Source organism: Hoplias malabaricus, chromosome 18 (assembly GCF_029633855.1).
Source record: "Hoplias malabaricus isolate fHopMal1 chromosome 18, fHopMal1.hap1, whole genome shotgun sequence".
In the NCBI taxonomy this organism is placed as follows: Eukaryota; Metazoa; Chordata; class Actinopteri; order Characiformes; family Erythrinidae; genus Hoplias; species Hoplias malabaricus.
This window is the reverse complement of record NC_089817.1, coordinates 9,645,369-9,890,266: the sequence shown is the minus strand read 5'-3', so window position 1 is coordinate 9,890,266 and position 244,898 is coordinate 9,645,369. Positions and strand designations below refer to the sequence as shown.

Here is a 244,898-nt window from a genome sequence, read left to right as displayed (position 1 = left end):
GTGATATGAAGCTGAATTTAGCAGCTTGGGCGGCTTTTTGTTCGAACTTCCACATTAAATGTTTCACGTCTTAAAACAACAGCGCCAAGTCCGGTGAAGAAATGCATAGACAATTTGTAGAGTCTGTTTTTTAAATGTAATATATGTGTAAATGTACAGTTGTGGTTAGTGACAGGATTAACTCTTATTAATCGTTCCAATTTGACTGTTTATAAACGGTACATAAAATGTAAACCTATCAAAACCTTATAATAAATGCATCAAATGTATGTATGTATTGTAAAATAACTTAAGGTTTTGTTTGAACGAGTTTTCATTTACGTTTTGGGGCAGAATGGAACATTAACCATTGTTTCCTGATTTTGTGAGTAAATATTGTGAAATATTTATACTATTACACTATTGTTCTATGCATAATAAGAAGTGAGAATGGATTAAGTACTAGACAGTAGCAGCTAGTGTCGCAGTCACACAGCTCCAGGGACCTGGAAGTTGTGGGTTCGAGGTTGTGACTGTCTGTGAGGAGTTGGTGTGTTCTCCCTGTGTCTGCGTGGGTTTCCTCCGGGTGCTCCGGTTTCCTCCCACAGTCCAAAAACACACGTTGGTAGGTGGATTGGCGACTCAAAAGTGTCTGTAGGTGTTCGTGTGTGAGTGAATGTGTGTGTCTGTATTGCCCTGTGAAGGACTGGTGCCCCCTCCAGGGTGTATTCCCGCCTCGCACCCAATAATTCCAGGTAGGCTCTGGACCCACCGCGACCCTTAACTGGATAAACGCTTACAGATAATGAATGAATTAATGAATAATAAAAATATAACTCTTTTTATGAAAAAAATAAATATGGAATATAGAAGGTAAAAATAAATAGGAAAATGGGAAGAAAGGATATTGAATAATTGAATAAGTAGCAGCGATATGATCACAGACAAGTTAATAAATTGGAATCTTTACTGTTTATGGATTTTGCTAACAGTACTAATCAATATCTCATTTAATTGTATCTACAGATAGCTCTCCTTTTCTGACAACTTCTCCATTGTAACCATATTGCTGATTTTGGTAAGTCCCAAAACAAACAACTGCCAACATTTGCATGTATGTTTAAATAAGAATGACAAATCCAAAATGAAATGCAGCACTTCAAAAAATACGTTTGACACTTCAACATAACATTTCCTTACAAATTATTACAAGTGTCTGAGTATTTAATAAGCACCTCTTCTGACTCTCTACATATAATATATAATTACATTTGCCTTATGTGTTTTTTATTTATTTTTTTTAAATCGATAATGTATTTCTGAGATTTACAGCTGTTCTACTTCAACCGCACTTCTCATCTTCCTTAGACAAGCATCACAGCACACTGACTGAGATCATCAGAAGCAAGGGACGACTCATGAGACAGAAGACACAATATATTGGAAGTTCTTGATCAGGTACTTGCTCAGTACAAAGTAAATCACATTAATAGTAAAATTGCACATAGAAGGATTAGTGTTTATTTTGACATGTTGGTGTGCTATATTCATCTTGTATGAGAGGCATTTTAACTGGTTTCTCAAATCATTTGTAAATTACAATTGTGTTATGTTTGCATCTGCAAGCCTTCTGAAGAGAAGCCAGGTAATGAACCTAAATTTAAACAACGATTTACAATGAGAACTGGAAAAATGTGTTACGAGATGTTCGATTATGTTATGTGAATAACTAGTTTCAACGAGAGCAGCAAGTCAATGTTTTGCTTCCATTTTCAGTGGCAGGTTACAGTCAGCAACAAGACTAACAACTTTATTGTGGGCACAAAAAAATGTAACTGGAGGCTATCAAGGATCATGAATTATCACAATGTTACAAAGAGGTGATATGATTTGTTGAAGTAAAGTCTGCTCTGTCAGCACTGTCAAATTCCATGTGATTTTATTGTTATTTTTTTATTTTATTTTATTTTATTTTATTGATTTATTTATTTATTTTAGCAAAGTCAAATATTATAAAAAGTGTGATTGCAAAGTGGTGGTTAGTATAAAATGTAAGTGGACTGTAGAATTTAAAAATTAATTTCAACATTAATGGGCAGTTATTTTTGGTTCTTTCCTAGAGCCTGGAAGTCAGTTTGAAACGAGAGTGTCTGCTGTGCCTTACTGAGTACACTGAAGACGTTATCAAGGAGTATCTGGTAAGTAGTTTTGCTTTAATCACATATGCTTTAGAAAAGGAAAAATATTTCAAAATATATATTCGTGTACATTTGCAGATACTCACTGTGGAGTTCCCTGCCCCTGCTGGCAATGACTCTCTATAAGTTATCTCTATATATTCTCTCTGTAAGGTTTCTCTATAAGCGGTGAAACACTTTGATGACTGCAAAAATGGCAAAAAAAGCTCTTTGGGACATCCCTAATATAAAATGTACAGATGACACAAAAAAACTCAAATAAACTAAGAAAACCTATACAGATTCTAAGAACAGTATTGTAATATATGTTATACACACTATATTAAGCAAAATAAAAGAATTTAGTAAATCACAGAAGTGAATGTGCAACTGCGCAAGAGATAATATAATAAATAACGTGATTAATGTTGATGTTCAGTGAAAGGGGGCCATTATACCTTCCCAGAGAGAGACACATTTTCAAATGAAGAGAGTCTTGAACTCTTGGTCTTGATTGGCTGAACCTTCTCCAGAGATTGAACTGACCTTCTCCTAATGATGTACCCAAAGCTTAGACTGCGGCTCCCATCAAAATTACTTTCTAATAAAGGTCTTCTCTTTTATCAGATTTCTCAGAAGAATGGTAATGAAAACAAGCTTGTGAAATGTACAATTGCTGTGTTTGTCTTCAGGGAGGATGAAAATGGACAGTGAGTGTAGGGGGGTGGCCAGTCAATGTATGTTTACATTACAGAAAGTTTGCATGAAGTAATTTGTTTTGTTTTAAATTTAATATTTTATTTATTCATAAAATCAGTCACATTTAATATCAAGAGAAATCAGCTATGGAGTTTAAAAAATGAATTAAGATCAAGTCGGCTGAAAGAGAATGATGTGGTCCTCCCATTAAGGGCCAGCGTTCTGCACCAAGGGGAACTCCTAGTGGCCGCCACAGGTTGCCTCGGCTCTCTCGGGGGGCCCTTGGCTTTGACATCTGCAATTCTTTCATTTTGTGGTGGAAATTTTAGAATATTTTATTTTGGTTTGTTTTTACAAAAATACCATAGAGAAAGTTATAACTGTATTGAAGTATCACAATGACAATTTATAATATGTAAGGCTCTACTAAGCTTCATATATTGCTTTCATAATGTGGACGATTCGTTGTAGCCTTGCTAGGATATATTAGATCAGAAAGTGGCAGGCAAAGAAAGTCTGATGAAATGAACCATGTGTGTTTTAATCTGTCGGAGATTTGTGTGGATTTACTTGGTGTTATTGAAAATGCTTGTTAGGTGAATTCAGTCATTTTTACCCCAGATCTTTATTCCTATTTCAACGCAATATAAAATAACACAAATCCCTTTTAACAGAGGCAGTGCAGAGAAACATCAGAAGTGTTTATTAGTGAGTGATTACAAAGCTGATACCAACAATACCATAGAAAAAGAGTAATACAAAGAAATACACAGGAGATGTGTTGATTAAATGACTGGAAGCTGAAAAAAGGCTGTGCCTTTAATCGTCAGAGCCAGGAAACTGGGGCCATTGCAATCACTCCTCATCATTGTAAAGATATGTCTTCATATCTTTTTTGAATTTGAAGATAATGTGGTCCTGAGGGTCAGGAATGCAGCATCCGATTCCTTAATAATAGGAAGAAACAAACAAAGGTAAATAAACACAGGCAGAAGAGCATATTCTTGCCTAGAATTATACACCTAGCCTTGAAAATGAAGAAATGTAGACATCAAATAATACAATTTTAAGGCTTTCACTGTTACGGTGTGGACATATTTTAACCGTCCTGAAATATTCAGTCATGATGTTGTGTGAAACTTGCACTAAATGTCTGACACTAGCAGAAATTATATTTAAAAATATCAGCGATGGTAACTTGTATACACAAGTATACTCACCCACATCAGGGATGATAATGGTGCCATTCTTTTTCTGAATTAGAAGCTCCCAGTATGTGTGTTTATCAGGGTTCGCTTTTAAGCCATTCACACTCTCCAGATAAGGTCCATAGTCCAGATTATCCGTAGTGGTGAACCTGTGCATTTATAAATAGCTTTTTAATAAAATGTTTTCATTCTGACATCTGTTTTCAGTCTGCTATTATGTGTTCATTTGTCTCACACATTTGACCTCTCTGGGCCCTCAGCTCTGTGGGAATTTGGTAAGTGAACCTCTATATTCAAGTGCCTGTGTCTTAGTGTGTGTCCACATTGATTGTACATTAAATTAGGTGACTCTGTAAATAACATATATATTTTCTCCAGCCCTTCAGTGGGGTTTCAGTGTTTACAGGATTAGTCAGTGTATTAGCTGTAAGAAACGTGTGAATTTAGAAGAAAGTGGAAGGACGTTCACCTGAAGTGGTTTTTGGGGTCCTGCTCAGCTCTTTTCATGGCCCCAATTAAGACTCCTCTGTAGGCAACTCCAGTGGAGTAGGTCTTGTTCGGTTTGTTGGTGATGGTATCATAGACCGTCATGGTAATGGGATACAGTTTAGTGGCTTCTCCTGAACAAAAGAACAAAATCTTCTGTCATTTCTCTGTTTTGGATATACTTTGAAAAACAGCTGCATTGTGTTAAAGTCTTGTTGAGCTGATCATCAAACAGCCCAAAACTGCTAGGAATAAAATCTTGCTACTGAATCTTCAGGAGACAAGTAATGTCCAGGGTGAGTGTGGTCCTCCACACCATACAGTAGTAGGTCAGGAGGCAGCCTATTTCTGAATGAGGAATGTGCCTTAACTTCCTGAAAAAGATAATACTCTATTTGGCCTTCTGTACTTGATAGCAGTGGTGTGCACACCAAGGAACTTAAAGCTGTCTACACTCTCCTATCTCCTATATTAATGCCAGTCCAGTTTCACCTTAAATAATGTGTAAAGTTTAATGGCTGGTTGGTTAAACAGAAAACCAACTCTCTTCTTAAACTGCTGAGCATGGTATGGTAAGGGAGGCAGCACATATTAAAAGTTTCATCCTGATCAGAGGTTGCATTCCGGACTTGGAATGACTGCATTCAAGGAATGATTCAGTTATTTAGTAAATAATGATTTTCCATTTTTTTATTACCAAATTATTACGGGTTACACACTGTCAGGAAAAAAGTCCTGTTTTTGTTCACTAAGTGTACGTAAATATACCTTCAGAGGTACAACAGTAGTCGTAAAGTTCGATCATATACATTCAAGGCACACTATAGTCTGTATTACAGTTACAAAATAAAATACAACAATAATCTTCCCTAAATAAAGGTCATTAAAACCAAACATTGAGGAAACCAAAGAGACAGTAAATTACCACCACAGTGACAGTTTTCCAGAAAGTGTTTGATCAGTTTATATTATTGATTATATTACAGTATGTTTCCCCCAATTTCCCTGTAAATAAGAGTACTACCGAAAAATTATATATAAATCAAGTTGCTTTTTCTCAAAGCAAATGAGAAAAGATAAATCCACACCAAGAATCTTCTGACCTTTAGGGAAGAAGCCAGGAGCCAGTATGAGGAAAGCTGCAGAGAGCAGAAGAGCCATTGTCAAAGCCATCTTGTCAATAAGATGCACAACTCGGTGAATATAGTCTTCTTGAAAGTCTGGATATATATATATACTAGAAACCTGGCATCAATTCCTCATTCTACACAGTGTGGGATTCCACCAAACTGTTTTCTTCCTGGTTTGACATTCTTTCTGTCGTAGAATAAAAACACTGTGTGACAGTTGTGAATGATTAGCTGTTGTGTACTTAGTAACACTGCTATCTTTCATGTGGCAGATTATGGCTGAAATCCTTGATGGGGCAGAGCAAGAAGTGCTAAATGTTGTTCTGTGATAAGTTCTGTGTTTTACTGAGTCATCTGAAACCAGTTATGCTAGCTGCAGGAAACAGCCCTAAACCCTCTAATCTGTTTCTCTATCATTTTTAATTTTTTCAAAGCCAATTTCCTGTTTGGGCGGCACGGTGGTGCAGCAGGTAGTGTCACAGTCACACAGCTCCAGGGGCCTGGAGGTTGTGGGTTCGATTCCTGCTCCGGGGAAAAGTTTGGTGTGTTCTCCCTGTGTCTGCGTGGGTTTCCTCCGGGTGACTGTCTGTGAGAAGGGTGGTGTGTTCTCCCCATGTCCATGTGGGTTTCCTCCGGGTGCTCCGGTTTCCTCCCACAGTCCAAAAACACATGTTGGTAGGTGGATTGGCGACTCAAAAGTGTCCGTAGGTGTGAGTGTGTGAGTGAATGTGTGTGTGTGTGTGTGTGTGTTGCCCTGTGAAGGACTGGCGCCCCCTCCAGGGTGTGTTCCCACCTTGCGCCCAATGATTCCAGGTAGGCTCTGGACCCACCGCGACCCTGAACTGGATAAGGACTTACAGATAATGAATGAATGAATTAATTAATTAATTTCCTGTTCTTTGTGCTTAGAAATATATCCTGAAAAAAAACTTAGAATAAACTTCTAGCCCTGTTTTGTTTATTCACAAAGGGTAAGGGGGGATAAATCAGCTGTCCTCTGCAGGTACAAGTTATTGTAACCTGCTAAGTTTCAGAAGATTTTTTTTATTGTAGTTATAGTTATATAATTATAAATTAATTTTTAGTTATTCCAGTTCTGCAAGGAATACCTTTTACTTGTTAGTCATACAGGGTTTGGCTAATACAGCTGTTCAAACAGAGCAAAAAAAGTAGCAAGAATATAATAAGCCTTATGTTCTGGGCAATTAGAAAAGAAAATAACAGCTCAGGTTGTTCAAAGATGCAGATACAGTGCCTTGTGGATGAGGAAAGAAAACAAATATATTTTCCTCAGATCTTTACTGTATAAAGTATACTGAGAAGGGTTTGATTGTGAAATGTTTTCTAATTCACTTTTCAACTAGTGGCCTTTCGCCTCCTATTAATGTCTCTGTTGAGGTGTAAAGAGAAGATAAAAAAAATAAGTTAACTCTTCAGTAGTTTGAGGGGCTGACTCCTATATTCCCTCCAAGTGAAGTGCAGTGTTGGTGCAGACCCTTATTTGAGTTTTTGTGCTGATGCTCATTTTAACCCGGGAGAAACCGTGTGATGATTCCTACATTCACTTTATTGACAGTAAGAGTGTCCTGTGTCTGGTTTAAAGCCTCATAAGAGCACTGTCCCACTGATACTGGGACGAGGACCAAAACGGACATAAATTGATTCATAAGGTTACACTCCTGGTCTCTCAGCACAGTGAAACTCTAACGCATGAATCCGCTCTCACCAGTCTGACTGAAGACATGAAGACATTACACATTCATAATACAGCAGCATGTATTACGATGTCTTTACATGCTCCTGAAAGCAGGGTATGAGCTGTGACAGTGATCCTGGTTCATTACTAACAAACCGTTTCATGTTTATGATGCAACAAAATGAAACAAAGCTTTCTGTGTCTCTTTTAAAGTGTCTACAGAATGCACATGCATAAAACAACTTTTTTTTCTGACATGGGCTTGATTATTTTGAGGCTTGATTTTTTTTTTCTTGTGTCCATACAAGAATAAAATTACTGCAAGATAAAGGAGTTTCTGGGGCTTGCTGTTCTCCCTGTGTCTGCGTGGGTTTCCTCCGGGTGACTGTCTGTGAGGAGTGTGGTGTGTTCTCCCTGTGTCCGCGTGGGTTTCCTCCGGGTGACTGTCTGTGAGGAGTGTGGTGTGTTCTCCCTGTGTCCGCGTGGGTTTCCTCCGGGTGACTGTCTGTGAGGAGTGTGGTGTGTTCTCCCTGTGTCCGCGTGGGTTTCCTCCGAGTGACTGTCTGTGAGGAGTGTGGTGTGTTCTCCCTGTGTCTGCGTGGGTTTCCTCCGGGTGACTGTCTGTGAGGAGTGTGGTGTGTTCTCCCTGTGTCCGCGTGGGTTTCCTCCGGGTGACTGTCTGTGAGGAGTGTGGTGTGTTCTCCCTGTGTCCGCGTGGGTTTCCTCCGGGTGACTGTCTGTGAGGAGTGTGGTGTGTTCTCTCTGTGTCCGCGTGGGTTTCCTCCGGGTGACTGTCTGTGAGGAGTGTGGTGTGTTCTCCCTGTGTCTGCGTGGGTTTCCTCCGGGTGACTGTCTGTGAGGAGTGTGGTGTGTTCTCTCTGTGTCCGCGTGGGTTTCCTCCGGGTGACTGTCTGTGAGGAGTGTGGTGTGTTCTCCCTGTGTCTGCGTGGGTTTCCTCCGGGTGACTGTCTGTGGGGAGTTGGTGTGTTCTCCCTGTGTCCGTGTGGGTTTCCTCCGGGTGACTGTCTGTGAGGAGTTGGTGTGTTCTCCCTGTGTCCGTGTGGGTTTCCTCCGGGTGCTCCGGTTTCCTCCCACAGTCCAAAAACACGTTGGTAGGTGGATTGGCGACTCAAAAGTGTCTGTAGGTGTGTGTGTGTGTGTGAGTGAATGTGTGAGCGTGTGTGTTGCCCTGTGAAGGACTGGCGCCCCCTCCAGGGTGTATTCCCACCTTGCGCCCAATGATTCCAGGTAGGCTCTGGACACTCAGCGACCCTGAATTGGATAAGCGCTTACAGATAATGAATGAATGAATGAACCCATATATCAGCCATAACCATTACAAATATTATATCCATTCCCATTTGTTATAGAAATATAATGATTTCCCCCCCCTCTGATATCAAATCTAGCATTTTCTGCCTGGTCTTTGTCTAAAACTAAAATTGATACCATCTCTATTCAAAACATGGAATTTACAGGTCACACAAGAAAATAGGTCCTTCTTCAATGAGCAGCTGCTTTGATATCCTCCAAAAGGTTTCTCTGGAGAACCTTGAGCAGTAAACTGGTGAAAGTTGCGAAATGACCTAGTTTTACTGGAAACCGTGCCTTTGCACAGAAGGGATTTTGAAGTAGGTTTTTATGTGTCCATTTTGGGCAGGTTTCCATTTTCAGTTTCTCCATTATTCATCACAGCATGAAGCCATGACCTTTTTTTTCTTTCTTTTTTTTTTAAACTATGGCCATTTACTACATAGTCTTACATTTGACAGCACCTATGTCCATCAAAATAACAATAATGTTTAATAAAGTCTCTTTTCTTTGAGTTTGCTGCAGGGGAAAGAACAAGAAGAAGAAGAAGGTTATACTGTGGCAAATCAAACAGGAGGTTTAAGGTTAGTGATGATTAGATGCTGTGTCTGTGGTAGTAAAGCATGAATACTACAGTACAGAGATACTCCCTTAATACAGAGATACTACATTTAATTGAAAACTGTACATATAATGTTCTCCAGATGATTAAATCTCCAAGCTCTTACCAGTTCTAGTTACTGAGTTGAGAAATATTATTCTTAAATTGTGCCATTATTCATCCATTCAGTCTTTCACGTAGTGAACACTTCTACATGTTTTATCACGTGTTGCTGGTATCAAATACAAAATAGGCATATATTTTAAAAATGAATAAATAAATACATTTTCTCACGATCAACATTAGAAACATTGTCTTTGCCTAGGGTTTAGTTAAATTTAGTTTTTAATTAACTCACATATCATTTAATTCCTTTCTTAATTACATTTAGCACAGCATCCCAACATTTCTGGAAATGGGGGTTTTCACAGAACCAGTTTTATGACACCAATAAACCCTTGAAGAATCCTTATTATAACAGTGGATCTCATCTTTGTGGGGGAGGGGGGGGGTTATTTGTGTTTGCAACTTCAAAAATGCTTTTCCTAAATAGATTACGTAAACAACGAGAGAGTTCTGAGGATTTTAAGGGGGACAACAGCAATACAAACCTCATAAAACTGTGAAGATACACAAAAATAAATTAAAACTGTACCTGAACTGAGGTACTTTTGCCTCAGCAATTTTGCTTTATATAATAATATTATAACATTGACTTTACTTTTAGAGACTAAATGTGGTGTTTGGACATAGAAACTATTAGAGGATGAGCTTTACTCATTATTAAAAGATCAGAGTCTCCATCTAGTGGCGAAGAAGGTAACACACATGCGCGCGCACACACACACACACACACACTGTCTGAATGAGTACGGAAAACTGAAAAAAAAAATTGGGAAATAAAATTAAAGTAAATACACGTGCAGGTAAACAGACATTTTAATTTATGGTAAAGGTTTTATTTATTATTTTCTGTTTTTTTATGATCAGTATTATGGAGGAAATATTCATTATTAATTATTTATTAATTAATACATTTATTTTGGTTTGATCCTCCATACTAAACAGCACAGGACAGACCTGGCAAACAAAATTATGTACAATACAATGTAAAAATAAGTTTGACAAGGCACAGTGCAACACTCTGTGTGTTGTGTTGTGTTTCCACAAGTTAACATCGTTCTCTGGGGTCTTAATTAAATGTTTGTTACATGCTTTGGTCAACACAAATAACTGTAGTGAGTCTTGACAAAGGAAGGAAAGCCAAATCTTAAAGACGGGTTGACCCTGACCTTTCTGACCTACGCAGTCCACAAAAACTGACTAGGTTGTGTACTTCACAGATTCTGGATCAGTAGGAGCTGCAAATGTGTGTGCACATGCTCCAATGTAAACTTCATGTCCCTTTTAATGAAACATTGCTTATTTTTCCACTGATTTATCAGTTCACTCCTGCTTAATGTTTCTGCATTCCCCTTTAAGCGCTGATGTTGTTTAATATATTCCCTGCACTGATTACTAAATAGTTAAATACTGAGTGTTGCTCATTAAGACTGTCTGCTCTTATTTGTAATTTCTGTAAAGTACTTTTAAAAATGTAAATGGTTAACTTTATTCTCAAAACTACCCTTTAAAAGTGGAGCATGATCCAAATACAGATACTTAATTCTGAAATATCTTTTGTATATTTCTGCTTCATCCATTACATTCCTTGTGAAAGTTGTCAAACGTTAGTACCAGGTTTATCTTTAACACAAAGATATGGCACGACTCAAGCTGACTTTAAAGTTTCATTTTTAAATGTTGCTTAGCATCACATTCAGTACAATTAGTTATTAGATACATTCGAGGTGAATCTGTCAGAAATGATAATAAATATAATACTGAATTCTTGTATGTTATAAATTTTAAGTCAAATTCATATTTTAATCAAAAAACTAATTGTAATAACATTCTGAGGATATTTTACCCACCTGTGGAGCAGTAATAGAGCAATATCCTCATCGGAGTTCATGCTTTTTAACATTTGGAGTTCTCTCTGTTGTCTAAAAAACTCCAGATGCCTTTTCTTTGCTGTAAGCAGAAAGAGAGCGAGGCTTGCATACCGGACAGCAACCATTTTTATATTATTTACAGACACTGGGGCTTCTTAAACACATAAGTCCAGTTTCCAGCGCACAAACAAACTGGAGAACCATGGCAAATGGTGAGGAAACATCTTCTGAACCTTTTAAAAGCTGTTTTTTGATTACAATCGTGAATGTTGCCTTTAAGGCAGTTACTGTGTCTCAAAGGCACTACATTTTTGCGTAATTTCATTGAAACCTGAGCTAAACTTATTGTCACTGTCCAATTAATAACATATATCTCCATTTTTTAGTTTACTAAATCATTTGTACCACGTGGACCATTATAACTGAACGATGTCTTTAAATAATTTTAATGCATGATTTGCTTTTCCCATTTCTCTATAGGCACCATGTGCATGATGCGTTTCTCTAAACGCACATTCATTTAATACTTCTGCACTCACTCATCCACTGTTTTTAAAAAGTGATACACAAGGACACTGTCATGTTGAAAAAGACAAATCTACTTGCCACAGTTTTAGGCCTTTATCCCTTTTTCACACACCTCAGGCAGTCTATTTTTCAGTCACTAAAAACCTCCTTCCAGAACTGTGCTATAGTGAAGTTTTGGTTCCTCAGCGCTAGTCGTCTCAGAGCCCTGGCCTCTTTCACCGACTGATCGTAACTGGCTCTCCAGATGTGGCGCAGTGAGGAACTGCTGGGAGGATGAACAGTGAAGTCAAACAGCTTTGGAGGTGGGCATCTCAGATGATCTCTGTGAGCGTTCCAGAGCCGTGGAGGCAGCCCCTGACAAAGAGAGAGAGAGAGAGAGAGATTGAGAGAGAAAATGTTGACATGGTAACAGTAAAGATGCTGGCAGGTAAGCAATGCAATCAGTGTAAAGCCTTAATGTAGGAATTTTAGAGATGTTTAAAGCGTATATTTTTCAGGAACATTCACTTCACATGGTTTAAGTGCTCCAAGCAGCAGAAGTATTTGATGGCATTTTTTGATTATGTTATTTGTGTTTCACAACTCCATGTTATCATAGGGTTGCCATGACTACTGGATCGCATATTAATCTATTTAGATGAATGAAGCAGGATGGTATATACACATGCAGCTTTTTGCTTTATTTTCTAAGACAAATTAGTTATCTTCATGAACTGGGAAGTCTCTGATACTGAACTGTATCGTTCACACCCGGAGGAAACCCATGCGGACACGGAGAACACACCAACTCCTCACAGACAGTCACCCGGAGCGGGAATCGAACCCACAACCTCCAGGTCCCTGTGTGGCTGCACCACCGTGCCGCCCCCTTTCTGTGATTATTTAATTCAATTCCAATGTAGCTGACTCCTTATGTTCCATTCAAGTGTTAAACCACTGTCCTAACAACAAACTGCCCATCAGCCTCCCAAACTGGAAAATGGACAAGAGTACAGACAAAGTTCATGCTTCAAAATTGGCTGATACTGTTTTTTTGCTAGGAAATAAACCCGTTACATCCAGTCTAGTCTCCTCTCTTCATTCTGATGCCGGAAGAAAAATTTACAACAGTGGTCATAACCAACACAAACATGTCCATTTGAGGTTACTTTATCATTGAAGATTGAGGGAAGTGTGAGATCATTTAAATATGATGTTTGCATATTTAACATTATCCTTGTGGTAACAGAGTAGAACTAAAGCAGCTAATTTCAGAGGCTCTTTATCTTGACTGATGCATTGGGAACGCAAGACACAGCTAAAATATGATTTTCCTGCAGTATTCCTTAAACACTTCTGGACACCACGTTACCTCATTTTTCCTCTTAACATTCTCCCAGACTCTGTTACACACCATACACTCAAAGACATCAATGAAGTTATCCTGAGTGACATCCTGAACGCCCCACTGCCTGTCTTTTAGTTCTTTAACCAGTCTCTGGTTTGTGACTTCTTGTTTCAGCTTCCAGTCCAGGTATGTTAAATACTCCCAGTCATTCTTATCCAGCCTCTTTAAATACTGGGCCAGTTTTTCTGGTGGTTCATTTGGGTCGACCAATATGGCGCTCCTGTTGCTCGGGAGCCACATGTGAACATTGGGGGCTCCGTAGTACACAGGGACCACTCCTAGCTTGAGGGGCCTCCACAGTTTCTCAGTGATGTAGTCATCACACACTGCATTTTCAAATGCTAGGATGAACTTATACTGGGCTAGAATCTGGTAGAAGCTCTCTTCCTCCATAGCTGTAGAGTCCCTCAAGTGGGAGGGGAGGTCTTTGTTGCGTAGGCACTGGCCATAAGAGTCCACTGGGATGTGCTTCATCAACTCCTGCACGTAGACATCTCGGTCTGATGGCGGGTCGCAGTCCGATTGGACGTAGACCACCGGAGCCAGGGTGTGTCTCAGGTGGTTCTTATAAGCCAGGGGCAACAGGAAAGTCTGAGCAGTCAGCAATCTGAGGCTCTCCAGGTGCTGCGTGGTGAGTGGGAGGTGGGAGAGGCGGCTGAAGGTTGCAGTGTGGTTGAAGAGGCTGATGCTGGGCTCGTGGAAGAGCTTGTAGTTATTCTTGGGTGACTCCTCATGGAAGAGAGCCCACTGGTGGTGTTTTTTCCTGGGTAGTGGAAGACTCTCAATGTTGAAGTCTGTACCTAAAAAAAGAAGAAAGAAAATTAGAGTAGAGAATGAAAGTTATTTTGGCTGGTTTATTAGCAATAGAACACATGCTGCCGAATATTTTCTTTAAATTTAATGCTAAAAACAGATTAAGTGGAACGTAATGCTATTTTGAACAGAAGCAAAGAAGCTCACTGATGTTGTGTGGGTGTGTGTTGCACTGGTACGATTAAACCAGACACATCAGTGATGAAGAAGTTAGTAAACACTGTGTCCACTCACTGTCCAAACTATTAGAAACACCTGCCTTGTTGGTTCACTTTGTAGCTGTAAAGTGAAAGACAGTAGCTCATCTGTTGCTGCATAATTTGTGTTGGTCATCATCTGCTCCTTCATCTATGGTCATGGGACGCTGCCCATAGCACACTGTTGGCTGCATATGTTAGGATGGTGGACTATTCCCAGCACACTGCTGGCACTACTGTGTCTGATCCACCCGTACCGGCAAAACAGACACATTGCTCACACACACTTCATTCCAACCTCTATTTTCTCTGAAACTCTGAGGGCTGATATGAGACTGGACTGGCGTAGGGAAGAGGTTAGGGCCCCACAGCTTTAACATTAGCTTTCAATAACAATGACTCTTTGACACAGAGACCCAGGTACCAGATCTACCTTTGTTACTATTGCCAAGAAATTTATGGTTTCTATGGAAACAGGCAGAAATAAAGCTGTCTTCAATCATTTTAAAGTCTCCTGGTAAGTTTCTCTATGCGGGGTCTTATGCCGGCTGAAAGTCGTTTGTATTAGAGCTGCAACATTGTCACTTGTCTATTTTCGGACATGAACAAAGGACACAGATCTAGGTTCTTTGGCTTGCAGCAGTTATCCACAGTCGATTGACAAGTGCCTCTTATCTCTGTAATCTGCATAACACCCCCCCCCCCCCCCCTCCAGATATCATAATCACTTCAATGACGCAAAACACTACTCAATTTCTTAATCACTACTCTTTACTCAATCTGTTATTAGGAGAACGGACAACACTTGCTATAAACAAAAGGTGCTTGTTATAAAATATGTTTTTTACAAAAAAAGCTACTGAGATGACACATCTTTTAATGATAAATAGCACATGAACACTGGGTGGTGCTTTAATTAAATGCTTGGATGATGCTTTTCTAAAACCCACAAAAAACAAACTGAAGAAGAGAGCTGATGTTATTGGTGCAGGTGTAATTGGTCTCAATGTTTCTCCCCTGAATCCTTGCACACAAAATAATAATAATAATAATAATAATTATTAATTAACTAATTATATACTGTAGGTTCGTATTTCCTTTATGACACCGTTTCGGATTCCATGTCCGTATTCTTCATTCTGCTTCAAAGAAATGTAAATAACTCGTTCCGGACTAGGACAAGTTACTGGAAAAAAATGCAGTTAAAGATTTTGAAAACACTTCTTTTGCAAAAGTTTGGACACCTCTTTGGATAACTGTCACAACAAAGCTGGAGCACACAGGAATTCTCTGATTTAAAACTGGTGGCCAACGGTAGCAAAGCACCACAGACTTTGGTCAAAGACATTTGATGCATTTGTGACCATTTACAGTAGAGAATTTACAGTAAAGCTCTAGCAGTGTTAGTTATTGTTGTCAAAAATCTCCTTGAGACACAGCTTGGAATGATCCAACCAATGTCACCATTTCCTCACATTGTAGATTTATTCCAAACATGTCTATTGTAGAGACTGACATCAGCACACACGAAACTGTACTGTCAGCCATAGGATTTGTCAGAGATTTTAGCAGGTAAAGGTACGGTAGAGGTACGTTATTGGTCAAGTAAAGGTACTAACAGTATCTACAGAAGGAAAGGTGAATATTTGTAAGTTTTCATTCTAGAACTGTGTCAAATAAAATAACGTGAAACAAGTCCTGGAGATGAAACCAACACGACTTTAAAATCTACAATTATATTACAATAAGGTACAATTATGTTCCCTAATTAAAAGGTACTAATATGTACCCTTGAGAGTACCACCACAGAGACATATTTTTTGACAGTGTAGTGTGACATGTAGTTAATGATCATTCACACAGTGCATTGCAAACTTTAATTCTCAAATATCCATAACTAAAAAAACACGCAAGGGCCTTGCAACAAATATTCTGTTTTGTTTTTCTGAGCACAGGTGAAATTCAGTGTTATGTGATAAGCCTCAGTGCATTGCAGATGTAGCTGAGGTTAGCCTAAAAAATGCTGGAGATTTCCTCATTTAATGCAATGAGCATATGGCCACACATATTTTAGCCATTCGTATCCTGCTTAAAAAGGTAAAATAATCTGAATCACTGCAGTCCTGTAAATGGTTTAAACCCCCACCCACACACACACACTTCAGCTCCCTCTTCGGTCTGTGAGGGGAGATAATTAGTTGATTCAAGAGTTTCAGTGCTCAGTTCAAGGCAGAACTCGCAAAGGCTGCAGCCCTGAAAGCTGCAGGGTCAGCCAAAGCCAGGATTAACTTTCCTGCCGGACGCCAAAGACTTTCCACTAAAACCGCCACAGAGACACTGGGATGCAAATGAACAGCAGGACTGTGATGAATTTTGCAGAATAATAAAAGTCATTTAGCAGTCAAGCATGCTCAGGGGAGGATGTTCAAAGGCGTTTGTGAATGAACAGGAAATGGCAATGCTCAGATGAATTTGCATTTTTGTATTAGCGAACACGTCTGCAAAAGCATAATGTGGAAAGCTCTGTAAATATTCCACAGTCTAAAGTTTCTATTCAAAATATAAAACTAATGTTAGTGTACAACAACTAATGTTAGCTAAGGTTATACTCAGCACTCCTCAAGTCCTCAGTACAACAACACAGGCTGTTGTTTACAATCAGTCTAAAACATACCTTTGTGCTGTGTACCAATCATTGGTGATGCTTCCATGAAATCATGCATTTAAAGCTATTTCTGTAATACTCAGTATTTCTGTGTATATTTTGTCCAGGTTCATTGCTATTCTGTGGCTTCATCTGTGCACTGTGTGAATCTGTCAGTCACATCACTCTGCCAACAGCATCAGGTGGCAAAGCAGAGAAAAACAATGTGATCAGAAGCCCCTGTGGGCTAAATGTTTCTGAAACATGGGGATTAATTTTTTTCACACCTGATTGGTTGGTGTGTGTGTTTCTGAACCCCTGACTCTTGACTTGCACAGTCATGTGAATATGTTTACATACTTGGGATGAATGTTGAAAAATACTGCACATTGTCTTGAAGCGCAGGCCTCGAGACACTCACCATAAAACAGAAAGGCATGTGTAGAAGGGTGAAAATGGAAAGATTTGTTGATGGTGAAAAAGCATCTGTTGCTGCCACACTCCCCGAGCCGGCCCAGCTCTCCGGTCAGTGGTGACCACCACACTACAAAGGGGTACCAGTCTTCAGAAACAGCTGATTTCTTGTGATCAGTGAACACCCCGCTGTCCGGGAAGGGCTGGATCTGTTTTATCTCTTTTTTGTGCTTGAAGTGAAGTCTGTGTTCTGTGTGCTCAAACTGGCCCAGCTCTTCTAAGACCTAAACACAAACATTAAACCTGTCAGTATTTTCATTTTAACTACAGCACTGCTTGGTCAAAGAAAAAGCACATATATATAACGAGCAAAATCTTTTCAATTTACAGTTGGTGTGGAAGCATGCAATATGGGCTTGACATGCAAGTATCATTCATTCATTCATTCATTATCTGTAAGCGCTTATCCAGTTCAGGGTCGTGGGCACAAGGCGGGAATACACCCTGGAAGTGGCACCAGTCCACTTTTGAGTCACCAATCCACCTACTAACGTGTGTTTTTGGACTGTGGAAGGAAACCGGAGCACTCGGAGGAAACCCACGTGGATACAGGGAGAACACACCAACTCCTCACAGACAGTCACCCGGAGCGGGAATCGAACCCACAACCTCCAGGTCCCTGGAGCCGTGTGACTGCGACACCTACCTGCTGCACCACAAAATACTCTTCAAACATTCCAAGCCCATGAAAAGATGAATGACAAAAACACAGACATCTTCATGATGTTAAAGTGAGGGTTCTGTTCAAAATTAAATGTGGACAATATTGTCCTTTGTCAATGAGTCGGTGTGTTTCATCTCGGTTCCCTTAACTGCTTTGCATCTAAAATCTAGCTGTTTTGTATTATAGGAACGTATGTAATATCTGTCATTTTGTCATTACTTCCTTCAGTTATAGAAGGAACGTTAGAAAAATCACAATTTGCAATCTCTAAAACATGGAACGTTACAAGAGGAAGGGAAAGTGATGAAGCTTGTTAGAGGGAAATATACCAGTAGGAAAATGACAAGCTTTTATTCAGGACTTTTAACCCTGGAGGATTACTCCAAAAACCGATAAATGAGTCTGAAAACCAAAATATATACATATTACACACAAGGGTGGCAGCTGAGCTTTCCTTTTTGGACGAGGAAATCCTAAAACTAAAAAATCAAAAGCAAATGTACATATACATTTTAGTCTTTTTTCTGACACCATATAAAAATAAATAAATAAATAAACCTAAAATTTGCTGTTTTAAGATTTTGAAACCATGTATCAGTGGTATGAAACTGAAAGTGGTGAAATGATCAGTGTTTACATTTTTAGTCTAGCTCTTATTGACCTATTTTAATGCGCAAAAAGTTACTAAGTACTTTACTCTGCTCTGTACAAATAAAAGTAGTCATACTGTCCATCCCCAAGATATATATTATGTTAATTATACAGTGATCTGACCCTTAAAAACTAAAATAACTAAGGCATAAACCAGGAGTGTGTTGTTACATCACTCCCTTTTTGGGAAATAAAAGGCGCGGATAACGGGTCTTTCCTTACACTTTTAAATTCAACCAAAACTGTGAGAAACGTACCTAAGTGTAATGACATACACACATTAACATTTACCTGAAAAGCAATGATTAAAAAAACAAAGGCGGAGATGCAGAGACACAAAGCAAAGAGTTTTTTTAAATGAACGTCTCGACATGTCAACACCAGTCCGGCGGGTAGAGACACCACGACAAACACCATGATTCATTTCAGCTGCCGAAATATCACAGAAGACGGCTTTTTATCTTTGAAATGTTCTTTAAACCGTTCGGTTCGGACTGTTTAGATTTAGTCCGCTCATTTTCCGCCTTTTCCCCTATAAACTTCCTGCAAAGTCCAACCGGAGGGAGGAGCTCTCACTCTCCACTTCTCTCTGCCCTTATTGCCTACCCCCATACTCCCTGCTCCCTTACTTCCTACCCTGTTCCCTTATTGCCTACCCCCATACTCCCTGTTCCCTTACTTCCTACCCTGTTCCCTTATTGCCTACCCCCATACTCCCTGTTCCCTTACTGCCTACCCCCATACTCCCTGTTCCCTTACTTCCTACCCTGTTCCCTTATTGCCTACCCCCATACTCCCTGTTCCCTTACTGCCTACCCCCATACTCCCTATTCCCTTACTTCCTACCCCGTTCCCTTATTGCCTACCCCCATACTCCCTATTCCCTTACTTCCTACCCTGTTCCCTTATTGCCTACCCCCATACTCCCTGTTCCCTTACTTCCTACCCCCATACTCCCTGCTCCCTTACTTCCTACCCTGTTCCCTTATTGCCTACCCCCATACTCCCTATTCCCTTACTTCCTACCCCGTTCCCTTATTGCCTACCCCCATACTCCCTATTCCCTTACTTCCTACTCCCATACTCCCTATTCCCTTACTTCCTACCCTGTTCCCTTATTGCCTACCCCCATACTCCCTGTTCCCTTACTGCCTACCCCCATACTCCCTATTCCCTTACTTCCTACCCCCATACTCCCTATTCCCTTACTTCCTACCCTGTTCCCTTATTGCCTACCCCCATACTCCCTGTTCCCTTACTGCCTACCCCCATACTCCCTATTCCCTTACTTCCTACCCTGTTCCCTTATTGCCTACCCCCATACTCCCTATTCCCTTACTTCCTACCCTGTTCCCTTATTGCCTACCCCCATACTCCCTATTCCCTTACATCCTACCCTGTTCCCTTATTGCCTACTCTCATATTCCCTATTCCACTACTGCATACTCCCATATTCCCTATTCCCTTATCGCCTACTCCAACATTCCTTATTCCCTTACTTCCTACCCTGTTCCCTTATTGCCTACTCTCATATTCCCTATTCCACTACTGCATACTCCCATATTCCCTATTCCCTTATCGCCTACTCCAATATTCCCTATTCCCTTACTTCCTACCCTGTTCCCTTATTGCCTACTCTCATATTCCCTATTCCACTACTGCATACTCCCATATTCCCTAATCCCTTATCGCCTACTCCAACATTCCTTATTCCCTTATCGCCTACTCCAACATTCCTTATTCCCTTATCGCCTACTCCAACATTCCTTATTCCCTGATCGCCTACTCCAATATTCCCTATGCCCTTACTTCCTACCCTGTTCACTTATTACCTACTCCAGTATTCCCTATTCCACTACTGCACACTCCCATATTCCCTAATCCCTTATCGCCTACTCCAACATTCCTTATTCCCTTATCGCCTACTCCAATATTCCCTATGCCCTTACTTCCTACCCTGTTCACTTATTACCTACTCCCATATTCCCTTAATGCCTTTACACTTACTTGTTCCCTTACTTGTTCCCTTACTGCCTACTCCCACATTTCCTTAACGCCTATTCTTTTCTTCCCTATCCCCTTATTGCCTACTCCCACATTCCTTTAACGCCTACTCCTATTTTCCCTATTCCTGTTTACAAAGCAAAAGGTCTCAACACTTGAATTATTTCTACAACTTGAGAAACCTACCCAGGCGTCCCATCTAGTACGTTAAATTAATGAGAAGGTTCCTTACATGTATGACTGTGTTATAATAATAAAAATATTAGACACTTGTCCTTAAAGATGATACTTTTCAAAATAATTAGCCATATTTATGCCTCCCAATGTGGACAAATATTAGCTAAATATTAACAGTGCAGGTCAAACCCCTCCAAATGCGTTGAGCTCTCAAGTGTAGTTCATAGTTCATATCTCTGAGGATGTAGGGATTGTGTGGATTTGGGATTATAGCCTATGTCTAGTTGAAAAAGGTTGTGAAAGGATATTCTCACCAGCATGGAAATTGCGCCTCTGAACTACTATTTAAACTGAAATTGATCTGATATTTACTGAATTTGCCTCTAAAATATAAAAAGAAAAATGGCTGAGATTCTGAATCACTGCCAGATAAGACGGTGTCCATCCTGCGAACAGCTAAACAGGATGTGGCCATAAGAATGAAGTTCATTTTAGTGCATTTTTAAGATGTTATAAAAGCTGTGGCTCTGATCTCCTAAATGACTACAACAGGGAGTGATCAAAGCAGCATATTTAACCATTCGTCCTTCAGATCCATGCACATTATACAGAAAAGTAAATGTATACACAAAATATTTCTGGTGCAAATGGAATCGTGACAATATTTCAGAATCAAAAAGCTTTAGTGTGTGTGTCTACATCAATGAGCACTTCACCAGGGAACACACTGAGTCATATCTGCTCACCTCCATGGCCACGACAAAAACCTAGATTGGCCTCTGTTTCTTTTCATGTTTTCAAGGAGAAATTTTTAAATTCCGAAAAGTGACCACAGCACAACAGTGGACAAGACGTCTCAATGCTGTAAGCATTTAGATTCCTACAATTATAAATAATTACTTGGCCTATTTCCTCTCAATCATGTTCAGTTTGACCTGTTTATACTCCATGCACTAATACATTTCTGTATCAGCCTTCTGAATTATGCCTTATTTTACACTGACCTGGAGAAACTGAATTCAGCTCTTAGTCCTCAGTTGTTGGTACTGTTTTTAGATTTACGTGTATAAAATCTTATGGTATGCAATGCAGTAAAACCTGCTGTGAGAACAGTGAGGTGAAGAACTATTAGCTCTTATATTAAGCTGTAAAATGTGTCATACATGTGTGCATTGCCTGTGAACATTCCTACGTAAACCTCAAGTAAAGCAGCTCAGTGTGACTATATCTGAGTCTGACACAGTACTGAATGTCCTGAGATCACAAAATATTCCCCTCAGGGCCTTGCATTAAGCCTGAACAGAAGTATATGTTTGTACAATAAATGGCATTCCGACATATAAATGTCAGAGTGCTTGGAGAAGGAAACCCACGCAGACACACTTTCTGACATTACACTCCTGTCCTTTAGCTCCTTGTTCCCTCCTTAGCTCCATCTCCATCATCTGAAGTGCAGCAGCCATTGGTTTCCAAGCAACTGTTTCTAATTACTGAAGTCCACACTTATATTTATGCACCTTTTATGATAACTACAGTACAGACTACAGTAAGTTATTCATTCGTATCAGGAAAAGAATACATATCTGATTATTTCCCTTTGACAAAAAGGTGGGGACTAATACACACACACACATACACACACACACACACACACCTTATAGGGATTGTGATAGTTTACACTGATCAGCAACAATATTAAAACAAATGACTGGATCTGAGCAATGCACACTGTGTAACTAGGTCTACTGGGGTGTTCTCAATATGCAGTGGAAATGCAAATGTGATCCAAGGAAGGATAACTGTTGAACCAGTAATGGGCACATACACAGTGAAGGCTAGCTCATTTTGGGCTGATTCATCAGAAGAGCGTCTGTAGTATACATTATTGAAAATGTTAATGCGGACTCTGCTACTAAGTTGTCAGAATAATGAAGTGTACCTACATTGGCCACACAAGCTACAGAACTGGATCAAGGAACATGAACATGGAGCAATAAAAGGAGGTGATCTGATTTGATTAACTTTCTTTCACATCATATAGACTGTGTGTGTGTGTTTGTGTCACTTACCAGGGGAAGAGATGGCACCAGGATACATTATTGACAGAAGGCAAGTTAGCTGACGCAGTGTGATGCTTTGGGCAATGGTCTGCTGGGAATTCTTGGGGCCGTTCATTTATGTGGATTTTACTTTGGCACAAACCACCTAACTACACCTTGTTGCAGGCCAAGTAACCCTTCCATGGCCAATGCAATTCCCTAATGGCAGTTCCCTTTTTTCAGGAGAATAATTCACCCTGACACACTGCAGAAGTTTTCTGGAGTAGTTTGAGGAACATGATTAAAAGGTTTAGCCCGCCTTCACCAGGCTTTTTAACTAGGCACATGTAGCATTCATTCTGCTGAAGAGGCAGTGCACATTGTTTTTGTGCTATGGAGCTATGGAAGATGATGCCCAAGAAAGCTAAATCCGGTTTTCAGACAAGAAGAAACTGAAGAGGCATGAGAAAAAAATAAATAAAAAAATGAGGGAAAGCAACTGTTAACATACTTCCTTCCCAGGAAAGGTGAACCCAAATGTGAAAGCAAATTGCCGACATTAAATGAACTCCTGTGGTTATAAAAGGCTTCAGTCTGAGGTAAACTCTAAATATTTTTTTATTTGCATAGCCTACTACACCACTACAATAGTATGCTAATTTGAAAATTAAATTAATACTTACTTATTATTTGGCCATAACATAATTAGGCTAATAGCCCACCTCAATGTCATAAGCTAATAAGGATAGGCTGTCAAATTAGTAGCAAAGCTAACTTGTGAAACGCATGGCACTCAGTTTCAAAAACTGTCACCGAGGGTGATGCAGCAATAGACACCTCATCCTCTGATACTGTGGACCTGAGGCAAGCTGAGTGCACAGTTTAAAATGAAAGCACATCATTGTAGCTATTTATACTGTAATGTGTTTAGCAACACTAAAGTCATGCTCTGTGTTTTACTGTGGCCTATATTTGGCTATAGCCTAATTAGAATAAGAGGTTAGATAACTGGCAGCGCGGTGGCGCAGCAGGTAGTGTCACAGTCACACAGCTCCAGGGACCTGGAGGTTGTGGGTTTGATTCCCGCTCCAGGTGACTGTCTGTGAGGAGTTGGTGTGTTCTCCCTGTGTCCGCGTGGGTTTCCTCCGGGTGCTCTGTTTCCCCCCACAGTCCAAAAACACACATTGGTAGGTGGATTGGCGACTCAAAAGTGTCCGTAGGTGTGAGTGTGTGTGTGTTGCCCTGTGAAGGACTGGTGCCCCCTCCAGGGTGTATTCCCGCCTTGTGCCCAATAATTCCAGGTAGGCTCTGGACCCACTGCGACCCTGATGTGGATAAGTGCTTACAGATAATGGATGGATGGTTAGATATCTGGACTAGTAGTAAGCCCTTGCTGTTGGAAAGTTTCAGTATTGTTAACTGTCTGTGTGTGTTGGGGAGTGGTTAAAGGGGACCCTTTGTCATTAGCATTTGGTTTGTTTTGTGCTAGACTCCACAGGTTCATGCTTCAGTTGTTCAGAGATGTATTTTTGGCATGTGGGGAACCTCCACAATGTTAAGAAGGATGGTAATGTTCAGGCTAAATGGTATATGCACATTTTTCCTCACAACCTTTTAAATTTTTACTTAATTGAAAATAATACTGTTTGAAATTATCCTATACTTTTCAGCTGATATCTGCTGATATAAGGAGCACTTAGTTCAGCTCTTGCTTGTATAGCTCTTGAGTGTATAGCTCAGCTTGCTGTGTCTGACCTTGTCCCTCGAGTTGTGTATGAGGCTTTTTCTTTCTATTATTATGTTCATTATAAGCTGATCATATGGGTCTCAGATTCAGTCTGGCTGAGATTTACCATTCAAACAGATGAGTGGCTTTAATATCGCTTTTAAATCCAGTACATCGCCTATACCTGCTGTGAATCCACTTTAAAATCATCTACCACTCCTTCTTCGCTCTCTTCTACTCTGTTTATGCTGTTGTGCATCAGTAAGTGCTGTCTGGCAAAACTTTATTTATATAGACCATCCACAATACTAATTCAAAGTGCTCTACACAGAAGCCATAAAGTCAAGAGGTAATAAGTGAGCACAAAGATGTAAGAAATTAAAAGCCCATAAAAGGACCATAAAAATAAATTGCTATGCCTTTTAGACTTTCATGAGTTAAAGAATATATATATAAATATATATCACAGTCAAATGAGAAAGAATGAAGTGCAGTGTGAGTTCAATTAATAGCACGAGAAAACAATGTTTTCAATCTGGATTTACACGTGGCAACACCAAGAGCTTCCAACGGATGTAACAGTGCTAAACCTATTATCAGGGAAATTACTGAGCTCACATTCTCCATCTGGGAAGGCCCTCCCTGTACCACTCTCAATTTGCAGATGAGAAGATGTTATCCAGTAGTTGTCTATAAACCTACACAGCTGAATTAACTGTTTGTGTTCTCCTCTAAGAAAGATGGGCTTCCCAGGTTTGTATTTGTCTTGGAAGAAGCAGGTTTGCCCTCCTTCTCACAGCTTTGTGTAATGGCAGAGATCTATCTATCGTGAGAATAGGGGGAATAGGGCTTTAAAAGGGGAGCTGGTCCTAGCTGTGAGTAGAATCAGAATTAAAAGCGACATCATATTCACTTACAGGTGGGAATCACATGTGTTTTACTTATTTTTGGTGTGAAAACATTGCCAAATATCCATCAACAAAATAAATCCGCTTAACCTATTTTACCTTATTTGTTCATGTCCCTGTTTATACTGAGCTTAATTCATCATGCTGTTGTTTAAATCGGTTATTTTTCCTTTTTTATCTTCATACGTTAAAAAAAATACATTTCTTTAAGCTGCCTCTAAAATGTCAGTTTTGATTCATCAAGAAAACTCTTAAATCACTGTCATATTTTCATGAATAAATAACATTTTTCATACTTTGCAAACAGCATTAACACAGTTCTGCTGATAGTAACTGCAAAGTAGATAAGAAAAGCATCCATTTTCAGAAGCATTACAGATGCCATGATAAGCAAAAGCATTTTAAAATCCTAAATTACTGCTGAGGCCAATGTACATTATCACTATCTTCCAGAGACATTACCAACCAGTGCAGGCCAAATGTATACAGGATGAGCTCAAAATTGATAGTGTTGCATGAAATGAGCGCCCTTGCTTCTTGGTGTTGCTATGGGTTACTGGAGGATGGTTTCCTATGCTCGCCTCCATGGAATATTCAGTCGTTACCTGGGTAGGAGAATTTGAAAAGAGCACAAATCTCATGATTAGCTCGTTCACAGACACCCACATGAGTCTGAATATGTACAAGAAGCACTTACCAGGATTATGTTATAACGTATATATATACAGGTTTGTGTGTGTGTGTACAATTTGTTGAACAGGACAGTTCATTAAAAGGCACTCTAAAGAGGCCATAAAGAAAACAGCACAACTGATTTAAATACTGTGTTTTATTCACTGAAACCATCTACAGTTTGTATGACACCAGCACTGCGTCCCTGATCTTGGCTGGAGGGCGTAAGACACGCTCTTGTGCCAAGAGATCACTTGAACAAGCAAGAAAATGGACTCCTCTGCACACAGGGCAACAGTTATATTTAACAACATTTACAGAGTTTAAAGGATTGTTCAAGATCACAGCTTTGAGAGATATTTCTATGCATTGTTTGGAGACCAAACAGCCTAGCTGAAGGCTAAGGTGCATTACTGTCTACTGAGGCATGAGTATCTACAAATTCAGCTGCTCTCCTTTCACTTTACTGACAATAAGAGGTGCATGACTGCGTCTATGCTGACAAAGATAAGGAGAAAACGTGGGACTGTAATGCTGAAGAATTCTGATGGCTTTGTCTCAGGCTGGGTGTTGCTGTAGTTGTCCTTGACTTGATCTCCAATGTTTAATACTTTACGAGATCAATCAGGACCAAACAAAACAAATCCCAGTCTTTTTTTTTGTTTGTTTTTTAAATGTGTTATTAACAGTCCGGTTCGAGGGAAGGGACCACCTTTGCCAAATGCTGTTCTGAATTACTCATGCGCATGTATATTACAATGGAAATATTTTGTCATTTCATCCATGGTCTGGAACTGACCACACTCTGCTTTGGTCTTGATTCTCGATCGCTGCCCTGACAAAGTTTTGACCACAACACCGATATGAGTTACATAACCTGACACAGCAAACTGATGAGGCCGTGTCCTTCATCCTCTTTGTTATTCAAGGCAACAAAACCTACACAAGCTCAGACAGCCTATATTTCACCAGTATTCCAGCTTAAATAAACTTCATATCACACAAATCTATACTTTAAACGGTTGGAGGTGGTTTTTCATACAACTGAGATACAAAGCTTTCATATTTCACTCTCGGATTTTGTGGAAAAACAACACAATGCCTATATTCCAGTCAAAAACGTTTACATTAAATAAATCCACTGAAAGTAAAGAAAAGTACAAATCTTTTAAAATTGTATACGTTTTCCATTTCAATTTGTGCCATCCTGCAATCTTTCATATTCTATCAAAAATAATTACAAAAACAATTCCAAAAATTCTGATTAAGGGACGCTGCTAGAATTAAAGCAAGAAATATCTTTGAGGAAAACCGTTTGGTCAGGATAAATATTTAGAAATAAGCAACACTTAGCTCAAGACACTTCATATCTTCATCCGTACAGAAGAAAAATCACTATGAATGTGAACTGTTGGACATTAACCTACATCCACTTACCAGAAAAAAAAAGTAATTATTATTAAGTGCTTCACTAATATACGTACTGTGGTTCAGAATAGTGGTACAAGTGGTGGGAGTGCTAATAACAATGCTAAATGTGCAGTAATTATGAAGTTAAGCCAATAGAATAGGACAAAGATATGCAGAACGGTAGTGAGTGATCTCCTTTCAACAAATACAATGCAGATATGGGTTTTTCCTGTCCATACTCACATCCTTTAAAAACCATAGAAATGTGGTAAATAAACAATGATAAAAAAATTATAATAAAAATAAAGTGTCCTCAATACATACATTTCAAGTAAACAACATTTTAGACTGGAGGGATTGCGTAAACTAGCCATTTTTCTTTTAAATACCTTCATATAGCTTGGCTATACTTCACCTCTTCAACACACATTCTAATTTTGCAAGTTAACAACCTTCAAAAGCTGAAATCAAGGGCTGTTCTGTTGGTGTGCAGTTAGCAATGGAAGATTAAAAATGTTCATAGTGTTCACATCAGTTCTATCACTAATGAAAAAGAGGCAAAGTGACATCGTAAGTCAATATTAACATCACAAAAGGCAATAATTCCATGTTATACAGCACTGCAAATAGCTTCCTAACAAGGAAGCTTTGTCTTTGAACAACCTAACTATGACAGCAAAACTACAGAACCACTGACAAACTAACATGTTACACTTCGAGCTGATGAAAAAGGAGAGGATAACAAAACAAAACAAACAAAAAAAATACATGTACACTCAGCTCAGTACCTTCAGTAAGATAAACACGAGTTAGTACTGCCTGAAAAAACCTGTGATGTAGGTAAGAAACATATCACTACCTTTTATAAAGCTCTAAATACTCAAAAGAACTAAGTCATAAAGTGCACTATAAATACTAATTTAATCTTTACAACAATAATGTTCTGAACTGAGAATTAGAAATCCAAATATATAAGATTATAAAATACACAAAAGGAGCATTGGCATTTACACTACTCAAAAAAGCAGAAGTATACTTTGTACTTTAACAGTTAAAAAAATAAATGGCTTGCCTGCACAAACAACGATGTTAACATGAACATCATTCTGCAGTCAAAAAAGCCATGTTTTGTAAATAGAACTCAACGCAGCTTTGAACGATCCTTGTGAAGTACCCCTAGTTTTATCATTACAAAATAATGCATCTGGCATATTCTTAAACTGCTGTAACATGCTGGTACAATATAATAAATGTTTGAGTAAGTGTGTGTATATATATATATATATATATATATATATATATATATATATATATATATATATATATATATATATATATATATATTAGTTTGGGATATATATATATATAGTCTGGGTATGTTTTGCTATAGAAATTAAGAATTGAGTAAACGGCTAACTGCACTTACACTTCTCTATGATGTAGTGATGCATCGCTTTCCTGTATTTACATCCTGACGCATCGCTGCAATGAAAAAATAAACATCTTGGAGAATCAGAGGGTCTGTTAAGAACCATGCTCTCCACTACAGAAGTTAAAAAAAAAAAAAAAAAAAGATTCCTGTCAGTACTCTCTGGAAGCCTAATCCAATTTGTGGTGTGTTTTAAACATTCACTTAAGTTACAAACTAAATTTACCTCCAGAGCAAGACCATGTCTACTGCCTACTATATGTACAAAGAAACTGGTGTGGAAACCTCCACTGAACTGCAGAGAAGAGAGTCCTATTCTTGAATGAAAGGCAAATCAAGTTTCGGGACGGAAGGAACACAGCGGGAAAGAATTGAGTGACAGTCAAACGCCTCACAATTAAAATCTCACACTCATCACAATGATGACGACAGCAACATCAACAACAATGAAATAAAAAAAAAGAAAGAAAGAAAAATAAACAAATATAGGACAACATGTATGTAAGTAATGTCCCGTACAAATAGCTACGCAAGCACCAGTCAGTCTAAGGAGGACAATTATCAAGTCAATTACATTTTACACAACAGTTTTCTGTTACAACAGTGGCAGATAAATAAATTACATTAAAATATATTCACATGTTGTGTAGAATGGCTCTTTGACAGGTTAAGAAAGACCGCCTTATGTGACCTTGGGGGTCTCAGGCCGGTAGTCCTTCCTCTCGGATGTGTTGCGCTTGACCTTTGCTGCAGCTGGCTGGGACTCTTGGTTGAGGGAAGGGCTGGACTGGGACTTCTTCAGCGCTGCATCATTTTCTTTACCGGTCAGCAGCTCCTTCACCCCTTCCTTTAACAGCTTCACATACATTTCATAACGATTCTCCTGCAAAGATCAACAACAGATCAGCAAATCCAGCTCTCTTAAACATGTCTATCACACACAGCACTGTGAGAGAACACTTTTCATTTATTTCATCTCCACGCAAAACAGATATCAAAAAGCTATGAAGAAAAATGGGACTGCGCAAGACCTGGTAAACCAACAAAACTGTCACCACAAAATAACCAAAATTAATGCTTTCATCTTTGACACACAGGATAATCTCTAGCTCCAGAAGAGTTTCTGTTCATCCTTCCAGTGTGAAAAGACCACTCAATGCTATGGATTTTAAACAAAAGCAGCCGTTATAAAGTTATTAGAAATGGAACTAGACAAGTATATATAATTGAAACAAACTAACAAATTAATTGATAAATTAAAAAAAAAAAACGTCTCAGAACAATGGACCAGCACTAGAACAATGTGTGGGAATACTTGCACCATGAGGATCAAACTAAACTTTGAAATGAAAAGCAAATCTCAAGATAAAATACAATCAAAGAGTTGGTGAAACCAGTGCTTTTTTATTCACCCTGGGATCTACTTTCATATTTCAGGAAAATGCAAAATGCCCAGACCTGTCACATCAGATGGTAGATGCCCATGCTGGCTGGCATCGTCCTGTGTAACGATGGGAGGAGAGGAGGCCATCCCACTCACCCAGAGAATAAAGCCAAATGTGCTTTCTTAGCACTCCCAACAAGAAAGGCTGAGGCATTTCCGGTGATCTAGCTAAGATGGGGCCAATGCTTATAAATAATACAATGGCAGTTTTGACTCTTAAATAAATTAAGAGGATGCCCTTTGCAAAGCACTGCACTTTTGTCTTTAAATTGTTACTGCTATAATAATCAAATATCGGATAAAAAAAGTGGTAAGGAATAATTACATCAGATTCCTCTGTACCTTTACTACAAAATACAAACCATTCTACGATGGAAGAAAGAAGAAGGTGCAAGTGGAACTGATTTGAAAGTATAATTACCCAAGGTTCTGATTTTCCAATAATGAAAAATGTCAGACTCTGTTTAGAAACATTCATTCAGAATATCACAATGTATGGCCTCTAATGAAGGACCTGGACAGTGACAGTTAGTAGAATACTACACAGTGGTGTGGAATATAAGGAAAAGATCTTAAGCTGTTCTACAGTGTAGTGTAGTAACACAAAAAATCTGCTACAAATGCACAGAACATACAGACTTCACACAGCAGCTTACTTCACAAAGTTACTGTACTGGAAAACCTCCAATCATTGGAGGAAAATTATGTCCTCTCATTTATTAAATGGCATATTATTTAGTATGGTTTTATAAAAACACAATGAAAAACCAATGCTGGTAGGATATAACATTTAAATGTATTCATTATTCACAATAATACTGACAAATATGATAGAAAAACTAGTGTCTCACTCTTTCACTTTCAAACGAGACACTGGTTCTAGAAGAAACAACGTGAAATAAATACATTTTCATTACAAGGCTCAAAACATCACACAACACAAAGCTTAACCAGGCGTTTGGGCGCTCTGGCAGAAGGTGTGTGAAAGCAATAAAGGTGCAGCTATGCTGGCTAATGTGGCTTTGGAGCATTGACTAAAGCTCACTGGACAGGGCAGCCTTTAATCACTCAAATGTAAGACATACAGACAGGCCTATTGATCTCACTTCTGTGGGCCAAAAGGAGGTCCAGGAGAATCGATCATTTCACCAAACTGCAGGAAAGGGTTTATTTCAGCCACTGCATTACTGAGTTCATAAACATGTGTATGTTGTGTACACAGGTTCAAGCTGAAGGCAGTAGATGGCTGTCTGAGACATTCAGGGCCTTAGAGGCTTTGATGTGGGCTGAAGGAGGGAAAGAAGAGGAAAGACCACAAAGAGAGAGAGACCAAGAGAAAGAGCATTGATTAGTGAGAGCTGTTTGTAATTGTGTTTGTGGGGCTTTGTTCAAAACACAGATCTAAGGGACTTGTGTTTGAAGCACTGCACCAGCAAGACCACACCATCCCTCCAGTGGAGAGCTGAGGAAAGCTTGTAAAGTGTGAGAAAGCAAACACAAAAAGAGCTGAGGCAGCACATATTGGTTTATTGACAATGGAAAAAAAAGCATGTTAATGTAATTTGTAATGTCTGAGTATATGTACACACTCCAGGGCAGCAATGATGAATTAAAATGATAATTAATTAAATTTACAGACAATGACACAAAGTCTCATTAAGGTGAAGCACAACAGCACTCAGTGGAGCAGTCCCTAAATGTGAAGGAGTGTTTGAGGAAAAAAGTGCCTCTTGTGGTGCTACTTAACAGTGTGAGAATAAGTGACTGTGTATGTGAATGAGTGAGTAACATGCCAGCTTCATGAGATGCTTGGAATCCAAAAAAGCATTGATGTCTCACTGATGAATATCATAACTTTAAGAAGATGAAAATGCACATGTTCCAATTACTCTCATAATAAGAAAAGCTCCTAGCTACATTTTATGCAAATATAAGCCATTTTTCTAAAATAAAGCCAAAAGCATTTATAAATAATTAAAAGTTATTTAAATAAATTATGATTCCAGTCTAGAAACGAATTCTGTAAAATTTGGTTTGTTGACAATTATGGTATAAAATCACAAAATTTAAAATAATAATAATAAAAAAAATAAATGTATGTATATATATTTTTTTAATCCGGGGTCTGGAGGAAACCCATGTGGACATGGGGAGAACACACCAAACTCCTAACAGACACTACCTGTTGAGCCACCATGCTGCCTTTTTATATATATACAAAAAATACAATACATGTATGATTAATGTGTAGAAATATATTGGCACAGAATAAAGGTTTAGTCAGAGATTTGGTCCTCTTTATAAATATAAGGCATTCTGAATATTTTGTCTAGGGTTAGTGGCTTATATAGAGCACATTTTTATGAGTGGCACAATATAACATTCAGGGGAGAGAAAAACAAACAAACAAACAAAAAAAAAAACTAATGCCATGGTCTGATTTGACCAAGTACCTCATTCACCTGGAACAAGACATTGTCTGCCTCAAAGAAAGACTTTATATTTGCATAATATACCATTCTAAAAACCAATTCACTTCACTTTAAAGTGTAGAATTCAGATTCAGATTTTCATGCTGTTGAGCTGTGTTCCTGTGCTAAGCACGCAGCTTTCTGGAAGTGCCGTGGCACTACTGCAAATCATCTTATTACTTCAGCCAGCACACCTGCCATCTAGCATTTCAAACAGCTCATCATTCTGCCAGCCACTGCTCAATATAAGAGTCAAAATTAGCAAATGATTGTTTCACATTGCAGCATCAAATTTTCCATTTGATTACTCAAAAATGGAAAAACCTTTAGCATGTTGAAGAATACCCAGGAACTTTTAACATAATAACAACTCTTTAACTTCTCCTTTAATGGTCAGTCATCATTGTAGCTAATACTAAAGCTAAATATACAAATAAGATGGTTGATGATTTAAATTGTACAGCACTGTCCAAAACCCAAAGAAAACCTGTGGACATTTGGTGGACTTCTCTCTAACCCACACTTCATATAAAATCACTTTAAAAACTGTATAAGCTTCAAATTAAATTATGTATAAATTTCTAGAAAGGTGTTTATGTAAAAGACATTTATACTAGTTATTTAGAATAACAGTGTTTTGGAAATAATTATAGGAAAAATATCCTCCCATCCAAAGGAAAACATTAGAATCTGGACAAAAAAGATCAAGATAAGATAAATCAGCCCACAAGAAGATCAAGCTCTTTTTTTTTCAAGAATACTATCAAAAACTTTGGACCCCTTATCTCATATAATCGGCCTGTGCTTATTTTCGGCTGGTGTTTTGCACTAGTTTCACTGAGGCGTTAATAACAACCATTCCATTACACTTGTTATCACAAAGTACATGGTGTTACTTGGTCTCTGCTTGCAGATCTAATCTGTGCACAAGAACTCCCCCTGTCAGAGTTTCGGGGATTATTATATCCACAAACACTGGGAAATTAAATGCTGAAATGAGTTGCAGCTAGCCTAGGGCACAAGACAAAATGAGACGGCTGTTGTCAGGGAAGCTCCCAGGTACCTGGTATTTATAAAATCAATCTTGTTTATATTTTAAATATATCATGAGTGACTTTAACAAAATCAAAATAACTAATTTTAGAAAAAGTAAAAATAAAGGCAAACATAATAAACCAACATAATTCATGATACAATATTTCCCCTTTTACCTAAAAACGAACATAAAATATCACCAGCAACAACTGTAATTCAGGGAGAAGTTCTTCCATTTAAACATATCTTGATAACTTTCAGGAAAGACGGTGGGCTGTAAATTGTGTCTGTAGGCACAGATCAGTTAGCAGTTTCTCCTGGCAGAACTCCACGGCTTGAAATTTTGCAGCTTGTTTGTGCAGTGCCCAGCTGCTCACAAGCAGCAGCCTGTGCACAAGATCTGCTTCATATCTATGGATTGACATGATTTTCATACAGAACATCCTTCTGCTGCAGGTGGAGGTAAACTTACACACTACAAAATAGTGTGTGAAAAATATTATAATGTATCAAAAATATTTTGCTTAATGAAATGCATTATTTTGGAAGATTCAGCGAGGCAAGAGAGTCTGTGAACAAGACAGTGGAAGCTCAACAAATATTGGCCGAAATTTAATTACATAGTATTAAATCTTGAAACAACTTTACATGTCCCAAGGAAAACAGTGGTAAGTGTTATGCAAATACTGCCTCAATGGTAGATGTCAACACGGTTTCCATGGCGTCTCGACTGACATCTAATACGCTTGAACAGTTATGACAGACATGATGTATTATGGACACTAAACAATTAATTTCATTAACTGTGGCCTTTGCAAACAGCCAATTGAGCCAAAATATTTTATTAATTACATTACAAATAACTGATGTTGAATCATGCAAAGACTTGCCACTTATCTCAAATAAAGTGTGAATGACGATATGTTATCAGTATAGTCATGATAATAAATCATGACACAACCAAATGTGTATAACGTGCACTGTTTTTATTATTTTTTAGAACAACATAATTCAGACTGAGAAAGATTTTTTAATTCCTCTGTATACTCTTAGAAAATAAAGACACAAATATCTGTGAATGAGAAGCCCACCTTTTTTTGAGTAGTTTCTAAGTGTATGTATTATATGTGAGTTACAAACGTGTTCCATGAGTTTCATATCAAAGCTCTGTGTTCTGTGTACAGTGTGCTGACATAATGAGCCAATTGTTTTGACTAAACATTAAAAATATCTTTAGTTCTGGTTATGCTCTTATATCTTGTATTTTAGCCATGTTGCTTAGATTTAATGGAACAAATCTGAATACAAATTGCTTCAAAGTATGCATTCCCAGCTTTCTAAACACTCAGATAAAGTGCACTGTTTTTCGTGTTCCTTGACCTAGGCTCTCAGTGAAGTCCAGTAAATACAGGTACAGTTCAGCAGAGTGTCAATAAGCAAATCTTTTTTTCTATAAAACTCAGGCAAGCTTTTGTGGCACTCTCATATAAGACATGAATATAAGATACTGTATATTAAAGTGAGTATATAAACAGGAAAACAACTGATTCAGCGATGGTGTCAATAGCAAGGATAAGGTTAAACTGTAGTTGCAATGCTCATACCTCAAATTCCAGGTAGTGCTCTTTTAGGCGGTATTCATCAACCTCCTTGGCCTTGACCTTTTTATCTGGAGGGTAGGACCTGTGCTCAGCTAACTCTGTGGAGATGTGCTTCAGCTTGGCCTCATGTGACTTCAACTGTTCCTCCTGTAATAATACAACAATCTCAACAAAGCTTCAAGTACAAAAGTTTTAAAAAGTTTTTAAAAGCTGTATTTAAACAAGAAGATTACACATGTGAATTTTGTCATGTTAGTATACATTATGCAAGCAGCTTGGCTTCAGACGACTAGAGAAGGTTCATAGGGTCAAAGGAGGAAAATATGTTAATATAGCAATTGCTTATGAATACATGCACCGAAGAGTGGAGTACATCCACAAGTCACTGTTTAGAACAAATACAGCAAAGATAACTGGTCAGAAAGTGCTCAGTGTAATCACTTATTAGGATAAGAGTAATTTCAAGGTATTTGAAAAAGCATTACCTATTTCATAAAAGTCATAAAAACTCAATCTGAATCACTCCATGACTTACCTTCAATTCTCTGGTTGTAGTTTACATACATTCAACACTTTGAAACAAAAGCGATAGCATTATGGCTGTTGTATAGTGTGTTAATAATTACACATATGCTTTGCTTTTACCTGAGACATCCTAGTGGTGGTGGCTGGGAGCAGCGGGCGGCTGAATTTCTTCTGGGAGCCGATGGCAGCAGGGAAGGAGGGTGCTGAGAACATGGCGGCCACAGAGTTGATTATTCTGATCCATGACTCCATCTCCTCAGGACTCCTGAAGGGAAAACAGATGTGGTTTGATGAGAGTCAGCACTTGTTATGCAAAATGCACAAGTGAAAAGCTTCCCCTGTACATTAAGTATTAAGATTTGGATTCCTGAAATAGCTTTCTGGTTAACAGAGGACAAAACCAAAGTTCACTGAATATTTGTTTACAACAAAACGTATGTACATTACATTATAGTGCATCACAAATAGTGATTGCACATCCACTTCTCATTTGCTTGTGTCAGCAGTGCAATATACAAGTAAACATTAACAAAGGAAAACTGCAGGAAGTTTATGACAGCGCTCTTCAATGACCCAATTAAGGTGGCGCAATATTTTACTGGGATGTCATGGACTGTGCTCCTCTAATTAACGCAGTTGGAAAATGGTCTCTGAGGAGCATCCCAAGCTTTCTTTTTTTGTAACAGCCTTTACTTGGTTTTTCATGAATACTGGCTCTCAAGTAGAAGGGGAAAAAAACAAAACAATGGCCTGGATAGACTAAGACCAGCGATAAATGTGTTTTCACAATGCCTGAACCCAAGCATGAAATTAGATTTTGGCTCAAGGGGAGGTCCCTTATTCTCCCCTTAGTCTCTTGGGTGGTGCAGGACGGCAGGTCCCTGTCTGCAATAAATTTTGCATTTTCTGGACAGTGCGACACTGGGAGGCTGGGAATGTGGAACTCTTACTGGGCTTGGAAGAGGAAGACCCTCCAGTCGGCCGTCTTGAGCTTCAGCACATTGGGCTTCTTCTCATAATCGACAGCTTTGATGGCCAGGGCGTGGTGCACACTGATGGCATTCTTCAGATCTTCCTCAGAAAGGGCCTTTTCAGGTTTATACTCATCCTATGAGAAACAGGACAGTGATTAATATCGGCATGAACAACTACTCATGTCTGTTTTCGACATGCATTTTTGCTCAGACCCAAATTATGTGGATTGTGTTGGGTCAGGGCAGAAAATCTCATCTGTATCGACGTTGGCAGATAAGTACATGTATAATATCATATATCAGCAATGGCCCAGAATTTTCATATTGGGGCATCCCTAAGTAAAATGTAACCTTGATAAGTTTTTCTTAGAATTTCCCTCTCTATATATTTTATATATAGGAAGAAGTACTAAGCATGTTGGGATGCAGTCTAAAGCCAAGATGATATCAGTGTATGATATAACTTTCCAGCTATTCTAACACATTGCGCAGGCCAGGGTAAATAATTGAGTGGGAGGTGTTGTGAGCGCGTGTGGCTACACTGAGAGCTGTAAACTAGGCCAGCGTGGAGCAGCAGAGGCTGAGTTCATATGAATTCAGCACTGCGCTGCTGACAGATGTGAGCAGAACCGCAAGCGGTATTGACTCGGCAACGAGAGTCAGTCTGTCAGGTGTGATGTCAAGGTTTATCATTTATCACTTCACATTCCAGACTTGCAGCTCCTCATGAAAAGTTCAGCTGTTCTCCAAAGCCTACAGCTTTGATGGACTTCATTCACAGATCTATTGCTAGAGCTCATGCCGCCAGCCTTTTTGAAAAAAAAAAAAAAAAGATTTAACTCAAACTGTGCTTCCTCACTTTCATCAAACCAGCTTTTAACCTCAGCAATAAATATCAGTCACTTATGGTTTCTAATTTACACAAAATGAATAATTCCTCCAAAAGCGCAATTTTTTTTTATTGTTTATTCCAAAACAAACAGCTATCAGAGAAAGCATTACTGCGACAGATGATAAAATTACTGTCATTTACACCCAGTCAACAGCAAACTCTTCTGGTGTCCATGTTACAAATGAGGTACTGTGCCTAAAATAGGTAGCCGTCATAATTATTAATAATGTTTTTTTAATCCTGAAAACTTGCAAGCATCTTTAAGTTCTTGTAAATAAATGTAATTAATATGTATTATTATTATTCCTATTATTAATATTATTACATTTCAAATTTAACTGTGAATAAATTTAATATGTAAAGACTTCAGAGCCTAAAATGTACTAAAACTTTGCCTATATCTTGCTTCTGAGATGTCAATACTTAGAAGCTGCCAAATGTAAAACACAAATGAACCCCACTCCATATAAGGAAAAAAAAATCAAATCATATATCGTTTGTGTGTAGAAATGTATAAAGGTATATAAAAAAAAACAAGTAATTCGTTCAAATGTTGTACACATCAAATTCACAGTGTGCTGTAAGTCAGGAGATCTGGAATCTGAAATTTGATATCTGACAGTATTTCAGAAAACATTTTTATTATTCACAGTAAATAATCATTTGAATCAATCAACTGGAAAATGAAACTCTCAGGAAGTAACTCACTTGATTAAAGCATAAATAGCAAAGTGTGCATGTGTGCTTGTGAGAGAGAGAGAGAGGGAGGAGAGGGGGAGTGGAGAGAGACTGACGGTAAAATTAAGAGAATAAGACAGTGAGACAGAGATAAAAACAGAGAGAGAGCAAGAGAGTCAGAACCTGAAAGATCAGATATAAGCTTCATGTCTTGAAACCCTTCCACATTTATAGTCTATGAAACATAATCCTCAGTGAGGCTGTGCTATGAACAGAGGCAGGAGATTGACAGCAGAAATTAATGTGTGTGAGTGTGCATGTGGTGTTCTGATAAAGTGCGAGTCAAGATTGCGACCCCACCGCCTCCACGCATAGTCGCAAGGTCCATTTCAAATTCAAATTCAGAAACATCCTTCAGTTCTCCTGCTCCGCTGATGAGCCACTGAGATTAATTTGGTGTGATTGCTGCTCCTCTGTTAATGTTAATGTAGCAGGCATGACGTTGGATAACTGACACAAGCATGGACAGCTAGGTCTGGCAATGAAACCAGCAACAAATTACAAACACCATCTCTAACACTTCCCATCTCCTAGCAGTCCACTCACCACTGAGCCTGCATTACCACACTACACCACAGCTCTACAACCGATGAGAACTGAGACCAAGATGTGACAGAACAACTATCACACTGTACGTGGACACACCTTTTTAAAGAGAGAGAGAGTCTGACAAATAATTATAAATACTCTTATTCAAACTCTTTCCAAATATTTTATTCCTTTTAAATGCCATAATCTAGTATAAGCCTTGTACCAAAGAAAGAAAAAAACCTTGCTGCTCCAGGCAAAATAATAACTAGCATTAGCATTTCTGCATGAAACCACTCATCTGCATTTTACATGAAACAAGGCACAAAACTAATTGATAGGAAACAGGCTGTGAATGTGTTTTTATTCCTATCTGGTGCTGATTTTAAAATCAGCCATACACTTCCATGGCACTCACAGCTAATGAGAAGGAAAATATATATATACAGTGCACTAAATCAATAATCAAAGCAAAAATATTTAACAGCAGTACACATTTAACAGTAACAACACACATACTTGCAGTCTTGATATGATTTCCGATTCTGAGGCCAAGATTCAGTTAAATATTGTCTACATTTTAGGTCTCTACACATCTCTAAGTACATGCTACACAGAGTGCAGCTCAGATAAAGAATTTATTTTCAGCTAAGATAAATACAGATCTTAGTTCAAAACAAAAGCCTGCACTGAAGCATGTCCTTGTGCAAAGCTGAGTGTCTACTCTATAAAACAATATAAAAAATAGACAGAGCATACCCTTTTGACTGGTTATGACATGTTCCACCAAAGAAGGTAAACGCAAAATTAATGCAACTGTGTCAGTGATACAGTGAAATAAAGCTAGGCAGCACCAGATGCATTGTAAGATGGAAGACAGGTTAAAAATAAATAGAAATCTCACTAAACACAAAACAAGCTGTCAGTTTGCAGGTCCAGTTCCGCTTTTAAAGATCTGAGCCAAAAAATGCAAACAACTGCCAACTTTAGTACAGATGCCAATAAAAAAAAACCTTGGATAATGAATTTAGATTGAAATTCAGAAAGTCATGGGTTTCTAAAAGGGAGCTCTGAAACACTGTTATATGCACATATAACAATTTCTAAATATTTAACAGACAAAATAAGTTTTATTTGCATGCAAAATTAAGTGTGGCGTAAGTCAAAAATTTAGTGTGAGTTATTAAAAATGGGTATATTTGCTTGCATAGAGAGTTAATAACTATTAAAAGAGTATCCACCTCAGTCCTGATCTTTGAACTAGAAACTGCAATCAGCACTCAAAAAAAATTTTTCTGCATTTTTAAGCCTCTTTTCAAAGAATAGTCCAGCAACAATCTTATCTGCAGCATGGTAAATTATTAAGTCCATTTTTGCATTACAATAAAAAGGTCTCAGATACAGGTATCCTACCCAGCCATCAAAGCTAAAAAAAACAAAACAAAAAACAAAAAAAACCCACACAACCTCAATCAGCTCCCAGAGTTCAATTTTCAACTAATAGTTCTTTTTCTTTTGTTCATCTTTTTTTTTTCCCCGCAGGAACGTGTGAATGACTGCTCTCAATTTATTGTAAATGTTTTAACGGGGGAAAACAGAGCTTTGTTCTTTTGTTGGTAATGAGTATATTAAATTTATAATGGAAAACAAGCATCAACGTCTATTATTGAGAGAACATTAATAATTCATAATGAAACATGTTGAACGTTCTACATGTTGATGTGTATGCAAATGAATGGAGTAGTAAGCGATGCAGAGGCCAATATTTAACAGCAGTTATACAGTAACTGTGCAAGAAGTGACAACACACAATAGCTGGCAAAGAATGACTGATTATTATCTGTCTGCAATAGAAACACAATCAAATTTTTTAATGTCAGCCACATTAATCATTTATAAAGAAGGTCAAAGCAAGTGGGGGGAAAAAAAGAAAAGAAAAAAAAAGAGAGAAGGTCAGTTGCATTAAAGCAACAAATTACCCAATCAGCTTAGTTTACATAGCTTTCCTTGTATGCATTTATATATATTAACTATATGTAAGCAAAGAGAATGAGAACTGTACCTTTTGTAAATAGAGAATCATGCCTTTAAGGACAGCATAGAATGTCTTCCAGCCTCTCCGCCCTCTTGGTGCTAAATAATGGAAGCATATATTTTTTTGTAACACTGTGCCATAAACAGTAAAAACGACCTTAAGGCTAACACAAATACACATACTTTTTCATAATTTCAGAGTTAATTTAAAATACAAAACAAAAAACAAGACAAACAGTAACCTAAATAATAAATGCAGAATGGATAGTCCATAAGGCTACATCTTACTAAGCCGGAAAGCAGGAGGAAAATACATTTTTACAAGTTAAATCAACCCTACTATACAGAAACCATATACAATACTGTTCACCTTTTCATTCTGTGCACGTTATACTTGTATATATAAATCTGTTTTATAGTAAGTGCTTTAATAGATCAACTTTACAAGCATCCCATAGATACTTTGGGAGTCGTCCAAGTCCTTCTGCCACCATTTGTCCCCCTGATTCAGAAAGCCTTTACCTTCCCTGTTATTTAAATCACAGAAGTGTGTCTTTGGTTGGTTGTGTGTTCTTGTGATTACAGTGGTCTGCATGCTTGAATCACATGGCTGGTCAGATCAGAGCACAGCAATGGCACACATAAGCCCTGCTGTTTTTAACTCTACTATAATAAAGGTCCATGAGCCCCTTGGGTGGTGTTAACCTCTTTGGCTCTGGCAGTATTACAAGCCTAGTCTGAGACTGCTAGGCATGACTGTACCTGAGCTGGCGCCACAGACTCATCTCACTAATCATCACTTCTTCTCTTCTGTATTTGTGAAGCAACTACGTTTCATTTATTAATTGTTGAAAATATCTCCTCGGGAAAATAAAAGGCTGCTTCAGGATTAGCACCCCAGGCCTAAATTGAGTAGTATATTTCTGTTAAACTTTCTGTTTAAACCATAAACATTAGGCACGGCTTAATTAAGGAGATCTTTTGTCAAAAACTGTACACACTTTTTGTATTCAAGAATAATTGGGCCACTGTTTTGCACTCAAACTTGTGGTTGCTTATTTATTTTCACTTAAAAAAAGAACATTTCATGTCTCAAACATTTCTGCTACATTTTGGGTTTCCATTTCTGTTTAATGTGAACAGTACCACCCTTCTGTAAGAACCCTGAGACTATTCATATGATACAATATTTAATTTGACACCATCAGCCAATAATCTGCCATAGCATCATTAAGGGACAAGGAAATTACTTCCTTGGAGTATACAAATGCCATGGCAGTAAACCTCAGAGATGAGCATTAATCCTCTTACTTTCAAGCAGAAATAAGCATGCTACTAAAAAGTCAGCAACTTTTTCCTCCTCTGGCAAGCACCAAAACTCATTAGACGAGGGAGATAAGTGGACGTGAAATATGAGGCACTAATGCCAAATCCCATCCATTCATGTCTGGTCGCTAGCAGCGCTGCATTCAACCTGTTCTTTGTGCCAGCACACATTACGCAGCAATTATTTTAATGACCATTCCGTTCTTTTCTTCACTTCTGTATCTACTAAAGTGCAGCTTCTGTTGGCAGATGTTTTTTTGAATGTTTTATTTATAAAAGAGGATGGTTCCTGCAGCAACAATGTTTATTGATAAGTACTAATGGCACTAACAGTTTTGGACAGAAACAATTTCATAGAAGGAAAGATGGTATTAAGGATATATGACACCCTAATGCACATTCACATACAAACTGCAAATCAATACATTTGAAAGCAAGCGCTGGTACCTAACAAATAAAATGGATAAAAATATTCTGTTCACAAACTCGATTAAGAGCCAATAAACCTTACTTTTCTTGCCATCCATGTCAGCATGGATTTTCCGGGCCAGAAAGCCTGTTTTATAAACAGCAGCATTGGGGTCATGGGCGATGTCCAGGAATGGGTTGCTGCCACTGCTGATCCTGCTAATGCTCTTTGCATTGGCGTTGTCCATCTTGTTGTCTGCAAGTTCAGAGAGGGACTTCTTCAATTCATCCCCATCACTGAAAAATAAAGGCAACATTTTCCTCCGTTAGCGTTTTCTCACTTCCTGGTAAAGCTCTGTATCTTCTCTATTTGATCCTACATTAGTCAGCCATGTTTTTTAAGCAAAGACATGCCCCATTTAGTTTTGCTACTTTTGGAACTCAGCATGAGATGTGGCATAATGGTGTCTAAAGCATATTTGAGACTTTAAAACTCTCAGAGGAGCCGTTTTTATTTAGTTATTTATTCCTTGGGACGTAATAATTGATGATCTGCACTTCGGTAGTTAAGCAGAGCCTAAGATATTCTACTCTGCCTCCTTGTGACAGAGCGTCAAGGTTCACTATATATTTTAATTACAAACCACTGCGTTATAAGGGGTCAGATGCTCTGCATATTTAGAATATGAATGACTGTATAAATGCAGTTTCCCACACAAATACACCAAGCTGTACAGGTACCTAAGCAACAATTCCATGGACATTAAAGTCCCATGCTTTCAAAAGCAGGCCAGGCAAAAACACTCTTCATAATTTTAGCATGAACAGGTGGGGCTATCCAGCTATAGGCAGAAAGGACTGATATATGTAAATGGCTTACATGACATGAAAATAACAGTGTCAGAACTGTTTTTTGCAGCTTAATATTCATAGAACCAAACAATACTATGGCTTTAAAAACTGAGCTCTTGCAACAGAGACATAAATCAGCAGTTTCCATTTTTTTGCTTGGTCTTAGCAGTGAAGATAAACATTTGCTTAGTGTGATAATACAGCACAATAAACAGGAAATGCTTTGGTGACTGCTTTATAAATAAAGGGCATCAAATGATTCCATTTTAGACTTAGAAGTGTTTACAAACAAATTGCACTGTTTTTGTTGCAAGAACTAATTTCCTCAATATAAATGAGAACATGACAGGTATTCAGATAGCCTGGGGACTACTTTTCTAATATTTGCGATTAAAAGTATTGTAATTTAAATATGGGTCTATACAGTGATAATGGGTTAAAGCAATAAAGTTTTAAAGGCATTTATTAACATTTTTTCATAATTTGTCACTATGTGACTTTGTGGGCAGCCACCAGTCACTACAACTACTTTGCTCTTTGTCTGCTTGTTTAATGTTATTTCACAGTCTTTGATGATACCAAGATGATTAACCCTACATGGAACTCACTTCAGAATCAGTGATTACATACAGTCTACGTAGTGTAACTGTATGTGGGAGTTAAAGGCTGACGCTTGTGCATTTCCCTCTAAAGAACCATTGTGTAAACTGTTTAAGTTAATGGCTAAGGACTTCCCTCCGTAACTGCTACTGAAACTAATAAATCTATTCTGATAAAGCTTATTTTGTCCACTAATGGCTGTAATTAAATGCACTTATGTTAAATAGGAAAATCTATATTTCAGTGGCAAATAATAAGCAAACGAAAAGAGAGTTTTATCACAATTCTGCCATTAATCTGACAGCTCTAAATTTAAACAGTATCACATTACATTAAAATATCACCATCAAAATATCATCCTTATGATGCAGCCCTTTAGCACTCAGTTTAATTTGTGGCTGAATTTTGGCCAGCTGGTTCTCCTCTTGATGACCATACTGGGAGGTGTTTTGCTCATGCCCTCCTGTTAAGATGCAGTGCTGGGCATGGCAACAAAAGATGAAGCATGGGCACAAAACTGAGCCTAAAATCTGAGCACCAAATGTTCTGAAACACTGCTGATTATCTCTTATACTGCCAAATTCAGCCCTCAAAGACCCGTGTGTTTTCCCTTCAGAGATTCCAAATTCTACACGAATACAATTTGTTGTATCTGGATTATGCACAAATGCAATGAAGCTGAATAATATGAGGTAAGCTCTGACAGAAAAATGAAGGAATCTGTGGCAGCTGTACAGTGAGCTGCTATTTTACACAGCAACGGTGGTGTATACAAACTCTACTACAATTTCACAGGCAAAATCTGACAAGGGAATTCTCAAAATATTTGTGGTTGGTAGGAGAAATTAGACCTTTTTTCTTTTTCAAGTTTTCTCTAAATGTTCCTGGAAAGGTTCTTAAAATAAAACTAAATTTAATATCTAAATTTATTTAAACCATTAAAAAATATTTTTAAAATTATTGTCTCATGACTCACCTTCTGAGTCAAGAACTTTTCTGCAAAATATCAACTCATGAGGTTAAAACATCAAACTAGCAATCAGGCACTACAAGGGTCTAAAAATAAATCGCTGCTCAACTAAAGAATCCAACAACATTATCATGAGGCTTTAATTGTGAATTTGCGAGTGAGGTGTTAATAAATGGCAACTGTTAGTCTGTGTTGCCAAGTCATTTACTTCATAATAGTTTCTGTTGTTTTAGGTATAATACGATGTAACCCCACTGTTGATCCACAAAGGCAGATTCATCCATCAGTCCAAAATGGAAAATAACAGCAAAGTTATTTAAAGCTACGGTAGCCTATCATCATCCTTGCTCACTGTGCAGTGTTCATGCTTCGTCAGTTTTTCATTTGAACAGTTTTTCTCACATGCTGAACTCAATATTTGCTTTTAGCATGGGCAGCATCAGCCTAAGCTGATTTAACGTAGCTTATATTGAGAGACTAGACACATTATCTTGTGGGTAAGGCAAATCTGTCAGATGTATATATAGCTGCTGGCACAATAAAAAAATATTTGCAGGACAGATTTAAGGAATAACCTTGTTGTATGAAGCTGTGTACTTTGAAAAATGTAGGCCCAGGGGCTGGTATTTCAAACCCCTGCATTAACTCGTATTAGAGCAACAGCCATGGAAGCTACAGGTTTGAAAGAAACCTCAACAAGTATTTGAAGGCTGCTGAAGATGATAAGCTGGTGTCCATGTGGGCTGCTGTGTAGGAGGCTGTCTGCGTCATGAAAAACTGCCCAGTCATTCAGCTCTCACCATCTCACTCTGGCCAGCATTATCACAATCAATACAGGTACCTCCAGAGTGTGGCCACAAACACATACTTAATATGGCTGACTCTTTCCCCATATCAACACTGCACTGTCTGAAGAGATAAAGAAAGCCTTTGCTGCTCTTGGAAAATATTTTTTGGCTGATAGAATCAAACAATACAATGGCTATAAGAATGCATCAAGATCCAACAAAATCAAGACAGATAAAACATCTTATTTAAATACATATCGGCTTGCTTTATATATTAATAAAGAAATGCAAATGCAATGGCTACCAATATATTGATCACCCTCAAATCTTTTTTAAAGATATAGAGGTCACAACTCATTGAGTCCTGAGCTCAATGACTTGTACATATTGGCCATAAAGATTGGAAAAAAAAATAAATGGTGGTCTCTGGTTTTGTACAGTATTTTTATTCTGCTTCACAGTGAACCCTTAAGGATGAATGCATGTGTCTCAAATGACTGACTGGAAACAGATGGCTGTGTGTATATCTAAACTGAAGGTTTAAAGTGTCTGCCATTCATAGTCTTGCATAAATCTGTCAATCCCCAGAGACAGCTCCTGCTGAAGAATGTAAACATCAGCTGGAAACACAAGTTTTCAGTGTTGTTTTTGTGTCTGTACCTCAAGTTACATAAGATAAATCATAAAATAAAAATCCACATATCTATCAAACATGCTAAACCAAAATAGGCAAGTATGCAATGGCCTGAAATACTCTGTGAAGATGTGAAGAGCCTGTGACTTTTGCCAGTGCTTCATGACCATACGGGCCAGTTCAGTCATAACTCATCTCACTGAGCGCTCCAGAAGAATTTCTACAGCAGCAGTTAGTGAGCAACGTTTACGGAGATGAGTTATTTGATCAAAGTACAGAGGGAACAGAGTAATAAATTGCTGTAATTGGATGGGACTAGCACCTGTTCTCTGTCCTCAAGAGGCAGCCACTGCTATGCCAGAGGATGGCTCTGCCTAGAGAGTGAAGAATGGGGCCGAAAAGCAAGAGAACATTGAGTTACAGCACAGTCTGAGCTCCTCTTACTCCTACAGCCTACTGAGGAATAAGCTGCCTCTTTCATAGGCTACATATTAAAATGGGGGAAAATGTTACACAGACTTATTGTACAGACTGATAAACCAAGGTCAACATGGGAGCAGGACTGCAGTGAACATCTCCAGTTTTGCTTCACAGTAAGTCTTAATGTGCCCAAAACTAAACTGAGAAGTATTTGTGACTTTAAAGAAGAGCTGGATATTGCTTGACTTGATTGTGGAAAGTTCTGGGAATGAATTTACTGAAAAGATGTGCTGATACTTGCGATTAGAGATTAAATATAAATGATAATATTTGCAAATAAAATAATTTGCAAACACCAGCTTTACTCATGAATTAGTTTTAGGAAAGGATGACAAAGATGACGAAGAGGAGATGAGGTGTATTTTACTGTGTTGTAATGCTTGCAGTTGAGATGTTCCCCATCTCAGTACACACAATGAGAGGGACTCTGGTATGTGGCAGTCCAAAAGCCAGCACACACAGGTTCTTATTAAAAAACAATAGCAGCTGTCTGTGAGAACAGTTTGACCAGATGCCTCAGTCTGAATAGGGTCAGCAGGAGGTCAAAAAAGCTGCAGTGAAGTCATTCACTTCATATCACTGCTTTGAAACTTTGAGCAAACAGCCTCCAACCAAGTACTGAATAAGACAAAACGCTTTACTTGATTAAAAGTCCACTGTGTGTACAAGACATCGTCACTGCCCTAAAAAACTGATGCCAACAAATAACAATCAAGCTTTAATCTTCTTATAATCCAAGTCAAATGTTTAAATGAATTCAAATGTCAGAGGCTATTCTTTAGTTAGTTGATGTAAAAGATTTGTCAGTGAGTCTCCTCCTCCAAGTGTGATGAGTTACCCACTGACATTGACTTTCATATTGCTAAATATTAAAAGTGTTTATTGGAGAAAAAAAATTATATTATATTATATTATATTATATATATATATATATATATATATATATATATATATATATATATATATACACATATATATACACTTATCTTAATTTATTTTTTTTGAAACTGGGTTAAACAGAAGATGATAAAAATTTGGGTGCTGTTCAGAATCTTTAGTGACATCTAAGTAATATGCAGCAAAAAGAGAAAGCTGTCAAATAACCTATATTTCCTTCACGGTGAGGCACAAAGAAGGATGTAAGATTCCTTTCAGGAATAGTCATAAATGGGCCCAAGAGACTACAAATGAGGCATATAACCTCAGGGAAATGTAAATCTCAATCATGGACCAAACATACTGGTGATGACATGCAATGAGAGAGCCTCTTTTAATCACGACAGGCTTGCCGTGTACAAGCAGCAGAGTTGGCGTTTGCAAGCTGTAATTTGGTAGATTACCTAAGGCACAATGGATCAGCCTCACACTTTATCATTGTTATCAGGAAGACAGATTGTCATTCTAATGTGATGTTTTTCTGATGCTAATTACGGCTCTTGTCTCAACTGTCACCAATCCAATCATTTGCCTCAGAACATACATGCTTCTGCAATTTTACACAAATACACACAAACACATCCACATACATAGATGCACAAGTATTTGTTTGTGCTTGTGAGTTGTCACCCTCCTTTATATGCTGTCACAGTTAGACTGGAATACCCTACATATACATACATACATACATACATATACATAGAGATGTAACTTGAACCAATTTTAACCACTATTCTAATACAAGGGCCCTGCTATTGCTAGAATTATAAACAATGAGACAATTGTCATAAATAAACACAATTTCATATTTTATCACACTATGTACAGCTGAAAAATATTTTATCCAAGACAGACATGACTTAATCAGCACATGATTGCCCTCCTATGTCTCAGATTCATTACACTGCATCAAGTTTGCTAGTTCATCTGCCACTGATGACAACATTAACTCAACTGTCACAAATATAAGTGCCTGAAATAACAAATGCACACTATATGTTACAGCAACAAAAGAGTGGAAATGTTGCATACACATGTACCGTCTTAATCAAACGTTTGGGCACACACAACATTTTATGTTGTTTAAATGTTCTATTGAAAAATAGAGGACTTGTTCTTACATTTACTCTCTCTTGGTAATGTATAACTTATTTGGAATTACATTTGCCCATCACTAAATATATGTAATAGACATATTAATATTATAATAAAACTGTAATGAATAAACGTATAGCTGAAACGTTTCATTCCAAAATGCTGTCCGACCATGTCTAACCATTTTGGCCAGAAATAGGTTTGAAAAAATGATTGTCCATGTAAATATCAAACTTCTTTTTATTTCTATATTCACGATTTAATCATTGGCATTCCTAGTATATGTTAAGCTTACTCTGAAAAATTCTAAAGTTTTCTTTGAAAATGCATAAGGTTTAAAGCATTTTGGAAAAAAACCCTTCAGTCTTGAATGAAAAAAAAATACATACACTGCCCATTCCAGCTTCTCGTTCTTGATTGAGTTGTACAACACCTGCAGAGAAAAAAAATGAACAAAAAGGCATCAGTCGGACAGTACAAAAATCCATTTAACAAGAATTCCTCTTGTTATTGACCATACAGTTGTACAGACTGATCTTTCATATTTTCTCACTTGGTGACATTCGAGTTTTATGATTCACCAGAGGGCAAATAGTACACAACACTTTAAAGTAACCATTTGAACAATTGCTTAAGAAACACAAGATGATTCAATAGCTCTGGTGTGGTATGATGCTGCATATGTTTGGTCCCCCTGCCATCAACAGTTACTGGTCAAACACTGCAGCCGTGAAGTGTGATGTAAAGTGTGTTCGTCTCTCAGCTTCCCCCACCTTCCTTCTTTTGAATCATTGATTTTACAGTGGCTCTAGCACCTCTGAATTCTTCATTCATTCTGAACTAACAGAATAAAGAACTAAATACAGGAGCTTCAACCTCATTACTGTGCATCTCTGGTAAATTAAAAAAATAAATAAATAAATACTGGATCTAAAAGAACTGAGAACAAAGGGTAGTGATTCTAAATCAAACTGCAGTGTTGCAGCTAAACAACACATGCATCTACGATGACCTCTAAGAAGTGAGTCAAGCAAGTACACTAAGATCTAGATAAAACTATGTCCTGAAGAATTTAAATCAAATAAACTACAAGCAAATTTATACAGCATTGTACAAAAGACCATCCTTCAATACTTTTAATTTCCAATTAGAATGTGCATTAATTACATGCATTGTACTTCAGAAAAATTATACATGGAAAGGGGAACGTAAAAAAAAAAAAAAAAACCCTAACCCTGGGGTAAGGTGGGGATGTAGTTAAAAAAATAAAAAACAATACAGAAAACAGGACCCGTATCAAAAACGCAGGACGCCAAAGACCACCAAATTGTCTCCATCAAACAAAGAGTACATAAAGCTTCCATCCTTGGGAGATATGAAAGAATAATTTGTACTCTTGCTTTAATTTTGAGAAAATCCAAATGGTGTCAACCTTTACAGTGTGACCCCGAACCTCACAGCCCATTTTGCCAAAATTTTTCAATACCAACTCACAGCTGAAACTCTACAAAGCTGACACTGTGTGGCAGTATCTGACGAACTGCTTCAGCTCAAAGCAATATAAGCACAGAAGAATTCACAAGCACTAATGTGAAAGACTGCATGTGTTTTAATAATATTCAACCTTCTTTTATTGTTTTTATGTATTATTTATGACATATTAAAGATGATCCCACTCCGGGTGACTGTCTGTGAGGAGTTGGTGTGTTCTCCCTGTGTCCGCGTGGTCTCCTCTGGGTGATCCGGTTTCCTCCCATGGTCCAAAGACAATCGTTGGTAGGTGGATTGGTGACTCAAAAGTGTCCATAGGTGTGAGTGAATGTGTGAGTGTGTGTCGCCCTGTGGAGGACTGGTGCCCACTCCAGGGTGTATTCTTGCCTTGCACCCAATGATTCCGAGTAGGCTCCGGACCCACCACAGCCCTGAGCTGGAAGCGGTTACAGACAATAAATTAATATTAAAGATTAACTCATAAGTAAGGCTTGTGTCACCTACTTTTATTATATATATTATAACCAGCATTAGGCTCCTTATTATATTGTTCCTGTTTAAAGACTTGGTGTATTTGGACTAAATCTTTATCAAAAATGTAACTGTTCAGTGTTCTAGGATAGGTCAGTAATTCAGCACAATATTCAAAATACTGACATACCATGGCCTACTATAAAATACAGTGTAAACTCTTTAAGACTTGTGAAGTTTCATGTGTAATCATCTTGCAAGCACACCCAAAAGAACACTTCTCTCAGTGTGTTTTGTCTTTTTTATAGATACCAGGGAAGAGCCTAGCAATTTATTATTGTTATTTGAGGTCACACATGACTAGTCATTAAAAAGATCACTGCCTTATTCAACGACAGATATTGCTAACAACAAAAACATGACAAAAAGCTTACATTAAACATAACACAAAAAAATACAGTGTTCGAATAATTTTGCATGGCTGCTAATAATTCAGCCACTATCAAAAAAAGTAACTGACATGAACAGCTGTTAAAATAAGACATGACAGTGTACTTACAGAGGAAAAAGTCTATAAGCAAAATGTAAACAAAAACAATCATAGTGGTTTGATGTGAAACGCTCCATTCTAGAGAAATATACAAAGTGAGAATTGTTTACAGCAGTAGTGCTAGGAATCAGATATATAGTCTTTACAATTTCTAAAAGCTACATCACAGGAAGCCGTTAGAAGAAATGGTTGAGAGTATGATGGCTGACGCTGTAGATACTATTTTACTTGTTTTGGTTTATATTTAATCATTTTGGTTTAAGATATTGATTTAACATGCGCTATTTACACATCCATAAAATTCAGACGCACTATTTACTTTCAGAAAAACTTTCAATTTACTATTTACTTTCAATAAAAAAAGTTTCCTAAAACAGTCCACAAGAAAACATTTTACACCCGCCTTACATTTTCCAATAATTTGCCACTAAATATAAAATTCAGAGGACACACACAGACATTTCAAAATATTAAGACAAAATGGCTACATTTGCACTAAAGACATTGGAAGCTCTAGCTCCTAGAATCTCCTTTGTAAAGAAACCAGCCTCAAATTTTCTTTAAATTAGATGCACCTATAAGGCTTCATTTTACACTAAAACAACTGAATCTGTGGAATTCCCCATAAAAAAAATTGTTGTCCACTACTGTATGTTTAGCCCCCTCCTCTGGACACTACAAGCACTGAAATATGAGGAAGATGTAGACTAGCCTGAGGAAGAGAATCCTGTGTGACGTACAAAGAGAGGGGGAGGAGAAAATATATATATATAAAACATAGGCATGGCTTTGGATATATATAAGACAACATCTTATAACAGAACCGCTATTAGAATTCTTATAACTCTGAAGCATTTACAGATCACAATAATACACATGACACAACTAATCCTATTACAAATCTTATTATTCAATATTCTAGTACAAACCTATTACTGAGAAAACAACAACTGCTTCGTATCAGGTGTATTTCAAGCAGAAATATCTGGACTACAGGAGCAAGACACCAGACACATTAAGTTTAATTGCCCACTTATGGCATGTGGAGGGTGTCTCAGAGAGGTTGAGAGGACGCATGGGAACTGGTGAGTATACAAAGTTACAGAAAATATGTACTTCTGGCATCAATGCCAATCACTCAAGACAAACAGGTACAAAAAGAGCAATGCAGTGGAGAGAGAGAGAGAGAGAGAGAGAACTAAAGGCAAGGTGACTTATCTGTTAGAAAAGCATAGAGATTGAGACTATCACTATCAGACTATAACAACTGTTCTGTTCTTCTTTAGACTGACGGGTAAAGGGAATTTCTGAGCCATTCATCACACTGAAAAGCCCCGCTACTCTCTGTTATCTTCAACTGAGGAGGCAGGATTCACTCTGAAAAGCCAAGAAAGCTTCCCACCCGAGGAAAATGCAGCATTTAGTTCAAAGTGAAATTAGCAGGCTGAGTGCTGCAGGCATTACACCAGTGCAAGAGTGGCATTCCCACTAACAAGTGGCAATTTACAGCCTGTGTGTAGAGCACAGACTCCACAGTTTTACTATGTTATGCAAAACGTGACTGAGAAAGTCAGTAAATCATAAAATTAAAACAATAACAGATTTTGCAGATGCAGCTTATCTGAACTAGCCAAGCAGAGTGTTTTTACCTCCTCCGTCCTGGACTGTCCGGAGGAACTAGCCATTTTCAAGGACTTGAATCAGTGCTTATGTTTGTGTGCAGTGTAAAGACGGTAAATACTACAGCAATAATCAAAGTAGCATGTTTAAATATGGCAACACATGTGTTACAGCAAGTCTCAACTAATCCAAAAACAGTTATGAAATCTAACAGCATGCATCAGTATCAAAAGGCAAAATCAAGGAAAAAAAGGATTATAAAAATAACCTTTTTACCTTGTCCTTTTTGGAGTGTCCAGTGGAAAATTCAGATGAATTGGACATTTTCAGGGACTTGGAGCGGTGCTGGGGCTGTCGCCTAACCGACTCCTCCCTGCCGTACTTGACCGAGCCACTGGCACGCATACTGCGGACCTTCCCAGTACCCTGAACACTGTTTACCCCAATCATCTTCTCAGCTAAAGCGCAAAAACGTAGAGGAACTCAAAAAGAAAAAAGCCACCTGTCCCGAATACCAGTTATCAGAGAGTGTGAGAGAGAGGGAGAGAGTGCAAGGGAGAGCGGAGAGTGTGTGGAGGAACAGCAGACAAAACGTGTGAGCAATCACAAACGCTCAGGCACACACACATACACACGCACACATACACACACACGCACACACACACCCTCTCTCTCTCTGAGGCGTCTCCTCCTTTCAAATAGCCAGCATCGCGTCCACCAGTGTTTTGATTCAGAGCTTACAGTTCCCCTGAAAGCCACACATCACTGACTGAGAGTTTGAGAGAGGAGGAGAGAGAGAAGAGAGGCTGGAGGAGAGAGAGAGGGAGGGAGGGAAAGAGAGGGAGAGAAAAAGGAACGAGAGGGGAGGAGAAGGTCCCTCCCCTTGTGGAGTGAGCCAATGTTCAGAACGTTTTTATTCCTAACAGCAACTGCTCTTGTGATGCTGAGCGGCAGCCTCATTATTGTCTGCAGTGGGAGTCTGAAGACGGCAGAACAGAGGAACGTGGGACAGCGTGCAGGGTGAACACTGCTTGAATATGGGGTCATGTACTGTATCCAAAAGAATGTCATTAGGCCCCAACATAACTTTAACTTCAGTAACTTCAGTTTCAAATGCGAGTCTTCTATGTAATATGTTCTTAATGAAGATGAAATAGATGAAGTAGTAGATGAGGAAGAGGTAGACGATCTGGATCTGCACTTTTACCCTGGGAGTGCCAACAAAGGGTAAAATAAGTTTGAGAGGAAGCACTAGCTAAAGAGAGCCTGATGGGAAAAAACAAGGACACCAGTGGGGAACAGTGAAGTCAGGGTGAGCTCACTGCCACAGTTTTTGTTGATAAAGCAATGATAATTTGATGCATATCTGAATCTGCATCTACCTGTATCTTACCTGTAACTACATTGGCTGCAGTTTCCATTTAGATCAACAGTTAAATCTATATTTATGGATTCATGTGGTAGGTGTGTTAATACAAAATGTTAAAAATGAATGGGATTAATATTAATAAGTGGCTGTAGAAGTAACAGTTGTAACAGATTCTATGCTTTAGACTCACAATGCATTTCATATTAAAGAATATTTAAAATAAACACTGTACATGATTATTGCTTTGTGTCACATCTAGATTATAATTTTAGATCGGTGGAATCTCTGAATTGGGTCCTGACATCATATATCCATGGATTTTTTTTACCCACTGGATTTCCTACATAGCCAAGACTTGAAAATGTATGAGAACACCCACACAGACAGAGACAAACACACACACACACACAGTTATCAGAGGGTAAGGGTTAGAAGTCTCTGTGGTGTGTGAGCCCATGAAGACGTGAACTAAGTGTAGCTCTATAATCATCATGTTCAGAGTCAGTGCAGCTCACTAAAGAGATTTAAAAGGAAGGTGATACTGAACATTGCAGTTCTCCTATAATACACTGCTCTGAGAGAGAGAAACAGTAAGTGATGATGTGGTTTGGGCTTGGTGTTGATCAGTCAACTGTTTTGAGAACAGCAGTAGCTTTTTTTTTTATTTGGAATTTTTAAGTTCACACATTTCTTATTTTATTTACAGCAATTAATATTTGCTTGCACTTTCATTTTGTACACTGTTATCTGTATCCTTAGATTTTCCCCTTCCTTATCAAATTATATATATTCTCCAAAGAAATATCATCTAGGAAAACAAAATTGCACATATTTCAAATGCAAATTAAATACGTTTAGTGTAGTTCCTGACAGTGCTGCATATGATATCATACAAACATAATTGTCATCACAGCTCATAACACTATTGCAACACACTACTTGGTGTGCATTTGGTTCTTGTCAAAGTTAATAATTCATTGGTGTTATCCCATTAATTTACTATACGTATGTAATTTAAGCCACTCTAAAATGCTAATGATGGTGATTGGGCCACAGCAGCTAGGTCTAATTATTCCAGTACAGTGAGCACAGAATTACCACTGGCAAAGGTGTAAACTGGACTTTTCCCCTTTGATACAATGGCAAACAGTAGTTGGTCAGCCCGATCCTAACTGGTTATGTTAGGTTCAAGCCTTACTTAAAGGTCTGAGACTAACCTGAAAACATGCAAGCCACCAATAGAGAGATGAGTTGTCATATTTTAGTGGATGTGCCAGTGGGCTGGAGCACATGCTGGGCTTTCAAGGGAATTGAAGAGGAAGGAAAAAAAAAACACTCAGTAAATGTGTCTTTGAACTCTAAAAAAAAGAGGCAAATCTGTGAAATATTGGAGGCACTCCAGTCTGCAGTTTTATTACTGTAGGCCAATGCCTGCCATATTGGGAGTGATCGGGACAGACGCTCTTAGGCATTATGGGACAGGCTCAGGCTCATTGTTTTACTGGATAGAGGATATTAATGTTTGGAGTGAGGACATAGCAAGGGGGTGAGGATGGAGGGGGAAAATCCGATTTAGCTCATCAGGGGACCATTCAATACCCATTTGGATGCAGAATTAAGGATGCAAATTTGCCTTGATCTATGAAAATTTACTGCAGAATCACAGCTAGGAGAGATACAATGTAGAAATTTCCATGAATAATCAAGTCTAATTTAATTGAAGTAACATGCAAATCACAGTACTTGAGGATATGGAGTCTCAGGACAAAAAAGCCATGACATTTAAATAGTACGTCTATAATTTCGATATCTGCATGACCTTGGTACATACAGCCAGGAGAGTCTATTCTGCACAGCAGGCAATGATGAAATAAGATTTTCTGTGAGTAGGTGCCATATAATTAAGTGAATCATCACAAAAAGAAGGAGCTTATTTGACCCAGTTTGTGTCCACCTATGTAATGAAGACTTACATGACAACCAGTTTGAACTGCCATATTCACAACTGGAGAAAAATAACCCTTAGGAAGCAGTAAGCATAAGTACAGTAGTACACAGTCTTACAGTGGCACCTAATCACTAAAAGGTACAATCAAAACAGCACAGAAACCACAATTTCATGCACGTGTAATGCTTACCACTAGTTAGGTGCAAGCAGGTTAAGGAAGCATTTGCACATGCCAAACAATATGCCTTAATGTGATCAGTGAGCCAGTGGCTCCATGCATCATCTTGTCCATCTGTTCCTCTACTGCAGAAACAGAGCGACTCTGAGTGCCATCTTGCGTGGCATCTCCTCAGGCAACAAGCATGAACTACTTTACAGCAAACACACTCCAGCAAAACTGAATTACTGCCACCAACACTGCACAAGGAAAAACTCAGACAATATCAACAAATATTTGTGTGGGTCTATATCGCCAAGGAGTTCATTTGCTTTAACAGACATTTTTAGAGCTCTCCCAATTATTCCTTAGAATTAGAAAGACTTTTGCTATTGTGCTTTATTTTGGACCGATATAGGTAAATGATCAATAATTCTTAAAAATGAAAACATTTTAATTTATATTTATACTTAACATGATATGGGCCCTGTGAATGATTTATTTTATAAAGAAATAACTTTTGTTCCAAGGTTAACAGAACCACTATTTCTGAACTAATCACAATTTATAAATAACAAGCATATTGAAAATTGAATATTTTTATATTGCAGTAATAAAATAATAAATCATTTACATGCATAGATTGATCTTTTATAAGTAGACTACTATTGCTGAACACCAAAACTTTCTAATGGACAATCTGCAAAATGCAGCCCGCATCAAAACATTACCAAAACATCACAACATATTATTTAAAAGTGTTTAGAAAAAGAAATATGAGCAAAGACAGTAGATGTGACAGTTTTATTTTATTGCTATTAACAAGCCCAGATGAACAAAGGCATATAAAATAAAGGTTTATTAAATAACCCTTTGAGCAAAAATAGGGCAGCTGCTACTGACTTGCTGTTATGAGCTCCATATGCGCCACTTAATAAGCATAATACAGCCCCACTTAGAATTAATAAAACTAATATAAACTAATAAGCACAAGCGTCAACAGCATTTACACTGTCATCATCTCCAAAAAAAAGCTGCACAATATATTCTGTTAATCATATTACAGCGGTAATCAAATGTAGCATCAGGAGTCTTGCCCAAGGACTCAAAGGTGTATTGTAGTACACTTGCATGGTCTGTTGCTTAGAAACCACCACTAGAAGACAACCCTAGATTCCTTTTTAGCACTGTAATCTAATTGGCAAATCTAATTGGCAACAAAAAGGAAATCAACTCCATTGTCCCCTCTAATCTCTGTAGTAATGACTTTATGAGGTTTTTTAGTAAAATCGATTGCATTAGACTTAAAATCCAAAATCAGTCCAAAGTTTCATCGGCTCTTGTAGATGAACCCCCTGCAGCTCTGAGGTGCACTTAGACTACTTCAATTCTGTCAATGAAAATGAATTGCTTAGTTTAATTAGTTCATCTAAATAATCTTTATGTTTACTGGATACTACACCAACACAATTATTTAAACAAATCTTACCTAAAGTCATTAAACCATTGCTCACAATAATAAACTAATCGCTTAACTTAGGATATGTACCAAAACCTCTGAAACTAGCGGTAATCAAACTAATTATATATATAAAAAAAAAAACGAATCTTGACCCTCTTGAGCTCACAAACTACAGGCCAATATCAAACCTCCCTTTTATTGCTAAGATTCTAGAAAAAGTCGTGTCACAGCAGTTGTGCTCTTACCTACAAAACAATGACATTCATGACATTTTTTAGGCTGGATATAGACCAAATCAAAGCAGAAAAACAGCGCCAACAAGAGTAACTAATGATTTACTTCTTTCACTTGATCTTTTGATGCCATAGATCATGTGATATTTCTTGATAGGCTGGAAAATCTGGTAGGAATACAAGGATCTGCCCTCTCTTGGTTCAGATCCTATTTATCTGACCGTTATCAATTTGTTTATCTGAATAATAAATCCTCTAATCATACTTTAGTTAAATATAGTGTTCCACAAGGGTCAGTGCTTGGCCCTGTATTATTCACACTCTACATGCTGCCACTGGGTAGACTAATCCATAAGCATGGTATTCAATTCCACTGTTACGCTGATGAAACAACTGTATATACCAGCCAAACCTAATGATGTTGCTTGTCTATGTAAAATAACAGAATGTCTAATTGAAATTAAAGACTGGATGATGCAAAATTTTCTCATGATATATTCTGATAAAACTGAGGTCTTGTTACTAGGTACAGATACTCAGAAACCTTCACTCAGAAATGCTGCTATTAATCTTCATAATTCAACAGTAAAACACAGTACTATCATTAAAAACTTTGGGGTAGCTTTTGATTCGACTCTCACATTTGATACCCACATATCCGATACAGTCAAAACCACCTTCTTCCCCCTACGCAATATTGCCAAAATTCTGCATATTTTATCCTTAAAAGATGCAGAGAAACTAGTGCATGCTTTTATAACTTCACGTCTAGACTACGGCAATGCGCTCTTGGCTCTTGGGAACTCATGCAAAGTGTTACACAAGCTTCAGTTAGTTCAAAATGCAGCAGCCAGGGTGCTCACTAGAGCTAGAAAATTCGACCCCAGTAACCCCAGTTCTCTAGTCCCTACACTGGCTACCCGTAAAAGTTCGCATTTACTATAAAATAATCCTCTTAGCTTATAAATCTCTACATGGTTTAGGCCGCCAATGTCTTACTGAACTCCTCATACCTTATCGCCCGTCACGTACACTTCGTTCACAGGATGCCCGTCTACTATTAGTTCCTCGCACTAAGAAAAACACTGCAGGAGGAAGAGCCTTTTCACACAAAGCTCCTCAACTCTGGAATAACCTTCCGGTTACTGTCCGGGGGCTTAGACACACTCTTCCTCATGTGCTGAGGGAGTTTTTCCTTGCCACTGTTGCCCCTGGCTTGCTCATAGGAGACTTGGACCAGGATCTCTCTAAAGCTTCTTTGTGACGACTTTTTGTTGTGAAAAGCGCTATATAAATAAAATTTGATTGATTGATTGAAGCCAACTTTAGTGTCTTTTATGCTATAACACAGCAATGGCATAAGCTTCTATAGCTTTTAGTTTTCTTTGGACACTTTACGCTAGATGCTGAAATACTTCATTAAGCCACATAAGCATTTGTGAGGGCAATTCCTGATGTTCAGTAGAATGATTAGTTCTGAATGACAAACTCATAGACAAGCCAATGCAGAGAGTCTTCTCGAAATCTATATTTAAAAGATCTCACTCTAATCAAATTTGATTTGAACTAGAAATGTGTTTTAGTGTAAAGCACTGTACCACTCATTTCTCACTCATTTTCATTTACAATATTAAAACCCTTTTATACATCTCAACATTAAAAAAAAGAGCTCAACACATGTGGATGATGAACAGAAGTGACTGTGTATATCAACAAGAGAACACTGACCGAAAAAAATTACCGGTGGTCCAGAAATCCTGATGGGGATAACATTAAATGATGTCACTGAAATAAGGCTGGTCTCATTCACTGTCTTTTTGACTGACAAAGGTTTTGAAGAACACCCCGACCACATTAATGTGCTGGAGGAGAACGTTCAAAAACCTGACTGGCTGGGAGCCCAGTGTTTGGGCAGAGACACAGCCAGCTTCAGTGCTGTATTCAAGCCTACCACAGAACATGTGGGTGGACTGTTTGCTGTGCTGAGGTGCTATTGTCGTGTCGAGCAGATCGCCTGCTTGCTTTCTCACATGCTCAGGGCAATTAGCTGCTGAAGAAAAACACAAGGAACACTTCTGATAATAACAACAGCATCGTTTTTTGTAGGCATAATGTGAAATGGGTGCACAACCTTACAAACCACTAACATTAATGAGGGGATATCAATAGAACTCTAATCTAATTAATAAACAACCAAACAAACAAACTCTGATTGTGAATGCAGGCAGATGTCATCATGACGTGTTCCAGTGGGCGTTTGGGTAGATGTTTAAGAGTCTGGCTATAGTCCGTGACTTGGAAAGCTGTTCAGAATGCAGCTAACTGATTGTAGCATGATGCAAAACACTGCAGCTTTGACATTAAGCAATTAAGAGCAAGACTGTAATTGAATGAAACACTCCAAAGCTGTTGTCCACTCAGCCTATCATCACAGAAGTCACCAGAAATAATTTACTGAGATGACAGTGGGCAATATGTAGAAAATATAACACCAGGATACAAATCTACAGGTCTACAATTTCGATACAAATAAACAAATACAATCAAAAGTAACATATATTAGAGCTAGGTTTTTAAGACAACTATGTAGTGTGGCCATTTACAATCATGACTGGCTGCACCATTAGTCTTCAAATTACTGCTTAGCGTGCCAGTGTTTTAAACATGATGCTTGAAAGAAAAAGCCAAAAAGATGTACTTTTAGACTCTTGTGAACTGAGCGCTAATAACCTGGCAGTGTGTTTTTATAATAATAAATAAGCCTACTTCGCTGATTCTGATTTAACATAAATATGATCTGTCTTAACATTTATGTCTCTACAAACTCCCTCAGAGTGAACTTTCTGCTATGCAGATTATGTGACTACTTTACTCTGCTTCTTGCTGCTTACAGACTCTGTAACTGGTCTAAATCTATCTTTTTTAAGGGTCTAGATTTCACTGAGTAATCAAGTTCTAAATTTGGTGCAGGTTGTCCTGCTCACTGAGAAGCCAGTTATAAACCACACTCTCCCTGGTTTAATCTCAGCTGATAATATCCTGTTACAGGCATCACGTTTACAACAAGGCATTTAGCTAAGAAATGCTCCAGGGGTCTGTCCTTGCATTTGGCATGTGGCCTTGGGGCTGGACAAAATAAAATCATAACAATGATAAAAATAAATACATTAGTCTTTCTTAGAGCCTCAAAGTGATTTACAATACAATAATAATAATGATAAATAAATTAATAAATTAATTAAAACAAATCTGAACATTTGGTTCTTGCACTTTAGTGCACAAACCCTAATAATAATAATAATAATAATAATAATGACACATTACAACACATGATGCTTGCACCCTTTGATTTCAGGTAGGATACAGACCCACCACTACATTGAACAGGATGAATGCTACAATTTGAAATGTGTTCTCATTGGCCAACAGGTTCAGGAATGATAAAGGCTTCATTCAAAACATTTCGGCAGTGTGGGTATTTCAGGTGAGAGAAATGTGGGAAAGGATGAGACAGTGTGAGTAATGTGTTTTTTGTTTGTTTTTTTCCTCCATTTTTTGAATTCATCTCTTCTCTGAGTGATATTTTTCACTATCCCTGGGACAGGATGTATAAAATTTATTAACAATATACAACACAGAAATAATTTAGTTATGTATTTTTAATCAAGAGAGTCCTGCTTAAGTACATCATAAGCAATTTTGCCTCATTTTACTATTAATTTTAATTAAAATTTCATTTTAGTAGCATAACTGTAGCCAACTATGTAAAACCTAAATTCAATGGTTACCTGGTTTCCCAATACTTTTATCCATTTACTGCATGTCCATTACAAGTGCTACAGTGACCTATAAAAATCCTGCATTACCATGTGCAGTATTTATCTGGGAATGTGTAAATGAATGTGTAGGATGGCTACCAAACCAATCCAACAGCAGCGTACAATAAGGTGAACAAATAAACAGAGGTCAGTCCACTGCTGCTGCCGGCTTGCACACACTGCTGCCTACGTAAAACACCTCAGCAGAGAATTACAGCACAGGAGCATCAGCTATCAAGACCAAACCAGTCATTTACAGGGACGCATGCATTAAATGCACAGCTATTTCTATATGTTATGCTAATATTGCAGTGTCTTTACCAGTATACACTGTCAGTCCACTTTTCCTGTAAGACTAATGACAGACAACAGCGTACCGAGACATTATTTACATTGTCCATAAAAGACAAAAGACGAGGAACCAAGCAGGTGCATTTCAAGCATACATGGATCATGCTAGACAGGCTTCTATGTGCTTAATATATTGGTAAATCCATCATCCATGCGATGGCTGTCGTTCCTACAAGGTATATCACACAAAAGAACACTCTCTGAGCAATATGCTGTCTACACTGGAATATCCCTACTGATGCCCCACAGTAATATTCATCTCTAGTCTTTAGCAGTATTGATGAATAACAAACCTATAGTCCAATATATAAATAACTGTAATTACATTAGTAAAAACTTGGAAAAGTTGACTGCATATATTTAAACATAATTTCATATAACAGGATAATTATAAAAGAATATAAAAAAACGTTTACCACAATTACACACTGTCAGCTTCTCACAATACCAAAGATATTTATTTATTTATTTACATGTTGAGGCCTGAATGAGTGAATCTTTAACCCAATCAAAAGTGATTTAATTAGAAATTTAAAGTTATTTAATTACAACTGATGCTGTCACAAAGCAGCTTTACAAAATTGGTATCAGAACAAATAATGTGATAACGTTTATTCCCTCCTATGTTATCTTATAACATGAAAGCACTTCGATAGCAGAGGGTTTGGTGATCTGAAGGTCTTGCATATTTGCTATGGTTAATTTACACTGTTGTCATGACAACACAATGCAAAGGCTCCTGTACATTTTCAGTGGAAAGAGTTGGATCTGCCTGACGCAGCAATGTAATGCATGCGCCGAGCTGAACTTTACACACGGTGGGCCTCATTCATGAAACGTAAAAAATATGTGCAAACTGCACATAATGTACGAAGAAATGGACATTCCATATTTTTTAGTAGAATGTGTATATGCTCACAAATTGGGTGGCTGTGCAGGTTTCTTTGCAATTACTATAATCCCTGCCCATGAATTTCAAATGACCACCTTATAAGGAAGCACTCAGACTGAGGAGCAAAAAGCCTTAAAATCTCTCCAATAAAGCAAAAGAAAACAAATATTCTGAGTGGAAATCAATTTTATTGACGTACATTCAAATCTGCACTTTTTAGATTTGTTCTACGCATTTATTTTCCTCACTTACAGGAAAATATAGCGAGGCATTAGAAGGATTATGCCGTCTAAAAGCTGTGTTACATAGTACTGTGCAAAGGTTTTAAGAAAAAATGAGATTTAAGAAGCTATTATGTGAGCAGTAAGAAATTATGCGCTCAAATAAAAATAAAAACAATCATTACTACGGTTAGTGTGATATTCTCTGTGTTAACATCTCTCCTCGTGGCAGTGCAGTTTTATTTGAGGTTATTATGCTAAATAACATGTGCTGGTTATTTCACAAATTCATACGATCAAGAAAATCATCTGGAAACAAACTTCTTTCTTCACACTGGCTCACAACACACACACTTTTAGAAAAAAATACCCTATTTTGTATTTCTAATTATATATAATTTTATACAAACACCACTCTTATTTTGAAGATACATTATTTTAAATAATGATCATTTAAGGATCTAAGATGTTCACTGAAGTTAGCCCTGCACCTTCTGCTTGAGGTGGGGGAATCTGCATGGAAGCTAAAGGCATTTCTTCTTAACACAAGCCATTTGACTCTGTCTGTAGTCTCTCATAGAGGGATAAAACATTGGAGGTGCATGACCACGCGCAGAGTAAACACACAAGACTTCAACACTGCGATTGTATAATTTTGGAGAGCACACCCTCGTGCCCATTACAGTGCGTCAAGTATAACATAGCTTAAAAATCCTGGGGTTATGCTTGGATGAGGGCTTAATAATTACTGTTTTAAACCTGTTTTTTGATTATTGATTTACTGTTTATTTATATAGTTCATGAATTTAATTATTTATTTATTAATATTTATTTAAAGTTCAGTCATGTCAGATTATACTTTCAGCGTCTTTTGACATACGCACACTTGGCGTGTTTTCAGGAGCAGGTGTATATTTTGTTCGTACCTACAAACATTTTAAAGAATCCAGATATTTACAAAAAAAAAACGGTTTACGAATGAGTTACGCACAAATTCTACTCACGTTTCATGAATGAGGCCCAGTGTGTCTATCCAATGAGGGGAGTTTGCACAATTAGTTTAGAAAATACAATGTATGACACTTTAATTGTGGTGGTTCAAGTTAGGAAGCTTATTACTGTAGTTTCAGGGTTCCCTGTACATTTAGTCCCTTTCCTTTAAATTCAATTCAACAATGCTTAGAGAAAATCTATAGGGTATGTTGGTGTCTCTAGTGTGCTTTGAGCCATATTGTGAGATCATTTAATTTTGATTTCTATTAGCCTGTATGCTGGTTTAGTTAATGTTAGAAAGCTCAGTCAAATGACCATAGACTTGGCAAGAATTTTAATATGACATATTTAACCCCAGTGAATGAAGATTAGGACTCCCATTTTCTTCATGTTATTTGATGATTTTAATGATCCCTAGAATTATACATATATCCTAATGGCTCTCTGTGGTGGGTGTTAATTGTGTTTACTTTTGAATTAAAATTTTTTTTTTTTTGCTTTTTAAACAGTTTGAAGAATGTATATAAAGAGGTGACTCTTTATATACCCCAAAAGGGCTGAGGCAAGATGATGTTCTGCTTTGAATATAACCAGCTGTGATGCTGATTAAACCCTGATCAAAGAAGTGTTGCCTGAAGGCTCTCAATGAGCTGAATGAACAAAGGATTTAACCTACAGTTAAACGACTCCACCAATTTGTCACATTAACAAGAATATCAATATTTTAGTGCTTCACTAGCTGGCTCACTCACAACACTGGTCTTAAAGCCTATTTAATGAAACACTGACATTTTTTCACTGTCTCCACTTCTTTCAGTGCCTCCATGAGAAAATATCCTGCAGCATCTCAAACAGTTCTTGAAGGATGACCTCTACGCACAGTCAATAATGATACTGCCTAAAGAAATGCGTGGTTAAAAGTAGGCGATCTAAGAGAATATATATATTTTAAGACACAGGCCTGAGGTTTAAGCATGGAAACAGAGTAAAAGCATTTCATATGACGTGGACAGGAAGTGATTCCTAAGATTCAAGTTGTGGGATGCATAATTCCATTCCATTCCAGACCATTCTGCAGAGAAACCACAGACTAGTAACATTGTGCTATAACTGATGGAAATCATCTAATGCCAGAAATGTCTGTGAGGTAGAATATAATTCTATTTGATTTTGCTGGCACACTGGCCTTGGTTGAAGATGTAAGATTTCTCTAGTGCCCATTCTTCCATCTTCACCTATAAAGAAGTGGGCATCTAAAGATAGCGACTCTGACTGCTGCAATGTTCAGTGGTATATATTTTGACCTCAGCATGACCAAATCATTTTCAGACAGGAGCCTCAACACCTGCTGCTTCACTTACACACACTTTATCAGAGCACTGTCATCAAGACACAGGATGTGTGTGTGTGTGAGTGTGTGTGTCTGTGTGTGTGTTCATGCCCCTGTCTAACAGTTCTGGGGAGGAACTCTGTCCAGAGACGAGTAAAAAATAGACAAGTCTCCAAGTCTCAGTCCATTTCACAGCTGCAGTCTGGGATTTATGTAACTATACATTACCAAGCAATGCACTAAAAAGCTACTTACAGCTTAAGGCTGTCATTACCGATTATATCTTGTATAAACCCCATTTCCTGAAAAGTTGGGATGCAGTGCAAAATGTAAATAAGAACAAAATGCAATGATGTGCAAATCACTTAAACCCTAACTGAATATAGTACAAAGACCACCATTTAAGTATTGCTAAGAAGCATTTGGTAAATGGACAAGACCAATTGCTGGAGTTCTGAGTGTGATAAATTTCCCATTTTTGTTTGATACAGTATTACAGCTCGTCACTATTCAGGATTTCCATTTTGTTTAATTTCATATTGCACCAAATATTTTCAATGTGTCTGAAAGTGTTTAGCACTCTCTTATTCTATGGGATAATGCTGATGTATACATGTGGATTGGCCCTGTATTCCTAAATTAAGCAAGGCCTTCCCTGAAAAACACAAGGTCTGAATGGCAGCATGTTGCTCCAATACCTGTGTATATTGTCTAGTATTAACAGTGCCTTAACAGTTGTACAAGTGACCCATGTGCACACATGCATCCCCATATCGTCATGGTTACTGGCTTTTAAACTGTGCACAACAGGTGGTCCCTCACCTGTTTACCCTGAGTATGCAGCATCCATATTTTCCAAAACACATTTTGAATTTTAATTTCTCAAACCATAGAATACTATTCCACTTTACCTCAGTCCATCTTAAATGAGCTCAGGCCCAGGGAAGATAGCTGCATTTCTGAATCCTGCTTCTTTGTGGTTTCTTCTTTGAGCTTTAACTTGCATTTGTCATTGCAGTGATGAACTGTGTTTACAGTCTATGATTTTGTGATGTGTTACTGAGCCCATGCACTAACATCCTCCAAAAAATTGTGTCAGTTTTTAATACAGTGCCAACTAAGAGCCCTAAGATCACAATAAACCCTTTGCTTTTGCTTACAGACACTTCTCTGAATCTTTTAATGACATTTAGTAATGAAGATGAAGAAAATTCACTGGTTCTTTGCTCTTTTACATTAAGAAACATTATTATATCCTCCCAATTTGGACTAATGAATAATATCCAAAATATCATACTTGGTTTCAGTAACAGCTGTCAAATGGGTCTGGTCAAAATAGAAACTTCATTACTTTGATGGCAGCGATTGGTTTCTGATTACAAAGAAGCATGGGAGTCAGTAGTGTCCTTGTCATCTCAAAAGGTCAGCTTTAGTTCTTCATGCTGTTCATGGAAACAGATTCAAAGAATTGTTGGCCACGATTAGGAGCTGACAGAAGACCTTGTGTGAAAATCTTCTCCCAGAAAAAAAACCAGTGATTGGCAAGCGCTGTTGCTTTAAGCTGTTATTACTGCACTGCTGTTAATGCCTTTAGGACATGCTTACATTCTTATGTTCTGAATATCCTCAGATGGCAGATGGGTGATCAGAAATTATAGCCACCACAATTCAACTGCGCACATTAAAACCGAAAGGCCCCTAGAGGACTGACCCGGCAAGTGTTTGTCTTAGCGCTGTGTGGTTGTGTTCTCTGTGGGGATGTCTGATGCACTTTATCACTTCAGTGGATGAGAACTGCAGGAGGGTTAAATCCATAATGGAGGCCAGAGCTCAGACTGCCACCAATCAAACACACGAATGACCAAATACACTTGGGCCCACAAGCTACATTCAAATAAATATATACCACTGAAGTTGTAAAATGAACTGCTTTACAAAAAAATCTCTAGTCACTGATGGCAGTGGCAATTTATTTAGGTCTTTGATGCCTTCACTAACTAAAGCATGACCAATATATCAGAGCTCCAAAAATAAGGAGCAATACATTGCTTATTCAGTTCAGCTACATTAAAGATCACCCAATTAAAACTTATGAGCTTGCTGTCTGCTTCATAATTGAATAATGTATAAAAAAAAAAATAAAAAAAAAATGGCCGAATGAATGATTTAAATTTGTGGGGTTGTCAACATAATTTGAGTTTTTCATTTGGATATTTGTCAATTTTAATGTGTATTTATAAATAATATTTTTATTACAATATATTAAAAAAAAGTTATTGAATCACAATAATCTTCTTCATAATAAATCTGTGGATTTTCCAGTTCTACTTCCTGACAATTTATACTCTTTTGCTTTAAAACAACTTGCTGAGATATTGTGGAAGCTAATTTAAGTAGCTGCTATCAAAAACTACTAGCAAAACACAAGAAACACATGTTTTTTTATCCCATTAGCGGCATTCAGTTATCATATTCAGTTCACACCTACAGATGGTTGCAAAGACAAAATGAACAACATTTTGCACCGTATACCCCTGCCTGCTATCTGGCTCATTTAAAAATGCAAGCAGTCCCAAGCACTAGCGAGAGTTAATCCTATCCGAAATGACACTGTGTAAAGCTGCATATCAAGACTGTAACAGATATAGTGGCCTTTATAGAATTAATTAAAAGCTGTATATTGCTGCAGGTGAAGCCTAGGCTACTAAAAGAATATACCACCAGCTTCCAAAATTGTACTGACCTTGTGGGTTTCACACACACACACACACACACACAAGCAAGCAACTTTAATATTTTATAAAATGACAGAAACAGCGGGATAAGAGGGGGATAATGTGCCCTCTCTAGAACTGGGTGATATTCAGGCTGTCTGAAAGTGTGCCCTATTCACCATTTCCTACTTTCAATACCATGAACGACCAAGCACTTGTGAATGTATTACATGATTTTAGACACTACCTTGTACAGGTGAACTCATTACAGTGTCCAGAAAAAAAAGAAAAAATTAATATCATGGCTTGAAAATGCTTTAAAATCCTTAAAATGTTTAATTATTATTGTGCTACTTGTATTAATAACCAACCAAGAATGAGCTCTCTGGAGATAATGCTATGGTTGCCCTGTACAGAAAAGTTGCATAAAAATTGTCAAACAAAACATTGTAGTGCATTTTGTGTATCATAGGGTTCATATTATGTACGCTATTTACTTCAGTGCATCGTGAAATACTGCACACTAAACATTTTACACTATGTTTTCAGACACCAGTACAAAATTGTGCCATTCTTCAATCTATACAAGCAACAGAAAATCAGAAGTGCTCTGTTTTGAATTCAAATGATTTTGTGACTGAGTTATAATGAGGGTTTCAGTTTGGCCTACATTAAAATTATTTTATTTTTAAATTAATTCATACGTTCATATGTCAGAAATGGTGATAAAAAACAATAATTTGATTTAAAGATGGAAACAGAGTTAAAAGATTTTGTGTAGCAAATTTCACAAATGGATTCATATATTCAGAAATGTCATATATAAAAACCTTAAGGTTTTTAATATAAATAAAAAGTGTGTGGGGGGTCCGTTAGGTAGTTGATAACATTATTTGTCACATCACAATTTGAAGGTAAATAATTTATTATAAGACCTGGCAGCTGTTTTGCCAAAGGCCCAAGTATGAAAAAACAGCCATTTCAATTTAATTATGTAAAAAAAAAAAAAAACACAACGCAGCAAAGCAGACACATAGAATTTAAGTTTTCTATGAGTAATAAATCAGCAAAGATGCGCAGTGTCATAAATGCAAAACACCAATCTTGCATTGCACCCTTGGTACTTTGCCAATGTTCATCTGCACAAGATAGCTGAAGGACGCATGGAGGTTGTACTGATATTAACAGTTAACAGCAGTGTTGTAATAGAAGTGGTTGCTGGCTACTTTACCCATTTAATTTCTTACTTTGCCTTACTTACTTAAAATACGAAAACACTGCAGACCTGTATAGAACACTAGAATATAGAATGCTATTCAGAATGTGGGCACAGATGCATCTATTTAAATTAAAACCAAAAACGATGATATAAATACACCTGTATGACCTCAAACATCTCATAAAACAAGCGAAGGCTTCTTCCAATGCCTTTAGTTGCTGTCTTTAAAATATGGTGCCGCCTATGGTCACCTCAAAGAAAACACACTTTCAACTATATTATTTATACAGTTCTCCTCTGAGAGATCCAAATTACAACAGGCTTTACTTTAAAGGGGAAGTATTATCATGCAGTATTTTGAAGTGCAGCACAATATCTTCTCAATCTAATTTACTTGATGCAATATATGATCTTATATCTTATTCATGGTTATGTTCACCATTATCTACTCACAAATATACCCAGAATGCAGTGCACAAATACATCATAAAACCATTGGGAATCCACGTGTTCAAATTATTCTAACTGATAGCGTTTAATCTGTAGATAAAATTAGGTTTAGTAGCCAGGCAACTACTTGCAGTTTGTTGTTCTCTATCATTTTCCATCTGTTAGCAATCCATGGCTGTTCAGCTGCAGTAAGATTTGTTGTTTCCTAGCAGTAACTAGACAAGCATTTCAGCATGTCTTGAAAAGCCTTCTGCAAAGCAGCTGTGTTGTTCAATAATTCTACACACTGTGTTTTCAGAGCCTTTACAGTAAAATCTCATTCCTTATACCAATTTCATACAGAAACGGCATAATGTTAAAATTTGACTGTGGGTCACATGGCTGGAGACAACATTTGCATTTGTGGGATGAGCAGTAGAGCTGAGTATGTGGGTTGTGCCCATGAAAAATTTGCCAAATCCTCTCTGCCAATGCCAAACAGCTTATTTTGTGTGATGGTGTGGGGCGGCATCTCCCTCACTGGAGAACGAAGCTTGTCATCATTGGAGGCAATCTCAATGCAGAGAGATATCAAGATGAAATTCTGTAATCAGTGGAATCTGGAATCCCATATCTCCACAGTCTGGGTACCGAACTCTATCCTCCAAGATGACAACGCTCACCCCCACAGAGTGGGGTTTATCAGAGACTATCTCCAGAATTTGTGAGAGGAGAGGATGGAATGGCCTGCCAGCAACTCAACCACACTGGCTAACATGCAACAAATGCTGGTTAAAAAAATGGGATGCCATCCCATAGCAGTGTGTGACCAGACTGAGACTCCAGTTTATTAAATGAATAAATTGTTAAATTGCCAATATGTCTTGTTTCTTCAAACCTAAATCATCCAGTCCACCAAACCCTAAACGAGTCAATGGCAGAATAAGCTGTTGGGCATTGGCAGAGAAGATTTGGCAAATTTTTCATGAGCGCAACCCACATACTCAGCTCTACTACTCATCCCACAAATGCATGGTTCTTACAAATGTGGAAAAAAATTAAAAGGAAATTCAACAGGCTTTCCAGCGGTATAATATTTATTGCCAAGAAACATTGTTACAACAAAGAAATAATCTACCAAACAGAAAATTCCTTACTTTTGGTGCTATGTTTACATCAGTAAGAGGAATTCCCTAGATCTGACTCTGATGTCTATAGGTGAAACTGTTTCAGCTTGGCTGCCTGTTTCTTTGGAGGAAGCTGAAGATACATGAAAGAGAAAGGAGTGGCAAGCTAACAGCTGGTTGAGCTCTGTCTCTCTTCCTCTTGCACAGTGACACGGTGAGGACACGCAGTCACAACACGTTAGTATCCTCTTGGTGTTTCTTTTTCATTCTGGCAGGTGCAACACTGTTCCACACAACTCCATTGTCACTATATGAGATCATCGTGCACTACTTTCAATTCAATAAATGGAACAGAGCTGGGCAATTAAATTAAGAGCACACATATACCATAGTGAGTTCTGATATGCCCAGCTGGATAGGAGTGAGCACATTCAAATATAAAAGAGGATTAAAACTGACTAAGTGGAGTCAAATTCAAAAGCATTTCCAGATAAAATTGATCACTAACACATTCACAACGTATACTTTCTTGCAACCACAATATCTACCAAAGTATAATGTAAAGTTTTCTAAGAACAGAAAAAGCTGTGAATAAACAAAGTGGGGGCAATTATTTCAGAAGAAAAACTGCATGAGCAGGTGTCCACAAACATTTGGTCATATGCTGTATTAGAGAAATTAGATATGGTGCAGAAATGACAAATACAGCCCATACAAGATGCAGATGTCTAAGGAATTTGGTCTTGGAATTTGTCTACAAATATTTAGAGAAAACAGGATGAAACATGAATATAGCTGAAACCGACTTGCTTACCTTGATTCATATGAATGTCTATACATTTCAGCACTAAAGTTCTCATGCATCAGACCCAGCTATAAAAACTGCCTTTGCGTTAGAAAAATGTCAGAGCCAATGAATCTGTTGCCCATTTAGACAAATTTCTAAAGATGCCAACCACCAAGCTTAAAAGGACAAAGTCATTAATCAGAATATTTTGAGTCTCAGTTCGCTGATTTCTCTGCAGACAAACGCAGACAGCAACTCAAGGTCTAAATAATGTAACCTTGGCCTAACATTTACTCACAATGAGCCTGAGATTTACCTGCCCTTTATTTCTCATGCATTTCACAGACATAAGGCTGTGCACTGAAATTCAGATTAGCATGAACTAGTGAATCTAATGATGCACTCATTGGGGACAAAATATTTGACCAGCTATACCTCCATCCATATTTTGAGTTCTGTACATGTTTTGAAAGGCTAAGGCTGAAAGATGCTATGCTGAGAACTGTAGAATATCATATGACATGGCATTACATTAAAAATTAAGCAATAACTGAACTTTATATCAACATTTTCTTATTTATTTGCTATGTTATTTATTATAAAAGCACATAGAAAATGCTAAAACAATTACTTGGAAAATATCCATTAATGAGCACAAGTTCTTTATGGTTGTTCTTTGCAAAAATCAAGGTACATTTTAATTACTGCTTTAGCCACCAAGCAGTGTATTCAAAGATACTGCAAATAAAGGAACACCTGATGAATCAAATGACTACTCGATTCGTCATTTTGATCATATTTGTCAGATTAAATTCGCAGCAAATGTGCCTCTATTCCATTACTAGCATAAAGCTAGCTTTGATAGATTAAAATTCTCATGAAAACACTTGTTTCGGTTGTCCTGATTTGAGTAGATTAATAGTGGCTACTTAAGCACAATTCTGAAGTGGTAGCATCTTTTTGTGACATCTTATTTAATTAAGAGTATTCTGAAAGCACCACTCTATTCTAATTAAAACCATAAGCCCATGAGGCTTGAGCCCAGGGAGACCTACTGTGAGCAGGTAATGAAAAGCTTATGAAAGCAACAAGCCAATCCAATCTGGCAGCAGGTAGAGGCACCATGACAGAAGCACAGCTAGGGCATTCCACTTAGTTGGAGGGCATCATAATATCTTCCACTTGGCCATGTCCAGAGCCAGGCCGACTTATTGCCACGCTGTAGTCCATGTATTAAAATTGCTTCAAGGGCAAGGTGTGTTCACTTTATTAAAAGAGGGGGGGGAGGAAGGGGAGGGAGGATGAAGGAGAAGATACAGGGGGTTATTTAAGTCTGCTGAAAAGCATTTCTTGGCAAACTCATTTCCTTCTTTCACAGGTAGCGGAGCTTATGCCCAATAGGACTGTGTTCCGGTCTGCTGGTGCAAGAATAAGCATTTGCTGCAACTAATGTGCCAGTACTGGATGTGTCAGAGTGACCATGAGAAAGGATTGTTTGGCAGGTGGGCCAAACACTCACATCTACTGGTATGAAGGATGGATGGGTTATTAAAAAAATAAATAAAGAAATTCTCCCTATACACACTATACAGAAGGTGAGCCTCAGTCATTCAATGCTCAACTTATAAGAAGCGTTTCAGGTCAAACTGTTTCTGTAATAAGGTAGAATAGAAACCTAAAAATTAAACCATCCAAAGCCTAAAAACCGCATTACAGAATTACACATTTTTACAAGCAAATGTCACAAGTGGATGCCTGGAAACAAGCTACAATACAAGGCATGGGCTGTTTAATCAATGGGTTTTCTGTTAACATCAGGAAAGCACATCAAATTTGTTTTCTTTTGTAAATGTGAACATTTATGCATCAGGCAAAAATATGATTTTAAAAAACTAAAGTATTCCTTAAAAAATATAACATAGGGATCTATAGCTGTCTATTTTAGAAGAGCAAACAGATGTCAATTCACATTAGAAGAAGGAAAGATATGCCGTTCTCATTGAAGGGTAAATAACCACCAGACAATAACAGAAGAGCTGTTTGTGATTCATCCTTGATATTGGTGGTAGTAGCAACAATTCCATCACAATTGCTTTTTTCATTTCATGAAGCTGATACTATGAAACACACACACACACACACACTCAGTCACAGCACAGCTGCCAAAATGTGACATTTTGTAATTGATCCCAACACCTGTTAATAGCCTGACAATTCATTCAAGGCTGCTGCCCCTAAGACTTTGTCTTTTGTCTCCAATGACAACATCTAAGCAACTCTAATTAATTCAGGGCAGAATGGTTTTGTCTTCAGGATGTAAGTCACAGGAAATATCAGGTGAATAAACAATCAGGAAAGTACCTACTGTAAAGCTGTGAAAATTGACAAACTGTGATATTTATTTCAAAGGTAATCAAATGATTTCAAATTCATATGATCCATGTTTTTTTTTTTAAATGTCAGTCTTTCCCTGAAGTCAACTCAATACATTTGTGCAATATTTCAATCTGTCTTTCAGCTGCAGCAGCAGACTGAAAGAAATACGTCATGCACCTTACTAACGCAATGTAAAAGATATTTTATTTGTTGCACTCAATTTTCAGATAGGGACTATGATCATTTGGGGAGCTATTAGAAGGGAGCTATGGATGTTCTTGCTTTAGTGACATCAAATTCTTTTATATATATAAATATAAATTAATTAAATATTAAATTAATATAAATTAAGGACATTTTTTCCTTTAGGGAAATTTTAGCTGTACAATTTATATACTGCAATTTTCATCTGTAGTATATAGAAATATGAGAGGATGAACAGAATGTCAGTTAATATACCTGTTAATAGACTGACAATACCACCTGTTAGTAGTCTGCTGATTCATTACAGGTTGTTGTTCCCAAGACCCCCTCTTTTGTCTTGAATGACAATATCTAAGCGGCTCTAATTAATCCAGTTCAAAGATGGTTTTGTCCTTAGGTTGTAAGTCATGGGGAATATCAGGTGTACAATTATCAGGTGGGTGGCCACTGAATAGCCATGAAAAGTTGTACTGTAAAGCTGTGGAGATCAGATGATCATTTGTATGTGGTGGGCCAAAATAGCGTTTTGGATTACCAGATCCCTTTCAAGTAAGATTAAGAGCCTGCCCTGATGTGCCTGACTTGTTTTATCCATACCATTATGAGCCAGCTCATCTTACACGCTTTATCATCACATCTCATCCCACAGGATGCTCACCTGGGTGTCTATGGATTTAGTAGCTCATAGAACAGGCAGCTGAACTTACCTTGAGCAGCTCTCTGGGGAAATCTTGTCCTGCGTTCAGCCCGTCCAGGTTATTGATGAATTCCTGGCACGTCATCTTCTTCCCAATATTCTGCAGGGAGTTAGACACATTTATTACTCAGATAATGTAGCAGGACCGCAATGTATCACCCAGCAAGGCCTTATTTAACCCCATAAGCACAACACTGTCTGAAGCCTTTGATGCCAGATGGAATCCAAGTAATGTATTTGCTCGCAAGTAGAACTGACAATGCTAGGCTATGGTGTGCAAAACTTTGGACACTCTTGGTGAAAACGCACATTAATATTTTTAAGCAAAAAATCTTCTACAGATAACAACCATAAATTCTGTTCCTTTGATCATTTCACTGCACGATTTGCTAACTTTAAAATATTGGTTGAACACTGAATATAAAACATGCCATTACTTTGACACAGCTAATAGTATATACAGCAACTGTGAAATACTAAGTGAAGATGTGCATTTTCCTTAGAGGCTGTGCACATGTTATTCAGTTATTGTACTCTTTTGCATATGACTGCATCTCAGCTTTAACACTGCAGCACTGTAATGTGTGTACATCAATCTCTCTCTCCATCTCTCTGCTTCTTATCAATAGAGGGCTGTGTATTAATGTAGCATTAATATTTCAGTGCAGTGTTACCCGAGCAGTAGGCAACAGTAGGATGAAAACGAACAGCAGCATTTACGAATTACATTGAAAAATATTACTATGGCAAAATGCATATAGAAAACGGCTGTAAATTCCAGAGACTCACATTCATGCTCGATTGAACAACACTTGGGGAAGGTTTCAGGCTCAGCTAAGTGCAAAGTCTAGTCTGACAAGAATCCATTACAATCAGGAACTAATCAATTACCACAATGTTAGATCATTTGAAAGTACTGTATGATCACCAATGAACCCAGCAGAGCATGTCACCCAGCCCCATTTATCATGACTAATGTCCCTGCACTTCGAGGCTGTTACACTCGCCTTGGAAGATTTTCTCTTGGAGCAATCCTTTTTATTCCAGACAGGTCTCTGCCTTTTGAACCCATCTTTCAAAACCATGCTACACAGCCTGCTTTAAAATACAAAACATCTCTCAGAATTAAATCGCAAGGGAGACTGTGTCTAAAACCCATGTTAAGGCACTGCTCATCACACAATTAAAAGGAATTACTGCTAATCCAGCTCATTTAGAAAACTGAGAGGGGTCTTTTAATCATTGAGAAACAGAGATCAATTTTTGTCTCCATCATATTAACCGTTAATATAAGCTCACCCCAAATAAAATGCACAGCAAAGACACAGGTTCTGATCTGTATAGGGAATGTCAACGATTGTGGGGACCTGCAGTTCTCTCTGGTTTGTTTACATTGAGAAGCTTTGCATGTCTTACGGTGGAACGTTATCTTTGAGGAAATAAAACCTGACTATTATTTGTATGTGGTTAAAGTTTAAATTGTCTGTATGTTATACAAACTGTTTGAGCATCCGCAGAAACTCATTTGTAACTCGGGATATGTAACTTTGTAGTACTTTTTGGTCTGTTTACCTTCATGCAGTTAGCCGTCTCTCAAATTTAGAGATATTTCCACTCAAATAATAATCGAAAACAACAAAAATAAGTCTAAATACTGACACACTCATGGAGCAGGAATCGAACATTATCCTCATCTTGGTTTATACTTTTCAACGTTTGGCGTTCTCTCTGTTAAAATCATCCTCAAGCCCCATTTAATATTAAAACTATTCCCCATTTGTCATTTCATTGCCTAATTTGCTGAAACGGTATAATAAGGTCATTCAAAATGTGGTGTAGAAAATCAGGATCCTACTAAATATTTAAAACTACGCATTCATTTTGATCTGCGTATGTTTACGTGCAGATGTAAGAAAAAGCAGATGTAAGTGGTGACCAACCACAGCTAAAACTCTGGAGACAGATTTCTTGAAACCTAATAAGAGCTTTAATCTAATATGAGAAAATGCAGTGGGTGTTTACATCAGAAAACTTGGTTACTTGCCAAAATCAGACATTAAATATATTAAATATTAGTGTACATTATTGGCTCAGCTCATATTGCTTTAATTTAGAACTTGAAATACAATTGTATGATTAGGGATATTCTGGATGATGTTTTTAATGATAGACCTAAGCTTAAAACAATAATATTTATACGGTCTCAAATTTCAATAATCCGGATAATTTTAACATCTAGTTCATACATCATACCACATTGTGAGTCATCAGCAAAGGGCCATGTCGATCAACGCTTTACACATTTTTTAATCAATCCACTCTGCAGACAAAACTAGCATGAAACAATTCATTATTTGAAGTGAAGCTATCAGCCACATTACAAAGATCTAGTACTTAATTCTAAAATTTTAGTGTGTATTTTCATCTAAATAAAGCTACTATTATCTACAACTCTAGCTAAAATATTCCCATTGCTGTTGCTACTACAAATAAGCCATGTGACACGTTTTGAACTGATCATTTTTAAAATGTATTTATTATTATTATTATTATTTTATTATTATTAATTAGCTTTGTTTAATTTAAAAGGCAACCCTGCTCTGTTAGTGCGGTTCATTCGTTTGAAAGATCCCTTCAAAAATCTGGTGCACACCAAACAAGCAGACATAAGATCACCTGAGCAGGTGCGTCTTGGCTTGTTACTCTGGTGTGGTTTATTTCAAATATGAATGCAGTACAAACCAACGCATCTCAAAGAACTAAACACAGAGCATGATGTCCTAAGATGTAACCATAATCGCACCTAGAGGGAACAGTGCGTTATTCAGTTATTCAGGGTCTGGAGCCTACCTGGAATCACTGGGTGCAAGTCAGAAAAACACCCTGGAGGGGGTGCAAATCCATTGCAGGTCTTTCTGAAATATATTTTCTTCCTTTTTTTTTTTAAATAATATTTTAATTATATTTATCTTAATATTTTAGATTTTAATAATATTTTTATGGCATTTGATAACCTTGAAATTTTGAGGCAGTGAAAAGTTCATATTTAAAAAAATTCAGATATAAAAAATTCAAACCCATTCATTTAAGACAGCAAAAATGTGAATCTAGGCCAGAAGCTGACTAACGAGCTTCTTAGGAAAAGTAAATGTCAACAGAGAGATCAAATGCAGCATAATTAACCAATGACAGTGCCCTTTTCTCAAAGCCACCAATCACAGAGCAGTCTCACACCGTCCCCATTCCTGCCCTGAGCCCCAAGTACATCCTCGAAGTTAGCACTTTAACAATGTTGTAAGCAGGAGCAAAAGAAGCATAGCGTTCAAGTGATCACAGGATCTGAGAGTAGATCAGATACACACTTCGCCTCATCCTTTCATGTCCATTACTACAGCAGAGCTTTTCTCAACATTTCAGTGTTTTACTGGATGCTCAGACAGGACTTTGTTGAAACATTTTTAAATTTTATCATAATTTAATTTTTATGTGTGGATGTTTCTGTGACACACACACACAAACATACACACAAATAACCTTTCTTTTTCTGACTGAAGGTCAGCTCCTCACCCCATAACCCACACCAACACACTGGACGCATCTAACGGTTACTGCCTTTTCTGTCCTGAACTGCATGACATTTATATTATATCAATTTTTCATCAAGTTCAGCAGGTTTAACACTGTACAGAAATAACACTGGATTTCACGAGAAAATGGTCAGATTCATGTATTTTTTTTCAACTGTGATTTTTATGTTAATAAATGCAAATACCTGTATATATTTATTAAACGAAACATGATATCACTGGTAACCCATCAATAATGTAAAAATAAATTTGTGTATAAATGTCTGATAATAAAAGTGTCCTCTGTGTAATGGCAGTCCAGTCATCTCATATAAAATTAGTGGAAGAAGACTTATTTTAAGTGGTTGAAAGATAATGGACTAGTGATGGAACTTGTGAACATTGCAACACACAGAATTAAAGGCTGGACAATTCACAGATGCTACAAGAACTAGCACCAGCTTCCATTGGTGATAGGACAGAAAATGTCAATAAGTGGGAGAATCTTTCAGTACTCTTTCAATGTAATGCCTGCACAATGCTTTTTACAAGACAGCCCATGCCTCAGATTCATGAGGGCTGTGCAGTCATTCCAGGACAAGGACACATCTTCCTTCAAAATAAAAGCCTCGCAATATGCAAGTTCACCACATGCTCTCTAACAGGACCTGTACTTGGAGTGCAAATCCATAAAATGATGTTCTGTTCCCCTGATCAATAGTAACATTAGTTTGGAAATAAATCATTTGACACTATAGTGCATTATACGGTTATTACTACAACTAAGACTGGAGACTTCACCTTCTGAATACAGGATCATGTGCTTAAACCTTTCTCATAACGTCAGGGACAAAGGCTAGAGGGAGCGGGCCTCTGTGAATACTAAAATAATGAGCAGACGGTGTTTGTTCCAATGACTTTACGGTTTCTGCCAGCACCAGCCGAGTTAGTAGGTGGACAGCGCTGACAAATGTTCAGACTGGCACAAAATCTCAAAGTGTCACACAGGGCCTGTGTCTAATATATACAAGTGTGAAAGAGAGCAAAGCGAGATTCCACTAGACCTTCGACACCACTTTAGTTTATCAAATGATGCTCTAGCTTACAGTCATATATCACTACAGCAAGAAGACTCTGGTTATTGTCTTGTACTGAAGAGATTTATTTTTTTGTGTTAGTATTATTACAATAGGCCTTGGTACTGCACGGAACAATGCACAAACCTGCCTCAATTTTAATGTGTCAGCAATATTGTCTTGTAAGTCAAAATGTAAAAGAATATAGCTGAGATAACATATTTTATTAGAACTGGAGATAGTAGTCTGGTAGAAATCAGCAAGTGTAAGATAGTTTAAAAAAAATGTCCAACCAGGGAGGACCAAAAAACTAAACACTCCCTACCCTCATCTTTCCTTCCAAGCCACTTCCCTGAATTACATGAATGAGCACTGCCTGACTACAGCTGGAATCCATGAGAGTGAGCGTGGGAGAGAAGAGCAAACACATTGCTTTTTACTTCTCACTTTACTTTGTTCAGCAGTACAAGCTGTTTTATGTATGAGATTAACTTTCTTTGCCATTCGTGCAACAGCTTCACTAGCTTTAGCAATGCATGTAGTCATGTAAATGACTCTGCACCAATACGTAGACAGGCAGGAAATCCATTTATTCCTTTAATTCTGTTATGTACATATTTTCTCATTTAACTGAGCATTTGATTTCTATATGATGTAGCATATTTTAAAGAATAGAACAAAGAATACTTTTAAGATAACTTAACTATGTCAGCCACAGTACATTCAGACACCATCCTTCATTTATACAGTTTTGACATAAAGCATAAAAAAAATGTTAAAATTTCAAGAGACACTGCTGAGGTGATATTAATGATCTGTAGAGGTGCAAAAATATACCTCAGCTTTCTTTGATAAAATCATGATGCTGAAACAAATTGTTATGATTAAAGGTTCTGTATATAATCCTTCCTGCCACTAATGTAGCAAAAGAGCTTTAGCATCTCAGGCCAATACAAATAGTTCATATTCAGCCACACTTCCCTGCTCCAGTTCACTCCACTATATTTTTACATAGAATGTAGTTGTCTGCTGCCATGTTAATGGTTAAATCAGACACATCACCTTTAAATAAATAAAGGGCAGTCTGAGACTTATACACAGTACTGTGCAACAACCTTTAAGAGTTGAAGGTGCGCTTCCTTCAGAAGCTACATTTAGTGTTGTACTTCCTGGACCAAGCCATTTTGTTTCCTGTTCTCAAACAGATTGGAGAGCAAGTGAACAGTAAGTAATCATTTGCGGTATTGATTTACAAAATGTGCACAAAATTAAAAATCATACACAACACCTTTAAAAGCTCTGAGTATTTGGTAATATATGGGATTGATACAAGCTCTTTGCAGGAATTTGTGATTCTATGTGCGTGATGCTACATTCATAAAAATGCCTTTAAAAATCCATTAACTTCATTATAAGCAAAAAGATGGGTGAAATATTAATGAATATTATCTTTAATATATATTTTTGTAATGATTATTTTGAAATCAAGCTCCACAAAACGTGTGTGTGTGTGACTGCCTGTGCAGTGCTTTTTAAATTGATGGGAGGTAAGTCTTTCTAGCTGCTGGCTCATATTGACATTTGCTGTGCTGTCTTTAGCATCCAAGCTTTGCAGCACCCTAAGAAAAAAGGCACAGTGCGCACAGTGTTCGATGGACAAGAGGGAATCAAATCCCCAGCCTAAAGGGAAAAGGCAAAAGTAATTAAGGAAGACATTCCTTATCGACATTTGTTTTAATCTCAGTGACTGACACAGGGTTAGAGCACCCTAGCACACTGCTTTCTTCGAAATTTTGAAATGCTATTTAAAAAGCACAAAGCCAATTCTCTATAAGTGTGTACAGATATTTTAAAGGATGTTTTTACAAGGGTTAAGCTATGCCAATTTCACACAACTTTGCAAAGCACATAGTGCACCTGTGAGAAGGCTAATATCACAAAACCCCAATCTTTCATATCAAGCGTCTAGCAAACTAGCGCAGCGTGGGTGTGAAATATTGGCGTCTCCATGGCGCATATGTGTTCTATTGAGAAAGAGCCAGAAAACGTCAAATCCAAGATTTGCCACCCCGTGAGTATAAAGACACATGAAGGAGCTCTATGGAGACAAAGAAATGAGCTATTCTGAGTAGCAAGTATAAACTGTGCACTCACTTCACAGATAATAATCACTGAAAATGGAAGTCATTATTGGGGATCAAGTTTTTTTAAAAACGGAAACCGTAGAGCTTGAGAAAAAAGATTTAAAAGTTCTGCTATTCAAAGTAATTCAATCTAAATCCATTTATTTGATTGCAAATTTAAATTTAAGGGCAGCAAAAAATGCAGCAAATCAATCATTTTAATGGAATATGTGAAGAGATTTATGTGATATGGTACAAAAGAAAAGAACCAGTGAGGAATGAATAATAAATCTGCCTTAGCTAATCTAAAGCCACACTCCATGATTGACAGCTAGAGGTTTAAGACTGAAATAATAGGAACATAAAAAACAATGATGGTGAAAAAAAGAAAAGAACAGGGTAGGATGAAGAATGAGCACAAAGACACAAACAGCCTCAGTTTGCCTTAATGTATCAATGTTGAATTTGTATATCAAAGCATGTCATTTTTGGCTTGATTGTCACAATTCACATAAAAGAGTCCACGAGACAATTAAAGCATCATTCCAGCAAAAAAGAAAAATGTAACTATCACTACTTCTATAAACACACTTGCATTCTATACAGGTGCTGCAGTAATCTCTAGAGCGAGAGTATTCAATATTGGAAAAAGCCCTTCTGATGATCGATGATGAATGTATGTGAAACTTCAAATAAACTGCCACTGCTGCAGAATACTACAAATATTTTTAAACTCTAGCTTTTGGTTTAAAGTTTCTCTTTAAACTGTGTAGCTGTAAAATAATTCTAAATGTCCACTTTTATGAACAGAGACCTTGGTGACTTTAGACTCGTGAACTTTGAAGATTCACTGCACCGCAATTGTGGGAAGTCCCTAAAATCCTAAGGTAAGCAAGTGGACGCTCTGTGCTAGAGCTCTATACCAAGAACTGACGTAGCGTTCCCATGAGAAATGGCATTTACTCTGTTCATGAACTGAATAATTAGTACCGATAAGGCCAACGATGGCAGGTCATTTCATAGTTAATTTAAAGGGGAAACGTAGAAGCTGCAGTCATTTTCATTTCAACAACCAAAACTAAACTAAAAGCTGAAGACATGTGATGGGAGAAAATATCAGAGGGCAGCGCTGAAGGCCGTACCTGCCCATGAAGGTCAGTGTTCAGCAGCATCAAAGCACATGTAAGGCAATGCACTCCATCTGCAAGGAGGAAAAAAAAAATACAGATTTATTAATGAGAAATAATTTAGTCACGGGTATAACGGGTCGCCGCCAAAAAGCACAAACTGATTACAATGCTCTCTCTGCCATAGACATGGTCACAGCTTTTGACGCAGAAGCCACACACTTCAGATTGTGATTTCTGTGTTCTCTATTTTGTTGTAAAATTGCATGCATTCTGCTGAGTGACATGAAGAGCCTCTAAACATGCAGAAGTGCCCCTATGTTGATATCATCCATCTCTACAGTGGGCCAAAGTGTAACACCACTTCCATGGCAACAGTCTTAGCAACAAGGAGACCGTTTTAGCTTTTACCCATCTACTGGTCACAGAGGCTTGTTGTTACCAAGATGGTTGCTATGGGGGAGACATGACACTCCAGCACTGAACAAAGACAGATGATATAAGTGGGAAAAAAAATACTCAGCATAAATAAACATTTTCATGAAATGTAAAATAACATAACTGTATATAATGATATAACTGATTTTAAGGGCAGATAGGAGAAGAGGTTATCTTAATAACTTCCTGTTCTGTTTGAGTTTGTTCCCTGCTCGGCTCTATGAGCTGTCATGTGTTAACCTGAACTCTATAATTCTCAGTTAATGGCCAATTCCTCAAGGGACAGTTGAGCAGGTAGGTGCCATTTTATACAAAAGGGAAAACTACAGGAATTAGAAAACACTTCTAAAATTTTTGTATGATTCATGATTTAAAAAATCAAAATGTCAAACTCACTAATGGCGGATCACTAATGATATGCAAATAAATCTAATTACCCATATTTTTACATATTTACTTCATTGATATTCATCAATATTCATTGATCTCAAGCCTCAGTGATCCATACACCAAAGGTGCCCCTGGACTTACAGTTTTCAGTAAAGAATTTCGACTGGCAGTGCTATATACACCAAGACTAAACCCCTAACGTAAATTGCAGATTAAATTTTAAAGGAATCAAAAAATCAGGAAATACCTTGAGAGGCGATGATGGTGGGGTTACATTTATAGTACCTATTAGAAAAGTGGATTAAAACCCGCTCTCTTTCCTGGGTTTCACCCATTAGTGCAAAGGCTTTGAGAAAAGATCTGCAAAGAAGAAAAAAATGGCTGAATGTAATATAAACACCAAAGCAAAGTAACAATCAATTAATTAGAAATCCAGCTGTGTCAGGAGAAAAGGATTTTGACATTTTCAGCTACAGATCTTGTTTTATTTATTCATTTTGCAAATAAACATTACTGATTTTTCAGCATCAGAAAGGAGGGTGAAAGGAGAAATATATATATATATATATATATATATATATATATACATACATATATATATACATATATATATATATATATATATATATACACACACAACATTGTAAATAAAATTAAAAGGGGAATGGGGGGGCTGGAGCTACCTGAGCGATTGGTCCAATGTCATCCCTGCGAAGTCAAAAAAATTGAGGTACTCTTCGGCAACCATCTTGCTGAAGTCATTACTGTGGGCACACAAACAGAGTTGGTATTAGGACCGGGAGGGAATAAATCAAGCACAGTCACTGTAGAGTGCAGTGCATTTTTTATTATTTTCTGTCCTCTAATAATTTCTATGAAAAACAATGCCACATCATCTGTGAGGGCCAAGGACAGCTTGTTTTAGCTGTGGCTGTGTAAGCACTACATTTCTTAAGCATGAACACTGTTGCAGGTCAAGACATCACTTTCATTTACTGTATATTAGAGACAGAAAGAGAGAATGAAATAATGATCCAGAGGAAGAAGGAAAGGAGGGAGGGAGAGACAGCACGAGACAGACAGAGTGAGCCAGTGAGCGAGGGAGAGTGAGAAAGAGAAGGAGATTTATATAAACGCCTACACACACTTCCACAGCACCAATTCAAAATCACGACATCAAGCATGGAGGGAATGGATTGATGGCAGTATATTGAGGCTGGCATTGTCCTCCAGACCTCTGCTGAGGCTGAGAGAGAGAGTGCAGGCTAGTTGTGTGCAAGTTGACTTACCCCCGAGGGCAGATGGGGAGGGAAAAAAATGCATTTCAGAGCAGGCACAGGTTCATCTACGAACAGCATGCATTTTGTTTACATTCTTGCTTATATTTCTTTTCAGATTAGCAAATGTGTTCATGTCAGAACAGTAATGGGATGAACGGTTAAGCTTATTTGAAAAAATTATGAATCCACAGCCATTTCTCAAACATCTCAGAGCAAGACTGTTGATGTAGGAAATATCTGGCCCTTTTAAATAACCCTGAACAAAATTACATGAGCCCAGGCTAGGATCTGATTACTCTCTTTCTTACTATTCACTGCTTAAATTAAACTGACAGATCCTGGATCAGCACCGTTATCTTCTGCAAAATTTAATGAAATCTATACTCACAGACAATCTCACAACAAGAATGTCATTGGTTGAACCCAATCTTAAGCTGCCCTTTTTGATAAACAAAAGCTTAATCAAGGAGTTTTAAATATAAATAAATTAATTCTTCTTATTTATCATTTCATCTTATTTATAAAATATGATTACAATCCATTTTATTCTTAATACACTGAACAAATTCAGTCTGAACAAATATATTTTCTGCCATCTGCTTGTAAAGGGAAAAAAAAAGTTACACATAAGTAGTGAAGACAGTACTGAGTATAAACATCTTCACACAAATGTAACCAAGGTGCCTACCACAGGGAGAACGTAGTCACTTAACAGTAATGCTGGGCGATAAGACCACAAATCAACATCACAATTGATTGAAAAAATTTGCTAATAATTCATTATTGTAACATAAATATGCTCAAGTGTTAAAGCTGCAATATATTTTTTCTAATGTTGCTGGTAGCTTTTCAGTATCTTTTTGAGCACAGCACTGTTCATATTTGTTGATGCAAATGTCCAAACAACAGACACAGCATTTGTCTTTGGTACAATCTGCTCCAGTTGCTCAGTTGGCCTCAGTGTTTAGGTTCTCCTCCATGTTTTTTTCCATGTGGCATACTGATTGGGGCAGATTTACATGAATACAGCACGGTAGTGTGGTTTTAAGGGGACAGTACATGAACACTAAAAAAAAAAAAGTAAAATATATTTATCTGATATAGGCAAGATTATGTTGACCATGACCCTGAAATGGACAAGCGATAAAGATAATGATGATGTTGAAGATCACGTTGATTAGAAGTTCGGAATATCAATTTCAACTCATTATCCAGCTCTATTCGACATCCTCCTATAAACTCCTCTAGATGTCTGAAACCGTGTAAAAGCTCTCCGAATCACACAGCAGTAAAAACAAAGTTAAAGTTGGTCAGTATGAGAGTAGAAAAATCCAGTTCTTCACGAATGGAACTTCAAGATCCTTCCTCATGATGATTCCTCAGATGTGCATAACTCACGAAAAAAAAAAAGCAATTACACCACATCAGATCTGACCCGCAGGCACATTCGTCATGAGAAAACTGCCTTTGATCTGTGTGGCTGATGAAGAAAACACTTTGAATGTGATGATTAAGCTGGCAAAATGTTACCACTTAAGATAGAGCTGTGTGAGGACAAGCAATCCATTTGTCTTATAATGGCTGCAATTATAGTTGTGTTCAGAAATCAAGTTTGCAGAAGACGGTGTTCTGTGTGGAAATTAATAACATAAAAAATATTTTTTTCCCCCAGATTGCATTGCATTTAAGATTTATGACCCTTAATGTTGTACGGTGTATTTAAGCATATAATTTGCATTGCCTAAATACACCGTACAACATTAAGGGGCATAAATAGGTTGTTTGTTCCTTTTTATGGCAGAAACAGCTTCTATTCCTCTGTGAAGGCTTTAGAAGAGATTGTGAAACATTGTAACAACTAAATGGCATTCAACTACAAAACATACATAAAGGTCAATTACTAAAGGTGGATGATTATTGGATCAAAAATGCCACTTAAATTCATTTTGAAAATACTAGATGTGCTCAATTACTCCACAACAAACAGACCAACTGATCTACAGCTCACTGCCAGGATGTTTCATGTCCTTCTGGCATTGTGCATGGTGACATTCAGCTCATGTTCAGATGCTTTACAATATGCCATTTCATGGTTTTCTATAAGAAAAAAAATACAAATGCCCAACAGCTAAATTAATTCTCAAATGAAAGATGCTGCTGAGAAGAACCGTTAACTTTCCTTGTTTCATTATTAGCATGCATAAAAGTAAAAGTGAACATCAGCTATTGGAACAAAAATGCACTCTGCCATATCATTCCCATCAGACACAGCAGAGAACCCATTGAACATAAGTAGCTGTTAGCTCCCAAGCGTAAATCATTAAGGTGACAAAGTGACTACCTTGATTCTGGCTGTGGGATTAGCATAGATCCTACCATCTTTAATTCAATCACACTAGCCTGGCCTTGCCCCTGTACATTTGCCATTGAAAAATGGGAGACTTTATCATGCACGTTATGCACAAATTCTCAGTGTAATCTGGCAGAGGTGATGGCTCATTGTGCCCAGAAAACCCTTCCTTTCAAAATACAAAATAAAGAATATTGGACCCAAAAGTGAATCATCAGTCAGACTGTATTGGACACTACTTGTTTACTAGCATTTACACATTTACTAGCATTATATTATAATAATATATAATATAATTGTAATTGAGCAGTAAAGCAATAACCGAGAAATAAGACAAAAACTAATTTGTATGTTATAGCTCTGACTCCATGTAGCTGCATTGTAATTTTGACTTTACACCATACACCTGACCGTTTAAAGACATGGGTCAGAAACTTGCAGAAACTCTTACTACAAATCCCTAAAGGGCTATTGAAATACTTGTACTGGGCAAAACCCCGGTGATTGACTGGGGTGTTATTCCAGGCCTTGGGCAAAAAGTATGTTTGTTTCCTTGAGAAGTCCATTAACTAATTTCATTAATGTAAATAACATTAAAAAGAACCAGAAAAAGCAACGTCTACCACAGAAGCTGAATTGAAAGGTGTAATAATGATGATATTAAAAAGATGAATAATTTTAATTTAACCTTAATTCTTTCATAATCATTTATTTGCAGTAACTTTGCACTAAGTACCTAATGTCTCATCTCACCAGAGGTGCTGTCACCACAAATTCAGCTTTTATGAGAAAGAGCTCTGTGAGCCAGTTTTCACATATGGACAAAACTCTCAAAGACAATCAGTCTCTTAACAGGACACAGCGACTGTTATGTATCGCCACTTTCCATAAGGAACTGGATGGAGTTAATTATGTCATTTGCATGTCTGAAATCAGGCTTACCTGATGTTCAGTAAAACCATGCCAAGTCACACCTCTGTGTGTTTCTGATTAAATAAAACATATGAGCGTTCATTTCAAACATGATCCTGGTTCAGCTGTACAACTCAGAGAGAAGCTCCCTGGAAATGGAATCTCTGACAAACCTGACCTGAATCTGACTGATTAGCGAGTGACCGAATGCCCTAACTGTTCTTTCTGCGTTCTGCGCAATTGTAGGGCAGCCGGCTCAAGAAAAAGTGCTCAGTCCTCATGCCATAGTAGCTAAGCACTAAATCAAGTTCAACAGTCCAATGCTTTTAACTAGAGCTGCCTGAGCCACACTGGCATCATTTGTAACTGCTGCATCTTAGTCTCAAAATCCCAATCTCAACCCCAGGGTGAAATACTACACTCCAGGATGAAATGAAGACCCAAAATCTTTTGACAGTGCTGCTCACTTCTGCTTTTTTGTAAAGTGGCTCAGTTACTTTTAAGTAAGTAAGACATGCAAAAATAAAGAACAGTGGGTGTGGAAAGAGAAAGAACACCTTTGTGCCTAGAGTTTTCCTGTGATTTTTGCAGTGCTTTTTGACTAGTGTTGGCTTATAGAAGACATATAGCTGCATGTGTGAAGCTCTAAGTTTATCTGTGTTATGCTTAAGCTGACCGATGACTGTATGATGAATGGGCATCAAGCTGACCTAAGAATGGCATAAAAATAAATCAAATACAGACAGGTGACAAATTAAAACCTGATGAAATGATTGACAAAAAATATAAAGAGCACAGATACCAACAGGTTTACATCATGATGGAATTTAACAAATAACATCCTGCCATGTCCTTTTTCACGTATAAAAATTATGGGAGAGCCCAGTTGACTTTGGATCTGGACAGTTTGTTTTTGGATCAAGATTGCAAGAAAAGAAAGGCAGAGACATTAGCTCATCTGTTGCTGCACATTTGTGTCGGTCGTCTGGTAGCCTCTCATCAGTAGCCACTGGAAGTTGCCCACAGCATACTGTTGGCTGCATTTTTTTAGATGGTGGACTATTTCCAGTACAGCAGTGACACAGAGGAAGTGGTGTTCTGATCTGTTATCAGATTATGGCTGATCTGTGTATATCTTCTGATTTAACAGAATTTTCTACATATTGTTGTTACCCACCAAACTACAAACCCACTCAGATGACTCACAGGTGAAGTACAGAAAAGTCTAAATTAGAATATAACTTATGCTTTCAAAGTCACTTGTCATTCCAATTTAAAGTTATCCTAAATGGAGTAGGTTGTAAGTGAAGCATATTTAATCATTTCAAAATATTCTCTATCACAGTATAAAAACTTAAAGATGAAATTTGAAAAATGTGATCAAAACTAGCGAACACTTTAGAACACATCACAGAAGACTTTTTGGTGCTCATCTGGCACTGGTGCTACTTCCTTAATTATCTGACAAAACCTATTTATCTGATAACACTCGTAATCAATTTGCAAGATAGCGAGCTGCTTCAAGGTGAATGAAACCCTGGGACAGCAGGATGCTCAGATGAAAGCGAAAGGAAGACACTTCTCGTAAGAGAAGCTGCTTATTTCAAGAGCTTGATTTATAGAATACTGAAACTGTACAATGACACTAATTCAATTTCCCTGGTCATCCAAGCAAGACAAATGTGCAAGGGAACAGGCAAACCTGTGTCTTGATCTACAGTACCTTTAATACCAGTACTAAAAACCATCAGAACCTCTAGAGCCACTTGTTTTAACTGTTGTATTAGTTTGCTGTAAATTAAATGACAGAACCTGAAGTGTGAAGAAGTCATGCAGATTTAGAGCAGGACATGTTTGGCTAGGCCTCTTTGTAAACATCTTTCAATAAGCCTTAACATTTTGTGCCTAACATTGACCCCTGATGAACATTGAAATGTCGGAATGTAGTACGTAAATGTGGCAAGTTGTTTCCTAAATTTGATCTCTACTATATGCGCACATATTTCCTTGTGAGATTAGACATAATGAGAAAGCAGATGTGACCATGTCAGATACATACATGTAGGTGCATTTGTAGCATCCATCTGTCTGTGTGTGTGTGTTGCAGACTGGCTGAATGTGTTAAACAATGCATGACAATTAATGAGTGTGTGAGTGAGTGGTGCCAAACCTCAGTGTGTCTGCATGTTTGAGATTGTCAGAGCTTGAAAGTAACTGACTGCTCTGTCTTTTGTAACAGCTCAACATGAATTCTAGACTTGTGAAAAAAGAAAGTGCTAATTTTAAATTTTCACTTTTTCCCCTCACTTCTTGCCCAGGTGCTTTGCCACGTCTGAGCGGCGGAAACCCTCCAGGTGGTACAGGCGCCGGGCCAGGCGTCGTGCCGCCTCCTGGTCACTTCGGTGCCCATTATTGAGCGTGTCGGCGTTCTCCTTCAGTGGCTCCGTGCTGCCCATGTCCGAGTCCCAGTCCGACAACGCCTCTTTTAGCCCCTCATCGCTGCTGTAGAGAGAGAAAAAAAAGTGTGATTATAATTCAGCTATATACTTACTACACAATTTTGTTTAGTGTTCCTTTAGTTTGTTTAAAATATTCTCAAAAGTGTATAAATATATATAAAATCAGGCTAAGTAATTAGATGACAGATCAGTCTTTAATCCATATTCTCTGTAATATATTCACCAGACAAAGTTTGATAAGCCAGTAGAGAACTTTGTGCAGAGAAATGCAATGAAAGGATTTTATATAATATCTTATTCTGTGTTCAATAGGTTCACCAGTAAAATGCTCGTTGGCCACACTGCATCACCCTTTAGCTCTGTTACTCCCTCACACCCGCACACAAAACCTTTAATCCAGCCAGAAATAAGCTAATCAAGAGAAAAATGTTGCAACACTGGCTGTGCTTTTATTTATTTATTTAAATCATTTCCAGCATCCCACTAGCAGCAACATAGATGCCTTTGACTCAGGCTACAAGATGCGACCAAACGATAGAGGAAAAGCAGCTCAGACATGTCGTTAAAGATGACTCCCACTGGCATAGCAATGAGAGGCAGTGCAGGAGTGATTATGGCCATCTGAACACAGTCCAATCCCATTCAACTGGCAGAGGGTCAGAACATCTAGCAAGCCTTGGATAATAGGAGGGAAAAAAGTCGAAGTCATTCCAGAAGGGCAGACCTGAAATGAGGTGATAATTATTCGGACAGAAATTTCATCCATGACCGAATAGCCATAAATGACCAGAATAAAGTGATATGAACTGACTATTATGGTAGCTGCATTAACTTACATTTTTTCTGGTAAAAACCAATGGCATTTTCATTTCTAGATTTGAAGAGTCACCAGCAAAATAAGGGACGGTTTCAGCAGAGTAGGTGCAAAAGCAGAAGGACAGGGCCAACTAGGAAAGCAATATAAATATGAATGAATTCATAATTCATGCTTTTCCTGAAGATAGATGAAAGCCTGTTTCTTATCTGACTACTTGAGCACGTTTTTGGCCTTTGGGGGTGTTTACAGCACTGGACAGCCAAAATGAGACACAAGGGTCCAAGTAAAAAGCTTAGACAACAGTGCCACCTGTCGGCTGCCCAAGCAAACACCAGTAAAATGTGAAAGATTTATCATTAACGGGATGATGTATTTCATTTTAAATACAAACAGCACACAGGATAAAAAGAACTGCTGAATAACAGGAGTGGGGAAAAAATCAGGAGGATTCAAAAAGGCGTAAAAATATTACTCATAACTTATTTAAATTGAATTCAGAAGTGGGAAAATGAAATGCTCTGAAGAGAACCAGTACTCCTGCAAAGGGTATATTTGCATATCAGTCTGGATGAACCCGTTTTTTTCCATTTCGGTCTGGAGGCACCAAACACATCACCAATATATATATATGCAGCTCTGCAAACCCTGCTAATCTCTTAAAGATGACATGAATCATTTATCACATGGAAAACCAATAAACATATTAGGCTGTGCTTCATGGCTGGAATCTACTCTTACCCTGGGAACACAAAATGGAAAGGTGTTTTAAAATGATAGCTTGGCCAGAATTCTAATTTACACAATTTTAGCCTTTCCCTTCAATGTATTCAAACACATTAGTGCCTTGGGTTTGGTTCTTTAGTGTTGCCTAGGTGTTACAAGACTAACAGAGCTAACAGTATCAACCACCTGCATGCATAAATCATGCACTGCTGCTGGAGTTTTTAAAACCTTCAGTATTCCTGCTGGACTGAGAATAGTCATGCAACCAAAAATATACAGTCAACAGCATCCTATGACCACTGCTGAAGGACCAGAAAATGACTAACACAAACAGATGAGCTACATTCTCTGTCTTTAAATCTACAAGATGAACCAATGATGTAGGTGTGTCTAACAGTAATCAGTGAGTGGTAGGGCCAGTGTTTGACCAGTTTTGCAAACAGACTGGACCTCTGGCAAATGGTGAAGAAACATTCTCAGAATTATATTAAAAGTGCTGTTTGATTAAATCGCCAAGCGGCATGGCACGGAGAACTCTAGTCCAACGAAATGGACTTTGGGAGTCGAATGTGCCCAGGCAAGGTAGGGTTTGCCTAGTGTGAGTACACCCTAACGCATAACAACCACATCAGTGTAGCTCTAAGAATAATCCACCTGTGAAATAAGGCATTTCTGTGTTAGCCCTGACCATTAAAAAATAGGCTGAAAGGGGCAAACAAAATATGAAGAGCAACAGATAGGCTACGGTTGGAAAACTACAAAATGCTCCTGTATTTGGAACTGAGAAAACTGAGAGTTTCTCTATAGCAGCACATATTTTCACACCTCCAAAGTTCAGTTTAAGATGCAGGCTGCATTTCCAAATTCAAATTATCCCAAACACATTCAGTGATATTGAATTCTAAGCTGAAAGGTGGTCAGAATACTAGCAGCTGGTTTGATATGCACACTTTTTTTTTAGTTTCTTTTCTCTGTAATGAATTTAATACATACACAAGCACTTTATGGTCATATAGCGGAAATTTAAACAAAAATATAGCAGAAAACAACTACTTTATACATAAAGATAAAGTAGAGTAAAGGCATCCAGAACAGAGCATGAAGTAATGCACCCTCTTTGTTTGTTGTTCTCTGCTCTTTGTTTTCATGGACAGTCCAGCAATGCATGTATTTTAACCCTGCCCTGTGGAAACACTGGCCCTCTTTTGGGTTGCACTCCCCATAAAACAAGACGAGGCCCAAAACTGGACTGGCTTTCCCAAGATGGAGAACACCAAGAGCTGCCCAAGTCTTCCATCAACACTGAATTATAACTGTGCAAGTCTGTGGTCTGCAGCTGTTTTCTGTGGCCCTTGCTAAATAAATGAATATGAGGAGATATTGCAGAGTGCCATGTGAAGTTTTCAGGTGAAAAAGACTGTCCAAACATTCCACCACTGAAACATTAAATAGGTTCTTCAGCTAAAAAAAAAAAAAGAAAAAAAGACAATGACAAATAACTACTCCCTTGTGCTAATCCATGTTAGACAGCTGTTTAATCTGGGTACTGTGCTTACTACATGAACCAGAGAAGGGAGGCGTATCTAAAGGGAAGGGCATGGCTGAATATGAAGAATTTGTTGTTACTGACTGAGATGAGTTGCCTTACTGCGATCTATTGGCAGTATGCTGGATCTCTCACTTTTAAATATTTAGAAGCACTTTGTTTGAAAAGATTTTTTGCTTTATTTAATGTGCTTCCATATTAGGAATAACTATTTAGGAACATTAAAAAGATTTTTTTGTATAATTAGTAATGTGATATTTCATAGAGCTATCAGGTAAATTGCCTAATTAAACAGGTACATTTAGCAGTAGCAGAATTTTATTGGTACTTTTATTTTATTTATTTATTTTAAAGCAGAATGAGTGTCTCAAGAACTCTTCATGGGCTGAGGCATTTTTATGATATGGGGAGGCAATCTGCATGATGCTGATAGCTGCATGCATATGGTAGCTAAGCTTCATTACTTGGTTGCTAGAATTGGTTTGATGCGCTAGCACAAAACTAAAAAAGCCAATATTTCTTGTTTTACCAGCCATGATTTTGGCAGGAGGATAAGTGAATAAACATTAGCCTTGTCAAATCATGGCTTGTTGTTGTGACTCCACAATCAGAGGAGGGCTCATCGGTGCTCTTGAAAGCACAAAACATGTTGCTGCGATCTTTTGACACAGTGGTATACTGCTTAGTGGTGGACAGTAAATGAGAGTTCCTCCCTGGGTTGTGTATTAGATATGACCCCAGCTCCACCTACAGTGGTGTTGTACTTGGACATTTTTCCTCTCCCCCACCTTCTCTGAGAGGCCCTCAGGCTCCGGCAGGAGAACTGTGTGAGAAGGATCTGACTGTGGCGAGGTAGGAGAACCACTGTTCTCATTCCGTGACTCATTTTGAAACAGACGCTGCCACACAGCCGCTTAACATGCACAATAGAACACAATGACACAGGCAAAGTAATGGTGGGGGATCCCATCAGTTTCAGTTCCTAAAGTAGACATGAATCATTACAGGCAAATATAGAACAAACAAATTCACTATAACAACCAACTCTTCAGTGAGAGGAAAAAACATATATATATATATATATCATCTCAAAACAAAGGCTAACCACAGAAAAGCACTCAAATGTGCTTTTGCTCACAGCATTTAATCATATCATATACTTGGAAAACAAATGTGCCAGAATGGTGTTCTGTGGAGAAATAAAACAACCATGGAAGTTTGTCTCTCTCAAAACTTTTCCAGTAGATGGTCCTCTAAGAGATCAATTTCTGAATCTGTAGTGTTTAAAGAACATCCATATAACACAGATGTTCTACAACAACTAAATATTTTACCTAGAATTTAAGCCAAAAACTCTTCCGGAGCCTTTATATACAAGAGTGTATATTGTTTTTCCAGCTGTTCAATGAGCTGTGAGCTGTGTTCAACAGCAATATACTGTGGATACGCTCATGGGTACACTAGTTACTGTACCAATTTTAAGGTGTATACTTTTTAAGGATTTATTCTTGTGCTTTTGTGCAGCTGTACACATTTGCCCAGGCATTTGCATAGCTGTCTGTCTATACACAGAAAGCAAAGAGGAAATTCATAGCCTTTTGATCTCTATCTCCAAAAACTAACAGTCAATTTAATTTATTCAAGGTTATATAAAAAAGTCATAAGTCTATATGAAAAAACTCTCCTCTTAGGTCAACCAATCCTGATCTGCTGTTTGATTTTGTGCTAGTTCTAATTATGTGTTTTGGGTTGTAATGGTCATAGCACAGACATGTTTAAGAATATCTTTACAGAAGTGTTAGTCTTTACACAGCATGTGTATGTGTGAATTCAGTATGTTGCTCTTGCCCCTTTATATTTAAAAGTAGAACAAGTTCTTAAATTAGCATTAGCTTAACTTTATTCATTTGTTGAAACTTTGTTGCCAGTAATTTGCTTGCAAAAATATTGTTTTGAAATAGGAACAGAGTGGAAAAAATGGGAAACAACCAGCAAACACTACTTTGTCCTGACTTGAAAGCAGAAAAGGAATGACAGGAATAAAAAAAATTGAGAAAAAAAGCTGTCTTTATAGCTATAACCTGAAATCATTTTTAACATGGTGAGAAGACAAAACTCTTCCACAGCAATCTGCCACTATGTCTCACGATTTTGGGGAAGTGTGTGGATATTTGTTTTCCCTTTTAGGCAGGATTTGGTCTGAATTGGCTTAAGTCAATTCCATTTTTATTTTAAAAAGCCTCTTTCATCCTCAGAATTGAGCGACATGGTGACAGATACTACTGTGATTAAAAAAATATATATATATTCAGAATATTTTTCTAAGCCACCTTAATAGCCCTCATAAATTAATGATGATAGTGGGCATTAAAGTCAAAGTCAAAATGTATTCAGTGACAAGGAGTCAACACCCAAAGGATCAATTCTTTGAATTCAAAGAGTCTGAGAGTCTAAATTCTTTGCTAGTGCAAGCTTCAACCCACTTTGAACTTAAACAGACTAAACCTGCCATTACTAGTATCACATTTACCATCTCTAAAAATGTGTAAACCATACTTACATCTCTTTAATCCTCAAAGCATGCCTTTAATTTAGGCTCTGTAGCTGCTCTGTAGCAAAACAGAAAGGATTCTTTTATAGAACTTTGGTTTATATGAAGTGGAGCTGACCAGGATTAGCAGGAGGAGGTTAGAATTTGAGTCCACTCCAGAAAGTCTTTCAGCACTGAACATATTGTTTTGTGAGCCCTGAGCTGACCTTAACAGCAACTTTATGGAGTGAAAACTAATGGTTTCAAAAATAAAAAAGACATCTATTTTGCAATTTTACTTTCTGCTTTAAAATGCATCAGATGACACATTGCTTCTCATTTTCCTTTTTCTCATTCAGAAACAAAAACCGGACAAAATACACAGCCCTAGTAACAAATGTTCTTTCTGGGAAACCCTCAGAGAAATGACCTGTTGGCACATTTTTAATAAGAAAACTTGAAAATAATTTTTGGACTTCCTTATTCACCAAATAGAATCCGAAAGACACAATTCTACTTCATCTCAGGCTGCAAATAATTCTCCCTGGGTGACCTCCTTGTTTAAAGGATGCACCCTTTGTGCTTTAGTCCAATCTTAAAAAAGCATCTACAGATAAATTATAATGAATTTAAACAAAAGGCAATCTGGCTCTTTATTTTGTGTGCTTTTGATTGTTTATGTCTGTTAACATTAGAAATGTCAGGCATACATACGCAGAGTGGTGGGCAGCCAGCAACAACACCCTGGGAGCAGAACAGCACCAGGGGATGGTAGCTAAGGGATCATCATGATTCAAACTCCAGAAGCTTGAGCAGAAAAATATATGTTAACTGTCAGCTAGTGATACGCAAATCCCCAAGGGATTGGCCTCTGGGAAAGTGGAATGCTGTTCTTTGGAGTGATGGTGCACCTAGCTGCAGTGGAATTGTGATTAAAATAATTCCCCAAGATTTAAAACAAGCTAAAATCAAATGACTACAACAAATAATTAAAGCACTACTGTACACAGTATAAAAGATGGTGGTCCTCCTTAAGCAGGCGCATGTTAGAAACAGCTGGTGAGGTTTTTATTCCAGAAACTGCCACAGGAAATATTTTCGACTCTTATACATTTAGTCCACAGTTAACTTAGCTTAAAAACAGCCATGCATCTCACATTTGCTTTATGAGTTTGACTGTTCAACAATAAAACAGATGTAAAGCAGCATATATAAGCAGGGTTTAAATGAGAAGCGTTCAGGCCGCCCTAAAAATACATGTGCATTTCTTTGAGATATGTCAACTCTTCATTTACTTTGGATGCGAATGTGCAGTACAGGCACAGGAGAGTCAGTGAGCTGTGATTTTAAATAGAACATTACAATAGATTGAGCCAAGATGTGGACACACCCTGCCATTTTAACTAAATAAACTATTACTGCGGTCTGAGTGAAATGAGCAGAAAGAAAGAGGAACAACTACTTTCAGCTCAATGCAAGCTAGAGAACATTTTACACATCATATCTGAATATAAGAGAACCAGTAACAAGTTATGAGAGATACAGGAATACAACATGAATTAAGAGAGTACTCCTAAAACAATATTATACATTAGTGTCCCATGCAAGTATTACAGTAAGTACTAAAGGAGTAATATCTACATTGAAAAGGCATATTTAGAATTATTAGGAATCATAGAAATTATATTGCATGAAATTGTTTTATTTTGTGTTTCCATACACTGGAAAGACTGGGGAAAAAAAACACAGTCTACAAATGTTCCTGCTCAATTCAGTCTTTGAGAAGTAAATAAAGCAGTTCATAACACTTTGATGTGAAATATAGTGTTGGTGATAGAAACCTAGAGGTCTAGCTGTAACTAACTCTCTGAAACAACCTGTGAACCTTTATATTACCCAAAAAACAGTGGGGTTCCCCTTGAATATTGCCTGTAATTAAAGACCAAAATATAGACAAAATACTAAAAATCAGGCTTTTCCATCTGGAAGGCTGTTGGACGCGTCTGGATTTGGCTGATGCCAGGAGAATGTTACCACCCTGTCTGCATTGTGTCAACTGTACAGTTTGATGGAGGACGGATCTGGGGTTGTTTTTCAGGAGTTGGCCTTAGTACCCGTGAAAGTTAGTTTTGTAATTCTTCAGCATACCAAGACATTTTGGACAAAAAAAACTTCCAACTCTGTGGGAACAGAATGGAGAAGACTTGATTGTACCCCAGTGCAAAAAAAGCAAGGTTGGGTGAGTTTGGTGTTGAAGATCTTGACTGGCCCATGCAGAGCCCTGACCTCTACTTCAACAAACACATTTGGGTTAAAATCTATAGAGACGGCAAGCTGAGCTTCATCATCCAACATCAGTATTTGACCTCACAAATGATCTTCTAAATGAATGGGTGAACAATCCCACAAACGCACTCCAAAACCTTGTAACAAGCCTTCCCAGAAGAGTTGAAGCTCTTCAACATTTTATATACAATATAAAATGTTTCAATAACAACAACAGCATGATTGTATGCACATATTTTAAATATTTCCATATATATTATTTACAGCATCTGTCACTGGTTGGCGGTCGTTACAGAGAACTGCCATCAGCTCATTGCATTCAATTTTAAAGTCAATTTAAAAATATTAATATTGAAAAAAGACACAGATTTTTCTTTGGTGGTGATTATATATTGCTTTCTGTTCCTGGCCGTTTTTATTGTTCGTATCGATATCGGAATTATATCGTATTGACTGAAATATATCATGATATAAAAATTTGCTATATCGTCCAGCTCTAAGAGGGAGCAAATCCAAATGAATGTCTTCGGATTTACAATGGTATGTAATAAAATCTGCAGTAGGTAGAATGTGTGTCCACATATTTTGTCCATACTGTATAAAGAATCCTAAAGAAACCCTTATGAAAAGGGTATATTATTGTACTGGGATTTCCACAGAGCTTGTAGGAATGATAGAATTCACTTTGACAACTGCAATAAACTACTAAATGGCCCTACACCACTCTTACAGATTACTACAGAGAGTATTATTACAGACTTCTGTAAGTGGTACAAAACTACAAAAGGATGTGAAATCAGACGTGTTATTTATACGTATATATTCTATAGCTTAGTCATGCACGTCTGGAAGAAGAATCAAATGTCAAGTTTGTAACAAAAATAGCTACGAATATACATAGTGCAAAAAGCACCGAGCCTTAAAAAGGAATTCAGCAATTCTTAACTATCACCCACAACCTGCCAGTGTGCCATAAAAAGAAACAACAGTGAACGTAGCGAACACCATAACTTTACAGACGCTGTGTGCAGCAAATACGCTGGAGATAAAGCAGAAAGGCTGAAAGAAAAATGAAGAGAGGAGCGGAATTTCAAACACGCTGTGAAAAAAAAAAAAGTTTCATCTTGGCGGAGCTGGAGCTGGTGGAGAACTGGAAGCGATTTTCGCGCTTCACCTATCGCTACACTTTTCGGAGAAATATCCCGCGTTTGAAACGCAGAGTCCCCCGAACATTTTTATTGGGGTTATAATAAAAACCGTAAGCAACAAAAGCGTACAGAGGGCGTCTTGGCCGATTCCAAAGAGCTTTAAAAGTAAATCACACGCGCGAATAGACACCGAGCTGAAAGCGTGAGGATTCGCTTTGTTTACCTTTAAAACTCGGCCAACCGCCCGGGGTTCAGCGCTGGGTCCAGCCTGGCCTTCCAGAGTTAGGTCCGGAATAAAGAGTTGCATGAGGCGCGTTAAAAGTGAAAGAGGAAAGCACTCTTGTTCGTATTATCACCATCACTCATACAACACGCTAAAACACACTTCCCTGGGTCTCTGCTTCATCCCTGCGCGGAAAAACCAGCAGAGGTGGCAATTTCCCACAAAGCAATGCATCCAGTTCTCACACACACGCGCACTCACACGAAACACAGGCAGTGTGTGGAACTGGAAAAAGAAAATAAACCTAGCGGGACTTGTCTGTGCAGTTTACTGCCTTCAGGAAAATAATAACCAGATTAAATCCCCGCCATTACCCGAGCTGTTCATCTTGAGCTTATTTACACAAAACTACTGTCGCTCACACCTACAAGCTGCAGCTAAAACACACGCTAACACTTACAGGCCACTACCCACTGACTTGTTTAGTCTTCAAGAGCAATCCCTTAAAGCACTGTTCTGCTTATTTCTCAAATTATCGACAAATTGCAGCAGATGAGAAGTTAAATAAGTTTTTCAGAGTGGGTTGATATATAATCTAAGTCACTAGAGCAGAGTGCCAAACCTGCAGACCAATATTTTGTGGAGGAACAAAAACCAAAATTATAACAGCATACAGAAAAAAGTCGTTTTCAAAACTTTTCAAAAGAGCAGGGTTAAAATGTACAGTTTTGATACTCACTTTCAAAACAGCTGTGTGAAATAGCAGTGTAATAAAACTAATGTTGCAGTTTAAATACAAACCAATCTAATTCTCATTGGACATTTTAAACTTTAACATCCTGATTTATATCTTGTCATGTTTTAGTGAATCTCTTACTGCATAAACACTACACTACATCTTGTCTTTCAATATCCCACGAAAAGAATAAAAACCACCAAATGACTAACTACGAGTGACTGAGTTTTCTTCCTCGTCGACTGCTAACTTCAAAAACCTACAGTAGTAAAGTGGGTTGTGCAACAGGGATGTACTCTAAGGATCTAAGTTTAGGTTGGGTTTTGGCCCTACTTTATCAACGCACTGATATCAGAAAGCATTTTAATGTTCTTTAAATGCAAACTTTAAACAGCCAAACTTTCCTCCAAATCCAAAGCTTAGGTATCAAAGCAAACCAAATACCAACCTGAAAGTAGCTGTTCCTCACCAAACATTATGAAGGCTTCTCTTAATCCTACAATTACAGGAATGTATGCCCAGCTGAAGAAGAATGTGGTGAGCTTAGTGCACACTGGCCAGGAGGATGTGGTTCTGCAGATCACTTATCTTAGGTGCAATGACTTAAAATGCTGTCTCGCCTCCGTCGCTAGTCAGCACAGATAAACCACACCAGTGTGTTTTCTGGAGGCTAGAAGGGAGTGTCCAGGCAGATATTTCCTAGGAGTGACTCTTTCCCCTTCACAGTGGCCCTAAGAATTGTCCAGCAGATACTCAAAAACTGCAATTTCAAATTCTACAATACATAACTTGTTTCGCCCACTCTTACACACACATGATGTGTTTCAACAGCCAAGGCATTTATGCAAGTAGCACTGGCCCTACAGATTAGATTAGTAATTTAGTATTCCGTGTTTTAATGATTACTTAACCTAAGTTTTCAAAGAGGCCAAATGTCTCTATGAAAAAGTCTCTATGAACTGTGCTTTTTCTTAGCACTGAAAAATGTATAAATGAATGAACATTTTGATATATCATTCACACATTACTGTGTATTGCAAGAAATGAACATAAATACGTGTGTAAATAAGGCTACTGTATACTTTCCAACTGTCCTGAAGAAAATTAGGTGAATTTGATATATCGATTATTATCTGTCAACAGATCATTAACAGTGTTATACAAGATCCATTTTAATTAATGCATTTTCAAATGGACTAATCATATATAATCAAGAATGGTCAACCATAAATCCATGGTCAGGCAAACTCAGCTAAGAGGCTCACAAACACTTGGGTAAAGTATACAAACAGTAAGAACTATGCTTGAGTGAATGCATTGTGCAAAAAATAGTTTTAAAGCACACCAGAATGCATTAAACTATCCAGAGCCAAAACACCTAATCCATTTCACAGAAGCAATGCTCAAGTTGCACTAAAGACCTGCCACTCTGACTAACTAAATCTTATTAAACTTGCATAGAGTTAATTTGCAGCAATGGCCCACATTTTTCTGTAATTAGCTTCATAATGAAGGTCTCACTGCTATAAAATAGTCTTTTACTGAGAATAAAATAACACTATCATATGAGGGTGATATACATTTATCTCATACGAAATGTGCTTATCCTCACTATCCCCTCATTCTTCTCTCAATATTTGTACTAAGAATGAACAATAATCACACATAATCATTTCCATATGGACCTGGGGATCATTTAAGGTGGAGCTCTTCAGAGTGCACAACTTCATCCTGAAAGAATGTGAGAATGAAATCATTTAGGTTACATTCCGGATCATTCTAGTTTTCATTCTTTGGCTTAATATTGACATTCAATTCAGGGCTCGGACACTTCTCTCAGTGGAAGTGACCAGAACCAGGAAGTCATTCTTTCAGTATGACACACCACTGTCCTAACCCAAGTCCAGATGCCTTTCAGTTCGTGAAATAAATGAAAACGCCCAAGAACTGAACCACTTTTCCACACCACTAAATTGACAGAGGCGATTTAAATGCTGTTCCCTTTACTTGTTTCTATAAATCACATTTTTAATTACAGCAAATTTGCTTCCATGCCAGATGTGTGCTGTATAAGTGAAACCAACACGGAATGTAATGTGGCCTTGTGGTAAAGACTGAAAAACAATGTCTCCTTGCCAAATAAGGTCCAATTAGAATTACTTACTCAGAAAATATCCTCAGCCATGTCAAAGAGTCAGATTCTAAAACACAAAATGAGAACATTTGAACAACTCTTCTACACATGCACATACGGGAAAATCACCCAATAAACAGCCCAAAGGGTCACCGTTGAGGCTTATGGTTTTTATAGAACACCTCTCAGCTCTCTGTTGTCCTTTTTCTTTCATTAGACAAAGCAGCCACTGGAAGAGACACTTCCTCTGATCAGCAAGTTAATCTAAGGTTACTGAAATTACATAAAAAACCATCCTCTGTGTGCCTTCTCTTCTGATTCTATTTGAGAAACACTGACTCTGCACTGCACTGCCTTCAATGTCACTTTCTTAACTATTACTGAGACTTGATCTGTGCATTGACAGTTAGATTAATATTCACCGCCAGCAGTAGACATACAGTAATGTCTGACTTCTTGCTAATCTAGAGTCTGAGATCTCTGGGGAAAGCAGTCTTTCATTATCATTCATCTAGTTTGCTGCCTCTAAGAATGACTTCAGCATTTTAAGAAGTGTTCAGGCTGACATTTTTAAACACCTATCTAGTATGCACTATGAAGACAATGCTTCTCTAATGTTAGTTTAGATCAACACCATCATTTAATACATATTATTAATTATCCAGCCCCTGCGAAATATAATATATATTTAACAGAATATTACAGTTACCTCAGCAACTAAATATAACAGAATGTTTCTGTAACAGGTGTCCACACTTTGTCTTCATAAAAGTTTCAGTTCTTTCAGGAGACTTGTTTCAGTTTTACTAAGAAATATACAGCTATATTGTTCCACATTTTCAAAGATGTTTATTATATTTTCTGCTTCTTACAATGGACGTAAACTCACACTGGACTCTGGGGTTGCCAGTCCAGGTTTCTGGGGCATCTGCGAATTCTTTGTTCAATCTGCAATTTTTCTTTTATCTACTTCCTTTTTTTTTTTAATAATGGCTTGATTGTAGTTGCATATCTTTACACATGCAAAGCATTGCCTTCCCAGACTCTCCTCTTTTGTCTGTCAAAAATGCATTTTTGAAAAGAAGAAAGTACCATTTATCTAATGGTGACAGTTGTGGTGTTTTTTTAATGAATGCTTTTTATACATTTTCAATGTTTTAAAAGATTTTCCAGTTTGGAAATGTGTTTTCATTTCATTTCTTTTTTTATTATAATACTATAAAGTTTTCCTCCAGAAAATGGAATATGTTTTGTTAATGGTCATTTAGACTGAATATTAAACACATGAATGGTGGTCTCATATACTGTATGATCTTGAAACATTTGATTTCATTACATTGTGTGGCAACATCCAAATCTATTGTTAACTTGCTAGAACACCCCTGCCTGCTTAGGCTGCAGTGGCACTAAGAAGAATGTAGTGGATGGAGTGAATGCAGTGGCACTAAGAATGAAGTACTAATTTTTTTACTCAGAAGTAAAACAGAGGTGACATCTTTGCAAATGTAGCTAGCATGAAAGTGTGGTATGTATATAAGGTAAAGCAATACTTCCCTAAAATGGCATGGTTCCTCATAACCCAAAAACTTCCACATTTGTGAACACATTAGCCATGTACACCTACAAAAAGGAGTCAATATTATTTATGAAAATGATTATTTGTAGAAAAAACTCACAACCTGAACAATCCAAATGTATAGCAGCCCCTGAAATAATTTGTTTATGCTCCATGGATAAGAATTCTGGTCCTGTTCAGATCTTTTTAGGATGCAAAGATCTCATGTAACTGGGTTGTCACTTACACAATAAGGCTTCCTGTTTAGAAAATGCTCCACAATGGGCAATAGTGAAGCTTGGCATTAATAACAAAGCGTATCCTTGTTATTACTTTCTTCACCCACAACCTGAGCACAAAATGTTCTGTATGTTAAAGGGAAATGCAAAATTTGGCATGACCTGCCTACTTTATGTTGGCATATCAGTGTGTTCCAGTTTAACTGTGCATGTACTTTCCCACTCCTCCAATTGTGTCTTTTGGTTTCGAAAATGGGAATGTACCAAGTCTACAGAGTCTGGACACATAACATCAGAAAAACAACATCACACTGGACTAACATGTGCTAGAACAACCAGCACCACCAGCCAAAATCTGACAGCAATTCGTGGCACATTACAGAATTCCCTGCTGGAACACAAAAGGCTCTACATGCAATGTGCCTAGATTTCTTTGCTCCTTAAGGACAACTAGACCTGTTTTGTCTTTAACGGCCATTCATCATGAGGTGAATAGTTGGCTGTGAAGCAGTCGGTCTTGAGGGGGGAGTGGGAGGCTGCAAAGCAATGACTCAGACCCACATTACAGCCCTTTCCTCCAGCCAAAGAGCACACTCTGGGGGTTAAAGTAAAGAGGTGGAGATAAGTTCTAAACGCATACACATTCATGTGCGTTTCCATAGCTTGTCAGGACACACATATATATATATGTATATCTGTGTGTGTATACACTCACTGGTCACTTTATTAGGTAAATTTAATAGCTAACATGTATCTATATTAATTGTTCATTTTACTAGTTCCATTTACCATTTATGAGTACATTTTACTTTTACACTGTAGTCCTTTTGTTGCTCTTCATACACTGTTTGCACACGTTCACCCTTTTTTTCCCTAATACTTAGGACACCCATATGACCATCACAGACCAGCCTGGTGGGTCATTCTCAGTGCTGCAGTGGATCAGGCACAGCAGTGTTGCTGAAGATTTTAAACTTGAGAACAACCAACATAAACTGTGCAGCAACAGATGAGCTCTCTCTGACTTTGTGTCTACAAGGTGGACTGCCAAGGTAGCTGTGTCTAATAGAATGGACAGGGAGTGGACACTGTATTAAAAATGACAGCAGCGCCGATGTGTCTGATCGATTTGTACCAGTGCAACATAAATTAGAAGTTAATGTAGCTTCTGGGTTTCTCAGAAAATGGCTTTGTTTTCTGCTTGTTTTGTTTCCCTCAGCCACACCCCACACCAATTAGCTATTAGATAGCCATGTGACTGATCTCACGGGTTTATCTTTTCATCTCTAGTTTCTTAAGCCCAGTCCTGGTAGATTTTCTTTGTCATTCATTGTTTATTTCCATTCACATCATTCATGGCTCCAGGGTTTTCATCATACTGTAAGCTTGTGTTTATTCTTTGTGTAATAAATATCATCGACCCATGCTTCTGCCTCTCGTCTCCTTTGCTCAGCACTGCATGACAATATATCTGAATGTTTTTGGAATAATCTGGATCATGTAAAAGCAGACAATACCGAATTCTACAGCAAAACGTTTACAAAAAATTATTTCGCTAAATTTTTGAAAACCTGAAAGTCAGTATTCTGAACAGACTGGACACTGTTATTTAGGCAATGTGTACTCTTAATACCAAACAACTGCTGTAATATTCACTTGACAGGGCTTCAGTAATTTTCTGTATAATATGGTGTCATTTTTTGTTGATTCTGTGAAACCTTTAGCTGCTATGTCCCAGTTCTGAATTTTAGATCTGGAAAATGTATAAAAACCACAAACACACTCCCTGGTACTGCTTGGCGAACTGCTGTCCTCCTTGCCTGCGGGATGGAACTCGGGTCAGGAGATAAACATGGGACGTGCTGATTACCCTTAGCTCCAGCAGTTCCGACAGAGGCCCCTGCAGCACAGCGTCAGCTGTCAGCCCGATGACTCAGCAATGCCCTCACAACTCCAGCTCTCAGCTCATACTCCTCACTGAGGGATCAGCAGTGAATCCATTTTCAGGACACTGAAGAACAGGCCCAGCCATTACAATGATAACAATATTCATATATTTTCAGTAACTATAATGCACGTTTAAGGTATTTTCAATATTATTATCCTACAGCCTTAGAAAAAAAAATCTGCAAACTTTTCTCTACAACAATCCCTTCCTAAGACAATAACACAGGCACCCTGAGTGACCCCTGAGTGACCCCTTGAATGCAAGCAGTGAAACACAGCCTACAGCCTCATGGTCCTCACAGGGACATGAAAACAAGGACGGCAAGACTGCAGAACACCAGTTGAGACAGGGATGCAGTGTGACAGTTAGCTCTCTAGTTATTCTCATGGCTGAAAATCCAAACATTAAAAAGGCTGTGAGTGACATGGTTAAGAACTAGAGTAGACTGTGGCAAAAGATTCAGATGACTAATATAAGTTGTACACAAATATTTTCTATATGGAGAAAAAAAAAAGGATTTTTTTTTTGCCTGTTGGAACTCATGCATGTTTAGGTGTTTATATTCCAAATTCTTCTGCTATTGATGTCCTATTTACATTAGGATTAATAAAGTACATTGATCTACCTCTGTCTGGCTACACTACCCTGTCCTACAGTAGGTCATTCATTCATTCATTCATTCATTATCTGTAACCCTTATCCAGTTCAGGGTCACTGTGGGTCCAGAGCCTACCTGGAATCATTGGACGCAAGGCGGGAACACACCCTGGAGGGGGCGCCAGTCCTTCACAGGGCAACACAGACACACACTCACACCTACAGACACTTTTGAGTCGCCAATCCACCTGCAACGTGTGTTTTTGGACTGCGGGAGGAAACCGGAGCACCCAGAGGAAACCCACGCGGACACAGGGAGAACACACCAACTCCTCACAGCCTACAGTAGGTCAAGTTCCTAAAACTACTTAAAACACTAATCATCTGCATAATGACACTAGCTATTTTCATTCATTATCTGTGATGGAGATCAAGTTTGGTGAAGAACTGTTCTAATGCTAAGTGGGTGTTATGTCAAGGCTGCTCTGTGAATGTGTGGGCTGTGATGATATTCTTCAGCGGGCTGGTCTGTTGAAGCCTATCTGAAGGAGCAGACATGTTCATTCGTTCATTCATTCATTCATTCATTCATTCATTCTTTGCCTCTAAATATCTCCTCAGTTTTTTTGTTTTTGTATTAGGTAGAATGTCCCTCTCATGTAAACAGCTGCTGCATCCAGTGGTGGAGCCACACAATTTTCATAGGGGTGGCCAGACTGGGACCATTACTCACACTGGGGTGGCACAGAAAATGATACCTTATTTTTTTCCTGTGTGAAGTTGCTGTGGATGTAGTAGTGTTTCTTGATCACTCACTCATTTACTGATAAAGGCATTGCGTACAGCGCCATCATCAGTTGTTTTGGAGAATTACTTCTTTGAGGTGTGCCGTTAAATTGCAGAAATGATTACGCAAAAACGTTGCCCGCAAAGCGGTGGTGGGGGTGTAGCCGAAGATTAATTTATTGGCCACCCCCTGGCTCCGCCCCTGGCTGCATCACACTCCCTTTCTCTTGCTCATTACTGACATCTCTCTCTCTCTCTCTCTCTCTCTCTCTCTCTCTCTCTCTCTCTCTCTCTCTCTCTCTCTCTCTCTCTCTCTCTCTCTCTCTCTCTCTCTCTCTCTCTCTCTCTCTCTCTCACACACACACACAAACACACACACACACACACACAATGTGGGCCTCCCAGCTCCTTATTCACATTTCTGGTTCCACATTAAATGGCTGAACTGGTTGTTGCACGGGCTGTACAATGCTGTATTACAAACCACACCCAACTGTACTTTACCTTCTAGTTCTTAGTTCTTAATTCAATTTGTTAAAGATAAAAAAAAACATACATTCAAAAATGTTGGAACAGAGGTTTACCCCTGGATCCCATCACCTTTCTTTAATTGTGCTTTTTAATTGTACAAATAAAGATACTAATTGATGCAATTTTCACAAGAAAATTACACATTTTTGTATATTTTTGCTGTATAAATGAGATGCTAAACAGTCTGTGGTCATCATTGTCTGCTTCTCCTCCTCATGATGTGCCATACGTTTTCAATAGGAGACAGATCTGGACTACAGACAAGTCAGTCAAGAACATAACATCTGTATCAACACTTTTGTAACTCGTGCAGAACGAGGCATATAGTTTAAAACACTGAAAACCATTTATTTATCTGTAAAAAAATAACATTCAGATGTTACATTTACAATAACAGAAACAAATTATGGATTTCAGATTTAATTGCATTTAAAAATAAAACTGTCAAAGCTTTTCTGTGTTTGTAGTTGTACCTATAAACAACCAAGCAGCCATCAACTCAAAACCACACCGTCAACTCGAAACCACTTCATTCACTTATCATTCAAACTAATAATTCACCTCAGGACAAACGCCTTCTCATTTTTGAGAGCTGCAAAAACAGAAAAGGCATTGCTCCTATTAACAAGGCTATATATAAAGTAGCTCCTGTATATAGCAGAAACATTTTTCCATCCATCCATCCATCCATTATCTGTAACCGCTTATCCAATTTAGGGTCGCGGGGGGTCCAGAGCCTACCTGGAATCATCGGGCGCAAGGCGGGAATACACCCTGGAGGGGACGCCAGTCCTTCACAGGGCAACACAGACACACACACATTCACTCACACACTCACACCTACGGACACTTTCGAGTCGCCAATCCACCTGCATCATGTGTTTTTGGACTGTGGGAGGAAACCGGAGCACCCGGAGGAAACCCACGCGGACACGGGGAGAACACACCAACTCCTCACAGACAGTCACCCGGAGCTGGAATCGAACCCACAACCTCCAGGCCCCTGGAGCTGTGTGACTGCGACACTAACATTTTTCCATATTTTACTATTTTTTACTAAAAATATGATTGAAAGCTATTTATTTGTTTGCTGTGCCAATATAACTGACATATTTTAATATTTTACTAGGTCCTTTTCAAAGTGTTGATAAAAAGTTAATAAAATCTTTTTTAATGTGGTGTGTTCCTTACAGTACTGACCTATCAACAGTTTAAACAGCACATTACACTTATTTTAAACAAGCAAGGCCATTTTGTATATCATCATATGGGCAGTTTAATAACGGAGCTCAGAAAGCTAGTGGGCATAAGAGGCACCAGACTGAGGTGGTCTGGCACTGAGCCGTCTGTGCTGAGTCACACCTATGGCAGTACAAGGTCTGAGCGAGACTCAGGATCTACTCCCAGGGGCCAGGAAGTGACAGCTTTCTCTGTAAAACTGAGAGACTATGGGACACACCAGGCAGGTTTCTGTCACATGACATCAACACACATAAGCAAGCCACCTGCCACACACACGTAAACACACATTGTTTACTGCCTGAGCTCTAGTCATGCACAAGTAAGGTCTTGGGGAATAACTAAAGCACAGAAAAGAGGTGGACGACTTTGTCTTTTGCACAGGTTTAATTTAAAATTTAATCTACAATTTTGAGAAAGGAGAAAAAATGAGAATATGAATGTTTTTCATATTAGTTGCATATTATTGTACTTTTTTTTAATTAGGGCCTGTTATTGGCATATATCCTCAGCTGATATTGACATAACAGCTTTGAGTTTCAGCTGTACATTTAGGTTTAAGCCATATATATTTTGTATAACTTGTTTTAGTAAATCACAGAATAGACAGATATATATAGACAGATAGATAGATAGATAGATAGATAGATAGATATAGATAGATAGATAGATAGATAGACAGACAGATAGATAGACAGACATATAGATAGACAGATTGCAGTATATTTATGATTTATATAGGCCTTGCCAAACAATGTATGCTGTACTAAACTAAAATATATCGAAAACTCTTAGCCATGACATACTTATTTTTCTACTTTAGAAAACTATGTAGAATGATATGGAGAAGAAAAATAATGAATTTGAGAGTCCATTTATGCTGCTTGACAGCTTCAAACACTAGTGTTGACCAGGGAACCAAAGGACTTGATCGTTAGAAATGAGGACTGATGCTGGCAATTTACTACCATCAATTTCAGATGATTTGGAATGAAATTACTTTGCTATATGCCACAGTAAACGATCAATCTTCAGCAAATATGAAGGAGCTCTCCACCCTGGTATGCTGACTTATACTGATGTACACAGTGCTCTAGAGGCACATTTTCTTTAATGTCATCTACGGGAAAGCCTCTCATTTTGCCACATGAAGCTTCCTGTCATTTCTGCTGGGTGTGTTGCAAAGGCAAACTTCAGCTCAGGGTATGGGAGCAGTTCACACGTACTAGCCAAGCTGAAAGCTTTTCTGTTGCTGTAATAAGCCACATATTGATCACATGTCTTGGATCAAAATGACAATTTGAATTAGTATGCAAGCCGGTGCCTGGCTAAGCACAACTTCTTTGAAAACTGCACCTCTATTCTCCATGACGGGGCAGAAAGTGTGGCACCTTCAGCACCTTATTTTAGTTTCATGTGTTCTAAACTAAGAAGCACCCACTTTCTGGAGGGGTAAATTGGGATTTACATAGAGGGAGCAAAGCACAGCCTCAACCTTCAGGTTTAGAGGACATTGGCGTGTAAGAGAGAGAGAGAGAGAGAGAGAGAGAGACAAAAAAGAGAAACAACAGAGGGACTGAAAGAGAGAGATAGAAAGAAAGAAGAATAAAGGAAAAGTAGAGAGAGAGAGAGAGAGAGAGAGAGAGCACTACAAGGAAAAAAACAGCAAGGAACTAAAGAGAGCAACAGAGCTGAAGATGACAGAGGAAAGGGGGAGAGTATGATTGATGCAGAGCAAGGAAAAAGAGGGGGAGAGAGGGGGGAGAGAGAGAGAGAGAGAGCGAGAGCGAGAGCGAGAGCGTGAGAGATGCTGCCAGCTACAGTTGTGAGGAGTGACTGCGTTGAGCACACACATACTGTCGGACACGCGAGGAGACGCAGCAGGAGCAGCTGCCTCAGCGTCACAGCAACCAACGTCATGCAAGGCAAAGGTCGCGACTTACGGGATGGAGGAGCATCCGGTGCTGGTCGGGCCGGGCTGAGCAAAGCAGCCGGACACAAAAGATCCCATGACAGGGTCAGTCAGCCACTGCTGGAGGAGCACAGCGGGAGTAGGTGGAGGAGAGAGAGAGGATGAGGTGAAGGTAAAGTCCCCTGCTAATAAACTCCATGCACCATGTGATCGCTCCCTCTGCGCCTTGCTCTGACCTAAATGAAGGTAACCGAGCGGCTGCTGGGGCGCAGGTAGCCGGTCTTTTTTTCATCAGGACGGCCCCTCGGATGCCCAATCCGGACAAACCGGCTCCTCACACTCCATCTGCAGGCCGGACGGGGAGAGAAAGAAAAAGAGACAGAGAGAGAGAGAGAGAGAGAGAGAGAAAGAGAGAGAGAAAAAAAGAGAGTGAGAGGGAAAGGGAGAAAGAGAGGGGGCTGGGCCGCACTGCCCCTCCTTACGGAAGCAAAAGAGAGAGGGAAAAAAAAGAGAAAGGGGGGGGGGGGTGTTGTGGCAGAAGAAGTGAATGGAGTGAATTGTGCTGGCCAGGAGGCTGTGATGTCAGCGGGGGCTTTATTTACGTCCGCCACGCTGTGGGGAAGCGGTCAGGAGGCTGCCTCGATGCAGCCTGTGCCGTCTGCTGGAGCTATAAATAACAAGCTGCTCCGCTCCTCGGCATAAACGACCCGACAGTGAGGAGAATGCACCGCATTTAAGCTGCAGTTAAGCCACGTTTATGTTTCATGAGGATGCGGGTGAGGATGCATGCTTTTGCCTTTGGATCCACAAGACCAAAAATGCTACAATCCATTTGCTTAAGCCGTGCATGGTGGTGAATGTTAGATGTGCTCAACAAGGCTGCTGTGGTAAACACTGAACAGACAATACAGGACTAAGGCTGGGCATTATTACAAATCATAATATAGGTGTTGCAGTGACACTATGATACTGACTTATAGTTTGGGTGGTATTGACTCAAAATATATCATACTTATCTAGTGTATTTCTGCTGATATTAGTCAGATAACCAGGTGATATCTCTTAGCAGTAGGAGGATGATTCGGATTGCTTGGAATTACCTTAGAAATAAACTAAATAAATATTAAAATTTCTTTTCAGAAAAATGTCTTCTGTTTAGTTCATCGTTACACTATGGTGATTCACTGGAATATTAGTAAAAATACAAAAATCAGAACAGACCCAAACGGTCCAATAAATTCAAGTGATGTTGCATTTATTATATGTTAAAGGGGACATATGCCCCTCGTCCTCACTTTTACACAGGTTTCTGGGTGATAATAATAAATCTGTGACAAGGGTTGGTCAAAATACAATAAGTACAATGTCTAAAGAGCCATGTCTATATCTCCATATTTAATCTGTACACTTATTTCTCTGCATATGTATTTTTTTGCTCTGTTTAACCTCATCTTTGTGATTTCAAATAAACGCAGGTTCAGTGCTATGTGATGCGTAGGTGCTCATGCATTTCTATAGAGACAGACATTGCATGCAACTTGAAATATACAGAGAGTAATAAAAGTGAGTTCCTTATGCAATTAAGCGATGTACACGTTTCACTTCTCAGCATAAATGCAGTGTTAACATAGAGTTAAATGCGTTGTTCACGAATGTAATCAAAGATCATTTTTTATAAAATTCAGAAGAGTTTTTCCTCACCATTTGCTAGCTCTAAGTTCAGTTTGTACTCGAAACCGGTCTAATGTGTTTACGATGCCCCAGTGTCAGCAAATGGCTAAAAAATATATGCTAGGCTAGCTCTTTCTGTTCTCACAACAGTGAAAAAACATCATCTGGAGTTTTAAACAACAGAGAGAACTGCAAACGTTGAAAAGCACAAACCACAATGAAGATATTGCTCTATTCCTGTTCTATAGACGGGTAATTCTGCTGTTTCAGATCACTTAAAATGGAAATATCTCCAAATTTGGGAGACAGCTAACTGCATGAAAGTAAACAGACCAAAAGTACAACAAAACTAATCAACCCAAGCAACAAATTAATTTCTGTGGTAATTCAAACAATGAATAAAACTTACAGATAAGTTAAACTTAATCAACATACAAACAAATGTTTATCATCCCTCAAACATACCGTTCCACTTTAAAAGACGCAGAGCTTCAGAATGTAAACAAACAAGAAAGAACTGATGTTCCACACAATCGTAAATGTTCCTATTCATTTTACTTTAGATAGTATTAGATTTAGTGATAATTGGTAAATTGGTAAAAAACAATATTGAGTTTGTCAACACTTAAGACTTTATAACAAACAAATAACATTGCTATTTCTGATAATAATCTGGTTTCTAAATGCTGTGGTTGCATTTATTTGATTCGTATGTAATCAAACAAGTGTTTTAATTTAGTTTGTGTCACAAATTAATTTTCATAACAACACTAAGCAGAAAATATCCCAACAGCTTCACTTTATTGTTCTTCTGCTCAAAAAAAAATTATCCGGCCATATCAGCTGCCATTAGCCGTGCAGTGTGTGTGAGGAAGAGATGTCTCATTAATGAGTGATCAAACGTGGATTTCTGATATGTCAGAAATGTTATTAAATTACATATAAATAAATTGCTTATCTTGCAGTCCGAGAGTTTTGCAAGTAGATGTACTGAAATCATGGGGTTGTGTTTCACATGCGGTGTGAGCACACATGCTGTGTCAGGTCATTCAACACAAACACTTTCATGCAGTGTTGTAAAGTGATTTGGCTTCACTGAGTGTACATGACTGAGTCTGAGCCGTCATGCAAAAGATCTTTCAAATCTCACGTGTCTACTCAGCTTAAATGAGCGAAAAGGGAATTTTTTTAAATTGAATTGAAAATTGCTTGCTCCAGAATGGTAAACACATCATGAAAGTATGCAGTACAGAGCAGGACATTATGTTTTTTAAAGACATCAATATGTTTCATTACGTTTCATAACTTTTGTAATGTCTGAAAATATGAATACAACCGGTGCATGGTTAGACACATTTTTTATACTCAATACCAACCCTAAGAAGAAAAAAACAACTTGACTCTGAGCTGTTGCTCCAGGCCAGGCTAAAGTATGCGGAGCTACAGGGGGCTTTAAAAGGCCTCTCTCGCTCCCCTCATCCAGGAAAGCTTGTAAGCTCTGCTGAAGTGGGAGCCCAGAACTCAAACTGACCTTTAATCCATAATGCTCTGAGGAATTTCCTGGAGCTCCTATAGGTTAATCGTGTACAGTTCAAAAAGAGCCCAGCAGCTGGCTGTGTTGGACCTTTGTGCTGAGCCACCACCAACAGCAGAAAGACAGGTCCACATGCAGCAGGGCAGATTCTGTTACTGTAAAAATAGAGACATAATTTCCGTTGTGTTTCTTTAGCTATTGGCTACTCAGGGCAAGAATGCAGCTGGTGTATTTAATCTAAACAAAGAGTAAGTTTATAGCACTTGTACAGAACTGCATTCTTCTGTGAATTTATACAGCAGTTGATACTTTCATAAAAATGTCCAAAATGCTCAAATAAATTCCAAGATTACCTTCCAAAACTAAAGTGTAAAAAAGTTTACGATAACTTTCACTGCATTATTTTACAAATATCCTAATATTTTGAAGACATTTAAACACCAGGAAGGGAACAATGTTCAACACCCCAGAGCAGGTGCACAGTAATCAGTTAATATTATTGATAAATGAGAAATCATCTTATAAAATATAAATCCTCTTAGTCCCACGTCTGTGTTAAATCTGGGAAAGCAGCTTGAATAAAATAGAGACTAAGCTAAACGTAGACTGTGAATGGAGCCAGTAGGAAATGATTCTAAACTAAAACATTTGACCCACAAGTTTCTGGTTAAAACTGAAAGTCATGCCCTTTCAATGTAGGCTCCATAACTTCCTCTTCCTCTTTGGTCATTGATGTAGTGTAGGATAGTAAGGGAGACCACGGCTTTCCATACAGCAGACTATGATTCAATGCCCAGCTTGGGCAGGAACACCACACAATACCATAAAGAGACCTTAAGCAAGACTCTTAATGCTACATTAGACTTTTCATTTACACCTGATGTTTGTTTGGTTTTTTTGTTTTTTGCTGCCTCCAGTGGTGAAATTTTGGACATGTTTGTTAGGGACCACTGTGTTAACACCAATCCTGGTGTTGTAGGTGCAGTTTACTCTAAATATCCAGCAAGTGGCGCCATTTAATCAGACAAACTCTGCCTTAGCGCCTGTCTTATGGACTCAGCTGTGATACATTTCCTGCTGATACAGAAAGCAATACTGTTAGACATATTCATCTTTAAATAAATACATACATACACTGAAATCCAACCAACCCAGTCCCATTCCACAGAACCTGCCCCAGCTTCATCTTCGAGTCCCGCCAGTGTGTACTACACCTAATTCTGTCATGTCATCCACAAGCCACATGTCAGAATATATTTTCTAATTTTAACAGAGCAGACCATGTTGATTGACAGCGTCTAAAATGAGTCAGACTCTTCTGAGGGAATGACTGACAGGCAGCTCTTTATTCTCAGAGCAATATTATCACCATTTGGCAGAAAATGTGATTCTACACAGAGAGAGAAACCTGGATCTAAGACTAGAGAGAGCTATTACTGCTGAGACTTTCATTTACCTACAGAAGTGATCTGTGACAACATAAGCTTGCAGTAATTTTAAATTAATAACCTGTCGACTCAAAGCTTATTGAAACAGTATTCTGTCAGAATTACAGATCCTAACCCAGTTGTGTGCACAAGTTGAAGAAAAGTGTGTATTCTGATTCGAATGAGATTATTTTGGCTGTGCGTAAAGTCTTGTTTTGAGAAAAGCAAATCATTTTTTACATGTTTGCCATTTGATAAAGATAAAAAGAATGTGCAAATTCTAAGTGTAGTTAATTACATGAGAATAGAATTGTTGCTAAAATTAAATGCAATTTAAATAACACAACAAAATAAGGTTTTTACCACAGGAAATGTTTTATAGGCTGAGCTTCAAAAATAAATCACGTTTCTATCAGTCTGAATAATTTTTATATCAAAGAAGCTTGATTGTGGAAACAAGTGAGAAACTAAAAGAAAGATTTAACCGCACCGAGCTGCTCGTTCCCAAAGCTCTTTCTCTAAAAATGCACATGGGGCAAAAAAACAGCAATGCTGCAAAATTCTGAGACAAAGCAATCGTATAAAAGCAAAAGCAGTCCGCATAAAATACCAGCCGATATTGTTGAATATTCCTTATCATCAGAAACTGAATTGTACGCTCAGAACCGACATTTGCTCACATATTGAAAGCTACAGAAACAAATGAACATGTTTAACATTTCCAAACCTTTTCATGGAACAAACTGGTGTTTACATCATAACTGTCAGCAGACAATTAAAAATCTGTTTGAGCAACTCAGAGAATGAACTCAAACTCAAATGAACAGTTCAACCATATGTGATAATGTAGAAAATGTTAGTAATGCAGAAAAATGATTACTATTAGGCCATAACAATCACCTCTAAATTTTTCAACACCCATCAGACAAAGGAAATAAAACATCAATAAACTCCTGAGGACAAACCTACAATGAGAATGAAGATAGTGATCATGTTTATTTATTTTTATTAGATTTATTAGACTAAGAAATGATGAATAGGAGTTGTTGAGGAAAGTATAATTCCTGACATTTTCCTCAACATCTGGAGGATGTTGTCGTTTTCATTTTATTCCTGAATTTGACATTTGGATGAATTGATGTGGAAGACCGCATACGTTTTTAATAAATTTACATCCAGCAGGTGGCAGCATTTAATCAAAATGTAACTCTGGAGCTTCTTTTTCTCTCAGAACTAGCACTGTACGTGCTACCTGTTCACCACAGGCATAATTGAGGCAAAATTGTGGTCTTTCATTTCCACTGACTTCTAAAAGCTTTAGCTTTATCTGATGGATTAGTTTCTTTAAAGACATACAATGATCTCACCTATCCCAACTTCTACCAGTACCACAGACCTGTACAAGTTAGCTCTAATTAGCCTTAAGCCACTCAAAACACCACATATCCTACCTTAGACAGCCTTGCAGCCAGTCGTTTGTGTCTCTATCCATCACGCCATTGGCCAGTGCTCCATCACCTTGTCCTATACTGAAGCCCACGGCCTCACTGCCCATGTCCAGAAAGGATGAAGTGACCTCAAGAGCTACTTTCCCGCTCTTTCCAGTAGCAGTGACACTGAGCACCTCCTGTCTGCTGCCCAGCTCAATGTCTGAATCAAGGAACAGGCCACTTTCTTTCAGTCGCTGCTGGATCATGGGTGTGAGGGGCAAGTCCAGAGTGGAGGCCGGCTCCGTGTCCAGTTGGGCTCGTGATGGCTCAGACTGATTTTCTGTCTCATCTGCCGAAGACGAGAGAGCGTCCAGAGAGTCCAGACTGCTGTACAAAGTCCCTCGCAGGCGCTCTGACTCCAGAATGTTCTCAAACTGCCAGCTGAACACATCTGTGGTCTCTTCACTCTCACTGGTCTTTCCCTCCACACTCCTGCAGAAGACGCAGAGAAATGGGTGGTCAACACTGTGAAAGTAACACTTTTAGCACCCTGATGTTGGATTATAACAATATTCAATAATGTGCTACATTCTTTACCCAAAATAAGCTTTGGTTATTTTCAATATTATTAAAAATTTTACTGAATCAAACCATTGTGTGTTGAAATTTGAATTTTAAAAATACCATGACATTTTAGATAATTACCATATAAATACTTTCAGTGGATAATTTAAATATTATTTTTGTTCACTATTAAATGATAATCTTAAAATGGGTGACTGAGAAAGATTATTTTTCCCCCGTCTCACACTCCGTATCTCTGCCTCAGGATTGAATAAAGATATATGACCTAACTGTTACTAAACTCATTCATTCATTATCTGTAACCGCTTATCCAATTCAGGGTCGCGGTGGGTCCAGAGCCTACCTGGAATCATTGAGCGCAAGGCAGGAATACAACCTGGAGGGGGCGCCAGTCCTTCACAGGGCAACAGACACACACACACACTTTTGAGTTACCAATCCACCTACCAACGTGTGTTTTTGGACTGTGGGAGGAAACCGGAGCACCCGGAGGAAACCCACGCAGACACGGGAAGAACACACCAACTCCTCACAGACAGTCACCCGGAGCGGGAATCGAACCCACAACCTCCCTGGAGCCGTGTGACTGTGACACAACCTGCTGCGCCACCGTGCCGCTGTTACTAAACTAAACTAAAAATAATCTTTCATGTTCTTCTCCTGTCTGTAAAGTCAGCTGAAAATCACAGCTAAAATTAATTGAATTTGCAGTCATTATTTTACAAATTGAATTAGATTCATTATCAAATTAATTTCAACATTCATCAGCATTTGACCATTTACTACCTATATTGATATATACAATTTTCTGCAAAATTTTTCAGAGCATATTATATACAGCAATATTTCTGGGCAGTAAACACTCAAATTTTAAATAAAGTTCCTCAAAAAGTTTTAAAAAATAATTAAATCCTGTAAACACCTGGCTGGTGTGTAGTGTGAAGTCAGGAAATAAAAGCTGTCCTTAACATATCTTTCAAAATTCTAACCAAACTATTGTTGAGTTATACTGTATCTATGGTTATTTGTATATTTACACAGGCAACATCACAATACAAGCCAAGACAATTTTTTTCATTAAATACTATTTGTGTTTGCACAGTACTGTTTATAATCATATAATACATTAAAGAAAAGAAATAAAATATCCAAGAACAAACAAATTTCCTGTCTAGCAATTTTAGCCTGACGCAGAAAAGCATAAATGTTTTATTGTAAGTAATATATTATTTTGTGTGAGTGTTGTATAGTACAAAAAAGCCAGTACCTTGCTGAGCTATTTTCTGTTGACTCACTATCAGGGCTCAGCACAACCACCTGCGGCACAGTGGCCTTGTGTGTGTCATTGACTGCGGGCCCTTTCAGGTCCTCCTTCATACTGCAACTCGGCTCTCCGTTTATTACAGCATCCGCCTCAGCCTGGCTCTCTGCAAACCGCAACTTCTTTTGCGGCCGTGGCTTGCCTCCGTCCAGGAAAGCCGTGAAGATTCCGGGAATTTCTGCCAGGATCTTGCTGGACTCCTCTAGAGATGTATCCAGCAGCCCTGCTGCTGAAGACTCTGTGCCAAGGCCGCTCTCTTGGGTCTCATTCCCTTTCCTTTCTTTCTCTGTTAAAGGCAGAGAGAAGAAGGGCACTTCGGATCCCTCTGCAGATGTGGATTCCTCTACAGATGTGCCGAGGGCAGCAGAGGGTTTGTTTTGGCTGGCGGGAGCATTCCTGAACCCAGTGCTCCGACAGCTCAGCTCCTCTGTGGCTGCTGCTGCTGAGCTGGGGTCCTGAATCAGCGCCTCGCACCACGAATCAAATAACGCGCTGCACGTCAGGAGAGATTCTCCTGGCCTTTCTGATTGGCCAGCATTGGGGCAGCCGTTCTGCAGCTCTGAGCCCTGATTGGCCATGCCTGGCTCGCTGTGGCCGTTACACGGGATCATGGTAGTGGTGGTACCTCCTGGCTGACTGGCCTGCTCCTCCAGCTTGTGGCCGGGCAATGCAGCATCCTGAGTCTGAGCTACGAGGCCACTCAGCAAGTTGGCCAGTTCCCGGTCAATCTCTAGAAACAATGAGGTCTCATCAATGTCATCATCCTGAAGCGAAGGATCAAAGTTCAGGCCACTGTCCTCTTCTGACTCAGGCTTGGAGTTACCTGTAGAGATAAAAATACAGACAAAATGGACTCCAATAAATGAACAAAAGTTCAATCACTTTTAATCACTTTAAATTTTTGTTCACTTATTTCTTATTATTTATGCTAATGTGTTTTCTGGAATTTGATCTCTATAAACTCTTTCGCACATGCACAGTAACCCAGAAATATTCTGGACTTTGCTCTGAGGAACTGTCGTCTTGGACTTTACACAGACTATAACCTCCTAGTGGTCTAGTAAAGACTCCATGTAAAGTCTGGGACGAATGGGTGGACCCTGATTTTTGCACTGTACTGTAAAAAATGCACATACGGCCAACCACAATCACATCTCCTTGTTTATAGAAACAGGAACTACATACACAAATCTGTTAAAGATTTCTTCAGAGGTCAAGGCTGTTTGAGGCAGCTGTGGGATGATTTATGTATTTAAAAGTCCCACCATGATAACTGATGCCGTGTACATTTCCATTACTTAGATTAGCCTCATCTCCATAGCAAAACATCAGACAGCAAACATGTCTAAGCACTTGGACTACATCTGTGGAAAGGGGAAAATTTGTACTTTGTAAAATTTGATCTGTGGCCAAACTATTGCTTTAAGCCAATGCACTAAAGCCAGTCTGCACAGCTGCACATACCCAGATCGTGTTTTACTCCTGGAGTTTGAGTGCTTTAATTTCAATTTTTAAAGCACTGTTAAAAAATTATTTTAACTCATTCACTTGGTGCTTGAAGCCAATTAAGGACTAAAAAGATTAGAGGTTCCAAAGAACAGAAAAAGAAACATTAACTCGGACTTGAAACAAAGCCAACTATTTTCATACAAACGCCAGTGAGATTATCATTTCACACAGAGTCGTGCAGTCGGCCGTTGGTGCATGTAAAGTAGTGTTTGGCTTTTGTGATCAGTGCTTTATAAATAATTTTTTTTGTTATGAGATCTTATATTCCTGTTACAGGAACAGTTGACTTGTGTGTATTAGAGACTGCCGGTTGAGCTAATCATGAACAGCTCTAGTGTAGTAAAGGAACAGTGCATTACTGTGTACACTCCATAAAAAGAGAGAGAAGGAGGGAGGGATGGGAAAAATGCCCAGACTAAACCGTCACTGGCTGTGGCACAGGCAGATGTCTCTTTCACTGCTTTTTTGGATTAGCAGAAAGATTTACTTAACGGTTCACATCTTAAAAATATTAAGTGGCTTTTACATGAAGAATCTTTATTAATTTCCCTTACACTTCAAAAAGACTGAAATCAACTGAAACGTTTCTCAGCTCGTATAGTATAGTATGCATTTCAACAAATGTAAAATTCTGAGGATGTTTCCTCAACATTTGCTAGCTCACCAGTCTGTTTGCAAACTGGAATGATGTGTTAACAAAGCCCCTGTGTCAGTAAATAGGTAGAAAACAAAGAGAATTGTGTGTGGTAATTCAAACAGGAAATAAAACTACCTTAAAAGATGCAGAGCTTCTGAACATAAACAAACCAGAGAGAACAGCAGTTCCCTAGAGCCTGAAATGTTGCCGTAAATCGTAGACCAATGAACTGTACACATTTAAGCATCATTTACACTACAGGGTAAATTTTTAATCTAATTGAACTATAAGTATTAATAAAACTGGAACTTAAAATCATATTAATTTCATTGCAGTTACAAGCAAAATGGTTCTAAGGCTTACTGACTAATTAAGTCAGACTTAATTGTCCTAGTTGTCACTAGAATATGTGTTTTGTTAAATGGACTGAAAGCAAACTTAACCTTGAGTAGAGGTTACTTTACATTCTGCAAGTCTGAACTGTTTGGATTATAGGAGGCTTTATTGCTTCACAGCTTTGAGCACTTGCTGAGTGCACAGGATATCAGTGGAACTGATAGTGACTAAACTGAAAGTCACTTGGCTATGAGAACAAGGCACTTCTAATGACAGTGCCAGAAGGGACTGATTTAGAGGCGCTGAATAAGAGTGTCTATTCACAAGGTGGCAGTATCTGCCAGTTTTTCTCTTTAGTGGAAACAGAATGTGTACACAGCATCTCAGTAAATTGTTTATATGCATTTTTAAGTTGTTTGGGACAAAACAAAATACTCAATGCATCATAAACAAATGCCAGGAAACCTCCCCCAAACACCATTAGCATGAGGGAAAATAAATCCCTGAAGAAAAAAACAGCAAGAAAAACTTACATGCATTTTTCTACATAATTAGATACAGTTAGCAGCATTGGATGCATCTGCATCTTCTACAATGTCTTTTATAATGTTGTAAAAGCACTATACTTTTGTAGGCCAAGCCAAATGCAACTACTAAAGCTAAAATGTGTTTTGTGTGTCCCTGCAGTTGTTAATGACCTCAGACCCCTTTAATGGTTCAATAATAACCTTTGAAATGCCACAAGGCAATCAGACACATGCAAGTCTGGACAGCATCAATAAGAATGCAGTATGTTTGGCCCAAAGCAAGAGCAAAACTGGTTATACATGCTCATAGTATTTTTTATAGAAAATAAATGATTTTACAAATGATTATGGGGGAAAAAGGCATGCATAAATCATTTTTTGCGCAATTAGTGCAGCACAAATGCTATAATAATAAGAATTCCTCAAAAGTAATTAGTTGTCATAATGTTAATTATGGGATAAATTAAATGTGGATTGAATTATAAGCACTAAAATGTGCTACAAGATCATTGACATGGCATGGCCACCAACTTAACGTGAATCATCTCATCAGACTCTCCCAAATCCCGGGAAAAACAGTACAAAAAGCAGGAGCTCTGTACAGGTCCATTGAGAAACAGAGTTTAGACTGGGCATTGGAAAGATGGCTGCAGAGTGATGCAGCAAAGAGACAAGAAACTAAAGCAGGCATAAAACGGAATGTGTCTGAGAATTAAATAATAGCAAAGATTAATCAATTATGAACATATGTTGCAAGCTTAACATTTACTTCTAACTGAACTCCCACAGAGAACTGATTAGATCTAATGCAGAGTCCCATAGCAATCTTGATTTTCATTTAAGGAAATGAGGACATGTGCCTCAATGCCATAATTCCAGAGATGGCATTTATGTAGGTCAGGAGAGACAAGTTGAAAGCTCTGAGGCACAGCATTCAGAGAGCTGTATTTTAATTGAGTTTTAGCTGTTAGTCAAGAAAAGTCAACAAGTATGCCCATGTGAGGGCAACTCAAGTTCACCGAAGGGGCAGGAGTATTGAGGGCTACCTTTCCTTTACAACATCCATCATCGTGTTGGCACAGAACACAGGAGGTCAGAATAAATGACTGACAACCTAAGACCAGCTTCTGACTGGAGACAGTGTGTGAAGGAGCAGCAGTGGTCTTGGAATAACAGGAAAATACGTATTCAGTTAACTTTTACGCATACCTTTTTAGGAAGGAATTATTCATTATGGCATGAGATATAAAAATTATTTCAGACAATTTTGTTACTACAGCAAATCTGCAAAGATAATCTTGGTGGGATTGCATAATAATTAGATATGGCACATCTGTGTTGATGGACATTGGCTTCTACTCCAATTTCAGCAGAAAAAAAATATTGTTTATAATAAAAATAGTTAATATAAAAGATATGTATTTATTACAGCTCAATCAATAGGTTGAGTGAATGAAGAAACTGACCAATAAGAAGTTCCCTAAGAATTCAACAGATCTGGACAAAGATGTATTTCCAGAAAAAGAGAAAATCTTACATTCTGACTCCACCTGTGACTAAAACTACTACCTTCCTAAAATCACTTCAACTTTACTTAATCAGTATTTGCAAGATTTACAGCATCCTGTTCAGATTATGTAATCTGCCATCAGATCTATCATCTTATCTGCTTCTGAGATGTTCACATATAAAAGTATATGTGTAAAATGGAGTGTAATCATCATTCATTTAATAATCAGGATTGACGTTTGATTAGTTGATAAACTAAAAACGTGAAGGTGTCCTACCACTGTCTGGTGAAGCTGAGTCTTGTGTCTTTCCAAAGAGAAACTCGTACTTGGCCTTGGCCACACTCTGGGCGTGTGAAGTGGAGCTGTTGACCCAAACAAACGTTTCAGCCTGCAGAAAGAGACCACCAAAATGATCAAGACCTTGACTGTGATATAAAGAGACTGATAAGAAATAATAGGAATATTAATTCATTAATTTGTTCTTTGTCAATAATCTCTTATTCAGTTCAGGGTCGTCATGGGTCTGGAGCCTATCCGGATTCATTGGGCGAAAAGAGGGAACACATCCTGGAAGGGGCACCAGTCCATTACAGGGCAGCCAATAAAAATATGAAAAATAAACTACAAGGTGGATTGGCGACTAAAAAGGGTCCGTAGGTGTGAGTGTGTGAGTAAGTGTGTGTTGCCCTGTGAAGGACTGGCGCCCCCTCCAGGGTGTATTCCTGCCTTGCGCCCAATGATTCCAGGTAGGCTCTGGACCCACTGTGACCCTGAACTGGATAAGCGCTTACAGATAATGAATGAATGAATGAAAATAAACTTCAACTCTATACCATAATAACAATTTTTTTATAATGCCACTTCCAAATGAATTTAACAATTATCTGATTCATTGTTAACACTTTTTTTTATAAAAAAATCATGGTAAAAAAATGTATTGTTGACTAGAAAATGACAACTTCACAAGTTGGAGTCTTAGAAGTGCTATGCATGGTGTTATTTTATAACAGCCCTTACATTAAAATCAACTTGAAACCAAGACACTTAATGTCTATACGTTTACCCTTAATTAAAAGACTTGACTTCAACATTTTGTAATGCTGAAATACCCTTTAAATCTTGGATGTGACATAGACTGGAGGACATTACTTTCAAATGTCAGTGTAAATTTCAAGCTACAAGCTAAACCCGGCCTTCCCACGGCACTGAAACATTAAATTGTTGACAGAGCAGTTGCTATGGCTCCTTGTAGATGAACAGGGAACACAAGCATTTATTCCCAGCAATGTGCTTCTGCACTAGGTCCCCATACTCAAGTTTTTAATCAAAGGCCTTTGTAGCTAGCAAGTAATTGACTCAGCGCTAGCCACACATTTGGTTATTAGTAAAGCCAGAAAAGTCTAAAGAGAGTTTTTACAGTTTAGGCAAGATCAGCACAATTCAATATGTAATTTATAAAATCAGAGGTGCAGACATGAGCACATTTTTACAAAAAAGTAAGCTGCTGTAAAATTAATGCTTCCAGAAATGTCACAAAAGAGGCATTCAAAGACGATCTAGTACAATCTAATTATTATTTTGAGTTTACTGCAGGTAAGAGGCAGGTTTAATGTCAAAGTTGAACCCATCTGCAAAACCCAGTCCACTATCTACAGCAGCACCTTATTGGGGCTGATCTAAACTTCCCAATGCTAATGCCAGTATTTAATAACAGTCTAATTTTCACGTTCTGCTCGCAGTATTACTACGTTCTTCAGCTTTTTTTAATGAAAAAAATATTACATTTATTTTCAGATACTTTCCATGTCAATCTGTACAGTGAATTAAAAATACACAATAAAAAGCATAAACTGGCCAGTCACCAGTTTAGTTTTGAATATGAATGCTTATTGATGCTGACCAGTAATTTTTATTTAATGACAAAATGTAATACTCAATAATACTGAAGTTGAAGTTGAAATTGGTCAGTATTCTAAAATTATTCATTTCAGTACACAGACCTAGACCATACTGAGTGCAAAGGCTTTTCACTGCAGTAGACATTGCTCATGTATCAGCACACTGTTTGAAACACAGGCTATGCCCAAAGTCCAAAAACCTGTCTGATAGGCCCACTGCTGAATAAGCAGCTTAGAATCTTTTGGGGAAATAGTATTTTGGGCAGACAGTGGATGCTAACTAATGGAGTCATTAGCGAAGCTAAGCACTGCAGCCCTAGGACATGAGCTGTTCAGCAGCTCACCATAGCATGCCACTCTACCAGCACTTTTTCCTCTGCATGAGTCTTGGCTGTGGTATGAACTGGATTAACCTTTAAAGCCCAAGGCAAAAATCAATACTTTTTTTCCCTTCAGTAATGTAATTCTTCAGTGTTGTTACATCTTTAATAAAAAGTAAAAAAAAAACATTATAAAACTTTGTCCCATACATTATGATTTTTGGGGGAGCTGCTTCTGTTGCTCTGCACCCTGAGACATGGTTAAATGTATCAGTTAATTAGGCTTACATATAAAATGAAGCATATTTGTGGACACTTACGTCGGTGCATTCAGTTACTTTCAGGTGTATCTATTGCTGACACAGGAGTTCCTTTAATCAAACAGGCTAACATTAGGTTTTCGTGTCCAACGCAGTATTTAGCAACAATGTATTTGGAGTCATAAAGCACCACTCACTTGTGATGAGCTGGAGTGTTTATTTGTGATCTAAAACTAATAATCTTACATTTAGTATATAACCCAACTAACTCTCTTCTAAATGAAGGAGACCAAATACTCACAGAACCTTTCCAGTATCTCATATGAAGCCTTCAAAAACAGAGTAAAATCTATGACTGCAGCAAATGCAGTCAAAACCTTGGAGCTCACTGAATGAGGATTTGTTTATAAACCTACAAACACAATACAGTACTACTGCTCTTACCTGTTCTCTACAACATGACACCTTTTTGTTGTTACTAAAAGTAAAGTAGTTGCAACTGAGGAATGCTGCCTGTCTTGAGTTCCTTGAATAAAATCCCCACGTGACAAGCTCATAATTGAAAAAGGAACTGAAACTTACTTGGAATCTTGGAAAAATATGACTTTTTGTAAGTTTTGAAAGTTGTAAAATGATTAGTGAAAAAAAAGAAAACACATGGATGCCATACCTGTCTTAGCCTATGGATTTCATCTGTGGTTTGAAAGCCTACAGAACAAGTGCAGTACACATTGCGTTAAAGGTGTGAATAGTAACACTGAGGTGTGCATTTCCTGTTGCTTGGTATTTAAGTAGTGACAGAATTCAAACTGTATGTTTCCCTCCACTCCATCATGGTAACCCCACCTAGAGATTTCCCAGCTATGTACAGTGTAATCCCTGTCTTCCTGCCTCGCAGATGCGTGATCCAACACTTTCAGCAGGAAGTGGTTGATGAAATGTAATTAGGTAGGAAAATTCAATGTTGATTGTGGAATCATGTAAGCTGTGTATAAGTAATGGCTACCACCAAAGACTGATCTGGATATGTAAAGTCTACACATGCTTGTCGCCTGCTCTGTCTCTAAAACTTTTATTTTATCTTCTTTGCTAGTGAAGCAGGATGAATGAGTTGTGCATGAGCCAAACCTACTCAAAGGTGATGAGGGGGAGTCTGGGTGACAGATAGATCTTTTAGAACTCCAAGGAAAACATGTAAAATCATGTCTAAAACAGCATCAACAGATTTCCTCATAGATGTATGAATGAAAGTGAAAATGCCCTGTGTTGAGTTTAGGGAACTTTCTGTATTATTCAATAGCTGCAGGAACAGGGAGAGTGAACAGACCTGTCTACCCAGGCCTCAACAGACTCATTTTAAACCTTCCAGAAGCTGGGATTTTGCAGCAGGGCTTTGGCAGTACTCCAGTCCAGGTTTGGATTAACTGCCAAATCCTGCCAAATGCACTGGATCATAAAGCTTACAAAAACTCCTCAGTGTTACATCCACAGATGCCACTTCCTAAATTTGGCAAAACTAATTCCTATCATAATAATGTAGCTGGCAAATAAAGGAAAACTGAAAAAGAACATCTATTTCAGTGTACCCCTGAATCAGTGTACACAACATCTGTGCTTGATGCAACACTGAAAATTCTGCATGTGTTTGCCACAATCACCTCACTCGTGATTTTCCTTTCTAATATATTTTTAAAAAGTGCCACAGGGGAGTGATGGCACATAAGAACCACCTTTGAATTGAAGAAAACACACCGGCAAAAAACACACTCAACTTCAACAGATACCATTTACTTACTCTTTTACTGACATATTTATATCAATAATAATTCCTAACAGACATTAAATCACTGAGAAATATTTATTTATTTTATTTTCTATTATATTATAGTCGCTGTCACTCAGCTCCAGGGTGTGTTTGCACCTTGTGCCACGTGATTCCAGATAGGTAGATGATTGAATGGTTCTTTAAGGCAGGAACTATGCAAGACCCAGTCTCCAGTAATACTGCTCTACTCTAAAAACACCTGAACATTTCATTTAAGAGATTAGTTGAATCAGGTGTTGAATCATCCTCCTGCTTCCAGGAGCCAAGGGTGACTCTTCAATCGTATTAACAGAAAGAACCTTTCTGACACTTTTATTTCTAAGAGTAAGGATTCAGAAATAAACACAGCTCTACCTCAAACTGGATCTAGTTGGGCAAATGAGGAAAAGCTAAGATTACCCCTGTAGATAAACTAAACAACCTCACTGATGTTTCAAGATAATGTCAAGTCCAAAAATGTAGCCCTGTGGGATTGATGTCAACCAGTGATCTTTTTAACATTGTAATTACCTTCAGAAACAAGAGGCACATACACTGATTTATGTGCATTTACAAGACATACTGGTTTTATGGTACGTTACAACATACTTTAGGAATTTAAAGACAGTGACAACTTATTTCCTCAATCTGTTTATGGTTATAGTTATAACTACTAATGACTGTACTATCACCTGACATATAAATACAGAATATATATATATATACCATTAATTAATTGTCTGTAACTGCTTCAGTTCTGGTTCGCGGTGGTCCACACCCTGGAGGGGGCGCCAGTCCTTCACAGGGCGACACACACTCACAGTCATTCACATCTATGGACACGTTTGAGTCGCTAATCCACCTAGCAAACCAGAGCACCCGGAGGAAACCCACGTGGACACGAGGAGAACACAGCAAACTCCTCACAGATCACCCATAAACTCCAGGTCCCTGGAGCTGTGTGACTGTGACACTACTTGCTGTGCCATCGTGCTGCCATGTTATTGACATGTGTAGGATATTTATTACAGATCTGAGTGCAGCAGATATTTACAATTAACCTGACAGCCACTCTAAAACACCTTTATTCATCAGTCCTGGCTGCACCAATAGCTTGATGAGGTCAAACTGATGTAGTGGACTAGAGCTGCTGGTTTAAAATCCTTTTGGCTACATGCCACATTATGATTATATATTTTACTTCTAATTATAAAATATGTTAAAATGCTATATTCCGATGTCAGTGGAGACAGAACGTTGACCCTGAGGGGCAGGAGAACTTGAGCAGTGATAATAAAATGAGTTAATGAGGTGAAATGTAGGGCTCCCATGTAGGGCGCGCCTAAGAGGAAGCAGACACAAGGAGCACATACTGGGAATTAGAGATGATCTATTTAACTCCATGCAGCGGTGCCACACACACCCTCACGTGCTGCATGAAACTGGGGGAGGGTCCCGACTGCAACCATTGAGCTATTACTGTCAGCAAACCTCACACATTCATCATCCATAGCTGGTTAACTTCTGGTCTCCCCCTGGAGATGGACGTTCGTACAAAAATAATTTCCAACAAAATTCACCGAAATATAGGCTAGCAAAAAATTTTTTCCTCTGCCACCTCCATGTACTTTTCCTTTGAAATTTACTGTGGGCACTTTAAAATAAAAGTAAATATTCAGTTAAATTCATTTGAAATGCATATTATTTTAGAAATTCCTCTAAAAGATGTTTGCAATTTACTGGATGAAAGTACTTTTCCAGAATATTTTCCTAATGATTGTAGTAAAACATTAATAGTGTTGTTTTGTGAATTAATTATTATATAGTAGTGTCGCAGTCACACAGCTCCAGGGGCCTGGAGGTTGTGGGTTCGATTCCCGCTCCAGGTGACTGTCTGTGAGGAGTTAGGTGTGTTCTCCCCGTGTCTGATTGGGTTTCCTCGGGGTGCTCTGGTTTCCTCCCACAGTCCAAAAAACACATGTTGGTAGGTTGATTGGTGACTCAAAAGTGACTGTAGGTGTGAGTGTGTGAGTGAGCGTGTGTCTGTGTTGCCCTGTGAAGGACTGGCGCCCCCTCCAGGGTGTATTCCCACCTTGCGCCCAATGATTCCAGGTAGGCTCTGGACCCACCCTGACCCTGAATTGGATAAGCGGTTACAGATAATGGATAGATGGATGGATATTTGATGTATACACATTGAAATTAGCATCAGAAAAAAAATTTGACCATTAAAATAGCCATAAAATGTTCCAACTCTATAACCACTTGCTGCCGCATATAAACAATTACATGTTCTTTCTAAAGAAGCATTCAATTTAGAAACAAATAACATTAATTCCAGTTTCTTCTAGGATTTCACTTGGCAGTCGTCTCAGACTAAACCAGTGCTTGTGCCTTACCCCATGAAAACAAGAGTTTCACTATTTTGTTGGTGTAAAAGACATTTGAGCATTTATGCTTTTGGCTGAGCTTGTAGATGAGGCTAAATCTGGTTGAAAAATCTTACAAAAAAAATTCAAATATAAATCATAACTAACAACAGATATGGCTTATCCCTTGTGTCTTGCCACAGAGCCACCAGTCCAGAAGGCCAAAGACATGCTTTCCTAAAAATGCATGAGAAGATGTCTACCACATCTTTTCAAATCACGGACCATGCACTGTCAAGTGCCCCGATGTACTCTGAGAGCACTAATCACTGAACTATGCAGTAACCACACAGCCATACAGACGCCCAGACCATGTAGTTTTCATCATCACTGGTCTAACATTAAATATACATATTATTTTATAGAAAGGAATCAAAACAATGTATAATTTTTTGGAGAACACAACCTGACTATTCAGAGAATATCATATGAAAAATAAGGACACATAAGCCTCTTTTCCATGGCAGGGTAGAATTGTTCTGTTCAAAGTGTCTTCAGTAGTGTTTCCACATGGACACACTTCAGCACAGAATGCTTACAAACTGTATTTAACCTAAAAATGGCTGAGCGAATGAGTGAATGAGTGACTGAGTTACAAGGTATAGAATATAGAGTCGAGATACGCGAAATAGACCATTAGCAGACCTCTGCATATTTGCATGATTACACATATCTTTGCAAATTAGCATTTAGTCCTTTGAGACCAAGGTACAAGTACAAGAAAATAAACATGCAAATAAGCTGCTTAGATCCTTATATCAACAGTTTTGACATATAAATTAAATTTAATGAATGAAATGAAAATACTGGCTTTATTTGTACCCATGTCTAATTATGCTGATCAGTTAATGACAGGTTATGACTGGTGCCCCATCCAGGGTGTGTTTACTCCTTGCATCAGTGGTTCCGGGTAGGCTCCGGACACACTGGAACCCTGAACTGGATAAGCGGTTACAGACAATGAATGACTGAATGAATGAGTTAACAGGCTATAGTCATATGCAAATATTGTCACATATTTGAGCTCCTACTACATAAATTACAAATATTATATCCAAAAGGACACACTCTATAGAGAACATTTCTGTATATTTTAATATTGTGCATTTATTTGCATAAAAAAAGATCATGATGATGATGTTTACATTGAAAGGTCTGCAAATGCATGGAGCATTTTATAGTTTTATTGTTTTATCTTTTTTCCAATTAATGCAACAAATAAAAAACAACTGTACACTAAAAAATAGTGTGTCCAAATGCATATGACATCATATTGCATTTTCCTTCCTTAACAAGATTTATTTAGTTAGGGTGACCAGACGTCCTCTTTTACCCGGACATGTCCTCCTTTTTAGACTTAAAAAAATGTCCGGGCAGAATTTCACAAACGTCTGGGATTTTGTTTTTCTAGAGCTTACATAGAACTTCGAGAAGTGTTTCGTTCACAAACTAGTCCCGCCCTCCCCTACTCCGATTGGTTCGCTTGAGTGAGAAGGGGGCGTGGTGAAGTAGCCTAAAATCTTCTGATTGGACGGTATGACTGTAGAGCTACCGTTATTGGTCGATAACCTTCTCTGTAAACATTTAATTGGTCAGTCTGCACGTCAGCAGTCCTTGTTTACGTCAGGCAAAGCTCATGTACCTACCCTCATGTCGAGCAGCTATGCCGAAACGTAAATGCAAGTTCTTGAATTAATTAAAAAAGAATAATTTAGGCTACATGATAAACAAATGTATGGTGCATGGTGACACAGCCAAAATAAATATTCTGAATTCTGGAAGAATCTGGAAGATTGCAAGCAAACAGGAATTTTTTTTTCAAATGTCATAATATTATGAATCATGTCAAATTTTACACAGGTCATGAGATAACAAGGTAAAAACTGTCCATTCTGATTTGAAGTTGAATATTTATTACAAGAGACCAGCAAAATCTTAAGAGAGAATGGCCTTAAAGACTAAAGTACTAAACTTCAAAATGTAAAATTTTCCAATCAGGCAGGACATAACTCACACAGGAAAAGAAAAAAAGTAAAGGCATTGGTAAAGTATAATCACAAGCATGTAGATGTTTTTGCTCAACACTTTAATTTCCAGTTAGGAATTCAATATAAAAGCTACTAGTTATGCATTGTCTAAGATTAAATCCAATTAATCTATAATTATCATGAAATTGGATTCTGTAATGCAGCTGGGGTTTCATAAATTATTTAAACAGGTAGTGTTTTTGCATGTAAATATCTCATAACTAAAGCTCCCACCCTAATATTATGGACTGAGGAAATATGCAAATTAGGGATGAATTCTCTGGACATTATAATGAGTTCCCCTCCTCCTTCAATGTCCTACAGGGAACAAAGACATCTGTGAATGACTGGGGCTTACCAACTAAAAAAATTGCTTTTATGATATCTGCAGTGTGATTCAGAAAGTTCAGTTTGCTTAAATTTGCTTGCCAAAGCATCCTTAAATGAAGGTCAATCTGTTCCATGAAGAAGTGCTCAGTGCTCAATCAGAGGACAGCTCTGAAAGTATGTATTTACTGTAAATAGAGGGGGAAGGAGGCTGAAGGAAAAAATTCTGAGGTGGAAACATTTGCTGAGGGAATACACAGTGTGGGCTCTAGCCCAGATCCTGAAATGTGTGCCAGGGGATTTAGCCAAGCAGAAAGAAATTGCAGTTCATATGCACAAAGTAGCATATTATACAAATGTAGGCAGAGATGGGCAATGTAAAATAGAGTAAAGTCACCATATGTACAGCTATTTACATGCTAATTGGCACACACATACAGAATGCATAAGCTACATTTAAAAGTACCATCAAACAAAGTATATTTCATTTAATGCACTGCACCAAGAGAGTAAAACAAAACGAATGTTGCTTCTCAGTTGTTGTTGTTTTTGTTTATTTGTTTGTTTTTGCTTTTTGGGTAGCTTTTTTTCAGAATTTATCAATGATATACTGAAAGCAGGCTTAGATTTATTGCAGTAAAGATGAAGTATCCTTAGATTGCACACCTTATATATTAATACTACAGGCTTGGGTCCCTATGTGCTGTCACTGTTTAGTACTTCTAGAACTGAAAGAAAATGAAACACCCAAGCCTTTACTGTGTATCCCCAGCATCAGTTCTTCCTAGACAAAGAAAGGGGGGAATGTGAGAGTCGTTCAAACCCAAGAACGGAGCAAACGGACGGTTTAATGACCGCACATCTCGGTTAGACCCAAATACAACAGCGTGGATGACAGGACGAAATGTTAGTGGGCGAGAGCAGGGAAAATCCACATCATTACTGGCTCATAAAAAAGCTTGAAAAGCTCAGAGGGGACTTCAGCATCTCAAGCAGGGCTATCCAAACAGCTAGCTAACTTACTTAAAGTAACCGGGCATTTTCAATCACTTTAAACACGGAGTTAAATTCAAATAACAAATTCTGTCTATATTTTTATAACATTTCACTTGATGGTGCTGCACATATAGCCTTCTGTTAGCTTTAGCAACAGACATTAGCTCGTCTCCCTTATGAATAGCACACAAACCAACGGTCTCCAAAACGAAGCTGGAGAAGACGCCTATTAGAGCTGCTCTCAGGACTGGCTCTATAAAACACCGAGTGGGTTCCATTCAGAGGGTAAACTGTGTTTAAACAACATAAGACCACAATGTTAAGGCTGAAGTGTATCTCACCCCATCTCTCTCTTCCATATCCAACATCCAGAATAACTGTTATGTATTCACATGAAACTGACGCTCCAGTCCGCTCTGTAAGTGTGTTGGTCTGTTTAATATTTACAGTTACAAATGAATAGGCAAAACCATGAGGAAAATCCAGTATTCCTGACTGGCAAATACAGTCCAAAGTCCTTCTCAATAAGTGGACACTCAGTCCTAACACACACAGAGGAGCTGGAGAGTAGTTTCAACAAACCGTCACCTGAACTGTACTGAAGGCGTGACAGAGCGAGAGAAGGAGAAATATGAGAGAAGACTGAGGAGAAGTAAAAACGCACAAGGCCAGCTTGAGTAACACCGCCACGGACCGAAAGCACATCAAACTGGACTTTCTCCCGAAACAGCAAAACCACACTCACCCGCGGAGCTCGGAGCTGCCGTACCCGGCCACTGTGAGTCTCTCACCGTAGGGGCTGCTTTCAGCCTCTCTCCAGAGAGCTCCGCTCCTCTCTGTGTTTGTGTGCCTTTCGCTTTGTGGTCGGAACCCCCTTTGTCTACGCGAAACTTGGTACAGTCCAGAGCGGCCCAATTTGCTGCGGCGTTTTGGTAGGCGCCGGAGGGGGGGACGACAAAGTTGATTACAATAAAACGGTTCTTCCCTGTAATATCAATTAAAGAAGACAGGATGGACTTTCCATAGGAACGTGTGTGTGTATGTGTGTGTGTGTGTGTCAATGTGTGTGTGTGGTGTGCAGAAATGAGAACTAACATTAAAAAGGACTTTGCCTTATTATAGCATTTTCACAAATATTATAAATTTATATATAATATGAATGGGGCCAATAGCTGTAGAAGGGAATCTTCAGCTTTCTAAAAACTGACATACTATTATTATTCATTTAATGTGTTATTTAAAAAAACATTATAGTTTAATGTTAACATATAATCAGGTAACATCTGTCACAAATGGCCTGATTTTGTGGAAAATAAAGTCACTTCACTGAATGAGTTTGTGTTGCCTGTGGATATATTTCCATATCGTTTTCATGCAGATGTGGAATGAACCAATAATGTAAGCAGCATGTCTCTGGATCATATTTCATATATATTCAAAATACACTCCACTGATTTCATAGATATCTGTTACGATAAAGATAAAATAAATAAACATTGCTATTTATGTTATTTATTTATTACATTTTAAAATCGGAAACAGGATGTCTAATTGACTGCCTAAAAGGCTTATATTGACAGTATAACACTAGGGGGTGGTCCAACCCCATGCTTTCACTTAACACTAGCTCCTGTGTTAAACATAATGTGGTGCAAATAGAATTATATTCAGATGGATAGCACAACGCCTACACTTTGTGAAACTTTCAAATAAGTAAGCACTCTAGATGTAATACAATCCATGTTTAGGTTAGTCCTATATTTGTAGCAATAAGCCTACAGTTTATACACCAGCCATGTTAACACTGCTGAGGCAAATCCAGTATTAATCATTTCTGCACTTCAGCACATCTCTGCAAAGGAAATACGAAACTGTCATTAGACGAACTAATCAAGACAATCCCTATCAAAACATGACACTGAGATGGGAACACGGAAAATGGCAAGGGCAAAGGAGGAAGATGAACATTCTTTCTAGTCCATTTAAATGCAGGAATGACAGAGATTAATCTTGGATACCCAGTTGTAATCAGTCCATCTGGGTGGGCACCAAACATTATCCACCCTTGTGTGGTCAAATCCCACAGACTCTTTACAGTGTCTCCTGAAGACCACTTCAAGCTTCCAAGCCCTTGATCCATGGTAAATCTGAACATGCATAATCATAGAATTACTCAGGGTGGTCAAATAAACCCTAAATGCATCTTGCAAAAGACCAGAGTATTTAAATTATATTATCAATGTACACTGAGCATCGGATACACTTAATTTTCTTCCATATTATTTTGACTCTCTGAGATACACTTATATAGTTATAGTTTGTGATATTTATCAAAAACAGTCAACATATGATTTTATATGTGATTTTCCAAACTCATTTTATTACAGCAATGAATAAGCTGTTTTGTTCCTGTACATTTTAATATTAATATGTAAATGAATATTTGAAATGAATTGCTTGATTCGCCACCTTGTGTTGCATGTCAAAATGTCAAAAGTTCCTTGTAACTTTAACATAATTAATCAGCACTAAACTGCTCTAGGGTGAGTATACAAAGAAATATGAATTTGTGGGTCTTGTAACATCATTAAACAATGAAACTGAGAGAACTGGCATTTTTGTCATTTTTTAAATTTCTATCAATTAATCAATCAATTTTTATACTGCATAGAAAAGAGAGGAAAATTCACATTTATACAATACAAGGCTAAATGCACACTTTTAGAGACATATGTATTTTCTGAGGGGCATAAAAGCTACAACATAGCAGCACCGAAAAAAAAAGGCACTCTACTGAATAATGTACAGCACCTCCATCATTATAATTATTGATTCTTGTAAGTAATATGTAAGTACGTGTGTACGTGTAAGTACATGATTTAATCATTTGAAAGTAAACAATTTTACAGCCATTTTAACATTCTTAGAAGAAAGAGGTTTTCCATACATACCAAAAGCATGTCATATAAGTAAAAAAAAGTGCCATGTAAGAACATGCCATATAGAAATATAAGGCATTCTTTCTTACCTTCTCTGGTGTCTTAGACTGCAGCATGTTCGATGGAAGTGTGCTCTCTGTGAGCTGAGTGACTGTAGCTGTAGATTCACTCAGTGCAGTAACTGCTGGAGCTCCATGCTCCACCTGAGGCTGAGGGTCATTTTTAGCAGACGTCTCACTGGCAGGTGTCACCCTGGAAGAACTCTGAATAGCTGTGGGTTTGTAGGAGTCTCCATAGATCTTGGAGGTTCTCTGGATGACAGCTGAGACAAAGCTCATCCTGTCTGTGCTCTTGCTCGCTGTTGTCTGCAGTCTGCTCAGAGCTTCCTCTTTCTGCTTGGCGCTGTGCACCCAGCTGGTGGTTGAGGAGCGATGTGTGCTGGTGGCTGGAGGAACCACACTGGGCTTTGGACTCAATTTAGGTTTGATCCCCGGAGTCTTATTCTCAGAGTCAGATGCTGCTGCAGGGTAGAGGAAGCTCACTCTCTGAGCTGAAGGCGTTTTAGGAGAAGTCTGTGGGGAAGAGCTCCCCACAGAAGGAGATGGAGCTGTCTCACTCATGATGCTTTCCAAAGTGTCTTGACGCAAGATCCAAACAGGGGATTCTGAATCTGCAGTAAATTTTTCCTTTACAAGCAAAGATTTATTAAGGTCAGGAACCAAGCAGTCTGTAGAATGGTGTTCTATTGCAGCTATAGTCCCATCTCCAACCGAGTAAAGAGAGCTAGTTAGTGGAGCTTCTCTTTCTAGGATGGCCTCCTGGTAGTCTGTCCTGATGTGTTCCCCTGTGAAAATGAAAAATATATCACTATATTTTGTGCGTATATTGTATAACATTGTGAATACATTTGGGCAGCATATGAGAAACGTCACTGTCCTTTACGATATAAGATATATTTTCTCTCGATGGATCTCATATGACACAATATTCAATTTCCTAATGTTTGATGAATAGGGACAGAAAAAATGATCATTTAAAGAATGTTTTTAAAAAAAATACATATTTGATCCCTTTAAATCCAATCAAACCGACGCACATACAGTATATACATAACGCATATACACTTTGTTATATAACCCACCCCTTTCAAATTACAGGATATTATTGCTGCCATAACCTTGTATCTACAAAATAGAATCTTTAAAATATATACAAAAAAAAAACATTCTTAACTTTACTGTGAAAACATCCTTGATCAGTTCACCATGAAATGTTCACACAGTTTAAAGGTCTAGCAAGATTTAAAACAGAAATAGGAAAAAGACAGTATACTGAGAAATGGTTTCAATATATTACTTTGCTGCGTGGGTATCCTCAAAGCATATGATGAAGAGTGCTCCTCTGCAGTCCCTCCTTGAGCAGCAGCGTGATCCCTGGTTACTGTATCACTTTCTGAAGAGGATGCTTCGTCCGGGGCACTGTCAGTAGTATTCTCCTCAGTCAGTAGGTCACCTGATGATGAAATGTCCTCCAAGGTGTCCTCCTGGACAGTCACACCTTCATCCTCCCTGTGTGGACAGTATGCTGTGTCTTGAGCTGCTTTTACAGAGGAATCCTCCTCAGAAGTGACTGAGAGTGGAGAGGGAGCAAGAGGCTGGTGCTGACGGACCCTGCAGGGTGACTGCAGTCGGATGAAAAGGAAGGAAGTCTTGACCTGATGATGATGATCTGCCATTTCCTCAATAGGAGGGCAGTCTCTTGGCACAGTGAAGAGTAGGAGGGGGGAACACAGATGAACTGAGAGAGGAGCAGGTTCCCCAGGCTAACCTAGGTCACTGCTGTCCTAAAAGCACAAAGCCACACATGGATAACACAGGTGAGATCCTTAGCACATTGTTTTACGAAAAACTTTTAAATGGCTCATTTCCAACAGGCTTACTGCATTTTATTTTTTGCATTTTTATTTCCACTTATGACATTTGTGTGGGTTATTTCATTAAAAACTGTATTTTTGGTGATTTTCCAAACTCTAGATAAACAGATATTACAACCGACATTAAGACTGTGAGATCTGTTCTTATCGGCCGCGTTCTACTGCACCTCCTTTATAACTATTCCGTGGATCTATGTAAGTGCTGTGTGTTGTGTTGTCTCAAAAAACAGTGAATACAAAACAAGTTTCTCTTGTGGCTTGAAGTAAATGGTTGAAACCTTTATAATGTTTACAAACTGCATAAAGCAAAGTGTGAAGAAAATACAATTTCCCATGAGTCTTTTAAAGAAATATTCCTGTGTTTACCTGTCACATCTTTAGCATCTTTGGTCCATTCCCTGTTACACTACTATGTCCCTCTCTTAGTTTGAACAGAAACAATCTGGAATATATACAATATGCAACTACTGAAAGTCAAATAAAATGCCATAAACCCACCTTAGAACTATCATCATCTTAAACTTTTCTCATCAACGTCTACTTTCATTCTCAACATGGAGTAATTTCAGTAGCTTTGAAAGGACAAGTCTGCAGTAAATGTAATTTGCATAACTGCATTCATGAATTAGAGTAGCAAATGAGCATGGCTAGATAAAAAAGGAAGTACGGATTATAAACCTTATATAAACACCTTATTATTCATTCATTCATTCATTGGAGGAACACACCCTGTATGTGGCATGAGTCATCGCACACTCTTACGGACACTTTAGAACAGTCAATTCACATATCAGCATTTTTGTTTGTTTGATTTTATTTATTTTTATTGTAGGAAATAGCAGCACCTGGAAGACACCCACACAGACACAGGAAGAACATACCAAACTCCTCTCAAACAGAGACCTGAGGCGGAGTCTCAACCCACAACTACTGGACCCTGGAGCTATGCAACAACAACACTCTGTTGCACCACCTCACACCTTACCATATGAAAAAAATGTATAAAATAGAAAATATATATTCACTGTCACAATTACTTTTTTTATATTACTTGAAAAAGGACCAAAAATACACTAATGGTTTAAAAGGAATTTGGTTTACATTTTAGTTGGATTATGTTCAATAACAGTATTTTTATTTGTTGGTCTGTAACAAATTATTCGTTTTTTGTGAGATACAAGGTTTTAATTCAGTCACATGGTGCTATGACAGAATATTCCTTCTTGAACTGATTAAGAAGTAACAGAATGTATCCGCTTACCTCATTACAGGTTATTGTCCCTGCATTTCTTCCATTGTCTGAGTGGCCACTTCAAACACTTTGTGTCACATTATGGATTGTCCACTTCAGTTGGGACAGTGCCTGGTCAGCTGCTGGAGCCAAAGTCTGTGAAAAGACCACAGTGTGACTTCCCTTCTTTTCTGCCTTCTGTTTCATGACTGGGCTGTTAAAGAAGCTGCCACAAGTGAAATCAAGTGCAGAGGAAAAGCAGCATTTGTTTCAGGTGAAATAAATTTTTTACCTCATTGTAATGTTTCTGTATATAATGAAAAGCAGAAAACGCACCTGCCCTCTGCGTAACTAAAGCACTAACCAATGCATTTGCATGAGTGTAATCCATGACCTTGCACTGTTTATTCTGGAATGTACAGTATCACTGAAAATAAAAAGCTTGAAAAAAGTAATCACATTCAGGCTAAAACAGCTTAAATCAGGATGCACTACAATGTTTTCCTCTCTCTTATGCACCAAAGTCACACTTTATTAAGTACCCCTGCCCAGTTTCTACACTCATAGCACATACACTTCCAGTTATAACAGGCATTACGTAGAAGTTATCTTTTATTTCAGGAGATATATCTGAGGAGACTAAATACTATTACATTTGAGAGGAAAAGATGTAAAAAAACCCAGGTGTTTCCAAAACAGGTAAAGGAATGATGAAAAGAAAACATGAAAAGGCTCTTAACAACAATGGAGGATCTGATAAACTACCAAGACTGAAACCATCCAATGACATGTTAACCAAAACATTCCAGTTGTTCTGCGATATCTTGAGCCAAGCAATGAAACGTCTTTAACATAATATAAAAACATCGAATGCAGCAGGCCTTCTGACTCTGCCTCACCTGTGAGGGCAGAGATAATGCCTAATGTTCAGAGGGCTTACTGTCATCATATTTGTAGCTTAGATGTTGTGCTTTGTAATGTGTGGCCTTGCTCAGATTACGAAATGTCTTGATGATGACAGCAAGGCCATGATACTGAAGGGTAATCTCTAACACAGAATAGAAAGTGCCCTGCTTGTGAATCTGTTTAACTACAAATGCAGGAATATATATGTCCAAAAGAACTATTCTTAAAAAAAATGACTGGGCAGAAGCCCCTAAGCAGTCAAGTTAAAAAAAAAAACATATTTAGAGATGAATGTACAGTTTTTCAATTTAATAAACCTTTCCCTAATTTTAATGCACACAAAAAATATATTAATAATATTATTTTCCAAGCTCGGATTCTCACTCTTATTACATCTGACCACCAAAGAAAGCTTGTGCATCTTTTGTACAGAGATAGGCAATGCCATGACATGTAGAAACTCAAAAATGAACCAAAACTAAGACTAAAGAAGTGTGGCACATTACAGATTCTCGGTACGAAACATTTGTTGGCAGAGTATGGATATTTCCATTAAGGCCAATTAAGTGCTCTTTATATCTATACAGGGCAAGGGTTGATGATGATGTCAGCAATATGCAAAACATAACTTATCATAACATCATTTATTATACTGCTATATATCATATCATCTTATTGCCATTCCTTAAAATGAACTACCTTCTTTGATTTCCTGAAACACATCTGTTTCTGTTTTTTTCTGAAAGAGAGAGAGAGAGAAAGAGAGAGAGAGAGAGAGAAAGAGAGAGAGTGATTATTGCTGTTCATGTCCAGAGTTTACAGAGTCAAAACAACAGCATGAAGCGGAGAAACTAAAACGTTCCTGAAGTCAAGCAGAGCTGTAAACATGCTGAATCGTAGCCCATTTACAGGGTGTTTGTGAGGACTCCTAATGTCAACTTACTCAGGGCCCTGTTATTGAAACCAAACACAGAGGAAATGATGTCATTTGAGGGGCTCCGAGGGAACCCTGGTTTTGGGTCAGCATCAGCCTCGTCCACTCCCTTCTTCAGCTCTGGAGGCCAGTCAGAATCACAGAGCTGATGGTTTCATTTGCAGGGAAAGCATTGTGCTGGCAGACTAGCGAAGTAGGCCGGACAACCATGAGACGACAAGGGAAAACAGCTGGGGCAGCAGTTTAGAGACCACCACCCATTCATCTGATCAAAGAGCCCCATGCTCTGTAAGCAAAATGTATTTATTTATTCACTATTTAAAGTGCCATATTAAAGGGGGTTTTAAAGGCACTTTTTACACCCTAAGATATTTTTCATGCAATTAAGGCCTCCTTAGATACAGAACAGGCCTTTTAGACCCTGACTGGAGCATGAAGCTGTTAAAAGCCTGTCATGTCAAGGCTGGTGGCGTCCCACTGATAAAGTCGCAGACTTGTTGGGGCAATGAGTGGGCACCCAAACAAACATTTACCAAGGAGATGAAAAAGACAGTGTAGTAAGTGTTTCTCTATTCCAGCCCACAGCTTGTGGCCTCATCAGAACAGGGAGGAATTTCTGCAAGAGACAAAACTCTCTTTATTGAGGACAAAGTCAGGCAACTTCTACAATGTCAGCCAACTCTGGCTGTCAACAGTAAATGGGACTAAATAAATGCTGCCCACTCATTTAAATCCCTGGATCTCCTCTCAGTAACATACCTCATAATTATATTAGTCAGATCTTTTTAGTATTATTAGGTTGGGTCACCACCTGCATCATGTTTTGAAAATTCTGCATTAATAACTCATTAAGATGCAACCAAATAGATCCAGAAGTGTGTGATGTAAAGTGTTGCTTTTGAAATGTTAACCAAGTCAGAACCGTTCACTGTGGTGGTGGTGATAGGAAATATATGTCTGAAGAACATTAGGTTACAGGAGTTTCAAGGTACTCATTTCGGCCATAAATATATATTTTGTAATCTTTAATTGGAGAAAAGATATGAGCAGTGTGCATGAGGTAAAATATTCTGTGAAGAAAACCTGTTTTTCCAGATTCATAACTAAATGCAATTCACATTCTGTATATAAAAAATAGCTCAGAAGAAATGTAGGTTCACTGTTTTTTTGTAGAAAAATATCTGTAGTTGTGCAGCACATATTTTGAACCCTGACTCCTATCAGCATCAATGTAAACACATCAGAGTAAACCATTTCATTTAAAACCACTGTGAATGACTTGGTTTAGATCACAAAACTGAACTTGCTATTACATTTAAAACATTACTTTCATTCTTTTTTTTAACTGCATCTTAAGTATTAACTGATTTATGGTGCACATATTTGCAGTAGCAGAACCTGTAAATGTTACACTGCAGACTAGTCTAAGTTGCAGAATGAGCAAGCTTTTCAGCACCTGTTTTTAGAATGTTCTGCTCTAAACCTGAAAGAGCAGAATCTCATTCAGTTCCATTATATAAAGAAAAATGCATGTATTCTTTAAAGCACATTTACATGCTGGATAAATTGAATAGCTCCACTGCAGTTCTAAAAGGAACTCAGTGCCACTGCTCCAGTTTGGGTTTGATTAACTACTTTTACCTACCCTTCAGAAAACATTTAACCCAAAGAACAAAACTGTTACTTCTGTGTAGTTGTTACCTCCTCTGTCCATCCCTGGCTTTCGGTAAATGAACATATTGCTACTTACATCTGTAATTGACGATAGAATCCCTCCATTCCGTTGTACTTTTTGCTGGAGCTGTGCGTTCAGTCATTTCTAACGAAGCCGGTTAGTTTACTTAAATTTCCCACCCGCTTTCAGACAAGCCCCGCCTTCCTGCGCTGTGATTGGTTGCTGGGAGCTTGCCCTCTGCGCCGAGATTTGTTTGTCGTTCCCAGGGCCATTCAGAACGCTTATATTTATTGGCCTCAGCCAATCCTTAATAAGAACGGCGTGAAATCACTGAATATAGGTGGAAAGAACAGTGAGGCGGTCTGTCTGCTTCTTGTCATTCACTCATTCCCACGAGTTTACAGTCCACTCCTCCCTGTTCAAAACAATTCAGTATGGAGCCCAAATGACCAGCGCTTTATATAACTAGGAAAAAAGGAACAGAAATACGTGTGGAGCAGGTTAAAACCTTACTGAAAGAAAAAAATGAAAGTTTAAAAACAACACTTGATTCAAATTGAACATCGTTCCCATATGAATGAAGTACATTCATCACCATTCTGTCTTTCACGTTTCTTAATACATTTCAATCATTTTTATTTATATGAAAATTATGCATATCCAGTCGAGTGAATTTAGTGCACTATTCCTGATCACACACCACTTGTGTAGGGATTAAACTGTGATGGTGTTTAAGGACTAGAAGATTTATAATGCGTAAATTAAGCAGTCAATGTCATGACTGAGTATATCTGTTTTGAAGCCACAGTGTTCTAAAGACAGTTTCAAATGGGAGGATTCAGAAAGTCAAGGTTTCTTACATCATAAACCTATGTAACCCATTCCTTAAACTAGGGTGACCAGATCTGAGGTGGTGAAAAATAGGACACGTCTGAGGGAGATGCTTTTAGGTCCTTTACACCTTTATTTGCTACACAAAACATGGGAATGTCTTTTTTAATTTATCCGAGAACTTACATTTACGTTCAGGCATAGCTGCTCGAGATGAGGGTAGGTACATGAGCTTTGCCTGACGTAAACAAGGACTACTGACGTCCAGACTGACCAATTAAATGTTTACAGAGAAGGTTATCGACCAATAACTGTAGCTCTACAGTCAGACCGTCCAATCAGAAGATTTTAGGCTACTTCACCACGCCCTCTTCGCACTCAAGCGAACCAATCGGAGTAGGGGAGGGCGGGACTAGTTTGTGAACGAAACGCTTCTCGAAGTTCTATGTAAGCTCTAGAAAAACAAAATCCTGGACGTTTGTGAAAGTCTAAAAAGAGGACATGTCCGGGTAACGTCTGGTCACCCTACTTAAACTAATTGGGCAAAGCTTTCAAGCCACAAGCAAAACGCAATAGGAACTGAGAATAATTGCATATTCATATGTATGTGCACTGAATTAGGGCAAAGGTGTTGAATCAAATCAAGCCCCTTTTAAAGTGTTAGTGGGATTTTTTTTTAAAAAAAATTCTAAATATGTCATTCTTAAAAACTGAGATGAGATTTTAGGGGTTTAATCCACGATAGATGCAGATGCATCTATCAGCACTATTCTTCTCTTTTGGGGATCCTGGAGTTAGGCTTATATGTAAGAGACAAGCCAAATTAATAGGGGGCTAAATGTTGGGTTTTTATTTTCATTTTTAATTTTAAGTATAAAATGTGATTTTTTTTCATAACTTAAATGGAAAAGGGAGGGTGACTGAGGATGCAGATGCTTCACCAAATAAGTATAATGTTTTTAGGTTCATTCATTGTCTGTAACCGTTTATCCAGTTCAGGGTCATGGTGGGTCCAGAGCCTACCCGGAATCACTGGGCGCAAGGTGGGGACACACCCTGGAGGGGGTGGCAGTCCTTCACAGTGCGACACACACTCACACACACCTATGGACACTTTTTAACACACCAAACCCCTCACAGACAGTCACCAGGAGCAAGACTCGAACCAACCCCAGATCCCTAGAGCTGTGTGACAGCGACACTACCCAGTGCGCCACCAGTTTGCCCTGTTTTTAGTTTTTTTTTTTTTCAATTATTATAGATGTTGCTATTAATTAGTGGGAAGCTCAAAGAAAACAAAATGTGTTGAGACAAATAAATGATTAATGTGCAGACAATGCAAAGATATTCAAGCAAACTCTATGTAGCATGCAGTGCAACAGTGGAGAGATATATCTGTGCTCTATGATGATTATGTTGAATACCAACTTTATTAGAAGAATGTGTGAATTTTCATTGTTGTTTCTGATATCCCTTACAAAATCTCCTCATATTTGTACATTTTACTAAAAATAATACAGTTTTGTGTATAACACTTGATACAAAAGTCATGCTGAGAACTGTATTTGATTTGATTAAACTCATGTATACTTTCACTTCACTCTCATTGCCCCACAGACGTTGTTTAATTTTCCCGGGCTGAGTGAAGCAGATGATGATGATAATCTTTTGTCTGGCAGATTAGAACAGGAAATGTCTGACACATTATTACAATACGGCGGCTCAGTGAGTGGAAGAGATGTTATCCTCAGCACTCTGCTCTATGTTTATTACTACAACAACAGTGTAGTCTTCTGAAACACATAATCCTATTTCTAAAGCCCTTTTCATTCACCTTAATCACAGGAGGTCACACATCTTTATATTTATAAGTGGGTCAGTGTTGCATAGCCAACATGTGTTTATTCCATTGTAAAGCAGAGTTTATAGGTATTAGCGTTCTGCAGAGCGTTGTTCATTAGGGAGCTGGGCCTGTTTTCAATTATGGCCTTTTCTCGTTTCACCCTCTTTAAGGCTGGAAGTATGCACTTGTGTCAGTTTAGGACAATGACTGGATTGTTCTCAGAGGAAATGATCTTATGGTCCTTACGTAGTTCTGCTGCAGTGCTCCACCAGGGTGATTCCGCACTTTAACAGCACACTAACCTTGTGTTCTGAATGGCCCATGCACTTTTTGCCAAGAAAACAAAATGGCTGAACTGAACACCAGTGGATTTGCAAACACACCCAGAAAAGTTGTGTTTGTAGTTATACCAACAGAATAGATATCAGCAAGCCAACTGATTTATTTTAAATACATTTGAAGCTCAGCTGTGTTCAGATAAACACAAGGTGAGGCATAGTTTTTGAATCACTGACATTACATTGTGTCACACCGTAGATTGCACTATATATTTATCATATATCACTCTCTGTAAAAACCCTTTCAATTTAATCTTGAAATATTACACATAGTGTAACTTAACCAGATTGGGGTTACTATGATTGCAGGTCTAAAGCTAGAAAAAAAAACAAAAGTGGACAAACCAAATATGTCTGTCAAAATCTTTCAGATTGTTAAGGGTGCATGTTCAGTTAGTCTAGTATTTGAATGGTATAGCAACATAGTAAATCTAGTCTAATTCTGAAATCTATTGTCCTTTTTGGTAAAAATCGTAAAATTTTGACTGAATTTCCTTATAAAAATGTTTCCAAACAGGAAAACTATTTCTGCCCAGATGTAGTACTCTGCATATTTCATTAATTAAACTCTCTTGCAGTTTATAATACCCAGAAAAACAGTGAAACCTTTTTATTTGTCTGCCACACAGAATCAACATTCTCTTCAGCTCTCCCCAAGTTGGACCAATTAGAAAACTATTCTTTCCTTTGTGTTTCACCCTAGAAACTGCAGATTCTCGCGGGCAGATCTTTCTGCCTCTGTTTAGTCACTGCTTTCAGAGTGTGGCCCAGCTTTCCAGGCAAATAAACAACTGTCACCCAGACAGTATACTGAATATATATATATAGCTGTACAGGATGAGCCATGGGGTTAACACTAAGAATTCCTGATTTTTGTTTTTCCTAAATGTGAAGTTGAAGCTGAAAGGACAAAGCAATTTCTACTTGATAACTAAGCAGTACCATCAGGTATGCACAACAAAAACTCCTGTAGACTGAATCTGGACATATATATTTGAACTGAATATGTAACTAAATTTAAAACATATTTAAAAGTCTCTTTTTTAAGAGCATTAAGAGTCTTGCATTGAGGCATCTGTGTAATCCCATATGTCAGTGTAATGTTACATGTGTATTATCTTCATATGACAGTGTACTCTCTTTGAAGATTTATTCTAAAATGTGGGAAAATAAAAAATAAGGAACATTTTCCCATGAGTGCATACAAACTTTTGATAATTTAAATGATAAAAAAGTTTTTGTCAGTGAGAAAATAGACAGAGGACACATTCTATGTGACCCATGTTATTATCAAAAATCCACAGTAAAAAGAATAGGCCCAAAATGTGTAAACAGTAAATAATTTGCATTTTAAGACTCTCAACTACATAACATCATAAATAATAATTGAAATATCAAACCATTGAAGCATAATAGCACAATGATTGTTTCATGAGGATGGAGTGAAAAGACATAAAAATAGGAAAAGAGGGCATTCTACTTTGGAGATTAATTTTCTGCAGATTTGAGGCCACTGCTAATTTGAGACAGAATGTCTTTAAATAAAGAAATGGGTCAGGGTCAAGAGATATGAGCCTTAATAGGTATATCATATTGGTTTCACTCAGGAGTAATTTCACTTTAACTTCCGTGGAAATTGTGGAAATGATGCCATACTGTGTTTACCACTAGCATTTGGAGAGGACATAGTGCAGACTGAATAGCCGATTGTGACACTGACGGTGCAATACAATGCTCAGACCAGCAGTTCCCTGTTTACAGAGGAGGTCACGGGCTCAGAAAAGTCCCAGTGTGTTTCAGTCAGCTCTAACATCCACTGTTGTAAGTCAGTGTTCCTCTTTATTAGAACACAGTCACTTGACATTAAAGTAATCAACAGGGTTTCCAACAAATCTGAAGCATTTTCGTGAGTTGGAAGTGTGATCATATGTTGTAAATGTTCTACACCATTGAATGGTTTCTAAAACTTTAAAACCTCAGGTCCAAGCCCCAAGCTATTCATCAGTTTAATCCCAGCTATAATATATTTTTGGATTAGTCCTTGATTTCTTGATTATTCAATATCAAAAGTCTAATCTGGTTTGTGTGAGGTGAGGTCTGGACTGTTTTAGAAATAATTTATGGAGCTCCTGATTTGCACAGCTTTCTAAAAGCTGGTCATATCTTTAGGAAATTATGAGTTCGAGCCTTTGGAATGTCCCAGCTTTCCTTAACTGCAAGTCCATGCCCAGACAGCAGACATATTTTGGTCTTATCAATGCCACCTTTGGTGCTTAAGGCTGTTGCAGCACTGGCAAATGCTGTGGGGGCTGGATGCTATTTTGTTCACAAGACACTTGACATCTGGCTCATATAAGTTGGACATTTGTCTGAGTTGTGGCAGCCAGGCTCAGACTGAGTCAATGCTGTCATTCAAAGCTAAATGTGAGCCATAAGAAAACGGCCACATTTGGGTCAAACATTTACTGCTATCTGGGTCATTATAATTTGATATATCATTGAAAGTCTCTTGGTCAGTAGGTTGTAAGAAGGCAGACAAAATTGGTACTCTTCTCCTCAAAGTTCATTGAGTTGTCCCAGGAGTGAGTGACAGTTTAACATATCAGGCTTTACAATGGAAGCATGCTTGTTTTCACACAGCCAGTTTGGGCAGAAATCAGAATAAAATGTAAAGGTTTATAAAGCTGTTCATTCATCCATTTCCTGTTAATGCTTTATCCTGGAATCACTGGGCAGGAACACACCCCGAACAGGGCGCCAACCACCTACACGTTCACACCTGTGGACACTTGAATACCCAGTCTGTTTACCTTGAACCATGGAAAGAAACTGGTTTGTTTTGAGACTGTAATTAAAATCCGTTTGTTCAGTTGGTTCTACAAGTATTATGAGGAACATTTAAATGATATTGTTCTCCTTCATGAACAAAAATAAATAAAAGCAAGAAAAAATAATAAAAGCTAAAGATACATTTTTAAAACAAAACAGAAGAACATTTGCATACAGTGTCAAAAAAAGAAAAGAAAATTTAAGCACTCAGTGACTTGCATCAGATGATGAATGGAATGTGATACCCAGGCAGAGCATTAGAGCAATCACTTCAGCCTCTTTGACAGCCACTGGGGGACCCAGATGTTGACCCCCGGCCTTGAGGTCAGCCTAATTACAGCAGTGTTTTAGTGGCTGGGTTCCAGTCAAAACAGGAGGGGGTCTGAAAGGAGCATTGTTTAGGGCTTGTCCAACATGAAGAAACTCACTGTGTGTTACTTCAGAACCTTGAGTCAATCTGCTGCCATATTTAACCAAAGTTAAAATATAAAGTTTATTCCAATGGAAATCTATAAGCAGCAAGGCAAGGAATACTCCACATATATTTTAAGACAAAGATAATTGTGCTTCAAAGCTAACACATTTCACTGTCTATTTAATACTAATCACAATTAATCACAACTATGAAAATGTGATTATATTTATTTGTTGTTAAATATGTGAATTTACAGTTTATATTCTGGTAAATCTATAGAAATTGATTAAATGTGACAATGTGTTAAATAGTTTTTTTGAAAACAGAACTGTCCACAAAAATGATAACTTAAAATTGTAATTTAAATAACCAGTGAAAATCACACTTTTTACTTTGGGAATATATTCATGTGGTGTTGTTCATGTGACAGCGTGGTGGATGGTGAAACACTGGCATATTGCAACAAGTGCAATCTATATTGAACCCTTAAAAGGGCACTGTAAAAAAAAAAAGAAGCAAGTGTACAAGATGTACTTCAGTGTTGGAATGAGACGCGATCCAGGGGAAACCTAATTACTCCCCGTAACTCTTGACCCACCTAGTGTCTGGCAACCACCACAATATGCTAGAAGACGTATCATGTGTGAAATAAGCAGTCATCCTCATTGCAGTTCCACTTTAAAACTACATTGTTCTGGAGACAGTCTCAAATGGGTGGATTCATGCAGCCTGGAATTTTAATGTCATAAATCTAAGGAACCAATCTCTTCAGTTTGGGGGTTGGGGCTTTTAAGATACAGGCAAGTGGCAGAGAAGTAGTTGGAGCTAAAAGTGGGGACCTATTGCCATTCCCACACTTACTGATTGAAGGCGAAGGTGTATCATATATCGGAGCCACTTTTAAGGTATTTGTTAATTTTTTGTGGAATCTATTGCTAAGGTGGCACAGTGGTACATCAGGTAGTTGTCGCAGTCACACAGCTCCAGGGACCTGGAGGTTGTGGGTTCAAGTCCTGCTCCGGGTGACTGTCTGTGAGGAGTTTGGTGTGTTCTCCCTCCCTCTGGTTTCCTCCCATGGTCCAAAAACACATGTTGGTAGGTGGATTGGTGATGGTAGTCCATGTGAGTGTGTGTTGCCCTCTGAAGGACTGGCGCCCCTTTCAGGGTGTGTTCCTGGCTTGTGCCCAATGATTCCAGGTAGACTCGAAACCCACTGCAACCCTGAATTGGAAAAGTGGTTTCAGACAATGAATTAATCTATTGCTAAATATGGCATTCTATAAAACAAATATTTTTTTGTGGTTTGTAGGGTTTTAATCTGTTACATTTAATAATTTTAATAACAAAAAAATAACTGCAGTTTTTAAAGATTGCCCTTGACACATTACAATCACTTCAGACTCACATCCATATAACCAAGTCATCTGACAAAATGAAAGTGCAAAAATTCATTATTTCTTACTTCTTCTTTCACTTTTCAGTCCTCTTTTAATCAAAACGAGGGGATTCCCTTAGACCAAACAGAAAGTAATTTCTGAGAAGAAATTTTCTTTAAAAGCATACCTTAAATCATGTGACACCAATATATGCAATTATTTATTTATATGTCAACATATATTTAGGTTGGTATGGAAAACTAAAATTGATCAGCTGCAGACATTCCCTGATCATTCTTTTACGATAAAGTAGCATAACTCTGAAAATGGAGCTATAGTAAAATGAAACACCTGTAGTGATTGTTTACATATTGCAACCTTATGTGATATCAGTCTTGCAAAGGCAAATATTAGCATGCTGTCACATATACTGTCAGAATAATATAACAAGTGGTAACCAGTTACCCTGCTTTAAGTCAGGAATATCAAAAATTAAAATAAATATCATGTTTATGAGAACGCTTATTCCTGCTAATGCCCCCATTGAAGTTCTATTAATTTGTTAGCAATAAGCTAGCAGCAGTTTACATTCATTTACAAATTGAGAAATATATGCAAACATTTGAAGCCTATTAAAGTCATTCTTTTTATTTTTTAAGGTTTTGCTAGATGCATCAACATGAATGTTATACAGCAGTTTTACAGTTCAGTAAAGAGCTCTGCTGACACTATTTTCTATTGCACAGGCTGACCCTTCTTTCACATAAAATAGGTCCCCCTAACTCGATTCATGCCATTTTCAGTTCCAAATGATGTCAGGGATTAATCTGATGTGTTAGGCCATCAATTTAGGCTCTGAATACCTACTGAAGAGGAGAAAACATCTCACTTTAATTGACTAATTTTCAAATAAGCAATTTTTCAACCAAATCCTAACAATGACATTATTTACTTCCTATACAACATAACATATGTTTATACTTTTTTTTCAGTGGATCTCCACTGAATATAAAGCATATCAAATGACACATTAAATCCTTGTTGTCTGTAGCTCCTCTTTACAGACGATTGTAATGAAATAATACATTACTAATATTTTTCAGTGGCCTGTATTCAGTGTTTCAGTGGCTTCAGCTCAGTTGGTTTTAGATAATAAAAATGTCTCTCCCTGAATGCTTTCTATAAATATACATAGATTAAATATCAGTGTGCATGAAATATATCTTGAAAAATCTTTCTGTGGCACTCTGACCCTTACAAGCTCACAGACTGAACATGAAGACTAGGACTCATGAGTGAACAAAAAACTCTGTTCACTCCCCGTCATCATTGACTTCTCCTCTTTTCACTGAGATTAACACCACTTAGCTATGCCAATGGAGCTGACCTTCCTCTGATCATGCTTAACCCTGATGCTCCGAAATCAGACAACACTCGGCAAGGCCCCCACTCATCTGTAAACACCATAAGCATTTCCTCAGTGTACTAAGCCTGTAGTAGGGAAAGTAGCAAGAACACAGGGAAATAAAAAAGTGTTCCAAGCTCAAACTGTGGTGTTGTTAAAGTTGCTGGGAAAACGGTCCATATACCGTGATTAGAACATAAATGCATTAATACATGATAAATGTTGTTTTGGTTTGAAAAGGCTGTTTCAGACCAAATTCAACCTCTAGCACCTGGGCACTGTGAGAATCATAAATCAAGAAGTAATACCCTGCTTTACATCCAAAATAAACTCAGCTCAGACATATGCCATGCTCGTGAGCCACACAGTTCTGATTTAAAACATCACTGACACGTCCTGTTCTTAAGTGAGGCATAACATTAGTTCTATTTTAAGAACATGGCAATTATGTTGGGCATAAAAATACTGAAGAAGCAGAATCAAATGTTTTGAAATGTACACAGAGGGAAAATAAAGACTGGTCCATTTGATGTGGGAAAGATATGTCAGGAACCATTGGACAGAATGAATGAAAATAAATCCAGAGGACAGTAGGTTTTAAAAAGGTCAGTAAAAACACAACTGGTTGTAGTAGACCTGGTGGTTCTGGTAGAAGTACTTTCTACTCCACCCTACTGGGCCGCCATCTGGTCTTCTGTGGGCTGGACCCCGTATACAGAGCTCTGATAAATTATTTGGAAGTTGAGTTCATTTGTTTTAACCCACACTTTTCAAAAGTCTGCTTCCTTTAGAGAATCTTTTCAAAGCAGTATTGACACTTATATAAAACAAACTTCACCTTCATCTGTCAACTTTATCTACAGCCTTAATGCATTCCAAAGTTTTAAATGTCATATGCAGATTGACATTACAATACATGCATCTATTATATATTTTTAATGTATATATTATAATCAGTAATAACATTTTGGCAGTTTTAAACATGTTCAACCCATCAAAAATCTTCTGACTTCCTCAAATGTCAACAACAACATGATTCTTATTTCTGACATATTTATATGTCAAAAATAATTGGGAGAGTATCGCAAAATGAAAGAGATGCATTTTTCACTATTTTCACAAACACTGACAAAATGTCATTCCTGAGTCATGAACTAAGGCTGATCAGCAGCAGACAATTCCTTCATTCTTTCATGACATAGCTGTATAACTATAACTGTAAAAACGATGGCACAACACACACAAAAAACACACATAGGGAGGTGGCTTAGCTACTCAAAATTGTCCATAGGTGTGAGTGTGTTGTGCTCGGTGAAGGACTGGCGCCCCCTCCAGGGTGTGTTCCCGCCTTGCGCCCAGTGATTCTGGTTAGGCTCCAGACCCACCATGACCCTGAACTGGATAAGCAGTTACAGATAATGAATGAATGAATTAACCTTATGCAATATTAGTATACAACGCCTTCAATTCATGTCAGTCTCAAAATTGTAAATAAGCATCACTTCTATGAATCTGTTAAATGATCACAACCCCTGGCAAAAATAATGGAATCAAAACACTTAGAGGGTCTTTTTTTTAATGGTTTTGTTTGTTCACCAAGTCACTGAGTTAATTTGTCATTCTTGAGGAACAGCATTAATACTCCATGCTCTGGGCTGGCTTTTATATGGATGGAGAAAAGTGTTCAAAATGTAATTGAACACCTGAGCAGTGACTGCTGGGGTAATGACTGCCATCTCCTATGATCCTTAACCTGACATCCAACCCCTCACTCACTCACTCACTCACGGTCTGTAAGCGCTTATCCAGTTCAGGGTCGCGGTGGGTCCGGAGTCTACCCGGAATCACTGGGCACAAGGCGGGAACACACCCTGGAGGGGGCGCCAGTCCTTCACAGTGTGAGACATACTCACACATTCACTCACACACTCACACATACGGACACTTTTGAGTGTTCACCTACCAACATGTGTTTTTGGACTGTGGGAGGAAACCCACGTGGACACAGGGAGAACACACCAAACTCCTCACAGACAGTCACCCGGAGCAGGACATCCAGCCACATATCTTTAAAAATTAATGGGAAATTAGTTTTCATCAGGCAATCATAATTATATGGTTAACAGCAACAAACAAAATTTTCTGCATATACACTTTGGCTGGTGTAGATTTGTGACTAATTACCACCCATGATTGCTTCCCTTTAGCCCACGGAAGCATGGTTTACTTGTTTATGTGATAGGGCTGTTTTTTGTTTGGCTTTTCTGTACATCCCAGTTCATTCATCCAATTTATTACAGTTCAGTCACATTACTGTAGATAAAAATGGGCGACCATTTGTTTGTTTCACTGTGCATTTATTTATTATCAAAAACTTTGCTTTGAATTTTCTATATGGATGCTTTGATCTCATATGTTTTTCTTTCATATCCTCCCATTTTGTTACACGTTTTAGACACGTTTTGCCATTCCACATGTTGGATTGTTTTTTTAATTAGCTTCATATTTTCAAATACTTTATCTGAAAAAAAAGCCGTAAATTTCAATAATATACTTTAATTTGTTTGAGAATTATTTTATGAAGCCAGAATATTGGACAATTGAACAAATAATTGTTTTAGATCACAGCTGTGAGTTGCTTATTTGCTACAAAGTCAAAGTTGGATTTATATTTTATATTATATACGCAAGGATACCACAGCCATTTATCATTCTCAGAGGTGACAAATGTTTTCATTCCAAGTGCCTAACTTCTCTAATGATAACAAACCAGCCTCACAACTGTCAGGGCCATTAAAACTAAATTCTGAGAAGGTTTTTTTTACCTTCTGGACCGGACTTTTCCACTTCTGAGCTCATAACCTCATTCATATTGGGCTAATGCTTAGACAGTTGAACCATTCCAAACCCCAGTTTAGTATATCAGTACACATTCTACAACACTGTAGCACAATTCAGTGGGACTGAGATTTCGTACTTTAAACTGATCATCTTTTTATGCAGATCATTATATTGGGCTGCTTTAAATGTATGATACAAGCATCAAACAAGTAGAGAAAGAGTGTTGAACAGCCAGAGCTTGTTCAGAGATGAAATAGATGGCTTCCAAGATGAGCTCACACTGCGCCACAAGTGTTTATGATTTTATTGATTCAACTCCAAAGTCCCAAATGTCGGCCTCTTTGGTACAAAGGGAATAACAAGTTCCAGAAAGCTTAAAAGAGCAGTTCTTGTTTTAAAGAGAAATTGCAGCATGAATCAATCATTGACATGTAAACAGAGTGCAAACAAATCATTCTGAGTATTTTGATGTGAAATGATTCCTTGTAGAGTATCTTGCAGATTTCTTTACAGTGCCAGAGATAGGAGACGGGGGTCAGAATGTCTTCAACATTTACATATACATTATTTACTTGTCACTGAACCTACATGTGTCTTCTGAGGCTTACTTTAATATTTGAGGGTGGACAGTACAGTGTCAATGTCACAGCTCCAGGGACCTGGGATTGTGGCTTCGAGCCTTGCTCCAGGTATCTGTGAGGGGTTTAGTGTGTTCTCCCTGTGTCTGTGTGGGTTTCTTCCGGGTGCTCCGGTTTCCTCCCAGGTTCCAAAAACATACATTGGCTACTTGAAACTGTCCACAGGTGTGAGTTTTTTGGTGAACGTGTGAGTGTGTGTTGCCCTGCAAAGAACTGGCACCCTCTCCAGGGTGTGTCTCCACCTTGCGGCCAGTGATTCTGGATGGAATTATATATCTGAGGGGGGAAAAACAACAGTTGTTTGTAATGTGGCTGAAGTGTAACTAGTTCAGCATGTGCTGAATATTCTTAAATGTTCTGAAATGGATGGCTTCCATCACACTGTCCCACAGCAGAATCTGTACAGTGCCTTTGGATTTAAGAAGTGAGTCCTTACCCTCCCTTGCGGCAAACTGCCTGAGAATTGTAAATGCTGTGGCCAAAATTGCTGCTCTCCTGGGCACAAGGCAGGAATGTCCGAGCTGTGTGCGAACAACTCCCAACATTGTCTACTTCAAACACTCAGCCGTGTTCGACCCATCACGGCCTCAGCTAATTACACCCCTGACCGACCCCCCCTCGATCCTCTGCCCAACAGCAACTGAAGCTCCACAGAGATACCATCATGCAGTGGCATAAACACCAGCAAATTATAGAGTTCCGTTCCAGCACAAAGCAGGAAATCATTACAGCCTTTGAGCTAATGCCCAATGCTATTCCCAACTCTGTGTTTTGTGTACAAACAGCAAATTAAGATGGAGGCTTGTGGATTCTTTCTCAACTGAGCAGATGTTGCCATTGTGGTCATGCCACACGGCAAATGGCTGCAAGGCACAATGCTGAAAGACAAATCTTAAATAATTTAAGAGACTGTATACTCTAGCATTGAAAAGTGTTTTCTAAGCTGTTAATCTAAGTATGTTCAGGGACTCTTTCTGAAATTACACCTTGAATATTCCTGTAGCTTTGATTGCTTCTTGATTAGTTCCTGATAAAAAGTTAAAATATGCAATCAATATTTGAGACATAACTGTGTAGGTACATCTGAACAAAAGTCTCCTGGAAAAAAAGTAGGCTACCTGCAATTACATTATACGGTGACCAGACGTCCTCTTTTACCCGGACATGTCCTCTTTTTAAACTTAAAAAAATGTCCGGGCGGAATTTAACAAACGTCCGGGATTTTGTTTTTCTAGAGCTTACATAGAATTTCTAGAAGCGTTTAGTTCACAAACTAGTCCCGCCTCCCCTACTCAGATTGGTTCACTTGAGTGAGAAGGGGGCGTGGTGAAGTAGCCCTAAAATCTTCTGATTGGACTGTCTGACTGTAGAGCTACCGTTATTGGTCGATAACCTTCTCTGTAAACATTTAATTGGTCAGTCTGCACGTCAGTAGTCCTTGTTTATGTCAGGCAAAGCTCATGTACCTACCCTAATGTCGAGCAGCTATGCCGAGACATAAATGTAAGTTTTCGGATGAATAAAAAAAGAAATTCCCACGTTTTGTGTAAGTATTTTAGGGCTGCAACTAATGATTATTTTGATAATCGATTAATCTGTCGATTTATTTTTATTTTTTTCGATTAATCGATTATTAATCGGATTAAAAGGAAGACAAGCCAAATTTGGTTTCCTGTCTGTTACTAGCATATTCAGGATACCATCAGTGAGAACAGCTGCTTGCTGTGGTGTGTAGATCTTCAAAACATAGTCAGCAATGCTGGGCTGTTTTTATCTGAGGTGAGAGAGAAAGTGTAGATATGAACATACATCTTTTTTAAGTTAATAACTACTGATCTAAAATGCAGACAACAATGCAGGTAAATTGAAATTACATAAATGGATATTGGGTGATGCTGCCATGTGCTGAGAATAAAAGGGAAATTCATCTAACACATATGATCAGATATGGTTAAGATATTTAAGATTTTAGAGAACTAATGTTGTAATTGTATAAGGAACACACAACCTACCATTATTAAAAATTAGCGTTTACATGAAGAATTAACCCAACCGTTTCATTAATTTTATATTTATCAATATTTAACACAGTGTATGTAATGTAATATACACTTATAATGTAATATACACTGGGCTGTGATACTCAAACACTAACACGCAATGCCAGTCAGAAAAGACCTTGAAAAAGGCTTTAAATATATTATTTTTAAAAATGTTTCGATTTTTTTTTAACTCTGAATGTAACTGCCGCCATATTTAAGGTGGAATGGAAAACTCGCTAAATACAAGAGTGATATAGATTTACTAAAAATGAGACCTCTTGTTTAACTACTCTAGCAGGCTCTAGTAACATTGAGTGAGAGAAAAAGTAGAATTAACTTACTATACTTCTATACTATACTATATATCTCTTTCACACATAGCTCCAACAGGCTTCATTTTCAGATGCTCATGCAGTGATGTTGTGCTGCTGTGCCATGCGAGATCAGCTGTGCACATTTTGCACCTAACGCTGTTCCTTGAAAGTGTTCCCATACTATTGATGACTTGGGTCGTACATTTTTCTCTCTGTTTGTGCTAACATTATCCTCTGCTGTGACCGCCTCCGCCATTTTTCAAACCCTTCCTCCAGAGTTCGTCACGTGTATCAACTGTACCTATGTGTATAATAACTTAGATCCAACTAATCGATTATTAAATTAGTTGCCAACTATTTTAACAATCGATTTTAATCGATTAGTTGTTGCAGCCCTAAAGTATTTTGTGTATAAGTAACTGACAATGCTAGGCGCACCATTTCATTCTTCTTGTCAGGCAATGCAAACACACACAGACACAAACACACAGTACCATTTTATTAAATGTTCAATAACAGAACTGATGAGTTTCTGAACAAGTTTCCTTGAGTTCAGTTATGAAGGTTAAACAAACTAACATGCCATGACTAATAACTGATACTAATTTCCATCTGAAGGATAATATCCACATTTCTTGGCATGACACAACAAAGGGTTAACATTAAAGCAAAGTAAAAGCACAAATATGACGTCATCCGGTGATTAAGAAACTTTAATGCAGTGTTGCACAAGGCCACTTCATGAAGCCCCTCCAGTCCCAGTGTAAATAAAGAGCTGAGTACAAAGGTGACACGTTCCTGGGGGGAAAAAAAAGCAAAAACTGTATTTCACCTTTAACTGAATAGGATCATAGGAACTGAACAAATCAACAAAGAACATGAATGAAACTGTGGAGATTGGTGAACTGTAGAGTTCTGCTTCACAAGCCGTGTCCTATCACTAATTCACAATCCGCTGTGCAGAACAGGAAATTGCTACATATGATGATGGAAACCATGTGACTGAAACATAATCATTTGGATGTTGAGCAAGTCTGAGCAAATGTTTCCTTCAGTTTTGGGGCTGTTTTTTTTTAATTTTTACTGGAGTGTGTGCTATCACTGCCACCTAGTGAACAACTGAGGACAAACTGCAATATCCTCTAATTCCACTAACAACTACAGTACTATTATTTCCCACAGAGAGCTGTGTAGAGTAGCTGAAATGTATTATCAAGTTATATTTCTTATGTTATCTGGGCAAAATAATGACTGCCATAAAGGTCAAAGAACCTTCTCAAACCCCAAACAGTATGAAATAACTACTAAACACGGCCAGTATTTGAATTTATTATTATTATTGTTCTTTTGGACTATGTTAGTCAAAACAATTATATTATAAATAACCAGCTATTAACATTTCTTTATTTCATATAAAATCAATCAAATTTTATGTGTATAGCTTTTTACAAAGCAGCTTTACATGGTTGTGGTGATATATTAACAACTTGAAAACCAGAGAATATTTATCAAATATTATCAAATGGTTTTGGCTGCAGTTTTTGTAAATTTGGCATAACTACAGTAGAAGTAAAGTTGTCATATAAGAGTCACAAGGTTTTTTTTTAAAACCGACAGTGCAATGTTAATACTTGGGTCAATGGGAGGACCATGAGAGCATCAACTTCAGACATAACAATAGTGAATGACCAACAAGTTGCATTGTCATTTTAGTTTTGGGGGAGTCACCATACTTAAACTCATCTAACCAGCTCAACAAGTACATCATTACCACAGTACACATCACACACTCAGTAATAAAGGAATGTGGGCAATAACTTTTGAACGAATCACGTTCAAAAGCTAATATACCTAGGGTGTAGCTTTGTCTTTTTGATTTACTATCAGATTAATCTGGGATCAGTCAAGACTAGGCATTCCCTGGACATTACAAGACAATATCTCTGAAAATTGTAAGTATTTTGTGTAGGTGTGGAAGTATACTGCATGTTTAGTTCTTGAATATTAAACCCATTGTAGTTTCTTTGACCTGTCTTCACCTTTTACAGCCTTTCTCAATTCTGATAGCTCACATAGACCTGATAGAACACACAGAGATTTCTTGTGAGGTTTACAGTCCTATCAGCTGCTGCAACGTGGACTCAGCTCCAAACAGAGCACTGCTTGGACTTAAAGAGCAATTCCACCCATTTTCCAATATTATAGCATCCCTTCACTCTGTCAGTAATGTGGAGTTTTTAAAAGGAAAATGACATATTCCCTATTTGAACGGAATAAAACGTACTATGCGCGGAGGGCACTAGACAGAGTAGTGGTAGTGGTTGAGAGTTATTTGAGGTTCAGTCTAAGACTTTTTTTTTCACACGTTCTCGGACTAGCCCCGCCTCCTTGCATCAGAATACCCAATCCTAGCGCAGGACACCTGTGAATCAGCGCAGGGGGTGGAGCCTGTTGGATTGCGGGTGAGAACGAATAAACAAAACAATCCCCCCTTCACTTTACACCGGCTGCAGAATAGAGCCGGTCTTCTCTTTAAAAATATGAAACCTACTGTCTGAGCATCGTAACCTTCCTTTCACAGCTTCTTTACTACCTCAGAACGACTAAAGATATTCTCTGGTTTGTGGGACTCGTGGAACTTTGTTAATATTCGAAAGAAAATAGCTAGACGTTTTGAGAAGTCCTTATTTCGGCGGCTCTCACACGGTGAGTGTGTCAAGTACAAACGGCGTCAATGAAACCTGTGGGAACCTGTTTAATTTAAATAAGTGTTTTACTGACACACCAGGTTGGAATTTGTGGTTTGATACTGTGTGATGTCTCAGTAGCCTAAAGGAATATTTTATTTCTGTACAATTTGATGAAACCTTGATGCATTTTATGACAATAAAATAGTACGGTAACATGCTCTTTTATATTCTATTGTCTTTATGTCTTTTAGGGGTAAAAAGCAAAAAACGAAAGGACATTTAACTGTATATTACATATAATTTTATTGTGCTGTTTGTACTGCTATCTGGGGAAGACATTTACAGGCATAGCCTGTAACTCCACACCTTCAAGGTTGATTATTTTTATAAAGGGGGGAAATCCTCTATATGGCTGGTTGCATTTCATCAAACAAATACTTTTGCATATGTTTAGAAATCCATTTTTCTGTTGTAGTGCAATTTTTCTCTTCACATTTGCGTTTTCTTTTCTCAGTAATACATTTTTGACATATTTTTAGGCTCAGGTGGATTGTTATATCTGATCTATGAAGCTGATGTGTTTCTGAGTTGTTGCTTGACAGCTATATCTATAATAGAATATATGGATATACTGTGCCTTTGCTGACAAGTAAAAGCAGTTACACCAGAGAGAGAACACCTTTGACACTTATTCATTTACATGTTCAGTGTATTTCTAGTTAAGCAAGTTACCAGTGTCACGTTTACTGATCTGGATTAGAGCGTTTGAGAGGTAGCTATCACTTGCATGAGTGTGTAATCAGTTTTGACATTTTACATGCTTTTCCTCTGTACACGTGGGAAGTTTGGGCGCTTTTCTGTCACTGCATTCCTTTGTCAGAATTTTTGGAATGAGGAAGTGTCCCAAGGTTATCACTTGACTGGAACAGAAGAGTTCAGGAATTACATGGTTTGGTTTACATCTTCACCTGACCATGAGAAGGGTTGACAAACTGACCATAATTTTGACCAGAAATACTCCCAAAGTCCTCAGCTACAAGTGCCAAAGTTGCTTTTTTTATATTCATTGCACAAATAACAATTTGAAACCATGTCATTCAGCAACACATTATTTTTATTTTTATTTTTTTGCAGTTGATTTTGACACAGAGTCTGTGGAATCAATGAGAAACTGTTGCAGTGCTTGGCTCATGAGTCTGAACCTTCAGTCTGCTGGAGCACAAGAACACTATTTCTGACTGAAAGAAGGAGAGAAAGGACTTTAACCATGCTTCAGCAGATATTGAATGACATGTATATTGACCCCGAGCTCCTGGCAGAACTGAATGAGGAGCAAAAGCAGGTGCTATTTTTTAAAATGAGAGAAGAGCAAGTCAAAAGGTGGAAAGAAAGAGAGGCACAACTTGAGAAAGAGGAGGCTGGAAGAGCAAAATCCAAAAATGGTAAGTTTCTGTTGTTATTTGTCTTTGTAGTTTTATTATGAGGACCATTACCTCAGAATGACCCAGCGCTGCCACCACAAATGATAAAGAACTGAAAAAAACCCTATAAATAATAGATATTGTTTCTTCATGGTTCAAAGTGTAATAAAGTGTACACTAAGTAAAAATGAGAATAATGCTCAGTATCTTATTATCTATGACATGAAGTGACAAGAGGAGGTACATGTAATTCCACCTGTTCCTGAAAGTATTGTGATCCACAGCTACTTCCAGTGAGTCATAGTTTAAGCAAATAAAGGCTACATAGCAGCTACTGTGTACCTGTTTTGTAAAGAAGGTATTGTTTCATCTAAATGGCATAGCAGCATAGGAACAAAAGAGCATGATAAGAATGTCCTGGCTATGTAGAAAAACTGAGAAAAATAGGGCTGAACTGATCAGAACACCGTTAACTTCAGAAAGTGTAGTTTAGTGTGAACAGCTAATAGTTTCAATAACGCCATTTCCTTTTTTTCTGAGGGTACATCAAAAAAATTGTTAGATTAATGCTGCAAAAATTATCATACAGTTTGCATCTGTTTGCAAACGTTTTATGACATTAATCACAGCAAAGGTAAAAGCTCCCTTTTTCAGAAATAAAGCCTTTCACAGAAAAACAGAAAACTTTACAAAGCATTCGCAAAAAAAATAAATAAAGAGTCTGTCATGCAAGATTTCACAACAGTCTTTCAGACTAATGACAACGTTAAGAGAAGTCGGCAGGTACTAAAAATAGTTTCAGAACAACTTCAAAGCAGCAGGTATAGGAGTTAAACAGGAACAAGTAGCAATGTACCGAATCATCATCAGTCATCTCTGCTTCTACCCCCAGGCAGAAAAGTGGTCAGAGAAATATCTATTTCGGAACATAATCTGGTCATGGATCAAAAACAGTCCTCTTAGGCAATAAATCAGCTCATGATATTTGGGGGGAAAATATGGGCTGCATGTACATTATGACTACGAGAACACCTTATTAACAGTGAAGTACAGATGTGGGAGATTAATGCTATAGGGCTGCTTCTCTCCCAAAAATACTGGGGGTGTTATTGAAGTAAACACAAACCTAGTACCTAGACATATTGGGGGAGAATGTAATCCAGAAACTGAATCTGGGGAGAAATTACTCATGTCTGGTTTCTAAAAATTAAGGGTTATATCCAGGCACTGCACTCCTTATTAAAGTCACACAGATGTTTAATTCTTTGTAACCTTAGTTAAAGGAAGGTTGTTAACTAAAAGGCATGGTCCTAAATTAAACTACATCTTACTAAAGATCTAGGTCTTACTTACATCTAAAATCTCTGCTCGCCAACAATGATGATATTTAACAAAAAATGTATGTGAAAACCTGTTTCCCCTCATTATAAAAACAAACACTGTGTTTGTGTGTGATCCCTCAGTACCCAAGAAGACGGTGTCGTGGCTGAAAGCATCAGACAGTGATATTTGGGTGTGGGTGATGGGGGAGCATCCTGACGATAAAACCTATGACCAGATATGTGACGAGATCATTGCAGAGAGAGCAGCCCTGCAGGCGCAGAAAGAAGCTGAGGAGCTCAGGTGCGTGAGAGAGTTTAGAAAACAGGAATTTTTTTTTTTTTCAAATTCCATATCTTAATTATTCTCAGAAAAAGAAAACCTGGAATATGTCTTGTACATAGACGTGCTGTAAATGCATTCCACTGGCTTTAGATTGGCCATCATTCTTCCAAAAATAACATTTTACTTTCCTGTTTTTTTATGCTGAGCTTAATGTATTCATGTGTATATATTTGTTAAGATAATTATATAGAGATAGAATAGCCATTTTCACTAATGTCTATTTAACTGTGTGTTGTGTTTAAAATGTTTCCTGCATTCAAAGAATGATTGTAAAGGCCCTTCTAAAAACAATAATACCAGTTCACCCATACTCCCAAGACCTACAGTGGAATACAGTATTGTATTATCAGGACTTAATCAGTTTGTTCTTTAATAGACACCCCTTAGCATTGATGATCAGCAAAATCTGCTGCTACTCAGTGCAGAGGTGAAATCTACCTCCAGCATTTAGCTCTCTTGCAGAATGATGGTCTGTAAAAGTCTCAGTTAATCACTAATTGCCCTTGTGGGTTTTTTTTTATGCTCTTTAGTTAAATATTCCCCAGCCTAATCTCAGACTATTGACACAAGACACTCCCTGTTAGAGTGCACATTTACTGAGCAGCTCTAGCTAAATCTTTCCATTGCCTGTTTGCTCTGCTTACTTTCTTGAATCTGGTAAATGTCATTAATGTGGTCTGATGTTGGCTGATGATTGTTCCAGACACACTGTTTATTGTATTATGAGTTGTGTTTCAGCCAAAGAGCAACAAATAGTAATTACCTTTAGGTAGAGAAAGTTAACAGAAAATAAAAATGAGAAAATCTGGTGTATCACTTTGATTTATTATTATAATTTTTTTTAAACAGCAAAAAAATGTAGTATATGAAATAAACGATGCATTAATGTCAGTATTTTCATATTCAGTTTAGCATTCAACACTGCAAACTGTGATATTAAAAACAAAGTCTTATTAATAATGTTGCAATCTAATGCTCTACACACAGGCTATTATTAGCCACAAACTAATATACCAGTCATAATACAACAGTACAATATGATACCATATGACAAGCAGAAATGTAAGGAAGCCTAAGCCACACTGATTGAGATGTACTAATATTGTTTGTTTGTGTCTGTTTAGCTTGTTGACCTATGTGTAGAGCATGATTAAAGTAAGATAAAAAAAGATTTTATTATTATTATTTTTTTTTGCATAATGTTTTTTATTAGCAGTTAATTGTCTGCTAAAATGTCATCTTACTGATAAGTTGCGTCGTTACCGCCCTAAGAACAACCTTGCGCTCCTGCCTTTGCACTCATGATAAAAGGAATGCCGGCTCAGTGAGGTCATGGAATTTCTTTTCTTGTGCACTTTGGGGCCGGTAATGGTGATGACATTTCCCAAACATATTATTACAGGAACTTCAGCAGTGAGATTTCCAACTTCCTGCTATATATAGACATCTCTAGATGGGTAGGTACATTTTGATGTCTTTTGTAACCTTTTTGCTGTGTGCAGAGCTAAGAAAGAAGCTGAACTGGAAAAGCGTTTCTCGGGTTTATATGTGGAGCCAGAGGAAGTGACCAGGAAGAAAGAAGCCCAAAAGGCAGCGGCTCTGGAGCAGAGCAGAAAAGAGGAGCTCAAGGTATTCTGAACTAATTGACTTCGATACATTGCTCAGGCCCAGAATGTACAGATCCACACCTTCAGGTGGTTTCCCCAGCTCTCCTGCTCCACCGGTCACTCCAGCTAAAGCTACCTATTATGAAGAGCAAACAAAAAGGGGAACTTTAATTATTACTCTTTTGTGTTAAAGTAACTTTTATGTGCTCCGCTAACAACTTTATAAAATTATCAATCGATATAATGTGACATTGCGCAGCTTTTGTTAAATTCAGTATTATATTTTGCAAGTCTTTGTTGCACATTGGGTGTAAATTATTTAATTCCGAATGACACCTTGATGCCAAAATATGAAGTTTAATTATATCTATATAATATTAACAAATGACAAATGTAATTTTTTTCAAAGCTTTTTACACGTTTGTGTGTTTGAGTTGCCACACCTTTAGGATAGATGGTGTAAACTAGAAAATGTTATTGTTCTTTGTGGTTCTCTGTGGTGGGTGACTCTTTGTCACTTAGGGTGACGTTACCCAACAATGATATCTGTTAGCTGACAATATAATAGTTATATAAGAAATACTTGCGTAGGTAGAAATTAAATGTAGGTTAGAAATGTATCTGATGTATGTACTGTATTGTAATCAGCTAAATAATCAGTTCCAGTGTCATCAAGATGTTTTCCAAAAGACAACAAGTGTGAGACATATCTCATCTGTCTTCCAGAAGCGAGAGAAGGAAGAGAGAAGGAAGGCTGAGGAGGAGGTGAAGAGGCTGGAAGAGGAGAGAGCCCAGCAGATCTTTAGGGATCTGAAACAGGTGCACCACCGAGGGAAAGACCATGACAAAGAGGACAAAGCCTGGATGGACTCATGTAAGAGTGGAGACACTGAGGAGATTTATCTCTGACCTCACAATGATTCCACTTGATTATGTTTATGAAACTAATGAATTAAGCAAAAGTGTACTTATCGGCATCTGACTTTTCGGAAGTTGTGCTGGTTAAGGTCATCAAATTCTCACAGAAATGTTCTAGTGTAAAGTCTTCCTATAGGACTTTATAGTTGGTTTAGAGCAGGCATCTGGAATAAGCTTCTCTGTAAGTTTAGAGGAACATTGTACTCTAGAAGAGCTGATTAAAGCTGTGTGTGTGTGTGTGTGTGTGTGTGTGTGTGTGTGTGTGTGTGTGTGTGTGTGTGTGTGTGTGTGTGTGTGTGTGTGTGTGTGTGTGTGTGTGTGTGTGTGTGTGTGTGTGTGTGTGTGTGTGTGTGTGTGTGTGTGTGTGTGTGTGTGTGTGTGTGTGTGTGTGTGTGTGTGTGTGTGTGTGTTTCAGTGCGGAAATCCAAAGCAGCTGACCACCGCAGACGTTCTCTGGCTAAACAGATGATAGAGGACCACCGACGACGTTCAGTGAAGGCGCTGGAGAGAGGGAAAGTGGCAGAAATGATGAAGAATTTTGGAAGAGAGGAATCTGTCCCAGCTCCCAAACCTAAGCCCAGGAAACTCACCCTTGCCAATGAGCCCATTAACCAGTCAGTCTTTACTATCTGTTGCAATAGTGATCAAAAATTAAAATGCTTTGAGTTTGTTTAATGCTGTGAAAGGAACATTTCTTCCACACCTGGAGCATACAAGCCATTAGAGTGGAGCATTAATTTAGTATTGTGTTCTTTTAATAAACACAGGTAATTTATCAGTCTTATGTTACAGAATTGGTGGAATATTCCCTTGAATGTTTTCAGTGCTTGGACTGTGCTCAGATTTTATTACATTAACACACACATCACATCCATAAACTCTGCTACTAGTTACAGATACAGTTAGAGTCTAATAATGTGGCAACAAATACACCGTATTTTGACAATTTACTTATAATTTATTACCAGTTGATGAATATTTTACTGATTATTTCGATTAACAGACTTACACAGAAGAATTTAGATAGTATCTGTCAGCCTCTGGTGCAAAAACTTGCTTTGTATGAATGCATTCCTGATGTGCGAGACAAAAGGGACATGTAAGACCTTTCTCAGATTATCTGTAGATCATATCTGAACTGCTTGTCTGCTTTCCACTCTATTGCTCTCTGGGGTTGAGACATAAAAGATGGACCATTGCTGATGTCACAAGACATTCCAGAATGACAAAAGTAGAGTCACTGAATAGAAAGACTTCCTGCTACCTTTCTGCTTCACCCCTTTGACCCGTTTTTCTCTCGCTCTGGGACTGACAGGAAGCCAGGTGTACGCCGCTCTGTGTCCTCTTCCAGCCGGGAGAACATTATTCGCTGGTTCAAAGATGAGCAGTTGCCTCTCAGAGCTTGTTTCCAGCCGGACCAGAGCCGCATCTCACCCTGGTTTCATGGTGAGTCCACACATGACCGTGTATAACCTTTTCCGCATCGGTATACGTTGAACTGATTTAGATTTCTGTCTATACCCCACTGGGTGGCACGTGTCGCAGTCACACAGCTCCAGGGATCTGGAGGTTGTGGGTTCAATTCCCGCTCTGGGTGACTGTCTGTGAGGAGTGTGGTGTGTTCTCCCTGTGTCTGCGTGGGTTTCCTCCAGGTGCTCCGGTTTCCTCCCACAGTCCGTAGGTGTGAGTGTGTGAGTGAATGTGTGTGTCTGTGTTGCCCTGTGAAGGACTGGTGCCCCCTCCAGGGTGTATTCCTGCCTTGCGCCCAATGATTCCAGGTAGGCTCTGGACCCTCTGTGACCCTGAACTGGATAAGTGCTTACAGATAATGAATGAATGAATGTATACCCCACTGCGCTGGCCCTAATGGCAATGTTGGACTACTATAATTAATTGTAAAATTAAAAAATTGTGACCCGGGATGCTCAGTGCCCCATTAATACTGACATAGTGATCCACACTCTTCAGAATTTGATTCTGTATTTTAGCTTGATGTCTTGCTGATACATTTTTTTTATTTAGAAACTGCCCTCTGTATTCTTATTTCTGTATTTTCAATGATAATGTTTACATATTAAATATGTTTCCATTTTCTGTTCATAGAACCAAAGCCTTGATTTAGTGTCCCAATCTAATGCCACAGGCAAAAGTCAACACACTAGCCACAATCCAGCTTCCTTGTCAGGATACAATGCGATATACTAAAATCATGTAAAAAACCACCTGTTGTTGCTATTTCATGCATATAATCATTGTCTACACTACTCCTCCAACAAGCTACTGACTTTGATATGCATTAATCGGAGGGCTAGTTTAAAAAACAAAAATGTATATAATGAACAGTTGAGCAGTAATGAACAGACCGGAGTGCCTTTGCTCTTTATGCAGGTATAATCTCCCGTGTGGAGGCAGAGAATTTGTTGAGTGACACCAGTCCTGGAAGCTTTTTGATCCGAGTTAGTGAGAGGGTCTTTGGATATGTTCTTTCCTACCGAAACCAAGATGGATACAAGCATTTCCTCATCGATCCCACAGGCAATGGCTACATGCTGCTAGGAGACCAGATCAAATTCACATCACTTGGAGAGCTGGTGGAGTACCATGAGGTAGGAAACTGTATTAAATAGTTGAGCTAGGATTCAGCGTTTCAACAAAAGTTAAAGGGGGCACAAAAAAGGAGCAAAGAGTAGGTAACAAAATAAATACATAAATAGTATCTAATTATCTGGTGGACCCTAAATTAACCAGCTCCATATAGTTCCCCTCATCATAGTTTAATGCAATGCTTTTGTCAGTACACCTTAAGTTGGTATTTAGTATTTTATGTGATTTTGTGTTACGTTTCCTGGTTTATTTTGACATTGAAAATGAATTACATAATTGGATGAATTCACAGGAACTGCTGTTGTATGATTTAAAAAAAATGCGTTCTGAAAATGCATGTTTTTCTGGTTTCTTCCACTAGGAGGAGCCTTTAACTCCGTCTGGAGGTGAGAAGCTGCAACATGCATGTGGACAAAAGCCTGGCACTGTTGACTATGCTGATCTCTTCAGCTGAGCTCCAGCTTCCAAAGCTTAAGAATCCAGAGTACAGGCAATGAATGACCAGGCTAGAATGGACCTGATTATTAAAGCTTTCTGTAAAGAAGGTTACCCTGTTGTTTATTAAACTGTTATGAAGGATGTTGTGGAGACTTGGAGGACCATAAGCTGAACAAAACTGCAGTATGTTTCAGTATGCCTTTTATAAAGGCATCTTGATTTAACTATCCACAATGTGCATGACACCCACATTGTGTTCAACTCTACTGAGAGGCCCTGATGGATTTCTTAAGTCACCCCATGCACTTTATGATAAAAGGACAGATTATGGGCATAGTTTTGTAAATGCAGTATTCCACCGCTAACCATTAGCCTTTTTCTTTTTGCATTTTTGGTTTGTTTTTTGTTTGTTTTCTTTCCCCAGATAGTGGAACCTCTCTTCATGGTTTATGATGCTATTACACTCAATATTCTAATGGTTGGGATTCATCATACTTCCTCTAAACAGCACCGGTTCATCCTAAAGCAAATTATGCAAACACTAATGATAGCTTTTATCTGTACCGTGGTCTGTAATTGCAATACATCATTCACTTGGGAGGAAAAAGCCCTGAGAAACTGTTTGCCACAATCACGTGCAGTCTGGAAATGGAGTGCTGACTGGTAGATTTTGGTTCTTTTCTTTTCTTATTTGACTTCCTATAAAAAAAAGTTATCAGCTGTGGCTCAATGGAAATTCTGCATTCCAGTGATATCTTTAAATAAAAACATTTTATTGCTGAAAGGATTAAAGCTTGCATCTCCAAAATGGAACTTTTTATTAATGAAAATTATTTACAGGAAAATGTAAAAACAAACCTTTTAACTGAAAATATAGGTAAATGTAACAATTTTTGAACACTTTATTTTGGTCAGTTCCTGAACAAACATGGCACAAATGGCTAGATTAAAAAAAATGACAAATGGCTAAATTGACGTCTTCATTTATTTTTCATCATAATAATAGGTCTGTAGTTCTATGGAAACATCTGTATATTTGTGAGCTGTGAACAGATCCAAACTAAAAGGAGATATCTGAAAATCAAAAGCAGTAAGTTATATAAAGCTTAAACTTTATTAAATTACACACAAGAGCATAAAACATGTGCTAGTTAATGATCCATATACAACAAGCGATTCAAGGTTTAACATCCATTTAGTATTCACAAAGTGTGTAAATCTAAGCCTGGCAAATTGTAATGAACTGACAGCTTTTCTAAGTATAAAGCAGGGTAACCAGACACACTTCAAAAGTATAATCAAGACACTTGTGATGTCAGCGTATACTCTGCTAAAGGATCACAGTTCATATGGTCTATTCCTCTAACCCGTTTCCAAAAAATCTAATATCCCTTTATTCATCCCATTAATAATACTTTAAGATCAAGCTTGTCTATAAACACTTGCTCACATTATCATCATCATCATCCTGGCACGACCTATCATTAACTCCACAGAGCTTAGAGGATGACAGGCCAATGCAATTATAATTTATATTTGCATGATATTAAATAAATAAACATGTGACAAGAAATTATATATTTAAAGGCTTGACTACAAACCGCACCCATTTCTTTACAACCCAGATATTTGTAGCAAAGTGACAATCAAATATTACAGTAAAAGAACAGCCAAAATCAAATACAGTTCATGTCTGTGGGGTATAAATCTGTACAAATATGTTCAAGATATCAGAGGAATATAATTGGATTTATGTCAATCAAAATAAAAAACATGGTTCAATGGCATCTAAATTCTGCTGACAGTGTGCTGGAAGTTGTTTTAAAGTTTCAGTAACATTTTCCTGCTGGTCCATTTTATTAGTGTGGCTAAGAGATACTTGATGGCTGAAGTCAATGAGGCATAGCTTCACTCATTTAAAATGCTCCCAAATATATACCACCTCCTGTGATACAAATACATCAACCTCCATCTACTGCACAAACCATAAGATTTAACATAGTACAAGAGCAAAGTACCACCGACATTAAACAACTATCAACCATCATCAGAACCGACACATTATATACATTACCAGAACTGAGAGAAGAGGCCTCACTAGGTTTAGTAAAGAAAACTACATGCTACATGAAAAACTGGCCCAAGAGGTTGGCTACTCCTAATAAAATAAGAAAGCTGTGGAAGCAAGCAGAGGGCCAGCGTAACGCATCTTGACGCCTCAGAGCCATCATGTGAATGAGTGAAGGGAAGACAAAGACCAGAGCTAGCCCGCACGTGGCCCCGGAGTACCTGCAGGAACACAAACACAGATAAAAAAAATATTTTTAATAATAATGCTGAAAAGTGAATAACTAGTAAGTGAATTACTACATGGACCCATGTATATGTAGCCTGGCAAAATGACTGTCTTACCTGATAATGGAACCAATGTTGGGGTAAAACCTGGCCATAAGTACCCCTGAACCCACAATGATCACATTCAACAAGAAGACATGGACAAAACTGAAGAGAGAAAGTTGAATATTGTTAAGATAACAATGTCCTTCAAACAATGTGAGCTATATTAACAGAGTGGCAAAATCATTTACAACATCTAATCATCTATTTTCATAAATTAATACCCACTGTTCTAATTTCAACTCAATTTATTTTCATTCAGGTGGTGTGAAGGTTAGAGAAGTGAGCTTGAGACCAACTGACAGGGAAATTTCAACCAAGTGTTGCTCATTTACATGTAGGGACATTTGAATTTGCTTGTATCTTTTCCTTTCTAATGTTACATTAGTCAAAGGTCTGTGGTAGATCGTGCGATTGTGTCACCTCTACATGTAAATTCTTAGGCTCATATCACCACTGTGAGCTACAAAGCTAAAAACCATTTGATTTTTTTCACTACATGGAACCAAACTGCAATAAATTAACATCAATACTGTTTTACAGAGATTTGAATCAGTTTTCTGCATAATACTGTATAATAATGTTAAGATGTTGTTGCTTGTTGTAACATGAGTAGAAACAGAAAAAGCCTTTTAAAACACTGGCAGTGGTGTTAGTGATTACAGCCAGATGTCAAAGGTATTTAACGCTTCTAAACCTCCACCCCCTCTCATTTCCTCTAGTAAATTATTTCTCCTATAAATGTATCCTTTTCCATTTAGAACAATGTAAAGAGACTTTACCTGGGGTAGTGTTCACCAAATATCTGGCCCATGAGTTGTACTCGGACCAGGTAACCTAGCAGTGGGTAGACAGTGGTCATCTGAAACAGCAGGAAGGTACGGGCCACAAACACCCACACATCACTGCTGGGGAAATTATCTAGAAAGTTCTGCAGCAGAGTAGAAGTCACACGTCAGCAGCGTAACAAACATTTTGTGGCCATGCTTCTGTGTTCTAGGTGTATGCTTTCAACACTGACAGTCAAATGGAAAGACCAAGATATCAACATGTGTCTAGACACACACATATGAGCAAGTCAAATACTATGCTACTGTACATAAAGAATGCAAAAATTAAACAATTCTTACAGCTTCAAGACAATCTTTAGACAAAGGTGGAGAAGGAAAAGCAGCAAAGATCAGCACTCCCACATACAGGTATGTTAAGCCCACTAAAATGTAGGCCAAGGATAAATCTCGCACCTGAAACCACAAAGAAAAACTAACAAATTAAAAACAAACACTGAAGCATGTGCCATCCAAGAAAATTTACAATAAAAACAAAAAGATTTATTAGAACGTGCTGAGATGTAGCTTTTAGCAGCATTAATATTTGTAAATGTTTAGTTACTTTACCCAAAAAATTGATTTCCATTCAAATTCTCTGAAGAAGGCTTAGTCTGGGACTACACAGTATATTTAATGAAGATCATCCAATTAAGAAAAATATAGTTCATGAATATATATCCATAAATGACATTGTTATCTTAGCATTTTTATTAGGCACAAGAATTGAAAACAAATCCCATCATCAAATGTTAAGAAGCTGATGTCAAAACAGTTTTTAACTGTAGATTTTATTATTATTAATCCATATTAAAGATTTATTTGAAGCATTATGATTATTCATTCATTATCTGTAACCACTTATCCAATTCAGGGTCGCGGTGGGTCCAGAGCCTACCTGGAATCATTGGGCGCAAGGCGGGAATACACCCTGGAGGGGGCGCCAGTCCTTCACAGGGCAACACAGACACACATACACATTCACACCTACGTACACTTTTGAGTCGCCAATCCACCTGCAATGTGTTTTTGGACTGTGGGAGGAAACCGGAGCACCCGGAGGAAACCCACGCGGACACAGGGAGAACATACCACACTCCTCACAGATAGTCACCCGGAGCGGGAATCGAACTATTATGATTATTTTTTTATTTTATATATATATATATTTTTTTACAAATTAGCTGATGTGTGTTATTTGGCTCAACATATACATACACATAATCTGACCTTCCACGTTTCTACCCAGTCTGCAGTCCAAACACAGTTTACAAACAACATCCAAATGTTACACTTTTAGCACAGCATGTGACCAGGAAGAACTACTTTAAAACAAGAAGTAGTGCTACAAACCGTGATACAAAAGAGTCACACGTCTGCTGACAACAGCTTTTATACTATCCTCCAATGAAACCACAGTTGACGCTGTCTAAACAGCAAATCTACAGCAAGATATTCATGCCTCTCTTCCTGCCTATGGGCAACAACCCAAACACAATAGAGTTTTAAAAAACATGAAATCTTATTGTATTGATTCTGTTAAAATAGTAAATAATTGTTGTCTTTGGGGTGAATTAGCACTAAAATATAAATGAGAACATAACTTTGAAGTAAACTCATTCTAAGAAAACAAAAATATTTTCTTAAAGATAAGCACATTTAACTGAAATTCCTATCAGACAAAAGGTAACAGAAACATGTAATCCTCTGTAATTCATTTAAAATGTACTTTGCTAATTTGCTCATACAGGCCATAAGTCATATCTTCCTGTTTTACTGGTCTATAAATGTGAGGTCTTATTCAACAACACTGCAAAGATCAGAGAATATGCTAATTAAATGAGACACAGTGTATTAGAAATAATTTATCCACCCAAATAAATAAGGAACAACTGTACATCCACAGGAGCGGCACGGTGGCGCAGCAGGTAGTGTCGCAGTCACACAGCTCCAGGGACCTGGAGGTTGTGGGTTCGATTGACTGTCTGTGAGGAGTTGGTGTGTTCTCCCCGTGTCCGCGTGGGTTTCCTCCCACGGTCCAAAAACACACGTTGGTAGGTGGATAGGTGACTCCAAAGTGTCCGTAGGTGTGAGTGAATGTGTGTATGTGTCTGTGTTGCCCTGTGAAGGACTGGTGCCCCCTCCAGGGTGTATTCCCTGCCTTGCGCCCAATGATTCCAGGTAGGCTCTGGACCCACCGCGACCCTGAATTGGATAAGCGGTTACAGATAATGATTGAATGAATGTACATCCACAGTTAGGACAATTATTTGTAATTTTAAACAAATGGAGTTGTAGTGAACCTGCTTGTAAGCGGAGTGTACAGGTTCTTTAATGGCAAAGTCATGGTTTTATACCAAATAAACACCAGAATTAAGTATTGTGAATTAATATTGGGGTGAAATCTTTGTTAAGCATCATGTTCATGTCTTACTCCTGTCCTCAAATACATGTGCCATGATTTGCATTAATGTAGTCACATTTCATCTTAATTTCAATATCACCTCATTGGCTTCTATTATAGTACAGGGAAACACGCACATATTGTTGATTGTGGTGATCGTTTTCTAGTAGACAGATTCAGCCACTGTTGGTGTCTAGTTGGTGGATGCGGAAGAAGCAGATATGGGCTAAAGGTTTTACTGTTGAGTGGAAAGAAGCAGGTCACTCACATTATTCTCCTGATGTCGATTGCTCTTCATAAGAGTGATGATGCAGTTGTGGATGAAGAAGGCCAGCGTGAGAACACCAGTGAGCTGAGGAAACAGCACCCTGAACTCTACAAGTACACAACGATTATGGATGAACAATCTCAAGTCCACACAAACACTCATTGATGAGCATCAATACATCAGCAGCAGACTGTTTTCTAAACAATTTTACTAATTATATGTTTAGATACATTTTAATCTCCGTCTTCTGTAGACGAACCCTACTCACTATTTCCCACTACCTCCTCCTCTAGTCAGTAACTTATTTCACCTTGCTACTCAAAGCCAGTTCAGTGTTTTTTTTACAATATAGTGCTATGTACTGTTGGTTAATTACAATGCTGGATACCTAGGCTAACTTTGTTGGACACATAAACATAGTGAATTCGAAACAGAACTCACTCATATGTAGAAATAACTGTATACACTGTCTATGAATTCCTAGTCATTCCAATCACATAAGAAGGCATGCTAGGTATATAAGGGTGGTTTTCATCTACTAGCCTATCTGGAATTTTCTTGCTAAACAAGGCTTGAAATCATCTACATGTCTGTAATGTAAGCCTAATGGTATTTTCACTCCTCATGGTAGTGTAGACTGTACAGTGCCCCATTAATATTTACCTGGAACGAAAACCTCAGTTGTATGAAACCAGTGGAACTCCAAATGGAATCCTAGTCTAAAGGCTTTGATAGTGACCAAAATGATAAGGTAGACCACTGAAAGAGTGCCTGTGAAGAACAATAAATCTTTGTTATACAGTAACCAAATCATGTGGGACATCAGATCATCAAAACATCTTGTCTGTCCACATACAAATAACCAAATTATTATTTTCTACACGAGAGAATGCAAATAATTTTGCAGTAAGATATGTATATTGTGTTGTGGTTAGTCGTGAAAAAAATCTGAATAACAAAACAAACATCACAGAATAAAAGTTCCAATGTAGCTCAGTGTAGCTTTGTTACAATATCAGATCAAAATATTCAAACAGGTCTGTGTTTAAACATCTGATTCTGATCAAGGCAGAGCAGAATGGAAACAAGAGCAGTAACAACAAACATCAACAACAACAAATTGAACATTGTAATATTTTAAAGATAAAATGAAAATAAATGATATTTAAAGTAATTGGTTCCAAGAATGTAAGTTTTTCTTAGATATTTAGAATCCAGAGTGTGATTTTGTTCGGATGGTGCCTTACCCAGGAAGGTGAACCTGGCAAAGAAAGAGGCAGAACGGAAGTTGAGCAGTGGCAGCAGGAGGATGATGAGGTAGAAGGGGATGGTATTGGTCTTACTCCAATAGTGGTCAAACACAGCTGTGTCTGTGCTGTTATCACTGAAGTAATGTGCAGTAAAGCTGCTTCTGTTTCTATGTGGATCAAGGTCTGGATAAGGACACACAACTGGAACAGAAGAGGGGAACCCAGTCACTGCCATGCTCTTAAAAATAAACTTTAAAACTGTTTTAGATTAAAAAAGTGAAATTTCCTAAGACTCATGTGGCTCATTTTTAATATACAGTGCTTTAAAGAACTATCCACGGAAATGTTCTTTAAACAAAGGACATTTGGCAAAAGAAGACATCAGATGAAGCCCTTTTGGCATATTATTTTAATATTCATTCATTCGTTATCTATAACCAATTATCCAATTCAGGGTCGCGGTGGGTCCAGAGCCTACCTGGAATCATTGGGTGCTAAGTTGGGAATACACCCTGAAGGGGGCGCCATTCCTTCACAGGGCAACACACACACACACACACATTCACTTACACCTACGGACACTTTTGAGTCGCCACTCCACCTACCAACGTGTGTTTTTGGAATGTGGGAGGAAACCGGAGCACCCGGAGGAAACCCACGCAAACACGGGGAGAACACACCAACTCCTCACAGTATTTTAATATGATGTGTGTGTACATATATGCACTTTAGTTCTATGTATCTCCTGCTTCCTTACACGTTTTTGCTAAATTCTTAAGACTCGAAATCAGAAACATTTAAAAAGTACTCACCCCTTTCTGTTCCATTTGTTCCAAACTCTGAATCAGACATGTTGATGTTGTGAACATAGTCTGATGGTACAAAGAAATTATTTCTCTCATTAATGTGAAAAAAACTGTCAGTGAATCAGTCACAGATACAAAAAAAACACTGCAATGGCTGCTTACTATAGATGAATTTTCCCGTATTGAACAAGAAGTTAGACATGAGCACCCAGTAGACCACCATTGCCCCAATCAGCGAAACCAGAGAGAAGAGCAAACTGGACCACTGTCCAAATGCTCCAAAGTAATATTTACACACATCAGGAAACTCCCAGTCTGAAGTGTCGATATAAGCTGCAAATAAAAAAGAAAAATGTAAATATTTTTTTTTTCGTGTTCATCGTAATATTTGTTAAAGCATTGTTCCTTGGAAATGAAGCCCAGCAAATATATTGGCCAAAATGTTTATACAAATGAAGTAAAACCATTGGAAATCCCACAAAGCAAAACCATTTCCTTAAACATTATATTAAAAAACATCTAGGATGTGATACCGTTTTTTCAAATGTACTGCTGCGTGTTGAAGAAGCTCTTCTTTGACAATGTATAAGCAGAATTCATGAGAATGCAATGGTTAAGATTTATAGTTAAATTAGGCTCTTTAGAAATAATGCAATCTTGTTTGTAAAGCATTGTTTTTGTAACTATTTAATTTTTTTCCCGCCAGTATGAACAGAATTTTTAGCATCTTAAAATTTACATTCACGATTGTAATCAAAAACACTTTTTATGAAATTCTGATAACACCTGCTGTAATTCCCCACAATCACAGACATGATTTGAGCAAGCCATGTGTATCATTAGGTCATCTATTTGTTCTTTTATTTAGTAGTGTACGGATATAATAAAACATTGTTAAAACATTTAGCACTATTACATTTTTCATGCACTATGTATGGTGATATACTGTGTATTACGATAACAAAGTTGGCATCGCAATTTAATTTTTTTGCCAAATCACACACCATTGACAAAGGAAATGAGTAGATGAAGCAGTTATTGATTCTTGTTAGAAGAGTTTTGCTTGCTTACGTATTGATTTAGGAGACTTAAGTACTCTATAACAGCAGTAGAGGGTCAGTAAGCCCATTAAGATGAGGATGATGATCCCTAAGGTGAAACCAGCCTGAAAATCAAAATCGGAAAAAGTCCAGTTACAAGCAAGTGGATTACAGGGAAGCAGGCAACACTGCTTTAGGACACAATGAATGACACTGAATAATCTGAGTAATCTCCCGTCTTGACTATAGCAACGCCCTCCTGACAGGTCTTCTGGCCTGTGCTGTGAGACTGCTACAGATGATCTAGAATGCTGCAGCACGCCTGGTTTTCAACCAGCCAAAAAGAGCACATGTCACACCCCTATTAGCTGAGCTGCATTGGCTACCCTTAGCTGCTCACATCAAATTTAAATCACTAATGATGGCCTTCAGAGTATTCACTGGCTCTGCTCCCATCTACCTCAATAGACTCTTAAAACCATACGTTAGCGCCCGCCCTCTCCGTTCCTCAAGAAATCCTTGGAGACCCAGCTCTTCCGATAGTATCTCTTGCACTGAAAGTCTTTCTTTAATGCACTTATTACTTCCTGGCATATTGCACTCAATGTAAGGTATTTTGTATAAATTGTGCTGTACTTTGAATGTTAGATCCTCTTTTGTAAGTCGCTTTGGATAAAAGTGTCTGCCAAATGCATAAATGTAAATGAATAAAATTTGGAAACATACCTGCTTTATTCCCCATGGTATGCTCAATATAGATGTCCCCATCATCGTATTCCATATAGCAAAACTACACACATAAATGGCTCAATTAACACAGAAATATAATTACATTCAAAAGACTTGGCACCATGCCTCAAAGAATATACAATTGTAAAATGCATGTTTATACTGTCTGTTCAAATGAGAAATTAAATGCAAGGACATTTGCACATACATAGTAACAATACTGGGGTTTTTAGCAGCACCATCTTTTCCATGCACTTTGAATGCTGTTCCCAGAGGGCTATAAATGTAGATTTCCTCAGGTGCAGGAATCACATGGTCTGGAGGAGCCTACAGAGGACAAGCATAAAAAAATCATTACTTTATTACACACATGTTGTAAAGTATTATTTGGATGAGATTAGTGGAGTAAAGTTTATGACTTTTCTTCTGAGAAATGCCTATGACGTTAAGTCTTCTGTGATTTTAGTCCCATCATTTTTAACTCCTTCAAGATTAAGATTCTGGCAGCTAGAATAAAAATCTGCAGAAATAATTTATAATAATCCAATTGCCAGTCAGTTAATATTCAACTCCATATGAAGGAACATGTGTTTTCCTTAAGGAGGAGGTACACAAAGAAAAAAATACTTGAGTTGTCTTTGGCTCAGATCATGTTGATTATATGTAGAGATCAACTTCTAATGGACGACAAAATGACAGACAGATGTTTTACGTGGAAATGTTCAGTGCTTTTGTAAGTTTTATTTACACATGCACAATTAATTACTAAAGGCATGCAACTAGATAGACTGTTAGGATGCATCAAACAACTGTTAAATTGAATGCTTTTATGTATTTTCTGCTTTTCATTAGTGAAAGCATTCGCATAGCTTTCATTTACAGAGATTAGAGACTTCCTAGAGATTTTATGTGTTAGTTATAAGCTTCACAGAGGTCATGTCCAAATAATGCATTTTCATTCTAGAAAACAAAAACTATCCTATTAGCCTATAAGTCTATTATTTTTACAAACACATACGCTAGCATTTGCACATTGGGTAAACTTTTCCTCTATAAACCTTATGTAAAGCATGTGGAAAAAACACATTCTGGAAGAGAACCACTTCATATATTTAACAGATCAGTCTGATTTGAATATTACTGCACAGTCCAGTGCCCTAAGGATCTCATTAAGTGTCTATTTACTTATAATGTTGCTAGTCATTTACTTGGTGGCTAACATCTAAACAGAAAAAGATTCATATATAATCAGTGTTCATAACATTCATTTTGCACAAAACATTTAAAGTTAGTTGATTAAAATGTAAAAATAATGTCTGGTTGTTTGTTAAATGATACATGAGCATTATTGCCAACTATGGCTTTAACTACAAGAAAGCCATGCAACACAAAAACCTGAAAATTACATTTTCATAATTACTCTACATTAATTTGTTATTTTTATATTCATAATAATCATCTGTATACGTTGAACTGATTTAGATTTCTGTGTATACCCCACTGGGCGGCATGTGGTGCAGCAGGTAGTGTCGCAGTCACACAGCTCCAGGGACCTGGAGATTGTGGGTTCAAGTCCCACTCTGGCTGACTGTCTGTGACTTCTTCCCACGGTCCAAAAACACACGTTGGTAGGTGGATTAGTGCCCCAAAAGTGTCCGTAGGTACGAGTGTGTGAGTGAATGTGTGAGTGTGTGTCGCCCTATGAAGGACTGGGGGGCCCCCTCCAGGGTGTGTTCCTGCCTTGCGCCCAATGACTACGGGTAGGCTCCTGACCCACCGCGTCCTTGAATTGGATAAGCGGTTACAGATAATGAATTAATTAGTTAATTAATAATTACTACTTGCTTTTAGGTACAGCATGGACAAGTGCAAAAAGAGAGGTTATGTACCAGCAGCCGGTCCGAGGAGGCAGTCAGTCGGCCATAGTAGTGTACTCTGCTGTTAAGAATTGAAGCCTCAGCTGACACTCGCTCCTGAGCAGAGTCCTCCACAATGTTCCTGGGTTCTACATGGAAAGGCCTGCAAAGCAAAGTGAAGAGAGCTCATTAGATGCTGTCTATTTATGCCTAGTATATACGGGTAGGGTACAGCCCTATATAGCCCCTCTATAGTTGCTGTTATGATTACATTTTTTTTCCTGTTAAAAAAATATTCATTTAAATCCAAATACATCATTTTACTGCTGTAAGCTACCATAATGCACTTTTTTTACTCACTACCATGTTCTTTCTATGTTGTTTGCTTTGCATGCATGTGTGCAGCATAGTGGCAACACAGGTAGGGTTGCTGTCACAGCTCCAGGGTTTTGGAGTTGTGGGTTCAAACCCTGCCTAAGGACACTGTCTGTGAAGAGTGTGGTGTGTTCTCCCTGTGTCTCCCTGGGTTTCCTCCAGGTGCTCAGTTTTCCAAAACAACACCTTGGTAGGTGGAGTCATTATTCAAAATAATGAGTGCATGAATTACAGTGTGAACTGTCGCCCTGTCTAGGGTGTGTTCCTGCCTTGATCCCAATGATTCCCGGTAGGATCCAGTCCGACTTTGACACTGCATAAAGCGGTTACAGAAATGAATGAATAAATAAATGAATTAATTACTTAATGCATGTGTCACTGAGGCAAAACAAATAGCATTGGATGATCACTACAAAGTGCACCAACTGTGCACAGGGAGCTGTTCCACATGTGTTAGCTAGATACCTTAAGCCCAAGGTTGAGCGCTGTCCAGTAGCAATTACCCTTAACTTTATTCCTACTGGACACACTTCACTTGGGGCTTGAGGATTCTGGTTAAACAGAAAAAGTGTGGAACACCACCCAGCTGTTTTCTGTGATGGAAACATATTGCAACCATTGAGAATTGCAATAAAAAGAGACATTCAAAACATTTGTGCACACTTGACTGGGCACAGGGCACAAACATCGTTAAAGAACATTTTTGAAATCATGGGTCACTGAGACTTTGAGTAATTCTCACAATCTGGTGAGCTAAAAATACCAGCGCATTTTGTCACCACTTTAATAAGCTGTGGGAGGGATGCCGTTTTGGAAGCATAGCTACAAAACATGTGGCTCACACAACCTACGTCTTGGGCAGTGTTTGTGAAATACCAAACTAGATTAATTCAAACGAACATGTTTGGGACGCTGAAACAAGCTTTGGTGTCAACACACTTCACAACCCAACACAGGTTTAACACAACTCAGACCTGGTGAGTATTCCACAGAGCAGGATTTCTTATTTAACCTGATATTTTTAGCCCAAAGTAAAGCCTAAGCAATATGAGGAGAGGTAAATGATAATAATACGGGAAGAATCATTTTTAAGCATACATTTTTCCAGCTAACTCCGAAACCATGCTTTGTGGAACATCCCCCTGATATGCAGTGTCAAAAGTTACTGCCGGGTTAAAACATCACCATGCAATTCTCACATATATGTATACTGAGCGAAAACAATATTTATGGTCAAGGGTATTTCATCACTAACAGATTCTCACAAATAGATTTCCAGACTTTAATGTAGTATGAATTTAATTCTACATATGTCAGTGGTGTTTGCTGCATAACAGTTTGAACTACTGTCTGTAAGCAAAGATAAGCAAAATACATAGTTAGCTTATGTTTTCCACATGTCCCAGATGTCCCTAAACTTTTGTTTCACACCAACTATTGAATAAAATTTCATACAAAATACTTTTGCAATATTAGCTTCACAACTACATTTAAAAACCATCCATCATCAGTAACCCTTATGCAATTCAGGGTCGCGGTGGGTCCAGAGCCTACCTGGAATCATCGGGCGCAAGGTGGGAATACACCCTGGATGGCGCGCCAGTCCTTCACAGGGCAACACACATTTACTCACACACTAACCTATGGTCACTTTTGAGTCACCAATCCACCTACCAATGTGTGTTTTTGGACTGTGAGGGGAAACCGGAGCACCCGGAGGAAACCCACGCAGACACTGGGGGAACACACCTCCTCACAGACAGTCACCCGGAGCGGGAATTGAACCCACAACCTCCAGGTCCCTGGAGCTGTGTGACACTACCTGCTGCACCAACGTGCCGCCCACATTTAAAAACCAATAAAGCAAATATGGAATAAGTCTCAATCTGTCATGCTTTCTTTAAGGGCAAGGGAATACTCTGCATTTAAATCTTCCTGAATAACATTTGTGAACATAATGGACCTTATATTGATTGAGACAACATCATACCTTCTTTGTCTGGGGTCCAGTGAATCTGTTTGCTCTGAGTAGTATCCTTCTGCTTGGATCGATCCCAAAAGTGGCTTCCAATCATCCTCCATCATCTTATCGGATTTGGTTGTTTTACTTAAGTATCATTACCTGGGCAGATGAGAAGTACTCACAATGAAATGATGGCGTAAATCTTCAGAGTTACAGGAACCTGCCATACAAGAAAAAACAAATTAATGCATATTTTCAAAAATAATGCTTAGGACAACTGCAACAGTCCTAGTCCCTGCTGTCCCCACAAAAGTGGCACAAACCTGGAATTCCAATAATAAAGCCAGAACTAATGTAAAATCCTTTCTTTTCTTTTTTTTAAATGAGTGGGGCATTGGGAGCGCTTTGAAAGGAACGACACTCTATCTGTGCACGTCAGCATTACTAACAAGACTGTGGGGTAAAAGGGCATTTTGCATCCACCCTCTAAATCTTTCCTTGTGAGGAGTGCAAAACAACAAGCCACAACAGCCACAGACAGTGACTGGTATCAAAATATGTATTCAGAATTATTATACTCCATTCCACAGCTCTCTAAAATTATGTTTTTTTTTTTTCCTGATTAAAAAGGTTGAAAAGTTATTAATAATATGAAATAAACCACTGAATGTAAGAATTAATTCAAGCCTCCCTAACAAGAGAGCAGTGCAGAAAAAAAATGCTACAGACCTTTAACTTTCCGTTAAAACCATCATTTATTTAGTATTCTTCAGAAACAATTTCTGGACATTATATGTAAGACAACCCTCTTTCATAACAAAGTGAATAAGTTAAAAAATGTAAATCAATAGGTGTCTCTGATTGTTGTCCAGTTATAGGTTTTCTCATTTGAATTCAAATCTGAAGTCACATAAAGCTATATAAAGTCATGTGAAGTCGAATCTGCATCACCATTCAACAGCATGAATGAGAAAACATTTTCATAGTGACATTACATCAAGACAACCAAATGTAAGAAAACTTTTGCTTGAACAGCAGAACGATAAGAGAATTTAAGCCTTTCTGTGCTTTCATAACATTAGCACCTATTATATTAATAATGTAAACTGTTAATCAGACAAAGGAGAAGTTCCTGAAACTGCATGATCAGCTAAAACACACATTATGCAGAAGTGTTGACTTATGAATTAGTTTTGTATCATAGTGTGTAGAAATGTGATAATGGACTAATACGTGTACCCTATGTGCAAATATTTAATTAAAGTAGTGGATCGAAGAGATGACGAAGATAACATTTGTTTTGCTCAGATTTCCCTATAAACGAGATGTGTTGTGATCAAATGCTAGCTTTCTGAGCCCAGACAAGCTCAATCACACATTGTGTCAAATTCTATTTTTTTGTATTTATCGCTGTCACCTGTGATGAAGCGAAGTTCTAGTTCCTTACCTCCCAAATAAACAGAAGAAACGATTCGTTTCGCCAGTCAAAGTTGTTTTGAAAGAACCGTGCAGTGATCACACGCAGGGTAGAGTTCTTGTTGGATATGTAGTGAACTCTTCGCCTAAATGCCGCCTAACCGCGTTTTGTGAGAACGTGCTATGAACTTCAACTCCCACAATTCACCTACAACGACAGCGTCTTTTCCGTTTCCTGTCGGTTTTATCCCCGATTTACCTTCGCTCGCAGTTCAATTAAAGTCCAAATTGTTTGTTTAAACGTGTAAAATTGCCAACTATATGACTATCTTTAATAATTTTGGTTTTTATACGCATTTTTCTCTAATCACTGCCAAAGGTCACTAAACTGGAGCAAAATAAAATGAAAAATGTAAAATAAATTTCCCTTCCAGACGCCAGTTCATATCCATATGAATTTCATTCTTTCTTTCTCTTCTCTCCCCTCCATCACCCCCCCCCCTCTCCCCTCCATCACCCCCCCCCCTCTCCCTCTCTCATAGTCCCTCCCGCTCTCCCCAATCGTCCCTCCCTCTCTCCCCATCTCCCCCCACCCTCTATCTCACCCCAACCTCTCTCTCTCCATCGCCCCCCTCTCTCCCCCATCGCCCCTCCCTCTCTACCCATCTCCCCCCACCCTCTCTCTCCCCATCGCCCCCTCCCCTCCTCTTAAACGATCTCTCGCTAGCTACCTATTTTCTTTCTTTCTGTCGATCAGCTCTTCACCGGCGGGATAGCAGGGCTTTTTCTTGAGCGTCAACGATAAAGTTTTAAAATAAATGTACGTTTATGTGTAAAAAAACATTGAAATGAATGTAAGGCGAGAATGGCTTAACTTTTGCTGGATATCTTTTTCCATTTTTAAAACGGAGACTTTTGCTCCATTAAATGTCGAAGTGTCTTCGCCTAGTTGGTGAATTTTAACGTAACGCTAGCTATCTAGATAATTTATTTTTTTTAGCGTCGTTGAGGCTGGTGTTTGTGTGTCTAATATCATTGGCAAAGTTTAAATAGCAGACACAGTATAATAGCAGGCACAGTGTTCACGCGACAATACATTAGCTAAATTCGGGAAACTGAAATGGGTTTTTATCCGCCATTTTCTGTTTAGACTGGGCGCCAGAACGCAACCGGCTCTATGCGCCACCATTTGATGTGTATAAGCACATATTAGAACGATGCTTCGTACAGCCTTATCCAGTTTTCACCTAGTGCTATTAAAAATGCATATATTTTAAAAATTGGGTGTAAGAAAGATTTTAACCACAGGTGATCGGTAAGTTAAAAAACGCGGTTTAACCTGCTTTTATCAGTGAAGCTGGGCATCTTGAAGAAATAAAACGGATTGAAAAACGTCTAAAGATTTTATAAATGACTGGTTCAAGTTGAAGATTAACGCTAAATATGAAACCCAAGCTGATAATGAGTTGCTAAGATTTACACTGCACGTATTTTAAGTTGAATTCTGTTTTTTTTTGTAGCTCGTCACCCGTGAAGAGTTATGGACGACTGGGAAGAGGAACAGGTAATAAACGCGTGAATGTTGTGTGAATCCATTAAAATATGTGTATTATCCTGAAGCCGAGCTTGTGAATACGGGATTCCTGTGAAGAGACTCTAAGCGCATTGGTTATTAAGACAGGGTTAGGTTTTTATGCAAGGAGCTAAACGTAACTAATTTATCGTTAGTTATGAACAAATGCATGAATATAGTGATAACGTTCTTAAGTCCAGAATACAGTGAACAAACATGAACCGAATCCTTTGGTCGGTACGCTGTTCCTGATTTTAAATTGGGGAAAGTCTGGAATATTCTTCCTGTTCACTTTAGTTCATATGGCTTTGCGTTCCTTGTGAATTCTAAAGTAAAAGTGCACTATCACTTCGTTTAGTTTAATTTAACAGTAGTATTTTTTTATGATCCATAAAATATTGGGATTTTCCATAATATAGGTAGTTATAAGAACTCAGTCATGTGCAAATTTTTTTATACAGGTTTCTTCAATGTTCTGACATAAAACCAGATATTGTGGCCAGTCAGAGTTGGGGTCTAAACTTGCTTATTTAGTTTTATTCTAGCTTACTGGAGTTATAAGCATAAATGTACGCAAGAATATTACAAATATACTGTTATATTACCTTCCTATTTCTTCTACAAGTCCAATTCAACTTTAGACAAACTACATAAATTATTATTTTCATGTGTTGTGGTGTGTAAATAACCAACTGAAACAATTCTGTACACATCTGCAATTAAAGATATGAGGAGGTATTGGTATTTATCTATTTGGGTGCCATAAAAATAGACTGCAGGTTATAATTTATTTCACGATTTTTAGTGTCATGTTATTCTGTGTACTAAATGTTTGTTTATTTTTATACATCTTTTTCCACAGAGCCCTGTTGTGAACAAGTCAAGTTTTGGTAAATTCAGATCACTGTACTGTCACTATCTAAAAATCACAGTTCAAACTGCTGTGTAGGCCAGGACTAGGCCTAATCCCTGACTGTGAAACCATCCTTTAGTGTTTAGACTAAGAAATTGTTGTAGTTTTATTTTAAATATAGCTTCTTTGTGTATATAAAGCTCAGTGGAATTGCAACAATTGTTAACAAGATATTTAAAACAGGATTTTTAAAAATGAAAAATTAATTAATTTTAAATCTAGGTAATGCTGGAAGGTCATGGAAAAGTGATGATCTACAAAACAGCTTCAAAAGCAGTAACAATGGTAGGATATTGAAAGAATAACTCAAAGTCGTGCAAGAGTGTTGTTGGCCATGTGTTTGAGGGTCTGAAATTAGTGATGTATTTTAGGAAATGAAGTAAGCTCTTGGAAAAATGGCGGTGGTGATTTTGGGCTCAGAGGAGGCAGCAGAGGTAGCAAGCGTTTTTTTCCTTTTAAAGCCTTTTCTATATTTAGGATATGTGACTGATATTTGGTCCTGTTTGAAATAATCTAAAATGTTTTCTTATCAGGTCGGGGCTCTAGAAGAGGTGGTGGAGACTTTCAGATGTTTAATTCAGGTACAGTTCAGGTAAACTAAAATACAACTTGAGCATATTGTCATAAAATAATTCTGTATTGTCTTTATATACAGGAACTGATGACGATGGAAGCAACAAAGGTTGGTATGAAATATAGTACAGCCCTATATGTAATACTCTGCTGACCTGACTGCCATGCTTAGGGTGTCGAAAATCTTCTCTTACTGTAGGTGATGGGGGCAGCTCCTGGAACTCTACTGGTGGAGATAGTGATGGATTCAGGGGACGGGGTGGTAGAGGCAAGTGCTTATGCAGAATAATGTGTTAGTTGCATTCTGTCTCAGGTCTCAATACGTTTAATTAAATTTATTTTCCACAGGGAGTAGAGGATCGAGAGGTCATGGAGGATTTAGGAATTCCTTCAAAACTGGTGTGTGGATTTTTCATTAATTGATGATTTTTAGTTCATCGTCTTTCTGAATTAACATTCTCTCCCTCCCCCCCTTTCTACAGAGAGTGATGAAAATGGCACTCATGAAGGTAACTGTCTTCAGCACTTTAACAAAGGCACTTTTAGTTTTTAAACACAGTGCTGTGTTTAGAGGCTGAAAATCTGTATGTTTATTGCAGGTTTCAGAAGTGATTTTGGAGGCAGTGGAGGTCGTGGGGGCAGAGGAGGTCGTGGAAATTTCCGACAGGGTTAGTTAATGTAAAACTACAAAAGATAGCAGAGTTCACTTATTTTATTAACATTAATTTAGGGCCTTAAATGTCTCTTCCAAAGTCATTGTCTACTCACACTTTCACACTTTTTTATCAGTTCCAAATTCCTGACAATAAGGCCAAATAAAAAAAAGAATCTTAAAATGAGAGTAAAACGTAATTGATATTTTTCATTTGGTAATTTAAAAGTGGATGTTGACTTCATTCCTTTTTCTTGGGTTTTTCATTTCTCCACCTCAAAATGTGAATCCCAGGGGGCAGTTTTTCCAAACGATGAGCAGATATGGAGAGAAAAAAAACATAATTTATTGTAGTATTTGGCATTGAACTGAAAGTTTACACAGACCATTTAACAGCAGCTGCCTGTTTTCTGCCGGTAGAAGTGGATACTGTGCACACATAATGGTTGGCAGTATTCCATTTGAGTCAAAGCATTGTTAGATTTTTTTATTTATTTTTTTCCCCCCCTTCTTGGTTTTGCCTGCTTTGTGTAAATAGCCTACGTGGCAAAGTGCATGGTCAACAACAGGTGGGGTGTTTGCGCTATATTACACACACACACACGTATGTATGTAGTCGCTGTTGGATTAAAAACGTACATCCCAAAAAGCTAACTTTTCAGGAACATGAAGACTAAATTTCTATGATGGAAACAGTAAAAAATAAACCACAGAATATGCTATTTATACCCATTACAACTCCAGAAATTTAAAAATATCTTTATTGGGATGCCTGTCCAAATGATTAATATGTAAAGTAGAGTTGCGTGTACAGTAGACGGCAAATATTGACATAGGCAGATTTTTTAGTGAATTCCAATGAGCCACGTCCAACTCCCTGTAACCACAGCCTGAAGTTTTTGTCCTAAAAAAGCAGAGTATCATTACTAGATCGAAATCTTCTCCCTTTTCCCCAACCCTTCTTCCCCTGTAATGAATGAATATTTGTTTTTAATGATGGACAGTCTTTAATTTGCTTATCCTCATATTGCCTAATGTTATTTCAGGTCTATATTCTTTTTTTAGTGTCACAGTTGTCTGTTGATTTTAGGTGGAGGAGTGGATGGGGAAAGTGGACGAGGTGCTGGAAGGGGTGGAGGTAATTATTACAAATCGTTTGTTCCATAAATAAAATTATTCATATTTATCCCCAAAAAACATGCATCATACTTAAAATTTTGTGGAACATAATGTATTTTTATAAAGGCATGTGATTCCCTGTCTTTGTTGTTCATTTTAGGTTATAGGGGAGGGGATGAAGAGGTGTTTTCTAAGGGTATGTTCACATATTTAACTTTTTTTTTTTTTTTTTTAAATTTAGAAAGTAAAGGAAGCTGCCATTTCACATTTATTCTTCCTTTTTTTAAACTTTATTGATCAGGCCCAGCAGCAGATGAAGAGATTAAAGGCGAAGGTGGAAACCCAGGTAAGATGTTACTCCATTATAAGTTTCTGTAAGAGATATTGTAAGAACATGGAGGCCTAATATGTCGTTTGGCCAACAGGGCCCAAGGTCAGCTATGTACCACCACCACCACCAGAAGAGGAGAGCTCTATTTTTGCCCACTATGAGACTGGCATCAATTTTAACAAGTATGATGATATCCTTGTGGATGTCAGTGGAAGCAATCCTCCTAAGGCAATCATGGTAAGCTATTTGTAACTATTTGGATTTTTAATTAATAAAAATGTTATCGGGGTGACGAAATAGGAGCGGTCAGTCGTTTTCTTTTTAACTACTTTTAAAAACGCTAAATTATTTTGTTCTTTCCCCTTAGACTTTTGAAGAAGCAGGTCTTTGTGAGACACTCAGTAAAAATGTCAGCAAGTCTGGTTATGTGAAGCCAACTCCAGTTCAAAAACATGGTATTCCCATAATAACTGCTGGAAGAGATCTAATGGCTTGTGCTCAGACTGGATCAGGGAAAACGGTGAGCACCAACTTAGAATACAAACTTGACAGGGTTAATTCCCCACACAGTATCAATGATTGTTATACCAGAAAAGATATTAAAATGTTTAGCTCATACTACATTTTACCTGACACTAGGGGTGTGAGATATTGACAAAAAATTCTCAAATGTTTGTAAAATTCCTGTATTGTACTACCTTGCACTTAAAGACAATGCAAACAATATAAACATATTTAAATAAAATTTTGTACAAAAACAAATATATTATTTTATATTTGAAGGCCCTGGGGAAAGCAGACTTAAATCTGCTAAAATAAATTGAAATGTGTTCATGTTTCTTCCTCAGGCTGCCTTTCTCCTTCCCATTCTCCAGCAGCTTATGACAGATGGTGTGGCAGCCAGCAAGTTCAGTGAGATACAGGAGCCTGAGGCCCTTATTGTGGCCCCCACAAGAGAACTTATCAATCAGATTTATCTGGAGGCCCGCAAGTTTGCATATGGGTACATGTCTCAAACATCTTTAAATTCCTCCGTTTTCTTGCGAAGTGAGAAGCAATCTGTAAGATATGTAATGTACTCAGTCATAAAATGTCCCAGATGTGTGATAATAGATTAAGGAAACAGGCTAATGTTAGATTTTACCAAAACCAATAAGCATTTGTGCCCTTCCAAAAAATCACCATGACCCTTGGTTGTGTGTTTTAAACACATGAAATGGGAAATGGCTTTCTAAACTGATTTTATTTATAAATCTTGAAAGTAATGCAGATAAGACACAAACTGGGTAATTTAAGTTGGAACTAAATGCTTGAATAAAAAAAATATGTGAATAAGAAGCAAGGTTATGCTTCTTAAACAGAATTCTGTGATTGAAGGGAAAATAACACCAGCCTTGTCGTCTTGTATTTCTGTGGATTTAGACAGTAAAGGCTTGTAAACAGGGAAAAGAGCAGCAGCTCTTTCAGTTTTGGCTTTTGTTTAAATAGGTAAATGTTTAATGAAATGTTCAAATGGTTTGTTTTTTTTTTTGAAAATGGAATAACAGTAGTTTCAAAATTAAGTGCTTTGTATTCAGCTCTTAAGTTGGAACTAAGAATGTGGAACAAAAGTGTGAATCAGCAAAAAATCACCTAAAACAAACATCTAATGTTGAAACAGAAATTGATAAGTAATCTTGTCTAGTTGAAGTATCTAAGGTGGATTTCGACAGTAAGAACTTGCAAATGCTGGGGAAATAGCGGCTGCTCGTTTCCCCTTTCTCTCTTTAGGTAGAAATATCACTGAAATGACGACTTTTCTATGTAAATACATTGATTGTGGCACATTCTTTTTAGCTATTACAATTCAAAGTTCTTGAAATCAGCTCTTGTTCATGTATGTTCAGTTTGCCTCAAACTGGCAATCTGGCTGAACATTGAATCTGGGGAGAAGAGGGAGGAGGCAAACCGATTTCTCTGCAGTTTTGAAAATGTATTCTCATTTTAAGCGTGTGGTGTCAGTATTACAGATTGGTCCTTTAATCTGTTGGTGGGGGGGGGAGGTGTTGTGTTCATATTGATGTCTCCTATACTGTCTTCCTCTCCAGGGGATGCAGTATTGTTTAAAAACTGTTTTGCCACACAAGTGAATTTTGGAATATCTTCTAGGACTTGTGTGCGTCCTGTTGTTGTTTATGGAGGTATAAACACTGGCTACACAATTCGAGAGGTGTTAAAGGGCTGTAATGTGTTGTGTGGTACCCCTGGAAGGTTGCTTGACATCATTGGTCGAGGAAAGGTGCGTCTGTGTGTTTTTATAAGATCTTAATGTGCATACTCTGTTAATGTGTAGACATCTGTGAGCATATGATGGGTAAACATGTACTGATAAATATTGATGCACTGCCAGTAATTCTATTCAGATTTTACATGGAACTGTTCTTGAAATTCTGTTTGATGTATGCTGATGTCAGTTTGTTGGTGTTGCTTAGGTTGGACTAAGTAAACTTCGTTATTTGGTCCTGGATGAAGCTGACCGAATGCTTGATATGGGTTTTGAGCCAGACATGCGAAAGCTGGTGAGCTCTCCTGGCATCCCAGCTAAAGAAAAGAGGCAAACGCTCATGTTCAGTGCAACATATCCAGAGGATATTCAAAGGTTTGTTACAAATGTATTCTGGTGAATTAGGTTTTAGATCTGGGAATGTGTTATAGAAAATAGTCTGATTAACATTAACTCCAGAAGTGTTGGACAGAATAAGTAAACTTTCAAGTTTAGTATCATATTTTAATTGGAGTATTCATGGTGGTCTTGATCTGTATTTTAGTTTTTTGAATAAATACCTAATTTCAAAATTAATTTACAACAACTGCTTTGTGGATGTTATCAAATACTGCATACCCTTCCTAATGTTTGTTAGGCTGGCAGCTGATTTCCTAAAGGTAGACTATCTGTTCCTTGCTGTGGGAGTGGTTGGAGGAGCTTGCAGTGATGTGGAGCAGCAGATTATCCAGGTGGATCAGTACTTGAAGAGGGAGCAATTACTGGACTTGCTGAAGACCACAGGTACTTGGAGGGGGTGGGTCGGGGGAGAATATGGGGGCGCACACACAAGTTCCACACATGCAAATTTAAACTCTGTTAACAGACTATTATATAATATTTTTCTATTGCCACCACAGGAACAGAAAGAACAATGGTTTTTGTGGAAACCAAAAGAAGTGCTGATTTCATTGCAACGTTTTTGTGCCAGGAGAAGGTGCCAACTACAAGCATTCATGGGTAGGTAAAAGGATTGCCAAAGTTTAAAATTTAGAGCAAGAGGATGCAGTGTCTGGGAACTGGCAACAACCCTGTACCAACTTTTAAGGAGCATAAAAAAGTTATTCCAGAGCGCTGTAGTTGATGGCTTATTTGTTTCATTCTCTGCCTGCCCAAAACAGCCATCAGCAATCAGTTTCGCCTGTGCACATCTGTAGTTGTGAAAAATTAATAGGTTAGATGTCAGTATTTGTAATTAAAGCAAAGTAAGTGTACCTCAGATGGGTTTCTTTCAGGTACTTTCAAATGTGGTCTTGAATACCTACAACTGGTCTAATTTACCTCTCACAAAAACAATTTTTGTTTTTGCCACCAACATATTGAAGTAAATCAGTACAGATTCCATTGGCAATAAAAATAACTTTTGGTTTCCACAATTGAAAATATATTTCATTTGTGAGGTAGAAATAGACCTTTCACAGAATAAAAAATAAAACCTGTCATTGCTTTTAATTACTTGGTCATTATGGTAGTTAAGCTTATAAATAAATTTGTGTCTGCAGTGACCGGGAACAGCGAGAGCGAGAGAAAGCGCTCAGTGATTTTCGCACTGGCCAGTGCCCTGTGCTGGTGGCTACTTCTGTCGCTGCAAGAGGACTGGACATTGAGCATGTCCAGCATGTTGTAAACTTTGATTTGCCTAGCAGCATTGATGAGTATGTCCACCGCATCGGGAGGACAGGGCGCTGTGGAAACACAGGAAGAGCAGTATCTTTCTTTAACCCTGAATCTGATACTACCTTGGCTCGATCTCTGGTCAAAGTCCTTGCAGGGGTTTGTGATTATATTTACTACCACAATTTTGCATTAAAATCTAATATATTAGGTTTTATAATCTGTATTTCCTTTTCTCTGCCTGCTTGAACTCAACTGTTGTGGTGTTACCCAAGGCCCAGCAGGAAGTTCCTTCATGGTTGGAGGAAATTGCATTCAGTGCACATGGCACAACAGGGCATAACCCACGTGGGAAGGTGTTTGCCTCTACAGACACTCGTAAGGTATGGACCCTTTGTCGCAAGACATGTTGATCAAAATTTCCTTCCTCTATATCAGCATTTTATTCTACTCCTTTTATATATAGTGAACAAAAATATAAACACAACACATTTGTTTTTGCTCCAATTTGTCATGAGCAGACTTGAAATATCTAAGACTTTTTCCATGTACCCTTTTTCTCTCAAACATTGTTGACAAATTTGTCTAAATCTGTGTTAGTGAGCCCTTCTCCTTTGCCGAGGTAATCCATCCACCTCAAGTGTGGCATATCAAGATGCTGATTAGAGAGCATAATTATTGCACAGGTGTGCCTTTGACTGGCCACATTAAAAGGCCACTCTAAATGGCAGAAGTGCTCACTAACACATTCATTCATTATCTGTAAGCGCTTATCCAGTTCAGGGTCGCGGTGGGTCCAGAGCCTACTTGGAATCATTGGGCACAAGGCGGGAATGCACCCTGGAGGGGGCGCCTTCATTAAACGGCATTAAAACAGGAAGGATTAAAAGTCCTTCACAGGACAACACAGACACACACACATTCACTCACACCTATGGACACTTTTTGAGTCACCAATCCACCTACCAACGTGTGTTTTTGGACTGTGGGAGGAAACGGACACGGGGAGAACACTCCTCACAGACAGTCACCCGGAGCGGGAATCAAACCCACAACTTCCAGGCCCCCGGAGCTGTGTGACTGCGACACTATCTGCTGTGTCACCGTGCTGCCCTCGCTAACACAGATTTAGACAAATTTGTCAACAATATTTGAGGGGAAAAAGGCCTTTATACACAGATTTTGAAGTCAGTGAGGACTGATAGGATACACAAGACTACTGTAACAGTGCCATCTGCCATTACCTGTACAACCTACTGCAGCCAATCAGAATATATCAGATTCAGGGAAGATGACAGATGAGAGAGAAAAACAAACAATAAAACGGTACAATATAGGGTCATAACAGTCATTGTGTTTAAACAAGAAATGGTGCATTAAGGTAAAAATATTGTAGATAGCAAATGTTAACATGCATCCAACAACCAAAAGCTATGTCATGTCCTGCTAGTTCATGCCAGCACATACAATGGTCTTACTTGCCATGATGGTCAAATTGACTCTTCCTAATAAAACAGATTGTTCTTAGAAAATGTTACATTTCTTTAGGTACTACTTAAAAATGTCTTCGTATGCGTACCACATATAACCAGTGAGTTGAGTTAAATTGTTAGACTATATTGAAATCACATCCAATCTGTGTGTTATGGAGAAAGTGTTTTATCTGTTCAGTGTGCCCTTTTCTGGTAAAAGGTACTTTGTTTGCTTTAATTTGGGTTTGTATGCTCACAGGGTGGATCCTTCCAAAAGGAGCAGGTTCCACAACCAGCTGTTCAGAACTCCAATGCTGATGATGAAGAATGGGAGTAGATTCGCACACCCCAGGGCTTTTTTTTATGTTTTACCTTTGTTGCAAAATATTCCTGCGTTCAGATTTTATCTCTTATGTTATTGGGAAAATTCTCATGGCTACAAATTGAAATGTGCACAAAAAGCTGGAGAGTATAATGCTTTAAACTAATGCACTTAAAATACATTAGGAGAGTTGGGGTGAGCTGAAGATTGGATTCATTAAAGAATACTAGGGTGTTATTTATATATTAGTGGTTTGATTTCTGGCCCATATTTTGGGTTCAATTGCTTCTAAAGACGTTCTTGCATGTGAACCTTTGTTTTCTTTGGACAATTATGAGTGAATTTGTAGTGGGAGTTCTGCTTTGTAGATATACAGACACCCAAAGTACTTTTATTTGTGAATGCCTGTAGCTGAAGTTTGCTCCTACTCTTGCACCTCAATAAAATGTTCTTTGTGCCAAGCATTCCCAGGTTGCATATAGTTTAGGCTATTGTTGGGAAGACTGAAGAAAAGATGTTATGCTAATATGCCATGTCAAATAAAATGTCCATTTACACAACAAAGTATCATAAAGATTCTTTTTTTATGGTAAAGTGAGCAGGAGAGCAAGTGCAGTGTTTTTGCATGAATGGTTCTACCTAACGAGTTTCTGATTGGCAGCCATTTTTAAATCAACATTAATTGGATTTTTCTGAATAACGTTGCCTACAAATCTGTATAGCAAGATATCCCGGGTTGCGTTGAATAAATGCTTAATTTGGTTATATAAAGTACGAATATGAATGGAATGGGACATCTGTGTTGGTTCAAACACAAGCGTTGGTCACTGTTGATCTACCCCCCCCCCCCGACTGGGTTTCATCACTTATGAAAATTGAGGGGTGGATGGGTGTTATCGCCCTGAGTGAATCTGAACTGAGGGCGTTATTACTCTGAGCTGAATTTCCTCATCCCGCGGCAGATGGATTTCGCAACAGGAGACGCACCGTGCGCTTCCTTCTCTCTCCCCCGCTCTCACACAAACAGGACTTACCAGAGAACAGCATGAGCGAGGGTATTTAGCGATAATGCTGATAGAGGTCTCGGTGATTACGGGTACATTTCCCGGCCAAGTCCACCTTTTCCTGCAGAATAATTGTTCCGAGAAGTAAAGCGGGTGAGCTGAGGTGAGTAAAACGGCGGTTATACGCGTTTGACCGTTAGCTCCCAGAATCTGGAATGCAGCTAGTTAGTGAAATGTAAGGTTAGACACTTAATTTTCACTTTATTAAATAGCACCGTATTATAGTTATTATTCCTTGTCTCCGTTTGTGTATTTAGGTGTACAGAATTTACGTGTACAAGAACATTCGAGAACGTTGTCCTTGATTTATTCAATTTAACATATTCATTTTACGTTAGTTTGCTCTATGAATTATTCCTGTTGTTCTTTAGGTTAATTGTTGGCTCCACAATGCGGACCTCTCTGTTTATTATGGTCGTATTTCTTCAACCCTTGTGTAAAGGTGAGTGTTCATTTTCCCCTCCTCTTCTCCAGACAATACTCTAAATTAGTGTAGGCTACAGCTGTGGTTGAGGACAATGGATCCGGTGCCCAGATTTACAGGAAAGCCAGAGTTCTTAAAAAACGGAAAACTAAAACCAGACGCTCTTAAAAGTTGTTGGAAGGAAATGAGTCAACAAAGATGCAATAAGAAAGTAGAACCGTGTAACAGCTGCTATAACGCATTAAGGCTGAGATCATGCAATACTCAATTTAGCAATCTGGACAAGCAAGGCTTAATGCACTGGCTTTGGCAAATGCTGTTTAATGATAATGGATTTCTCTCTGTGGTCTTTGTTGACTCTTCTTGTTGACATGCTTAGCCTGTTGGGTAATAACTGTAATTTACACACTGAATATTTTTTTAATGATTCACAGCTTTCTCCATATCAGGGCAAGAAAAATGTTCAATTTTTCCAAGGAACCCAATGATTAAAAATGGGTCAGACCTCAGTGTTTTATTCCAAGCACCCCTCAACAGCGACTGCCGTAAAACAGCCAGGTTTAATCCTAGCAGAGTGTACTGGACCCTGAACAATCAGAGGATATCACACACAACTTATCATTACAACTTCACCTCTGTATCCGTTCTCATTCACAATTTCTCTTTGGCAAAAGGAATAGTTGAATGTCATTTGGAGGGCATTGTGTTGGGTGGTACAGTCGTACAGACATATTGTAAGTATTAAATGTCTTGTTTATGACACTACAAATAATTTATGTACTACCCCCTTTTCTAGAAAAGTTGGGACATATTGTAAAATGCAATAAATTAATAAAATCTTTGATTGAAAAATCACACAAAGGAAAGTTTTCCATTGTTTCCCACTGAACCGCTATTGTACTTTAAAGATATGTTTACAATTTGATGCCTGCAGCATGTTCTCCACTGTGGTATATCACCTTTATTTAAAATGTTTAATCATTTGGGAACTGAGGATAACAATTGATAGTTCTTGCCCCCTTTGGCTTGATATAAGACATCATTGGCTTAACAGTCTGTGATTGCTGTTGCCTGATGCTCCTCTTCATGATGCATATGATTTGGACAAGCACAAACACTTCTCTAAAAAAACCATATTGTTGCAGCATGTGCGGAATGAGCCCTGGCTTTGTTTTGCTAAATGAGGGATTCCTGGGAAAAGCAGTTGTCTTGACTGCAGCATATGTTTGTTTAAAACTCAAGTGTTTGCCTCCACACCACTGGAAAATAAGGTGACATATGGACTCAATGGACATGGACCACCGCACAGGTTTCTACTGTCTTTTGGACCATTTAAGTTGAGCTTGGGCCCAGAAGAATGCATTAGCCATTCCACATAGCAATGATGGGTGGAATTTCAGGTTGATTTAATTGATGAAGTGGCAGACTCTTTTAAGTGACAGTAGTTTTTTGAAGTACTCACTGTAGCATTTTTGTTTCTTATGCTGTGCCATTAGAAGTTCATAATAATTCAACATTTTTGTCCTGCTTTACTAGGCACAGCTGGTTAAAAAAGGGTCACGGTGGGTCCAGAGCCTACCTGGAATCATTGGGCACAAGGTGGGAATACACCCTGGAGGAGACGCCAGTCCTTCACAGAGCAACATACACTCACACTCACACACACACCTACGGTCACTTTTGAGTCGCCAATCAACCTACCAACGTGTGTTTTTGGACTGTGGGAGGAAACCGGAGCACCCGGAGGAAACCCATGCCGACACGGGGAGAACACACCAACTCCTCACAGACAGTCACCCGGAATCGAACCCAATGACCAATGTTGAATGTTTAACACTTTTTTGCCCTTGTCCCAGATTTTTGGAGTTTACAGGCATCAAAATAACAATGTGTTCTGTTGTTCAGTGGGACATTGGAAATATATTAATTATACTTTTGTCATTTAAATTAACGTTCAATAGTATTTAAACACTTTTTTGGAAATGGGGTTTGTATCATCATTGGTGTTGCATAAAAATAGCAATAGCAGTTATTATACTTATTTGGATTATGAATGAAATCAAATGTATCCTAATTTATTCTAAATGCATAAACTGCTCTAATCAGCGGCTCCACGGAATATCCTCTGTATCGGAAAAAGTAATATTATTGAAGTCAACGCCAATGTGACCTGCACATGGGATCATGACTCTAACAACATAAAAACAAACTACACAGTACATTTCAAATGGTAAGTTCCTGTTATTTTAATGCTTTTAAGTCCATAATTGACATTATTACATTTTGACAAAACCTGAAAAAGAAAACATTTTGTGAGAATTTTAAGGCAAATGGATTAATACTAATTTAAAAATCCAGAACGACTGAAAAGAAATCCAACTACATTAATGTACATTGATAATTAAGCGTGTGTTTTCCTTCTTATATAAAAGGTTAATTTTGGAGATTTGACTTGTCTAACGTTTTATGAATAGGGATATTTTTAGGCATCTTCTCTTTATGGCTGTTAATTTTTTACAGGGAGAAACCTACCGGTCTGAATGAACAGACTTCTTGCCAATCTGAAAAAACAAAGTCCTGTACAATGCAATGTTTATTAGATATTGAGAACTTGAGAATATCAGTGACTGCTCAAAATTCAGCGGGGGAAGCTCGATCAGAGGAAGTTGCCTATGATAATATTTGGTCAATAGGTAAGTAACTGTGTACGTGTCAAGAATGTCTAACACTGCTCTGTCTGGTCCACTTGTGGCAGCAAAACAAACACTAACATACTACCAGTACCTCAGTTTGAGAATATATATATATATGTGTGTGTGTGTTTGTGTGTTTTGCATGTGTTTTCATATTTAGGTGTTGTGTGTATTAACAATAATACCCCTCACTGTCCTTGCTTCAGTTCAGTTTGATCCGCCGGGAGACATTACGGTGAAGAATGAAGGGAGCGGTCTCAGAGTGACATGGGCAAATCAACAAGAACATTTTAACGACTGTGAAGTGCGGTTCTTAGCAAAAGGTCTGGAGGTGAGTCATGAGTTCACAGCATATCCTTAATCGATAAAATCAGCTCACAGTATGTCCTTTGTTAATAAATCATAAGTAGTTTCACAAGTTTATTTAACAGTAAGATGTTGACTTTTCACTGGGCTATCATCAACCCTCATGTTTTAGATTAGGCAGAAATCTAACGTCTTGGTTCCAGGGAAGAAAACATTTATTTGTATTTCTTTGCTCAGGTCATGGCTTGTATCTCGCTAAAAAGAGGTTTGTGTGTGGTAAACTACAGTATTTTTCTGAGAATAGCTAGAAAGCAGATTGGTGCTTTTTTATACCTTTCTAAGTGGGAAGAAAGCCAATTTATAGTTCTTTTTAAATATCATTGAATCAATTTACACAATACTGTGTAGTGTTATTAGATGTAATGTTATCTTTTCTTAAGTGTTTCCATGAGTCTTGTGTACATAGTACAATCTGCATTTGTTGACTCAACTAGGACCTTTTTTTCCCTCTTTTTCTTTTTCAATTTTTTATATTTTTATTTATTACATTTGTTTTCTACTTGATTCAAATGCAGGAAGACGTAAATTGGATCACACTTCCTTGTGTGTTTCAGATAGAAGGGTAGAATTAACTTTGACTTCACATGTTTGCGTTTCCCAGGAACTGTGTCACTTAGAGATACTCACTGAATTCTTGTTGAATCTGGAAGTGATTTGAACAGTTTTTTTTTCCGAATAACGTTTAACCTGTTAGGTTAAATTGTTCACATTGTTCTGGTTATAAATGACGAAACAGGCCTAAACACGTATTATATACTGTACTTTGTTACTTCTAAGTAACAAGCTATTTTTTTGTTTGCAGTATTATGATCCATGTAAATAGTAAGATATAAAAAACATATTTGCTTGGTTACTGATGATAAGGTGTGTTTAATTTTTCTCTGACGTGGTGCGGCTTGTCAAAGACTTGTTTATCCTGGGTAGGTTCCATCAGAAAATCAATTATTCATCTGCCCTAAAACATGATTCACCTTTATTGGAGCCAGAAAGAAATGTCTCTGTGTTATGCAAATTTGAAAAATTGCTTAAATATTTAGGTTGATTAGAAGCACATGTACCTCAGCAGAGTTCAGTCGACCTTTATTTCAGAATAAATATATCAATATAAATCCTGCTTTCCTTTGAAAAATCCAAAATTTCAAATGTTGTCTGTGATTCTTTGATTTTCATAAGTAATACATATTGAGCTACAAAACATGAATATTGATTTATTCATTGATTTATTCATCGATGGATTCATTGATCAATGAATATTGCTTTAATAATACATTAAATCAGTGATGGCATACTGCATAAAATTTGGCATATCATGATGACATATCAAATGTCAGCATATTATTTCTCCTTCTTTTGGTGAGGCTTTTATTATTGGTAAGTCATTCGTTTTTCCATGTAGCTGCTTGGATTGTGTGTTTTTTTAATTTAAGACAGAGTGCTTCTATTCTTCTTCACACACACAAATGAACACTAGGAATCCAAGCTTTTGACCTTATTGGGTGCTTTCCAAAAGAGTGATTAAGTCTAGTTCTGCACTATATTAATGAAAAACTTTAAATGGAAAATCACCATTCATAATGCTGTAGTCCAGGACTAGGCTTAATCCCTGTCTGGGAAACCACACCGCTATGTTCTGTTGCTTAGAGCACTTTAACATGTCATATGAACTGGCCTTCGTAAATCCAACTATTGGACTGTAACAACTGTTACAGTGTTATTGTTCAATTATTTAGGATAAATTACGCTAAACAATGATTTTCAGACAGAACCAGTTTATGCAAATTTCAAACCACTTCTAATGGTTATTTGTTGATTTTTAATTTCTTTTCCAGCTTGTAGAGAGACCAGTGGAAAATGCCTCACAGGGTACCTTTCTCCTGAATGATGTCAAACAATGTACCAACTACACTGTCTCGGTGCGCTGCAGGCATACAGGTCTTCTCTGGACCCAGTGGAGTCAAAATGAAACTCATCTCACCTCGCTCAATGGTAATTTTAAACTTTCTTACTCCTAGCCCTATTCAGAGTGTGTCCTATGTTTAATCATGTGCCTCGTTTTCTCTGAATAATAATATAATGTGAGGAAAACCTTATTTGTACAGAATATTTCATACCACTAGTGGATCAAAGTTATTTAAATGCAAGTACATTTTCACAATATATTAGCAAAAAATAAATGATGCTGAGTGTCCAAAAGCGCACTAATGACCTTGATCTCATTCTGTGACTGGGATGGCCCTCTCTCCCATCAGTCTTTTAGGGTTGTAACAGATCTGGGCAGTTAGTGTCCTCCTCCTAGTATGCTGAGCTGTCCTGTGGCATTATGTTAGCAACTGTTTGTAAAGAGGCAGTGGCTGCCAGCACAAGTCTCAGAGGAAGTATGTACGTGCCCCTACCCTTCCAGGTTGGCACATGGTGGCATTGGGGGGTTATAGGTATCGGATGGAAAAATATAAAAATGAATTTTCTGCAATGTTTACATTTATATTTACAGATTTAAATTGATCCCTTTTAGCATTTTTAAATTACAGACGCACATATGATTAAATGTAAAATTTTAAATGTATTTGTATTTTATATTTAATAGTAAATGTTTTATCTATTCTTAAGCTATAACAGCAGGTAGTGTTGCAGTCACACAGCTCCAGGGACCTGGAGGTTGTGGGTTGGATTCCCACTCCAGGTGACTGTCTGTGAGGAGTTGGTGTGTTCTCCCTGTGTCCGCGTGGGTTTCCTCCGGGTGCTCCGGTTTCCTCCCACAGTCCAAAAACACACGTAGGTAGATGGATTGCCGACTCAAAAGTGTCCGTAGGTGTGAGTGTCAGTGTTGCCCTGTGAAGGACTGGCGCCCCCTCCAGGGTGTATTCCCGCCTTGCGCCCAATGATTCCAGGTAGGCTCTGGACCCACCGCGACCCTAAACTGGAAAAAGCGGTTACAGATAATGAATGAATGTTTTAAAACACTAAAATCAGCAGCAGCGCGTCAACATTAGGTTCCACACAGGTTTTACTCTCCCCTGCAAGAATTTTTTTATACCAAAGACGCCACTGAGAAAACAGAGGATTTTTAACAAAATCCAAATAACAAATCTAATCTCTCTTTATTTCTTAGTCACTAATGTGCCATTCCATCTTTGGAGATCCAAAAGTGTGCTATCCCATGAGGGGAAAAGAAAAATATCCTTTATGTGGAAGGTAAGATGTCGTTAATATAAATATGTTTGTTATTTTAAACTGTAAATGTTAGTAACTGTTAGTGGTCTGTTTTTTTTAGGGAATCCATCCATCATGTAAAGCATTTGATGAGTATCGTCTCTTTGACAACATAACATTAACAAAACGGTTAAATCCGTCTGAGGATTTTACCTTCATTGTGGTAGATGAAAATGCACACACAGTATCAGTGGCTGCATTCCTCAACAACGTGAGCCTCACTGAAGTGTCCATCCAGATTCCTTCCACAGCAGAAGGTGAGGAATACGTTTTCAAACATTCCTATTTTAATTTATTCATTCAGGTTCTTTAACCGTTTCGTCCTATTCCAGGTCAGGGTCATGGGGACCCTGAACTGAATGGAGTGGTTACAGAATATAAATGAATGAATCAATTATTTTAATCATTCAATCATGTTACTGTTCAATCATGTTATTTTGAGTATATAATTGTTTTGCCTATTTATTTTCTTTCGACAACAGATATGTAGATAAAAGTTTTGTACCAACAGTGATAACAGAGATTATATTGATTTGTCTGCTTCATCTGTGACCCTATCATTTTATTACTCTCTCTGTTCATTTGTTCAGATCTTAATTTCCCTCCCGTTAATAACGTCAGCTGGTTTGCTTGGGACAGTCAAATCCACATGAGCTGGGACGTGTCCCAACCTACTGTCAATGGCTTTATAATTGTCTGGAACACTACTGAACATGACCACAAGTGGCAGCAAACTCAAGAAAGACAGTTCACTCTGAAAGGTATTAGCAAAAGCTTCTATTTCAGAATGCCACATTAGCAACATTTCACATTACTGGAAACTCAATGTAATTTATGACTACAGGAAAGAACCGCATCCTCTACAACATCTCTATAACACCGTTGTATGAAACAGGCCCGGGAAATGCAACAACATTTCTCAGTTACGCTCAAGAAGGATGTAAGTTCCCCTCATCACACCAAGAACATGACTGTAGAATAATAGAGAATATTACCTCTCAGATTCAAGTTCTTTTTGGAAGTCTGTTTCAATAGCTTCTGAACTCTTACATTTTACAGACCACAGAAACCTTCCTTCTCTTCATAAGCCGTTAATACCAATGTTTGTCAGCTCAGAGCAGATCTCTGGACACAAAATGCTATAGTTTAATTGAGTTATATATGAGATGTGTTGTGGGCCAAATCTGCACCAACGTGCCATAACCATAGTCAAGGCCAGCTCATGACAGAAGGCTCACTAAATCAGTGCCATAACTTATAATATGTCTGCTATAGGGGCTAACTCTCTAAATCTTCATTACTTGCCTTGTCCTGCAGCTTTAGCAAACGTGACTACTGTCCAAGCAGAGAGGGTCAGTAACAGAAATGCTGAGATCCGCTGGAGGCCCATACTGCCCACTCAGTGCTGTGCATTTGTTGTGAACTACACAGTGTTTTATCAATCACGACACGGCACAGCATTAAAACGTAAGTCTAACCGACCACCACCATGCATTTTTCATCACGTTTTTCATTTTTATTTAAACTTGTAGTAACTCTTCTTTTTTATATTCATAGATCGGACCGTGGATAAACTTCAACACAGTGTCGTTCTAGATGACTTGGAGCCTAACACAACCTACACTGTGTTTGTGCAGGCCAATTCAATGGCTTCATCTTCAAAGAGTGCACCATATATATTCTCAACAAAGACTTATGGTAATAACTATTAGGATATATACTGTTTTTAGAACTGTGGTTATTGTGTCCCAAGGGTAATTACACTGAATTGCAGAGGTATGTTATTGCATAATATTGAGTTGGCTACAGTGTTTTGTTGTTGTTATTCATTATTCAGGTATTACGCTAGTTAAACAAGATCCCATTTTAACAACCTAAGTTTGCAGTGAGGGTAATAATATGATATTTTATGGGGAAAGGCACATAATTGTATAAAAATGATATACAAGTTTGTAGAAATGGGATGCTCTGGAGCAGCTCTACATTAGCATATTACATTTTAAAGGTGAGGATGATGCATTAAATTGTGATTCAAGTTTGTGGCCAGAAGAAAAGTAGTTCTGAATAGCGTTTATAAAGTCCAGAGACTTTAACTAACATGTTGCTAACTGTGATACTCTGTTCCAGGAGATGAATTCGGTATTATGGTCATGATTTTGGGTGTTGTATTGATGCTGCTGATTGTGTGTACTGTGCTTGGCGTGCTGATGTGAGTCAATCATTTTCTTTATTAGTTCATTTAAAATTTGACTTGTTTATTAACCAAAGATTGTCCTGATGTAATGATCTGTTTTTGTGTCTATAGACGAAGAGAATATCTGAATCAAAAGGTCCCCAACCCTCAATTTAGTTCTGTGTCTTTATGGTCATCACAGAAATTTGGAAACGTATGTCATATTTTTTTCATAATATTTACCACTCATTATTTAATTAAAATATATTTTGCTTGCGATAATATTAGAACTAAAACTGATTTTATTAGGTTTATATGAATATGGCCAGTTATTGTAGGTACATGGTGCTTAAATATCATTTAGCTCATTGTGTAGTTGTAATAAATTGTGAAAATACTGTTCTGATTCATGACATTGTATTTTTTCCAGTCTATCAGCCAGCTATCAAGTCCCTGGGCCTGTGACTCAGAAGAGAGAAGTCTCACGTATCAAGTTAAAGAAGAAGACTACAGTATTTTAACAACAAGTATAAGAGATATGGCTAAACTGAAGCAGATGACCACAATACAGGAACCAACAAAGAAGGACGACATTACTCTGGTCAGCTCTTATCAAATTGGAGTGGCACATGAAGATTGCCTGAAGGCAAGTAGACAGAATTCTGATGCAGTGGGTTTCCAGGACGAGAGCATTCATTCTGTCCTCCTCAGTGAATCTTCTTATAGGATCCAGATTCCTTTGAACAGCCCTGTGGACTTGGACGGGAAGGATTTTCCAGGAAGTGTGAATCTGTTCTCTTCAGAAGAAACAGAGACGCTACTAACACCAAAGCTCAAAAATACATCCCTGTTTACCACCTATGTGACAGTGGACATGTTTCAGCATGGTCATGGTCATGGTTCATGAATGATGAATGCCTTCAATGGTTTGATGTCAAAGTTCAGGATTCTGTCTTAATTCCTTGTGAAAGGATTAGAGTAACCATGGAGCTGTTAAATACACTGTAAAATATTTTGCTGCAACTGTGAAATATAATTCCAGAGTACTCAAATGTACTTTTTCTTCTGTCAGGGGTATGAAATTTGCACAAAACAGCTGTACTCTGAAACATTATTATTATTATTACTACTACACTGAACTGAAAACAGGAGATGTTAAATAACTTCTCTAGGGTTGTATATGTCTTAATGGAAATATTTCTATTTATACAGCCTCTTAGTATAAAGCTGTCTGAAGCACTTAATATTATCAACACACATAAAGGAGTGCAAGAGGGATGGTTTTCATACATGAGCATTTATTTCTTGTAGATTATTATAAAGTGTAATATCAGTGAAGAGTTGGGGATGAATACATGTGAAAAGGCATGCATTAAAAGATGTCCAAAACTCTACCGTCTGAGATAATGTAGTGTTGATTTTCTGAGACACACATACACAAAGAGAAAATCCACATTCATGCAGAACATGGACCGTCCATAAAAAGGTTTAGTTGATTGCATAAAGCTGCATACGATGTGGGAAATAAGTGCAATAATAGTTCAGAAAGAACAGAATGTTTTCATTCTTCCAGGTTTCACAAGAGTTTGCATGTTCAAAAGGCACTGTGGGCTATTTTTTTGAATACTCCCAGAGACAGATATCCAAGTTTCAGATGTTTTACATCTACGTGATGTACGTTAGACAGTAATCCACCCAATCTTAGTTCCATAAAAGTTCCAACCCACATTTAGGCCACAGTCTATGAAGAGGCAAGAACATGTTGGCGAAATGCTGGAAAACTGAGAATCCTTGTTTAAACACATTTGGACACCACATTGCAGAGTAGAAGGTCCTTCTACGCATATATGAACTGATCAAATATTAAAAAAATCTAACAAAAACATTATTCCCCATTCAGTAATGTGCATTTCTTTAAACCTAGAGAAACATTTTCAACAAAATTAAACTATAAAATCAGTAACTGTATAAACACAACATTAAAAACTATCTTAAAAGAAAACACAATCATAAAAAGGGAACTGTATTTGCCAGGCACATGTACATGATTTTATGCCTGAAGATACTAAAACATAGACCTCAGTAAATACATATTCTTGAGTTAAGCAGCAGTTGCAGCCTTGATCTAGGCATTGAAACGTGTAACCAGGTCATGAAATGAAGGCACAAGCTTGTGTTAACACTGAGACGCATCATCAGTCACTGCCTTCTCACTGCGGTCGATAGCCACTCTGCTGAGGCATATAACCTGGGGCAGGGCCAGGGGGGTCCTCTGTGAGAGTCGGTGTATCTTCCTCTTCCATTGGACTAAAGACACTTGGCTCTTCCCACTCTTGAGGCTGGAGCTGCTGTAGATCTCCACCTCGTTTGAAGTAAGAATTTTTCTGGTGACTGCTACTGTCCAGTAGATGTTCTGGGTGCTCCTCACAGTCTAACAAAGGCTGTGTGGACTCAGAGCGGGCAAATACTGGCGCCTGCAGGCTAGGGGTCTGGCCCTTATATCCGCTGGCCACAACAGAGGAATACTGCACCGTGCTGGCTGTGGTCTGACCAGAGTCGCCCTCATCACTGTCGGAGACGCTCTGCCGAGGTGAAGACATGCAGGAAGAGCCTCCGATGCCACTACTGTGCTCTTCTGAGAAATACTTATCTTTCTTCAGCGGCAGCATGCTTTTATCCTCCTCACATAAAGACTTCCTGTCAAACACATCCACCTCCACTACACTCACGTCAGGCAGGGTTGATTCTTTCGGGCTGTCCGCCTGAAGAAATTAAATAGACATTAGTTGTTTCTTGTCTTACAAGCCCTATTCTAAAAAAAAGTTGAGATCTGTAATTCAACTAAACAATGCAAGGGTATTTATATACACAACTACAATAAATTAAATTAATCCTCATGTTTAAGTGCAATTAGGCTCAAGTGAGAAAGTCCCCATACATTATATTGGTTAGGGAACAAATGGCCAGAGTGCTTGTTAATGCCTGGTTTTAAAACAAATCACAACTGAAAAGTTGAAGCCAAGCTCCTCTGAGAAGAGAACAAAAATGTGCAGGAATCCAGACATGCAAGATTAGAGTTGCCCTGAAGTAGACCTTTATCATGTGCCAACAAGTTCTAAAACTCTTTTACAACTTTGTATTGTGAGGAGATCAGCAAACACCTTCATGTACATCTGGTGATGCTGATAAAAGTGCCAATAAATAAACATGAATAAAATGTAGACATTGAGACAACTTGATTAAAATGACATGACAATCCCCCCGTATCACTTTAAAAATAGCGATATGGACAGTGTAGCCCCTGTGTCATTGAAAGATTGTTATTTATTGCAGCAGTGCAATAAATTCTGTCTAAAATATCAAATGTAAACATGTGTTCAATGTAATATTATTCAGATATTGTAATAAATTAAAGATTACTCACTTTAATGGGACAGTCAGGTGACCAGGTAGCAATAGTGCTGTGGGAGGGGTCTGGAACCTGTGGCCATAAATGCTTCTTAATCCTGAATAGAAAGATAAATTAGCTACAAATCATTAAATGTCTGACTATTGAAACTTTTTAAAGCTACAAATCAGAAGCTACACACTCTAAAATTGAGATGATCGTTATAATCACAATCTTACAATTCAAACAATGAATGTACTCAATAAATGTATTATACTTTTAAAATAAATACACCTTGATCTGAGATTTTTTTTCGTAAGTGTACTGCTTACTGCTTTCCCTTTTAAGCTGAACAGAAAGCATGTTGTTACATGTAGGTGTTAACTCACACTTCTCTGTTCTTGAGGGTGAACATCATTATGAAAACAAAAATGAACAGGAAACCCAAGCACACCAACACCACGATCACCTCGATTTCACCGTCATCTACAGTTTAAAAATGAGGAGACAGCACAAACATTTATTAGTACAGTATGAATTGTTAGTGACCCATACTAACTTAAGTTTTTGTTACATGTTACACTATTGTCTTCTGAAACATTTGTAACAAGCCTTGCATACTACAGGAAAGTCCCTTCTCACATTTCACACAGTTCACACAGTTCACACTTGAATTTCAAAGTTTTTTCATCACTTTTTTTTATCACTGCCTGTATTCTTTGAACATGAGCTCATGCGTGAATCACAAAGCCACTGAACCTTTCATAATTGAGTTTGGGAGTGAAACTGTTAGCTGTCTTTTGCAACTGTTACAAGTCATTTGAACACTGTGCCCGAGAAGGGTGAAGCCTGAAAAGATGGATACTACATTAATATTACTATAAATTAATATGCATTCATGTGCATTTTGTTGCCTTCCCACATTACTTGCATTTCCGCACTCTTGACTGACCTCTGTGGTCACTGTGGCTCATAGTAATAATTTATTTACTGAGTTTTTCTGTTTCAGACCTTTATCAAAGAAATAAAAACTGACGCTGCTCTTGAAAATATCATATACATAACTCATTTATGTATACAGATATAACTCACTCGTTTCTTTAATAGTAATCTCAGGCACAGCTCTGCCCACAAGCTGACAGAGTCTGATATTTTCAGTTCGCTACGTTTTTTATTTCTGTAAAATGTGTTAAGTTTTTGTTTCTGTTAACGTATTCTATTTCTATAACTCCCATTTTATTTTGAGTAGTCTACATTTTATCTTTTGTAATACTATACTATTACTGTACTTTGTGTACACTACTGTGACGTAGCAGCTTCCCTCAACATGAACTAAGCCTTATCTTGTTTTTGCTTCAATTACTGATTAATCAATCTACATTCAAAGCATAAGAGAGAACAATAATTCATCATTGTCTGTGACCTCTAATCCAGTTCAGGATCGTGGAGCCTAACCGGAATCATTGGGCAAAAGGCAGAACACATTCTGGAGGGCGCGCCAGTCCTTCGCACGGCGACACACACTCACACCTATGGAGACTTTTGAGTAGCCAAACCACCTACCAACATATGTTTTTGGACCATGACGGGAAACCGGAGCACCCAGAGGAAGTATCATCAGAGTTTATGGGGTATTAGCTAATAACACCCATATTTTAAGACATTTAATTACAGTTTTTGAAATACTATTTTATTTAATTCAGAAACATACACATTTGAAATTTGAGTTCTAGTATTACAATAATACTTATATAATAATTTCAGTTTAATGTTAATCTAATATTTAATGTCAAGCTAGCAGTTTGAAAGTACACAGAACCTGTGTGTACTTTCATTTCCTGTTAGTTAAAACCTGATATTGGGAGTTACCCATCTTCCAAACTGTTCACCCATGCCTGGTTAAATAAAAATATTCCTAAACGTTTACCTCATATACACACACAATTTGTTACAGCAGACTACAATCGTATGTAGTTAATAAACTAGTTTAAAAGACGACAGCAACCTGGCAACAACCAGAAACACCGAACTCTGAAAATACTATGTCAAAGTGTAAGGTTACACACAACTGAACTTCAACAACGAATGCATTTCATACTACATTAAAGAGGTATAAAATATAAGTCCTGTCAAAGGAGTACATACCATACTTCTTGGTGTACAAACTGGAATCTGTACCATTTACAGATCCCTCTATGTTAGACGCCATGATGTGTACCACATACTGACTTTCACTTGCCAGTCCAGTCAGCTTGTAAGAGTAGGTATCAGGTGGAACCACAACAGCTGCCATACAGATAAAAAATAAGTTACAAATGCTAATAAACAATTGCTTACATTCAATACAGATTAAATCCTCTGTGTCTCACAATATTACCTATACTCATCTAACCAAACAAGAATATTTTAGTACAATAGCACCCCTTTAAGTAGTAGTTCCTAAATGAGAGTGAATGAGAGATAAATCCCGTTCCGTATGGGCCTTTGCACTTAAAACAGCATAATCATATCTGCACCAGCTCATGCATTAACTCTCTGAACTACAAAATAAATGTTTTCACCAAAAATCAAAACCAATTTCACTTACAATGCTCTACGTCTCCTGTTTTGTAGAAGATGGTGTAATTTGTAAGAAACCCTCGCTGACTGGTGATTGGAATCTCTTCCCATTTCAACTGAGCAGAGTTTTTTTGGGTTTCGGTCACGTCAACAGAAGGACCCTTCAGGGGAGCTGTATTTATTTAAAACATAAATATGTTATATATGAATCAAGTACATAACATTCCATGTAATGCACTAATGTATAGGTGATTTCTCACTGAAGCTGAATATTTTAAATATTTTCACTGACCCAATTTGAATATGATAGCAATGAGTTAATAATGAACAATATATTCTTAGAAATCAAAATCAAATTACCATATGAATAAATGTTTATTAAAAAATAATAATTCCCTGAAACTGAATGATACATACTGCCTTGTTGGAGATAAGCTGAAACACTGGCATCCTCCCCTGGCAGACTGCAAGTCAAGTTATTCCATTTTATTCTATAAATCGGATGGACGTTTATGTTGTAGCGCGTGAATAGCTCAAAGTTACCTATACGGGGGAATATATAAAGCAATGTTAGTGACACCTCAATCATAAATGATCATCAATGCACCCTAAAGCTGTAGTCAGCTCTTGAAAATATACATTTCTGCAGAACTCAGCTCCATCTCACATGTTTCACAACTGATCAAAATAATAATGATCAGATTTGGATTTATTCAGTCAGAGTTGGGGATTAAACTCTTCAGAGGATTTTCAGGTACAGGTTTTTTTTAACCTCTGCTAACATAGTATTTGCTCAATATAATTACGACAGGTCTGTCACAACCATGAAGTTATAGCTGACAAAATGTATTTTTGTTCACTCGTATGGGCAAATCACCATGGGTTAACTATTCCTGTTCCTAGCTGCCAATACATACTTGTTACTGACAAAACTGCTCAAATTCAATTAAACAAACAGTGCAGCTCTCTAAAGGTGGGTTACAGCGACTGTTTTTGTATGACACTGTGTAAGAGACACAGCCCTTTTTTTGTGATTGTGCAAAATATAACTGTGTATAATGACGAGAAGAGCTTGAAACCTGGCTAAATGGTGACAATAAAGATGTATTAAAATTCTAACCTACAGTAGTGTTCCTTAGAAGAGAAACATAATAATAGGCAAATAAGAGGTCTGTAACCAAGATAACTTTATATTTCTAAATTGATTTTTAAAAAGTTTGAAGCTTAATAAATCATTTAAGCCTGAGCAAGATGCTCTCACCTTTAAGGACTGTACTGTTCACATTGCCTGGTACTCTCTGCCAATCCCTTACTTTGTCTGGGATTGACACCCATTCCACAAGGTACTCAGAAGCTCTTGAAGGAAATCTTGGAAGCCAATCCACCCATATCTGCCCATCACGAGTCGAGTAGTGCACTTTTTCCACTCCTTTAGGAACAGCTGTGAAGCAAGTCATACAAAATACTCATCTTAGCGCAAGTGTGTTTGTGTGTGTATGTGTGTGTGTGTGTGTGTGTGTGGTGACACACTTGCGGGGCTTCCAAAGTGGGGCAAATGCATGTCACTTGTAATAATTCCACTGTTAATGTGATTTTTCATTATATATATATTTATTTATTTTCCAATAAGAAGTTGCAATTCTGTATGAATTACAATTATGAATGTTTAAAATCAATACTTCTAATGTCATTGTTCATTTTGTCAGCTCCACTGACCACACAGTAGCACTCTGTACTTCTACTGTAGGCTGTAGTTCACTTGTTTCCCTGCATACTTTCTTGTCCCCATTTCATACCCTTTTTCTCAATGTCCAGTTAGAAACACCTACCTCACTGATCCACCTTGTAGATGTAAAGTCAGAGAGAGTAGCACATCTCCTGCTGTATTGCTTGGGTTAGTTGTCCTCTAGTCTTTCATGAATGAACACAGGACGCCGGCCACAGGACGCTGTTGGCTGGACGTTTTGGATTGATGGACTATTCCTGCAGTGACACTGAAGGCTTTAAGAAATCCAACAGCTCTGCTGTGTCTAATCTACATATACTAGCACAACGCAAGTGAACACACCACTACCATGTCAGTGTCACTGCCGCACTGAGAATGAACCACCAGCAAAAATAATACCTGCTCTGTGGTGGTCCTGACTATTGAAGAGCAGGGTGAAATGGGGTTAAGAACGTATGCAGAGAAACAGATGGACTACAGTCTGGAACTGTAGAATAACAAAATCTTCCTGTATGGTCAGTGGAGCTGATAAAATGGACAATTGCTGAAGATACAAGTTAGGTGTTCCTAATACATTTAAAATATAGTGTATTATGATAAGCTGTTGCACATTTTACATACTTAGGCCACGTCTGCATATGAGTAAACTGGTCGGCGGAGACACCCCTGCGGAATTGTTTGCAGTCATCGTGACAAAAGCCTCTTTTTCTTTTAAATGAAACTGGAGCATCTTTGAAGGAACGAGTTTCACATTACTGATCCCATCAACCATGATGTCATATCCCAATATTTTGCCATTGGACTTTTCAGGATCCTATAACATAACAAAGAAACAAATCATTCAAACTGCTGATACAAAAAATAAACACAAAAATCATTTTTGAACATCAATATTTTCAACTCATATAGGGTATGTGCTTTATTAGAAAACAAAACATGATTATATACAAAACACAAAAGATTTCACGTTTCACCTTCCAAATCAGCGTCACAGCACTGTCACTCTCTCCATAGACTCTCCACAGATCTGGGCTGCTTTCAGGGGCTGAGTGATAAAGGATCATTTAAAAACGATGAACAAAATATTAAATACTACTACACAACTTTTGAAAATTCTTAATGTCAAAGCTGCTTCTAAAAAGGCACTGTTCTCTTAAAGATAATAGTGAGTTACATTATTTCACATCACATTTATTGGTGTACTAGACAACTCATTTGTTTTTTGTTTTCCAAGAAAGCTGTAAAAGGAGATTTAACTTACTTGCTTCTGGGGTATAACCAGTCACATTAGAACTCCAGTCACTCCAGTAACCAATGCCTTTCTTATGAATGCAGCGCATCTGAACCACATATTGAGTATAAGGTTGAAGGGATTGTAGCCGGAAGGACTCAATATAAGCTTCAGTGGCATCCTGGGGAACCTGAAAAAACATTATCAAATTAAGAAATCAAACTATGGCTACACTTCAAACTGGTTCAGGCTGAGGTTATGATGTATAGGTATTGTTCTCATTTCAGGGTGAATCAAATGTGTTCCAGAAAATCATTAAAAGTTACTAAATCTCATTGGAAATGTCAGATTATAATCATACTTGCTTATGTAACCACACTGGTTGTAGATGTTTTGACACAGTCCTTATATATTTCTTCTCATTTGTCAAGCAACGCTACATTACGAATGATGAAAAACCCCATGACATTTAACCTGACCATTTTATGCTGTTTAAATTATATAATTAAACAATAGATAACATGACTGATGATGTATATAAATAAAGCATGTGTTCAGTTCAGATTCAGTTATTTCAGTTCATTTAATCAAATAAGTCCCATATATCCTGTGAAAGCAAGCTACATTGGCCATTTATTTCACAACTGAAATAATTCAGTACACAATTATACAGTACCACAAGTGTTAATGTTATATTTAGTAAATAGCTACCTCTGTCCAAACACTGGAGCCTGCTTGGCAGTATCTGATGTTGTACTTTGTTTCGAATACTGTATAGTGAAAAGGATGTGTCCAGTTAACCATTAAAGAGTTTGGGAAATTGTCTTCTGGAATAATCTTCACATTTGATGGGGGATTTGGTTTCACTGAAAAAAAACAAAAAACAAACCAGCACCCTGGTGTTTTAGGTATCCCTCCAACCTCATAACAATTATGAAGAAACACGTAATAACAATCAATTTCAAAATTCAAATTTCTCTTACATACCAACATATCCTGTATCTATTATTGCTTGTTTTACAGTCACAGTATTCAATGCATTCCTAACTTCCAACTCTATTTCCATTTCAATATGCAGTGGTAAAGCACCAGGAAAGGTGATGGTGAGGCTTCGTGCGAGTGGCTCATCACTAGAATTATTGTACTTTTCTATAGAAAGTCTGTAGATGAAAGGTGAAAAAAAGAGCAGGCTTTAAAGAACTTTTTTGCATTAAAAGTATTCCTTCAGAATTTTTATATTTTAAATAAAAACAAAGTATTAAAGTCTTATTTAATGCTTTCAATACAAAAAGTTACCTTGAAAAGATTAACATTTATGGCATTTAAAAGCTTTTATCCAGAGACACTTACACAAAAGCATTTAGTGAATATGTGGTCTTAATATGTGGATCTCTTGTCCCTGGATCCCATGAACATGTCATTGTAGCTGGTTGCAGCTTGTCAGATAGAAAAGCTATACATGTAAAATTCTTTGGCTTTAATGGTGGATCTGAAAATCAATAAATGATACAATGTTGATAGAGAAAGCAAAAATACATTTTGATTACATATAAAATAAATGTGAACAGAAACTGAACTAAAAAGCATATTTTTTTTACTTTATGTAAATATGTTTAAACATGTAATTAAATCATTCCATGTTGATAGGGAATGAAAATATATTTGTTTAATGTTACATTTAAAAAATAAATACTCACATCCTGCTTCAAGGTAGATCCCATAGACACATGGAAATTCAAATGAATGTGTTTTTTTAGAAGCGTTACACTTTAATAAGTGTTTCAAGGAATATTCAGTAACATTCAAGGTAACAGACATTGCTGTTTGATTTACTTTCTTGTACAACTCCGGCCGGACAGTGCGATTATTCAGGAACCATTCAATGTCTTCTGCTGTGTACGGAGCTGGAACATTACAAACAGCTGTGAACTCCTTCCACAGTTCAACTGGAATGGTGCTTGCAGAGTCTGGGGTTATTTTTGCACATCTTTGAAAAGAAACTGGAATCAAAATAAATAATTAATTTCATCCTTCATACAAGCTTTCATATATGAACATGACTTCACTACTGAATATTTGTAATGATATGGGTCTGACCTTCTCAGTTAATTATAAAATTTACACTTCAGGAAACAAACCTCATACAATTGAGCGTGTGAAAAAGGCAACACTCAAAATTTCTCACTCAGATCTATTTCTGATTTCTAAGTGCTTCTTTAGCCATTTCCTGCTTTCACAAGAATGTGTTTAAAGCCTTTTAAGCTTAATTACAATGCAGTTCACAGCACAATTTATAAGCAGCTCAAAAACACCATATGAAAGTGCATCATCTTACTATTATGACTATGATATAACTGTAAAATATGACAGTTGAACTCTTCTGTTCAAGTGAGATGCTTACCAATCACAGGGATGAAGATTATAAAGAGAAGCAATAAACAATGTAGTGAAGGGTACTTTCCTATACTGAATGCCAGCATCTGAAAAATATGACAATACATTTTTATTAATTAATTATAACATATAATTATAAACTCAAAACCAAATATAGCCATCTGTATTTGTATGACTAACAATTCAGATTTCATAAAGTACAAAAGGTTTAGGACAATTCCAGAAACAGCATGTACAGGAAGAAGGTAAATTTGTTTTAAAATAATGACTCCGTCCACTACCAATTAATTTACAAACACATGGTTAGAGAATGACTGTTAAAACATGCTCATCTGTCTTTTATCAGAAACCTAGATCATGATAGTAGTTGCACATATTCAGCATTTCCTTCCATTCCATAATACAAATGACTTGTGCTATTATAAATAATAACAAATGAGTTCAAATAAAAAGTATCTGAAAATTAAAAAGTTAATACAGTTCTCTTCGATGAGATTTTTGTAAATAAAACTTTTTTATTCTGGTGAAAGTACATTTTGCAGCCACAATTATATATATATATATATAAAAATACTTAAAACTATAACATTACAGAAAACCTCTAAATAATAGTTAATTCTGAGCTTGTTCTCACTCTTTCTACAGTTTTTTTTTTTTTTCAAAAATCTGCAGTGAAAATCCTCAGCAGATTATTAGACAAAACATATGGAAATATAAGTGATGTCACTTTAATGAAAAAAAAGACTTGCATGACAAAAGACAGATGTAAAAATTAAATAAATAATAAATTAAAATAATAAAATTAGAAAAGTAGTTATTTTTCCTGCTCGCATCATGTCAATAAAGAGAGAGTAAAATTTTCTAGTTAATAAAAAGAATATTGATATATTACTGATTTAAAAATATTACCCATTCAGGATTTTAAGGGCAAAGAAATATTCATGAAAAACATTTTTATATCCACACTGACCATATTTTGGTCAGTCTATGATATAAATACCATCCTCATATTAACTTCAGTATTCGTAAATTTGGAATCGGTTAACATATTAATGCTGTAAGTTAATTCAATTGGAATTCACATACTAACATTACTCAAAATGTATTTATTTAGTATTATGAACATATTTTATGTCTAATTGTGTACTGCATTGTAATTTGTAAATAAGTTATCTGCTTACAGTTATATTCAAACATATCTGATAACATTGCAAATAATTCTGGATAATTTTTTTAATCAAGGAAAAATCTATATCACTGTGCAGTATTTAAAATTTCCTCTTTTCCTTCATAAATTATTTTGATTTCTATTTTAACTGAAACCCAGTCACTACCAGAGATGTCCCCACAGGAGAGAGATTAATCCCCTGTGTAAAAGGAACAAGGGGGTGCAAGCAAAGAACCAAAGACTTGCACAGTGTATGTAAACAAAATAAACATGATATCATTCAACATAGCCAACAAAACAAAACAAAAAAATACTATGCAAAGGTATGAAATAACATGTAAAATCAACTGGTACATATTTACTATTGTATAAAAAGTACACTTAGTGAGAATGTTGTCTTTTCTCAGACGTTAGCCCATCACAGTAGACTGTTTTAACTGGACTAGTGATAGCTAACTGGCCGCTGACAGCATCTGAAATGTTCTTTTTTCTGCTCATTTCATTTTGTTTGTACAGAATCTCATAATGTCTTGGTAGTTTAACTGTACATGGAGATGTTGTAGCTGGTGTCCAATGGTATTTATAATAGTGTTATAATGGCAGAAATAAATAATTATTTCCTCTAAATATCCTATAAACTGCTTTAATAAATGGACCAAGACTGTACCCCTGAATTACTGAAAGAACGAAATCACATTACGATGAAGCTCAGTTTTCCATTCCTATGTCTACATAAATGCGTTACTTTTAAACAGAGCAATCTATAATTTATGTTTAAATATTAGCCAAAGAATGTCGGCGTAGCTAATCGCAATTATCTAGCATTTTAAAATACTGACACACCTGCTAGCTCTCCCTAAGAACACAATGTGTAAAACAAGCATACGTTTCTAAAATTAAATATGTGAATTGTATTTATATACGTCTTTTCTAACCCTGCAAAATACTGTAAATGTGTGGTAGCCACATTTCACTAGAAACCGATGTAATGTCAATCTTAATTTCTAATTTATTTTATCGTTAAATGAGTAACAGGGCTAGCTACGAAGCTAACATCCTGAGACACATTTAGCTGTAACTTTAATCGTCTAACCGATGAAACATTTTTAAAAATAAGAGTTAGTGTGTTCAACTATTTTCGAAAATACATTTTTCCAGAAGAGATCTTTTTATTTGCCAGCCTTTTACTGATACCTGCTATGCTACAACATATATCTAAGGCGGAACGGACATCTTCAGCGAAGGAGGCGAAAAACGAAGCGAACTTCGGCTTCATCAACAACATCCTTGATGTTCACACTACCTTGAACAGGTCGTTTGTTTCCAGGGATTTCGTCTTGGTTTCGCGCTGTAAAAGCCTCTGACACTTTAGGAAGTTTTTCTGCAATGTTTGTCACACCATCTCACCATCTTTTTCTGTTTTCGGGGTCCAGCACTGTTTTTTTGTCAGACCTTTGCATTAGCTCGTTTGCTTCGGTCGAACGTCATGGCGAAATGCCTTGTTCAGTTAAGTGAACATATACCAGGGTGATGCTCTTTCTCTGCCTCAGGTTAGTGCACAGATGATCTACAGATCTGCACTCCTACCCAACACAGGAAATCGGCGCTTACAGCGGGGAAATCGGCCCTCGGCGATTCGATCTCTCAACTGTCAGTCTGAGCACTCTACCGCGTCAGATATTTATATTACATTTCCAGTTAATCTCCGCCCACTGCCCGAAAAGCGTCCTCACATGGGAGAGGGAGGGCAGCGAGAGAGAAATGGCACGATCCTTCTTTGAAACAGTGAGTCAGTGTGAAGTAATTGGAATGAATTTCCCTTGAACGTAACTCCAGACTGAGCATTCAAAAGAAAATGGATAGGAACAGGTTGGGTTTCGAAGATAAAATATTTTTTGTAGCATTCTGAGACTGTAAACATCTGTACTGCTCAGTGGTGGCCCATTAGTGATAGGTAGCAATTAAATGTTGAGGAATGACCAGCAATACACCTTTCCTCTGCTTAGGTTTTGCAGTGACTGTCTTCTGCTGTTGTACAAACTATTTGCCAACAAACGAATTTTTATTGTTAACTCATCATAACTCCTACCATTTTTTGAAATGCCAAATATTGATTCCAGTTCAAAACTGGAGACAAAATGGACCACTCCACAAACATGTCCCCAGCAGCTTTTTTTTTTAACAAGAAATTATTTAAATGAATGTTTTTGGTTGCAAACTCTTATACATGAAAACAATAAAGAACAATTTATTTTTAATAAATGATACAGAATTTATTTATAATAATCAATTAAATCATTCACATTAGACACTTAAACTATACGTTTAAGTGTTAAGGTTACAAGGCAAACCAGAAAAACAGTACACAGTGCATGCCATAGACAAAAAAATCTGACTGTAAAAATGCATGAAAAAATAGGCTGATAGGTTCATAAATTTTATCAAACATCTTAGCTAGGACAGTGCTTCAAAATGGATTTTCAGTCTCTTGTCACCAGGGAAATGTACTGGCAGGTCCTGGGCACATGCAGGTCTTGGTCTAAATGCTCCAATAAAACCTGTAGAATATCATCCCTTCAAATCACAATTACAGAGAGGAGACAGTCACAATTGCCCTGTGTAGAGGTCACCCTGTCATTAGTGAACTTATGTCCATCAGGTAGAGCTGTCAGAGCTGCTCTGAGGTGTTTTCCGGGGTTTTGTGGGTGAGGGGCTGCGTTTTCTTTGAGGAGGAATTGCTGGAAGAACTTGCATGTTTCGCAGGGGCTCAGTGATCAAAGTAGAAGGAAAGGAGCACAGAGATTGGCTTTGAGGGACATTTGCTCTCTGGACTTTGGAGGTTAAAGGGGCTGGAAGTCCTGCTAGGCTCCGTCCCAGTGAACTAAGTGGCAAAGACTTGGACTTCTTCACTCCTTGGGACACTTGATCAGGAGGCAATGAGACTGAAGATAAAAAGAGAATTCACTGTTTAGGTCAGTGGTCATCACATAGACTTAGGTACGAATTTGTAGCGACCCAATATAAACCCAAAATAATGCTTCCAATTAGTCTAATCTACAGTGTAGATGTAATGTAATGATTAAGCTTTGGTGCAGACAGAAACAGAAATGTGGTAAGATAATATGCGTTCCTCTTTTAGGACACCAATATTAATACTGAAACCTTGAGTTGAAATCAATACAAAATACTTCCGTTTTCTTTAGTATACACCCAATATGACCTGGCCTGTGTCAGGAGTGTTTGATAAAGGATCATGTAGTGTCAGCACGTAACAAAATATGAATACATTATATATACTAAAATAATTGTAATTCTAATATGATAATTAGCTAGCTGCATTTTCTTTGCATGTTAACATATGTATCATGGAGTTACAGTATCATATAACCTACTTTATTTGCCTAATTTTATGTTACGTTACAGGTGATTCTGTGATATTTCAGGCAGGATATTTTCTCCACGCTCATTGTGTTTGTTTTGCTCTGTTTAACCTCGTCTTTGCAACTCTCGTGTATGTGGCCCAACGCCGTGATTGGAGAGACTCATATTGGTCCTGCACCGTGATAGGACTCGGACAAGGGGTAAGAAAATCTCTGAAATGCCTGCTATGATTCAGCACAAAATCAAAATGACTCTTTATCCCATGACCTCAGAGATTTAGGAAGATCACAAAAATGACTAAGTTGTTATATTTCACAGTGTGTGGATTGGTGGGAGATAATGTGCTAATGCATGCAGACTTTTTTTCATAATCTCTCTACATAGTAAATCCCAGTTTAAGACTTACATCTGTGAGTGCAGTGGTCACGAATAGGAGCCAAGCTGTTACGGGTCAGAGCAGATTCTCGCATCCTCAGTGGTACAAGGTGAGTATTTGCAGCTGTTGAAAATGGGAAAGAGTACAAATTAAAGTCAGTCAAACTAAAGTCTTACAAATTAATCAGTAAGAAGAGGCTGTTTTAGAGAGTGACCTTGTTCATTTCTGTGAATGTAGGGTGTATGGTTGGAGCAAAGCACATCTATGGGGCTTGGGGTTTCATGCAGCAGTTTATCAAGCAATCTGTCAGTTGGAGGTGTGATCCAGGCCTTGTGGGTTAAGAGCTGGCTTGATTCAGTTTTCCAGGCAGGTCCAGAAGTTTTCTGACCCTTGGTCCTGCTATCAAACAAATCATGCTCACTCCTGCTCTTCTGCGACCTGTGAGCAAGGTGACTGACCATCTGCCCTGAGATAGTTCTGTGTGTGGCAGTGTGAGAGTTGGCTAACAGGGAGTTTCCAAGAGTGATAGGAGGAAGACTCTGAGTGCGTATGGGCTGCAAACTCTTGTAGTCCTTGGCTGTGGTGTCTTCTTGTAGATGGAGCTTCTCTGGTTCGTTGGTACGTTTTCCGAGCTCCTCTTTACCTGGAGGGTCAACGATGCAGTCGAACATGGTGATTATGTCATCTACTTCTGAGGTTTCCTCTTGCAGGTTTCGGTCTCGGCTTCGCTCTCTCTGCCGTGCTGCATGCAGTTCTTTCTTTTTTTTACAAGAGAAAATGTGGTTCAACACACGAAATTTTCCCTCCTTTCTGATCGAAGGGTCAGTGCTTTGAGAGTGCAGCTCTCGGATGGATTCGGACCTGCACACAAATAAAATCAGAATCAAAAATATTTTCAGAAATGCTTCCCTGCCCTGATTACTGCGCATAATATTATACTACAGAATCTAAAATGCCATTCTGGCATGGCAACATTAGGCCTAACCCATGGGGGTAACACACTGCATAAAATGTTTCATCCAGGGGCTACAAAGTAGTTTGATCTTTCAGCTTCTTTGAGTTACAGAGACCATGTAAAAATAATTGATTAAATGGGATCATTTAGATGCTGACCTGTTTTCTGCTGAGAGGAGTTTGATGCAGGCTGTGTGGCCACAGTACATTGCGTACGTTAGAGGAGTGTTCTCGTTGATGTCTCTGGGGCTGGGCTCTACACCCAGCTGAAGCAAAGCCTGCACACATTCCTCCTTCCCTGCTGCAGCTGCCCAGTGCAAAGGGGTCCTATCACAGGACAGATTCAGCAAAAAGTACAGACTGCCTGTCAAACGTGAACCAGCATAGGTGTGAGCTTCAATATGCAATATACAAGGTGTACAAAAAGTTGTGTAGCACATACAAATATAACTTCTGATAAAAAGTCTAACATGAAAGGAATATGTCCAAAACTGTAATTTAATGAAGGAGGGAAAAGCACTCTTAGCTTTCATTCGTAAAAAGGCCAGGGTGTGTGATCATAGATTAAGGAAACAGTTAAAACTAAAACACTGCTGCCTCTCATATCATGAAGCAGTATATTCTGAAGCAGAAGCAGTATATTCTCTTTGAGAAGTGCACAGTACAGAATAAAGCTCCTGTGATCCCGCCTTCCAAGGTCCTGCCTGTCATCTCACCCTCTGTCCAATCACATTACAGTCCAAGCCAACTGCTGCCAGATCTACAAACATAGTGTCTTGCAGCCATGAAATGACCAAGTCAGTTAATGTTATATTTTACTGGACCCAAAATCCCCACTGCCCTTCTAAAAACCTCCATAATCAGAGAAAGAGTAAAACGAGAGGAAATATTGGCCCTGTGTTTGAAAAGTGGAGGCAGTTTGGAAGCAACACTACAGAACAGAGCCAGAGCTGGCTAATTTCCTCCTGAGCAGGTAACAGCAAATAATTTCTGAAATAATATAGAAGTACAGACACCTATGAATAGATTAAAAGGAGTAAACGGCATAGGTTGTGTGATTTATATAAAGAAAGTGAGGCATAGCGATGTTTGAAAGGTGTAAAGACTGTATTTTGTGTGTTTTATACGAAGAAGATGAATAACAACATAATTGAAAGGTGTAAACACCATTGTTTGTTTTAAAGAAATTGAAGCAGATTTATGTGTTTTTCTCTGTGGTGTGTGTGTGTGTGTATTTTAAACAAAGAAGTGTTTCAAAACGAGTTTTGTTTATAAAACCTAACGCTAGCCTTGTCTAGTAAAGGCTTGTAAAAGCAGGGAAATGGCGGCCGCTCGTTCACCTTTTTTACTTTTTCTTGTGTAGGTAGATGTTTTAGTGAAATGATGAACATTTTCTGTGTAAATATTGATTATGGCACATTCTTCTTCATTATTATGTTCCATGTTTCTTAAACTCATCTCTTGCTTGGTCGTTCTGTTTTCCTCAAACTGGCAACCTGGGGAGGAAGGGCAGGAGGCAGACTGTTTTGAAACTGTATTGTAGTTTAGATTTTAAATGCTTGGTGTCAATATTACAGATTGCTCCTTTAATATTACATGATTTTGGGAGCAATTCTGTCGTTTCATCTATCGCAAATTATTCCCCATTGAAAAGAGAAACTGAGGATTTTAGTCACAGTGGGTCCAGAGCCTACCCAGAGTCACTGGGCATAAGGCAGGGACACACCCTGGAGAGAGACACGCACTCACACCTATGGACACTTTTGAGTAGCCAATCCACCTAGCATGTTTTTGGACCGTGGGATGAAACCACACCAAAATCCTCACAGACAGTCACCCAAAGAGGGCTTGAACCCACAACCTGGAGAACCTGGAGCTGTGTGAGAGTGACACTACCTGTTCCACCACAGTGCCACCCTTTACTCATGCAAAAAGCTTATTATTACAGATTTTTGGTTTGCGTGTCTATGTGGTTTAATGTTTTATCCTAGCAGAACTACACAGAGTGACTGAGTGAAATTCATGGCAGATCTGAAGTGCAATAATGTTTACATACAGTGCAAAAAAACAGTAACATGGAGCGAATACAAGATATGAGATGTTCTGTGTAAAAATGTTGGTGAGGAAATTGAAGAGCAGATAATTACTTCTTGAAAATAATGTGTTTTCTCACATTTGAAAAAGTTTCTTCTTATTTTTGGATTCATTCTGTTTCAAATCCACTGAAAGTGGATATTTTAAACATTCAGTCAATGCCATGTTGATTATAAATCAAAGTCTTTCAAATGAAACATGTTTGTAGAACACACACAATGAGAACATTGAGTAATTAACTAATGGAAGAACATTTGGTTAAGATACTAATTTGGAGATACCTAAAAACAATTGTAAAGAGTGATTTTGGATTCTCTGCTCTTAAGCAAAGATCACGCAGAGTGTGTCAAAAAACACTGACAAGAAAAAGTTGATGGATTTGATAAGAATATCAGATCTTCACAGCCTTACTCAGGATGTGTGGCACCTTATCACTTCCATCACATTTCTCTTATGACTCTCCAGTTCCTCACCAAAGTTCAGAGTCTTCCAACACACTCCACATACTCGTTAAAGTTAATGGCTATATATGGAGAGATTCCAGCCAGATGTTGCTCAATCTTACCGCTCGTCCACATCCAGGGCCTGCAGGTTGGTTTCAGGAACACGTGCTAGCTCATAGATAATGTCACTGAAACCAGCTGCTGCAGCAATGTGGACACAGGTTTTTCCGTTTTCATCATCATAGTTGATGACAGATGAGCCGAGGTGGTGGTCAAGAATCAGAGAACACATAAATCTGCTGCCACTCTGATAAGTAAACAAAAAACATCATTGTAGTTTTGAAGGAGCACCTCAGAAGTAAACACAACAAATATTTACAGAGTAGAAAAGTATCAACACTAACAACAATCAATCAAAATACAGAGGATTTTTTTTTTTCATTTTAAAAAATACAAAAAAAAGATTTTGTGGCAAAACCCACAGCATGAACCAGAATTGCTTATGCTGTTCATCTGGATCTGATCTGTATCAACCATACTGCCTTGAAGGAAGTTGATAACCATGGCCTGCGTAGTTTGTCAAGCAACAGAGGAGCAACTATAAACTAAAACAATTGGCTAATATTTGTGAATTACAAAACAAATTAGCATTAATTATACACTTAAAACTGCTTAACGATGACATTACATTACAAGGGGTAACATCACATGCTAAAGATGATTAAAGTAATGAGTTTTCAAAACTTTTTTGAGGTTATTTTTGGGACGACTTAAAAAACACCATTCAAATTTGTGGTTTCAGCTACAGTGCAGTAAAATGCACTTCCTCACACAGTCCAAAAAAACAGCATCATGCTGGTAGGTGGATTGGCTATTCAAAAATGTGGAATCAAATGTATGGTGTGAATTTGGGAGCAAATGTGTGGTGTCTTGTGATGGACTGGCAGCCCATGCAGGGTGTGTGCTAGGCTTGTGCCCAATGACTCCAGGATAAGGATACAGTGGTTACAGGGAATAAATTAATTAATGAATTTATATGACACCAATTTTCTTAAGTTACAGAGCCTCAGACTGAGAGTGGAGTCTCATATTTGCTTAGTGATGATGACAGGTGGAAGGGCAGAACCATTTATGTGTGCACCTTTATTACTGACTCAGGCCTCAATGGTATAACATGCACTTTCACACACACACACACACACACATCTAGGCAAATGAAGTGGTTTCAAATCAAAACACAAAGCTACTTTGTCGGTTCTACACTTTTGATGAATGATGAATGCCATGGAATTATTTAAAACACATATATTGCATGTCTCTACATCTCTACATAAGAGAAAAATTGTGTATTCTACATTATTTTACATTCAGTCATTTTCTGTTTGTAATTTTTTTTTTGTTGTTGTTAGTTTTGTTGTAAAAGTTCTCTGGTGAATTTAAAATGTAGTTATTTTTTTTAAATGCTCAATTTAATGGCCTAAGTTAGAATTTAGGCCATAATCTTACAGTAAAAGTTTTCTACCTGTACAGCCCAGTGTAGTGCAGTCTTAAAGTCTTTGTCCACCAGTGTGGGGTCAGCTCCTTTCTGCAGCAGGGCCTGCACATGCTCCGGACGGTTATGGAAAGATGCCCAGTGAAGAGCAGTCATTCCCTGTCAAGACATATCCGGTAACACAACATTGCATTAGATTGCTGATGTGGATTGTTGTGGGGGGTGCATGGCAAATTTACAAAAATCGATTTTCATTACATATCCAACACCATGCCAGACGTCTACACAGCAGTGCCCTGTACTACTGCACCACTGATGCTGCAAAATGCAGGTACTGTGTAGAGGGCAAAGTGGAAATTGCTGATAGGTATGCTGCTTCAGTGGCCCTGAGTGACTCAGGGCTAGAGGATCTGGACAGTGATGTGTTCCACTGCACTTAGAAGACTGAAAGTTGTCATGGGCACTTGGGTGGCTGCAGCAGTGGCAGAAGCCAGACTGGACAGACACTCCGATACATGCGCTGGTCGCCAAGGCTGTTGGTAGAGCGTGGGAAAGCCTGCACACTCGGGATGAAATGCTGTACCGTGTGGAAGGACTCCGGTGCATGAAGCTGTTGCTGATGCCCGGGAGCCTCAGGAAAACTATTTTGAGTGTGTTGCCAAAGGCACTGTGGGCAGGACATTCAAGACTACTTTCTACTGGCCAGGCTGCCAAGCAGACATAGAGCTGTGCTCGCTGCAATCAACACACCACTAAGAATGGCCCACCACAGCCATTCCACAGCCCACTCCAGCCTCTTTTCTCGGAAGCCCCCTTAGAAAGAGTTGCCATGAATGTCCGGGGGCCATTCCCATCACCAGTGCCGGGAAGCACAATGTTCACATTGAGCAATTTGTCACTTCAATAAGTGTCCTAAGGCATATGCAGTCCCAGATGAAAGTCACCACAGCCGAGCAATAGGTGGAGGTGTTTTTTTTTGAAACTTCAATGTATAACCTGCGAGCCATCCAGAAACCATCCAACACTACTTCATCCAGCAAGCGACAGCCTTCTGGATATTTTTAACCACTCAGCTTGGTATCATCTTTGCACAGCAAATTGAGACCATACAGCTTGGTCCCAGTGCTCATCACTGAGTTCGCCACAGTATGTTTACTTTGTTGAATTTTGTTCAGAAAAACACCTACTCTCAAAGTAAATATATTATGCTAAATATTAAAATTACAGCACACCAACATCCTGCCCAATCTGTTCCTCTATGTCCAAATGTCAAGTTCTTGAGATGATAGCACTGACTGAGTCATGGCTGGGGTTTAAAAGAAAGAGCGAATATAGCTCTACCATGAGCATGAATCACGCTCATAGATTATTTCATTTTTATCCTTGCAAATTACTAAATGTTGTAAGATGACTACATATGTCTAAAAATATAAGAGAATGTATTTCTGTTTCTTCCCTTCTCACAACCCTTTTTCTTCCTTTTTTTTCAATATTTCTGTAACACTGAGTGAAATGCAACTTTTTCTTACCTCGTTATCCTGATGATTTATTTCACACAGTGTTGATTGTTGCAGTAACACAGCCATGAGTCTATGGATGACAGTAGCAAATATTGAAATACAATCATGAGTATATAAAATAAGAATGCTCTCCTAAATATTAAGATTTCTAAATAGTCCTTGGCTTGGATGTAGGGTCTAGAAAACATATTGTAATGTCATAATAGTTTTTTAATTATATGGGGGTTCTTTAAAGGAGTAATAAGTCATGTTTATCACCAAAACATGAGAATCTTAGAATCTGACATTTCCTTACATAGCCAAGCTACTGTTTCATAACATAACAAAAAATAATTGAAAACAATGGATTGCTCAATTAAATTCTAAATAACCATTATATGAAGGTTCTTTAGTGAGCCACGTGCTTTTTTGTGGTATTTATTAAAATAACTTTTTCAGCAACTTTATTTTTATGCCAGTAGAGAATATACAGTACATTGTCATTTTCTAGGAGTTAGTCATATATTATTTGCATATGTAAATATCTTTGCTTCATCTGATCTGCTCTTATCAAAACAACCATTAGAGTAAGTCTAATTAACAATGTTCTTTCTCAACGTGAGAATACTAATTGAAAAACATTTATGCTCTCTGTAAATGTCTGGAGACTGCAGTCCTCATTATCACCAGTGCCAGCTAAGTAGAATCGGGCTGCCAGATGGACAGAGAGAAACAGGAAGCCTCACGGAAGCATTGCTATTCTTCTTACAGGAAGACAAAGCAGTGGTGCAGATTAAAGTGAAAGCTGAGCTTTCAAATTCTGCTGTCGGTGAGAAGTGCTGCTGACTGGTGTCCAGACCAAAGGTCTGTGGTTGCTATAGAGACTGCACTCAAGCCTTGGTGAGAGTGGCTTTACCATCAGAGGAAGTGAACCTCCCAGTCAGCAACTGTGTGTACTACAAGATGTGTTAGGTTCCTCTTGGTGGTTTTAGTTTCTAAATTAATCAGTGAAAAACAAACACATTTCCCTTAAATCCATTTAGAATACTTCCCTTAACTGGAATATTTACATTTATCAATATTCAGTTTTCTATCTATCTATACATTTGTGACAAAACAATGGCTTATACTGTTAATGATGCAAGCATCACTCTATTTCACTGTGGTCAATGTCCAAACTTGAACTTTCAAACTCAAGTATGTTTAGAGAAAGTTTACTAATTTCACTAATTTGACCTGAATAACTTACTGGAATAACCAAAATTTTAAACATATACCATTCCAAAAAAGCAATTAATGTCCAAACAATCCTACTTCTGTTGCTCTTCAAATGTCGGAGAACTTTCTGTTGCCTTAAAAGTGAGGGAAATAATGTAAATCATTAGCTTTTGTTTATGTAGCTATCTTGAGACTGGAATATTGTATCAAGCATTCCTGGAACAGCATCATCCAAACGAGTTATTTTTGTACCTGAGGTCAACTTCAGCAGTAGCAGCATGAAGAGGCAAGCGGCCGTTCTTATCAGGGATGTTCTGTTTGGCTCCATTTCGTAGTAAACAAACACAGCCTTCTAGCCAACCCTTTCAAAGATAACACACAAGGTCATATCAGCAAATCCACTTGCAGGAAATGTCACCATAGACACAAAAGACCTGAATTCATTCAGGTTTTGTGAGTCTGTATAACATATTTTATTCTAGAAGGTGCTGCTTAATAGTTTTGAATATGTTAAAATGGTAAGTGTTGATTAAAAAAAGGTATAGTGACAAAATACATTTTAATCTAGAACCACTACCATGCATTTATGAAGAATGTTTTTTCTAGTCGATACTTCTTCCATATCCTTAGCTTTACAAATGATAAACATCAAAAGCAATCGTATGAATTTCCGCCGTACACCTCTGTGGTCAGTACCAGATAAGTGGCAAGAGAGAGTGATGTCCGGCCACAGGCATCCTGAGTGTTGATGGAGGCTCCCATCTTCAGCAGCAGCTTCACTGTGTCCACCTGCCTCCCAGAAACGGCGTGCATCAGGGGGGTGGATCCTGAGTCAGAGACAGATATCTCAGGACACCATCATTTGTAAAATTATTTTAGTCACAGCTTTTCAGACTGCACACCAAAACACATGAAAATAATCATTCCTTAGTTTTTATTCTGACATAAATGCTCCATGGTGTCAACCATAAGGGGTGAAGGCGGGGTTCTAAGGTCCAGGGATTGAGACAGGACCTAAAATGATTGGAACATAAAATGTTTCAAACCTGACATGAATGGGACTTTGAACAGTGAACTGTGAATTATATTTCACTCCTATATTTCACTGCTAATGAACCCAGTTCATTATATTGCACATCATTTTGTTTTGATCTTTTGGCTGATCTTTTCAGAAACTGTCTGAACATTTTCACATACTTCAAAGTTTTATTTCATTACTATGTATTTGTTTACCGATGTTCTTTACTGTATTTTTAGTGTTAGCTTCTCTGTTAGATTCTCTGTGTTCTTTAGTGTTAGTGTTAGCCTCTCTGAGCTCTTAGAGTTAGCTTCTCTGTGTCCTATGATGTTAATGTTAGATTCTCTGTGATCTTTAGTGTTAGTGTTAGCCTCTCTGTGATCTTAGAGTTAGCATCTCTGTGTCCTATGATGCTAATGTTAGATTTTCTGTGTTCTTTCATGTTAGTGTTAGCCTCTCTGTGCTCTTAGAGTTAGCTTCTCTGTGTCCTATGATGTTAATGTTAGATTCTCTGTGATCTTTAGTGTTAGTGTTAGCCTCTCTGTGATCTTAGAGTTAGCATCTCTGTGTCCTATGATGCTAATGTTAGATTTTCTGTGTTCTTTTATATTAGTATCAGCCTCTCTGTTGTAGAGTATAAACCCCTCAGTGTTAGGCCGTTGTCCATAGGGTTTCAGTCACATGATTTATTATTATTATTATTATTATTATTATTATTGTGTGTGTGGACACCATATTGGGGCCCGATAGTCTGGTTTGAGAGTGCACCACTAATGTAAACGAAAGACAAATTTATTTCAGACACAGCTCCTCTCCCTGCGCTGGGCAGTGTCTTCAAAGCATAGATGCCCACCACCTCTTTGTATCTGGGGCAAAGGGATCCAAGAGTGTAGTATAAAGACAGTTCACAATATCACAATATCTAATGGAAAACTTTTAGCATGTTACACTCTAATGCATTTCTTTGCCCTTGTGACTAAATCTGAGTAAGTTATTCTTGATTATATACAAGTTTCAGTAATCATAATATTTCACTTCTTCTTTTTTAGCATGTAAGAGACTACAGACACAAGCCACATTTTCTTGTCTCATTCAGGGTAAATAATCTGATCCCACTGTCCTTGCACTTTGAGAGTGGAACAGATTTTTGAAGGATAGTATTTTATCAAGTCTGTCTGCCTAAATTATTTCTCTGGTTTAGCTTAAAGTTTAATAAAGTTCTCCTTGTCAGAAAGTATGAGAGATTTTTCCAAGCTGTTGTGAAGCCAAGGCCATATCCCAAATGTCTCCCTACACCCGCTTAGGGCAGCGTGTGCATCATAAAAAAGAACAAGTATGTTAAAAATTATTTTAGTGAGCATTAAAGTTCACATTCCCCTGTTGAATGAATGTCTAATTGAGTAATAAGTAGATCCCCAATATGGTGTCTACACTGTTGCAACCCATGAATACTCAGTAAAATATAATTTTGTTGTAAATGGCTGTAGTGGTGTACTGTACATGCCTTCACTGTCACAGCACTCCAGGATAGATGGGTCCTCACGTATTGTGGCTGTTAGACTGTTGACGTCTCCTGTGGCTGCAGCCTGGAACACCACATTCAAGTCTACCTCCTCAGCACAGTCTGAATATGAGAGCCAGACAGTCATAATATTTAAAAACTGTTAGTCACTCCAGTCCTGAAGGGTGCAGTGTCTCATCGGCTCATTAGCAAGGGCTTTAGGAGCTGCATCAGAAGTGTTAGAAGAGGGACAACACAAATTTAACACTAATGTTTGCAAAGCTGTGCCCCTCTGGACAGATGAGGACAAAATGTTGCAAGACAAGCCCAGGAGTTCAGGAAAATGACAAAGGATATGTTAAATGTAAGTTGAGATGTAAACAAAGGTGTTCAGAGTGATCACCACAGTAAAGTGGCACGTTGGAGAGAAAGATTTCTTTACAATGGTGGTAAAAGAAACAAGGGGTCACAAGTTATATGCTGTGAATATAGCCATATAACTTATGTCAACAGATTAGTGAATGTAGACACTTTTTCTGTTTTTATATTTAGTTCTGAACTAGGACTGGACAATAATTCACATCATCAACATCATCATCATCATCATCTTCTTTTTTGCTTGATCCATTTCATGGTTGCAGTGAATATATATATTATATATATATATATATATTTTATATATATTTTATATATATATATATATATATATATATAAAATAACAGTGATAGGATTTCTATACACATTTTCTATATTCAATATATATATTTATATATATACAATATATATTACTGACTGACAGCTATTACAGGGCACTGCCATCAGTAAATTGCACTCAATTATAAAGTTAGTTTAAAAATATAATTATTGACAAACGCAAGTGTTTTTTGTTTGATGGTGATGTCCTGTTGTTTTCAGTTCTTGACAGTTTTTCTGTGGCTGTTTTATTGTTCACCTCGATATCAGAATTGTATCGTACTGACTGAAATTAAGAAATACACTGTGATATATTTTGCCCATATTTTCCAGCTCTATTCTAAACATCAGAAAACAGTATGTTTACAACCAGATTAACCCGAGAACAATATGTATAAATACAGCATTTTGGAATAAACATAATATGTGAATCATCTCTGTTGTGATTGTATAATATTTTTTGCACCTCTTTGAAAACCCCAAAACAGTTTGGTGTGAAACACTCTTTATAACTTCTACCTTGAAGCACAAATAACACAAATAACAAAATAAATAGATTAATTAAAAAATTGGGATAGCATTGTGGATTCTACACCCAACGGACTGGGGTTGTATTCTCAGTTAAAATACAAAGCTAAGTCCTTTTTAAAGCCTTCTTCTGGAACTGTTAGTCACTTTCATGTGACTGACTGATAAATATAACAAATGACAAATGGCCAAATGACATGAAAGTAAAATGTAAATACAGGCTGGAGGCTTCTTCCCACGCGTCAACGTGTTCTTCGCAGGAAAACCACCATCACATTTAAAGCGCATTAGCTAGTACCCAGAGCTGGGCATCACCATGGCAACAGAGGCAGCCATACCACCCCCACCCCCACCCCCACCCCCTTTCATTCTTACCTTTGTGCTGGTCAAACACTGATGAAGAGGTGAACTCCATGACCACAGCAGAGCAGCAGGAGAAAAAATAAGAGACCCCTGAAGAGACCACCGGATGCAGCACTAAGACATGGTGTGTGGGGGGGCTGCTCTTGTGGCTTTGGTGGATCCCATAGACGCAAAAACAGAGAGAGAGGGAAAAAGAGAGAGAAAAATACAGAGAAACAGAGAGAGGACAATAAGGAGTTTAAGGAGTCTTTTCAGTGAAAACGCTGGGCACCCATTGCTGCTGTTCAGGAGAACGCACCTCTCCGGCTGAGTGATGTATCTGTGAATGGGGATGGAGGAGCAAGCACTGCGCATGCGCAGCGGCGTCAATGCAGCCAGCACGAGTTTGCAGGTTGTTGTCGTTGTGCGCGTGCAGCGGGTACGCTTGAGTTAATGCAGATTCTATTAATACCCTCTCCGCACGCACGGAGTTGTTTTAAAGTCTGCTAGTATAACATGCCCCTAAATACACGGCTTTTAAAAAATAACTCGGTTTCAGAGTATAAAGACATGACTGACAGGAAATACAGAAATAGATGTGAAGCAGAACGCACGAGGCGTGTCTGTCAAAACACAGTTCTGATGCTTTTACAGAGCAAACACACAGGGAAAAAAAAACAGTATTTATTTCTATGAATGTATTAATTATATATTTTGTTTCATTTAGGTTTTCTAACACTCAGAAATTAGGTGCCATCGAGCCTTGACTGGGTGGTATAAACTCAAGTAAGGAACATCACTGAGCTACAATGCATTTTAATTTCTTTTTTTAATGGTTTTTATTAAGTTGCAAAAAATAACAGAAAATCATCATAAAGCAGGTTTACAGAGATCTAAGGTCTAAACGTCCTATAATCAAGTCAGGGGCTACAGGAAGAAACCTTGTAAAGAACAAAGACTCATAAAAGGGAACTCAGATCATCAAACAAATGTAAATATTAGTCAAAGATAACACAAGTCAACACAAAATGCAATTTTTAAATGAAGGCTTTTATTATTAAGGGAGGAAAAATTTCAAACCTACATGGCCCTGTGTGGAAAAAGTTGGGCCATCCATTGCAGCAACCACTGCAATCAAGGGTTTGTGGTAACTTGAGCTATCTAGTCTTTCACAGTGCTGCGGAGGAATTTTGGCCCACTCATCTTTGCAGAATGGTCGTAATTCAGCCATATTGGGGGGATTTCGAGCATGAACCACCTCTTTAAGATCATGCCACTGCATATCAATAGGATTCAGGTCATGACTTTGACTAGATCACTCTAAAGCCTTCACTTTGTTTTTCTTCACCCATTCAGAGGTGGTCTTACTGGTGTGTTTTGGATCATTGTCCTGCTGCAAAACCCAAGTTTGTTTCAGCTTGAGGTCACGAACAGATGGCCGGACATTCTCCTTCAGGATTTTTAGTAGACAGCAGGATTCATGGTTCCATTTATCGCAGTAGGTCTTCCAGGTCCTGAAGCAGCAAAACAGGCCCAGACCATCACTCAACCACCAACATATTTTACTGTAGGTATGATGTTCTATTTCAGAAATGTTACTGAACTGTTACTTTTACGCCAGATGTAATGGGACACACACCTTCCAAAAAGTTTAACTTTTGTCTCGTCAGTCCACAGAGTATTTTCCCAAAAGTCTTGGGATCATCAAACTGTTTTCTGGCAAGATTGAGATGAGCCTTAATGCTCTTATTGCTCAGCAGTGGTTTTTGTCTTGGCGCTCTGCCACGCAGGCCATTTTTGCCCAGTCTCTTTCTTATGATGAATGCTGACTTTAACTGAAGCAAGTGAGGCCTGCAGTTCTTTGAATGTTGTTGTGGGGTCTTTTGTGACTTCTTGGATGAGTCGTCGCTGTCCTCTTGGGGTAATTTTGGTCGGCCGGCCACTCCTGGGAGGTTCACCACTGTTCCACGTTTTCGCTGTTTGTGGATAATGGCACTCACTGTGGTTCGCTGGAGTCCCAAAACTTTAGAAATGGCATTATAACCTTTTCCAGACTGATAGATCCCAGTTACTTTCTTTTTCATTTGTTCATGAATTTCTTTGGATCTTGGAATGATGTCTAGCTTTTGAGGATCTTTTGGTCTACTTCGCTTTGTCAGGCAGGTCCTATTTCTTGATTGAGAACAGGTGTGATTGAGAAAACCTTCATTGAAAAACTGCATTTTGTGTTGACTTGTGTTGTCTTTGACTAATATTTACATTTTTTTGATGATCTGAAACATTTAAGAGTGACAAACATGCAAAACAAAAGAAATCATGAAGGGGGCAAGCACCTTTTCACACCACTGTATATGTCAAGGTAAACTCTGAGTGACGAAGGTGTATGAGGAAGCTGGAGGTGGTGAGTGATTCTGTGGGAGGGTAAAATCAGGTTCAGAGTTCATTTGGTTTAAAGCAGCATCCTGGCATCATCTTAAAATCAGCTTTTATTTTTTATTACTGAAATGTTTTGCATAAAGAGTTCACCTGGAGATTTGGAGCAGAGCAAACCCAAACTTGTACATTTATATTACTATATAGTATTTACAATATTATACCATACCATTTATTACATTATAGGAACAAACCCCCTGATAGGGCACAAGTCCATTACAAGGCATCACATACTCTCACCCACTTACTCAGACAGACACTCACACCTGTGGGCCATTTCACACAGCAAATCCACCTACCAACAGGTAATTTTGGACTGTGGGTGGAATCCAGAGGCGACTTACAAAGACAAAAACAGAACACACCAAACACACACACTAAATTGTAAAATGAAAGTATTAAGAGAAATCTAAATATTAAGGCAACATAATCCATCAAATCACATTATAGTAGTGAAATTATAGAAGTGTGTCCCAGGACACACATGGCTACAGCATTTTGTACTTCCTGGAAAGGGAACTGATCACTCATCAACCGGATGAAGAGGTCATATGTATCTAATAAGCTGTACAAGCCACAGTCAAAAGACCAGAAGGGTGATGTTGCTATTGGCGTTTCTACTGAACACAAACTAAGTGTCTTCAAGTGTGGTGTGCAACACTGCTGCTTTCACTCAGGAAAACTGGGTCTGATTCCCTTGGAAAAGGAGACCACCCATTCATTGTTCTTTACCCTAGTTTGGAAACTGTTTGTTTCCCAGAATACAACAGCAATTAAAATGCTATGCTGTTTAAGTCAGGGCTTTGTTGATGTTTGAATTGTTCGTTATAATAAGAAATCTGGTTCTTGTGAGTAGTTGTAAAGATGGTGAGACAAACAGCAGAAAGCCCCACTCCAGCAGAGTGTATTTTCATTCCATTCATATTTATCATGCAGCCTGTCGCCATGGGAACCCCAGAGGATATCATCTGATTATAAAAAATAGTCACTCAAGCCTCGCTGTGTAAAATGAGCTCATGTGTCCAGGCAGAAGCATGCAGACAGAACCATAGCCAACAAGTAAACATCTATTATTCCTCATGTTCCTTTCATCAAACAACCTTTTTCACACGAAATCCACTTGAGTGACATTATGCGGTTTAATGTACGGAAATTAGTCCTAATTTATATTTATAACACAATTTCTGAGTGCTTCTGTATCCTAACTTTTTAAAATAATAATAATAATAATAATAATAATAATAATAATAATAATAATAATAATAATAATAGGGCGGCACGGTGGCGCAGCAGGTAGTGACCTGGAGGTTGTGGGTTCGATTCCTGCTCCGGGTGACTGTCTGTGAGGAGTTGGTGTGTTCTCCCCGTGTCCGCGTGGGTTTCCTCCGGGTGCTCCGGTTTCCTCCCACAGTCCAAAAAAAACACACGTTGCAGGTGGATTGGCGACTGGAAAGTGTCCGTAGGTGTGAATGTGTGTGTGTCTGTGTTGCCCTGTGAAGGACTGGCGTCCCCTCCGGGGTGTATTCCCGCCTTGCGCCTAATGATTCCAGGTAGGCTCTGGACCACCAGCGACCCTAAAATGGATAAGCGGTTACAGATAATGGATAGATTATTATTTACCGTGCCTTTAAGACTGACATATTTAAATAAATATGCTCTGATTGGCCGCCCTGTATTGGGCCTTATTCTAAAAGCAGTTGAGGCGGAAACGCACCTTATAACGTCCCAGAGAAAAGGTATATATCATAGCTATGTTTACAACACACCGTTAATTATAGAAATATTAGTCAATATGGTCCGGTTCCTATCCAAAACAGCTGTAAAACCAACCTTTGAGCGAATTGTGTTTGTAATATCATGAAACCTAAAAACATAAGCCTGCAAGACAGTATGTGTATTTCATTCTGGACTATACGCTGAATCCAGCCCAGTAATACCACCAAATCAGAGCAGAACATGTTTCCGTCCACCATTCCCAAATTCACAGTGATAAAAACACAGGGGTAAATTTACACAATAATCATAAGTGAAGTTAAGGTATGCATAAAGAGATATCAACTGCAGTAAACGTATTTCTCCGATAGGTGTCAGCAGAGACTCAATGATGCATATGAGTCTTCTGGTTCAGTAACGTGGATCATGTGATGTGATTAACTGTGTGAAAGACACATTGATAAATAGCTCGATATATATATATATATATATATATATATACACTTATATAGACCTGAAACAACAAGATATTATATGATTATCATGTGTCAAAATACTATGATATATTCTTTAGCTTCAAAGAAGCTTAGTGTGTTATATAGCTGGGGTGAGCCAATAGTGAAGACTAAAAGTTTATTTTACACACTTGACATAATTGGGAATTAATTTAAATGGGAAATATTTCATATTATGTAGATGTTGGTTAAATATATATTGCAAATATAAAGTAATTTCTCTGCTAAATTTGTCGTTGCCTACTGATTTCACAGCACAGGAAATACTAAAGTCTAGCCTCTGCCTTCCATGAACTCCTCCTTTAGACTGGGCCAGTCTAGACTGCCGGGGATTTTGGGTAATTATGAGGGATAAACATGCTTCAGGCAAACCGACAAGAGAAACAGCACCATCCATAAACAGAGGAAATCCTTGGGCAAGAGGCTTCTCTGAAATATGCTGAGCCACTCAAAAGTGAGTGGTAGGAGAGAGATCTCTGATAGATTTACAGTAAATAAAGATTCAGACCATTTCACTTCTCTGTTAAAGGGCGTACACTATACACTCTCCTGTATTTGTTTCCCCCTTATTTCTGGGTTTTTATGTTTGTATGGTTTGATATGTGAATACAATTACTTTATAACTATTTCCCCAATATATGTAAATTTCAACTGTTCTGGATAGCTGGCCTGTGCTGTGCCTTGCTTAAAGACCAATCTGGGCTGGAACGCTTTTTAATGTCAGCATAAATGCTGTAAATAGATGCATATATATTAGGCCAGTTCTGGAAACAGGTGAAAATTTTGTTTCTTACACCACTAGTGGTTTGTTAATGGACTTTTAATAGCCAACCAACAAAGCAAACGCTGGGAGTAAGTACGAGTAATTGGTTTGATGTCTGTTTGATGATGGCAATCAAAATAGACTTGTTAATTAGCTGTGACTTCATAATGCTTTGTGATTATAACATTAGATTCCTGATAGATTGAGAATAAAATCCTTAATTGTCTTTTAAACTATTTGCAGTTATTTGCACTAATTATTAGTGAACTGAGCGACTTGTGCACTGTGTTACTTCCACAGTAATCGCCATGTAATAAAAACAATAAGATGAATCAAATCAGAATTAGAATAATTTTATTGTGTCAGGTATGTTGCACATGCAAGGAATTAGTCTTGGTGAGTGCACACATTTGTAACATGTAACATGCTAAATTAATGTATCATGAAAAGCTTTAAAATGTAATGTTGTGTCCTTTGAGAAATTACCCATGAATAAACAAATATCACATTTTCTTTTTTGTGTCCAGTACTGTACAGTCCACATGAATACATATTCCCTCTTATGGAGGTGAGCGTAGGCCTGCCAGGCCTGCCGCCTGCATTTATGTTAAACAGGCCACAGTCACATTGTGAGGAAGACCTTTGATTTTTTTAATCAAAGGCCCTTTCATTTGTATGAAGTGAATTATGAACACATTCCACTGAGGAGGTGGTCTGGTCGCCCCTCTTCTCCCCTCCATCCCCCCATCTTTTTGGTTGAGAAAAGCAAAAACAGAGCTGTTTCTTTTTCTTTTCCAGTGAGTGGCCTGCTGCCAAGTGGCCTGTGTCCACTGGAGCACTGTAGGCCGACTGTTTGTCTGCTCAGGCCCGTGGGCAGTCTCTTTTGTTCCTTGGAATTTGAAATAAGAAAGTCAGCAGTGTGGGAGTCGTCTGCCTCAGTCCAGACCGGAGCAGGGTGGGTGTTTCGGGAGGACAGAACCTGCAGAGACGTTAATGCATGCAGACACACACACACACACACACACACACACACGGGGGTGTATTTAATGCAGTATCATATATTGTAACTACATTTCCAGTGTGAATCTCTGCACGAAAAATATTCAACGTTTTAATAATGTATGGAATAATTAATGTACTTTCTCAACAAGAAGTGTACAACTTTATTGATTATTATAGGATCATCTCGAAGTTCTTACAACAACCTGAATATGTCTAGAGGATTTTAAAATCAAAGCTTCCTAGTATCCCACATATTACTTGAAGCATCAATTCAATTTTGTATTTCAAATTTTTGAATTCTAGTGTACATGGGCGCACAGTGACGTAACAGAATAGAAAAGTATGGATACAAATAGCGAAAGTCAATACTAATACAAACCAGCACTTTACTTTGAACCCTTGTACAGCAGTACACAATAATTTCTACATAGACGTATCAATGGACAATATGAGCAGTAATCAGGAAAAAATAAAAGATATTATTTGGGCCTGTTTTTATGAAACCTGATCATTCCAGAGTCAATATGCTTTTTCCCTGAGTTAACAAAGTCCTCTTTTGTGAACAAAAACACTTTTCAGAGGCTTTGAATGTGTACACTATGAAAATGAACTATGGGAAACCTTTGATCGTTCCATATCTGTGTTTCTTACAAGGCTGTTTCAACCAATTATTCAAATATTCCCACTGTAAGCTTCCGCTCAAGCTGAGCACTAGCTGCCAGCACTGCTGGGGTGATTTTGGATGTCCATCACAAAAAAACACTTCCAGACACACTGCCAAACGACTAGGGCGAGCTCCTGAGCAGGAAGCGGTCAGACAGGAAGTCCTGCTGCTGGAGAGTCTGGCTGGATGAGGCAGTGTGCATCCTCCTCTCTGACCCCCTGGATGGATGTTAACCTGTCCGTCCACACCTCTCTCTTATCTGCATGTGGACATATTAGAGTGGAGGTCAGGATCAAGGCTGTGTTTGCACAGTGAGTAAAAAGTTAAACAAGGCCTTGACATGCGAGTAATAACAGCTTTTGCAAAAACACAATAATCATCATAAATCTTTACAAGGACAATGTGCTTTTATACCACACTCATATGAGCCACCTACACCCCCTCAGCATGATGAGCTGAGCTACCACCTTGTGTCTATTTGCTAAAGTAACAGAATTACCAGTCAAGGTTCCCCTTCAAGAATTTTCAGCCGTTACTAAAAATAAACAAATAATATAAAAAAAAGGAGTGCTAATTGTGTCAGTGGAAGCTTGTGCTAGTTTTCAGTCTCCGAACTTTATGGCACCGTGTGAAACTTTATAGTAGTGTGAAATGAACTAAATAAATTTAAAAGAAAGAAACAAATAAAAAGGAAAACACAAATGCTGCAAATTTTGAAAAAGTAATACCCTTTGTATAATAAATATAAGTTGTGACTCTTTAGCTATAGGTAGTTAGGTTAGAATATGCATGGTGGTTGTTATATACCTAGATTCACCTGCTTACGTGGCAGAAATTCACCCTGGATGGGGCGCCAATCCTTCACAGGGCATCACACACACACTCACACTCACAACTACGGGCACACCGTGCCTCCCATGATAGGTTAATGTTTTCAAAAAATATCTTGCTGATGACTAAAATGGCAAGCAAGGATGACTGATGAGAGAGAAAGATGAGAGCCCTCAGGATGCCATGGTCCTGAAGGGGGACAAGATACCCTCTTAACAGCCAAATATACTTATAAAAATTTATACAAAAAAAAAAAGAAGAGAAGAGAAGAGAAAGAGCAAAGCAAACAAATAATACTTAAATGTGTTATGAATAAATATGTGAGGGCACATATTACTCTGTGCTGATTACCTAATACACTGCCATGTGCAGAAATATAAGTGCACAATAGGCTATATCATATTGTTTGTAAATAAATAAATAAATAAAAATAAATAAAAGGAAATAAATAACATTTTGTTTGTTTACATAATGTCTTTTTCTGCAGTATATTAAAAATATTTAAGTGTATTTTTTGTCTTTATTTCTGTTCTTTGTCTTAAAAAGCTCACAAGACATGTGATATGTCCTTGAAAACTGGCTAACGGTTTAATATGTTTTAAAAGTTAAAGTGTAACCGCAACATTTCACAGTCCATGGAGCAGTGAAAAATAAAGTCTGAATGACTAATCTGAGCTGAACTTTCAGATCTTGTGAATCCGTTCAGAATTAACCTCATTAATCAGGATCGGAAGAAGGAAATACTATTGCTCAACTTTACAGAGATCTGGAACAGTCCCATTCCACCAGACGTGACAAATGTTCACATTCGTAATTGAGGGGACCTCCCTTGCCAGTCTTTGATGGCTCATTACTCATTTGGAGTACATTTCTTGACTGAAAGTGCGAAGAGACTCTTGCTTTTCAGCGTTATCACAGCCCTCCCCCAAGTGCCTGTGTTTCTGCCAGCCTTTCCTTTTCTTCCACTTTGTTAATTCAGTTGGAGACACAGTGGGGTTCAAGTTAATGGAATTACTGAGGATTTGGCTGAACCCAGCTGCTCCACTTGGCGAACAAATCAAGGGAGAGATTCTTATTTTCTTTTGTGCACTGTGCTCCAACCAGAGCCCCTGTTCCCCCTCCTCGTTCGACCTGCTCACCTGGGCCTTGCTGCCTTTTCAAGAGCTTGACTGATTGAGTCAAGCCTTTAATTGATGAGCTGTGGTGCTTTTGTATGCAGTTGTGGGATGTGAATTCTGCTTGTTTTTAGGCTTGTTAACAAAGGCTTGTAAATACCATGCATGACAGTGTGTGTTTTATGACATTCAACAGAGTCAGCCACGTGATTTTCTACCATTAAGGGCACTGATGTGTGCGTCCAGTTCGTGGGGTCAGTGTTTGCTTTGCAAATGAGCTGTGAAATATCTGCCATTTTATTTCTGCTCTGAAAACAGATACATATCACAGTCACAGTGATCTGTTCCTATTTTTTATTTCTACATGGCATTTTGTATTGTCAAATCCAGCTGTGCAGAATTCCGGAGGTAGGAATGACACCGTTTTTACCAATTTTATAGATAGACATGATCAAGTTTAGATATAAGGGCGGCACGGTAGTGCAGCAGGTAGTGTCGCAGTCACACAGCTCCAGGGAGGTTGTGGGTTCGATTCCCGCTCCAGGTGACCTGTCTGTGAGGAGTTGGTATGTTCTCCCCGTGTCTGCGTGGGTTTCCTCCGGGTGCTCCGGTTTCCTCCCACAGTCCAAAAACACACGTTGGTAGGTAGATTGGCGACTCAAAAGTGTCCGTGAATGTGTGTGTTTCCCTCTGAAGGACTTCCAGGGTGTATTCCCGCCTTGCACCCAATGATTCCAGGTAGGAACTGGACCCACCGCGACCCTGAACTGGATAAGCGGTTGCAGATAATGAATGAATGAAAAAGTTTGGATATATTTGTGATAAATACATTTTTCAGCTTTATTTCCTTAGACTGAAAATGAATAATATGCATTTA

At 38.0% G+C, this 244,898-nt stretch overlaps 8 protein-coding genes across 17 annotated transcripts; 3 read left to right on the top strand and 5 right to left on the bottom strand.

The window, feature by feature from the left end:
* Positions 1 to 10,269: 10,269 nt before the first annotated feature.
* On the bottom strand, positions 10,270 to 19,157 carry fut10 (fucosyltransferase 10). Its single transcript, XM_066651260.1, has 4 exons — positions 18,931 to 19,157; positions 17,272 to 17,548; positions 13,161 to 13,996; positions 10,270 to 12,163 (listed from the first exon to the last, which is right to left on the bottom strand). Exons 1-4 carry the CDS (start codon positions 19,054 to 19,056, stop codon positions 11,939 to 11,941), a joined length of 1,464 nt encoding a protein of 487 aa, XP_066507357.1. The 5' UTR covers positions 19,057 to 19,157; the 3' UTR covers positions 10,270 to 11,938.
* Positions 19,158 to 29,135: 9,978 nt separating this feature from the next.
* Positions 29,136 to 139,688, bottom strand: psd3l (pleckstrin and Sec7 domain containing 3, like). 6 transcript variants are annotated; one of them, XM_066650895.1, is made up of 17 exons: positions 139,310 to 139,688; positions 138,043 to 138,797; positions 125,230 to 125,341; positions 120,380 to 121,256; positions 118,549 to 119,019; positions 91,364 to 91,558; positions 85,198 to 85,278; positions 84,762 to 84,874; positions 83,702 to 83,760; positions 75,805 to 75,894; positions 49,725 to 49,768; positions 43,084 to 43,277; positions 41,275 to 41,345; positions 37,031 to 37,188; positions 36,201 to 36,345; positions 35,559 to 35,702; positions 29,136 to 29,887 (listed from the first exon to the last, which is right to left on the bottom strand). In XM_066650895.1, exons 1-17 carry the CDS (start codon positions 139,686 to 139,688, stop codon positions 29,687 to 29,689), a joined length of 4,089 nt encoding a protein of 1,362 aa, XP_066506992.1. In that variant the 3' UTR covers positions 29,136 to 29,686. The 6 variants fall into 6 exon arrangements, with proteins under 6 accessions (XP_066506992.1, XP_066506993.1, XP_066506996.1 ...); XM_066650896.1 differs by lacking the exons at positions 138,043 to 138,797; positions 139,310 to 139,688 and adding an exon at positions 135,760 to 135,777; XM_066650899.1 differs by lacking the exons at positions 118,549 to 119,019; positions 120,380 to 121,256; positions 125,230 to 125,341; positions 138,043 to 138,797; positions 139,310 to 139,688 and adding an exon at positions 101,973 to 102,023.
* A 22,275-nt stretch (positions 139,689 to 161,963) lies between these two features.
* Positions 161,964 to 171,640, top strand: sh2d4a (SH2 domain containing 4A). 2 transcript variants are annotated; one of them, XM_066650969.1, is made up of 9 exons: positions 161,964 to 162,210; positions 163,329 to 163,636; positions 165,079 to 165,238; positions 166,783 to 166,909; positions 167,617 to 167,761; positions 168,221 to 168,419; positions 169,121 to 169,251; positions 170,194 to 170,411; positions 170,771 to 171,640. In XM_066650969.1, exons 2-9 carry the CDS (start codon positions 163,462 to 163,464, stop codon positions 170,861 to 170,863), a joined length of 1,248 nt encoding a protein of 415 aa, XP_066507066.1. In that variant the 5' UTR covers positions 161,964 to 162,210; positions 163,329 to 163,461; the 3' UTR covers positions 170,864 to 171,640. The 2 variants fall into 2 exon arrangements, with proteins under 2 accessions (XP_066507066.1, XP_066507065.1); XM_066650968.1 differs by having other exon boundaries at positions 161,965 to 162,210; positions 167,614 to 167,761; positions 170,771 to 171,633.
* Positions 171,641 to 171,846: 206 nt separating this feature from the next.
* slc38a9 (solute carrier family 38 member 9) lies at positions 171,847 to 186,590 on the bottom strand. 2 transcript variants are annotated; one of them, XM_066650966.1, is made up of 15 exons: positions 186,210 to 186,590; positions 184,790 to 184,921; positions 182,458 to 182,587; positions 180,777 to 180,895; positions 180,566 to 180,629; positions 179,871 to 179,964; positions 178,962 to 179,132; positions 178,806 to 178,865; positions 177,991 to 178,194; positions 177,407 to 177,514; positions 176,744 to 176,850; positions 174,375 to 174,488; positions 174,027 to 174,175; positions 173,260 to 173,349; positions 171,847 to 173,136 (listed from the first exon to the last, which is right to left on the bottom strand). In XM_066650966.1, exons 2-15 carry the CDS (start codon positions 184,882 to 184,884, stop codon positions 172,971 to 172,973), a joined length of 1,671 nt encoding a protein of 556 aa, XP_066507063.1. In that variant the 5' UTR covers positions 184,885 to 184,921; positions 186,210 to 186,590; the 3' UTR covers positions 171,847 to 172,970. The 2 variants fall into 2 exon arrangements, with proteins under 2 accessions (XP_066507063.1, XP_066507062.1); XM_066650965.1 differs by having other exon boundaries at positions 171,849 to 173,136; positions 184,790 to 184,982.
* Positions 186,591 to 186,891: 301 nt separating this feature from the next.
* ddx4 (DEAD (Asp-Glu-Ala-Asp) box polypeptide 4) lies at positions 186,892 to 197,602 on the top strand. The gene is made up of 24 exons (XM_066651460.1): positions 186,892 to 186,998; positions 187,699 to 187,742; positions 188,614 to 188,641; positions 188,887 to 188,949; positions 189,036 to 189,098; positions 189,198 to 189,245; positions 189,320 to 189,346; positions 189,437 to 189,505; positions 189,586 to 189,636; positions 189,720 to 189,746; positions 189,837 to 189,905; positions 190,980 to 191,027; positions 191,169 to 191,204; positions 191,310 to 191,354; positions 191,434 to 191,576; positions 191,707 to 191,859; positions 192,188 to 192,342; positions 193,488 to 193,617; positions 193,811 to 193,977; positions 194,240 to 194,385; positions 194,502 to 194,601; positions 195,144 to 195,414; positions 195,531 to 195,638; positions 196,987 to 197,602. The coding sequence occupies exons 2-24, from the start codon at positions 187,719 to 187,721 to the stop codon at positions 197,062 to 197,064; spliced, it is 2,049 nt and encodes a 682-aa protein (XP_066507557.1). The 5' UTR covers positions 186,892 to 186,998; positions 187,699 to 187,718; the 3' UTR covers positions 197,065 to 197,602.
* A 390-nt stretch (positions 197,603 to 197,992) lies between these two features.
* LOC136674343 (interleukin-6 receptor subunit beta-like) lies at positions 197,993 to 208,165 on the top strand. 2 transcript variants are annotated; one of them, XM_066650309.1, is made up of 16 exons: positions 197,993 to 198,216; positions 198,485 to 198,555; positions 198,972 to 199,271; positions 200,644 to 200,767; positions 201,058 to 201,230; positions 201,437 to 201,561; positions 203,426 to 203,582; positions 204,706 to 204,788; positions 204,868 to 205,063; positions 205,397 to 205,567; positions 205,651 to 205,746; positions 206,124 to 206,273; positions 206,364 to 206,504; positions 206,934 to 207,015; positions 207,112 to 207,193; positions 207,410 to 208,165. In XM_066650309.1, exons 2-16 carry the CDS (start codon positions 198,504 to 198,506, stop codon positions 207,884 to 207,886), a joined length of 2,409 nt encoding a protein of 802 aa, XP_066506406.1. In that variant the 5' UTR covers positions 197,993 to 198,216; positions 198,485 to 198,503; the 3' UTR covers positions 207,887 to 208,165. The 2 variants fall into 2 exon arrangements, with proteins under 2 accessions (XP_066506406.1, XP_066506407.1); XM_066650310.1 differs by having other exon boundaries at positions 197,994 to 198,216; positions 199,212 to 199,271.
* il6st (interleukin 6 cytokine family signal transduce) lies at positions 208,143 to 221,008 on the bottom strand. 2 transcript variants are annotated; one of them, XM_066650307.1, is made up of 16 exons: positions 220,749 to 221,008; positions 218,285 to 218,363; positions 217,581 to 217,883; positions 217,234 to 217,372; positions 216,871 to 217,043; positions 216,595 to 216,749; positions 215,914 to 216,073; positions 215,627 to 215,697; positions 215,274 to 215,466; positions 214,188 to 214,367; positions 213,344 to 213,469; positions 212,955 to 213,098; positions 212,513 to 212,653; positions 210,757 to 210,853; positions 210,404 to 210,485; positions 208,143 to 209,741 (listed from the first exon to the last, which is right to left on the bottom strand). In XM_066650307.1, the coding sequence occupies exons 2-16, from the start codon at positions 218,361 to 218,363 to the stop codon at positions 209,190 to 209,192; spliced, it is 2,595 nt and encodes an 864-aa protein (XP_066506404.1). In that variant the 5' UTR covers positions 220,749 to 221,008; the 3' UTR covers positions 208,143 to 209,189. The 2 variants fall into 2 exon arrangements, with proteins under 2 accessions (XP_066506404.1, XP_066506403.1); XM_066650306.1 differs by having other exon boundaries at positions 220,853 to 221,000.
* A 777-nt stretch (positions 221,009 to 221,785) lies between these two features.
* On the bottom strand, positions 221,786 to 235,299 carry ankrd55 (ankyrin repeat domain 55). Its single transcript, XM_066650305.1, has 11 exons — positions 235,019 to 235,299; positions 233,425 to 233,544; positions 231,599 to 231,729; positions 231,155 to 231,264; positions 229,715 to 229,775; positions 228,216 to 228,344; positions 226,816 to 227,000; positions 224,316 to 224,483; positions 223,417 to 224,063; positions 223,233 to 223,325; positions 221,786 to 222,387 (listed from the first exon to the last, which is right to left on the bottom strand). The coding sequence occupies exons 1-11, from the start codon at positions 235,056 to 235,058 to the stop codon at positions 222,101 to 222,103; spliced, it is 1,971 nt and encodes a 656-aa protein (XP_066506402.1). The 5' UTR covers positions 235,059 to 235,299; the 3' UTR covers positions 221,786 to 222,100.
* Between the last annotated feature and the right edge of the window lie 9,599 nt (positions 235,300 to 244,898).

Coding starts and splice junctions, on each gene's coding strand:
- fut10 (XM_066651260.1), bottom strand. CDS start 19,056: ATGGTGTTTGTCGTGGTGTCTCTACCCGCCGGACTGGTGTTGACATGT. Junction 17,549..18,930: donor TTTTAATCATTGCTTTTCAG/GTAAATGTTAAT, acceptor GTTTGTGTTTAG/GTCTTAGAAGAGCTGGGCCA. Junction 13,997..17,271: donor ACATGCCTTTCTGTTTTATG/GTGAGTGTCTCG, acceptor TTCTTTTTTTAG/GTACAGACTTCAACATTGAG.
- psd3l (XM_066650895.1), bottom strand. CDS start 139,688: ATGGCAGATCATCATCATCAGGTCAAGACTTCCTTCCTTTTCATCCGA. Junction 43,278..49,724: donor GAGAAGCTGGAATGGGCAGT/GTATGTATTTTT, acceptor TTTATTTTTCAG/TGATGGGGATGAATTGAAGA. Junction 35,703..36,200: donor CCACCACTAGGATGTCTCAG/GTAAAAGCAAAG, acceptor GTATTATTACAG/GAGGAACAGTTGAAGTCACA.
- sh2d4a (XM_066650968.1), top strand. CDS start 163,462: ATGCTTCAGCAGATATTGAATGACATGTATATTGACCCCGAGCTCCTG. Junction 163,637..165,078: donor AAGAGCAAAATCCAAAAATG/GTAAGTTTCTGT, acceptor GTGATCCCTCAG/TACCCAAGAAGACGGTGTCG. Junction 167,762..168,220: donor CAAAGCCTGGATGGACTCAT/GTAAGAGTGGAG, acceptor TGTGTGTTTCAG/TGCGGAAATCCAAAGCAGCT.
- slc38a9 (XM_066650966.1), bottom strand. CDS start 184,884: ATGATGGAGGATGATTGGAAGCCACTTTTGGGATCGATCCAAGCAGAA. Junction 180,896..182,457: donor CCTCCTCGGACCGGCTGCTG/GTACATAACCTC, acceptor TGTCCTCTGTAG/GCTCCTCCAGACCATGTGAT. Junction 178,866..178,961: donor TACGGGAAAATTCATCTATA/GTAAGCAGCCAT, acceptor TTGTACCATCAG/ACTATGTTCACAACATCAAC.
- ddx4 (XM_066651460.1), top strand. CDS start 187,719: ATGGACGACTGGGAAGAGGAACAG. Junction 187,743..188,613: donor ACGACTGGGAAGAGGAACAG/GTAATAAACGCG, acceptor CTTTTTCCACAG/AGCCCTGTTGTGAACAAGTC. Junction 193,978..194,239: donor TATCCAGAGGATATTCAAAG/GTTTGTTACAAA, acceptor AATGTTTGTTAG/GCTGGCAGCTGATTTCCTAA.
- LOC136674343 (XM_066650309.1), top strand. CDS start 198,504: ATGCGGACCTCTCTGTTTATTATGGTCGTATTTCTTCAACCCTTGTGT. Junction 199,272..200,643: donor TACAGTCGTACAGACATATT/GTAAGTATTAAA, acceptor TGCTCTAATCAG/CGGCTCCACGGAATATCCTC. Junction 200,768..201,057: donor TACACAGTACATTTCAAATG/GTAAGTTCCTGT, acceptor AATTTTTTACAG/GGAGAAACCTACCGGTCTGA.
- il6st (XM_066650306.1), bottom strand. Junction 210,486..210,756: donor ACCCTCAAGAACAGAGAAGT/GTGAGTTAACAC, acceptor CTTTCTATTCAG/GATTAAGAAGCATTTATGGC. Junction 209,742..210,403: donor CACCTGACTGTCCCATTAAA/GTGAGTAATCTT, acceptor TAATTTCTTCAG/GCGGACAGCCCGAAAGAATC.
- ankrd55 (XM_066650305.1), bottom strand. CDS start 235,058: ATGGAGTTCACCTCTTCATCAGTGTTTGACCAGCACAAAG. Junction 231,265..231,598: donor TCTCTCTTGCCACTTATCTG/GTACTGACCACA, acceptor TATCTTTGAAAG/GGTTGGCTAGAAGGCTGTGT. Junction 223,326..223,416: donor CATTCACAGAAATGAACAAG/GTCACTCTCTAA, acceptor CATTTTCAACAG/CTGCAAATACTCACCTTGTA.